The sequence below is a fragment of the Schistocerca nitens genome, chromosome 3, assembly GCF_023898315.1.
Source record: "Schistocerca nitens isolate TAMUIC-IGC-003100 chromosome 3, iqSchNite1.1, whole genome shotgun sequence".
Classification (NCBI taxonomy): domain Eukaryota; kingdom Metazoa; phylum Arthropoda; class Insecta; order Orthoptera; family Acrididae; genus Schistocerca; species Schistocerca nitens.
This window is the reverse complement of record NC_064616.1, coordinates 213,734,503-214,022,860: the sequence shown is the minus strand read 5'-3', so window position 1 is coordinate 214,022,860 and position 288,358 is coordinate 213,734,503. Positions and strand designations below refer to the sequence as shown.

Here is a 288,358-nt window from a genome sequence, read left to right as displayed (position 1 = left end):
CCAGCGTTCGTGCTGGACGTGCAGACCGCGTGAGACGACGCTTCATCCAGTCCCAAACATGCTCAATGGGGGACAGATCCGGAGATCTTGCTGGCCAGGGTAGTTGACTTACACATTCTAGAGCACGTTGGGTGGCACGGGATACATGCGGACGTGCATTGTCCTGTTGGAACAGCAAGTTCCCTTGCCGGTCTAGGAATGGTAGAACGATGGGTTCGATGACGGTTTGGATGTACCGTGCACTATTCAGTGTCCCCTCGACGATCACCAGTGGTGTACGGCCAGTGTAGGAGATCGCTCCCCACACCATGATGCCGGGTGTTGGCCCTGTGTGCCTCGGTCGTATGCAGTCCTGATTGTGGCGCTCACCTGCACGGCGCGAAACACGCATACGACCATCATTGGCACCAAGGCAGAAGCGACTCTCATCGCTGAAGACGACACGTCTCCATTCGTCCCTCCATTCACGCCTGTCGCGACACCACTGGAGGCGGGCTGCACGATGTTGGGGCGTGAGCGGAAGACGGCCTAACGGTGTGCGGGACCGTAGCCCAGCTTCATGGAGACGGTTGCGAATGGTCCTCGCCGATACCCCAGGAGCAACAGTGTCCCTAATTTGCTGGGAAGTGGCGGTGCGGTCCCCTACGGCACTGCGTAGGATCCTACGGTCTTGGCGTGCATCCGTGCGTCGCTGCGGTCCGGTCCCAGGTCGACGGGCACGTGCACCTTCCGCCGATCACTGGCGACAACATCGATGTACTGTGGAGACCTCACGCCCCACGTGTTGAGCAATTCGGCGGTACGTCCACCCGGCCTCCCGCATGCCCACTATACGCCCTCGCTCAAAGTCCGTCAACTGCACATACGGTTCACGTCCACGCTGTCGCGGCATGCTACCAGTGTTAAAGACTGCGATGGAGCTCCGTATGCCACGGCAAACTGGCTGACACTGACGGCGGCGGTGCACAAATGCTGCGCAGCTAGCGCCATTCGACGGCCAACACCGCGGTTCCTGGTGTGTCCGCTGTGCCGTGCGTGTGATCATTGCTTGTACAGCTCTCTCGCAGTGTCCGGAGCAAGTATGGTGGGTCTGACACACCGGTGTCAATGTGTTCTTTTTTCCATTTCCAGGAGTGTATTTGCGTTATCCTACACGGCGGCGGTCGAAGATGACAATATGGCCTGTAAAGTTTCACCGGTGGCATTGGTGTCACTAATAGCAGGAAGATAGTGACTACTGAAGAGCAATAACTCGCTGGACAGCAATAACGCTGGTAGCATCAGGATTGAAGTGAAGTACACTACTGGCCATCAAAAATGCTACACCACGGAGATGACGTGCTGCAGACGATAAATTTAGCCGACAGGAACAAGATGCTGTGATATGCAAGTGCTTAGCTTTTCAGAGCATTCACACAAGGCTGGCGCCGGTGGCGACTCCTACAACATGTTGCCATGAGAAAAGTTTCCAACCGATTTCTCATACACAAACAGCAGTTGACCGGCGTTGCCTGGTGAAACGCTGTTGTGATGCCTCGTGTAAGGAGGAGGAATGCGTACCATCACGTTTCCGTCTTTGATACAGGTCGGATTGTAGCCTATCGCGATTGCGGTTTATCGTATCGCGACATTGCCGCTCTCGTTGGTCGAGATCCAATGACTGTTAACAGATTATGGAACCGGTGGGTTCAGGAGGGTAATACGGAACGCCGTGCTGGATCCCAACGGCCTCATATCACTAGCAGTCGAGATGACAGGAATCTTATCCGCATGGCTGTAACGGATCGTGCAGCCACGTCTCGATCCCCGAGTCAGCAGATGGGGACGTTTGCAAGACAACTACCTTCTGCACGAACAGTTCGACGACGTTTGCAGCAGCATAGACTATTAGCTCGGAGACCATGGCTGCAGTTACCCTTGACACTGTATCACAGACAGGAGCGCCTGCGATGGTGTACTCAACGACGAACCTAGGTGCACGAATGGCAAAACGTCATTTTTTCAGATGAATCCAGGTTCTGTTTACAGCATCATGATGGTCGCATCCGTGTTTGGCGACATCGCTGTGAACGCACATTGGAAGCGTGTATTCGTCATCGCCATACTGGCGTATCACCCGGCGTGATGGTATGGAGTGCCATTGGTTACACGTCTCGGTTACCTCTTGTTCGCATTGACGGCAGTTTGAACAGTGGACGTTACATTTCAGATGTGTTACGACCCGTGGCTCTACCCTCCACTCGATCCCTGCGAAACCCTACATTTTAGCAGGATAATGCACGACCGCATGTTGCAGGTCCTGTACGGGCGTTTCTCGATACAGAAAATGTTCGACTGCTGTCATGGCCAGCACATTGTCCAGATCTCTCACCAATTGAAAACGTCTGGTCAATGGTGGCCGAGCAACTGGCTCGTCACAATACGCCAGTCAGTACTCTTGATGAACTGTGGTATCGTGTTGAAGCTGCATGGGTAGCTGTACCTGTACAGGGCATCCAAGCTGTTTGACTCAATGCCCAGTCGTATCAAAACCTGAAGTGGTTGTTCTGGGTACTGAATTCTCAGGATCTATGCAGCCAAATTGCGTGAAAATGTTATCACTTGTCAGTTCTAGTATAATATATTTGTCTAATGAATACCCGTTTATCATCTGCATTTCTTCTTGGTGTAGCAATTTTAATGGCCATTAGTGTAGATTAAGTAGTGTGTACGCTTAGGGACCGATGACCTCAGCTGTTTGGTCTCATAAGACCTTACCACAAATTTCCAAAAATTGTGATAGGACCGTTGCTTTTCTCTGTATACATAAATGATTTGACGGACAGTGTGGGAAACAATTTGCGGTTGTTTGCTGATGATGCTGTGGTGTAATGCAAGGTGTCGAAGTTGAGTGACTGTAGGAAGATACGACTTAGACAAAATTTCTAGTTTGTGTGATGAATGGCAGCTAGCTCCGAATGTGGAAAAATGTAAGTTAATGCGGATGAATAGGAATATTAAACCTGTAATGTTCGTATACAGTATTACTAGTGTCTTGCTTGACACACGCAAGTAGTTTAAATATCTGACCATAACGTTTCAAAGCGATATGAGGTGGAACGAGCATGTCAGAACTGTGGTAGGGTTGTGAATAGTTAACTTCGATCGATTGGGAGTATTTTACGAAAGAGTGGTTCACCTGTAAAGGAGATCGCATATAGGACGCTGGTGCGACATATTCTTGAGTATTGCTCCAGTGTTTGGGATCCGTACCAGGTCGGATTGAAGGACGGTCTGCCTGATATGATGTAACGTTGCTGCTTTAATTTGTGTTGTTAGTGGTACTGCTAGCCAATAAAAGCGGGTTAAAAGCTGTGAGCTGTCTGGGGAAGTTAATCTTGCAGTACTAAGCAACCGTTTCACCAGGTATCTAGTCTAGGTTTACCAAATTCCCAAACAGACTAACATTAATTATAATCTTTTAATAGTCATACAACAACCGGTAATATATATATAGAAAAGAGAATTTAAATAAAAAGAAAGAAATCAGTTTATATTTGGAAATTTATTTTAAGATTGATCATTGAAATTTCAGCATATTAAACTTGATTCCTAACTAAACTGGTGCCTTATTTAGGATTGTGAAATTGTGAGATTGCAATCTTACGGAACACATCAATTATGGAGCCAAGATTGGGAGACTGCATACAACACTGCATTCATAAAACAACACACAAAGAACGTTGAAACGTATGCAAGAGAAAGTTAACCACTACCAACAGATTCAAATTTTCACCCAAAGAAATTACGTTCGTAGCACAATCCTGTCCGTCATGTAATTACCACACACTGGTATACTAAATTCATACTAACTCTCTGTGAAATCTTCCCAAAAGAATAGCTGAGGGCTACTTCGATGATTACACCACATGCTTCACGTGGTCAACTTGGTTTACACAAAGCGTATAACTCCACAATACTTTTGATAATTAAAATAAATTAGATCGAAAAGCAATTTACAAAAGAAAAACCTCGAACTGGTTACTAACGTCTTACTATTAACCTGATGGGTCAAACAGTTATATAAGCACGTGGTGCTGGTCTCGCAAAGTACACCCCACGTGGGTTGAACATAAAGAAAAGTTGCTATATTGAAAAATATTGTCAAGACGAGACGTTATAATCACACAAGCATTCGCATTTAAGATTGATCTTAGTTAGAGTTACTGATCAACACGTGGTTCCACTCTACTCACAAAGTAGTGACAAAGCAACTACCGGAGAATAATCTGAACTTCACACGAGAATTACACTGCGCTGCAATTTAAGATAACATTAGATATTTTAGAGCTAAACCTGAAATAAAGGTGATTAAATTTTCAGTTAGGCTGAACTTAAGAAATCCATTGTCCTACGGACTTAGCAGACACGCGCTTAGCCGGAGATCTTACCACTTCAGACGCTCGCCACGGACCAACTGCCTGGTCCCTTCCTGAGGGGTGGCTCACAAATACAAACGGAAGTGGCCAGAGAGGCAGCTTTCCTATACCAACATGACAACGGACGGACAGGACCATACTAAGGATAGAAACCTCTTTGCTTTTAGAAAGCGTAGCTACCTGTTCCGACGTTGGTCCTACTGTTTTCTAACAGACAGCCTTGTCTGCTACCCTCAAGCATGCAACTAGAAATACATTTGCTCATTCATCCTCTCACACAGAAGGGAAGGGGGATGACAGTATCTTATCATATACAGTATATAAAAGAAAGCGGATGTAGGTTCCGTATGAGACTGTGTGACATGAATTACATATAAACTGTGTTTTAAAGTGTAGTAGTGTGACAGATCGTTCTTGTTTATGTGTAAAAGTAACACGTTCCACTACTCAGTCTCCTCCCAGATAGAAACGCCACAGTAAATTTAGAAGAGGAATTTATGCCGTAAATGACAACAGATTTAAGAAATTAAACATGAAAGGAATCCAACAGAGACCTTTCAATGATACCGGTAGGTTCGAACAACAAGTGGCAACAGAGATGCTTTGGGAACTTAAATGGGAATCTCTGGAGGCAAGGTGACATTCTTTTCAAGGAACACTATTGCGAAAATTTAGAGAATCGGCATTTGAAACTGACTGCCGAACGATTCAACTGCCGCAACATACATTGCGCTTAAGGGCCACGAAGATAAAAAATTAGGGCCCATACGGAGGCATATAAGCACTCCATTTTCAGGCCACGAGTGGCCTACCGGGACCATCCGACCGCCGTGTCATCCTCACAGGAAGATGCGGATAGGAGGGACGTGGGGACATCACACCGCTCTCCCGATCGTTATGATGGTACTCTTGACCGAAGCCGCTACTATTCGGTCGAGTAGCTCCTCAATTGGCATCACGAGGCTGAGTGCACCCCGAAAAACGGCAACAGCGCATGGCGGCCTGGATGGTCACCCATCCAAGTGCCGACCACGCCCGACAGCGCTTAACTTCGGTGATCTCACGGGAACCGGTGTATCCACTGCGGCAAGGCCGTTGCCTACGGAGGCATATAGACAGTCGTTTCTCCCTTGCTCTATTTTCGAGTGGGATAGGAAAGGAAATGACTAGTATTGGTACAGGGTATCCTCCACCATACACCGTACATTGGCTTGCGGAGTATCTATGTAGATGCAGATGTAACAGTCTTAGTTTTCACTACTCCTGCACAACATCTTACCACACTGGAGATCCTGCTGCCTGAAATTGTAGACTAGTACAAGAGAGAAATGTTGTAAGGGAGTGGGTGGAGAGAAAGCAACCTCGGGTTGTTGCTGCCACTACAGATCTCCTGATGTTCGCCGAATCTATCTCCAGCACGAGTGTCACCCCACTACATCCTTCGTAATTGTCAGTCTTAAACTAATTTGGAACACAGTGCAGGTCCTTTGATTGTCTACCTGAAGAGAGGCACGGGTGTGACAGGATCTGAGAAGAGACTTGACGTGGCTGGTGGCGGTGAACGGCAGCGAGTGGCGGACTCGTCTTGGGGGCTGCTACGTGCCGCTGGACACACTGCTGCTGGTGGCCGAGGTGTCGCCTGGCGGACAGCTGGTCGAGATCACAGAGGTCTTCAACCCGGGCCGCCACCAACCCACGGAGTTCTCCCTCTTCGGCCGCTGGACACCCACCGCCGGGCTCTACACGGCCCACAACGACGTCACAGCGCTCTACCTCCGCAGGAGGTCACTCAGGGGTGCTACGCTCACCGCCATCACCTACCACGTAAGCCGTCACTCACGTTCTCTTTCTCGCCTCATTCGCATGGCTTTTTCCATTGCTCGTACCACAAAGTGATAAACCTCAGTACTAACGCATTGCCAATACTTATTACATAAGTTTACGCTTCCGCTGCTCAACACTTTGGCTCTCATTTTGTTTCCTGCATCGTCTTGTATGGGTTTTCTATCACAAGCAGTTCGAAGCGATAAACCTTAATCTTTTCCTACCTCACAGTCTGCACCTATTACCGAAGACACGCTTCTGCTTCTCAACATTTGGGCTAGTGCCGGCCGGAGTGGCCGAGCGGTTCTAGGCGCTACAGTCTGGAACGCGCGACCGCTACTGTCGCAGGTTCGAATCCTGCCTCGGGCATGGATGTGTGTGTTGTCCTTAGGTCAGTTAAGTTTAAGTAGTTCTAAGTTCTACGGGACTGATGACCTCCGAAGTTAAGTGCCATAGTGCTCAGAGCCATTTTTGAACTTGGACTAGCATTCTGTTTGTCGCACCATCTAGTATGGTTTCTATTACTTGCATATCGAGGTGATAAACTTTAGTCTTTTCCCAGGTATATGATCAGCAATGCAGTGGCTATTGTTCGGCCAGTTCATTATTTCTAATAGCATGTGTTTTATTGTCGCATACACATTTAACAAACAAATGAACTTTTAATTAATGGAAGGAAGATTTTTCTAATAAATGTAAACGATGGATATAATATATAAAGTAACTTGTATTGTATTGTATGTTAACCGGGGGCCTAGAAACGACGGAGAGGCTCCATCCCCGCCTCAGCCGCAGTGGTCCACAACCCCATGGCGGCGACTGCAGTCCACTGCACCCCTCCGCCGCCCCACACCGAACCCAGGGTTATTGTGTGGTTCGGCCCCCGTTGCCCCCCCCCCCCCAGGGAACGTCTCACCCCAGACGATTGTTAACCCTATGTTTGCGTGGTAGAGTAATGGTGGTGTACGCGTACGTGGAGAACTTGTTTGCGCAGCAATCGCCGACAGTGTAGCTGAGGTGGAATAAGGGGAACCAGCCCGCATTTGCCGTGGTAGATGGAAAACCGCCTAAAAACCATCCACACACTGGCCGGCTCACCGGACCTCGACACAAGTCCGCCTGGCGGATTCGTGCAGGGGACCAGGCGATCCTTCCCACTCCGGAAAGCTGTGCGTTAGGCCGCACGGCCAACCGGGCGGGCCTAAAGTAACTTAATAACGCAGTCATTTCACAAATAATATTTCACAGCTTAACCGTGTACTGTCTTAAATATTGGTTTGGTTTTTTCATAAGTTTTTTCATAAGTTTAATAAACGCAACAGATACATAGACCAGAGGCTTTAGTTATCAATAATCTATTCTTCTTCACTATTTACAACAATCAGTCAACGCTGGGGTAACTTTTAGGTTCCGCGACTGTAGAAACCACGTGGTTTTGCGCCGATGAACCCGTAGAGTCATGCTCGGAGCACATTTTCATCCGTAAAGGAAGTTCTTTGAAGTTTCTTCGATAGAGAGAGGAGTAGGTGATAATCTGAGGGCGTAAGAGGTGAATAAGGTGGGTGCGGAATGACTTCCCAGCTCAACTCTTGTATACTTTCTTTTGTCAGTCTAAGAGAATGCGGAAGGTCGTTGTTGAGGAGTAGGATCACTTCACGCAGTCTTCCTGGCCGTTGTTCCCGGACTGCGTCTGCAAGACGTCTCAGTTCTTGACAATCAGCAGTGATGGTTACACCTCGGGGAAGCAATTCGTAGTATACTATGCCGTCGCTGTTCCGCCAGATGCAAAACATTATATTTTTTCTAACGGCGCAGGTCTTTGTTCTGGGAGTTGCTGCTTTGTTTGGGGTCAATCATTCCTTTCTTTTCCTTGCGTTAGCATAAAGATACCATATCCCATCAGTAGTAACGATACAGGATAGGAATAGTTGGTGTTTTTCACAAACCAATCGATGACGAACAAGCACAGACGCACATATGGCCTCCCGCTGACTTTTGTCATTTTGGCTTATAGTATGCGGTACCCATGCTCTTGATTTCCGAACCTTTCTCACTGCATGCAAATGTCGCACGATAGTGGAATGATCATACAGTACTGGCCATTAAAATTGCTACACCAAGAAGAAATGCAGATGATAAACGGGTAATCATTGGACAAATATAGTATACTAGAACTGACATGTGATTGCATTTTCATGCAATTTGGGTGCATAGATCCTGAGAAATCAGTACTCAGAACAACCACCTCTGGCCATAATAACGGCCTCGAATCGCCTGGGCATTGAGTCAAACAGAGCTTGGATGGCGTGCACAGGTACAGCTGCCCATGCAGCTCCAACACGATAACACAGTTCATCAAGAGTAGTGACTCGCGTATTGTGACGAGCCAGTTGTTCGGCCACCATTGACCAGACGCTTTCAATTGGTGAGAGATCTGTTCGTGCAGATGGTTGTTGTCTTGCAAACGTCCCCATCTGTTGACTCAGGGATCGAGACGTGGCTGCACGATCCGTTACAGCCATGCGGATAAGATGCCTGTCATCTCGACTGCTAGTGATAGGAGGCCGTTGGGATCCAGCATGGCGTTCCGTATTACCGTCCTGAACCCACCGATTCCGTATTCTGCTAACAGTCATTGGATATCGACCAACGCGAGCAGCAATATCGCGATAGGCTAGAATCCGATCTTTATCAAAGTCTGAAACGTGATGGTACGCATTTCTCCTCCTTACACGAGACATCACAACAACGTTTCACCAGGCAACGTCGGTCAACTACTGTTTGTGTATGAGAAATCGGTTGGAAACTTTCCCCATGTCAGCACGTTGTAGGTGTCGCCACCGGCGCCAACCTTGTGTGAATGCTCTGAAAAGCTAATCGTTTGCATATCACAGCATCGTCTTCCTGTCGGTTAAATTTCGCGTCTGTAACACGTCATCCTCGTGGTGTAGCAATTTTAATGGCCAGTAGTGTACTTCATCACATTTGCCAATTCGCGAGTACAGTGACGTGAATCATTGTGGATTAATGCTTTTAAACGCTCTTCATCAAATCCCAAAGGTCTTGCTGAGCATGAGGAGTTACTAATATCAAACCTATCCTGCTTTAACGAGAAAACCATTTTCTTGTCATGCTCTGTCGAATGGCATTATCCCCATACACGGCGCAAATACTGCTGACTGCCTCAGCTGCTGTCACCCTTCTATTAAACGCAAACAGAAGATTGTGTCGGGAATGTTCAGATTTCTACACTTGGTACTCCAATTTCTAGCGTCCACAAGTCAACACAGTCTCCAAATGACAAAATGACGATATGAAAACTCGAATAGGAACTACAGTTAAAAAATTGAAACCGATAAATAAAGCCGTAGCAACTGGAATATCAACACCCAAACACAAAAACGGTACGAACTTACGCGCAAACCTAATTTTAGGTAGCAACACAATTCTTGCTGAATACGGGAATAATAATGGAACTCAATAGTTTATGAGGAATCCCTTCTGCTTTATAGCCGCGCTGTAGTATGTCAGCAGTACTTTTAGCGGTACACGCAGGCACACTTTTATCTCATTTTCCTTCTTTTTTCGTCAGTGTTTACCTCGTCTAATACGGTCTTCACTGTACTCAAGTTTCGACGAACTTATTTTATTAGTTTTGCTGCCGGATGCCCTTCCTGTCACCGCACTTGTCAGTTATTTAAGGAAGGGAAGTGGTGCGAGCCACCCGTCTGTGAAGTATGCAAACTTCGTTCTGTGCGTGATCGTGTTTTAACTGTTTGTGATTCATATTTTCTGAGTCGGAAAGCATTTGCATAAAAGAGCTCGAGAAACCGTCCTAAAAACCACTGTGAGGCTGGCTGGTGCACAAACAAAATCCGTTGCGCGGATTCGAACGGGATTTGTCTCATTTTTGTGTCTCGTAAGTTAGTGCGCAGCACGTTACGCTTCAGCGACAGGTAACCGGTGTTCATTCTTTCTTCGCGTTATTTTTAAGCTCTTTCAAGCTTCCTATCGAGTTCGTCCCACAAATTCCCTGTTTGGTTAAGCTCTGGCAACTGAGATGGTGCCTGAAGAACTTTGGAATAGTTATACAGAAGCTACAGGGCAGTATGTTGTACAAATTTGAATGTAGCCCACCTCCCCAACTTTTCTACATGCCTGGGCGTATTTTGCTTCAGTGTTTTAACACATCCCCCTTTGTTTAACGTGCATAATCTCTTCCAGACCAGATAACGAAATAACGCCCGACAGGTAAACACTCAACAAACTTGAAGGGGGTAAAACATAATAAGTAAAAATTACGATGCGATACCACACTGTAGTTGCAATCGAAGGGATCATGAAACCTAAGGACTATGACTGAAATTGCGGATCACATGCATCCCTTCATTCTCGATCCCTTCCCCGATGGTGATGACATCTTTCAACAGGAAAACTGTTCTTATCACAAGGCCAGATTCGTGGTACAGTGATCTGAGGAGCTTTATGGTGAATTCATATTGATGCCAATAAATTCACTTGATCCGAATCCAATGGAAAAGATATAAAATGCTATCGGGCACCAGCTCTACACGCACACTCCACCAGCCGCTAATTTATGGAAATTGTGGGACCTGTACTTAGACACTCGGTTCCACTTTCCTCTAGAAACCTAAACTTGTCGAATCCATGCTAAGCAGAATCGCTGCTATGAAGTATTCCATTGACGAACCAGCAAGGTATTAAGCAGGAGATCGTAAGGCTTTGGCTCAGCGCTGCAGCTTTTATTCTGTGCATCTACCCCATGTTGAAACTATTACAAAGTTGCAAATCCATAGCTTCCACACATCTTCATCAGTGTCCCATGGATCAGTTTTGTCTTCCACCCTCTATTTCCTCTCCGCAGCTCATACGCCAAAGGTACATGCTCTCATCCACCTGACCAATATGCCGGTGACACTAGATTCTCTGCCCTTCACGTAAAGCTCCAGACTTCCCCAAAGTCGTGCCAGATTAATCATAATTAATTCAACTAGTGCTGGGGCACACCTCTCATCCGTTTTGCCGATTTCCAACTCACAGTCCATCAAGATTGCAGCCATCTTCCTAATACTCTGAAATATCTTGGATTAACTATGCTTGCAAACCAAGCCGGTGATTCTGTCGAATAACCATGCAAAAGGAAGTCCACAATGGACCAGAATTACTAAAGCTACTACAGCAATGGAAATCAGTATTAAGGCAGGGTTCTTACGACTGCAATAGTTTTTAGTATACTGTATCGAATGTATTAGGACAGCGGCCGGCCGCGGTGGTCTCGCGGTTCTAGGCGCGCAGTCCGGAACCGTGCGACTGCTACGGTCGCAGGTTCGAATCCTGCCTCGGGCATGGCTGTGTGTGATGTCCTTAGGTTAGTTAGGTTTAAGTAGTTCTAAGTTCTAGGGGACTGATGACCACAGCAGTTGAGTCCCATAGTGCTCAGAGCCATTTGAACCATATTAGGACAGCAGTAGATACACATAAGACATAAACAATCATGATGAGTAACAAAATAAGGCGTTTACATTTCCTGTGTAGAAATTGGTATAAAGGCAATCGCTGCTCTATTGTTTTATTGCATTGTTAATACTTTGACCAACCTCCGTTCTTCCTAATTACCTCAAAAATTCTCTGTGCCATTGATTTTGTTAGTGTTTGTAGTTCATGCAGTGAAAGTGTCCCCCACTCTTGTCGTATCGCACTTTCAAGCTCACATACGGACTCAGATCGCCTTCCCAAAGGTTTCCCACGGGGTATACGGGGTGTCCCACCTATCTTGTCCACCCAAAATATCTCTGGAACAATAACAGCTATTGGAAAACGACTTTCACCGGTATCAATGTAGGGCTGGGGCCCATGAATGTACATATTTGGAAACATTCTAAAACGAAAGCATGTGTGTTTTTTAACACAAACTTATGTTTTTTTTTTAAATGGACCTCCTATATTTTTTCTTCAGCAATCCATAGCATGACAAAGCACATACACAATGGCGTTGATTGCATCGCAATATTCCCATTACATCCCGAGATATTGAGACGCGAAGTTGACGCTTGAAACACCCGACATGCGCTGCTAGCGCACGTCTTGAGGCTCAGGCGTGAACCCCATGCTGCCCGTAATCGCGATGTGATTGACATGCGTAATCACACTTCCATACTTATCAAAAGGTCCGAAACGAATAATACGGTCTGCTGCCATCCTGCATTAACGTCTTACATTCCAGCAGGTATTTATCCCATAGGCTAGGGGTGATGCGGTTCTGTAACATATCTGTGTACCGCAACGTTAGTCACAAAGTTAACTTCGCTTATCGTTAATCCGCTAAAAAGGTAATGCCGTTCAACGTTAAAACTTTACTTTACTGTAGATCTAGCGCAAGTGACAGTTAATCATTCACTCGTAATGTTGATGGTTTTAGTGAAACGAGCAAGTGACTAAAAGTTTTACCGTTGTTTAGGTAAAAATGTTTTGATTTGGGAAGTTCAGGTAGGACATAGAAGATGAATGTAAACATGTTTAACCAATTAGTTTTATTATCACATAATTATCAATGTTATGTTTATCTAATCCGTTAAATGACAAATTGTTGCAAACAAATGTTTCTTAACATCACTGGGTAAAATGGCCCTTTGTAGAAACTTCCACTGTGATACCAGCACTACATACTAAACATAGCGTTCACATCTCATGCTCAAAGTGATGCCCATTGGCTTGCATACATAGGGTCACTCTGCGGATGAAGGATGCCCTACTTCGTGCTACTGTTTCCTCTCTGATGGCTGTACAAGCATCAATAATGCGTTGCTTCATGTCCTCTGGTGTTGTTGGTTCATGTTGGTAAGCAGCATCTTTCACTGCTCCCCAAAGAAAATAATACAGCGGTGTAAGGTCCGGAGATCGGGCAGGCCACCTAACTGGGCCATCTCGTCAATCCACCTACCAGGGAACTTACGGTTCAGAAGTCGTCGTGCTCGTAAGGCGTTATGTGCAGGGCATCCGTCATGCTGATACCACATGACCATTCTCCGGTTCAGAGGTGCGGTGTCCAAGAGAACAGGAAGATTGTGTCGTATAAATCTGGAGTATTGTCTGCCATTTTGGATGCCATTTATAAAGAAAGGTCCGATAATGGTATCTCCAATAATCCCACACCAAACATTAACTTTCCACGGACGTTGATGCTCTACCTGACGGAGCCATTTTGGATTGTCTGCGGACCAATAATGCATATTCCTCATATTGACAATTCCTTTGTTAGAGAATGATGCCTCGTCGGTAAAGAGAACATCTGCAAAAAAATTTGGATTAATCAGAAGTTTTTGCTGAGCCCACCGACAAAATGTTACCCTATTGCGGAAGTTCAAAAAAATGGTTCAAATGGCTCTGAGCACTATGGGACCTAACATCTGTGGTCATCAGTCCCCTAGAACTTAGAACTACTTAAACCTAACTAACCTAAGGACATCACACACATCCACGCCGGAGGCAGGATTCGAACCTGCGACCGTAGCAGTCTTGCGGAAGTCATTTCCATGGAGATCCTGGTGTAAATGAACATGGTAAGGATGAAATTTATGACGTTTAAGAATACGCTGTGCACTTGATTTCGACACACCAACTTCACGTTCAATTTGACGTGTGCTGATTTGAGGAGTCACAGCTATGGTAGCGAGCACAGCAACTTCAGCACGTTCATCTGTGCGTGTTCTAGGACGATGTCGAGGTCTTGGATTTAAGCTTCCCGTTTCACGTAGACGAGATGTGAGACGACCAAACATCCGGCGCGAAGGCGATGGCTTGTCAGGGAATCGTCTTCTGTACAGTCGTTCTGCCTGAACAGCATTTCGTCCACCTACAACGGGGTACAGTTTATACCGAATCGTTAGTGTCTAGTTTTATACTGCACTACTGACATCAAATACGATACCATTTTATTCTGTTTGTCAGTATACTGGATCTCATACTATTTCATATACAGGATATTTCAAAAAGGACTTTACAACTTTAAAATTCCATATAAATTTATTGAAAGGATATATAGAGCTGGGTTTAGTGTTACTTTGTTGGGAAACACATCAATTTTTTTACCTTAAACTAAAGACATTGTACGTGGCATCGGTTGGTTATCCTGCACACATTCCATCGGAAATCAATTTCTTCCCAAACTCGCTGTAGCTTTGCAGGTGTAACTTGCTCAGTGGCAGTGTAAATTCTTGCTCTAAGTTCAGGTAGAGAAGTCGGCAGAGAAGGTACAAGGGGGACGTGGGGGGGGGGGGGGCATGCAATTGGCGCATCACGGCCAATCCATTGACCGTGAAGGCAGTCACAGAGAAAATCCCGGACGTCAGCGAGGTAGTGGGGTGGTGCACCATCTTGCATGAAGTAAACATTTCGTTCTTGGTCATCCTCATCGATCTGTGGTATCAAAAATTGTTCTAGCATATCCAGGTACACTAACCCGTTGATGGTTCTCTCGCGAGGGCCGTACACTTTGTTCTTGCTCAATACACAAGAAACCTTCAGTTACGGGCTATCACGAACATGTTGCAATGTTTGATGTGGATTTTCACTGCCACATATCCTATAGTTATGTGTATTAACCTTGCCACTTAAGTGAAAAGTCGACTAGTCAGAAAAGATGATTTTGTCCAAGTAATTTTTATCCTCATGTAATGGATTTAACATATCCGTACAGAAGTTCTTGCGAGCATTTTTATCAGTGTCTTTCATTGCTTGTAAAATCATCAATATGTACGGTTTCAAATGCAAACGGTTTCTCAACACACGCCAAACCGTCGTGTGTGGGATTTGTAGTTCGCTAGATGCATGCCGGGTCAATTTCGTAGGGCTGTTGACAAAACGTTGTCTCACTCTCACAACGATGTCATCAGGCGTGCTCGGACGACCTGATGCCGGCCGCGGTGGTCTAGCGGTTCTAGGCGCTCAGTCCGGAACCGCGCGACTGCTACGGTCGCAGGTTCGAATCCTGCCTCGGGCATGGATGTGTGTGGTGTCCATAGGTTAGTTAGGTTTAAGTAGTTCTAAGTTGTAGGGGACTGATGACCACAGATGTTAAGTCCCATAGTGCTCAGAGCTATTTGAACGACCTGATGATTTCACATGTCTTACCGAGCATCCTGTTTGTACAAAACATTTATGCCACTCATAAATTGTGGGCCTACTAGGAAGATCTTTAGTGTACTTCGTACGGAAATTATGCTGAACTATTGTCGCCGACTTAGATTCATCAAACCAAATCACACAGCTAGCATGCTCGACTCCAGTGAAGGCAGCCATCTTTAACGCAACTGCCGCTAGCGCTCCTTACGGTGCGATTCGGCACTAGCGAACTATGCGAGATGAAACAAAATGTATTTCCCTACAGATTGACACTACTATCACCTCTGTAGGTACTATGAATAAATTTATAGGAATTTTCAAAGTTATAAAGTACTTTTCTAAACAGCCTGTACATTGTGCACTACTATTCCAGCCGACACTGTTAATTTGCTTACAAATATCCATGCCTTTATACTGATTTCCACAACTGTATAGGTTCAACATAGAGATTACCTCTACCTACCATCCTCCACATATACAAAATATTTATCTGACTCACCTTACGTTTTCCAACACAGCTCGGTTATCTGTAACCCCAAAAATTTACTCCTCTGTGCCAGTGCTTGAATGCCTAATACTCCACTTCACCTCGGAAATCTTTATTCCTTTCCCTACTCACGTTCTTGACCATTTGATCAAAATGCCTCATTTCTGAAAGCCCTGAAAAATATGAAAATCATGAACTTCTTGACATCTTGAACATGAAAAGAACAAATCCCCACTGCCTACATAGCATTTTCCAATGTTGGGTAGCTGTGTCCATACCAATGTATCCCGCCACCTCCACACTCTCCATATACTGTCGCAAGAAGAGCCTCATATTCGTATTACACTAAACCTCTTACGAGTATGACCACAGCTCTCTGTCCTGCCCCTCTAACGCACCTGCTAATGACCACATAGCTCCCAATCTGCAACAATCATCGAGAAAACAAGACACTGTGAAGAGATATCGATAGGAAAGAATGAAATAAGTAGGACAAGAGAGCGCTGCTTTGGTTGATATCTGCGTAATGATCCTATTTGATCCTGTTGGTCCAGAGGTCCTTATACGGTGACGAGACTCCGTCTCCTCGTAAGTTAGTAGTAGAGGGCGTAGTCCTTATCGTATTTGATAAAATAAATATTTCTCGAATGTATGTCTATTTTGAAGTAGTGTGGTTCTTCGAGCTTTCACTGCAAGTAATTTTATACCACTCATCTTGTTTTCAGATTCTCCAAACCATTAGAAGGGGAAGTTAATTTTCACGCTATACTTTTATGCATTTCTTATTAAGTACAAGTAACTGAGTTTGCCTTGTTGTTGTTGTGGTTTTCAGCCATGAGACTGGTTTGATGCAGCTCTCCATGCTACTCTATCCTGTGCAAGCTTCTTCATCTCCCAATACGTACTGCAGCCTACATCCTTCTGAATCTGTCTAGTGTATTCATCTCTTGGTCTCCCTCTACAATTTTTACCCTTCACGCTGCCCTCCAATACTAAATTGGTGATCCCTTGATGCCTCAGAACATGTCCTACCAACCGGTCCCTTCTTCTTGTCAAGTTGTGCCACAAACTCCTCTTCTCCCCAATCCTATTCAATACCTCCTCATTAGTTATGTGATCTACCCATTTATTTTTACCCTCCACGCTGCCCTCCAATACTAAATTGGTGATCCCGTGATGCCTCAGAACATGTCCTACCAACCGGTCCCTTCTTCTTGTCAAGTTGTGCCACAAACTCCTCTTCTCCCCAATCCTATTCAATACCTCCTCATTAGTTATGTGATCTACCCATTTAATCTTCAGCGTTCTTCTGTAGCACCACATTATGTCAGAAATTATCTCATGCGAAATTCTGTAGCAGTACGAAATACATCCAAAAGATTGCAACAACAGGTATTCCTGTAAACTTTAGCATATGATGCGTTCGTGTGCGATTGGGTACGTGTGTCGGTATAAAACTTAAAGACTTCTTAACTATTCTCTTAAAGTTTACATATGAATTTACACACAGACAAAAACTAGTTAGTAGTTTGGTAGGTGATATTCATTTACGGATCAAAGTCTCAGTGTTTGTGTAGCAGGTAGATAGATTTTCTTTTTTCAAAACAGTCGTTTATAGTTACCTAAGTACTAATGCATTACTAAATGCATTTCTTAGACACATTATGCTTGTTTCGCCCCAGTAACTTGGAAAATATCCTCCGTATTATGAAGAAAGCAAAGAAAATATCTGACGATAAAGTGAAAAAACTTACCCAAACCCTAAAAGAAGGGCAGGACATTTTTCCGGCCGCAACGATGTCGGAGATTTGATGTTTTACCGGATTCCTGATATTCACGGTACACTCATAAAATGGTCGTACTGGAGAGTCCCCACTTCATCGCTACCTCGGAGGTGCTGTGTCCCATCGCTCGTGCGCCGACTATAACATAACGTTCAAATTTGTTGAATGTATCACTAAACTCAATGTCCGTCCTTTTTTCTGTTCTTTCCTGTGTTTCCCTGTCGCCTTACAAGCAGCACTGCACTCTCCACTTCGTAAGTAGTAACTTCCCTTTTCACAATATTGTGGTATTTATTTTCCTTCTGACAAAATGTGCAAAGAAAAACATCTTATTTCTCTCAGTTAATTGTACTAAATTCTGTCGTTTCTTGCATCACACCCAAATTTTTCCGTTGAAGACTCGTTCATTAGATTTTGTCCTACTTTTAAATCAAAATTCCTCGATTATCGTCTTGCAATCTTTATAATGGTGTAAGGAAGTTGTTGCAGAGAATTTAATTGTTACCACAGAATATAATTTGTTCATTTTAAAAATAGATCTTGTTATTTTGAGTGAGATCCATCCAATTTCGTAGTGTTGTTTGTAAATTATTGTTTACAATAACGTCTACACCGGAATATCCTGTAAGTAGGCTGTTTATGTTTTCTTATTGGCAACGTTACGTAGAGCTCTGTATGAAAATCACTGGCTGTGCTGTGTGCAGTCTGTGGCCAGTTTGCATTGTTGTCTGCCATTGTAGTGTTGGGCAGTTGGCTGTTAATAGCGCGTAGCGTTGCGCAGCTGGAGGTGAGCCGCCAGCAGTGGTGGATGTGAGGAGAGAGATGGCGGAGTTCTGAAATTTGTAAGACTGGATGTCATGAACTGCTATATATATTATGACTATTAAGGTAAATACATTGTTTGTTCTCTATTAAAATCTTTCATTTGCTAACTATGCCTATCAGTAGTTAGTGCCTTCCGTAGTTTGAATCTTTTATTTAGCTGACAGTAGTGGCGCTCGCTGTATTGCTGTAGTTCGAGTAACGAAGATTTTTGTGAGGTAAGTGGTTTGTGAAAGGTATAGGTTAATGTTAGTCAGGGCCATTCCTTTTTAGGGATTATTGAAAGTCAGATTGCGTTGCGCTAAAAATATTGTGTGTCAGTTTAAGCACAGTCATGTATACATTTTTCTAAGGGGACGTTTCAATCCTATGAGATCAGCTTCTCTGTAGCAAAATAAATGACCTGTTTTTAATCTATATTTGACTAGTCGGGAGGGAACCTCTTTCCTTTTAAAAATAAAAAAGTGATTTACAACGTCTTGCAAAGCCTGGCATAATAAGCTGGTATTGTAGTGATGAATCAGAAATTAACACCGTGATGTAGCGAAAAACAAAACGCGATTGCCAAAGGTAAGTATAAATAGTAAGCCTCAACATAACCTAACACCATGTCGTATATATATACAGGGTGGTCCACTGAACGTGACCGGGCCAAATATCTCACGAAATAAGCGTCTATCGAAAAAACTACAAAGAACGAAACTTCTCTAGCTTGAAGGGGGAAACCAGATGGCGGTATGGTTGGTCCGTTAGATGGCGCTGCAGTAGGTCAGACTGATATCAACTTCGTTTTTATTTAATAGGAACCCCCATTTTTTATTACATATTCGTGTAGTACGTAAAGAAATATGAATGTTTTAGTTGGACCACTTTTTTCGATTTGTGATAGACGGCGCTGTAATAGTCACAATCATGGCTCACAATTTTAGACCAACAGTTTGTAACAGATAGGTTTCTTAAATTAAAATACAGAACGTAGTTACGTTTGAACATTTTATTTCGGTTGTTCCAATGTGATAAATGAACCTTTGTGAACTTATCATTTCTGAGAACGTATGCTGTTACAGCGTGATTACCTGTAAATACCACATTAATGCAATAAATGCTCAAAATGATGTCCGTCAACCTCAATGCATTTGGCAATACGTGTAACGACATTCCTCTCAACAGCGAGTAGTTCGCCTCCCGTAATGTTCGCACATGCATTGACAATGCACTGACGAATGTTGTCAGGCGTTGTCTGTGGATTACGATAGCAAATAACCAACTTTCCCCACAGAAAGGAATCAGGGGACGTCAGATCCGCCGGCCGCGGTGGTCTCGCGGTTCTAGTCGCGCAGTCCGGAACCGTGCGACTGCTACGGTCGCAGGTTCGAATCCTGCCTCGGGCATGGATGTGTGTAATGTCCTTAGGTTCGTTAGGTTTAAGTAGTTCTACGTTCTAGGGGACTGATGACCACAGCAGTTGAGTCCCATAGTGCTCAGAGCCATTTGAACCATTTTTTTGACGTCAGATCCGGTGAACGTCTGGGCCATGGTATAGTGCTTCGACGACCAATCCACCTGTCATGAAATATGCTATACGATACCGCTTCAACCGCACGCGAGCTATGTGCCGGACATCCATCATGTTGGAAGTACATCGCCATTCTGTCATGCAGTGAAACATCTTGTAGTAACATCGGTAGAACATTACGTAGGAAATCAGCATACATTGCACCATTTAGATTGCCATCGATAAAATGGGGGCCAATAATCCTTCCTCCCATAATGCCTCACCATACATTAACCCGCCAAGGTCGCTGATGTTCCACTTGTCGCAGCCACCATGGATTTTCCGTTGCCCAGTAGTGCACATTATGCCTGTTTACGTTACCGATGTTGGTGAATGACGCTTCGTCGCTAAATTGAACGCGTGCAAAAAATCTGTCATCGTCCGGTGATTTCTCTTGTGCCCAGTGGCAGAACTGTACACGACGTTCAGAGTCGTCGCCATGCAATTCCTGGTGCATAGAAATATGGTACAGTTGCAATAGATGTTGATGTAGCATTCTCAACACCGACATTTTTGAGATTCCCGATTCTCGCGCAATTTTTCTGCTACTGATGTGCGGATTAGCCGTGACAGCAGCTAAAACACCTACTTGGGCATCATCATTTGTTGCAGGTCGTGGTTGACGTTTCACATGTGGCTGTACACTTCCTGTTTCCTTAAATAACGTAACTATCCGGCGAACGGTCCGGATTCTTGGATGATGTCGTCCAGGATACCGAGCAGCATACATAGCACACGCCCGTTGGGCATTTTGATCAGAATAGCCATACATCGACACGATATCGACCTTTTCCGCAATTGGTAAACGGTCCATTTTAACACGGGTAATGTATCACGAAGCAAATACCGTCCGCACTGGCGGAATGTTACGTGATAGCACGTACTTATACGTTTGTGACTTTTACAGCGCCATCTGTCACAAAGCGAAAAAAGTGGTCCAAGTAAAACATTCATATTTCTTTACGTACACACGAATATGTAATAAAAAATTGGGGTTCCTATTTAAAAAAAAAACGCAGTTCATATCCGTTTGAACCATGGTAGCGCCATGTAGCGCGCCAACCATAGCGCCATCTGGTTTCCTCCTTCAAGCTAGACGAGTTTCGTTCTTTGTAGTTTTTTCGTTTGATGCTTATTTCGTGAGATATTTGGCCCGGTCACTGTCAATGGACCACCCTGTAGAATTCATATCTGCTTTCGTGTCGGGTAGTTTATAAATAAATCAAGAAAATTCAAGATTAAGAAAAATCATTTACTCTGCATTACTCTGAACTAAAGTGAAAGTGAATCAATGCTTCACACCAATACAGTAGCATTTGATATGCTTAGTGCCTGCTATTGAAATAGGTTTTCGGGAAAACATATCCAAGCATTTAACGAATAGCTATGAATAAGACTTCCTGGCAGATTAACACTGTGTGCCGGACCGAGACTCGAACACAGGAAGTTTCATATCAGCGCACACTCCCCTACAGAGTGAAAATTTCATTCAGCTGTGTATAACAGTGGATATGGAAACATTCTTTCGCCACGTGACTAATAGACACAGGACTGCAGAGCTAAAGTTGAGGTTAAACAGCTACTTCACATTTTGTTGTTATTTAAAAATCATTGCTAATTTATAGTGGATAAGCACTTATATTCTGACAAAAGAAAGATGAACTGATATTGAAACTCGTCCAGCAGCTGGTGCTAATTTAGAAAACCTCAGTACCGCAGTTTGGCGTAGTTTTATAGAGAATCGATGACAATACCGTAATTATCGTCTTGAATCTTCAGACGTAGCGAGGCGCTGCGGTTCTTAAAGCACTGGATTCGTGGAATGGGGTCCAAACTCTTCTCCGGCCATTTAGACTTTTATTTTCGTAAATATACTGAGGCTAATATTGGGAAGTTTTCTTTTAAAAGGTCACAGGCGATTTCTTCTCCACACTCGTTCTATCTGAACTTGCACTTTGCCCTTAATGGTCCCATTATCGACGGCATATAAAGTCTCAAGTTCCCCTTGAGTCTCCAGGACAAGTTTCAAAGAAAAAAATGAGGTTCCGTTTCCACAAGGCGAATGTACTGATAAATCTTTTCTCCGTGATGTAGTGTGCGAAAATGCGTAGAAGTGGCACTATGTGGCAGCGTGCACGATCTTCATCAAGTCTTACTTATGACGGAAGAGGAAAGACAAGAGATAACATGTTTACATGATGGAAGGCTTTGAAAAACTAAAATATTTACTATAAAGTAAGAGCAATCACGTATCAAATTACGATGGTTGCATTTACTCTTGTTATTAATAGGAGCCGGCCGCGGTGGTCTAGCGGTTCTAGGCGCTCAGTCAGGAACCGCGGGACTGCTACGGTCGCAGGTTCGAATCCTGCCTCGGGCATGGATGTGTGTGATGCCCTTAGGTTAGTTAGGTTTAAGTAGTTCTAAGTTCTAGGGGACTTATGACCACAGATGTTGAGTCCCATAGTGCTCAGAGCCATTTGAACCATTTTTTTATTAATAGGAATTCGATGGGACGTTAAACCCTAATATTCGTTAATGGGAACAGTTGTTATCCACCTTGCCTTTAAGCGCAAGGTTTCCACTTCATTTATGACGCTCACTGACATTGCTTTATGACGAACATTGGATTTTTGCAAACGCTTTTGTGGCATAAGCGTAGTATCTTACACCTTCTATCTTTGCTCATTCGTCATACATACGCTCATTCGGACTCCCATGCAGGAATTTTGATCCACTGATTACTGAGGAAAACGTTTCTAAGCATGTTTATTTTATGCAAAACGTTTACCTTCATTTCTGGTGCGTGTGGAGGAAGGTGGAAAGTTATTAGTACCAGCTGAAGACGGGTCTGTATCAACGTATTTTCAACCATCTGAAGATGAGAGATTTTCCACTCTAAACTAGTAACTGTTTTCCAGTAGATACAAAACACCCAAGTGATTTGTTGCTGTTATAATAATAAGAGCTAATAAATATGTGTATAATATAAGATGGTTGAAAATATAGCAAAATAATTCAGGACAGAGCTAAGAGCGTAAATATGTGAAAAGAAATGGGTGAACTGTGAGGAGTGTAATTAGCATCTTTATTTCGTAGACTACAATTCTCTTGAAATAGCTTCCGGTAAAACATAACGTACCAAAAAACGGATGAAGACAGACGTTCCGTTCAGTGTATAGGACCATATTGCCTAGCGACGAAACAGCGGAAGATTAACATCTCGACGACGTCGAGCTCATTACAGACATGTGATTAGATCGGCATCTACAAGGATGGAGGAGAAAAATGGCGATACATTCAAGGACATCGTTCCGAAATTCGCCTGATCTGATTCTGGCCATTCTAAATGTGAATAGCCAGACTTTAATTTGAACACGACTCCTCCTGAATGGACGTTCAGTGTCTTCACCACTGGATCACCTAAGCTAACGTACTGGCTTCAATTAAAGAAGAACGCCAAATATTCGTGAAAACTTCAAAAGTGTTTATAAAAAAATTCTCGAAGAGAAAAACTAAAACTGAATGTAAGAAGGCAGGAAAATATAGACGTCATTTCTCTGTCATATACGAATGTTTCAAATACATGATGATTCGGCTACAATTTATTTTTAATAAAATACGCGCAGAGACATATAGGTTTCAATCAACTTTTCACTAGATTACCACTCAGACCTATAGTTAATGGCTTCTCTTCTTTTTCCTTCTTGCAGAACGATTACATGCAGCTCCTAAAGTTAGCAGATCTGTCATGTTAAGTCAATTCGATACAGGTCACACTCTCTAAACAGACAAAGAAACTGGAACACTTGCCTAATATCGTGTAGGGCCACCGTGTGCTTGCGTGCGTGCGTGCGTACGTGTGTGTGTGTGTGTGTGTGTGTGTGTGTGGTTTGAGGTTTTCGGGCGCTAGACAGCGTGGTCATCAGCGCCCATGGGTCACCGCGAGCACGCAGAAGTGCCGTAACACGACGTGGCATCGACTCGACTATTGTATGAAGTAGTGCTGGAGGGAGCTGACACCATGAATCCTGCAGGGCTGTCCATAAATCCGTAAGAATACAAGGGGGTGGAGATCTCTCTTGAACAGCATGTTGCAAGGCATCCCAAATACGATCAATAACGCTCATGTCTGGGGAGTTTGGTGACCAGCGGAAGTGTTTAAACTCAGAAGTATTCCTGGAGGCACTCTGTAGGAATCCTAGAAGTGTGGGGTGTCGCATTGTCCTGTTGGAATTGCCAAAGTCCGTCGGAATGCACAATGGACATGAATGGATGCAGGTGATCAGGCAGGATGCTGAACTACGTATCACCTATCAGGGTCGTATCTTGACGTATCAGGGGTCCCACATCACTACAACTGCACACGTCCCACACCATTACAGAGCTTCCGCCACCTTGTACAGTCCCCTGCTGACATGCAGTGTCCATGGATTCATGAGGTTGTCTCCATACCCGTACACGTCCATCCGCTAAATACAATTTTAAACGAGACTCGTCCGACCAGGCAACATGTCTCCAGTCATCAAGAGTACAATGTCAGTGTTGACGGGCCCAGGAGAGGGGTAAAGCTTTGTGTCGTGCAGTCATCAAGGGTACACGAGTGGGCCTTCGGCTGCGAAAGTCCATATCGATGATGTTTCGTTGAATGATTAGCACGCTGATACTTGTTGATGGCCCAACATTGAAATCTGCATCAATTTGCAGATGGGTTGCACTTCTGTCACGTTGAACGATTCTGTTCCGTCATCGTTGGTCCCATTGTTGCAGGATCTTTTTCCGTCCGCAGCGACGTCGGAGATTTGATGTTTTACCGGATTCCTGATGTTCACAGTACACTCGCATCGCTACCTCGGAGATGCTGTGTCCCAACGCTCGTGCACCGACTATAATACCACGTTCAAACTCACTTAAATCTTAATAACCTGCCATTGTAGCATCAGTATCCAATCTAACAATTGCGCCAGACACTTGTCTTATACAGGCGTTGCCGACCGCAGCACCGTATTCTGCTTGTTTACATATCTCTGTATTTGAATACGTATGCCAATACCAGTTCCTTTGGCGCTTCAGTGTATGATACCGTTCTGTTAATTATTTTAAAGACCTAAACGACGAATAGGTGAAGCCGTATGGCATTTTTGGTACGTAAGTTTCAGCCGCCTAATTCGGAAAGGATTTCTGAGGACGTAATATTTCCTTTGCAGTGAGTGAACTCTTTCGTATAGGTAATTGTAAAGAACGCATGTCTTGTCTGGTGACATGTTTGGGTTGGTGGTGATAAAGAAAGATATATGAGAGAGGATGAAACCTGTTGACAACGCAGCCTCCTAGTTTCGAATAGCACCAAAACTGTCTGCGAGTTTAAATTCCGGACGGGTCAACATCAACAACGACGCACGCCGTTACTCAGGCTCATCTGTTATTCACATGGAGAAATATATTAGTTTTGTAAAATTTAACATATTTTAAAACCGTTTAGCTACTTTATTGAAATCGCTATATGCCTTGACGATGATGATGATGATGTTTGGTTTGTGGGGCGCTCAACTGCGCAGTCATCAGCGGCCGTAAAAGTCCGAAGTTTTGCACAGTCCAGTTTTTTACACGGTCCGATGGAGCCACAGTCACGAATGAAGACGATGATGATGAGGACAGCACAAACACCCAGTCCCCGATCAGAGAAAATCCCCAACCCGGTCGGGAATCGAACCAGGAACCCCGTGATCCAGAGGCAGCAACGTTACCCACTAGACCACGAGCTGCGGCCATATGCCTTGACGAAGCTATTAGTGGATTAATCACATCTAAATGGCTCTGAGCACTATGGGACTCAACTGCTGAGGTCATAAGTCCCCTAGAACTTAGAACTACTTAAACCTAACTAACCTAAGGACAACACACACATCCATGCCCGAGGCAGGATTCGAACCTGCGACCGTAGCGGTCGCGCGGTTCCAGACTGTAGCGCCAGAACCGCTCGGCCACCAGCGGCCGGCTTAATCACATCTGAAGATGGCAAGAAGTGCTGCAAACGGCAATGTGAACACTGCAATTTTTATGCAGTCTTGACCATAATAAATTATTATATAAACCTATCAGCAACCGTTATTACAGCTCCTGGGGCCGAGCGAGGTGGCGCAGTGGCAAGACGCTAGAATAGCATTTTGGAGGACGGTGGTTCAAATCTCGGTCCAGACCTCCAGTTTTAGATTTTCCAAAGCATCCCTAAATCGTTTAAAGTAAACGCACGGCCTATGTCCTTCCCCAGGCTGAGCTTGTAAGCTCTGTTTCTAATGATCTCGTCATCAGAGTTAAGCCGTAATCTTCGTGTTTCCCCGATCATGGAACAAGAGACAGACTTAATTCACTTTCTTTAAAAAAAAAATTGAACATTCAACTCAGTATTTCTACCAAAATACCAGGCTGCACATTAAATTGCCCTTGGTGAGTACAGAGATAACTTAAATCAACATATTTAAAATGGATTATTTATATAACACAAAGTAGGGGCTGATAAAAATGTGACATAAATGAATAATAAGAACTGTCTGTCATTGTAGTTAGGAATGCATATTATTAATGACTAGCGACCCGCCTCGGCTTCACACGGGTAGCACTAAGTATCTACGGCTGGACGACTTGTTTTGCACAGTAGTAATCAGTCCATGCGCTATGAAGTTTTCCAAAAAGCTGCTCGCGAAAATCCGATTCTTCAGGCGGTCATATGTCGGGTTTTGTTTCTCACAGAGATAAGGGGTCAAGCGTTTGCGATAGCCATTGGCCTAGGGATCATTTGCATACCTATCGGAAGAACGTGCATGCTGAGCTACCCTACAGTACAGGGTCAAAATTTAAGCATTACACACTTCCTCCATCCCAGATAAAGTCCTTATGGATTAGGTTTGATCTAGAATGATCTTAGAAGGCTCATAAAAGCACCATTTGTTCTTGGGCAGTTCCTGAGAAAACCCCGTAAACCCTGAGTTTCTAGTACCAAAAGTACCAGTTGTGCATGTGGTCACTTTTATAATCTCTATTCGTGGCAAAACGTCGAAATTTTTACCATATGTTCTTAAGATAATATTCTCGGGAAACTTCGAAACTTTTTCCGATATCATTATCTGTTACCGAGATCCAGAGGTTGAAAGTTACCATCTGACGCAGAAAACCGCAAAAACCGGATTTAGCCGTTTTCGCACTGTGGGCCACAATTATCTAAATACCTAACAGTATAAATTGGCTCTAACTTTACCTGTAAGTTCTTTAGACGTTTATGCAGAGACGCCATTTTCCTGTATTCGAAAATCTTTATCCGTTATCAAAATACACCCGAAAAAGGATGAGTTTTCGATATCAAAAGTACCAATTGTGGGGAAGGCCACTTCTATAATTTCTATTCATGGCAAATCAACGAAATTTTTACCATATGTTCATCAGACAATGTTCTCAGGGAATCGTGAAACCACTGCACCACCTAAACTGACGTACTGGCTTTGGTTAAAGAAGAACGCCAAATATACGTGACAACTTCAGAAGAGTGTTAACAAAAAAATCCTCGAAGAGAAAAACTAAAAATGAATGTGAGAAGGCAGGAATATATAGATCTCATTTCAAAGTTCTCGAACTTCTGCACGTAAGATATGCACTTGATTTCCGGTTTCAGGCGTAAATTAATTTTTAATTAACATAGTGAACACATGTAAAGGATTCTGGCGTCTTCACAAGGGTTTTAAGGCCACTAAACTATATTTTAGTCACCATTTTCCTCCAGTAAAATATTATGACGCGCTGTCTCTGTATAATAGGCACTTCACGCCTGTACGAGGGCTATCCAGAAGTAAGTTCCGATCGGTCGCGAAGTGGAAACCACTGTCAAAATCCGATGAAGCTTTGCACAGATGTGTTGGGCAGTGTCTGTAGAACTCCCGTCGATCGCGTCACATCGCTCTTTTGAGTTCTGAGGGCACAGTGAGCTCGTAAATGTATCTAGAAAATAGTGTCTCTCGCCAAGTACGAGCGCCTGGTGAGAAATTTCGCCTGAAGCTATGCAGCCCACATAACAAAACTGTCACGCCGTTCCTTCTTCATGACAATTCTCAGCTGCACTCTGCAGGGGCAATGAAGATTATTTAGATAATTAGCTGGGAGTTGTGGCTAGCTGTTGCAAATAAAGCATTTTTGATTTTTACTGTAGTGCCTATTTCGTGGACGATCGGAACTTACTTTCTGGATAGCCCTTGTACATGTCGTCTACTCGATGGTGCCACCTGGCGGCGTAAACACCCAACAAAAAATTATTTTGTCATTCGAAATTCTCTGTACTTGCAAATCAATCACCGCATTATTTGGTATGCTGCAGGCGTTGCCTAAAAATGTTGTGTATTTTTTAAAGTAGTGTAATATGAAATTCTATTGGATGGGAGGCGATTTTGTGTTAACCTTATATTATGCGTATTTATTGGTTGTTTATATCTGTCAAAGGATTCAAATGTGTCAACATATATACAATAAATAAACTCTCAAAACACTATTGACTCACAGAATTCATTTTATATAAGCAGCACACCCTGCTGCAACATGGAAAACAAGGGAAACAGCTGAAAACTTCCCCTGTCGGAGCACAAGAAAGGCGAATGCGCTCATCTTTAAAAAACTCTGACAGAAAGGTGGGGAACCAGCTGTCTCGATTCTGATTCCGCCTTACTTACAAAAAATTTTGTCATCCGCACACACTCTCACTTTTTTGTTGTGAAAGGGAGTAGCAGAAAGACTGTGGCGATGGAAGAGAGAGTAGACGGTGATGTGTGAAGAGACAAAGTGGCAGTGAAAGAGATACAGAGATGGACGAAGACAATAACAATGGGAGCCAAAGAGAGAGGAGACAGCGATCGTCAGTAAGAGACAGTGGCACTAAGAGATGATGATGATGTTTGGATGTGAGGCGTTCATTTGCGCGGTCATCAGCGCCCGTAGAAAGTCCCAATTTTTACACAGTGCAATTTTTTACACAGTGGATGTAGACAGTAGTAGTGGTCGTAAAACAGAGAGGAGACAGTGGAAATGAAAAAGAGAGATGAGTGGAGAGCATGCATCGGCCTGGACTCCTGCCCCCTTCCCTTTCCCAGACTGGCGAACTTAAACACAAAAAACTTACTCACTTCCCCCCGTACTGTATAGCCACGTGTTAAAGTTCGCCAGTCTAGGGATCAAAACCCCGAGCAAACCATCCACAAGGACATGCGTAGAGAGAAGGCAGTGGTGGTTGTAGAGAAAGATAGCAGACTGTAATCGGGACAGAAAGATGCAATGGCGATGAGAGAGAAAAAGAATGGGACGAAGACAATGGGAGTGGGACAGAGAGACAGTGAAAGTAGCAGAGAAGGAGACTGTGGTAAGGAAGAGCGAGAAAAAGTGATGAAGACAGTGAGAGTGGGAGAGACAGGCAGGAGAAAGGGCCAACTGAAGAAAAAGGAGACAGTGCGAGAGAGACATGTATAGACAGTGCCAGCGAGAGGGAAATGCTGAATATGAAGGCCTCACTACAAAGATAGACTAGGTAAAAGGATTTTGAATGTCCTGTGTAAAACGATAGCGAATGTGTTTGCATGACAAAAATTTTGGTGAGGAAGGTGGAAAGAGGATTGAGGAAGCTGGTTTTCCACTTTTCTGTCAGTCTTTTAAAGAGGAGCATACTCCTCCGACCAGAGCACTTTTCAGCTGGTAAATTATATATACAAATAATGCTCCTGAATCAGTCTATTTCGTGGTGAAAACCGTATCAAAATCCCTATAGTAGTTCCTGAGTTTAGCCTTCACAAGCGACAGGAAAACATGGCAAGGGAATTCAATTTACGAGGGTGAGTCAAATGAAAATCTTAAATATTTTTTAAAATATTATTTATTGTGCAGAAGTGGTACAAAGCTGTATCAATTTTCAACATAATCTCCCCCACGGTCCATATAAGTCCTCCAGCGCCTACAAAGTGCATAAATTCCTTTAGAAAAAAATTCTTTTGGCAGTCCGCGCAACCACTCATGCACTGCATGGCGTACCTCTTCATCAGAACGGAACTTCTTTCCTCCCACTGCGTCTTTGAGTGGTCCCAACATATGGAAATCACTCGGGGCAAGGTCTGGTGAGTATGCTGGATGAGGAAGACACTCAAAATGCAGGTATGTGGTTGTTGCAACTGTTGTACGGGCAGTGTGGGGCCTTGCATTGTCATGTTGCAAAAGGACACCTGCTGACAGCAATCCACGTCCCTTTGATTTGATTGCAGGCAGCATATAATTTTTTACGAGATCTGTGTATAGTGCACTGGTGACAGTGGTCCCTCTAGGCATGTAATGCTCCAAAATGACTCCTTTTTCGTCCCAAAAGAGAGTCAGCCTAACCTTCCCTGCTGATGGTTCTGTTCGAAACTTCTTTGGTTTTAGTGATGAGGAATGGCGTCATTCCTTGCTCTTTCGTTTTTGGTTGGTGGAAGTCAACCCAGGTTTCGTCCCCAGTAATGATTCTTGCAAGGAAGCCATCACCTTCTCGTTCAAAGCGCCGAAGAAGTTCTTCACAAGCATCAACACGTCGTTCTCTTATTTCAGCAGTCAGCTGCCGTGGCACCCATCTTGCAGACACTTTGTGAAACTGGAGCACATCATGCACAGTGTGGTGTGCTGACCCACGACTAATCTGTAAACATGCTGCAATGTCATTCAGTATCACTCGGCAGTTTTCCTTCACTATGGCTTCAACTGCTGCAATGTTCTGTGGAGTTACAACTCGTTGTGCCTGACCTAGACGAGGAGCATCTTCCACTGAAGTCACACCATTTGCGAACTTCCTACTCCATTCGTAGACTTGCTGCTGTGACAAACATGCTTCACCGTACTGAACCTTCATTCGTCGATGAATTTCAATAGGTTTCACACCTTCACTACGCAAAAATCGAATAACGGAACGCTGTTCTTCCCTGGTGCAAGTCGCAAGTGGGGCGGCCATTTTTATACTGATACTGCGACGGTATGTGTGCATCCACACTATGCTGCCACCTACAGGCCATTCTGCACGCTGTTTGTAGCACGCTTACCAACTTACAGAATAACAACGCGATATTTCGATTTGTTATTACAAATTTAAGGTTTTCATTTGACTCACCCGCGTATAACAGGCACAGAAGAGGCATATCTGTGTGGATCCTGGTAACAACAATTTCGTGCGATTCTATGGCTGGTGTAAGTCCTTCAATTAGACGCCACTTCGACGACTTGCATGTCCCTAACCAACTACATTTACCCAACTATGGAAAGGGGACCTACAGTTTTGTGTGGAATCTGGACCACTTGTCGTTTCTGAGGAATCTACAAATGATTAGGAGATGAATGCGAGGCTGAATGACAGACTGAAAAATCCCTGGTTTTTCCAGGATTGACATTGGCAACCTTTTAGTTTGTAAGCACGCACTTGACCGCTAGACCTCCAGGTCCGATGTAGATTGCGCTCAAGCTTCGCTGCTCTCTGGAGTTGAGATACCTGTTTGCTGCTTTTCCAGTTTCCCGCCTGATATCATATCTTCTGTAGCTGACCAGCCCGTAGCCCTCATCATTCTTACTAAAAGTCACTCCAAACGCCATTCACATGTAGAACTTACAAAAATACACTATCATCATTACTTTACGGTAATAAATTACATCTACAAATCTTTCTCCTGAATCAGTCTATACATTATTCCAAATCGTATCATAATCCCTATAGTATTTCTTGAGATTAGCCTCAACATACAGACAGAAACTGAAACAGTAAATTTTAATTAATAAAATGTGTAAAAGATATTTCGTCTTCAGTCACAATATTTTTATTATTTGATTATTGACCAACGCGCTTCACAGCTAAAACTCAAGTTTCAAGGGCTGCGTAGGCATAACATACCTTAAATTTTCTTCAATTTTTTACCTGCGCTTGACCATATAATACTCGCCTTCTGCACTGGAAAAAATGTTTCCACATTTGCATTTACATTTTGAACGATTAAGCATGTTTATGAAACTGCTTTACGTCGTCAAATACAGGTGAAAAACTGAAGCAGATGTAACGCTACACAGTCATGAGAATGGAGATTTAGCTCCGAAACACGTTGCACAGTAATTGGACAGCAAAAATATTGAGACTGAAGACGGAATGTTGTAAGGAGCGATCAAAAAGTTTCCGTTTAAAATCGTTACTGCAGCGTATCTGCAACGTAGCACCGCTACGATGCTGGTACAGGGTGTTTCAAAAATGACCGGTATATTTGAAACGGCAATAAAAACTAAACGAGCAGCGATAGAAATACACCGTTTGTTGCAATATGCTTGGGACAACAGTACATTTTCAGGCGGACAAACCTTCGAAATTACAGTAGTTACAATTTTCAACAACAGATGGCGCTGCAAGTGATGTGAAAGATATAGAAGACAACGCAGTCTGTGGGTGCGCCATTCTGTACGTCGTCTTTCTGCTGTAAGCGTGTGCTGTTCACAACGATCAAGTGTGCTGTAGACAACATGGTTTATTCCTTAGAACAGAGGATTTTTCTGGTGTTGGAATTCCACCGCCTAGAACACAGTGTTGTTGCAACAAGACGAAGTTTTCAACGGAGGTTTAATGTAACCAAAGGACCGAAAAGCGATACAATAAAGGATCTGTTTGAAAAATTTCAACGGACTGGGAACGTGACGGATGAACGTGCTGGAAAGGTAGGGCAACCGCGTACGGCAACCACAGAGGGCAACGCGCAGCTAGTGCAGCAGGTGATCCAACAGCGGCCTCGGGTTTCCGTTCGCCGTGTTGCAGCTGCGGTCCAAATGACGCCAACGTCCACGTATCGTCTCATGCGCCAGAGTTTACACCTCTATCCATACAAAATTCAAGCGCGGCAACCCCTCAGCGCCGCTACCATTGCTGCACGAGAGACATTCGCTAACGATATAGTGCACAGGATTGATGACGGCGATATGCATGTGGGCAGCATTTGGTTTACTGACGAAGCTTATTTTTACCTGGACGGCTTCGTCAATAAACAGAACTGGCGCATATGGGGAACCGAAAAGCCCCATGTTGCAGTCCCATCGTCCCTGCATCCTCAAAAAGTACTGGTCTGGGCCGCCATGTCTTCCAAAGGAATCATTGGCCCATTTTTCAGATCCGAAACGATTACTGCATCACGCTATCTGGACATTCGTCGTGAATTTGTGGGGGTACGAACTGCCTTAGACGACACTGCGAACACCTCGTGGTTTATGCAAGATGGTGCCCGGCCACATCGCACGGCCGACGTCTTTAATTTCCTGAATGAATATTTCGATGATCGTGTGATTGCTTTGGGCTATCCGAAACATACAGGAGGCGGCGTGGATTGGCCTCCCTATTCGCCAGACATGAACCCCTGTGACTTCTTTCTGTGGGGACACTTGAAAGACCAGGTGTACCGCCAGAATCCAGAAACAATTGAACAGCTGAAGCAGTACATCTCACCTGCATGTGAAGCCATTCCGCCAGACACGTTGTCAAAGGTTTCGGGTAATTTCATTCAGAGACTACGCCATATTATTGCTACGCATGGTGGATATGTGGAAAATATCGTACTATAGAGTTTCCCAGACCGCAGCGCCATCTGTTGTTGAAAATTGTACCTACTGTAATTTCAAAAGTTTGTCTGCCTGAAAATGTACTTTGTCCCAAGCATATTGCAACAAACGGTGTATTTCTATCGCTGCTCGTTTAGTTTTTATTGCCGTTTCAAATATACCGGTCATTTTTGAAACACCCTGTATATAGCCTAAGTACTGACATGTAGGCAACGGATTAGTGCGGCATTGGTGTATTTACGACGTGCGTGCGTAAGTGTGGATATGTGGACTGTGGCCACGTCGTCATCAAATGTTTCCAAACAGGACAAACGTGCTGTTATTCTTTTCTTGGCTGTCGGCGGACAAGCAACGGTAGACATCCGTCGGAGAATAAAGAATGTGTATGAGGCAATCTCTTTCAAATTCTGAAGGTGGCAGGGGTAAAATATAGGGAGCGAAAGGCTATTTACAATTTGTACAGAAACCAGATGGCAGTTATAAGAGTCGAGGGACACGAAGGGGAAGCAGTGGTTGGGAAGGGAGTGAGACAGGGTTGTAGCCTATCCCCGATGTTATTCAATCTGTATATTGAGCAAGCAGTAAAGGAATCAAAAGAAAAAATTGGAGTAGGAACTAAAATCCATGGAGAAGAAATAAAAACTTTGAGGTTCGCCGATGACATTGTAATTCTGTCAGAGACAGCAAAGGACCTGGAAGAGCAGTTGAATGGAATGGACAGTGTCTTGAAAGGAGGATATAAGATGAACATCAACAAAAGCAAAACGAGGATAATGGAATGTAGTCAAGTTAGTTCGGGTGATGATGAGGGAGTTAGGAAATGAGACACTTAAAGTAGTAAATGAGTTTTGCTATTTGGGGAGCAAAATAACTAATGATGGTCGAAGTAGAGAGGATATAAAATGTAGATTGGCAATGGCAAGGAAAGCGTTTCTGAAGAAGAGAAATTTGTTAACATCGAGTATAGATTTAAGGAAGTCGTTTCTGAAAGTATTTGTATGGAGTGTAGCCATGTATGGAAGTGAAATGTGGACGATAGATAGTTTGGACAATAAGAGAATAGAAGCTTTCGAAATGAGGTGCCACAGAAGAATGCTGAAGATTAGATGCGTAGATCACGTAACTAATGAGGATGTATTGAATAGAATTAGGGAGAAGAGAAATTTGTGGCACAACTTGACTAGAAGATGGGATCGGTTGGTAGCACATGTTCTGAGGCATCAAGGGATCACCAATTTAGTATTGGAGGGCAGCGTAGAGGGTAAAAATCGTAGAGGGAGACCAAGAGATGAATGCACTAAGCAGATTCAGAACGATGTAGGCTGCAGTAGGTACTGGAAGATTAAGAAGCTTGCACAGGATAGAGTAGCATGGAGACCACAACAATAACATGAGGCAATATGTCTGACGAAAACTACCGTTGTGGAATGGTACGCCAAGTTTATGATAACGCACGTTCCCATATCGCAAATGTAAGGCAGAAGTCACACCAAATCGAGTAGGAAGCACTCAAGCACTCGCCCTCATGGCCTGATCTCTCCCCATGCGATTATCATGCCTTCGGTGCCTTAAAAAAGGTCTTGAAGAGTCGACGATTCCTCTCGGACGAGGATGTGCAGCAGGACTTACAAGCAAGACACCGTGTTCTACCAAACGGTTATCTTCACCCTAGAGCGTTGGCGAGATGATTGTCTCCATGCTCACGGCGAGTTTGCCTGAATAGCATAGAGATTCTGGTCTTAGGACGAAAAATTTTTAATCACCCCTTATAATAATAAAATATGTCACTAACCCCAAAGTTACATTTGCGGATAGCCCACGACTCAATGTCTTTTAATAACAAAATGCCTGTCATTCTACACTACCGGCCATTAAAATTGCTACACCACGAAGATGACGTGCTACAGACGCGAAATTTAACCGACAGGAAGAAGATGCTGTCATATGCAAATGATTAGCTTTTCAGAGATTTCACACAAGGTTGGTGCGGGTGGCGACACATACAACGTGCTGACATTAGGAAAGTTTCCAACCGATTTCTCATACACAAACAGCATGTGACCTGCGTTGCCTGGTGAAACGTTGTTGTGATGCCTCGTGTAAGGAGGAGAAATGCGTACCATCAGGTTCCCGACTTTTATAAAGGTCGTATTGTAGCCTATCGCGATTGCGGTTTATCGTATCGCGACATTGCTGCTCGCGTTGGTCGACATCCACTGACTGTTAGCAGAATATGAAATCGGTGGGTTCAGGAGGGTAATACGGAACACCGTGATGGATCCCAACGGCCTCGTATCACTAGCAGTCGAGATGACAGGCAGCTTATCCGCATGGCTGTAACGGATCGTGCAGCCACGTCTCGATCCCTGAGTCAACAGATGGGGACGTTTGCAAGACAACAACCATGTGCACGAACAGTTCGACGACCGACGTTTGGAGCAGCAGGGACTATCAGCTTGGAGACCATTGCTGTGGTTACCCTTGACGTTGCATCACAGACAGGAGCGCCTGCGATGGTGTACTCAACGAAGAACCTGGGTGCACGAATGGCAAAACGTCATTTTTTCGGATGAATCCAGGTTCTGTTTACAGCATCATGATCGTCCCATCTGTGTTTGGTGACATTGCGGTGAACGCACATTGGAAGCGTGTATTCATCATCGCCTTACTGGCGTATCACGGGGCGTGATGGTATGGGGTGCCATTGGTTACACGTCTCGGTCACCTCTTGTTCGCATTGACGGCACTTCGAACAGTGGACGTTACGTTTCAGATGTGTTAAGACCCGTGGCTCTATCTACCCTTCATTCGATCCCTGAGAAACCCTACATTTCAGCAGGATAATGCACGACCGCGTGTTGTAGGTCCTGCACGGGCCTTTCTGGATACAGAAAATGTTCGACTGCTGCCCTGGCCAGCACATTCTCCAGATCTCTCACCAATTGAAAACGTCTGGTCAATGGTGGCCGAGCAACTGGCTCGCCACAATACGCCAGTCAGTACTCTTGATGAACTGTGGTATCGTGTTGAAGCTGCATGGGCAGCTGTACCTGTACACGCCATCCAAGCTCTGTTTGACTCAATGCCCAGGCGTACCAAGGCCGTTATTACGGCCAGAGGTGGTTGTTCTGGGTACTGATTTCTCAGGACCTATGCACCCAAATTGAGCGAAAATGTAATCACATGTCAGCTCTAGTATAATATATTTGTCCAGTGAATACCCTTTTATCATCTGCATTTCTTCTTGGTGTAGCAATTTTAATGGCCAGTAGTGTACAAATAACACCTCAGGGAGTCACACCTAGTGATACGTGGCTGGCGACCACGGGGCCCCGAGCTGAGTCCTGCTTCCACTTACTTATGCCAGGCTCCTTACTTTTATCTTTCCTATTTGGCCACCCTCGGCCAACTCTTGTTCTTTTCCGACCCTGACGCTATTAGGTTTCGAGGGCTAGGGGTCTTTCATTTTCCAACCTATACTTCTCATGCAGCGTCTGACCCGGAACGGGCGGCTGCAAAAGGCGTCTGTATCCCATGTTAGGGGCGGCCTCCAGAACCGCGGAAGGCAACGGAATACCACCGCAGATTATCTTCCCTGCATAATGCAGTCTCCATTTTATGCACAAAAAAATGGCTTCCTGTCATGTTAAATCAGTGTCCGGAGGTAAAATAGTCCCCCATTCGGATCTCCGGGGGGGACAACTTGAAAGGAGGCAAAAAATCAAAACGATAATTGGTACCTGGAATGTCAGAACTCTGCTACAAGCAGGAAAACTAGAAAACCTTAAAAGAGAGATGGAAAAGAATCATATGGACCTCGTAGGAGTTGCTGAGGTAAGATGGAATGGACATGGAGAGTTGCAGTCAGATGAATATGTATTCAACTACTCAGGAGGAGAAGTAAAAGGAATTAATGGAGTAGGAATGATTATGACAAAGGGATTGGCTAAATGTGTGGAATATGTAGACTATGCAAATGACTGGGTTATTGGTGTCAGGCTGAAAGGATCACAAAAAGATTTACTGATTGTCCAGGTGTATATGCCAGCTTCAGAACATGATGACCAAATTGTAGAGGAAACGTACAGTGTATTAGAGAGAATAATGGACGAAAATAAAAAATGCTGCAAAATAGTAATGGGAGACTGGAACGCCATTGTGGGAGAAGGGAAAGAGGGAAACATAGTAGGCATTCATGGTCTTGGAAAGAGAAATGACAGAGGTGAATGGTTAATTGACTTCTGCAGGGAAAGGCAGCTGATAGCGGCAAATACATGGTTCAAGAACCATAAGAGGAGGCTCTACACTTGGAAATCACCAGGGGATAAATACAGAAACCAAATCGATTTTATACTGGTAGAAGAAAGATACAGGAATTGAATCAAGAAGGTGCACACATTACCAGGTGCAGATATTAATAGTGACCACAACTTACTTATGGCAGAAATAGAAATAAGAATGAAAAAACTGAAAAAGGCGACAATGGTGAAGAAGTGGGATTTAGAGAAGATAAGGTCCAACAAAGAACAAATTACAGAAATGCTGTCTCGGGACTTTCTAAACACATTACGAGACAAAGAAGCACCTGATAATGCCAACGAGTACTGGAATATGCTGAAAGAAGGAATCATTAAAGCAGGACAGCAAAATATAGGATATGTAAAAGGGAAAAGGTCAAAAAAACCATGGGTCACACAAGAAATGATTTCCAAGATGGAGGAGAGAAGAAAATTGAAAAACAAGAACACTGAAGATGCAAGAAAGATATACCGAAGGTTAAATAACGAACTGCGAAGAGAAACAGAGCAGGCTAGGAAAAAATGGCTAAAAGAGGAATGTGATGAAATTGAAGAACTGGACAGGAAGGGAAGATACGACTTGCTATACAACAGAGTAAAGACTATGACATGGGAACAAAACAGAGCAGGAAGTGCTACTATGGAAATTTTGAGTAAAAACGAAGAGTTAGTGTACGAAGATCCTGACAATGTCCTCCAGAGATGGGAAGAATATATAAAAGAGCTATATGACACAAATAGCAAACCAGAAACTCTGGAACTTGAATCACACAACAGTGTAAGTGATGAAGAGAAAGGACCGACCATCATAATGGAAGAAGTAAAGTCTGCCATTGCTGCAATGAAAAATGGCAAAGCAGTAGGTACAGATACAATACCGGGAGAAATACTAAAATGCTTATACCACAATGGAATAAGAGAAATATTGAGGTTATGTAGTAAAATATATGACAGTGGTGAATGGCCTGAGGACATTTTGACAACAGTAATGATTCCATTACCGAAAAAACAAGGAACCAAGAAATGCAGCGAGCACAGGACAATGAGCCTCATTTCACATGCAGCCAAAGTGATATTAAGAATAATTAATAAAAGACTTGAAAAAGTAATAGAGGAGAATCTCGGCGAGGAGCAGTTCGGCTTTAGACGGAATACGGGCACCAGAGATGCAATAGGGCTCCTACGAATCTTGGGAGAAAGGTTTATTGAAAAAGGAAGAGACCTATATGTGTGCTTCATCGATTTAAAAAAGCCATTTGACAATGTGGTTTGGGACAAGCTGGCGACTATTATGAGGGAAAAGAGAGTGGACTGGAAAACTAGAAGACTTATAAACTCATTATACCTTAATCAAAAAGTTTCAGTTAAAGTGAGAGGAGAAAGTACAAACTGGATCAGACTAGGGAAAGGAGTAAGACAAGGATGCTGTTTATCACCTACTCTTTTCAACCTGTACTTGGAAAATATGATTGACCAATGCTCATTAGATGACAAAGGAGTAGAAATTGGAGGAAGAAGAGTAGGATGCTTGAGATTTGCTGATGACATGGTCCTTCTAGCCACAGGGGAAAAAGAATTACAGGATTTGGTGGACACCATTGCAACTAACGGAAAAATATATGGAATGAAAATTAACACAAATAAAACAAAAGTATTGGCAATAAGAGGAAATAAGGAAATAAAAATTGTGCTGAATGGAGAAACACTAGAACAGGTGCAAAATTTTAAGTATCTTGGAAGCAGGATAGACACCGACTGGAAGTGCACCACAGAAATTAAAACAAGGATAGCAATGGCAAAAGAGGCGTTTTATAAGAAAAGGAGAATCTTCTGCAGCGGTCTGGACAGAGAACTCAGAAAGAGACTCATAAAATGTCTTGTATGGAGTGTTCTTCTATATGGCGCTGAAACATGGACTATGAGGAAAAAAGACAGAGAAAGGCTGGAGGCTTTTGAGATCTGGACATGGCGGAAGATGGAAAGAATAAGTTGGATGGACAGAGTAAAAAATGAAGAGGTACTGAGAAGAGTGGGAGAGAAAAGACAGTTACTAGATGTAATAAAGAGAAGAAAAAGAAATTGGATTGGGCATATACACTCCTGGAAATTGAAATAAGAACACCGTGAATTCATTGTCCCAGGGAGGGGAAACTTTATTGACACATTCCTGGGGTCAGATACATCACATGATCACACTGACAGAACCACAGGCACATAGACACAGGCAACAGAGCATGCACAATGTCGGCACTAGTACAGTGTATATCCACCTTTCGCAGCAATGCAGGCTGCTATTCTCCCATGGAGACGATCGTAGAGATGCTGGATGTAGTCCTGTGGAACGGCTTGCCATGCCATTTCCACCTGGCGCCTCAGTTGGACCAGCGTTCGTGCTGGACGTGCAGACCGCGTGAGACGACGCTTCATCCAGTCCCAAACATGCTCAATGGGGGACAGATCCGGAGATCTTGCTGGCCAGGGTAGTTGACTTACACCTTCTAGAGCACGTTGGGTGGCACGGGATACATGCGGACGTGCATTGTCCTGTTGGAACAGCAAGTTCCCTTGCCGGTCTAGGAATGGTAGAACGATGGGTTCGATGACGGTTTGGATGTACCGTGCACTATTCAGTGTCCCCTCGACGATCACCAGTGGTGTACGGCCAGTGTAGGAGATCGCTCCCCACACCATGATGCCGGGTGTTGGCCCTGTGTGCCTCGGTCGTATGCAGTCCTGATTGTGGCGCTCCCCTGCACGGCGCCAAACACGCATACGACCATCATTGGCACCAAGGCAGAAGCGACTCTCATCGCTGAAGACGACACGTCTCCATTCGTCCCTCCATTCACGCCTGTCGCGACACCACTGGAGGCGGGCTGCACGATGTTGGGGCGTGAGCGGAAGACGGCCTAACGGTGTGCGGGACCGTAGCCCAGCTTCATGGAGACGGTTGCGAATGGTCCTCGCCGATACCCCAGGAGCAACAGTGTCCCTAATTTTCTGGGAAGTGGCGGTGCGGTCCCCTACGGCACTGCGTAGGGTCCTACGGTCTTGGCGTGCATCTGTGCGTCGCTGCGGTCCGGTCCCAGGTCGACGGGCACGTGCACCTTCCGCCGACCACTGGCGACAACATCGATGTACTGTGGAGACCTCACGCCCCACGTGTTGAGCAATTCGGCGGTACGTCCACCCGGCCTCCCGCATGCCCACTATACGCCCTCGCTCAAAGTCCGTCAACTGCACATACGGTTCACGTCCACGCTGTCGCGGCATGCTACCAGTGTTAAAAGACTGCGATGGAGCTCCGTATGCCACGGCAAACTGGCTGACACTGACGGCGGCGGTGCACATATGCTGCGCAGCTAGCGCCATTCGACGGCCAACACCGCGGTTCCTGGTGTGTCCGCTGTGCCGTGCGTGTGATCATTGCTTGTACAGCCCTCTCGCAGTGTCCGGAGTAAGTATGGTAGGTCTGACACACCGGTGTCAATGTGTTCTTTTTTCCATTTCCAGGAGTGTATTAAGAAAGAATGACGGACTGATCAAAACAGTTTTAGAAGGTTATGTAGAAGGGAAAAGGAAGCGAGGAAGGAAGAGATTCCAGATACTGGATGACATGATGGACGGTACAACATACAGTAGCCTTAAGAAGGAAGCAATGGATCGCAGAAAATGGAGAGGCAAAGGACCTGCTAATATAGCAGATAACTGATGATGATGAGTGTACAAATAAGGGAGAAAATTTGATTTCAATGGCACTACGTGGTTCTTAGCAACCAAGCACAAGCTCGCATTCGTTAAAGAATGGGTAAGGAAACCAGCCATGCCGTTTTTGAAAGAAACTGTCCCGTCACTTGGCTTAAGCGATTTAGGGACAGAGTGTAGTTCTGCAATGAACAATGAATATATCTCCCGTAAGAATCGTATGCCAAAGATCTGTGATGAACAATACTAACTTCCTTTTTTCTTCCAGGTTGCAACTTCTTTATTATGGAGAAATGCTCTCTCCGTTTTTCACACAAAAAAATTGGAATGTATGAAGAAAATGTTGGAAAGTTAGGGATATCGTCATGATTCTGATGTCAGGTGAAAGGATAGTCTGTGCAGTGCGTACAGTGCATGCAGTTGTCGCCCATGATCGTGACTAGTTTAACAATTCATATTCACCAAGAGATGACACTAAAGAAAGTTGGAAGAAAACCTCGCTACACATCAATCAGCTTTCTCTGTCGATATCCCGAAAACAATTCGTCAGTGCCATTCACCGAGGATGCCTACAGTGTGAGTGTAACATTGGTTTTGGCATTATCAGCTACCGTATTTTGCGAGCTATAAGACGCACATTTTTCTTCGAAAGATTTCCTCCAAAATTCAGGTGCGTCTTATGCTCGAAATTAATATAAAAATGTCCAGTGTTTGACATAAAATTCCCGCCAGACTTAACAATGGCCATATACAGGGTGAGTCACCTAACATTACCGCTGGATATATTTCGTAAACCACATCAAATACTGACGAATCGATTTCACAGACCGAACGTGAGGAGAGGGGCTAGTGTAATTGGTTAATACAAACCATAAAAAAATGCACGGAAGTATGTTTTTTAACGCAAACCTACGTTTTTTTAAATGGAACCCCGTTAGTTTTGTTAGCACATCTGAACATATAAACAAATACGTAATCAGTGCCGTTTGTTGCATTGTAAAATGTTAATTACATCCGGAGATATTGTAACCTAAAGTTGACGCTTGAGTACCACTCCTCCGCTGTTCGATCGTGTGTATCGGAGAGCACCGAATTACGTAGGGAACCAAAGGGAACGGTGATGGACCTTAGGTACAGAAGAGACTGGAACAGCACATTACGTCCACATGCTAACACCTTTTTATTGGTCTTTTTCACTGACGCATATGTACATAACCATGAGGGGTGAGGTACACGTTCGACGGGCGTTTCATAGGACATGGAGGACGCATAAATTGGCCAGCCCGTTCTCCTGATCTTACAACTCTGGACTTCTTTCTGTGGGGTACGTTAAAGGAGAATGTTACCGTGATGTGCCTACAACCCCAGAGGATATGAAACAACGTATTCTGGCAGCCTACGGCGACATTACACCAGATGTACTGCGGCGTGTACGACATTCATTACGCCAGAGATTGCAATTGTGTGCAGCAAATGATGGCCACCACATTGAACATCTATTGGCCTGACATGTCGGGACACACTCTATTCCACTCCGTAATTGAAAACGGAAACCAGGTGTGTACGTGTACCTCACCCCTCATGGTAATGCAAATGTGCGTCAGTGAAAAAGACCAATAAAAAGGTGTTAGCATGTGGACGTAATGTGCTGTTCCAGTCTCTTCTGTACCTAAGGTCCATCACCGTTCCCTTTGGATCCCTACGTAACTCGGTGCTCTCCGATAAACACGATCGAACAGCGGAGGAGTGGTACTCAAGCGTCAACTTTAGGTTACAATATCTCCGGATGTAATTAACATTTTATAATGCAACAAACGGCACTGATTACGTATTTGTTTATATGTTCAGATGTGCTAACAAAACTAACGTGGTTCCATTTAAAAAAAACGTAGGGTTGTGTTAAAAAAACATACTTCCGTGCATTTTTTTATGGTTTGTATTAACCAATTACACTAGTCCCTCTCCTCACGTTCGGTCTGTGAAATCGATTCGTCAGTATTTGATGTGGTTTACGAAATATATCCAGCGGTAACGTTAGGTGACTCACCCTGTATATCATGCCACGAGAAACCTATCTCTATCTAGCAATAACGGATTCAAAAGAAAACAGCGGTGCACCGATGCGATGAACGTGAGTTGCGGAGTTCACAAGCTTGCTAACACTGTCTGTCTCCCGCCACGCCGTCACAAACCGAGAACACTGTCTATCCTGTGATGCGTCTTCAAATCTACAATGCCAGTGAACTTGAATTGAAAGTGATTAGTTTTACCAGCAACAGTAGAACATTTTTATTAATGGTTTGTTTCGTAGTGGAAGAAAAATAAAAGATATTCGTATGATGCGGGCTATAAATTGAAAGTAACAGCACTTCCACAAGAACATGGAAAAAGAGCAGTTGAGCACCATTTCGGCCCTCCACCAACAGGAAAAACCATTCGCGATTGGCGGGCTAGTAAAGGAGATCTGAAAGAAATGAGGAAGACTAAATGTGCAAATAGAGGACTGAATGCTAAATGGCCAAAACTAGATGAGAAGTATTGAAACGGATTCAGCGACACCGTCAATATGGCTTTGGAATTAATACAAAGATGTAAGCTAGCGCTATAGTGGATCTTACCAGACTAAGTTCAAATGGTTCAAATGGCTCTGAGCACTATGGGACTTAACATCTGAGGCCATCACTCCCCTAGACTTAGAACTACGAAAACCTAACCAACCTAAGGACATCACACACATCCATGCCCGAGGCAGGATTCGAACCTGCGCCTAGAACCGCTCGGCCACAGCGCCCGGCCCAGACTTTAAGGGTTGAATTGGTTGCTGCTGCAGGTTTATGAAGCGTCATGGACTTAGCATGCGAACCACAGCCAAAATAGCTCAGAAAGTGCCACAAGAGTATAAAGAGAAGATATTATCTTTCCACCGCTTTATTATTATTTATCGAAAGAAAACTAGTGTGGAACAAAGCCAAATAGCGAATATGGACGAAACACCTCTGACATTTGATGTCCCGAGTACCAGAACTGTTGCAATGAAGGCCGGCTGGAGTGGCCGAGCGGTTCTAGGCGCTTCAGTCCGGAACCGCGCGACCGCTGCGGTCGCAGGTTCGAATCCTGCCTCGAGCATGGATGTGTGTGATGTCCTTAGGTTAGTTAGGTTTAAGTAGTTCTAAGTTCTAGGGGACTGATGACCTCAGATGTTAAGTCCCATAGTGCTCAGAGCCATTTGAACCATTTGTTGCAACGAATAGTGCTAAAACTGTAACTATAAAGAGAAGTGAACATGAAATACACTGTTGTCCTTTCATTTTGTGCTGACGGTATTAAACTTAATCTAATGGTCGTTTTCATGCTCAAAACAATGCCAAAACCTTCTGAAATACTGCCAGGTGTTGTCGTTCACGTACATGACCAAGGTTGGATTGACGAGGGTGGCATGAAATTATGGATTAACAGAGTGTGGCAGAGAAGGAAAGGTGCTTTATTGAAGAAGAGTTCTCTTCTTGTGCTAGGTCAGTTTAGTAGTCATTTGAAAAATTCTGTGAAAGAGAAATTGAGACAGGGAGATACAGAGCTTGCTGTTATTCCGCGAGGACTTACGTCAAAATTGCAACTTCTTGATGTCTCGATAAATAACCCATTTAAAGCTTATATGAGAGGGGAATGGAAGAAATAGATGATCACAGCTCTACAAAATAAAATTTTTTTTTCGTTGCCAGGTAAGTTTGAACGAAAATGGGATATTGTTATGATACTCATTCCGAGTATATTTGTACTTTTTCCAAATTGGCTCTGGTTTTTGAGATATAGGTTATTTGTGGAAATGAGAGTTTCATGTGGATAATATCGACTGCAGGGTCCATATATGGTGTAATGTATTTGCTACCTGTTTTTTAATTAGTGATATTGTACTATCTTTATTAAACAATTGTGCTCAGGGAGTGCATCTGTGTGGTTGAGGATTACATCATGCAAACATCACACTGTCAGCATGTGTTCAGTCCTGTTGTGCGGTGCGTGTGTTGAAGATATTGAGGGTTGTGCAGATTTGAATTCGGCGGTACTCGACATTCATTTGTTGGCCGAGGTAATCCCCGCAACAGCCGATAGGTAGCGTTCAGTGTAAACAAGAAAAATGGCGATGGTCGAAAGTCACACACATGTGCAGTGCAGCTTCAAGGAGATAGAACCTTTTCATCGTGACGTAGCAAATAAGAGGTGAGTATTCATTTCACACAAAACAGTTAATGATGTTTGTTGGATGTGATTGACATGCAAATACAAGAAAGTTCTGCATAATATGTAGTATTTGTGCAATTTTGTTTTAGGAAAACATGAGTTCTTCACGCCGTCTTTGCGTGAACCATCCAGATGAGTTCTGCTACATTTGTGGTGAATACGTTCTTCAAAAGAACAGGAAGAATATCACTCCTTTTGTGAAGGAAGCGTATCTGGCATATTTCGGAATTAAACTTGGAGATCAAGACAAGGCGTGGGCACCCCATAAAGTTTGTAAATGCTTTGTGGAGTGCTTACGGCAGTGGACAAAACGAAAAAGGAAAAGCTTAAACTTCGGAGTGCCTATGGTATGGCGAGAGCAGAAGAACCATACAGATGATTGCTATTTTTGCATTGTTAATGTGAAAGGTTTTAATAGGTTCAAAAAACGAAAGTGGGAATATCCCGATTTGGAGTCAGCAAGAAGACCGGTGGTGCACAGCAACGATGTTCCTGTACCAACCTTCACAACATTACCCACGCTAACATCATCAGATGACGATGTGCACGGCGAGGAATGTACAAGTAGTGGTTCGGAATACGAAGGACGTGAGACACAACCCCAGCAGTTCGACCAGAAGGAGCTCAGTGACTTGATACGAGAACTCAATCTTTCAAAGCAAGCATCAGAACTCTTAGCATCCAGGCTTAAGGAAAAGGACTGTCTTCATCCAAGTGTTAAAATAACAGCTTACCGGACGAGAGAAGAAAACCTTCTTCCATACTTCAACCAAGAAGAGGTTATAGTGTATTGCAGCAATATACCTGGACTTTTACTTGAATTGGGGCTGCCGGAATATAGACCAGAGGACTGGCGTCTCTTCATAGACAGTTCCACTAGAAGTTCAAAATGTGTTCTCCTACACAATGGCAATCGTTACGCATCTATTCCAATTGCCCACTCAACAAAACTTTGTGAAGCATATGCTAACATCAAGATGGTTCTGCAGAAAATTCAGTATATGCAGCACCAATGGTTGATTTGTGTTGATCTGAAAATGGTGAACTTCTTGCTTGGACAACAAAGTGGATACACAAAGCACCCATGTTTTATCTGCATGTGGGATAGTAGGGCAAAGCACGAACATTGGAAGCAGAAAACATGGCCTCCAAGGGAACATATGGCTGTTGGTGAAGCAAACATCATTAATGAACCTCTGGTTAGTAGGGACAAGATTGTTCTTCCACCATTACATATTAAGTTAGGACTAATGAAGCAATTCACCAAAGCTTTAGACAGAAATGGTAATTGCTTCACATACATCTGCAATACGTTCCCTGGACTCAGTAGTGAAAAACTTAAGGCAGGAATATTTGATGGTCCTCAAATTCGCAGGCTCATCAACGATACCAATTTTACAAGTGTCATGACTGTCACTGAAGCATCGGCCTGGAACAGTTTTGTCGCTGTTGTAAAATGTTGGGCAATCATAAAGCTCCCAATTACGAGGAACTGGTCAAAAACATGTTCACTAACTTTCAAAACTTAGGAGCTAACATGAGCATAAAATTGCACTTCCTTCACAGCCACTTGGATCGATTTCCTCGTAATCTAGGTGATTTCAGTGAGGAACAAGGAGAGCGGTTCCATCAAGATATGAAAGGAATAGAGGAAAGATATAAAGGAAGATGGGACAGGCATATGATGGCAGATTATTATTGCTGGAATCTGCAACGTGACTGTTCTGAAGAGACCTATAAAAGGAAAGCGTGCAGGAAGCGGTTCGTCATGGACGGAAAATGATATACTTATAGAGAAACTTTTCAATTATGTTTTATACGTGGACAAATGCCTATCAGGTTTTCATAGAAGTTATTTATAAAGATTATTTTCTTTTTTCATTGTAGTTTGTAGCGCTCGAGTTCAGTATTAGCAATTTTTTTCTAATTTTTTGAATAAATCATGCATTATCTCAAAAACTAGAGCCAAACTGCATAAATGGTTGCTATATTCGTCCTCAGCACCACTAACCCATCCTAAAGCCACTCAAATATCCTTGGCAAGAAAATGAGTGTTGACCAGTGTGATGAATGAAACCCAACAAGAATTCACCCAGAAGGGAGCTTTAAAACGACCTATAATCAAACAAGTGTGTTAGTGGGTCTAGAATGAGAGAAGACATTATTGTTAAATGTCTCAAGAACTGCGGCGTAAGTAACGCTCGCGATGGCAGTGAAGACCATCTTATATATGAAGAAGACGATGACGACGAAGACGAAGAGGAAGAAAAGGAAGTGGAGATGATAATTTTCAGGGATTGTAAAGTTCAGTTCGCTTTTATAAACTAAGAATTTTTTCGGTCTGGCTTCGCAATCTAATAATGAAAGAGGTAAAAATGTAATTTAAAAATACTTAAAAATTAAGGTGTGTGTTACAGTCCGTAGAGTCTTATAGTCCGTAAAATACTGTAATCTGCATGCAAGTATGAAAGTATAAAATGGTGTAATGTACAAATCCTGCAAGTAATTATGAACAAACAGCCGATTTCCACATTCTGTGATGGAGCGTGGACGTCCAACGTCTTTTGCCTACTCGTGGATTTGCCGTCTCTCAACAACTTTTGACGCGTGCTCGGTACATTAGCGCGCATATAGCGGGATAGCGGGTAAACGCCGCCGTTTCCGAGATGCCGTTCTCAGACGCAGGGCCTTAACAATCTGCACTTTCCTTATCGTATCACGTGCCCGAACCGTCAGCAGTAGGTCAAGCTGTAGAGAGTGGTCATAATGCTTTATGTGCCCTTTACAACCTGTCAGGCGATAACAATTTTGTCCGAATGTAAGACTAGAAATACACGTTACGATCGTCAAGTATGAACCAGATTCCACAAAACTGAGTGGGGCTTACGACGAGTCGCCGGTCGTGTTTTCAGTTGAAACTTCTAACAATGCCGCAGAGTACAAATTGGCTGACTACAAAGAAACCGAAGCCAAAGAATGTTAGCAAGCAAAAAAAAGTAGTGAAGATATTTTAACAAATTTTTTAATTCCAAAGTAATTGCCCACAGAAAATTTCTGCCAGAATTGCAACAACAAGAACCTGAATATTATTTCGTTGTTGCCGGCCGTTGTGGCTGAGCGGTTCTACGCGCTTCAGTTCGGAACCGTGCTGCTGCTACGGTCGCAGGTTAGAATCCTGCCTCGAGCATGGATGTGTGTGATGTCCTTAGGTTAGGCAGGTTTCAGTAGATTTAAGTCTAGGGGACTGATGACCTCTGATGTTGGGCCCCATAGTGCTTACAGCCATTTGAACCATTTTTTTATTTCGTTGTTCTCAACCGTCCATTTGTGAAAATTATTCTGATTCCATCTGAAAAGTTGAAGATTTCTGCTCGCTCCACCGCGAAACGACTCTACAAGATTGCACACGAATCCTAAAAAAGTAGCACAGTGTAACAAAATTTTAGATATATTCCAATTGTGTATTTTTTGGGAGAAAGATTATTTTGTGTGAAAATGGTTAAATGTTAACAATAATTCGAGACCTGAAATTTTGGAATGGTTGCAGTTCTAACTGAAACTCGATGCATCGTAGGTATTCTTAGCATCCTATGGTGCCGCTTTTGAATAACATGAAACGAATATTTCCTCCTTACTCACCAGCACATACATTCGACGTTCTAGACTTTCAAACGCTTGACAACTGGAAAATTGTGCCCAGCGACTGGATTTGTGGAATACATAGCCGCGAAAAAAAGATACATGCACCTGAAACTGTGGTTCCAAAGTCAGTAATAAGGCCCACTTTGATATATCTATGCTCGCGGGAGATTAACATCCCTTGGTGCTATGCTCTGTAGTTGTTACCGGCCAGGAACAGATCCGCATTCTCAAAGAAACTTCGATGTCTACAATTACTAGGAAGTGAAACTTTATTACGTGTCACTTGATTACTATATGTTGGTGTTAAAACCAAAAGATAATAAGAAAAACTTATAGGAAGTAAATGGTACAAAGCAAATAAGAATAGTTGTCTTTGTATGAGTAAAAAGTGCAGTAGACCTATGTCACTAGCAATAACTGTCTAGCCAGTATCAACCAAATGTGACGTCCTTCGAGGCAATGAGCGGGCAGGAACACATGTTGAACGTACTCTTCTGCTGTATATAAGGCACCACCTTCGAGTAGAACATGTATCTTAAAAAACTAAATTTTAATGCCGAGCCACTCTCACTGCTGCTAAAGTGTAACCGGTTTTTCGCGACGTTTTACGATCTGCTGCAGTTAGCTTTCTCGATAGGTCTCAGCGCTTTTCCAGTGCACTTTAGCCTCGCTAGGAAGTAAAAATGAAAAGGACACGCTAACTTTATAGTATCTGCCCTAACTGGTACCTGCTTTCAGAGAGGGTGCTGTATTTCGTGTGGGCAGCAGTAAAAACTGCAAAGACTCAGCAGTTGCTACTTCCCACATTATTGCTACACTGCACTTCGGTGCATACCAACATCGGTTCATAATGTTTTACATGAAGAAACCATCTATTATCCTTTCTCAATTTTCATCATTAATGTAAAACATGGTTTTCATGGCTTTTTTGTGCGGCAGGTACTATCACTTTTTAGTTTCACCTTATTTTACCAGGTGTACCGGTATGAAATGAGCGTTTTTTTGTGAAAATGAAACAAATTTTGAATTGAAAAGTAAAAACGTTTTATTCAAAGTACTGACCATTGCTTTCTATACATTTTGACCACCTTTCTGGCAATTTGTGGACACCACGCCAATACAAATGTTCGTCTTTTGAAGCAAACCAATCAGACACCCAATTTTCGACTTACTCGTAGTAATCGAAGTGTTCCTCAGCCAGTGCGTGTCCCATTGATAAAAACAAATGGTAGACGGAAGGGGTCAAGTCTAGCGAATACGGTGGTTGGGGTAGCAGCTCCCAGCCAAGTGTTTTGATTGTATCCTAAACCAGTTTTGCTTTGTGTGCAGGTGCATTGTCGTGTAAAAAAATTGCTTTGCCATGCCTTCTGGCCCATTCTGGTCTTTTTTCAATAAATGCATAATTCAAATTGATCATTTGTTGTCTGTAGCGATTAGTATTCACAGTTTCATCGGGTTTTAGAAGCTCATGATACACCACCAAACACAGAGCATTGTCTTCTTGCCGAATCGATCTGGTTTCGCAGTCGATGTTGATGGTTGTCCCGGATTAACCCATGATTTTTCCCGTTCAGGATTCATAAAATAAATCCATTTTTCATCGCCAGTAACAATTCGATGCAAAATTTGTTTCTCTTTCATGTCTTTGAAGCAAAATTTGACAAATGGCTTTTCGGTTTTCCATCTGTCTTTCATTCAATTCATGTGGCACCCATTTTCCATACTTTTGGATCTTTCCCATAGCTTTCAAACGGTCAGAAATTGTTTGTTGTGCAACATTTAGTATTGCCGCCATTTGCTTCTGACTCAAAGTATCATCTTCATTCAATATTGCTTGCAATTCGGCGTCTTCGAACTTTTTTGGTGGTCTTCCACGTTCTTCATTTCTTACATCAAAATCATTATTTCTGAACAGTTGAAACCATCTTTTGCATGTTGCTTCTGATAAAGCATGATCACCATATGCCTCGACAAGCATTCGATGCGACTCTGCAACACTTTTTTTTTTCAAATGAAAACAAAAAGTTAATGCTTTCCGCAAATCATCACTTTCTGGTACAAAATTCGACATTGTTAACACGATGAAAACATATGATGTTTGTTCCATGACTTGATGTACATTAAATATCTTTGACAAATGTCATACCAACCAAACAAAAAAAAATTTAGGCTCGTTCACAACAAATGTTCCCTATCGACACATTTGTATCTTAACGCTCATTTCATACCGGTACACCTGGTATTTTACTTTACCTGATCAGATCACATACTTAATTTCTGTTCTTCTGCCCTACGAGAGTAGTCATGACGTTTTAATGATCATTTCGAAAAAGTCATGCTCCGACTCCAAACTTGAGAATAGCGTTGGTGTTCCTCTACATATCCCCTTCAACACGATACATTTTTCACAACCGTGGATGACTTGGTGTAGAACTTGGTTGTAAATGTTTGCCATTTGACTGCTCAGGAAATGTTCAACCTTTATAATGACCTCGTCGTATTCTCGAAAAGTGTGCTACAAGGAATGCCTGACTTGGGTAGCAGAGTAAAGCCAGTTTCACCCTACTTTATTAGTGCAGTTTGCATACATTCAGGGACAAACTCGATTGATTTATGAACTTAACCTATTGTTCGGCTAAGTGGTTTATGAGATAATACCTCCTTTGGAGAAACCTCCCATCCATCCCCTTAGCCCTTCACCACTCCCACCCCTGTGGGAACCCGATCGCCGATACAAGCATACGTTTGAAACCAAATTAATTGACTAACTAATTAAATCGATAAATGAACTACCCCCTCCTTGGAAGTCCCCTCAGACCTCCCATCCCAACCCCCACCCCTCCCTCCCCTCCTCCATGTGGAAATTGTCGGGAAAAGGTTTCAGTCTGTGCTGGAGAAGAAGGAACTCACAACAGAAAATTCAATTACATAGCCAAGGACACACTGTTTATTTATGAAATTCTGTTTTCAGGCGTTGAGTTTATTTGGCGGGAAAACCTCACATCCAGCAACTGCATATCCTAATTACATAATTACACTGCTGCAGATTGGAGGTGTTCTCTTCTTGGGAAATTTTCGTGTGTGTTCTCACCTTGACAGGCAGGGATTGACTGAGAAAATGCACAATGGTACCACCATAAGAAATCCCACCCCCCACTCCTCGTCCGCTTCCCTCCCCACCCCTCCTAGAAAAAATTGACATGAAAAAGGCTCACTCCGTGCTGAAGAGGAAGGATCTCATGATACGAAATTCAAATAAATGTCAATAATATTTTAAAGCATATTCTTTATTTAATCAGTTAGTGGGAGACAGAGTTCTTCTTCCCTTTCGGTAGATGTAACATCTGCACCCCCCCCCCCCCATCCCATGACGTAGTAACTGTGAATGGAATGAAGTACAGTGTACTATCCACCTCTTATGGTCTTCTGCATGTGTCTGGGGGCGGCCACGAAGATCAAAAAACGCCCAATGTCCTAATTACAGATCATGATACTAAATATCACCAATCACGGACTGGATATTGGCCTCCTCTGATATTGCAGCCCCCAAACAAAGAAACGAGTGGTGGAATTCTGTTGAATGGGAAATTCCAGACTTGCTTCCTGTGTCTGTCTCTCTCAAGAGGCCACTTCTTGTTTGTCTGTGTGAACCAACGTCTCCAAACATGTAGATGGAGGTTTTCATCTCTCCTCAAAATACGGTGATCCTGTTGGATAATTCTGGGGGCAAGAGGAGAGTAGACGCAATTTCGGTATCAAAAATAGAGGGAAATAGTCTATTTGCACTACCCTATCAAATTAATTGTTTAACAGTTTACAGGAGTCAAGCAGATCACTTAAAAACTCACCACCACCTTACGATGATCCTTCTTCATAATAAAACATATTTTCAATGTTTGAGCATCACACACAAAAATTATGCAAAACATGTAATGAAATTTCCGCCACAAATAGATCGTAGCGCTAAATATATCTGGGGTCTTGCATGCACCGACGTTTGAGAGCACGAGCACCCTCCTCCAGCACAATGTTTCCACTAAACATATCTGGTGAAAAAAATCCAACCGGTCACAAACTCGCGATCATGAAGAGCACAACATCTGCTAACTGCCGGGAGCTGCAGTCACGCCATCCGTTGCCAGCCGTAAGGAACGCTCAGAGGTCAGAGAGAGAATCTCACCAAGCAGTTAACCAATCAATTTACATAGGTGAAATAATCATCCAGAGCAAACACCTGTCATTTTGAATCTTCTCACGGAACACACCTGCTTCTGTCACCGCTCACCGAGCACATTGGTTATTTTGCTATCCCCCACTGTTGTGGGCAAGAGCAGACGGGTCGGTGCGTTCTTTGTACCTAACTGTCCGTCATAGGCAGAGTTAATCCATGACCTCCAGTCGCCAACTCCTCGTGACCACTTCTGCCATGGCACACTGTGAGTCAAACAGCAGTAGCTTGGATGTACACTATTGGCCATTAAAACTGCTACACCACGAAGATAACGTGCTACAGACGCGAAATTTAACCGACAGGAAGAAGATGCTGTGATATGCAAATGATTAGCTTTTCAGAGTATTCACACAAGGTTGGCGCCTACAATGTGCTGACATGACGAAAGTTTCCAACCGATTTCTCATACACAAACAGCAGTTGACCGGTATTGCCTGGTGAAACGTTGTTGTGATGCCTCGTGTAAGGAGGAGAAATGTGTACCATCACGTTTCCGACTTTGATAAAGGTCGGATTGTAGACCATCGCGATTGCGGTTTATCGTATCGCGACATTGCTGCTCGCGTTGGTCGAGATCCAATGACTGTTAGCAGAATATGGAATCGGTGGATTCAGGAGGGTAATACGGAACGCCGTGCTGGATCCCAACGGCCTCGTATCACTAGCAGTCGAGATGACAGGCATATTACCCGCATGACTGTAACGGATCGTGCAGATACGCCTCGATCCCTGATTCAACAACCATCTGCACGAACAGTTCGACGACGTTTGCAGCAGCATGGACTATCAGCTCGGAGACCATGGCAGCGGTTACCCTTGACGCTGCATCACAGACAGGAGCGCCTGCGAAGGTGTACTCAACGACGAACCTGGGTGCACGAATGGCAAAACGTAATTTTTTCGGATGAATCCAGGTTCTGTTTACAGCATCATGATGGTCGCATCCGTGTTTGGCGACATCGCGGTGAATGCACAATGGAAGCGTGTATTCGTCATTGCCATACTGGCGTATCACCCGGCGTTATGGTATGGGGTGCCATTGGTTACAGGTCTCGGTCACATCTTGTTCGCATTGACGGCACTTTGAACAGTGGACGTTACATTTCAGATGTGTTACGACCCGTGGCTCTATCCTTCATTCGATCCCTGCGAAACCCTACATTTCAGCAGGATAATGCACGACCGCATGTTGCAGGTCCTGTATGGGCCTTTCTGGATACAGAAACTGTTCGACTACTGCCCTGGCTAGCACATTCTCCAGATCTCTCACCAACTGAAAACGTCTGGTCAATGGTGGCCGAGAAACTGGCTCGTCACAATACGCCAGTCACTACTCTTGATGAACTGTGGTATCGTGTTGAAGCTGCATGGGCAGCTGTACCTGTACGCGTCATCCGAGCTCTGTTTGACTCAATGCCCAGGCGTATCAAGTCCGTTATTAAGGCCAGAGGTTGTTGTTCTGGGTACTGATTTCTCAGGATCTATGCACCCAGATTGCGTGAAAATGTAATTACATGTCAGTTCTAGTATAATATATTTGTCCAATGAATACCCGTTTATCATCTGCATTTCTTCTTGGTGTCGCAGTTTTAATGGCCAGTAGTGTAACTTTAGTTCTAGACAATTCCAACCCAGCATAGGCTCCCCAGTTTAAGGAATCCACTTTACCCAAGCGATGTTGTTGACAGCAATGTTGTTGACCATACACCTCAAGTAAAACGTAGATTTCTACCTTTTACACAAGCTATGTTCGAAGACAGAAGAAATCGGAGGATAAACGCGTTTTCACATTGCTAAAGTATATTTACTTGTCAAAATTCTGTAACAGTATGGCATGGGCTATATTTCTTCTACGTATTCTCTCATGAGGTAAAACAATCTGTTCTAATCAGCTTAATATCTGGTAAGTCCTGCATCACAGAACTAGAATATTAAACTCATTTTTGGCTCATGATGGAGTGCTAAGATCTACCTCTTTAACAGGATAAATTCTTATTTTCGAAATCCCATGAAGTAACCGAATGCTTTGCCTCACACGAAGCCTCTTAAGGTAACAGCACAGAGAAGTTTTAAATATCAGGTGTATACTATGTATCACTTTATAGATCCAGTTATACATCTGATGTTATTATTATGGTCGTCTCTGCCAGTGTAGGTTGGAGATTGAAATTTCGTTAAAAGCTATTGCCACAGAAAAAAAACCTGATTACCGCTCCGACTCCCGAATCATATCTGTGGTACCCTAGCCATCGCTTCCACCCTCCAGGCGGCACGTCATTAATATCAAATTGATAGGCTAATTAATTAAATTGGTCATGGAGTCACTTTTTATGGCGAGTAACTTTTCAGCCGTCGGATTACACTCGCCAGGTAGCTCCCATGGCAATCGCAGGAGGGAAGATGATGTCCTTTTCAAGGAACGGTATTGAGAACTGACATTTGAAGCTGACCATAGAAGGATTCTACTGCCAGCATCATACATCCATACATCTAGCGAAAGGACCACACTATTAAAAACACGATCATGACTACTATGTCACTGGCACCCTGCATAAAAAGCGGTCTTGGTTCTACAGGCACACACAAGAGTCGTTGACAATATCCATGTTAAAAACTATACATGCCTTATAAATGGTGGTATGGTATTGCTTCTGAATGATGTTGAGTTCCACACAAATTCTGCGACATTGAATATAGATGGTGATCACTGGATGTGTATTAACAGACAGAAAATATGGGTGCATGTGCCAGCTGTGTAAGCTTGTAATAAAATTACGCTTCTCACCGAATTGAGATGGTGATTTGGCTAAGTAATGTGGTATTAAGCGGATATTTTCACCTTCCTCATGCTACTGCTAGATATCTCTCACGTTAAGAAACAGTATTTGTAACACATTCTATCTCCGTGCCATATAGGCCATTCAACAGAGGTTCTGCGATATATCCACCCGGTTATAGGCGAGGGAGAATGGTGGTTGATTGAGAATGATCACATATAGTACACGGTGTACTGTGTGAGGAATCACTTAAATATGCAATGCTATGTTGAAGTCATCAGTAATCAGCATTATCCTGTGCCCCATACACTCGCTTTTCATATCTATAGTGTTGCTGTTTCTGGTAGAAATGCTGTCTGTGATATGGAATCAAGTCTCTCCATTCTGCTACACACCTGCCTTGGATCCTATGGAGACGTCTTTTAGTGATTACAGCCAATGGTGAATCATATTTGTGGCACTCTCATATCTCGAAAAGAGTCCGCAGCTCGTGGTCTTGCGGTAGCGTTCTCGCTTCCCGCGTACGGGGTCCCGGGTTCGATTCGCGGCAGGGTCAAGGATTTTCTCTGCCTCGAGATGACTGGGTGCTGTGTGTCTTTCATCATCCTTCCGTCATCATTGACTCGCAAGTCGCCGAAGTGGCGTCAGCTAAAAAGGACTTGCAATACGGCGGCCGAACAACCCCGTATGGGGTCTCCCGGCCAACAAACAATTCCATACGATCATTTCATTTCATCCCGAAAAGAGTCACCTTTTTCGAACCTATCCGCTAAGGACATCACACAACAAAACTAAAGCATGGTTTTAGACAGTCTCTCTACATCTTGTAACTGTTCCTTAGTCTATGCTCCGCCCCCCCCCCCCCCCCTGCACCTTTGTCCATGTGATCGTTCCAATTTATGTTGGAACTGAGCAGAAGTCAGAGCTATTGCATCTCGTGGAGAAACAGGGTGAATTGAATTAATGCAACAGGACTGTGTTTTGATCACTCGGTGGAAATGGGAGCGTGTTGTTGTACCTCCACCAACAGTGTACGATGTGTAAGGCCAGCGCCAAACGAAGCTTTCCCCTGCGACATGACATGGTAGAAAAGACAGTACAAGCAGTTACAGTGGTGTTTCTTATCAGGAATATTAGGAAGACTGCACATCATACGGGAACTGGAAGAAGGACAAGGATTTCGCTGCTGCATTGCACTGCATTTCCAAACAACATACAGGTACTGCAATCCAAAGGAGATCTGTGCCTCCCAGGGTGCATACATGTTCAAATGTTCAAATGTGTGTGAAATTTTATTGGGCTTAACTGCTAAGGTCGTCAGTCGCTATGCTTACACACTACTTAACCTAAATTATCCTAAGGACAAACACACACACCCATGCCCGAGGGAGGACTTGAACCTCTGCCGGGACCAGCCGTGCATACATGTCGGTCGCCCAAACGTTTTCTCCCTTATTATTCTGTACCATGCAATGGAGAAAAACTATGAGCTAGAAAAATTTCGCTAACATCACATGGTAGAGAATTCGATAAGGTACCACTGCATCACTATCTTCTAATTCATTGGAAACAACTATCGTCTACATGCTGATATAGTGCATATGTCACTCCACTCCGTCTACAGGCCACAAGTGGCCCATCGGGACCATCCGACATCCGTGTCATGCGGATAGGAGGGGCGTGTGGTCAGCACACCGCTCTACCGGTCGTTATGATGGTATTCTTGACCGAAACCGCTACTCGTCGGTCGAGTAGCTCCTCAACTGGCATCACAGGGCTGAATGCACCCCGAAAAATGGCAACAGTGCATGGCGGCCCGGATGGTCACCCATCCAAGTGACGACCACGCCCGACAGCGGTTAACTTCGGTGATCTCACGGGAACTGGTGTATCCACTGCAGCAAGGCCGTATAGCGCATATGTGGCGATCCTATGAAACATACAGGTATTGGCCCATTGGAGTAGGTGGCCAGTGGTCAAAGTCGTTTACACTGACCAGTGTATAGTTTCTTTGCCCATAATATAGGATCACCTCCCACAAACTATCAGTCACAAGAGAGGGTTCCTGTGTAGTTCTTTCATAAGCACTTTGATGCGTGGCTGGGTTGGAGGGCACGTGTTGTGCCGCACTAACGGTACACACACCCAGGGTCACGTCGAACGCGGAAGTACCTACGTCTGATATATCTTGTGTGTCTAGCAAGTCCACTACTTCCTGCAAAGACGGGTTTTTAAATCGGAGGATTTGTTCGCGGATGCGGTGATCCGCCACATTCTGCGGAACAGCGTCTCTAATCATGATATCCGCATACGAGCGTCCACATGAGCAATTAAAATCACAATCAGAAGTTAGTCCCTGAAGGTCCGCTAACCAAGGTTTATTAGACTGAGTAGGGCCACGCCGGAGGCGAAAGAATTTGTAACGAACAGCTACCACATTTACACTGTCACGGAAGTGGGACTTCAAAGCTTCAATCACTTCGTCGTAAGTTTTAGTTTCTGGGCGGGTGGTGGGAAACAATTTCACGAGCACACGGTACAACACAACACCCGCGTTGGCAATGAAAAAAGCAAGCTGCGAAGTGAGCCTCGAGCTGGGCAATATATTCTGGCCAGAGTTCAAAATCAGGATTGAAGGCACGAAATGGCGGCGCCGTCGGCGACGGCGTCGGTACAGGCGATGGCCTCGGAGGCGTCGAAGTAGCTGCAGTTTGTAGTGTGACCAGTCCATTTATGGCAGCAAGCAGCTGCGTCATTTGCTGAGCCTGAAAACGTACAAGATCGAACAGCGAAGCCTGTTCCTGTGGCGAAGCCATGGTGTACACAAATGAAAGCTTTATTGCAACTGGGGGAAACAGTCATACACCCACACGGCCACACTGTGAAATAAAACAAAAAAAGCTAAAGCAGTACCGAGCAAAAAAAGGAAATGATAGGAGATGAAATGCGGCATCCTCGTCGCCAAAATTTTGTATTCCGCCTGGGAGGCGGCGCATATGTAGGAACGGGAAAAGGTAATACAAGTCGGTACTGCAAGAACGTGGTTTACTGGTGCAAAAACAAGATGATAAACGATTACATAACTTTGTACGTAGGTGCGATGCTGAAGCGAAGTGTCTTGGCTGGCTGCACCTGATCAAGTGGACTGAAGCAGTCGCGGAGCTCGTAGACCTCGACAGCACCGGCTAGGGGGCGCTGTCGTCGGTGTCTTTAGTAGTACCAACCTAGCAGAGCGGATCTACGTTGTGGCATCGTAGCTATCGATACCACAGTTTTTCCACTATAACACATCCAAGCAGTGTATGACTACAGCCTTGTATACTGCCATACATTTTGTTTTTACACCATGACTTCAAAGTCAGTGCCATGTGTTAAACCAAAATTAATAGGTCATGACCCATTGGCTGTCACAGAAAGTTGGATATCACATGGCATAAACTATGCTGCTCACACAACACGCAAGGATTGCTGAAATAAAAGGCAGAGGCGGTGTTTCTTATTGACAAAAATACGGAGGACATCGCAACATATGGAAACTGGAAGAGTTTGTGGAACTGTGAAGCATTCGCTAACAGCTATCCAAAGGTGGTTGATGATCTCTACATTTAAACTCATATTCCACAGAGACATGACATGAGATGCCTCTGTCTTTCGTTTTCTAGGAGACCCTGCACATTGATTCATCATATTGCAGCCATGTACACTATGTGATCAAAAGTATCCGGACATCCCAAAAAACATACGTTTTTCATATTAGGTGCATTGTGCTGCCACCTACTGTCAGGTACGCCATATTAGCTACCTCAGTAGTCATTAGAGCAGAATGGGTCTCTCCGTGGGACTCATGTACTTTGAACATGGTCAGGTGATTAGGTGTCACTTGTGTCACTTCCCCCTACTTATACCTCCCGAGGAGATCACGAATGTAAAATTAGAGAGATTCGAGCGCGCACGGAGGCTTTCAGACAGTCGTTCTTCCCGCGAACCATACGCGACTGGAACAGAAAAGGGAGGTAATGACAGTGGCACGTAAAGTGCCCTCCGCCACACACCGTTGTGTGGCTTGCGGAGTATAAATGTAGATGTAGATGTATGATAGTGGAAAAAGTGAAAATCAATTAAGGATCGGTTTTCCACGTTTTAAAGGACATTTTGAGTAGGACATAGGTCGCTGCCCACTTCATGACTCCTCACTCGCATTTAAAAAGCTCGCCAAACCGAGGCAACAATGGGAACGTTGCAGGTGTGTGAGGCCAATCCAAATCCAACCATCATGAGTTGTTTGAGACTGTGAAGTATTGTGAGCAGTTATCCAAAGAAATGTTTCTGCTTCACATAAATGCTCCTGTTAATTATGCATAGGTCAGTAGTACAGGGTAAGGCCAGTATCACCACGCGTCAGACGTCGGTACGCGATATTTCCACACCCCTAAACATCCCTAGGTCCACTGTTTCCGATGTGATAGTGAAGTGTAAACGTGAAGTGACACACACAGCACAAATTCGTACAGGCCGACGTCGTCTGTTAACTGACACAGGCCACTGACAGTTAAAGAGAGTCGTAAGCAAACATCTATCCAGACCATCACACAGGAATTCCAAATTGCATCAAGATCCACTGAAAGTACTATGACAGTTAGGCAGGAGATGAGAAAACTTGGATTTCATGGTCGGACGGCTGCTCATAAGCCACACATCACGCCGGTAAATGACAAACGACGCCTCACTTTGTGTAAGGAGCGTAAACATCGGACGATTTAACAGTGGAAAAACGTTGTGTGGAGTGACGAATCACAGTACACAATGTGGGTAGCGGATGGCAGGGTTTGGGTATGGCGAATTCCGGGTGAATGTCATCTGCCAGCGTGTGTAGTGCCAACAGTAAAATTCGCAGGCGGTATGGTATGCTGTGGTCGTGTTTTTCATGGAGGGAGCTTGCACCCCCTGTTGTTTTGTGTGGCACTATCACAGCGAACTCCTACAATGATGTTTTAAGCAACTTCTTGCTTCCCACTGTTGAAGAGCAATTTGGGTATGGCGATTACATCTTTCAACACAATCGAGCACCTGTTCATAATGCATGGCCTATGGCGGAATGGTTACACGAGAATAACATCCCTGCAATGGACTGGCCTGCGCAGGGTCCTGACCTGAATCCTGTAGAACACCTCTGGGATGTTTTGGAACGCCGACTTCGTGCCAGGCCTCACCGACCGACATCGATACCTCTCCTCAGTGCAGCACTCCGTGAAGAATGGGCTGCCCATTCCCCAAGAAACCTTCCAGCATCTGAGTGAACGTATGCCTGCGAGAGTAGAAGCTGTCATCAAAGCTAAGGGTGGGCCAACACCATTTTGAATTCCAGCACTATCAATAGAGGGCGCCACAAACTTGTAAGTCATTTTCAGCCATGTGTTTAAATACTTTTGATCACATAGTGTATGAGAGTGTTGTGGTGATATAACAGATGGTTAAAAAGCAATGTGGAATTGTGGAACGTTTTCAAACAGCTATCCATAGGATGGAGCTCCAAATGGAGTTTGAAGCGTTTTATGTAAATCAGTTGCACTAACAGTTCAGAAGGATTGTTCCAGTGTCTGGTGCCCATACCCAGAAGGTATCAGAAAGAGGGATATGATCGTGAAACATAAACATATTGTAAGTGCTACAAGGTTCTGCAGTTAAACAAGCTGTAATGTTAGAGCTGTGCAGTTTCCGACCTATTGGTCATGAGGAATGCAACGCTCTTTATACTCTAATGTAGAAAATATATTTGCAACACGCGACGTACATTCTCCCTGCAAGTTACTTTCCAATAAACTGTGTTGACAAACTGGAAGATGATAAAACAGCCATCTTGCACACCACAGAAAACCATGATTCTTTGTAACACAAACACTACATAGGTCTCTGGAGGTGTATGGCGCCTGCTGTTTACGGAGTTCAAGCGCGATTATGGCTCGAAAATCATGATTTGTTTACAAGGGACCTACAAAATGATCGTTGGTAGCTGACATTTTTTTCTGGGAGGGGTGGGGTGAGAGCGGGAGAGGTGTGGAGGGATGGGATGTCCTCTGGTGGTGGCAGTGTGCACTAGCTCAGACCATCCCTGCTTGTCAAGGTGAGCACAAACACGAAAACTTCCCAACAAGACATCACCTCCAATCTACACCAGTGTAATTACATAACTAGGACATGGGGTTTCTGGATGTGGCCTTCCCCGCCAAATAAAGAGGTTCGACCATTGAAAATTTAATTTTATAAATAAAAAGTATATCCTTTGCTATGTAATTGAATTTTCTGTCATGAGATGCTTCCTCTCCAGCACAGGCTGAGTCCTTTTCCTGTCAATTTCCGGATGGGCGAGGGGAGGGCAGGGAGGGGGGAGTAGGGGAGGGCTGAGGGGATTCCCCAGGAGGGTGTGGTGTAATTAATTCATCGATTTAATTAATTAGGCCATTAATTTTATATCAAAAGTGTGCTTGCATCGGCAAGGGGAGTTCCCAGATGGGTGGAGGAGGTGGAGGAGGAGGGATAGGGAAAGGGGGCTTCTCGGAAGGAGGGATTATCCACGGGGATCATAGCTCAACCCTCAGGGGGTCATAAAACACTTAGCCAAACGATAGATCAAGGTCATAAATAATCAAGTTTGCCCCTTAATCTATGCTTGCCCCTGAATGTATGCTTGCTTCTGTATGTATGGTTCAAATGTCTCTGGGCATTATGGGACTTGGTCATCAGTCCCCTAGAACTTAGAACTACTTAAACCTAATTAACCTACGGACATCACACACATCCATGCCCGAGGCAGGATTCGAACCTGCGACCGTAGCGGCCGCGCGGTTCCATACTGAAGCGCCTACAACCGCTCGAGCAAACCGGCCAGCTCTGAATGTAGGAAACCTGCACAAACAAAGTGGGGTGATACTGGCCTTACCCTGTACTACTGACCTATGCATAATTAACAGGAGCATTTATGTGAAGCAGAAACATTTCTTTGGATAACTGCTCACAATACTTCACAGTCTCAAACAACTCATGATGGTTGGATTTGGATTGGCCTCACACACCTGCAACGTTCCCATTGTTGCCTCGGTTTGGCGAGCTTTTTAAATGCGAGTGAGGAGTCATGAAGTGGGCAGCGACCTATGTCCTACTCAAAATGTCCTTTAAAACGTGGAAAACCCATCCTTGATTGATTTTCACTTTTTCCACTATCATACATCTACATCTACATTTATACTCCGCAAGCCACACAACGGTGTGTGGCGGAGGGCACTTTACGTGCCACTGTCATTACCTCCCTTTTCTGTTCCAGTCGCGTATGGTTCGCGGGAAGAACGACTGTCTGAAAGCCTCCGTGCGCGCTCGAATCTCTCTAATTTTACATTCGTGATCTCCTCGGGAGGTATAAGTAGGGGGAAGCAATATATTCGATACCTCATCCAGAAACGCACCCTCTCGAAACCTGGCGAGCAAGCTACACCGCTATGCAGAGCGCCTCTCCTGCAGAGTCTGCCACTTGGGTTTGCTAAACATCTCCGTAACGCTAACACGGTTACCAAATAACCCTGTGACGAAACGCGCCGCTCTTCTTTGGATCTTCTCTATCTCCTCCGTCAACCCGATCTGGTACTGTGATTCGCCAATCTTCGAGTTCAAGCACCAGAGCTGGCACTTTCCCGTTCTCCACAGAGAGATGGACTACCACATTGTTCTTTGTCAGTATAACATGTTTGACAACAATGAAAGTGTCTGCGCCACCTAACATCTGTGTAACAGGATTGTGAATTGTTGCCGCACACTTCTACCACTTCAGAATAGTTTGTTGCGGTGTTGTTCGTTGTTCCCCTACAAATGCGGGGAACGAATTACTGTACGATTACTGCACTGCAGCGTTTTGTTTTGTTCCTGTAGCGGCATATTACGGCATTGTGGCGCGGTGATTTCAATGCTTATCAGAACTGCAAATATGTACCAGCAAACAAACAAAGAAGTAATAACATAACTTTATTTTTTTTCAAGGTGATAATTAAAACTTTATCCCTCATTCATCCACCTGCTGTGACATATGCTGCTGAGGTTGTGTGGGATTGATACACGGCTACACCATGTAGCCGTGTGAGAAGCAAAGTTCGCGACTCTGAGCACGCCAAACATACATGATTCCGTCCTTACGTAAGGCTGATCAGTACTAGCAGAACAATATGCTAGAGAGATTTCCCCGGGATGGCCTGTAAGGCCTATAATCAAAGAAAATTATGTAGTTAACGTTATTAGCAACTTATTGTCTATCAACTAAACGAATGACAACATGATCGACGATGGTGATTTAAGTTTAACGATTTCTGTCTAAGTACGCAATAACGCCTTATTCGTATCTACATCCACATAGATACTCTGCAAATCACATTTAAGTGCCTGGCAGAGGGTTCATTGAACCACCTTCACAATTCTCTATTACGTATTCCAATCTCGTATAGCGCGCGGAAAGAATGAACACCTATATCTTTCCGTACGACCTCTGATTTCTCTTATTTTATCTTTGTGATCGTTCCTCCCTATGTAGGTCGGTGTCAACAAAATATTTTCGTATTCGGAGGAGCAAGTTGGTGATTGGAATTTCGTGAGAAGATTCCGTCGCAATGAAAAACGCTTTTCTTTTAACGATTTCCAGCCCAAATCCTGTATCATTTCTGTGACACTACCTCCCATATTTCGCGATAATACAAAACGTGCTGCTTTTCTTTGAACTTTTTCGATGTACTCCGTCAGTCCTATCTAGTAAGGATCCCACACCGCGCAGCAGTATTCTAAAAGAGGACTGACAAGCGTAGTGTAGGCAGTCTCCTTAGTAGATCTGTTACATTTTCTAAGTGTCCTGCCAATAAAACGCAGCATTTGGTTAGCCTTCCCCACAACATTTTCTATGTGTTCTTTCCAATTTAAAACGGTTAATCCCGCGCGGCAGTTCCCAAGTTTAGTTGCCTACCAATGCCACAATTAAAAAAAAATCATGAGCGTTGGAATAATACACTTGTATGCAAAACTTTCGCATGATGAGCCATTGTCAAGTAATATAGCTCGATGAAACTTGGGCCATACATACAAAGAACTGCTGCCGTATAGTACAGAAGGTAACAGAAAGAAATACGCAATGAGACGAACTGAAATGACAATTTTATTCAAATACTGCAATTACACGCAAGTCACCGCCATTTATGGTGTCCTCTGGACATTAGAAAAGGAGGGAAATGGTTCTAAATAGGATGTGCGATCACCAAGGACGGCAGTGTATGCTCTGGAGTGTTTTTGCGTACTGGCCACAAAGTTAGCCAGGAGTTCATTCAACATTCTACATTTATACTCCGCAAGCCACCCAACGGTGTGTGGTGGAGGGCACTTTACGTGCCACTGTCATTACCTCCCTTTCCTGTTCCACTCGCGTATGGTTCGAGGGAAGAACGACTGCCGGAAAGCCTCCATGCGCGCTCGAATCTCTCTAATTTTACATTCGTGATCTCCTCGGGAGGTATCAGTAGGGGGAAGCAATATATTCGATACCTCATCCAGAAACGCACCCTCTCGAAACCTGGACAGCAAGCTACACCGCGATGCAGAGAGCCTCTCTTGCACAGTCTGCCGCTTGAGTTTGCTAAACATCTCCGCAACACTATCACGCTTACCAAATAATCCTGTGACGAAAAGGGCAGCTCTTCTTCGGATCTCCTCTGTCAACCCGACCTGGTACGGATCCCACACTGATGAGCAATACTCAAGTATAGGCCGAACGAGTGTTTTGCAAGCCACCTCCTTTGTTGATGGACTACATTTTCTAAGGACTCTCCCAATGAATCTCAACCTGGCACCCGCCTTACAAACAATTAATTTTATATGATCATTCCACTTCAAATCTTTCCGTACGCATACTCCCAGATATTTTACAGAAGTACCTGCTACCAGTGTTTGTTCCGATATCATATAACCATACAATAAAGCATCCTTCTTTCTATGGATTCGCAATACACTACACTTGTCTATGTTAAGGTTCAGTTGTCACTCCCTGCACCAAGTGCCTATCCGCCGCAGATCCTCCTGCATCTCGCAGCAATCCCCCAATGCTGCAACTTCTCTGTATACTACAGCATCATCCACGAAAAGCCACATGGAACCTCCGACACTATCCACCAGGTCATTTATACATATTGTGCAAAGCAGTGGTCCCATAACACTCCCCTGTGGTACGCCAGAGGTTACTTCAACGTCTGTAGACGTCTCTCCATTGAGAACAACATGCTGTGTTCTGTTTGCTAAAAACTCTTCAATCCAGCCACACAGCTGGTCTGATATTCCGTAGGCTCTTACTTTGTTTATCAGGCGACTGTGCGGAACTGTATCGAACGCCTTCCGGAAGTCAAGGAAAATGGCATCTACCTGGGAGCCTGTATCTAATATTTTCTGGGTCTCATGAACAAATAAAGCGACTTGGGTCTCACACGATTGCTGTTTCCGGAATCCATGTTGATTCCTACAAAGCAGATTCTGGGTTTCCAAAAATGACATGATACGCGAGCAAAAAATATGTTCTAAAATTCTACAACAGATCGATGTCAGAGATATAGGCCTATAATTTTGCGCATCTGCTGGACGACCCTTCTTGAAAACTGGAACTATCTGTGCTCTTTCCCAATCATTTGGAACGTGCCGTTCCTCAAGAGACTTGCGGTACACGGCTGTAAGAAGGGGGCAAGTTCTTTCGCGAACTCTGTGTAGAATATTCCATTCCTCCACTAGTGCGATTGACAATTGCTGAACGGTCGCTGGTTCGTGTAGACGTGCTATAATACGTCTTCCCAACGCATCTCACACATGCTCGATGAGATTTAAGTAGGGTGTGCTGGCAGATCAGCCCATTCGACGAATATCCTGTCGTTCGGGGGGCTCGTACAGCTACGCTCTTCGATGCGGTCGTGCTTTGTCGTCCACAAAAACGAAGTCAGGGCCGAACGCGCCGTTGAAAAGATTCCCATGGGGAAGGAGTACAGTGTCACAATAACATTGGCTGGTGAGTGAACCGTGCATCCAATATTATGCCTCCCCACACCATAACACCTTGACCACCAATGCTTGACTTAACCTCATATGGAAAGAGGTGGGAACACGTAATGGAAAGAGGTGGGAACACGTAATGCCCACAGGAGCGTTGTCGAAGGTGACTGGGGGTGGGGATGGGATGTAGATGGAGGTTATCTGTAGAGAGACCAGACTAGCCTATTGTTCTTGAAGAGGGGCAGTAGTAGTTGAGGGGGCAACAGTCTGCATGATTAATCTAGTCTTGTAACATTAGGCAACATGGACGTGGCTATGTTATACAGCTGCAAGCTAGGGGAAAGTACAGCCATTATATTTCCCGAGGACATGCAGCACTATTGTATTGTTTAATGATGACTGTACTCTCTTGGCTGTAATGTTCCTGAGGTAAAGGAGTCCAACAATCGTATCTGCTAGCAGGGACTACACAGAGGAATATTGTCATCGGGAAACACAAATTTGACGTTTTATGAGCCAGAGTCTGTAATGTTAGATTCCTTAACCGTATAGCTACATTAGGGAATTTAAAAAGAGTGATGGACAGGTTGGAGCTACACTACTGGCCATTAAAATTGCTACACCACGAAGATGACGTGCTACAGACGCGAAATTTAACCGTCAGGAAGAAGATGCTGTGATATGCAAATGATTAGCTTTTCAGAGCATTCACACAAGTTTGCCGTCGATGGCGACACCTACAACGTGCTGACATGAGGAAAGGTTCCAACCGATTTCTCATACACAAACAGAAGTTGACCGCCGTTGCCTGCTGGAACGTTGTTGTGATGCCTCGTGTAAGGAGGAGAAATGCTTACCATCACGCTTCTGACTTTGAAAAAGGTCGGATTGTAGCCTATCGCGATTGCGGTTTATCGTATCACGAGATTGCTGCTCGCGTTGGTCAAGATCCAATGACTGTTAGCAGAATATGGAATCGGTGGGTTCAGAAGGGTAATACGGAACGCCGTGCTGGATCCCAACGGCCTCGTGTCACTTGCAGTCGAGATGGTTGGGTTGGGTTGTTTCGGGGAAGAGACCAAACAGCGAGGTCATCGGTCTCATCGGATTAGGGAAGGAAATCGGCCGTGCCCTTACAAAGGAACCATCCCGGCATTTGCCTGGAGCGATTTAGGGAAATGACGGAAAACCTAAATCAGGATGGTCTGACGCGGGATTGAACCGTCGTCCTCCCGAATGCGAGTCCAGTGTGCTCAAGTCGAGATAGCACTGAGCACTATGGGACTTAACATCTGAGGTCATCAGTCCCCTAGAACTTAGAACTACTTAAACCTAACTAACCTAGGGACATCACACACATCCATGCCCGAGACAGGATTCGAACCTGCGACCGTAGCGGTCGCGTGGTTTCAGACTGAAGCGCCTGGAACCCCTCGGCCACACCGGCCGGCGCAGTCGAGAAAACAGGCATCTTATCCGCATGGCTGTAACGGATCGTGCAGCCACGTCTCGATCCCTGAGTCAACAGATGGGGACGTTTGTAAGACAACAACCATCTGCACGAACAGTTCAACGACGTTTGCAGCAGCATGGACTATCAGCTCGGAGACCATGGCTGCATGCATCACAGACAAGAGCGCCTGCGATGGTGTACTCAACGACGAACCTGGGTGCACGAATGGCTAAACGTCATTTTTTCGGATGAATCCAGGTTCTGATTGGTCGCATCCATGTTTGGCGACATCGCGGTAAACGCACATTGTAAGCGTGTATTCGTCGTCGCCATACTAGCGTATCACCCGACGCGATGGTATGGGGTGCCACTGGTTACACGTCTCAGTCACCTCTTGTTCGCATTGACAGCACTTTGAACAGTGGACGTTACATTTCAGATGTGTTACGACCCGTTGCTCTACCCTTCATTCGACGCCTGAGAAACCCTACATTTAAGCAGGATAATGCACGACCGCATGTTGCAGGTCCTGTACGGGCCTTTCTGGATACAGAAAATGTTCGACTGCTGCCCTGGCCATCACTTTCTCCAGATCTCTCACCAATTGAAAACGTCTGGTCAATGGTGGCCGAGCAACTGGCTCGTCACAATACGCCAGTCACTACTCTTGATGAACTGTGGTATCGTGTTAAAGCTGCATGGGCAGGTGTCCCTGTACACGCCATCCAAGCTCTGTTTGACTCAATGCCCAGGCGTATCAAGGCCGTTATTACGGCCAGAGGTGGTTGTTCTGGGTACTTATTTCTTAGGATCTATACACCCAAATTGCGTTAAAATGTAATCACATGTCAGTTCTAGTATAATATATTTGTCCAATGAATACCCGTTTATCATCGGAATTTCTTCTTGGTGTAGCAATTTTAATGGCCAGTAGTGTAGATATAGTGGAAATTAATGAAGTGCAGTGGCAGGAACAACGGGACTTCTAATCAGGTCAATATAGGTTTATCAACACAAAATCAGACAGAAGTCATGCGTTAGTATCTCTTGTAATGAGCAAGAAAATAGGAACTCGGATAAGCTAACATGAACAGCATTATGAACGCATTATCACAGCCAAAATAGATACAATGTTAACACGCACCTCCCAGTAGCTCCATTTTACATCTCTGCTAGGTTTGCAGACGATGAAGATATTTAAAGAAGGTATTATAAAGTAAATGAAATTGTTCAGTTCGTCAGGGGAGGCGAAAATTTAACCGTAATTGGGAAATAGAATGAAAAATAGTAGGAGAACATGGAATGTGGTGGGGCTGGAGGGGGGAGGGGGGGAATCAGAAAAGAATCCACCTGGTAGACTTTCGTACAGAACACATTTTAATGAGTGTTAACGTGAAAGGAGGTTGTTTACGTGGAACACGCTAGAGGGTTTCATGTAGATTATACAAGGATAAAACAGAGATTTAGAAATTTATAAAATAATTTCTCGTGCTTGAATTACTGACTGAAGCAGAAAAGTAATTTTATAAATTTAATAATAAAGTCGCTGACATCAAAAAATTTCATACAACATGGGTAAATTTAACAGATTTCGAAACCAGCTTTTAATCTGCAAAATAGTTTCAGTGACAGATGTGGAATCTGACCATAATTTATTGATTATGAACTGCAGATTACAGCTGGATAAATTGTGCAAAGATAGGAAATTTAAGGAGATGGAACGTGTATAAATTTAAATAACCCCTTTTTGTTGTGGGTTTCAAAGAGAAGATTAGGTAACGATTGATGGAAGTGGAAAGGAATCAGTTGAACGGAATGGTTATTCTCTTGAACAGGTTGTAACATGAACTTCAACAACACTAAAACAAGTGTAATGGAACGTAATCGAAGTAAATCAGGCGATACTGAAATCTTTTTATTTTCTTTTTTTCTGCAAGTGAGAGGGGGCTTATACATATATATCGTACATACAAGATTTAAAACGTTGTACACCTACAACAAATTAAAATTATGGTAGGAACATATTAAAGCTGGCCTGTTTTTCTAACAAAAAGGCGTATAAAAAGGAAGATATATTGTTAAGTCCTTCAAACATTGCTGTATGGTTACAAATGTGGGCAAACAGCAACCAATGGTGACTAGACCTTGTAGAATGTGACTTATAGTGTTGTAGTTGTTATGGCAGCCAAAATGGTGTAGTTGAGATCCTCTTAGATACCGCAGTCATGTATGACAATGTGACGAGACCAACATGATGTAGATGCTTCCCTTAACAGCTACGTTTTAAGGTGAAGCGTCTTACATAGTTCTTGAGTCTATCGGAACATCTCTTGCTAGAGTTAGCAATCACCCCTGGGTTCACTTTGGCCCAGTCCTTGTATTTGGAGATCCCTTCCCACTTTCTCTTTGATTACTGGTTTCAAAAGGTTAAAATGTCCGTAGCTGGTAATTCCACGTGTCCTCTCTCCGTCACAGACGGCTGCATTGGCTGGCTTATCTACTGTTTCGTTTCGAGATATGCCACAATGTGCTTTTACACATTACATGATTACCTCCTGATTCCTGGTTACGATTTTTAGTATCAGGTCCTTGATTTCATACGCTATTGGACAGTTCGAACGTCTACTGTACAGTTGACTTAGTAATTCTACCGCTTATGTCGAATCCCTCCCCCACATGAACCATAGACCTTGCCGTTGGTGGGGAGGCTTGCGTGCCTCAGCGATACAGATAGCCGTGCCGTAGGTGCAACCACAACGGAGGGGTATCTCTAGAGGGGCCAGACAAACGTGTGGTTCCTGAAGAGGGGCAGCAGCCTTTTCAATAGTTGCAGGGGCAACAGTCTGGATGATTGACTGATCTGGCCTTGTAACACTAAACAAAACGGCCCTGCTGTGCTGGTACTGCGAACGGCTGAAAGCAAGGGGAAACTACAGCCGTAATTTTTCCCGAGGGTATGCAGCTTTACTGTATGGTTAAATAATGATGGCGTCCTCTTGGGTAAAATATTCCGGAGGCAAAATAGTCCCCCAATCGGATCTCCGGGCGGGGACTAACAAGAGGACGTCGTTATCAGGAGAAAGAAAACTGGCGTTCTACGGATTGGAGCGTGAAATGTCAGATCCCTTAATTGGGCATGTAGGTAAGAAAATTTAAAAAGGGAAATGGATAGGTTAAAGTTAGATATAGTGGGAATTAGCGAAGTTCGATGGCAGGAGCAACAAGACTTTTGGTCAGGTTAATAAAGGGTTATAACTACAAAATCAAATAGGGGTAATGCAAGAGTAGGTTTAATAATGAATAAAAAAATAGGAGTGCGGGTAAACTACTACAAACAGCATAGTGAACGCCTTATTGTGGCCAAGATAGACACGAAGCCCACGCCTACTATAGTAGTACAAGTTTATATGTCAACTAGCTCTGCAGCTGACGACGAAATTGAAGAAATGTATGATGAGATAAAAGAAATTATTCATACAGTGAAGGTAGACGAAAATTTAATAGTCATTGGTGACTGGAATTCGATAGTAGGAAAAGGAAGAGAAGTAAACGTAGTCGGTGAATATGGATTGGGGCTAAGAAATGAAAGAGGAAGCCGCCTGGTAGAATTTTGCACAGAGCATAACTTGATCATAGCTAACACTTGGTACAAAAATCATAGAAGAAGGTTGTATACATGGAAGAAGCCTGGAGATACTGACAGGTTTCAGATAGATTATATAATGGTAAGACAGAGATTTAGGAACCAGGTTTTAAATTTAAATTTTAAATTCCAGGGGCAGATGTGGACTCTGACCACAATCTATTGGTTATGAACTGTAGATTAAAACTGAAGAAACTGCAAAAAGGTGGGAATTTAAGGAGATGGGACCTGGATAAACTCACTAAACCAGATGTTGTACAGCGTTTCATGGAGAGCATAAGGGGACAATTGACAAGAATGGGGGAAAGAAATACAGTAGAAGAAGAATGGGTAGCTTTGAGGGCTGAAGTAGTGAAGGCAGCAGAGGATCTAGTAGGTAAAAAGACTAGGGATAGTAGAAATCCTTGGGTACCAGAAGAAGTACTAAATTTAATTGATGAAAGGAGATAATATAAAAATGCAGTAAATAAAGCAGTCAAAAAGGAATACAAACGTCTCAAAAATGAGATCGACAGGAAGTACAAAATGGCTAAGCAGGGATGGCTTGAGGACAAATGTAAGGATGTAGAGGCATATCTCACTAGGGGTAAGATAGATTCTGCCTACAGGAAGATTAAAGAGACCTTTGGAGAAAAGAGAACCACTTGTATGAATATCAAGAGCTCAGATGGAAACCCAGTTCTAAGCAAAGAAGGGAAAGCAGAAAGGTGGAAGGAGTATATAGAGGGTCTATACATGGGCGATGTACTTGAGGGCGATATGATACTGCGTGAAGAGTTTGACAGAGCACTGAAAGACCTTAGTCGAAACAAGGCCCCGGGAGTCGACAACATTCCATTAGAGCTACTGACATCCTTGGGAGAGCCAGTCCTGACAAAACTCTACCATCTGGTGAGCAAATTTATGAGACAGGCCAAATACCCACAGAAAGCAGGTGTTGACAGATGTGATAATTACCGAACTATCAGTTTAATAAGTCACGGCTGCAAAATACTAATGCCAATTCTTTACAGACGAATGGAATAACTGGTAGAAGCCGATCTCGGGGAAGATCAGTTTGAATTCCGTAGAAATGTTGGAACACGTGAGGCAATACGGACCCTACGGCTTATCTAAGAAGCTACATTAAGAAAAGGCAAACCTACGTTTCTTGCATTTGTAAACTCAGATAAAGCTTTTGACAATGTTGACTGGAATACTCTGTTTCAAATTCTGAAGGTGGCAGGGATAAAATACAGGGAGCGAAAGGCTATTTACAATTTGTACAGAAACCAGATGGCTGTTATAAGAGTCGAGGGGCACGAAGGGGAAGCAGTGGTTGGGAAGGGAGTGAGACAGGGTTGTAGCCTCTCCCCGATGTTATTCAATCCGTATATTGAGCAAGCAGTAAAGGAAACAAAAGGAAAATTCGGAGTAGGTATTAAAATACATGGAGAAGATATAAAAACTTTAAGGATCGCCGATGACATTGTAATTCTGTCAGACACAGCAAAGAACTTGGAAGAGCAGTTGAACGGAATGGACAGTGTCTTGAAGGAGGACATAAGATAAACATCAACAAAAGCAAAACGAAGATAATGGAATGTAGTCGAATTAAATCGGGTGATGCTGAGGGAATTAGATTAGGACATGACAAACTTAAAGTAGTAAATTAGTTTTGCTATTTGGTGAGCAAAATAACTGATGATGGTCGAAGTAGAGAGGATATAAAATGTAGACTGGCAATGGCAAGGAAAGCGTTTCTGAAGAAGAGAAATTTGTTAACATCGAGTATTGATTTAAGTGTCAGGAAGTCATATCTGAAAGTATTTGTATGGAGTGTAGCCATGTATGGAAGTTTAACATGGACGATAAATAGTTTGGACAAGAAGAGAATAGAAGCTTTCGAAATGTGGTGCTACAGAAAAATGCTGAAGATTACATGGGTAGATCACATAACTAATGAGGAGGTATTGAATAGAACTGGGGAGAAGAGGAGTTTGTGGCACAACTTGACTAGAAGAAGGGATCGGTTGGTAGGAAATGTTCTGAGGCATCAAGGGATATCCAATTTAGTATTGGTGGGCAGCGTGGAGGGTAAAAATCGAAGAGGGAGACCAATAGATGACTACACTAAGCAGATTCAGAAGAATGTAGGCTGCAGTACGTACTGGGAGATGAAGTAGCTTGCACAGGATAGAGTAGCATGGAGAGCTGCATCAAACCAGTCTCAGGACTGAAGACCACAACAACAACACCACCAACAACAACAACAACAACATCTCGAATCACAAAGGACGACGAACTTACATAGCCCACGTGCTTCACGGGATATTAAGAGTTCATTGTACCGTCAAAATCTCGGCTTGGTAGTATTTAGCTTCTTAGGATACTTGAATTTCATTCCAGTATGACAGTTGCTAACCAAGTAAGCACAACCACATCCAACTTCATTCTTAGGAGCGTCGCTTTAGATAAATGTTGCGTTTCTACACTGCCAGAATGATGCGCAACACGCTTAGACATAAGGTCATTTTATTAAGAGGTGATTTGACAGGTAGTTCATCAGCGTAGGGATATATGGTAACAGATAGCGACCGAATGAAATACACGTATCACAGTAAAGGGCTCCCAAACAGTCGTATCAACACACAGCTACACCAAGAAGAAACGCAGATGATAAACGGGTATTCATTGGACAAATATATTATACTAGAACTGACATGAGATTACATGTTCACGCAATTTGGGTGCATAGTTCCTGAGAAATCAGTACCCAGAACAACGACCACTGGCCGTAATAACGGCCTTGATACGCCTGGGCATTGAGTCAAACAGAGCTTGGATGGCGTGTACAGGTACAGCTGCCCATGCAGCTTCAACACGATAACACAGTTCATCAGGAGTAGTGACTGGCGTATTGTGACGAGCCAGTTGCTCGGCCACCATTGACCAGACGTTTTCAATTGCTGAGAGATCTGGAGAATGTGCTGGCCAGCACAGCGGTCGAACTTTTTCTGTATCCAGAAAGGCCCGTACAGGACCTGCAATATGCGGTCATGCATTATACTGCTGAAATGTAGGGTTTCGCATGGATCGAATGAAGGGTAGAGCCACGGGTCGTAACACATCTGAAATGTAACGTCCACTGTTCAAAGTGCCGTCAATGCGAACAAGAGGTGATCGAGACATGTAACCAATAGCATCCCATACCATCACGCCGGGTGATACGCCAGTATGGCGATGACGAATACACGCTTCCAATGTGAGTTCACGGCGATGTCGACAAACACGGATGCGACCATCATGATGCTGTAAAAAGAACCTGGATTCATCCGAAAAAATTACGCTTTGCCATTCGTACACCCAGGTTCGTCGTTGAGTACCCCATCGTAGGCGCTCCTGTCTGTGATGCAGCGTCAAGGGTAACTGCAGCCATGGTTTCCGAGCTGATAGTCCATGCTGCTGCAAACGTCGTCGAACTGTTCGTGCAGATGGTTGTTGTCTTGCAAACGTCCCCATCTGTTGACTCAGGGATCGAAACGTGGCTGCACGATTCGTTACAGCCATGCGGATAAGATGCCTGTCATCTCGACTGCTAGTGATACGAGCCGTTGGGGTCCAGCCCGGCGTTCCGTATTACCCTCTTGAACCCACCGATTACATATTCTGCTAACAGCCATTGGGTCTCGACCAACGCGAGCACCAATGTCGCGATAAGATAAACCGCAATCGCGATAGGCTAGAATCCGATCTTTATCAAAGTCGGAAACGTGATGGTACGCATTTCTGCTTCTTACACGAGGCATCACAACAACGTTTCACCAGGCAACGCCGGTCAACTGCTGTTTGTGTATGAAAAATCGGTTGGAAACTTTCCTCATGTCAGCAGGTTGTAGGTGTCGCCACCCTTGTGAGAATGCTCTGAAAAGCTAATCATTTGCATATGACAGCATCTTCTTCCTGTTGGTTAAATTTCGCGTCTTTAGCACGTCATCTTCGTGGTGTAGCAATTTTAATGGCTAGTAGTGTACATTCACAAACCATGGTTGCGTTAACCAGCATAACATGCACTACTGGAGTGTAGACAATTCCCCCTGGTAAAGGCAAGTTGACCATCAACGTCCTTGTTCGGTTAACGCATAGTGTGGCATCATGGGGAAGAAACTCATTGGACCCTATTTTATCGACGGCACTTCTCATGTAGCTTCTCCCTGTCTGTAATAATGAACCACTCCTTTTTGGAGTGATTCATGCAGTGCAAATGAACTTGCACATTATACACGATCACACCTAATAAATTGAGATGAGCTCGAATGGTATCTAAATATTACTGTCTTGTTCACTGCAAAACACATGCCTTGATGCTCCACTGCTACACTCGCTTACCTAGTTAACTGAAAATTTCGTTTAAAAATAAAAGTATCTTCTCTGCTGCAGGCAGTTTATTCTCTTTCGTCTTGAAACATAGTTAAACTGAATGTAATTCTTTCGTGAGCAAGGTTCTTCAGTGAACACGTGTCAGGATTTGAATAAAGATTAGATTAGTGACACATGACTTTGTGAGGGTTGCAGATTACGTGAATATTGAGTATGTTTATTTACATTGTGCAGAAAATGAATGGAAACTCTTATGTCTTACATTCAACTGCCCTTCCAAGGAAAATGTTACTTAAAATAACCACATATTCCACAAAAGGTAAAAAATAATGCTATATCCACATTAATGTCCATAATATTCTTTAATGAGAGGAAATATAATGAGATAAACAACTTACAGACCCACATGACTGACCAGAAAATGGATATTGATTCCCATGTGTTCGAACAACTTTGTGGAACCGAACAGTAGAACTCGTATTGCTCACATGAAATATAATTACCAGACATCTTCCGTTATTAAACATGAAAAACCTGGTTATGATAATTACGCGAAGTCTGCACGAGCGAGCCACCATCTCATCAGAATCCTGGACGACGTCGCTACAGCGTGGCCAGTCTAATGTTAGAAGACAAAATGTCTGTACCAAACAGTTCGGCTCATTCATGTGGTAGCAAACGTGAAAGCAGATTGCATTCACGGCAGCGTGTGGAAGCAAAGAGTGTCCACAAGCCATGAGGGGCCTTGCTAACCCACACGCTGCGTCAAGCAATGCGATTGACTGGTTAGTCTTAGAGTTTAAGCTATTTGCTTAAGACATGTAATTGTGTTGTACACTTGCTTAGCTGAGTGGTTACGTGCAAGTGTCCTCTGCAGTGGGCCCGGGTTCGATTCTTGGCTGGGTTGGAAATTTTCTTCGCTCGTGGAGTAGGTGTTGTGTTGTCCTTATCATCATTTCATCCTCATCACCAGCACGGAAGTCGCCCAGTGTGGTGCCGACTGACATAAGACTCGGCCGCCGAACTTCCCCGGATGTCAAACGATCATTTCATTTTTTCATGTCAATGTGGTTCTCAGCCAAAGACCAAGTCTGCTACTCTAGCGCCCGGGTTCCCGGGTTCGATTCCCGGCGGGGTCAGGGATTTTCTCTGCCTCGTGATGGCTGGGTGTTGTGTGCTGTCCTTAGGTTAGTTAGGTTTAAGTAGTTCTAAGTTCTAGGGGACTTATGACCACAGCAGTTGAGTCCCATAGTGCTCAGAGCCATTTGAACCATTTTTTTTGCTACTCTAGCAGGCAGCCGAGTGATTATAGGTTTTTGGGACATGCAAGTGCTTCTATGTGTGCAAACGAATACATAGTATGAAAGGCGTCTATAACAGATGGCTTTCAATTGTTTGACATGCTCTGAAAAGGCATCACAGCAATCCGTGAGGATAGCTGTGCTTCTTGACGCGCCGGCTTCCGGGAAGGGGATGCTCGACGACCTAGGTTCGAACCCGCTTAATGGGTTATAACGTCGAGGGACGATGTGCCGACAGACCTGGATGTGGTTTTTACGTGGTTTCCCACACCCCGCTAGGTGAATACCGGGATTCCACCAACATCCCGACCCAGTACATGTTACGCAAAATTTAGAACATTTACACATAGAATTTACTCTAGATGCTGACAGCAGGTGTACACTGATTCCATCGGGGCGGTTGAGTAGGAGACTGATGACCTTATACATTCAGTTTCCTTAAGCCAACAATCAACACTGTAGAACATTACCGTTGCACCTCTCCTCTGTCTATCAGAAAAAACTATGTATTATTCTTCATGTACAGGGTTATTCAAAAAGATAGACCCAATTTAATTGATTTGTATTTCATGGAGTACTAGTTGTACATGAACAGTCTGCATACCAATGAAAGGAGGGCGTTTCAAACTTTACTTTAAACACATGTAATAAATATTCGATGTATCCCGCCATTGCTGCACAACAAACATCTAAGCGGTAGCCAAACTTGTCCCATACACGAAGAAGCATGTTTTGTGTTATGGAGTTCAGTGCAGGAGTGACATGGTTCAGCGAGAGCGAGTCGGCCAGAGTTGTTGGTAGAGGTGGGATGTGAACAGCCTGCTTAACATAGCCCCTCAAGAAAAAGTCACAGGGTGTGAGATCAGGAGATATCAGAGGCCAGAAGTGTAGAACCAGGTCGTGATTTCTCATGTGACCCATTCATCGCCAAGAAAAGATGGGTTTTAAAATCCTTGGATATGATGATGCTGATGGTACTGAGAATCAGCCTGTTGGAGAATGAAGTCCTGTTAATCTTCGGTAAGTTGAGGAAACAGTCATTCTTTCAGCACGTCCAGGTACGTTATTCCAGTTACAACGCTTTCAGCAAAAAAGAAAGGCACAGAACAGGTTTAGGTTCTCCAAGTCTCTCATGCTGCAATGTTGCACAGGGACTTTGCAGACCCCATATGCGAACATTGTGTCTATCCACTTTCTCACCAAGATGGAGACGCAGAAACCCTTCTGTTGCATTGTAGCCATCTTACTCACATCTGCCTATTGGTGTGACTACGCAAGCGGCAGCCCACCCGGCTAGCCGCGCGGTCTAACGCGCTGCTTCCCGAGCGGGAAGGCGCGATGGTCCCCGGCTCGAATCCGCCCGACGGATCGGTGTCGAGGTCCTGTATACTGGCCAGCCTGTGGATGGTTTTTAAGGTTGTTTTCCATCTACCTCGGTGAATGCGGGCTGGTTCTCCATATTCCACCTCATTTACACTGTGTTGGCAACTGCTGTGCAAACATCATTTCCACGTACTCGTACACCATAATTACATTTGTGGTTTCACTCATCTGGTATGAGACGTTCCCGGGAGGGGGGGGGGGGGGGTGTCCACTGGGGGCCGAACCGCACAATAAGCCTGGATTCGGTGTGGGGCGACGGTGGGGTCTGTGGACTGCTGTAACCTGTTGTGGAGTTGTGAACCACTGAGGAATATGGCGGGACGAAGCCTCTCCATCGTTTCCAGGTCCCCGGTTTAATACATACATACATACCCTAGCAGCCGTTCAAGCAACTATCACGGCTCTAGCAACTGTTCACCAGCTAGCGGTTAAGAAAACAAAACTTTGGACCTTCCTCTTCGGTATGTAGACCGTTCATGTCCTATTTATATGTCGCGAAATGCAAATAAATTAAATTGATTCCACATTTCTGAACAACGCTGTATTATGCTTCTCCCTCCGACATTCATCTCTTCTTCACCGCCACATGGTATCGAGGCCACACCAGCACAGCCTCGAAACAGTGACTTGCTACTCGTGTCTTGATCTATGCTGAATGATCATCATTCAGTGGTATGAGACATCATGTGTCGATTCTCTCTTCGGACCTACGCCTTAATTTTGGGTGTCTATTGGACTTGTATTGTATGTATTGTATTGTGTGTTAACCGGGGACCTAGAAACGACACAGAGGCTCCATCCCCGCCGCAGCCGCAGTGGTCCACAACCCCACGACGACTACCGCAGTCCACTTCACCCCTCCGCCGCCCCACACCGAACCCAGGGTTATTGAGCCGTTCGGCCCCCGGTGGACCCCCCAGGGAACGTCTCACACCAGACGAGTGTAACCCCTATATTTGCGTGGTAGAGTAATGGTGGTGTTCGCGAACGTGGAGAACTTGTTTGCGCATCAATCACCGACATAGTGTAACTGAGGCGGAATAAGGGGAACCAGCCCGCATACGCCGAGGCAGATGGAAAACCGCCTAAAAACCATCCACAGACTGTCCGGTTCACCGGACCTTGACACAAGTCCGCCGGGCGGATTCGTGCCGGGGTCTATTGGACTTAGTTTGCTGATTATATGGTCGACGGTGTACAGGGTGCGGCGCTTAAACCCGGAAAAATGAAGCTTTTTTAAAAAGCAAATTTATTAAAACAAGACACAAATGAAAATTAATTTTTTTTAGATATAAGTATTGTTATCTTCCAAAAGTAACATTACTCGAAGTAACCCCCTTTAGCCGCAATGACTGCCTCCAATCTTGTACTGAAGCGATCGCACGCACTCTTTAATACAGCGCTGTCCATATTCGGGAATACTGCTTCGATAGCGGTGCGTAGAGATGCGACTTAGAGTACCTCGTCTTATTGGTAGCTCTTTCGACTACTCTCCAAACATAGTGTCGAGGGGGTTCAAATCCGGGCTATTCGGAGGCCAGAACTCCTTTGACCAGAACATGTCAACGTTATCAGAGAGCCAGTTTTGGACTAAATGTCTCGTATGAGGTCCTACTCTGCTATCCGACACATTGATCGCTCGCTGACATTCAATACTGACACCAGTTTCCTCAGCGATTGCCCCGGGTCCTCCAAAATCAGTGCCTGAGCCTTTTGGATGACTGCCGCAGTTTGGACACGTCTTTCCTTGAATGAGGTTTCTTCGCCGAGTTAGCGGAACCTTCCCTTGACTTCTCCGAAGTATTGTACTTGGCCACAATGTCGTAAGGCAACCGGCCTTGCTGCAGTGGATACACCGGTTCCCGTGAGATCCCAGAAGTTAAGCGCTGTCGGGCGTGGTCGGCACTTAGATGGGTGACCATCCAGGCTGCCATGCGCTGTTGCCATTTTTTGGGGTGCACTCAGCCTCGTGATGCCAATTGAGAAGCTACTCGACCGAATAGTAGCGGCTTCGGTCAAGAATACCATCATAACTGACCCCACGCCCCTCCTATCCGCATCCTCCACTGAGGATGGCACGGCGGTCAGATGGTCCCGGTAGGTCACTCGTGGCTTGAAGACGGAATGAGTGTAATGTCGTAAACAGTTGATCTCTGGTTCCCGAAGAATCGAACTATTTCAGTACTCGCCCAGCGAGAAGGCTTTCGATAATCGCGGCTCTTCGGTTGTACTCCGCACGTGTCTGTTAACATCACGGCCATTTTGAGGATCTGACTGTTTAGTAGATGCCTATGGCTTTCAGGAACGGCAATCGCGACCTCCGGCGGAACTACGATATGGCGGGAAATTCAAATTGAAATTTGTCCGGATTTAACCGCCGCACCCTGTAGATGTCCTTCGTGGATTACTTTTCGGAGACCCCCGTATTTTGCCTTCCAGTGTCTGCAGGCCAAAGGAAAAAAGGGTGATTTTACCGTATTAATCTATGTAATACTTCATATGTGTGTCAATAAACAGACTAGCTTCTCGACTTTAAAAATGGGGACGGAATTTCGAGATTATACTGCGATCGAGTAACTGCAACAACAGTATCAGCAATAGCTTCAGTTGATGCTAGAATAGAAAAACATCAAAGGCAGCAACGTCAAAAACAATATCAGCAACAGTCATAACTGATGGCAGAACAACATAAGCGATAAATGCAACTGCAGTAACAACAAAAGGAGTTACTCCACCAACAATTGGGACAGCCACCACAATTGCAAAGGCAGCGGAACCTTCTGGCGACCCAACAACCAAACCGGCACGCAAGTCAGAGGGCCATAGACACGGGTTCCCAGGTAGATGCTGTGTTTCTTGACTTCCGTAAGGCGTTCGATACAGTTCCCCACAGTCGTTTAATGAACAAAGTAAGAGCACATGGACTATCAGACCAATTGTGTCATTGGATTGAAGAGTTCCTAGATAACAGAACGCAGCATGGCATTCTCAATGGAGAGAAGTCTTCCGAAGTAACAGTGATATCAGGTGTGCCGCGGGGGAGTGTCGTAGGACCGTTGCTATTCTCAATATACATAAATGACCTTGTGGATAACATCGGAAGTTCACTGAGGCTTTTGGCGGATGATGCTGTAGTATATAGACGGGTTGTAACAATGGAAAATTGTACTGAAATGCAGGAGGATCTGCAACGAATTGACGCGTGGTGCAGGGAATGGCAATTGAATCTCAATGTAGACAAGTGTAATGTGCTGCGAATACATAGAAAGAAACATCCTTTATGATTTAGCTACAATATAGCAGGTCAGCAACTGGAAGCAGTTAATTACATAAATTATCTGTGAGTAGGCATTAGGAGGGATTTAAAATGGAATGATCATATAAAGTTGATCGTCGGTAAAGGAGATGCCAGACTTAGATTCATTGGAAGAACCCTATGGAAATGCAATCGGAAAACAAAGGAAGTAGGTTACAGTACACTTGTTCGCCCACTGCTTGAATATTGCTCACCAGTGTGGGATCCGTACCAGATAGGAGATAGAGAAGATCCAACGGAGAGCAGCGCGCTTCGTTACAGCATAATTTAGTAATCGCGAAAGCGTTACGGAGATGATAGATGAACTCCAGTGGAAGACTCTGCAGGAGAGACGCTCAGTAGCTCGCTACGGGCTTTTGTTGAAGTTTCGAGAACATACCTACACCGAGGAGTCAAGCAGTATATAGCTCCCTCCTAAGTACATCTCGCGAAGAGACCATGAGGATAAAATCAGAGAGATTAGAGCCCACACAGAGGCATGCGACAATCTTTCTTTCCACGAAAAATACGAGACTGGAATAGAAGGGAGAACCGATAGAGGTACTCAAAGTACCCTCCGCCACACACCGTCAGGTGGCTTACGGAGTATGGATGTAGATGTAGATGTAGAAGTCAACGAGGCTACAAGTTTGGAAAGGAATTTCTTCGTTGTCTGCGCCGATACCTCGCAGACGTAAACATAGCAGAGTTGAAGGTTCAACGACCTATGCAATGGTCTAAACCTGAAAATTGTTTTGTTCAAGTTGTCGCTGTTAGAGATTCAGCGATTGTTTAAATTTGACAAATTACGTATTTTACTACAGTCATACTGTAGTCGAAAGAGTTATGTAGTGTCACCCCGTCTGAAATTACATGCACATGAAAAACAACCAATTAACCAGTATTTATGACCTTGGGAACACATATTCACTTGTGATAACTCGAAATGCAAGAAATCATAATTAGATTCGCTCACTCGAGATGTTTTGATACGTTATAAGTTAGCACAATACATCCCTAGCGAGGAATTACAATTCCCGAATCTCACTATTAAAGAAGTTTTAGAAACAGCAAGGTCGTTCAAGATTCCACAAGCAGCAAAGCTGTTTATTCAGGCTCCTCTGTATAAACACGGCATTCGGCCTCGTCTATGACGGTGTCCTCGTCAGAGTGATTCTCAGCCTTCGCAAGAGCTCCGCAACAGCGACGTTTTATTCCTTCGGGTGAATATTTTCCAGACACATGAGACATTCACCACCGAGCAACGTGTGTAAAGTGCAGACGGCAGGCGCATTGCGCCTTAATGTGACACCGGAGTCGTTACTGCTCATGGCCGCCTATTACATACTCAGAAAGCGTGGACATAAGCAACTGCAAGTCCTAACAGCCGGGATCACACCGTACACCGCACGCCGCTAGGGATAACGATAAATATGACCATCGTCGTGCTCGACTTTCGCTTTCAGATAAACATCGGCGCGTCACCTTCACTAAATAACATTTTAAATTATTATTTTGGTTCATCAACGTTGTGGCGGTCTTCTCAGAAGTTAGTCGGTTACGCAAACAACCGCATTTCACTAAGAGAAACACTCTCAGCGGACGTAGTCTGCGAACAGGGGAAGCAGTAGCTTAATATCCCAGTAATATATTGCTTAGAGTGAAAAACTACTTCTGGTTAGCTAACTTCGAGGAATATAATTTCTAATCACAGATTCTGCAGATCTAGTATCAGACTCGTTTTTTCCTTTTCACTCTTTGGACGAGCTATGCCTCAAGTTCGATTTCGTATTCGTTCCAGGATTTGGCCAGATAACAGAATCCACAGCAAACAAAATTTTTACTAGTTAGTAGTGAATGGTTTCTTGCAGCCACAGACCATACCGTTCCCCCTGAAGCAGACAGTGGACACCGAAGTTCAACGCGTAAATCGGAACACAGGTGTTGATACAGCAGATTTTTGGTTGAGTGTGTTTTATGTGACGATCTGAGGGCAGAACTGTATCTCCCACATCACCCACCCTCTGTTCTTAATGACAATGAGGCGAGTGTCGTTCGTGTTTTAGGGTTTTATGTGTTACCAGGGTCCTTTTCTAAATTCTGGACGTGAGATTTTAGTGTGTCGGAGAGTGACTTGGTCACTCTGAGTCACCCAGCCGCATAATCTGGCTCCTCTGAAATGTGTCTGTATTGCTATTTTTTACTTTATTTTGCCTAGTTATTCTGCTATGTTTTATTTGCATTTTAAGGATGGTCTTTGAAGGATCTCTAGACGTCAGTGCTGTATTTTCAGTCTTGTTTGTTGATACATCTTGGCTTTAAAATTCATTATCTTTTAATTGAATTTCATCTTCGTCGTCTTTGTTCCATGCAAGGATGCTACTGACCTCACTGTTTAGCATACTGAAACACTAAATACTAATTAATTAAGCGTAAAACAGCAAGGCGTTATACATGGTAAAGCTGAACTTCACCGACAACGTTTGGGGATAACGCACCAGCTGTCGCCGGTGAATTGAAGTGCAAACATCAGCGGTATACACTGTGTGTCTTATTTGGAAACAAGTTTGTTCCATTTACTCCTGGTACTTGCTCTTGACAACAACAACTCTCACTTTATTCTTTGATACCAAGCTTTCATTCTGTGCTACTCGGTTTTGTCTCGGGGCAACTCTGCCATGATCATGACGATCGGCATTTTGGACAATATCTGCAAGGGAACAGTTCTGCATTTGTCACGTACCATACTGTGCACTGACAGAACAGATTAAACACACTATGACAAATATATCTATTGAGCCAGAGGTGCATTCAAGTTCTAAGGCCTCCGATTCTTTTCTAATTAACTACTCACCTGAAATCGATGAAACTGGCGTTTCTTCTCGACGTAATCGCCCTGCAGACGTACACATTTTTGACAACGCTGACGCCATGATTCCATGGCAGCGGCGAAGGCTTCTTTAGGTGTCTGTTTTGACCACTGGAAAATCGCTGAGGCAATAGCAGCACGGTTGGTGAATGTGCGGCCACGGAGAGTGTCTTTCATTGTTGGGAAAAGCCAAAAGTCACTAGGAGCCAGGTCAGGTGAGTAGGGAGCATGAGGAATCACTTCAAAGTTGTTATCACGAAGAAACTGTTGCGTAACGTTAGCTCGATGTGCGGGTGCGTTGTCTTGGTGAAAAAGCACACGCGCAGCCCTTCCCGGACGTTTTTGTTGCAGTGCAGGAAGGAATTTGTTCTTCAAAACATTTTCGTAGGATGCACCTGTTACCGTAGTGCCCTTTGGAACGCAATGGGTAAGGATTACGCCCTCGCTGTCCCAGAACATGGACACCATCATTTTTTCAGCACTGGCGGTTACCCGAAATTTTTTTGGTGGCCGTGAATCTGTGTGCTTCCATTGATCTGACTGGCGCTTTGTTTCTGGATTGAAAAATGGCATCCACGTCTCATCCATTGTCACAAACGACGAAACGAAAGTCCCATTCATGCTGTCGTTACGCGTCAACATTGCTTGGCAACATGCCACACGGGCAGCCATGTGGTCGTCCGTCAGCATTCGTGGCACCCACCTGGATGACACTTTTCGCATTTTCAGGTCGTCATGCAGGATTGTGTGCACAGAACCCACAGAAATGCCAACTCTGGAAGCGATCTGTTCAATAGTCATTCGGCGATCCCCCAAAACAATTCTCTCCACTTTCTCGATCATGTCGTCAGACTGGCTTGTGCGAGCCCGAGGTTGTTTCGGTTTGTTGTCACACAATGATCTGCCTTCATTAAACTGTCGCAACCACGAACGCACTTTCAACACATCCATAACTCCATCACCACATGTCTCCTTCAACTGTCGATGAATGTCATTTGGTTTCACACCACGCAAATTGAGAAAACGAATGATTGCACACTGTTCAAGTAAGGAAAACGTCACCATTTTAAGTATTTAAAACAGTTCTTATTCTCGCCGCTGGCGGTAAAATTCCTTCTGCCGTACGGTGCTGCCATCTCTGGGACGCATTGACAATGAACGCAGCCTCATTTTAAAACAATGCGCATGTTTCTATCTCTTTCCAGTCCAGAGAAAAAAAATCGGAGGCCTTAGAACTTGAATGCACCTCGTATTCTGCGTTTTGTTTTGTACGTTTTAGTGGCTGCATGTTACAGACTTTTTCATGATTCTGAAGGTATTTTCACAGAAACAAAAGTAATTGGGGTAACAAACCGAATAAATCATAATTAAATTATTACTCTGTACGAACCTATGGAGACCACGGATCCATTGTATCAAAATACTAAGAAAATATCCCTGGAGTACCTCCGAAATTTTGTTGGTGGAGTTCACAAGTCACCATGTAGAGTTTTTGTGTTAGAACCAGTTTCCAACCCTTGTAGTAAGGCTTAAGAAGCGATCGTGACGATTTTAAGTTTACAGTTAATGAACAAGTTACCATCATGCTTATGTGATTGCTCACCCCGAAGAGCCGCTGCCCATGCTCGCTAGTGGAGAATTTTTCTCAAAAATAAGTCTATCAGTTGTATACTCACAAATGCCTCTAGAAGACTAATCCCAAACTTGGCAGCAAAAAAGTCCTATTCGTTCTTCGTCGTTACAAAAAATTACCTTTGATGGTAGCTAGTGCACAGGTGTTGTTTCAACGATATTGAGATCAATAACTCAGTGCAGCCATGTGTTAACTTCCTAGAAGACATCATCGTCACATACGTAAACTTACAAGAGCATTTTGAACCATTGTGATCTGCACTGGAAGACTAATTAAGGGCCCATCTTCGGCATCTGTCAAGGTATTGTAAAATTTCGTTTAGGATGAGTTTCTTAGAATCCAATTAGCCGCAGTACAGGGTTATAATGCATCGTTCACAGAAATATTCATACTTTAGATACAACAGCTGACCGACCCTGCAATATTTTAGGTCTGTAATCGCTTCATTTTGTTCATCCATTGAATGTGTGAATCAGTAGATTTCATAACATTAGGTGAATAGATTCAATCCAAATTGAGAAATGTTAGGAGCGAAAAGCAATGGAATTATTTTAAACTTGTCGATTATGAGACGCTCAGTCTAACACTGTTTTTGGTTTACGCAAGGGGCGAATAACGGAAAATTAAAGTGACTTTTTTTCACTCACTTTCGTCATCTTTCTTTGCCATAGAATCCAGCGGCAAGTATTTCTGTTTTAATTGAAAGAAAACATTTCAAAATTCATATTCTTTCTTTTCAGCGCCTTTCCGTTTCTGTCCCTTCGACGATTGGTGACAAGAGCGCTCAGAGCTTTTTCTCCTCTAGCAATTCCACATTTCTTCTTCCGGATAATTTTATCTCAGGGAGCCTCCACGCACTATTTAAAACAAAATACTACGCATTATTCTTCAATGAAAGCTGTAGTCCCAGCTATAGAAGGAACCAACTCGGTCATGTAATTGGGTAGACTCACGATCAGGTTCAAAGTACTGCTCGTTGGTACCTCACAGAACGAGCAGAAAAGTCATCACAGAAAACTGCCTTCGCCGATAAACGCCTCAGTTTTTCATTTAAAGTCGTTAAATTCACTGACTCTGAGAAGTGGCAAAAAGCGACAGCGGCAGTGGAGAAGGTATAAGAGCTGGAAGGCATAAGGAGGCATCCTCTGTATATGTGCGTAGATTCTGAGTTGTGCAGGGAGGGGACTCGACATTCTAATATCACCAAAATCGCAAATATTGACGCCTGTATGCTGTACTAATTGATTGTGAAAGGAAATGTAATAATTATTGAAAGGAATTACTTAATCCACATGACAAGTAATCATTTAATATTTTTTCAGGATGTACAGTATCAAAACAATTTAATTTACATTGACCAGTGCACAACACTGCATCAAATGATGGATCATTAAAGGACTACTAATATTAGTTTTACAACTGCCAGATGTGCAGACCAGGAGAAAGGCGGGAGATGCAAAGGAAATGTAAATGTGTTCCTCTCCGATTGTCGGGGCTGTAAGCTCGTATAATCAGATAATATCAAAAACCTAACAAGAGCAGGCATTGCCTGCAGGTCGAGCGACTGTTAAAACTAAGTTCTTGAAGACAGCCATAAGTCGCACTATATAGCCACTCAGCTGCGTATCGACTCAAATAATGGAACGGAGAGACTCTCTTTGTAGATCCGACGCAAGATATTTTCTAAAGATGACCGAATCCCTCCCCAAATAAAAAATACAAACTGCGACTTGTGGCAGTTTTCAAGAACTTAATATCAAAAACAACTGCAAAGATTGTCGTATTATGACTGCTGGATGGTTAGCCATGCCTGAAAAGGAAGTCTTTTTTTTCTTTATTATCATTTTTAAACCTCAAACAAAACTACGCCGCTCTTCAGCCACAGACAATACATTCAATACAAGTGGAGACATCGAAAAACGAAACAACACGGTGGATAGACAACAGTAGACACACAAATTTAAAATACATGAAGTCGTTCACAGGTGCAGCGTCCAACTAAAAACGTTCAGCACTCGGACACTAACAGAGACGACAGAAATGGCACACGTGAACGAAGGAGCACAAATGACGAAACACTGAATCACTAACACGATGGCACACACAAAACACTGGCGACGATCTCGAGCGCGCGAATGTTCACTGTACGTGTACAAGTCTGGGGACTTGCCAAAAAGAGGAAAAGGTGGGGGAGGAGGAAGACGGGAGGGTTTAGATGCCAGTGGCAGAGGAGATGGGAGGGGGAGGAAAGAAGGTAGGGGGGTAGGGGAAGCCCGATAGGGAGGGAGAAAGAGAGGAGGGAGAGAAGGGAGAGAGGGTGCCCTTGGGAAAAAAACACAGGGTGTGGTAGGTTCAAAAATGGCTCTGAGCACTATGGGACTCAACTGCTGAGGACATTAGTCCCCTAGAACTTAGAACTAGTTAAACCTAACTAACCTAAGGACATCACACACATCCATGCCCGAGGCAGGATTCGAACCTGCGACCGTAGCGGTCTCGCGGTTCCAGACTGCAGCGCCAGAACCGCGCGGCCACTTCGGCCGGCAGGGTGTGGTAGGGGAGGATCAAAGTTGGTAGGAGGGGTAGATGGAGGGGATGAGGGCATCATCAGGGAGGGGGAGTTGGTGGAAGGCACTTTGGGCGAGGGTCGAGGGTATGGAGAGTGGAGAGATGGAGAGCAGGTGGGACGTGGGAATAAAGGCGCGGCAGTGGACGGGGGTGCGAGAGGATGGGAGAGACAAGCAGGTGAGGTGGATCAAGTATACAGCAGGTGTAAGGATCTGTATCCGTTCAAAAGGAAGTCAAAATTATTTATGAGAAGTCAAAATCATTTATGAGAAGTCAAAATCATTTATGAGAAGTCTGCGTGAGCATTTCATGTGGGAAAAGCATCACGTCTCATGAAACAAATCTGAAATCCATTGATGAACTAAGAACCAGAAATTTGCTGGGGTTACGGAAATTTATCTAATGAAAGGTTCACGTATTAGAGTGAGCAAAGCGAAATCGAACCTAAACCGCAGTCTGTAGCCCCGTGCTTCCCATCTAGCAGTCAGCATCACCTATGAATTCAGCGCTGCCGCCTATCGGGATCCGAATTCTGCTAAGTCCAGCTGTGGTAATCAGAAGGCTGCTTCACATCAGCCTCGCGCCGGCGGTAATTTACGCCTAATGTTGACTTCCTTCTTCTTCTGAAACTAAAAACAGAATTTTCCCTGCCACATACTACCCGAAATCCAAAGCGATTCTGGTCGTATGTGAAGTATGTTAGCGACAAGAAACAATCAATGCCTTCTCTGCACGATAGCAATGGAGATACCATCGAAGACAGTGCTGCCAAAGCAGAGTTACTAGTCTTCCGAAATGCCTCCACGAAAGAAGACAAAGTAAATATTCCAGAATTCGAATCGAGAACAGCTGCCGACATGAGTAACGTAGAAGTAAATATCCTCGGAGTACTGAAGCAACTTAAATCACTTAATAAAAGCAAGTCTTCTGGTCCAGACTGTATACCAATTACGTTCCTTTCCGAGTATGCTCATGCATTAGCTCCATACTTAACCATCATATACAACCGTTCGCTCGACGAGAGATCCGTATCCAAAGACTGGAAAGTTGCATAGGTCACACCAATGTTCAAGAAAGGTAGTAGGAGTAATCCGCTAAATTACAGGACCGTATCGTTAACGTCGATATGCAGCAGGATTTTAGAACATATATTGTGTTCGAACATAACGAATTACCTCGAAGAAAATAGTCTATTGACTCACAATCAACATGGGTTTAGAAAACATCGTTCCTGTGAAAGACAACTAGCTCTCTGTTCACATGAAGTGCTGAGTGCTATTGACAAGGGATTTCAGATCGATTCCGTATTCCTGGATTTCCGGAAGGCTTTTGATACTGTACCACACAAGCGTCTCGTAGTGAAATTGCGTGCTTATGGAATATCGTCTCAGTTATGTGACTGGAATTGCGATTTCCTGCAGAGAGGTCACAGTTCGTAGTAATTGACGGAAAGTCACCGAGTAAAACATAAGTGATTTCTGGCGTTCCACAAGGTAGTGTTATATGGGAGACAATCTGAGCAGCCGTCTTCGGTTGTTTGCAGATGACGCTGTCGTTTATCGACTAATAAAGTCATCAGAAGATCAAAACAAACTGCAAAACTATTTATAAAAAAATATCTGAATGGTGCGAAAAGTGGCAGTTGACCCTGAATGACGGAAAGTGTGAGGTCATCCACATGAGTGCTAAAAGGAACTCGTTAAACTTCGGTTACACAATAAAACAGTCTAATCTAAAAGCCGTAAATTCAACTAAATACCTAGGTATTACAGTTACGAACAACTTAAGTTGGAAAGAACACACAGAAAATGTTGTGGGGAAGGCTAACCAAAGACTGCGTTTTATTGGCAGGACACTGCCTACACTACGCTTGTTGGTCCTCTTTTAGAATACTGTTGCGCGCTGTGGGATCCTTACCAGATAGGACTGACCGAGTACATCGAAAAAATTCAAAGAAAGGCAGCACGTTTTTATTAGCGCGAAATATGGGAGAGAGTGTCACAGAAATGATACAGGATTTGAGATGGACGTCATTAAAAGAAAGGCGTTTTTCGTTGCGACGGAATCTTCTCACGAAATTCCAATCACCAACTTTCTCCTCCGAATGCGGAAATATTTTGTTGACACCGACTTACATAGGGAGGAACGGTTCATTCTTCCCGCGCGCTATACGAGATTGGAATAACAGTGAATTGTGAAGGTGGTTCGATGAATCCTCTGCCAGACACTTAAATGTGATTTGCAGAGTATCCATGTAGATGCGGATGGGTCTACGTAAGAAATGGGCAGTTCGTTAGCTGGCCAATGGCGTAGCGAGAATAGCTGCTGCGTCAGTTGGAAGATTGAGGGTTTGCAGTTTATCTTCCCACCACGTTAATTTTTCTTGTCTGTCCAGCAGGATAGAGAGAAGCAGAAATCCTGACCTCCACTCATAGAACTCGGACGGAAGATTACCATGTAAGACCAGAGAGAGGGGACAGAGACTGAGGGTGCGAGCGCTTGTTCGTGTCACGCAAAGTCTGGAGTCCACTTGACGGAGGAATTCGGTCTTTTCTTAAATAATCTTGCGTCAGATCTACAAAACGAGTCTATCCTTCCATTATTTGAGTCGATATGTGGCTGAGTGCCTGTATAGGGAAAAATTATTTGTTTTACCAATCCCTCTCCTAGCGCTGGACGCGACACCGCTGCCTCTCAGTATATTTACTCCTTAATGAAATTAGTCCTAAATAATATATCTCTTTTTCCAACAAACAGCTCAATTCATACATACAATACCAGGAACAAAAATGATATACAAAAGGACTTAAAAGCAGTTACTTTAGTTCAAAAAGGGGTCCACTACTCTGGAATACTCACCTTCAATAATTTGCCAGCAAACATAAAAAATTTAGTTACAAAGATCAGTTTAAAAGGAGCCTGAAAGAATTACTAGTGGCCAATCCCTTCTACTCAATTGACGAATTTTTTAATAAAAACAAATGATGTGTTGTATATATTCATACTATTAGTATTGTTATTTCAGCTTATATATATTTATTAAGTTTTCAAATTTATACTGACTTATATATATATATATATATATATATATATATATATATATATATATATACTGGGTGAGCAATAAGTCAGTATAAATTTGAAAACTTAATAAATCACGGAATAATGTAGATAGAGAGGTAAAAATTGACACACATGCTTGGAATGACATGGGGTTTTATTAGAACAAAAAAAAAAAAAAAGCTATTGCTGACGCGTGAAAGATCTCTTGCGCACGTAGTTTGGTGATGGTCGTGTTCTCAGCTGCCACTTTCGTCATGCTTGGCCTCCCAGGTCCCCAGACCTCAGTCCATGCGATTATTGGCTTCGGGGTTACCTGAAGTTGCAAGTGTATCGTGATCGACCGACATCTCCAGGGATGCTGAAGGACAACATCCGACGCCATTGCCTCACCATAACCCCAGACATGCTTTAAAGTGCTGTTCACAACATTATTCCTCGACTACAGCTATTGTTGAGGAATGATGGTGGACATATTGAGCATTTCCTGTAAAGAACATCATCTTTGCCTTGTCTTACTTTGTTATGCTAATTATTGCTATTCTGATCAGATGGAGCGCCATCTGTCGGACATTTTTGGAACGTTTGTATTGTTTTCGGTTCTAATAAAACCCCATGTCTTTTCAAACATGTGTGTCAATTTGTATCTCTCTATCTACATTATTCCGTGATTTATTCAGTTTTCAAATTTATACTGACTTTTTGATCACCCAGTATATATATTGACATGTTCCACATCCACGAGGATCTCCTCAGCACGGATCTATGGAACGAAAAACTAAACTAATCTAATCTACAGAACACTCCCATTGTCAGTGGACAGAGAGATGCTTAACAGCCATCTGGCGCCTCGACAAAGCACAGCTGAAAGGTTACTTTCCTGTTCGGTTGTAGGCCACTCACACTGAAAACGTGTAGAGGTGTCCTGCCAAATGCTGGCCCCGCAGCTCTGTGGGGCGACATCCCTCTCCCTTCGCAAGAAACTTGCTACAGCCCGAGTGATTGATGTGGTCCCTCCTCCTCCTTCGTAAGGAACTTGCTATGGCCAGAGTGACTGCTGCAGCCCCTCCTCCCTCTCTGCAAGGAACTTGCTACTACCAGACCAACAAATGCACCTCCAAAAATGGTTCAAATGGCTCTGAGCACTATGGGACTCAACTGCTGTGGTCATCAGTCCCCTAGAACTTAGAACTACTTAAACCTAACTAACCTAAGGACATCACACACATCCATGCCCGAGGCAGGATTCGAACCTGCGACCGTAGCAGTCGCACGGTTCCGGACTGCGCGCCTAGAACCGCGAGACCACCGCGGCCGGCAAATGCACCTCCTTATCCCCCTTAATAAGGAACTTTCTATGGCCAGAGCGACTGATGCAGCCCCTCCTCCCTCTTTGCAAGGAGCTTGCTATGGCTGGAGCAACTCATCTCCCCCACCCCTATCGCAAGGATCTTGCTGTGCCCAGAACAACTGATGCAGCCCCACCTACCCCTTTGCAAGGGACTTGCTGTGGCCAGAGTGACTGATGCAGCCCCCTCCCCTCTTCACAAGGAACTTGCTATGACTAGAGTGACTGCTGCGTCTCCCCCCTCCCTCTTCGCAAGGAACTTGCTACAGCCAGAGACTATCTTTTGGCTGAGACTAAATCCCAACACTTACGATATTTATGAATTTTAAATTGAATAATAAAACTAACAAGAGCTGCTCGTACTGTGTTTTGGCATGGAAATCCATCTACATTTAAAATCAGAGGGTAGAAAAAGTAGAATCTCATACATCGATCTTCAGCAGCTGGAACTTTATCCATGTTTTCCAAAACAATGTGTATGCTACGAACAAAGCAACAGATACCACTAACTGTAAGAATTGCAAGTAATTTCTACATCTACATTCATACTACGCAAGCCACCCATCGGTGTGTGGCGGAGGGCACCTTACGTACCACTGTCATTGCCCCCCTTTCCTGTTCCACTCGCGTATGGTTCGCAGGAAGAACGACTGACGGAAAGCCTCCGTGCGCGCTCGAATCTCTCTAATTTTACATTCGTGATCTCCTCGGGAGGCATAAGTAGGGGGAAGCAATATAATCGATACCTCATCCAGAAAAGCACCCTCTCGAAACCTGGACAGCAAGCTACACCGCGATGCAGAGCGCCTCTCTTGCAGAGTCTGCCACTTGAGTTTGCTTAACATCTCCGCAACACTATCACGCTTACCAAATAACCCTGTGACGAAAAGGGCCGCTCTTCTTCGGATCTCCTCTGTCAACACGACCTGGTACGGATCCCACACTGATGAGCAATACTCAAGTATAGGCCGAACGAGTGTTTTGTAAGCCACGTCCTTTGTTGATGGACCACATTTTCTAAGGACTCTCCCAATGAATCTCAACCTGGCACCCGCCTTACCAACAATTAATTTTATATGATCATTCCACTTCAAATCGTTCCGTACGCATACTCCCAGATATTTTACAGAAGTAACTGCTACCAGTGTTTGTTCGGCTATCATATAATCATACAATAAAGGATCCATCTTTCTATGTATTCGCAATACACTACACTTGTCTATGTTAAGGTTCAGTTGCCACTCCCTGCACCAAGTGCCTATCCGCTGCAGATCTTCCTGCATTTCTCTGCAGTTTTCGAACGCTGCAACTTCTCTGTATACTACAGCATCATCCGCGAAAAGCCGCATGGAACTTCCGACACTGATAATGTGAATAATTCTCGCCACGTTCAGTGCTTACACGTTTCGTTTATACGTTTTCCCACAGCTACACTACCCTCACAATGCTGGGAACATGCAATGAATATGTACTGTTCGATGATGAATCGCTAGGCGATTTTAAAAAGGTAATGGAAAATAAAAATTGAATAACAAACGAAAAGGCGACCCGTTGCAGTAATTTGTGGAAAACTTCCGCAACTGCTTTTGGTGATAATTATATTCCCACCCAGTTAGAGAGGCCAGTAATCAAACAAATGGCATAAATAGAGACTGCTCTCAATGCAACGACCTGACTAGCAACTTAGTATGAACATTACAAAGGACACACAATGTGCTTAGGAAATATTTTACGTTTGATAGGACCCGCAGCGTAGCACATATCATATATGAAAGTAAAAGGTCAAGACCAGCTGCAATAACGTTTACATTCTTTAGGGCAGCGGTTTTGGCTATACTGTCATTCCCAAATAACGTCTAGTTCGATGTGACTTCTCTGTTGCATCTCCCACTCCCCTCAGTGTCGAGATCCTCCATCCATTATTTGCACACCTCTGACATTTCTTTAACATTTTCTGACTGTTTGTAAAATGAAAAGTCCAGACTAGCTGCAATAGCTTTAATATTCTTTAAGACAGCTGGTTCGCTTACTTTTCGTTTACGAAACAGTTACACTACTGGCCATTAAAATTCCTACACCACGAAAATGACGTGCTACAGACGCGAAATTTAACCGACAGGAAGACGATGCTGTGATATGCAAATGATTAGCTTTTCAGAGCATTCACACAAGGTTGCAGCCAGTGGCGACAATTACAACGTGCCGGCATGAGGAAAGTTTGCAACCGATTTCTCATACACAAACAACAATTGACCGGCGTTGCCTGGTGAAACGTTGTTGTGATGCCTCGTGTAAGGAGGAGAAATGCGTACCATCACGTTTCCTACTTTGATAAAGGTCGGATTGTAGCCTATCGCGATTGCGGTTTATCGTATCGCGATATTGCTGCTCGCGTTAGTCGATATCCAATGACTGTTAGCAGAATATGGAATCGGTGGGTTCAGGAGGGTAATACGGAATGCCGTGCTGGATCCCAACGGCCTCGTATCACTAGCAGTCGAGATGACAGGCATCTTATCCGCATGGCTGTAACGGAGCGTACAGCCGCGTCTCGATCCCTGAGTCAACAGATGGGGACGTTTGCAAGACAACAACAATCTGCACGAACAGTTCGATGACGTTTGCAGCAACATAGACTATCAGCTCGGAGACCGCGGCCCTGGTTACCCTTGACGCTGCATCAGAGACAGGAGCACCTGCGATGGTGTACTCAACGACGAACCTGGGTGCACGAATGGCAAAGCGTCATTGTTTCGGATGAATCCAGGTTCTGTTTACAGCATCATGATGGTTGCATCCGTGTTTGGTGACATCGCGGTGAACGCACATTGGAAGCGTGTATTCGTCATCGCCATAATGGCGTATCACCCGGCGTGATGGTATGGGGTGCCATTGGTTACACGTCTCGGTCACCTCTTGTTCGCATTGACGGCACTTTGAACAGTGGACGTTACATTTCAGATGTGTTACGACCCGTGGCTCTACCCTTCATTCGATCCCTGCGAAACCCTACATTTCAGCAGGATAATGCACGACCGCGTGCTGCAGGTCCTGTACGGGCCTTTCTGGATACAGAAAATGTTCGACTTCTGCCCTGGCCATCACTTTCTCCAGATCTCTCACCAATTGAAAACCTCTGGTCAATGTTGGCCGAGCAACTGGCTCGTCACAATACGCCAGTCACTGCTCTTGATGAACTGTGGTATCGTGTTGAAGCTGCACGGGCAGCTGTACCTGTACACACCATCCAAACTCTGTTTTACTCAATGCCCAGCCGTATCAAGACCGTAATTACGGCCAGAGGTGGTTGTTCTGGGTACTGATTCCTCAGGATGCATGCAGCCAAATTGCGTGAAAATGTAATCACATGTCAGTTCTAGTATAATATATTTGTCCAATGAATACCTGTTTCTCATTTGCATGTCTTCTTGGTGTATCAATTGTAATGGCCAGTAGTGTAGAAAATGTTAAAGAAATGTCGGAAGTGTGCTAATTATGGAAGAAGGAACTCGATACTGAGAGGAACGGGATTGATGTATCTACTCCAGCGAAAAATAAGAATGTAAGGAAGGAAAGAAGATTAGTGCTTAACGTCCCATCGACTACCGGGTCGTGAAAAAGAGCACAAGCTCGGACTGGAGAAGGATAGGGCATGAAATTGGCTGTGTGTTTTACGTCGAAACCACCAAGGAATTTGCCTTAAGCGATTTAAGGTAACCACATAAAACTTAAATCTATATAGGCGGACAGGAATCTGAATCACCGCACCCCTGAGTGCGAGTCCGGAGAGAAGAAGCAACGTACGCAGAATAAGCGCTCCATTGACCATGCACATAAACGTGACATTAGGCAGCAATTAGTACAACACTTTGATGAAAATAAGGAGACACTAACTCACCGAAAGCTTCACGATTTTGTTACAATGAATTGGACTTCCGAGTTAGGAAAAGAACATCCAGAAAAATTATTCCATCTAGAGGATGCGGTTTTAAAAGCGCCAGATTTAAAGAGTGACGATGTGGAAACGGCAAAATATCGTTGTGAAATGAGGGTACTAGGTTTTATTTTCTCCAAAAAAATTAAACGCCAGAATTGAAAAGGCCGTTTATTTAGGCAAACATTGTACTATGAGATACCAAGATGAGAATGCGAGGAGAACAAGCAAAGGGTCAAATAACGTTTAATAGTTGTTACACTTTTAATGCATAACGCCACTCCACTTGTAAAGATATCGGAGACGACACTGTTGCTGGTACCTCTGCTATTTTTCTTGGGCATGAAACACGACGGAGCCACCATCTTTAATTGTATCTCATTTTGTCTTCTTGGATGATACTTCCCGTCTCCTGTTTCCTTTGTATTGTCGAAGCTGTTGTTCAGCTTATTTGTTCACAATGTTTCACTTTTCTTTGATTTTTATGCCATGTGAATCCCTTTGTATCCACTTACCACGTTTACCCTGTTTGCAAGTGGAAGGCCTGTAGCAGTCGAAAAATACGTGCCGTCAGAGAACGTATGGAAATGCTGAAAGTCAGTGAACGAAGTGCAAATTGTAATCAATGTAAGTAGGCTGTTTAGGTTTTTATGTTGGTAACGCCACGTAGCGCTCTGTTTGAAAATAACTGACTGTACTGTGTGCAGTCTGTGGCTGGTTGGCATTGTTGGAATATTCGCTATTGTAGTGTTGGGTAGTTGGATGTGAACAGCGCTTAGCGTTGTGCAGTTGGAGGTGAGCCGCCAGCATTGGTGGATGTGGAGAGATGCCAGAGTTTTGAGAGGTTGCTATAAGCGGACGACCTGGACGTGTGTCCGCCAGAAGAAGGAAATTTAAAGATGGATGTCATGAATTGATATATATTGGTCTTCAGTCCTGAGACTGGTTTGATGCCGCTTTCCATGCTACTCTATCCTGTGCAAGCTTCTTCATCTCCCAGTACCTACTGCAACCTACATCCTTCTGAATCTGCTTAGTGTATTCGTCTCTTGGTCTCCCTCTACGATTTTTACCCTCCACGCTGCCCTCCAATACTAAACTGGTGATCCCTTGATGCCTCAGAACATGTCCTACCAACCGATCCCTTCTTATAGTCAAGTTGTGCCACAAACTTCTCATTTCCCCAATCCTATTCAACACTTCCTCATTAGTTATGTGATCTACCCATCTAATCTTCAGCATTCTTCTGTAGCACCACATTTCGAAAGATTCTATTCTCTTCTTGTCCAAAATATTTATCGTCCATGTTTCACTTCCATACTTTCAGAAACGACTTCCTGACATTTAAATCTATACTCGATGTTAACAAATTTCTCTTCTTCAGAAATGCTTTCCTTGCCATTGCCAGTCTACATTTTATATCCTCTCTACTTCGACCATTATCAGTTATTTTGCTCCCCAAATAGCAAAACTCCTTTACTATTTTAAGTGTCTCGTTTCCTAATCTAATTCCCTCAGCATCACCCGACTTAATTCGACTACATTCCATTATCCTCGTTTTGCTTTTGTTGATGTTCATCTTATATCCTCCTTTCAAGACACTATCCGTTCCGTTCAACTGCTCTTCCAAGTCCTTTGCTGTCTCTGACAGAATTATGATGTCATCGGCGAACCTCAAAGTTTGTATTTCTTCTCCACGAATTTTAATACCTACTCCGAATTTTTCTTTTGTTTCCTTCACTGCTTGCTTAATATACAGATTGAATAATATCGGGGAGAGGCTACAACCCTGTCTCATTCCCTTCCCAACCACTGCTTCCCTTTCATGTCCCTCGACTCTTATAACTGCAATCTGGTTTCTGCACAAATTGTAAATAGCCTTTCGCTCCCTGTATTTTACCCCTGCCACCTTCAGAATTTGAAAGAGAGTATTCCAGTCAACATTGTCAAAAGCTTTCTCTAAGTCTACAAATGCTAGAAACGTAGGTTTGCCTTTCCTTAATCTAGCTTCTAAGATAAGTCGTAGGGTCAGTATTGCTTCACGTGTTCCGATATTTCTACGGAATCCAAACTGATCTTCCCCGAGGTCGGCTTCTACTAGTTTTTCCATTCGTCTGTAAAGAATTCGCGTTAGTATTTTGCAGCCGTGACTTATTAAACTGATAGTTCGGTAATTTTCACATCTGTCAACACCTGCTTTCTTTGGGATTGGAATTACTATATATATATATATATATATATATATATATATATATATATATATATATATATAAAATGATGTTTGAACACTATTAAGTTAAATACATTGTTTGTTCTCCATCAAAGTCTTTCATTTGCTAACTATGCCTATCAGTGGTTAGCACCTTCAGTAGTTAGAATCTTTTCTTTAGCTGGCAGTATTGACGCTCGCTGTATTGCAGTAGTTCGAGTAACGAAGATTTTTGTGAGGTAAGTGACTCATGAAAGGTATAGGTTACTGTTAGTCGGGGCCATTCCTTTGTGGGGATTATTGAAAGTCAGATTGCGTTGCGCTAAAAGTACTGTGTGTCAGTTTAGTGATGATCAGAATAGGTAAAGAGAGAAATGTCTGATTACGTTCAGTTTTGCTCAGCTGTTTGAAAAACAAATAACGTAAGAGGTTTACCAGCACAGTAATACATAATTTTCCAAGGGGACGTTTCACCATCTCGGCAGCCATCCGTCAGTGCTATGGCACTGGCCTTGCGCCAGCCGCTAACTCTTTCGGCCACCAGTGTGTACACGTTGCTACAAATGCTACAAACACAATTCATTATCCTTTCGAGGATTTGGTACTTCATTATCTCTTCAAGTATGTGTTTTACTCTCAATAATTTGCCAAATAGAAAACACGTCAGTAATAAATTTCTTTTCTATCCCATAAACTATTGTTATGTAACTGGCAATTTAGTGCAAAATAATCTGTATAGTAAGCCAGAAGAGAAATTATTCAGCAATGTACAGGAAGTTAATAAATGTTCCAGGATCCTCCGAGTGTAATCCTGACAAGGAAAGGACCAATCTTCCGTATCAGAGGTTATTTCGGTGAAGTGTGGAAAGCCCTGGAGACACATCTGGCTTTTAGGTATGTAATTATCCTTCCTTTAATTTTCATAGTTGGATACACACGCTTGGAATTATATGTGTCCTGAGCGTAATACAGTAAATTACAATTCACTGCTGAAGAAACGAAGGCAGGGAAATAGTGACGTGCAGTATTCCATGATATTCGGTGGGATGTTTGTTTTAATAAAAATAGAAGTCAGGAAAACTATAGTCACATGTAGTCATTATTAACCTTTTCTCCATGGCTTCACTTGTATATACGTTCAGCACATATGCCTTACACGTCTCCTCTTCCCCACACTCTGTATCCATCCCTTCCTCACCCCAGCTATCTGTTCACCTTATCCTCCCACCTCTGTCTCTACATCTCTCTTCCCCACTCGGTGTGTCTCTTCACCTTCTCATCACCCCTCTCATCTACCCTGCATCCTGTCTCTGACCATATCTTTATACTCTGGTTTCTTTCCAGCTTCCTATCCCCCTCTTCCTTTTCCAACTGCCCATTACACATGTACACCTTCTGCTTGTCTCCTGCACCTCCCCTCACTCCCCCTCTCCTTGATCTTCTCCTTCTGCTGCTCTGTCTCACTTGTGATCCTCTTTCTGTCCATCTCATCCTCCTCCACCACTCTGTTTCTGTCTATCTTCTCTTCCCTCCCATCTCTGTCCATTTGCTGCTCCTTCCCCAACTCTCTCTGCCCAGCTCATCCTCCCCTTCTCCCTGTCCATACTCTCCTCCCTTACACAGTCACTCTCTTTGTCCACCTCCTCCACACACTCTCACGTACTGCCCCCTACTCCCTACCCATTTCCTTCTGCCCCCCTTGCCCTACACCTCCTCCTCCGTACCTCACGCTATGCATCTTCTCCAATAACCTCTTCTATTCACCTCTTCTTGCCCCTCTCTCCTTACGGATCTCCTCCACCCCCTGTCACTATTCATCTGCTTCTCTCCTCTCTTTGTCCCTCCAGGCTTCCCCCTCTCCCTATCGATCCCCTCCTCCCTCTCTCCCCATCCAGCTCCCCCTCGCCCTCTCTTTGCCCCCTCTCTGTCCCTCCACTCCTGCTGGCCTCTCTGTCTATCCCCTCCTGCCCCACTTTCTCTCTATCCATCCCACCCTGCCCCAGTCTCTGTCCATCCATCGTCTATTCTTCTCAAGCTTCCCCATTCATGTCCAACTGCGTGTGTAGTCCCTACAAAATAGGTTTTTGAAGCAGGCCACTAACACTCCCTGTCTTGCAGGGCACCCTACACATATGGGACTGGTAAATTCTTTCTTGTCCATGACATGTAGGCTGCCTTACAAAGCAGTCCAGTAAGGCAGGCCAATACTGTTACCAAAGAACACATGTGTTGTGCTGTGCAGCCATATGTCAGGGGCAAATCTCTGCTCCTAATGTATCTGGAAAGTTATAAATCCCAAAGTGCTGATACTCATGAAGTATGCCGTTTTTGTGCTTATTTTGGCTAAAATCGATCCAGGGATTTGGAACAAGGTCCAGGACACGCATACTTACTCTCTGTTTTATACATAGATAGAGGACTAGCAACTTGCCCCAGTTTTGCATGGATGGCACTAAGTATCCATGGTGGGATGATTTTCCATAGCAGTAATAAATTATATTCATAAACCTTCCTCATGAATCAGTCTATCTATCAATGAAAACTGCTTCAGAATCCCTACATTAGTTCCTGAGATTAGAAACCGCATGAAGGCAGAAAAAAGCGGCAAGAACTTTAATTTATAACATATATAAGTAAGTATAGATTTTGGTCAAGGTTCAGTGCTCTTTGGAGTAATGGTGCCTGGTTACAAGTTGTCCTGCCAGACTGCCCTTCTGTTATTGACCAGCTCGTAGCTCACCACAAGATGTCACCCAGAACACAAATTAAGTACAATACTTATAAAAATACATACATTACACACTCATTACTATAATTCCGAATTATGTACACAAACAGTCTTCGTGATTCTGTTAAAAATCAGGTGGGGTGTTTCATTTTTAATATGTATAGGAAAAGTGCATTACTCAAATACATTATTGCACATTTTACAGCATAGAAAACGGCAAATAAAACAATTACCGCAGAATTAGACAAAAAATTCACACAAATGCAAACAATCGCCTTCAAATTTTTGTGTTGTAACCCAACAAACTACGGAGGTCTCTGTGGCGACCCATGTAGAGTGTGGAGACAAAAATCGATGCTATGTCGGTGGCCAAAAACTTAGTTGAGAGGGAAGGCTACAACTGCAGATAATGTAAGCTTAAGTCAGTACAAATGAGCAAATCCAGAATCGTCGTAAACAACCACATCCACAATCAGAAGGCAGATTCAAAGTACAGGTCAAGAAGGTGAGTTAACAGTATTTGCAGACTGACTTGCTGAGGCTTAAATAACAAAACATCAACTACTTATCCAGCTTTATTTAAATAATTAAGATTTCCTCTACTGAGGTCGGATAGCCACTCTTCAGCCACTGGATAGTGTAATGTTCAGATGTAGACTAAGATTTTAAAAAGTTGAAATAGGTGATCATGTTTTTTGGTAAATTAATGGTGGTGTGATGTACATTCTCTTCATTATGAGGATGATATGATGGCAGTTCCAGGTACCTGTGAGTAGGGACTGGGGTGTAGGAATCACAGGAAAGAATTTTATATGTAAGAGGATTTTTGTATGTCTATATGGGAAAGAACTAATGGGTGATATGTAGGTGTTAGAAGAGGAGTGTGATGACAGCTGGGCAAGGAAATGGTGAGTTAGAGCCATCATTTATAGTGCAAAGGGTAGATTTCAAGAATGAATTCATGGTCTTGGAGAGGAAGGCCTTGCCACTATGCTGGAGAGGACATGGAGCATTTGGAAATGAATGGAAGGTGAGTAGCGTCGATGGAAAAGCAGCAGCAGACCAGAGTTGCAAAGGATGGGGGAGACTATAGGGGTTGGGACTAACGTCAGTGGGAGATGTAGGACAGGCGAAGATGTTCTGTGTTTGAGGAGAGTTCGTACTGGATATAGGTATGTGAAGGTAGTTGGTTACAGAAAGCTAGGCAGAGTGCATGCTGTTCAGGAATTTGAAGTAAGTGATAATACTTGGGAGGAGTGGAAGTCCATACTACATAGCATAGGTAAGGTTTGGATAGATGAGGATTTTCAAATGGTTCAAATGGCTCTGAGCACTATGGGACTTAACATCTGTGGTCATCAGTCCGCTAGAACTTAGAACTACTTAAACCTAACTAACCTAAGGACATCACACACATCCATGCCCGAGGCAGGATTCGAACCTGCGACTGTAGCAGTCACGCGGTTCCGGACTGAGAGCCTAGAACCGCGAGACCACCGCGGCCGGCGATGCGGATTTTGTATGTATGGATGATGATCATAGAATGTAATCCCCATGTTCAGCAGGTTAGTAGTTTTAGTCTACTGTGGGCTTCCCTTTGTTTGGTTTGTACATAAGGATACATGAACAGAAAACATGTTCCAAAATTCTACAAAAGATTGTGGTCAACAATATATGGGTACAGTTCGACAACTCTTCTTAAAAATCTGAATGACCTTATAAGAGTACTGCTCAGTTAATTGCTGGATTATTAGTGAAAATAAAGACTAACATGCCCTGACTTGGAAAAGCTATGCCTTTAATACCCAAAGTTTTGACTTATGCTTCTAATTTAGGAATGCAGTATGACTAAAACAGGATAAAAGAAAGTTAACTGAACAGTTAATACTTACTTTAGGAGTGCAAAAATTAATAAGGAGCTTAGCAAGAGAAAACTGAATCTATGTGAAAAGAAGAAATCATCTCTTGTGCCTCAGCAAATATGAAAGTGCTTGAGGAACATGGTTTGTAGCCATATACCTTGCAATGGTAATGTGAGCCCCATATGGTACTAATAACATTCAAATATCATGTACCTAAATTATACATTTATGTAGAACAAAGCACAGTGACTCTGCCACCTGCATCACCATCAGACCGGAGGATGTTGTAATTTCACTTGGCCAAAAGAATCATGAGGTATTTTACAAAAATTTAACACACTGCAAAAAAACAATAAAACCCAACTATATTTAATTACAATAATTCAGTTAACATATAGAATGTTACATTGTCAGCCTTACAAATTAAAAATATCCATCACATTTATGGAAGGCAACGATTTACTTTTGCAAGTATTTATTTTATTGTTATTGTGCTTTAACTTTTCTTGCGGTATAAGAAGCACATTTAGATAATGTTGAACTTAAAGAAAAAATTCTAACTTGATGTAGAATCATAATGAATGTAAAATACAATTTACTTATTTTTGGAAGCATTGCATGTAGAAATTTTTTTGGCTTTTTCCTCCCCTAAATTATTTCTTAACTTCGACCAAACAAACCCATATGCAGAATACAATATCTCAGTGGATTCAGTGCTGGCAGGACAAGAAATTAGACTTTCAACAGTAGCTCCACTATCTTCCATCATTTGTTTGGATGGAACTGTGCCACAATTGCATCAGAAAACGTAGTGACAAGAACATAATCAGAATCAGCAATCTTAAAAAACATAATACTGGCAATCCGCTCTGAATCCACCAGTCATTGTTCTGTACTCTCTTCTTATTCAGAAGTTAATCGGCTCCCACTGAATCTTGGATGTAACGTACTAGCAAGTTAGTAAAAGGATTTTATTACTTCTTTCTTCCGTTTTTCAATTACTTCTTATAGGGTCCTGGAGTAGACGAGATCAGAACAACTGATATCCTTGTGAGAGCCAGCCATGACGACACTATTCCATGTGGTGTTCAAGATGTCTGAGACATGCGAAATACCCTAAGACTATAATAAGAATGTAATAATTCTAATTCCAAAGAACACAGTTGCTGACAGGTTGTGAAAATTACCGAACTATCTGTTTAATAAACGATGTTTGCAAAATACTAACGTGAACTCTCTGTGGAAGAAAGGAAAACCTGGTAGAAGCCGACCTCAGGGAAGATCAGTTTGGATTCTGCAGAAATGTAGGAACACAAAAGGCAATAGTGACCCTGAAATTTATCATAGAAGATAGATTAACGAAAATGGAAAACTATGTTCATAGCATTTGCAGACTAGAGAATTTTTTTACACATTGATTCAAATACACTTTTTAAAATTTTAAAGGTAGCAGGTGTAAAATATAGGGAGCAAATGGCTATTTACAACTTTTACAGAAACCAGACTTTAGTTATAAGAACCAAGGAGCATGAAAGAAAAGCACTGGTTGAGAAAGAAGTGAGACAGAGTTGTAGCCTATCCCTGGTGTTATTCAATCTGTACATTCAACAAGAAGTAAAGGAAACCAAAGGAAAATTAGGTAAAGGAATTAAAGTTCAGGTAGAAGAAAAATACACTTTGAGGTTTTGCCGATGATATTGTAATGTAAAAGGACTTTGAAGAGCTTCTGGATGGAATAGACTGTTTTGAAATGAGGATATAAGATGGCCATCAGCAAAAGCAAAGCGACGGCAATGGAATGTAGTCGAATTAAATGAAGTGGCTCTAAAAAATTAGATTAGATGATTTTTGCATTTATCAGTAAATCAACTGGTGCTGGCCGACGTAGAGAAGATTTAAAGTGTAGACTGGCAATGGCAGAAAGGCATTTCTAAGGTTAAGAAATTTGCTAACAACAAATATAGTTTTAAGTGTTAGGAAGTCTTTTCTGAATGTCTTTTTTTGGAGTGTAGCCTTGTATAGAAGTGAAATGTGGACGATAAACAGTTTGAACAAGAAGAGAATAAAATCTTTTGAAATGTAGCCCTACTGTAGAATACTGAAGACTGGACTGGTAGATCATACAACTAATGAGGAGGTACTGAACAGAAGTGGGAGACAAAAAAATTGTTGCACAACTTGACTAAAAGAAAGGATCAGTTATAGGACACATTCTGAGACATAAGGGGACATTGGTATAGTATCTGAGTGAAATGTGGGTGAGAGGGAGACTACAAGATGAATACACTAAGCAGATTTGAAACGATTTAGGTTGCAACAATTATTCGAAGATGAAGAAGCTTGCACGGGATAGAGTGGCATGGGGAGTTGCATTAAACCAGTCTTCAGACTGAAAAACAACAAACAACCAGGATTCTCTATACGAGCTTTCAAAAAGGTCGATCCACAGTTCAAGGTATCCGCTAGAAGAAGATCCAGGATGCTGCAAACCTCTAACAGTTGTTGGAGAAGATGACTGGCATTTTCATAAATTATAAAATTATCCAAGATTTTGCTAATTTTATCAGGAACTTTTTCAGAGTGCTCTGTTACAGTTAGCTTGAATAAATTAATCATGCGAATTTAAACTTAAGTATTTAATTTTCAAGATATGAAACATTCCAAAAATCCTATTAAACCAATAAAACCCAATTAAACCCATTAAAATGTTTTCTCAAATGAGGTCAATGTTTACCTTACTTGTTGAAAAATCATCCAATATTCAGAGTTATGAATGTGTGCCTTCGTGTGAAATGCACTAAGAAAATTTATAAATGTTTCAATTGCTGTCCAGAGCCACACTGCTGTTACGGTCACCGGTTTGTATCCTGCCTCACGCATGGACGTGTGTGGTGTCCTTAGGTTAGTTAGGTTTAAGTAGGTCTAAGTCTAAGTGACTGATGACCTCAGATGTTAAGTACCATAGTGCTTAGAGCCATTTGAAACATTTTTCAATTCCTGAAGGCAAAAGCTGCATTTTGCATTGTGCAATCTTATAATGGTTGCAGAGTACAAGACATGCTAATGTGTCTTAGTAACAAATAAGTGGTCAGTGGATCTGATGAGCAATAAAATTTGATTGTAAACTCAGATACATTATTTTAGAAAAGAAGATAAATGAAGTAATAGAGGTGCTTGTAGCAGATGAGTAACACATGACATGGAACGTTCCAGTATGCAATAACACTGAATACATTAAGTTCCTTGCAAGTCGTAAATTATTTAGAAAGTGTCATTGACACGCTGAGTGACCAAGTTAGTAAATGTAATACCATTTGAGTTAATTGATTCCAGGAGGATTCTTTACTAAGTCGATACCTAATACCCTCAGAAAGAAACAAAGAGTCTGCGGCCACATGTGGAATGCAATTCAAAGCAATTTATCAAACAGAATCACAGAAAAGTTAACCATGAAATACATATACATCATGAATCACTTATGAAATCGTATTGGAGATATGCCTCGCCTGCATGCAATCCAACTACATCATACTATCTCACCATACAATAAATTCAGCGACCAACAGCGGGATTCAATCCAAGCATGTCTTACCTTAACTACAAAATACAGAAAATAAATATTCAAACGCAAAGTGCCTACATTTCTTGTGAGCAAGCATTGTTTTCATTGGCCTTTTCATCCTGAAGTGCAAAGGATACTTTCCATAAACCCCACAGACTAATCTCCAAATATAAGAAGTTGTTGTAGTCGACAGTGGGCACATATTCACATCTCTGAAGTAATCCTGCGATAATTAACACGAAATAAGTCAAATAAAAAAATGACTACTGAAAGGTACAATTTTACAGCCAACCGTCAACCTGCACATTTTTCCAATTCTAGTCGCCTTTGCCCAGTTAAACATTTTAGTGGTCACTTATCTCAATATCTGTACTTTTGCTGTGTGTGCGACAATGGGAAGGAGGATTCTTAGTGCAATCTTCCTCAGTGAATCAATTTTGGAAAAGTGAATGTAGTATTTAAGCTTTTTCTCCGTTATCCTCTGCTTCAGGGCCATTAAGTGACTAGATCAGGAAAGTTAAATGGAGGGGCACTGTCATGAGTGGTAAAATACCAGTGGTTATAGGGTTCAGAAAAGACCCTTTTTTAGGTTAGGGAGGACAGAAAGAAAGCAAATTTTAAGAGAGGTTAGAACTGAGAGAAACCTTCAGTTTGAGAAAGAAATCAAAAAACATAATTCCAGCTTATTACATCAGCATAAACAGCCATTGGTTAAGAATTTTCAACAGTCAGCAGAAATTTTAACTCCACCCAATGTGAAATGTCAGCTATCTTTTTTGCATCAAAATATTCGAGGACTGAGAAATAAAATTAATGAATTAACTATCTGCATAGATGAATTAGAGTCTTCCAACCCAGCTGACATAATCTGCCTCTCTGAACATCATGTGACCACTGGTATATAACGTTTAAGTGTTACAGGGTTTAGGTTAGCATCTCACTTTTGTAGATCAGAAATGGAGAAAGGAGGAATTGCCACATTCATCAGGAACTGTCATAAATTTAAGAACATAGACATTCATAAATTTTGCCTCGAACAGCATATGGAAGCATGTGCAACAGAATTAGATTTTCACAAAAAATCCTTCATAATATTAAGTGTATATCGAGCACCTGCAGGTAACTTTAATCTGTTTGTAAACCACCTTGAAGCTGTACTGGCCCATTTAACAACCAAAAACAAAGAAATAGTGGTTGCTGGTGATTTCAATGTAGATTTCCTTAAAGACTCTCCCAATAAGAACTTATTTGACTTAGTAACACTATCATTCAACTTAATTCCCACAGTAAAGTTCCCCACTAGGATAGCCACTTGCTCACAAACAGCCATTGATAATATCTTTATAGGAAAGTCCAATGAACAAAATTATATTACAAAACCAATAGTCAATGGCCTCTTAGACCATGACATGCAGTTGCTTCTGTTAAATGTTAATACCGAACAGGATATAAAATCTGTTAAATCTGAGCTCAAGAGGGTAATCAGTAAGCCAAAAATTGATTATTTTAGGACACTCCTCAGAGACATTCACTGGACTGATGTTTACAGTGCTCATGGCATGAATGAAAAATATAACATTTTTGCTAATAAAGTGCTTACATTATTCGAACACTGCTTTCCCCCAAAACTTACCAAGGTTAGAGCAAAGTCTACAAAGAAGCCATGGATTACTCAAGGAATAGGGGTGTCAATCCGAAACATTTCCAATGTTGATGCTATAGCACATTATAAGAAATATTGCAAAATATTAAAGACTGTAATACGGATGTCAAAGCAAATATATTACAAGGAAAAGATAGTCATATCAGATAACAAAATAAAGACAATATGGGATATAGTGAAGGAGGAGACCAGTAGAACCAGACATGAAGACGAACAAATAGCATTAAGAGTAAATGATACATTGGTGACAGATGTGTATAGTGTTGCAGAACTTTTTAACAAACATTTTATAACTGTTACTGAAAAGATGGGATTGTCAGGTTGGGTAGATGCTGCTATGGATTACCTTAGACCAGACATTTCAAGTAACTTCCATAATATGAATTGGACCCTCACTACCCCAACAGAAATAATGTCCATCATAAAATCTTTAAAATCAAAAACATCTAGTGGGTATGATGAAATATCAACAAAGTTAATTAAAGAATGTGATTTGGAGTTAAGTAACATATTAAGCTATCTGTGTAACCAGTCGTTTATCAGTGGAATATTTCCTGAATGGGTGAAATATGCTGAAGTTAAGCCACTGTTTAAGAAGGGAGATAAAAAAAATATCATCAAATTTCCGTCCAATTTCACTGTTGCCAGCATTCTCAAAAATTTTCGAAAAAGTAATGTACAGTCGTCTTTATAACCATCTTATCTCAAATAACATACTGTCAAAGTCACAGTTTGGATTTCTAAAAGGTTCTGATATTGAGAAGGCTATCTACACTTACAGTGAAAATGTGCTTAATTCATTAGACAAAAAATTGCAGGAAACTGGTATATTTTGTGATCTGTGAAAGGCATTTGACTGTGTAAATCACAATATCCTTTAAAGTAAACTAGAATATTATAGCGTAACAGGAAATGCTGCAAAATGGTTCAAATCTTATATCTCTGGCAGGAAACAAAGGGTGTTATTATTAAAGAGACATGTATCAAGCTATCAGGCATCATCCAACTGGGAACTAATTACATGTGGGGTCCCACAAGGTTCCACTTTGGGGCCCTTACTTTTTCTTGTGTATATCAATGACCTTTCATCAGTAACATTACCAGATGCCAAGTTTGTTTTGTTTGCCGATGATACAAACATTGCAATAAATAGCAAATCAAGTGTAGTCTTAGGAAGATCAGCCAATAAAAAATTTGTGGACATTAATCACTGGTTCCTAGGCAATTCTTTGTCACTAAACTTTGAAAAAACATACTACATGCAGTTCAGAACTTGTAAGGGGTGTCCCAAGAGTATATGTCTAACATACGATGACAATAAGATAGAAGAAGTGGACAGTGTTAAATTCTTGGTATTACAGCTTGATAATAAATTCAACTGGGAGGAGCACACCACATAACTGCTGAAGTGTCTTAACAAATCTCTGTTTGCAATGCGAATTTTGTCAGACATAGGGGATATAAAAATAAAAAAGCTGGCATACTATGCTTACTTTCATTCCATAATGTCATATGGGATTATTTTTTGGGGTAATTCATGAAGCCAAGCTAAAGTTTTCCGGGCACAAAAACGTGCAGTAAGAATTATATGTGGTGTGAACTCAAGAACATCCTGCAGAAGCCTGTTTAGGGGACTAGGGACACTAACTACTGCTTCCCAATATATTTATTCCTTAATGAAATTTGTCATTAAAAAATATATCACTTTTTCAAACCAACAGCTCAATTCATCGAATCAATACTAGAAATAAGAATAATCTTCACAAGGATTTAAAGTCACTTAGTCTTGTACAAAAAGGTGTGCATTATTCAGGAACACACATTTTCAATAACTTGCCAGCAGCCATAAAAAGCTTAACAACCAATGAAATTCAGTTTAAGAGAAGCCTAAAGGATTTATTGGTGGCCAACTCCTTCTACTCCATTGATGATTTTCTTAGTAAAACCAACTGATTTGTATATAAGTACAACATAACTTCTCCACAATTTCAGTGCAGTAATGTGTTGATTGAAAATTTGTGTGTGTGTGTGTGTGTGTGTGTGTGTGTGTGTGTGTGTGTGTGTGTGTGTGTGTGTGTAAGTATAATCTAACTTCTGCACCATTTCAGTGCAGTAATGTGTTCACTGTAAATAAGTATTACAGTAGTTGTATTACATGTTTATTACCTTATAAATAAATAAAAAAACTTTATTTTAAATTCAGTGCATTAATATTTGTAAAATGACTCTTACTATTCATTAAAAAATGACGATCATTCCACTTGGGACCTGTGGAATGGTACATTAGCTTATTTGTTTTAGTTGTAAATATTTGTCATGTATTGTTGTTTTTCTGACATGTTCCACATCCTGGAGGACCTCCTCACTACGGATCATTTGGAATGAAAGTAAATCTAATCTAATCTAATCTAATTAATTGCTTAATGTAAAATCGAACTCTAAAACTTTTTGGTAGCTCGCTAGACAGAATTTTACTCTCATATTTTTGGAATGCTTCTAGTAGTATTATACTGTTTCTAGCACAATGTAGCGTAAAGTGTAAAGGAGAAACAGTGAAAAATCTAAGAAATTCAAGCAAAAAACAAGATTTTTCCAGAAAGTAGATTTTAATAACCAAAAAATCAAATTGATGCATACAAAAACCAATCTTCATATTTTTAATCGTTTCAACCTATTCTTCGGTTTTTCTCAATCGTTTTCATTATTTTTTCAAGTATTTTTCTCTAATAATTTCGAATATTCAAATCATTTCTCCAAAGATTTTTCAAATGTGTTCCAAATATTTGACAGAAAAATCGTGAAATTTCAAGCATGAATCTAGGTATAAAAGTTTCAAATCATATCCTCATTTTTAGTGTGAAAATTCTCATGATATTTATTATTATCTCCCTCTTTTCTCTTCTGTCATTTCTCAGTTTAATATTTTCACTTTCAAAAAATTGATAATTAGCCCAACTTAATAAATTCAGATTTTTATTTGGCAAAATAATTGCAAATTCATATTTTAGCTGCATCTAAATTTTTTATCCCTTTTCAGTGTGCAAATAATCACTTTATAATTATTTACAATGTTGAGTTTCATAATTAGAGACTCTATTAATATAGAAAAATATATAATATAAAAAAGTAAATTTATTTATTACAGAAATACAGGAGAAAGTTCAATATAAAAATGTAATTTTATTCATATTCTATAAAATATCTTTTCTAACTAAAATTTTTGTTATAATTGGACTCAAAAAATAACAACGAAAAATCTAAACTAAAACTTTATATACTTGTAGAGACAGTAGATCTGTTAAATAATCTGTGTAGTGGTCAGTTTATAATAAAATCTATATACATAAAAAATTCCATTTTTAATGATGAAGCTGAAGAATGCAATAAAAGAACATTTAGAGATAATGATAATTTGGGAAAATGTAAACAATTAATAAATAACTAAGAATTCTCAGATGAAATTCTGTGTTGACTGTCGTATGTTAAATTCCTTTTTCCATACTTAATCATGTACATAATTGTATCAGCTGGCATATTAGCATTAAAACTAGCACAAAAATATGTTGTCATTTAGTGTACCACAATATTTCTTTAGCATGTCATGTTTATGACATAAATAGTTTAATTTGGAATAAAGTTATTTAGATCTATATCAACATTTCTGTATAATTGCGTAACTCGTTTATAATCATGAAATGAATCGTAAAATTTCAAAAACTTATCAGGTTGCTCTGAAACCCACATTTCTTGTGGAAATATTTCATTTCTTCCATTTCTCACATGTAATGTATGTAGTTTAACATGATCACATAATGATGAATCAACAACAGATTATTTTGCAACTACTTTAGATGCATAGTAAATAAAATATGGAATATCAAACTCCATTGAGTTATATTATTTTGTGATACCAATTTCCAAACTTTTAGAATTGCTCACTCCTGGTATTTCTGAAGTCTAGTTCAAAAAAAGACATCAATATTTTTGGATTTTTCAGTATGATTTCTCGTTGTTCAATCTCATAATATGATTAAAATTCTCAACTACCTTCTATTGGTAATGTAGCGTTTATTTCTACTCCAGAATTATTAGAAATGGCCCAACAAAGAATAATGTCATTTGAACTGGAACTCCACGTAAAAACTGCAGCTAATTCTACTCCCCACATTACTTCTTTATAATCATTAAAAACCAAAAAAATCTCCAGTGGGTGTAATATTTAATTTTTCTTCCTCTTTATTATACCATTGTTAATAATATGCCTTTCCATACAAATTTTCTCAGTAAGTGACAAAATTAAATCTAATAAAACTGATGATGAAACAGATGGATGTTCGATTCTGGATAAAATATTAATTCCTTTCTTCCTGGTTACTAAATTAAGTACTTTGGCTACATAGTTACCACGTAACTTTTATTAGATTTTGTGTCATATGTTGACTAATCTGTTCTATCAGCTGTAATAGATTTGAAATGTATGCACAACTGAGTATGATTTCTATGTAACCAGCCACCCTCCATATTTATGTTAATTTCTATAGCTTTTTTTGAAGAATATTCAGATTATTTTTACTTTTCTGGTTCATTGGAAAAGAATAAAACCTTTAACTCTCAATATTGTTCATTTATATAGAATAATTTTTTTAATCATTTCTAAACTAACTGTTACAGAAGCAGCATTAAAGAAATAAAATTATTAATTTCATTAATAGCATTTCTTTCTAAATCCTTAGTTTTACACTCCTGGAAATTGAAATAAGAACACCGTGAATTCATTGTCCCAGGAAGTGGAAACTTTATTGACACATTCCTGGGGTCAGATACATCACATGATCACACTGACAGAACCACAGGTACATAGACACAGGCAACAGAGCATGCACAATGTTGGCACTAGTACAGTGTATATCCACCTTTCGCAGCAATGCAGGCTGCTATTCTCCCATGGAGACGATCGTAGAGATGCTGGATGTAGTCCTGTGGAACGGCTTGCCATGCCATTTCCACCTGGCGCCTCAGTTGGACCAGCGTTCGTGCTGGACGTGCAGACTGCGTGAGACGACACTTCATCCAGTCCCAAACATGCTCAATGGGGGACAGATCCGGAGATCTTGCTGGCCAGGGTAGTTGACTTACACCTTCTAGAGCACGTTGGGTGGCACGGGATGCATGCGGACGTGCATTGTCCTGTTGGAACAGCAAGTTCCCTTGCCGGTCTAGGAATGGTAGAACGATGGGTTCGATGACGGTTTGGATGTACCGTGCACTATTCAGTGTCCCCTCGACGATCACCAGTGGTGTACGGCCAGTGTAGGAGATCGCTCCCCACACCATGATGCCGGGTGTTGGCTCTGTGTGCCTCGGTCGCATGCAGTCCTGATTGTGGCGCTCACCTGCACGGCGCCAAACACGCATACGACCATCATTGGCACCAAGGCAGAAGCGACTCTCATCGCTGAAGACGACACGTCTCCATTCGTCCCTCCATTCACGCCTGTCGCGACACCACTGGAGGCGGGCTGCACGATGTTGGGGCGTGAGCGGAAGACGGCCTAACGGTGTGCAGGACCGTAGCCCAGCTTCATGGAGACGGTTGCGAATGGTCCTCGCCGATACCCCAGGAGCAACAGTGTCCCTAATTTGCTGGGAAGTGGCGGTGCGGTCCCCTACGGCACTGCGTAGGATGCTACGGTCTTGGCGTGCATCCTTGCGTCGCTGCGGTCCGGTCCCAGGTCGACGGGCACGTGCACCTTCCGCCGACCACTGGCGACAACATCGATGTACTGTGGAGACCTCACGCCCCACGTGTTGAGCAATTCGGCGGTACGTCCACCCGGCCTCCCGCATGCCCACTATACGCCCTCGCTCAAAGTCCGTCAACTGCACATACGGTTCACGTCCACGCTGTCGCGGCATGCTACCAGTGTTAAAGACTGCGATGGAGCCCCGTATGCCACGGCAAACTGGCTGACACTGACGGCGGCGGTGCACAAATGCTGCGCAGCTAGCGCCATTCGACGGCCAACACCGCGGTTCCTGGTGTGTCCGCTGTGCCGTGCGTGTGATCATTGCTTGTACAGCCCTCTCGCAGTGTCCGGAGCAAGTATGGTGTGTTCTTTTTTCCATTTCCAGGAGTGTATGATAAATTGGAATAAATAAACGATAATTCGGTTCATGAATTATTCCTGCTTCAAATTAAACATTAGACTTAAAAGAACCACTAATATTAATTTCATGAGGAGAATAATCACCATTTTTGTAAACGTTACATCAGATACATTAAAAGTGGCATAAATGTTTTCAAATAGCATAATTTTTGGAATATCATTAGCAATATTGTTTTCATTAGCCAGAATATTCTGATTATTAAATCAGAACACACTTCCAGTACTATCTTTTAGGTCCAAATACAATTTAACAACACTTTACTATTTACAATTTTATCTCCTTTAATCTATTTATTACGTTTCTTCTATGAATAAATTTTTCTAAACTTTGTAAATGATATTGATGAAAGAGAATCAGTTGTTTCTCTGTCACAATACAGATTATTATTTTCCGATATAACATTTCGAGTTAAAAATGCTGTGTAAAAACCAACAAACAAAATACTTTTTATGACTAAGTCTCATGGATGCAGTTTTTTTAGAACTGGTGTTGTTGTAGTTGTGTTCGTCAGTCCTGAGACAGGTTTGATGCAGCTCTCCATGCTACTCTATCCTGTGCAAGCTTCCTCATCTCCCAGTACCTACTGCAACCTACATCTTTCTGAATCAGTTTAGTGTATTCATCTATTGTCTCCCTCTACGATTTTTACCCTAAATGCTGCTCTCCAATACTAAATTGGTGATCCCTTGATGCCTCAGAATATGCCCCACCAACCGAACCTTTCTTCTAGTCAAGTTGTGCCACAAATTTCTCTTCTCGCCAATACTATTCAATACTTCCACATTAGTTATGTGATCTATCCACCTAATCTTCAGCATTCTTCTGTAGCACCACATTTCGAAAGCTTCTATTCTCTTCTTGTCCAAACTATTTATCGTCCACGTTTCACATCCATACATGGCTACACTCCATACAAATACTTTCAGAAACGACTTCCTGACACTTCAATCTATACTCGATGTTAATAAATTTCTCTTCTTCGGAAACGCTTTCTTTGCCATTGCCAGTCTACATTTCATATCCTCTCTACTTCGACCATCATCAGTTATTTTGCTCCCCAAATAGCAAAACTCCTTTACTACTTTAAGTGTCTCATTTCCTAATCTAATTCCCGCAGCATCACCCTATTTAATTCGACTACATTCCATTATCCTCGTTTTGCTTCAGTTGATATTCACCTTATATCATCCTTTCAAGACACTGTCCATTCTGATCAGCTGCTCTTCCAGGTCCTTTGCTGTCTCTGATAGATTTACAATGTCATCGGCGAACATCAAAGTTTTTATTTCTTGTCAATGGATTTTAATTCCTACTCCGAATTTTTCTTTTGTTCCCTTTACTGCTTGCTCAATATACAGATTGAATAATATCGTGGATAGGCTACAACCCTGTTTCACTCCTTTCTCAACCACTGCTTCCCTTTCATGCCCCTCGATTCTTATAACTGCCATCTGGTTTCTGTACAACTTGTAAATAGCCTTTCGCTCCTTGTATTTTACCCCTGCCACCTTCAGAATTTGAAAGACAGTATTCCAGTCAACATTGTCAAAAGCTTCTCTAAGTGTACAATTGCTAGAAACGTAGGTTTGCCTTTTCTTAATCTATTTTCTAAGATAAGTCGTAGGGTCAGTATTGCCTCACGTGTTCCAACATTTCTAGGGAATCGGAAATGATCTTCCCAGAGGTCGGCTTCTACCAGTTTTTCCATTCATCTGTATAGAATTCGTGTTACTATTTTGCAGCCATGGCTTATTAAAATGATAGTTCAGTAATTTTCACATCTGTCAACAGCTGCTTTCGTTGGGATTGGAATTATTATATTCTTCTTGAAGTCTGAGGGTATTTCACCTGTCCCATACATCTTGCTCACTAGATGGTAGAGTTTTGTTAGGCCTGGGTCTCCCAAGGCTATCAGTAGTTCTAATGGAATGTTGTCTACTCCCGGGGCCTTGTTTTGACTTAGGTCTTTCAGTGCTCTGTCAAACTCTTCACGCACTATCATATCTCATATTACATCTTCATTACATTCTCTTCCATTTCTATAATAGTGTCCTCAAGAACATCGCCCTTGTATAAAACCTCTATATACTCCTTCCACCTTTCTGCTTTCCCTTCTCTGCTTAGAACTGGGTTTCCATCTGCGCTCTTGATATTCATGCAAGTGGTTCTCTCTTCTCCAAAGGTCTCTTTAATTTTCCTGTAGGTAGTATCTGTCTTACACATAGTGATATGTGCCTCTACATCCTTACATTTGTCCTCTACCCATCCCTGCTTAGCCATTTTGCAGTGTCTGTCGATCTCATTTTTGAGATATTTGTATTCCTTTTTGCCTGCTTTATTTACTGCATTTTTATATTTTCTCCTTTCATCAATTAAATTCAATATTTCTTCTGTTACCCAAGGATTTCTACTAGCCCGCGTCTTTTTACCTACTTGATCCTCTGCTACCTTCACTACTTCATCTCTCAAAGCTACCTTCACCATTTCATACCTCAAGGCTACCCATTCTTCTTCTACCGTATTTCTTTCCCCCATTCTTGTCAATCGTTCCCTAATGCTCTCCCTGAAGCTCTCTACAACCTCTGGTTCTTTCAGTTTATTCAGGTCCCATCTCCTCAAATCCCCACCTTTTTGCAGTTTCTTCAGTTTTCATCTACAGTTCATAACCAATAGATTGTGTTCAGAGTCCACATCTGCTCCTGGCGGCTTCCTCTTTCATTCCTTAATCCCATTCCATATAAACCTACTACGTTTCCTTCTCTTCCTTTTCCTACTATCGAGCTCCAGTCACCCATGACTATTAAATTTTCGTCCCTCTTAACTATCTGAATAATTTCTTTTATCTCGTCATACATTTCATCAATCTCTTCGTCATCCATGGAGCTAGTTGGCATATATACTTGTACTACTGTGGTAGGCGTGGGCTTCGTATCTATCTTGGCCACAATAATGCGTCCACTATGCTGTTTGTAGTAGCTTACCCGCATTCATATTTTTCTACTCATTATTAAACCTACTCCTGCATTACCCCGTTTTGATTTTGTGTTTACAACCCTGTAGTCACCTTACCAGAAGTCTTGTTCCTCCTGCCACCGAACTTCACTAATTCCCACTATATCTAACTTTAATCTGTCCATTTCCCTTTTTAAATTTTCTACAGGCGAATGGAAAAACTGGTAGAAGGGGACCTCGGGGAAGATCAGTTTGGATTCCGTAGAAATGTTGGAACACGTGAGGCAATACTAACCTTACGACTTATCTTAGAAGAAAGATTAAGAAAAGGCAAACCTACGTTTCTAGCATTTGTAGACTTAGAGAAAGCTTTTGACAACGTTAACTGGAATACTATCTTTCAAATTCTGAAGGTAGCAGGGGTAAAATACAGGGAGCGAAAGGCTATTTACAATTTGTACAGAAACCAGATGGCAGTTATAAGAGTCGAGGGGCATGAAAGGGAAGCAGTGGTTGGGAAAGGAGTGAGACAGGGTTGTAGCCTCTCCCCGATGTTATTCAATTTGTATATTGAGCAAGCAGTAAAGGAAACAAAAGAAAAATTCGGAGTAGGTATTAAAATTCATGGAGAAGAAGTAAAAACTTTGAGGTTCGCCGATGACATTGTAATTCTGTCAGAGACAGCAAAGGACTTGGAAGAGCAGTTGAACGGAATGGACAGTGTCTTGAAAGGAGGATATAAGATAAACATCAACAAAAGCAAAACGAGGATAATGGAATGTAGTCAAATCGGGTGATGCTGAGGGGATTAGATTAGGAAATGAGACACTTAAAGTAGTAAAGGAGTTTTGCTATTTAGGGAGTAAAATAACTGATGATGGTCGAAGTAGAGAGGATATAAAATGTAGACTGGCAATGGCAAGGAAATCGTTTCTGAAGAAGAGAAATTTGTTAACATAGAGTATAGATTTAAGTGTCAGGAAGTCGTTTCTGAAAGTATTTGTATGGAGTGTAGCCATGTATGGAAGTGAAACATGGACGATAACCAGTTTGGACAAGAAGAGAATAGAAGCTTTCGAAATGTGGTGCTACAGAAGAATGCTGAAGATAAGGTGGGTAGATCACGTAACTAATGAGGAGGTATTGAATAGGATTGGGGAGAAGAGAAGTTTGTGGCACAACTTGACTAGAAGAATGGATCGGTTGGTAGGACATGTTTTGAGGCATCAAGGGATCACAAATTTAGCATTGGAGGGCAGCGTGGAGGGTAAAAATCGTAGAGGGAGGCCAAGAGATCAATACACTAAGCAGATTCAGAAGGAGGTAGGTTGCAGTAGGTACTGGGAGATGAAGAAGCTTGCACAGGATAGAGTAGCATGGAGAGCTGCATCAAACCAGTCTCAGGACTGAGGACCACAACAACAACAAACCTACCTGCCCGATTAAGGGATCTGACATTCCACGCTCCGATCTGCAGAACGCCAGTTTTCTTTCTCCTGATAACAACATCCTCTTGAGTAGCCCCCGCCCATAGATCCGAATGGGGGACTATTTTACCTTCAGAATATTTTACCCAAGAGGACGCCATCATCATTTAACCATACAGTAAAGCTGGATGCCCTCAGGAAAAATTATGGCTGTAGTTTCCCCTTGCTTTCAGCCATTCGCAGTAGCAGATCGTTTTGGTTAGTGTTACCAGGCCACATCAGTCAATCATCCAGACTGTTGCCCCTGCAACTACTGAAAAGGCTGCTACCCCTCTTCAGGAACCACACGTTTGTTTGGCCTCTCAATAGATTAGATACCCCTCTGCTGTGGTTGCACCTACAGTACGGCTATCTGTATCGCTGAGGCATGCAAGCCTCCCCCCTCCCCAACGGCAAGGTCCATGGTTCATGGGGGTGGGGCTGATGAATTATCACTTAATTGAAATAAGTGACTCATTTATTACTAATAAATTTTTACTAATTAAATAAGCAGCAAATCCAAAAATTCAATTCAAAAGGAAAAAATTCAAAAACAAACTCGTTTGTATTCAACATTTGTGTTTATGTTTAATGTTTATGTTCATGTTTATGTTAGCATGTAGGTTAATGTTTATGTTTATATCTAGTGTTTATATTCATATAGGATATTCTGCATTTCTTAGAAATGTTCTAATCTTATGTCGATATTTTCCATCATTAATTTTGCTAGTCACGCCTACTGTAAAAAATCCAAACTATCATTCCAACATTTACTACATTTTTCATTAAAATCATCTTAAATCTTCACCATCAAATTGATGGCAAATATTATTTAAATTTATGTTATCTAGTCTAAATAAATGTAAAATGTACATCAGGATCACATTTTGTTTTTTGTTCAGTATTATTTGGTTACAGATATCCATGTTCTCAATCTAAGAAGCAGGCTGTATCTACTTTTGACTGCTTTCTGTTGGCTTGCCACATTGTAATTATGGCCCTCATATAGGCAATTAGATCATCTAATTTTTCCATACTCTAAGTATGGTGTGGCTGCACTATAATACTACAAGTCTAGGATTAGTTGCACTAGCTCCAGACTTTTTGTTGGACACTGCCGCATTTTAATAATTTCCTAAAAGTTTTTGGCCTTTCTGTCTACCTTTTCTTATTATGTTCAATAAAAATGTTCAATTTTTTAGTATGAATGGTAGCATTTGCTTAACTATGCTGTCATCAAAGTACTTCCAGTTTTATGGTAACATAATGCATTTATTGTAAATATAATGTATAGGCTGTAATAACTAAGTTATGTCAGGAAGAAATCATCAAGAAGTTTTTTAGCATTTCAGAATTTTTTATACTTTGAATCATATTTGGTTTTAAAAAATGTATTTGACTTTTAATGATAGAAACTGTGCACTGCAGTGACACCTGTCATACTTGTTGTCAGTTCATCTTATGCACTGGCTGTTGAAGGTCAGTCTTGTGGTGCCCTAGTAGTCCTGGTGTGTGATCATATGGCTGCAATGTTGTAGCAATTTGTGTACATAGTAATCTTAACTTTTACTTTTGATGTGCCAACACATCATTCATGTCATATGTTGTGCATCTGTAGATTTAATGGACAGATGTAGTGTGCATCTGGCACAAGATCTATATAATAATTTGTGCAAAGGTGTGTTGTTATTGTTTCCTCCATGGGTTAATTTGGCATTATTTATTCAACACGTTGTAGCATCTCTTTTAATGTTATTACAGATCTATGATGGTAACATGGTTTTACCAAAACTGGTCATCCACAATACAGAGTTTTACAGCAATTTTGCTAAGAAGCTTTTGTTCTCCTAAAAAAGTTAAAGGGGTATAGTAGATTGGGAAATGATGACTTAATTAATTTTATAATTAAATATCATAAGACAAATATTTGGAAACATTTACCACTTTTGAAATTGAAATTTCTCATGACATTTTTGAAAATGATGAAACCAGACAATTGAAAGAAATATTTCCATTTTCTACTAATGTATTTGGCGAAAAATATAAATATAGTCATTTAATGTCTAATTAATAAAGCATTGACAATAGACTATGCACAATAAATTTGAGAACAGTCTTAACTTGCTTGATCCAAATTTCTTTTTGAATGTATGAAAAAAATTATAGAAATAGTGAAACGAAATTTAAAATTACATAGAAAAAAAATTTATACTTATTGTGACTGTAAGATGAAATTATCAGATCCTTAAAAAAAAGATGGAATTTCAATTTGATATAAATAAGTAAACAAATATAGATGAAGAAAGATTGATTAAATGTTATAAAAATTGGAAAAAAATTATATCACGAATGTCTGAACTTCAAGCTTGAGTACGTGGCTGGAGTCCAGCTGGAATTATTTAATTACAATTAGCAGTTAATAAATATAATCCATGGAGATGTTCACCTTACATCAGTTTACCACAAAATAATAATAAATAATAAAGCATGTTTTAATGTTAAAAATATCAAATGAAGGTGTTTTACATTTAATAAAATCAGCATTACATCCTGTAAATAAATATCCATGAAGACTTAGTAAATATAAAAATGTTGGACTCAAAGTAGGTGAAAAACTTGAAAACTGCGATTGAAAGTATTCCAAAAATTGACGCTAAAATTAATGTATTTACTGATTTTTATTCATTTTATGAAAAATGCCAAATATATCCATTGAAAATAACTAAGTCTAACCAAAATAAGCATATTAATATATTAGATTTTATAGATTATTGTTAGATTAAAGATTTATGTCGATTTGTTTCAAATTAAATTGCAACAAACTAGCATTCAAAGTTAATTGTGTTATGTGGGGTGTACATTATAATAATGACAAATTAGATAAAAACATTCCAAATTGTTCATTTAATGAACCATTGAATTTTAAACTACCAATTAAACTTTCATATATATGTTTTCCAAATTTTCAACATATAAATTTATTTTTATATATGTTGATTTTGAAACTTGCATCTAAAAATGATTAATAGTCAACCAGATCCAAAAATATCATATACGATGACACATCCAAAACATTAACCAAGTGGTTTTTGTTACTACATTAAATATACCAATACACACTATAAAAATACAGTTTTATATTGGGGATATAATTGTCCTAAAAATTTATTGAAAGTATGGAAAAAGAAGTTTAAGTAATTGGAAAAATATATTCTGAAACTGGAAAAATGAAACCACTAAAAATGAACAGTACTTAAGACATAATCAATAAAAATCATATTCACTATGTAAATTTCAGTATTCACAAAAAACGAAAAAGTTCGTCATCATGGTCATCCAGCTGCAAAATACATAAATCTTTTGTGAATTAATTTTAATTTACAACTATAATGTCTTAGAAATGTACCTATTATTTACATAATTGATCAGGATATAATTATCATTTGGTCATTACAGAACTCAGCTATGAAGAAAAAAGTAATTTATTTAATACCAAGTAATAAATATAGATGTATTAACCATGGTAACAAAAAAATAGGAAATTTGAAAGTGAGATTTATTGATACATTTAAGGATCAGTGGATAAAATATGAATAACAGAGCATCTATCAAAAGAAACTCTCTGTAATAAATTAAATGAATGTGATATTAGTGATGATAATTATAAACATACTATATTAGTTTCAGAATAATTTAATACAAAAATTTGTGGGAATATCATGATTTACATCTAAAAACTGATGTTTTGTTGTTATCTGATGATTTTGAAACTTTAAGAAAAGCTTGTATAAAAGTTTATTATTTAGATCCATCTTGGTACTTCATTGTGCCAGGAATAAGTCAGAATTCGATGGTCAGAAATGACAAATTTTAAATTACAAACATCAGACAATTATAACACGATTCTAATGGATGAAAAAGGAGTTAGAGGCAGTATAATTCAATGTTGTAAAAGATATGTGGAAGCAAATGATAAATGTTTGAGAAATTATGTTTCAAGTAAGAAAACAAATTATTTAACATATTTAGATGCAAATAATTATATGTCTGGATTGTGAGCCAATGTTTGCTATATGATAGATTTGAATGGGATAATCCAAATAATTCTAAAAAATAAGTGAAATTTCAAATAATTATGAAAATTTATATGTTTTGAAGTAGATTTAGAATATACAAAAAATTTGCATAATGAACGTAAAGATTTACCATTAGCTCCGAATAATAAAATTACCTGGAATATAAGGAAAGAATTACAACCAACTTTGAATGGCAAACAAAGTTATCTAATCGACTACAGAAACTGTAAACAACATTTATCTTTAGGAATGAAGATAACAAAATTCCATAAAGTTTTAAAACTTAAATAATCTGATTGGTTGAAGAAGTGCATATATTTATATACAGAACTGAGGATTAAAGCACAAAATTACTTAGAAAAAATTTCTGCAAGTTGATGATTAATTAAGTACTAGGAAAAAGATGGAAAATATTAGAAACAGAGTGGATATAAAATTAGTTTCGGTGACAAAAAACGTGAAATAACCAAATTTCGAAGGAAAAATAATAATCATTAAAATCTTGTTGAAATACACATGAATAAGATAAAAATTATATTCAACAAGCTGATTTTCATTGGAATGAGCATAACTGATACGTTGAAAGAATTTCTGTATAGTTTTCACTATAATGTAATGAAACGAAAGTATGGAAAAATTGAATTTTGCTGTTAAGACACTGACAGGTACATTTATAATATAGACACAGAACATTTTTATGAAGATGAATTCAAGAAAAGCGATTATCCAGAAGATAATATTTACAACATTCCTCAAGTAAAGAAAAAGTATTAAGAAAGATGAATGTAATGGAAAAACAAGGGAAGAATTAAAAAATGTAAATAAAATGAAATCAAAAGGAGTTAAGAAATATGTTGTAAAAAAGTAAGCTTACAAGATTATATAGATAGTTTATCAATAATATTGAACAATATAGTATTATGAATTAAATTCAAAGTATTAACATGTAATTTATTATGCTGAGGTTCATAAAAGGCGTAAGTCCACATGATGATAAAATATATATTTTGGTTAATAAAGTAGATACATTATGATATGGACATTATAAAATTATATATTGACATAAAATTTACATTTCATTTATTTTTAGTTTTTATAAAATCCACATTTAATATATTTATGTTTACTATTAAAAAACAAACCAAATATATGTTATTTGATTCCTAACTTATATTCCCAACCATCATTATTATTTTTATGCTTGTAACATCAATAAAATTTGAAAAACTTTTTTCACCATAATTTTCAGTATGGAATGTGTATATGATAGTTAAGGTATTCATAAGTTAATCAGATAATACATTTCATATCTTTCAAAACATATTTGATGTTAAAATTTTCTAACCCTCCAAAACATTGAAGATACCCATTTATGCTGAAAAAATAACTATAAAAATTTTAATGGAATAAATGTGGAAAGTATTTTTAAAAATTTCGTTTTTCCGTTATCTTATCTATATTTTAAAGGAAAAAGAGGTGAAAATGAGGATATGAGTTGAAGCTTCTATATTTAGATTTTATACATGATAGTTCTAGATTTTGCTTTGAAAAATCTTTGAACAGATGATGCCAACTTTCAAAACTACTTGAAAAAACGCTGAAACTGTATAAAAAGTGTGAAAATACGGTTGAAATGCTTGACAAAACGACAGTTGTTTTTTGTGTATGTCAGTTTGACATTTTATGTTATAAAAACGACTTTTTGGCAAAATTGTGTTTCAAATTTAGTGATTTTTTGTGATTTCCCTTTTTTAAAAAATCACATTTCGCGCTAAATTGTGCTATAAACGCTCAAATACCGTTATTCTTTTGCATCTCCTGGATTCCTTTACTTTTCGTTTATCAGTTAGGCTTTGGGTACAACTTCATAACATGGCTGATAAAGCACAATGGGTCTTTCCCATACCTCAAAACACAGCTCGGTACATACCTGTAGTAAGGTGTACTGTAAAATACTTCACTTTTTTTCCTTTTATACACAAAATTTCCTGTCTCGGAGAAGAATATTGGATATTGCTGCTCTGGTATTCTAAACTATTTCTTGTTCCACTTATTAAGCAGAAATATCTACCTCCCTTTCTTAATATTTCTACAGGCATATGTAGTCAGTGATGCTATAAGGGCCTTACGATCACTGATTTCGTGCTGTTTGTTAAATGAATCACGAATTTCAGGCCTGTTTGTAACCACAAGGTTTAAGACATCGCTGTCACGAATCAGCTCTCTTAAATATTCAATTTAATTTTGTAATAAGCCATTTCCAACAGCATCACATAAATCGCTGGCCTTATCACCCACCTTAGACAAATGATTCTCCCCTTCTAAGATGAAAAGAGAAATCCCATCCCCCGCCCCCAATGCTACATGGTAATCTAAAGCCCGTGCATGTCAACCTCAGGAAGAGAAATAAACTTGCAAAATCCCTCTCCATGGAAAATTTCCCTAACCCAGAATGTCAACTGTGGTCCAGCCACTCCTTTAGGACCTATACTATAGACACTTCTACTGGATAACACGATCTTTTTAGGTGTTAGGAACAGATCCTGAAGTGGGGGATTTATTAGGTGTTAGGAACAGATCCTGAGGTGGGGGATTTACACGTAATTCAGTGTGACAGCAACATGTCTCACAAAAATAGTCTTTCATTTAAACACGCCAGTTTATTCATTAAAATATAGATGAATGCAACTTATGAAAGGGAGACAATCAAACAGTTGGCTAATGTTACCTGTGTGAATATTGTGATTAGTGTTTATAAGGATAAGAGTGTTACTCAACTGCATGAAAAATTACACCTGGTGATTAAAAAATGACGGTCTCAAACTCAATTTCAAAACTCGCTATCTGCTGATGGAAAACAATGACTGAAAGCTTTGTTCAAAATGGTTCAAATGGCTCTGAGCACTATGGGACATCTATGGTCAACAGTACCCTAGAACTTAGAACTACTTAAACCTAACTAACCTAAGGACATCACACAACACCCAGTCATCACGAAGAAGAGAAAAACCCTGACCCCACCGGGAATCGAACCCAGGAATCCGGGCGGGGGAAGCGAGAACGCTACCGCACGACCACGAGCTGCGGACTGTACGCTTTGTGATTGATTGAGCAGATATATGTTGAACCTGAGACAGGCGATCATATAAAATTCCAGAAGTGCAGGATAAGAACGACCTAGTTCACGAAGCTGCTATGAATGCTCACCATAATTTAAATGCCCTGCGCCATGATCAAGGAAGCTGTCGTGCTGACTCCTTCGAGAAGACGAGGGAGCGTTGCTACAATTTCCCTGGACGTCTCCTGATTCGGAAATCGTTACTGTCAGCCGAAGTTGCTGCCGCCTCAACAGCGTCTTGGCCCAGTGTCGATGATGCCTCCACTTCGTCTCAACCTAAGCACCATGTTTTTGGCTCTCTGCCGGCCGGGGTGGCCGAGCGGTTCTAGGCGCTACCGTCTGGAACCGCGTGACCGCTACGGTCGCAGGTTCGAATCCTGCCTCGGGCATGGATGTGTGTGATGTCCTTAGGTTAGTTAGGTTTAAGAAGTTCTAAGTTCTAGGGGACTGACGACCTCAGAAGTTAAGTCCCATAGTGCTGAGAGCCATTTGAACCATTTGGCTCTCTCTTACGCCTTACGCCCTGCACTCCTTTTTCTTCCAAACAGTGCCAATCAACAATAGTGGAGGTACGAAACACTGTTGCCCAATAGTGAGGTTTCACTTCTGCATAGAGAATCAGACGCCACTCAATTAACAAAAGCATCCACTACTACTAAAAAAAAAAAAGTCCGTTTCATCTCTGTGCTCATGACGTCACACTCTAATAACCAATTGAGCGTTTTCGCGCCTATGTGGCTAGCGTCGCATCAGGGAGCCTGTGAAATTAGGATCTACTGCTCGCAAGGCTAACACGTTATTTTCTGCAGACCGTGTTTTCTAAAGTGGTTGATGGCTAACTACAAAGGCAATACACAAAACATGAGGAATAGTTTCTGCCACTTAGGACGCCTCAGCTGCCACAGTCCTGCGAAGACCACCTAAGCCTCCGGCCTGTTTACCGCAGCATTCTCTGTTCACCCCATCTCAGATCAAACGCACTGTGTCTTCTCACGCATGCAAAATGCATTCACAGATCAGTGAGTCCATCACCATGTTAAAGAAGGTAAATGGAGCTACATGCATCAACATACTACCAGTCACTGTGGTCCAAAATCATCATTAAAAAACATTCTCAATGCAGTCCCCACAGTTATCATCCTCTAATTACACAACCAATCTCAAAATAATGAAAAAGGCACGCATAGTTGCCTGACGCATTTCAAACTGTGTGATGATATCTTGGTACACGACACTGTTCACTGCAGTAAAATATATATACAGGGTGGTCCATTGATCATGACCGGGCCAAATATCTCACGAAATAAGCGTCAAACGAAAAAACAACAAAGAATGAAACTTGTGTAGCTTGAAGGGGGAAACCAGATGGCGCTATGGACGGTGCGCTAGATGGCGCTGTCATAGGTCAAACGGATATCAACTGCGTTTTTTTAAAATATCAACCCCCATTTTTATTACATATTCGTGTAGTACGTAAATAAATATGAATGTTTTAGTTGGACCACTTTTTCGCTTCGTGATAGATGGCGCTGTAATAGTCACAAACATATAGCTCACAATTTTAGACGAACAATTGGTAATAGGTAGGTTTTTTAAATTAAAATACAGAACGTAGGTACGTTTGAACATTTGATTTCGGCTGTTCCAATGTGATACGTGTACCTTTGTGAACTTAACATTTCTGAGAACGCATGCTGTTACAGCGTGATCACCTGTAAATACCACATTAATGCAATAAATGCTCAAAATGATGTCCGTCAACATCAATGCATTTGGCAATACGTGTAACGACATTTCTCTCAACAGCGAGTAGTTCGCCTTCCGTAATGTTCGCACATTCATTGACAATGCGCTGACGCATGTTGTCAATCTTGTCAGGCGTTGTCGGTGGATCACGATAGCAAATATCCTTCACCTTTCCCCACAGAAAGAAATCCGGGGACGTCAGATCCGGTGAACGTGCTGGCCATGGTATGGTGCTTCGACGACCAATCCACCTGTCATGAAATATACTATTCAATACCGCTTCAACCGCGCGCGAGCTATGTGCAGGACATCCATCATGTTGGAAGTACATCGCCATTCTGTCATGCACTGAAACATCTTGAAGTAACATTCGTATAACATTACGTACGGAATCAGCATACATTGCACAATTTAGATTGCCATCGATTAAATGGGGGCCAATTATCCTTCCTCCCATAATGTTGCACCATACATTAACCCGCCAAGGTCCCTGATGTTCCACTTGTTGCAGCCATCGTGGATTTACCGTTGCCCAATAGTGCCTATTATGCCGGTTTACGTTACCGCTGCTGGTGAATGACGCTTCGTCGCTAAATAGAACGCGTGCAAAAAATCTGTCATCGTCCCGTAATTTCTCTTGTGTCCAGTGACAGAACTCTATACGACGTTCAGAGTTGTCGCCATGCAATTCCTGGTGCATAGAAGTATGGTACGGGTGCAATCGATGTTGATCTAGCATTCTCAATACCGACGTTTTTGAGATTCCCGATTCTCGCGCAATTTGTCTGCTATTGATGTGCGGATTAGCCGCGACAGCAGCTAAAACACCTACTTGGGCATCCTCATTTGTTGCAGGTCGTGGTTGACGTTTCACATGTGGCTGAACGCTTCCTGTTTCCTTAAATAACGTAACCATACGGCGAACAGGCCGGACACTTGGATGATGTCGTTCAGGATACCGAGCAGCGTACATAGCACACGCCAATTTGGGCATTTTGATCACAATAGTCATACATCAACAAAATATCGACCTTTTCATCAATTGGTAAATGGTCCATTTTAACACGGGTAATGTATCACGAAGCAAATACGGTCCGCACTGGCGGAATGTTACATGATAGCACGTACTTATACGTTTGTGACTATTACAGCGCCATCTATCACAAAGCGAAGAAAGTGGTCCAACTCAAACATTCATATTTCTTTACATACTACACGAACATGTAATAAAAATGGGGGTTCCTATTTGAAGAAACACAGTTGATATCCATTTGACCTATGGCAGCGCCATCTAGCGGGCGAACCATAGCACCATCTGGTTTCCCCCTTCAAGCTAGACGAGTTTCGTTCGTTGTAGTTTTTTCGTTTGACGCTTATTTCGTGAGATATTTGACTTGGTGACTAACAATGGACGACCATGCATATATAGGACTAACTATTTGACGTCGTGATACGGAACACCACACTCCAATTTTTTAACAGTGCAAGGTGCTATCATGAAAGATAAGTGTGTTTTCAGTTGACCAATTTCTTGTGTTGTGAATATTCACGTATCAATTAAGGTTTGCCCACACTTCTTCAGTTAAAAAAACACGATCCAAATCTGCGATTCCATGGTGTTCAACAAATGAAAAGAACTACATATACACTCCTGGAAATTGAAATAAGAACACCGTGAATTCATTGTCCCAGGAAGTGGAAACTTTATTGACACATTCCTGGGGTCAGATACATCACATGATCACACTGACAGAAGCACAGGCACATAGACACAGGCAACAGAGCATGCACAATGTCGGCACTAGTACAGTGTATATCCACCTTTCGCAGCAATGCAGGCTGCTGTTCTCCCATGGAGACGATCGTAGAGATGCTGGATGTAGTCCTGTGGAACGGCTTGCCATGCCATTTCCACCTGGCGCCTCAGTTGGACCAGCGTTCGTGCTGGACGTGCAGACCGCGTGAGACGACGCTTCATCCAGTCCCAAACATGCTCAATGGGGGACAGATCCGGAGATCTTGCTGGCCAGGGTAGTTGACTTACACCTTCTAGAGCACGTTGGGTGGCACGGGATACATGCGGACGTGCATTGTCCTGTTGGAACAGCAAGTTCCCTTGCCGGTCTAGGAATGGTAGAACGATGGGTTCGATGACGGTTTGGATGTACCGTGCACTATTCAGTGTCCCCTCGACGATCACCAGTGGTGTACGGCCAGTGTAGGAGATCGCTCCCCACACCATGATGCCGGGTGTTGGCCCTGTGTGCCTCGGTCGTATGCAGTCCTGATTGTGGCGCTCACCTGCACGGCGCCAAACACGCATACGACCATCATTGGCACCAAGGCAGAAGCGACTCTCATCGCTGAAGACGACACGTCTCCATTCGTCCCTCCATTCACGCCTGTCGCGACACCACTGGAGGCGGGCTACACGATGTTGGGGCGTGAGCGGAAGACGGCCTAACGGTGTGCGGGACCGTAGCCCAGCTTCATGGAGACGGTTGCGAATGGTCCTCGCCGATACCCCAGGAGCAACAGTGTCCCTAATTTGCTGGGAAGTGGCGGTGCGGTCCCCTACGGCACTGCGTAGGATCCTACGGTCTTGGCGTGCATCCGTGCGTCGCTGCGGTCCGGTCCCAGGTCGACGGGCACGTGCACCTTCCGCCGACCACTGGCGACAACATCGATGTACTGTGGAGACCTCACGCCCCACGTGTTGAGCAATTCGGCGGTACGTCCACCCGGCCTTCCGCATGCCCACTATACGCCCCCCGCTCAAAGTCCGTCAACTGCACATACGGTTCACGTCCACGCTGTCGAGGCATGCTACCAGTGTTAAAGACTGCGATGGAGCTCCGTATGCCACGGCAAACTGGCTGACACTGACGGCGGCGGTGCACAAATGCTGCGCAGCTAGCGCCATTCGACGGCCAACACCGCGGTTCCTGGTGTGTCCGCTGTGCCGTGCGTGTGATCATTGCTTGTACAGCCCTCTCGCAGTGTCCGGAGCAAGTATGGTGGGTCTGACACACCGGTGTCAATGTGTTCTTTTTTCCATTTCCAGGAGTGTAGTAAGCTAGGCGCTTTCCTTTATCCAGTGCCTGCAGTTGCTGCGCATTAAAAACATGATTTGCACGAAATTTTAACTTCTGCATCGCCTTGCGAGCTCTGCAGTGTGAAATCTGAGAGTGGACATATAGTATCTCTTTTTACAAAAGTCCCTCTCACAGATTCTTTGGCACTTACTGATAATAAGTTTCAGGTGGATATCACTGCTCTGTTTCAAAACGCTCTTTCCTCAACCTATTTTACGTTCAACCGTAAATATTTGATTGAGAGTGTCGCCGAGGGTAGCCCTCTGACTGCCCTGATAGCCAACCTTTTGATGGAGCACGCTGAGGAGAGAGCACTTAAATCAGCAGCACTAAAAACAATTATTTTTTGGAGGGATGTGAACTATTCTTTAATAGTGTGGCCTCATTTAGAAGACAATTTAATGAAGTTATTACGTCTGATTTGAACAGTTCTCTGGTATCCGTCCGGGTATCGCCGTAATTTCTCTACAATATCTCGGCAGACGTACACGCTGACGAATGCTGTGCTGTTCCTCTCAGCTTCTACATATACTAGCCGTTACCCCCTCCACCATTCCTCTCCTGGTGTCTTTGGTGCAGGCGGCGCGGCGACTACTGGAGGTGGTGGGGAAGCGGCGCCTGGGTCTGAACTGGGGTCTGCAGTCTCCCTGCTGCCGCCGTCGGGGGCGGTCCTCGATCTCTGGGAACGCATCTTTCTCTCCAGGCTGAGTGCAGGGTTCCAAGCCTGACTAAGTTGAAGGCCGCTGTCTTTATTAATTAGATCGTCCTGTAGTCGGATCTTGATGGCTTCTTTAGTAACGCAGTCCCAGAAGTAGGAGGATTGACATAGTATTTTTGTTTTTTCATAGTCCATAGTATGGCCAGTCTTTATGCAATGGTCAGCCACGGCTGATTTAGTGGCCTGGCGTAATTTGGTATGGCGCTTGTGTTCGCGGCATCTCTCTTCTACATTGCGGACTGTCACCCAAATGTATGATTTTCCGCACTGACAGGGAATTTGATAAACGCCTGGTTTTCGAAGGCCTAGGTCATCTTTCACTGAACCCAGTAGAGTCAAGGTTTTTGCAGGGGGTCGGAATATACATTTCATATTGTGTTTCCCCAGGATTCTACCGATTTTTGTTGAGGTGTTTCAGACAAACGGAATGCACGCCAATGACTTGTGTTCTTCTGTTTCTCCTTCTTGTTATTTTGGCGCAGTCTGTCTGAGTGCGTGTCTTATTTGCTTCTGGTTGTACCCATTTTTCTGAAATGTTGTCTAGAGGTGCTGCAGTTCTGTTGGAAGGCTCTCCTGATCGCAGAGCGATCGTGCCCTGTGAACAAGTGTGCGCAAAACGCCTTCACGCTGGGAGTTGTGGTGGTAACTGAAGGCATTTAGGTACAAAACGGTGCGTGTAGGTTTTCTGTATACACAGTGTCCCAGCTTGCCGTCAGGTTCTCCGTTTCACCAGGACTTCAAGAAACGGTAGGGCACCATCCTGATACACCTCCATCGTCAACTGTATGTTGGGGTACAGCGAGTTGAGGTGTTCGACAAATTAATTTAAGCTGTCCCGTCCAAGTGGCCAAACAATGAACGTGTCATCCACGTAGCGGAAGAAACAAGTTGGTTTTTGTTTTGGTTGTTCTAGTGCCTTCTCCTCGAATTTCTCCATAAAAAAGTTGGCTACAACCGGTGAAATCGGGCATCCCATGGCGACGCCATCTGTCTGTTCATAATAATTACCGTCGAACAGGAAGTATGTTGAGGTGAGCACGAACTCGAAGAGCCTTGTTAAGTTGTTGTCGAATTTCTTGCTTATCAGATCGATGGAGTCTTTCAGTGGTGCCCTAGTGAAGAGGGACACTACGTCGAAGCTCACTAACAAGTCGCTATCCTGGAGCCGAAGTTCTTGTATACGTTGCACAAAGTGGATGGAATTGCAGATGTGGTGTTCGCATTTTCCCACAAGTGGACTAAGGAGACCCGTCAGGTGTTGGGCCAGTTTATAGGTCGCTGCTCCTATGTTGCTGACTATTGGACGCATATGTGTCCCATCCTTGTGGACCTTTGGTAGCCCATACAGTTGTGGCGGTGCAGTCGCTCGTGGTCGAAGTTTCTTGACAGTTTTTCCGGCAAAGCAACTGCGCAGAAGTTTAACGGTTCTTCTTTGAAGGCGACTTGCCGGGTCTCCTTTTATCCTTCTGTACGCTGCGTCATCGAGAAGTTCGTACATTTTTCTCTTATATTCTGAATGCACGAGCAGTACTGTAGCATTGCCTTTGTCAGCAGGCAAGACCACCAACTCAGGATCGCTGCGTAGCTCGCGGATGGCCGCTCTCTCCTCCTTCGAGATGTTCTGTTTCAGTCCACAATCGGTAGAGATGTCGGGGTCGGGGCGAAGTTGAGTCCTTTCTTGAGCATCGACATTGCTGGGTCATTGATCGTTCTTCCTGTAAGGTTGATGACAGTACGCTTAGGTGGTTCTTGCCTGGTCTTCTGCACGACCATTACATCTTTGAATTTTACTAACTTCTTTATATATGAGAGAGAGCGAGAGAGAGAGACAGGGAGAAAGAGAAAGAGAGAGAGAGAACAATCTGTATTTTGATATCATACTACAGAGTTATTATTACACATTAATATCATAATGACATTTATACATTAACTGTATTTGTATATCTAATACAGACATTTAAAAGTACTTTGTTTTATTGGATTTAACTTCAGTGTTATTCATATGACCACCTACTAAATTTTCATCTAATATGGTCCTGTTGTTTTAAAATTAGGTTTAGCCCTCAATTGATGATAGTACTCAACACCAGATATCAACTGTACTATGTATATTGTGCATAGTCTTACCAAATATATTATTATTCATTAGTTTATATAAACCTAATTCATTTTTCCCTCATTCTTATTTCAGTATTTTTTATCTATGAATTTTTGTAACTAACCAGATTGGCTAAATTTTAGTGTTCTATTTATTGTAGTTAATTTTATTCATAACTCAATAAGTGTTCAAAATTTCGATAATCTACCACTGAGTTTTATTTTTTATTTACTGTAATTATTTTTTTATTTATTACTAATTTGTTTTCTTGTGCCAGTGGACAATACTCATAACTTGATTAATCACTTAAATTAAGTATTTTTTTTACACCATGAATCTGTTCTGAAATTCTTATAATTTAACCCACCCCATTACCATATGGTAAATATTGTGACATTGCCCTGCCATTTAAATTATCATGGGACATCTGAAAATTTGACTCTTTGTCATGATCATTTCTTTTGTGTATTTATTTGCTTCAACATATACCTTACAGCACTGTCACATGTCATCATTTTCCATATTCACTTATTAAAAACGCAGCTAAATCACTTAATAATTTATGTGGTTGTTTACTGATTTTTAACACAATCAAACGACAATGCTGGTGCAGCATAATATTGTGCAGGACCTAATCGATGTAATTTTAAGCATGTATGTCTACAAATTTTTTGTTATATCTATCAACAATTGCACATCAGTTTTACGATGTAAATCATGATATTGACCAAAATTTCTAATGCTGAATTAATTCCATATAGATTTTGTATGCTCAAATTTTCATCTATCATACGAGTATCATTGTATATGCTGTAAAAACAATTTTTATGTGATCATTTATTTTCCTTACATCTGTTATCTTCTGTGCATACATCATTCCTAATAACTGGATCTACTTCATTACCAGAATGTTTCATATTAATCATTTGCTCTTCTGACAAATTTGATTTTAATTTGTCTAATGATGTTGCCATGCATCACAATGTGTCTAAAAATCTCATTTCAACTCTTATCAGTTAGTCCACAAATAAATGACTATTTAGACAAGGTGAACTATGGAAATATATAGATACAAAATTTTGTAGTCTATAAATGATATTACAATAGTTATGGGTAATATACCTAAATAATCCAGTTATATGATCATGATCAAGCACAGTTTGAATGATTTTTTTTTGCAATGTTGCTGAAAGCTTCTAATTTCGAGTAAATTGCTTAGTTATAATAATGTATCACATCCTAACACTTCCCCTATTTTTCTTCTTTAAGTACATTGTCTTTTGTATTGTCACTTCCTTTTATAATCATTAAGGTATTTATTTTTCTGTTCGAAAGTATCTTTTAAACTCAACAATGTGGAGGTAATTCTTTTAATTCACCTTCAAATATATCTCACATTTTAGTTTGATAAAGTAATTTTTGTTACTTCTTGGTTAATATTATCAGTTACTTTATACCAGTATGTTTTTCAGCTCTACTGTTAATTTATTCTCCTGTAAATTACATAAATTTATTATATTATAAAGGCAAATAGTTGTTTATAATCACCATTACTATATTTTGAATAACATCAAAATCCAGTTACTTCATTCATTTGACAAAGCATTGTACTACTTTGAACATATGATTTTTGATTCAATTACATTCTTTTGTTCAGTCCCGATAAATTTCAAAAAAATTTATCTGTAGTCACAGGAACTCAATATAGTTCAATCAAGGAGGTTGTGAATCAAGTTGATGTGTCCTGATTCCCTGAGTTCTTCAAGTTACTTCAGGAAGATTGTTCACAGTCGCATGGAAATGAAGAGTTTGTCAATGCTCCATGTCTAATTACTAAACTGAAAGTGGTTAATGATGCAGCTAAGAGAGAAGTCTTACAGAGAAATATAGTAATTAATTTAAAACGAATGGAAAACAGAAGTAGTTGCGTTCTTCTGGTTATATTTTAGTAGTGCAATACGTTTCCATATCATGGAAAAGAGTTTAACAGGTAGTAAGAAATAATGAGGGAAGATCTCGTTATATGTACTTCACTAATGGACGATGTTCATAGAATCTTTTTAAATTTTATTATTATAGTTAATACAGAAATTTTAATAATTAAGTTGGACGTTTTAAAATTAAAGGTCCATCAGCTGTTTCTGAACACTATTTTTTAAGGTAAAGAGAATAAGATTTTTACGATTTTTTTATTTTTTCTTCAAATTTTGTCAAGGGGGAAATGACTCGCCTTTCCCTATTGATCCCAAATATCCCACAATGGTTTCTTTTTATACAATGAAGTCAAAGTATTGTTATCACACAAAAAATTAATATTGAAAAATATAAGCCTAATGGACATGTATATAAACGATCACAGGACCTCCATTTACCAGATGAAAGTGTAAAGTTTGTATGTCCTAAATATATAAAAAACGGCTAGGGTATCCAGAGGGAAGTAACAACGGAGTTCCTATTCCTGGTGTGAGCTGCGTGATCTCCAGTGTAAGTAAGTGTGTTTCTATTACCCTAATCCCTGTAACTGGCAAGTTAGGAACACCAGCTGAAATTATTAATACAATAAAAAACGACTAACTAGGAATAGTTACTAAATCTTTATTGTCGGAAGAGAAACAGACATTTGTTAATGCAGCCATTAGTTGTGGTTTGCAGGACGCGTTGGATTGTGCAGAAGCGACCAAACCCTGGTTACCACAAAGAGGACGGCACCTGGGATGGTGCAGCGGAAGTCCTTCTGGAAGGCAAGGCAGATGTGGCACTCATACCCACAACTATGCGGCCATACCAGGGCATGCCGATAGCCTTCTCCTATCCGCTCTACTACAGCAGGCAAGTACAGGTTCTCATCACTACCACCATGTAGTCCTACGACAGCACACCATTAGCCTTCGCCTATCTGCTCTGCTACAACTTGTAAGTACAATATTCTCGTCACCACCACCATGGGCCCCCACAATAGCACGCCACTGACCTTGTCCTAGTATCCTATCCGCTCTACTACAGCACGCAAGTACAATGCTTTAGTCACCACTATGATGTGACGCTATCAAGACACAACACTAGTTTTCTCATATCCACACTGCTACAACAGGCAGGTGTAAGTCTCTCGTGACCTCTGCTACGTTGCACTACCAGTATATGCCATTAGTCATCGTCTGTCTGTTATGTTAAAGGGGCAAATACAAGGCACTGGTGACTACCAACATGTGATCCTACTAAGGTACGTCAGTAGCCTTTCCCTATTCACTCTGCTATAACAGACAAGTACTATAATGTTTCTCGGGTGAGCACCTTGTGATTCCACCGATACATGACACTCCTTTTATCTGCTTTCCCAAAACAGGTAGATACAAGTCTCGCGTAACCCCAAAAAAGCATAGCCATCTCCTTTCTTCTCTTTACAGGAATCAGGCATAAGACTCTCATGACAACCACTCATCACTACCGTTACATGCCACTACCTGTTTCCTGTCAATTTTCCACAAACTATTTACCTAACAGGGTAGACTGCTAGCCTTCTCCTATTTAATCCAGTACAGCACATTAGTGCAAGTCTCTCATCGTCAATACCAACGGGCCCGAATCGTTTCATCATTTTTGATTTCTTCCCCAGAATTTTTACTCAAAGTATTGTTATCACGAGACTCCAGACCCACTGGGAGTGCTGTTATCAGTGGCAGAAATACATACTGCTTTTACCTTACTGCCAGTTTACGCCCTCATCTGGTCTAGATAAGGTGATTCCTATCAGCTACAAAACATTCAACCATTTGGGTTGATACATTTATGCAAATGCTCTAGCGAACACTCAAATCTAGCTTTCTTGGACTGCTGGCATAAGTACTATTCATATTTTTTCTTATGGTAACTCATTCCTCATATTGATCAATAGTTCGTCATAATGCATAAACCTTCAGTCCTACAGCTGTGTGGTAAGTTGAGGAGATGTACACTATCTCATCAGAAGTTTTTGCACACTTGTTAGTGGACGTTAATACGGGGTTCGTCCGTCCTTTGCTTTTATGACAGCTTGAATTATGCTGGGGAATGGAAACCCATTCTTCCTCAAGAGCCGAAATCAAGAAAGGTAGTGATGTTGAACGCTAGGGTTTGGAGCCAATTCGACGCCCTACCTTATCCCAAAAGTTTTCCATTATGCTCAGGTAGGGATTCTGGACAAGCCAGTCTACTTCAGGAATGTTATTGACTGCAAACCGTTGGCTCCCAGATGCTGCTTTATGACAGCGTGCACCATCATGATAATACGAACAGTCATCATTTCTGAACTGTTCCTCTTTGCTGTATGCAGTACACAATAATGTAAAATGTATTCAGACCCCTCCGAATTTAGTGTTATCTTAAGCGCATCAAAGGGGCAACACCATAACTATGAAAAACACCCCCGTGCTCTAACATAACCTCCTCTGTACTTCATTGTTGCACTATACATAATCTCAGGTAACGTTCTCTTAGAACTCGCCAAATCTATACCATTCCATTGGATTGCCAGAAGGTATAGCGTTATTCAGCACTCGTTGTCAGCCATCCACCATCCAGTGGCGTCGCTTTCTCACCTTCTCAAGCGTCGCTTAGCACTCACTACAGAAATGTGTGGTTTATAGGGAACTGCTAGACCATTGTATCCCTTCTTTGTAACTCTTTCACTGTGTTGGCTTCACTGCTGGTAGCACTTTGGAACTCAAGGGTGATTCGTTCTGTTAATCTGATGCGAGTTTTTTGTAACCACCTTCTGCAATTCTCGATGGTCCCTGTCCAACAATGCATGAGGTCGAGTAGGACCATGCCCAGTAAGGCACTGCTGTACAAACCTACCTCCAGATTGATGTAAGTTCTATCTTTCATATGTTTACGGAAGCCCAACCAGACAATCTACTCTGGGAGGTCATCCACTGCCTGACATCAGGCAGCCGACTCCAAAAAGTCTACGGTAAAGTTTCGTTAAGGAACACTATTTTATGTTTATGGGACTGTCATTAACATATCAATTACTGGACCTGACAACGTGGATTTCCTATATACTCCTATGTGTAGCTTATTATTCTAGATCTCGATCATCAAATGAAGATAATTTAAGAATCCCAGTTATTCATTATCTGCTGTAAATACTATATTCTTAATGCATCTTATTAAGATCACACCCCAATTCGTTTATTTCTTCCTCGGACCCTTGAGACACTATAAGAATATCTTCAACGTATATTCTGTAAATACACAGTTTATCACTATACTTAGCATTTATCTTTAAAAAATCAATATTCAGCCGCTTCAGTCCGGAACCGCGCGACTGCTACGGTCGCAGTTTCGAATCCCGACTCGGGCATGGATGTGTGTGATGTCCTTTGGTTAGTTAGGTTTAAGTAGTTCTAAGTTGTAGAGACTGATGACCTCAGATGTTAAGTCCCATAGTGCTCAGAGCCATTTGAACAAAATCAATATTCAGGTATGTAATACTACATGGCAATATACACTGAACCGCCAAAAAAACTGGTGTAGGCGCACATATTCACATACAGAGATATGTAAACAGATAGAATACGGCGCAGCGGTCGACAGTGCCTATAGAAGACAACTGTCTGGCGCAGTTGTTAGATCGGTTACTGCTGCTACAATGGCAGGTTAACAAGATTTAAGTGAGTTTGAATGTGGTGATACAGTAGGCGCACGAACGTTGGGACACAGCATCTCCGAGGTGGCGATGAAGTGGGGGATTTTCCCGTATGACCACTTCACGAGTGTACCGTGAATATCAGAAATCCGGTAAAACATCAAATCTCCGACATCGATGAGGCCGGAAATGATCCTACAAGAACGGAACCAACGACGACTGAAGAGAATCGTTCAACGTGACAGAAGTCCAACCCTTCCCCAAACTGCTGGAGATTTCAATGCTGGGCCATCAACAAGTGTCAGCGTTCGAACCATTCAACGAAACATCGATATGAGCTTTCGGAACCGAAAGCTCACTATTGTACCCTCGATGACTACACGACACAAAGCTTTACGCCTCGCCTGGGGCTGTCAACACCTACATTGGACTGTTGATGACTGGAAACATGTTGCTTGGTCGGTCGAGTGTCGTTTCAAATTGTATTGAGCGGATGGACGTGTACGGATATGGAGACGACCTCGTGAGTCCATGGACCCTGCATGTCAGCAGGGGACTCTTAAAGCTGCTGGAGGTTCTGTAATGCTCCTTGTGCATGCCGACGGATTTGGGCAATTCCAGCAGGACAATGCGACAGCACACACGTCCAGAATTGCTACAGAGTGGCTCCAGGAACATTCTTCTGAGTTTAAACACTTCCGCTGGCCATCGAACTCCCCAGACATGAACATTATTGAGCATACCTGGGATGTCTTGCGATGTGCTTTTCAGGAGAGATCTCCACCCCCTCGCACTCTTACGGACTGTAGGATACAGTGTGTCAGTTCCCTCCAGCACTAGTTCAGACATTAGTCGAGTCCATGCCACGTCGTGTTGTGGCACTTCTGCGTGCTCGCGAGGGCCCTACACGATATTATGCATCCGTACCAGTTTCTTTGGCTCTTCAGTGTAGATAGATTTACATGTGTAGTATAAAAAGTAATGATTTTTGTTTCATTGTCTTATAGATCTTGGTAACGTGACGATGTTGCCGCGAAACATGTTGCAGTAAATAAAACACACACTTTCACAACTTTTGCGTAATTTTTCAGTACTGATTACTTAAAACTCTGTGTGGAACTTATTGGGGAATCCGACAAAAACACTTTGAGAACAATATCAGTGGTTTTAGTTTATTGATCAGTTGTTCACCGTTCAGCTGCATGGTTCAATAGTTCCCGCACTGACACAGTGGATGTTCAGCTGCAAAATGTCATGCGTATTGTATCTGGTTCTCCTCTGGCTATGTCTGTGACTATCAGTACTGTGCAGCTTCAGTCCACAAGACATAAGAAGACAACCAGCTCTTACTCAGCTATGGACAAGAACATAGAACAATCAATCTCTTCCCATACGTGATAACATTCAGCAAGATTCTATAATTCGATTGAAAGTCCGCAGCTCGTGGTCGTGCGGTAGCGTTCTCGCTTCCCGCGCCTGGGTTCCCGGGTTCGATTCCCGTCGGGGTCAGGGATTTTCTCTGCCTCGTGATGACTGGGTGTTGTGTGATGTCCTTAGGTTGGTTAGGTTTAAGGAGTTCTAAGTTCCAGGGGACTGATGACCATAGATGTTAAGTCCCATAGTGCTCAGAGCCATTTCGATTGAAATCTCGTCAACCAGCCTCCTGAGCCGCCATGATCATACCTGGTAGAGCTTTCAACTCAGTAGATGCTTGGATATCAGAATGGTCACCCCAGAAATACTTCTTTCAAATCGGAAATCTATGTGGCAATCTCTTGGACAAAAATCTCGCATTTCGTGTAGCGCAAACCGAATCGAATAAGATGTGGGGCAGGCATAAAAGCTGCTGTTCTCTACAGCTGGGGATGGCGAGAGACTACAAGCTGTGACTGCAGAGAGAAGGTGCAGACAGTGCCACATACCATTCAGTTATGTGCTTTCGCCAGATAGCTGAAAGAACTATATCATGTTGGGTCTAAATCAATTAAGGGGTGAATAAACTAGATGCCGACCTTTTACTGACGTGAAAACACTAATTCGCTCGTCGATTGAACTTTCTTATGTGACGAGATAACGTCAGATCTGAATCGCTAATAAGTATGACACTAATAATGCCTAAACAACGATTGATCCCACAACAGATAGATCACATCTATACATGTTTGTCGCACAGTATTTGTTTTTCCTATGACCTCATCGTACCACTGTATCTACATGCGCATGATTGTCACGAATTAGCTTTGTGTACAGATAAAGATTGATGTAGCTACGACATTGATTTTGGTGTCTTGTGAAGAGTTTGCGGAACACTACTACGACCCAAAGTGAGACAAGAAAAATATTTTCCATAATATAAGTGAATATCGGTATTACATGAAAATTACGAAAGAGTGGAAGATCTCTCATATGATTTGTAAATATGCTCAGAGTTATGGAAAACACAAGTCGAAAAAAAGCTCTTATCGATAAGAATCAAAAAATGGCTCTGAGCACTATGGGACTTAAATTCTGAGGTCATCAGTCCCCTAGATCTTAGAACTACTTAAACCTAACTAACCTAACGACATCACACACATCCATGCCCGAGGCAGGATTCGAACCTGCGACCGTAGCGGTCGCGCGGTTCCAGACTGTACCTCCTAGAACCGCTCGGCCACTCCGGCCGGCTCGATAAGAATCCAAAAAGACTAAGAAGTCCTGTGCCGAGCGAATGCGAGAGCTATTGCAGCGTCGAAAAGGAAATGAAGGAACAGTGCATACCGATTACGTAGCTTGGGCATTAATCGGTCAGTGATAGTACAAACTTCTAATTTATCTACGTGTTTTGTAACCAATATAGTACTTGTGTAACCACTGTATAAGGCGCGATCAAAAAATTTCTGTTGGAGAACGTTGCGGCAGCATATATGAAACTTGGCCCGACTCCGATGCTGGCATATAAGCACTGACATGTAGGAAAGGGGTCAGTGTCCCATTCGTGTCTTTCCCATGTGTATGTGGTAAATGCGGAAACGTGAACTATGGCCAAGTCGTTATCAAAAGAGTCCAAACAGGACAAAACTGCTGTTATTCTCTTCTGGATTCCTAAGAACTAACACCAGTAGATATCCAACGGAGAATAAAGTATGCACAAAGAGCGTTCAAGAAGTTTTGCACAGTCGTCTCTAACTTTTTTATTTTTTGCAGGAGGAGAATGAAATTTTTTGTGAACATACTTGGAACATTTAGCTATACATTGAGCCTACTCAATGCAGCCTCCATCAGCTGTGACGCATCTGGCTCAAGGTTCTTTCCATGATGTAAATGCACTTTGGTAAAATTTTGCTGATTGACCTTTACACCATCGCTCGACACAGGAAATAAGGTCTTTCTCACTACCAAATGTTTTACTACGCAGGTGGGCCTTCAGACGACCAAAGAGGTAAAAATCAGACGGAGCCAAGTCAGGACTGTAGGGAGGATGAGGAACAATTTTCCAACCCATTTTCCTGATTTTCTCTTGCGTCATAAGGACTGTATGGGGTTTGGCGTTGCCATGCTGTAGTCTGATGAGCTCACCCTGAAGCTGTGGTCTATGGGTCTAGATGGCATGTTGCAGCTTGTCCGCTGACAAACAGTAATGCTCCCGGTTAATTGTGGATCCAGGTTCCAAACAGTCAATGAAAATGACACCACACTGATCCCACAAGAAGGAGTCTTGGTCTCTTCTTCCAAGGGAGCCCAGATGACGCCACTCCATGGGTTGGGTTTTGCTCTCAGGTTAGGACTAAAACAACCCTGATTCATCCTGGGTAATGACGCCATCAAAAAACTGTTTCCACTCTTCAGTAAAGGTCTCCATGAGACCCTCGCACACGTCCTTCCTCATCGTTGTCAATAATCTAGGCACCCAACGTGCACAGACTTTTCTGTACCCTAGTGACTGTACCAGTGATACCACACTACCCAATGACAAACGATTAATTACAGCAAGCTGTCGTTTCGTCACACATATGTCATTTTGGATGATTTGATCAATGGTCTCTTTATCCACATCACTCACTGCCGTCGATGGTGTACCGCATGGTGGATTGTCCATCAGAGAGAAATCACCTTCTTTAAACCTCTGCAACGACCGCTGGATACTGCTGCGATGCACTGTGTCCTCCCCATAAACAGGGAGCAACTTCCTGTGAATCGATGTGGCACAGTCATCACCGTTGTCGCAACCTGACATCTACTTCATGATCTATTATGGCTCACTTGTCAATAAAAGAAAATACGTTTATATACCAACTTACAGCTAAATGTTCCAAATATGTTCACAAAAAGTTTCATTCTCCTCCTGCAAAAAATAAAAAATTAGAGACGACTGTGCAAAACGCTTTGAACGCAATTTGTATATGAGCGGGCATGTCCGTAGAAATACATCGTTGAAGAATGATGTACCAAGTTCTATGCTAGTCGCGATTCGCCACAAAACGCCAGTCGCCACATTACAGTCGCACTCAAATGGGAGACACTCGAGCTACCGCCTTGTAGTCCTCATTTCTAACCATGTGATTGTCAAGCCTTCGAACCCTTAAAAAGACCTTGAAGGGTCTACGATTTCTGTGGACTAAGCTGTGCAGTACGCATTTACGGACTTCTTCACGCAACAAGACACAGCGTTTTACCAAACGGGTGGCGTCAACATCATGTATCAGTGGGATGACTGGCCCTACACCACGCAGATGACGTGCTACAGATGCGAAATTTAACCGACAGGAAGAAGATACTGTGATATGCAAATGATTAGCATTTCAGAGCATTCACGCAAGGTTGACGCCGGTGGCGACACCTACAACGTGCTGACATGAGTAAAGTTTCCAACCGATTTCTCATACACAAACAGCAGTTTACTGGCGTTGCCTTGTGAAACGTTGTTGTGATGCCTCGTGTAAGGAGGAGAAATGCGTACAATCACGTTTCCGACTTTGATAAAGGTCGGATTGTAGCCTATAGTGATTGCGGTTTATCGTATCGCATCATTGCTGCTCGCGTAGGTCGAGATCCAATTACTATTAGCAGAATATGGAATCGGTGGGTTCAGGAGGGTAATACGGAACGCCGTGCTGGATCCCAACGGCCTCGTATCACTAGCAGTCGAGATGACAGGCGTTTATCCACATGACTGTAACGGATCGTGCAGCCACGTCTCGAACCCTGAGTCAACAGATGGGGACGTTTGCAAGACAACAACCATCTGCACGAACAGTTCGACGACGTTTGCAGCGGCACGGACTAGCAGCTCGGAGACGATGGCTGCGGTTACCCTTGACGCTGCATGACAGACAGGAGTGCCTGAGATGGTGTACTCAACGACGAACCTGGGTGCACGAATGGCAAAACGTAATTTTTTCGGATGAATCCAGGTTCTGTTTACAGCATCATGATGGTCGCATCCATGTTTGGCGACATCGCGATGAACGCACGTTGGAAGCGTGTATTCGTCATCGCCATACTGGCGTATCTCCGGTCGTGATGGTATGGGGTGCCATTGGTTACACGTCTCGGTCACCTCTTGTTCGCATTGACGGCATTTTGAACAATGGACGTTACATTTCAGATGTGATACGACCCGTGGCTCTGCCCTTCATTCAATCCCTGCGAAACCCTACATTTCAGCAGGATAATGCACGACCGCATGTTGCACGTCCTGTACGGGCCTTCCTGGATACAGAAAATGTTCGACTGCTGCCCTGGCCAGCACATTCTCCAGATCTCTCACCAATTGAAAACGTCTGGTCAATGGTGACCGAGCAACTGGCTCGTCACAATACGCCAGTCAGTACTCTTGATGAACTGTAGTATCGTGTTGAAGCTGCATGGGCAGGTGTACCTGTACACGCCATCCAAGCTCTGTTCGACTCAATGCCCAGGAGTATCAAGGCTGTTATTACAGCCAGAGGTGATTGTTCTGGGTACTGATTTTTCAGGATCTATGCATCCAAACTTCGTGAAAATGTAATCACATGTAGTTCTAGTACAATATATTTGTCCAATGAATACCCGTTTAGCATCTGCATTTCTTCTTGGTGTAGCAATTTTAATGGCCAGTAATGTAGTAAGACGTTTTCAAGAATAATCTATGGAACAGAGCTGAACTGCGCACACGGAATTTTCTTTTCCATTTTTTTAAAAAAATAATTGGTTGTTTGTAATATCTTTGATTGTAAATGCTCATTGGCAGTTACGTGGAATTGTGCAAAAGCGTGAAAAGCTGAATAAATATATGAATACTGTAAAGTGAGTGCCGGCCGTGATGGCCGAGCGGTTGTAGGCGCTACAGTCTGCAACCGCGCGACCGCTACAGTCGCAGGTTCGAATCCTGCCTCGGGCATGGATGTGTGTGATGTCCTTAGGTTAGTTAGGTTTAAGTAGTTCTAAGTTCTAGGGGACTGATGCCCTCTGATGTTAAGTCCCATAGTGCTCAGAGCCATTTGAACCATTTTGTCAAGTGAGTCGGAACGACGTTATGAGGATGTGTAATGTCGACAGGGACCGCCTGTTCGTGAAGCGCATGGGTTCTCCGCGGTCGTCGTGGGGCGACTACGTAGCGCCGTTCGAGCGCCGGCTGTGGGCCGCCGTGGCGCTGAGTGTGCCCACACTGGCGGCCGCTCTCTCCACCCTGTACCGACTGGGCAGGCACTTCGGCACCGCTGACGACAGTGGACCCTACTACTACTCCTTCTACGACTCCCTGCTTTACGTTTTTGGCGCATTCTGCCAGCAAGGTGAGAACCCGTGGCACTCTCCGACTTGTACTCGTCATCGTAGCAAACACTCCTAGCTGGGTAGGTTTCTCTTTCAATGCTCTGAGAGTTTGGAGATGACTGTGCTTGCCATTGCCAGAGATACACAGTTTGTTGAAGAGATAAAGGATCTCCTGAGGAGCAGCTGCTTCTATCCTTCCACTTCTCAGCACTTTCCTCTTTTTTTCTACACTGTTTGTTGCCTATTATCTTCAAAAAGAAGTACTCCCTATGGACTAGTGATCTCCAGGATGAACGGTCAGGGGATGAGGTCCCCCAGGAGTTAATATTAATGTGACATATCTTCATATTAGCCTCAACTGAACCCGTCAGTTGTTTACTCTGCTCCTCCATATATCATTTACCCATTCTTCAATTACAGCAAACATTTATTTGGCGATGCGATTTTGAGGCATGCAGACTGCAAGCTTTTCCCATCGAAATTGTCGTTTTTAAACCATCGGTTCTGTACTTGTTGTGTGGGGCTCTTCGTCGATGCCAACATTTGTAGGTCTGTCTTGCTATATCATACAGGGTGATTCTGTGATTATCTTCCAAACTTTTAGGAATGATGGAGAATAGGAAATATATTAATTTGTGGTAAGGGACCTTGGTCCAGAAACGACTGTGTCGAAATTTATAAGAGAAAATAGTTTTGATACCTCTAAAAGTGGAATACATGTACTGGTACAGCTGTTGCTAAGACTGTAGTATAGCAGCTTTCAGACTTGATAGTACGGATCAAAACAAGAAAAAACTGTCCAGTAAAAATGAACTTTAAAATACTAATCATAAGAGCAACGAGCATTTTTTCGTCTTCAATACTGTGAAACATCTCTTTTTTCGATACTCTGGAACAAATCTCTTCTGTGGCAAGGGCTTAACTTTCCATGTATTAGAGAAGGTAGTATGAACCAAAATAAGAAGAAAGGTCCAGTATATTTGGGCTCTAAATTGCATACCTTAAGGGCTATGGGCACTTGTTTGGTAGAAGACATGCGTTTCACAGTAGTGAAGATTAATGTATGCTCATAGCTGTTAGAATATACCCCCTGTTTACTTGAATGTTCAAATGTGTGTGAAATCTTATGGGACTTAACTGCTAAGGTCATCAGTCCCTTTTACTTGAATTTTTTTCTTGTTTTGGTCTATTTACGACCTGAGTAGATATATATGTAGATCCTAGTACAATTTTACCAGTCAGTGCATTTTCATAAAATATCACAAAAATCCTTGTATGTACTATTAAAATAGACATATGTTCATATTCGTTAAATTTATATGTTCATTGACTTATTTTTGATACCATAATGCCAGTTAGGAAGATATTCATAACGAGCAAATCGGTAGAAAATGCGCAAAAATGTACACGAAATATAACATTTCGATCCAAAAATACGTAACATTCCCCCAAAAACTGAAAACATATTACTTATTTCATAGCCTGAAATGACCCCCACAAGTGAGAGAATAACATGCATGAGAGACAAGATAAAATAAATAATGATCACATAAATGTCAGAATAGCAATAGCACAAAATACCATTAACCTAAAGTAATACAACAGCAATTAAGATAATGCAATATCATGCATTTTATTGCCATTTTTCAGTTCTATTACTCCTTTGTATGTTATACAAACAGGTTGTTTATTCATAATTTTGAGAACACTTTTATCTATTTTTACATGCTGTCAAGTATGATTATTTTTATATTTGTCATCTGAATTATCATTCATTATTATACCATAGTTCGTGTCCAAGTAACTCAAGATAAGTGGCACGATATTTTTTATTGATTTCTAATTCAGATAATTTCGCTAACACATAGGATTGATTTAATTTTGTTAAAATGTCATCCATTTATACAAATAAAATATTTTACAGATAAATATAAGATAATATAATAGATACTAAATGTTCAAAATGTAATGAAGGCAAAAATATTGATGAATTTCATAAACAAAACAAACAAAATACAGTAGGTCACCATGATGCAAAATCTGTGTTTATGAATACAGAGGTAGATATTATAGGAATTACATTAAACAACAGCTAATAATCAAGAGAAAATATATTATTCTACAGAAAACTTGTGATGAGTGTAGCAAATAAGTATGTGAAAATTTTTTAGCTATACATAAACAAAATAAATCAGATAAGAATATCAAAACTGTGTCGACAGCAAAATATGAAAACGATCAAATAATGTTGAAAATAACAATAGCTAACAATGATTAAAATATATAATAAGCTGATTATATACATGTTATTCATATTTAAATGTTATAATGATAATTAATATTTTTATATAAATAAAGATGAGATAGTTTTACCTTGCAGTAGCAAGACCCAAAATATTTTGTAGATTTATAAAGTTAATATGAACAAATTTTAAACATTCAAAATGCTAATATGAAAAGATCTATTCAGAATATACCAGTCAACAATAATATTTAGTATTTAAATATATAAAAATTTAAAATCAATTTTGGTTACATTTACCTATAAAAAATCGTTCCATTCAGTTTTGGGCGCCTGGTACACCAACAGGTTATGAAGTTCTTGAAATGAGACAGTGTAGGTTGCAAAATCTTTTTTATTTACAGGAAATTATGCGTTTCACCCTTTTGTGGCATGATGAGATTGTCATAAAAATTTACGAGGAAAGCCAACATTCGTCCATTAATGCCCACATGTGGCATTAAGATAAAATTTTATAAGGAAACATCTTCCTATCGTCATGGGATGGAAAAAATCACTACGGAACATAACACAGAGGTAACCACATTCTGGCATACACAGTATGGAGTGTTGAACACAACTGACAAATAGCAAACAATGTGGTCAAGAACAGGATACATCAGCCCTCCAAGCCAACAAACAAACATAGAGCCTTACAGGCAAGATTACGACCACAGTACCAGACATTTAAGGCAGATGACATTGTCTAACCAACGTGCTTCCAGATAGCGATCGCATATCTAAATTACATATGCAGAAGACAAATTAGGTAAAACAGTTTATTTTTAAAATTGAATTTGTTGCAAGAATATTAATGAAATAGGACCAAAAACACAAAATTAGTACAGATAATAAGATATGTATAAAGTGTAAATTTTTTAAAACTGTAAAGCAGTAAAATTTAAAATGACACTAAAACATTAGTCAAACTGATAAAACCAATTAAAAGATAAGGACTAAAAAATGGTAGTGTCACATTCACAGTAAAAGCTGCTGGTGGGCTGGAATAGCAGCTACTGTATCACAATAAGACTGGTTTCTGCTAACCGATTGATTATTCAATAAAATACATTTCCCTGTACTATTCCTTGGAGATTCATATATTCCATTAGTGGGATGAAAAATATTTCTTAACTCAGATGTGTGTGGTTAAAATAATTCATTTATATCTGTATCTGCAAATGATAATTCTTTAAATGTCAGCCACTCATTGTACTCATAACTAGTTATTTTTTATTTAAGCCATCTTTTTCTAAGTTTTAATAACTTATTAGGTTAAGTGACTTAGCTACATTTCTTAATTCAGTAACTCTCTTTGTATTGAAGTTAGTCATTCGTGATGTCATTCATTAGGAATAATTCTATCCAGAGATTAAATTTTCTATGCTGAATATATATTACTATCTATGTAGTTATTGTTTCAATAATATTATAATATACAAAATTATCTTATCTCTATAAACATATCTTTATAAATGTATTCTATTTATTATCATTATAGTATATGAGTAGGAATATAATACATAGAATCATATGTAATTAGCATTATATAATTGTTATCATATGTTGCTCTTGATGTTCTTATGAGATTTATTTTGTTTACATTGAGCTTTTTACATATGCATTTGCCACATTCATCACAAGTTACTTTTTGTAGGATAATATTTTTTTATTTTCATAAATAATTTTGTATTGTTGTCAAATACAATTTCTATCATTTTTAAATATTAACTCTGTTTTCAGAAACAGATTTTGCACGATGGTAACTGATTGTATTTTGTTTCTTTTTGTTTATGAAATTAATCAATATGTTTTTCTTCATTACATTTTGAAAATATCTAGTGCATTACATAATTTTCCATTTATCGTTCAAACGTTTTATGTATATAAATGGAATGTATATTCACAAAATTAAATAACTCATATGAGCTAGCAAAATTATCTGAATTAGAAATCAATAAATTCCATGCCACTTACTTTGAATTAGTTGACACTAACTTTGGTAAAAAATGAACTATATTTCAGATGATAAATAAAAAATTAGGTTAACTGGTACATATGTTAAGAAAGCAGATAAAAGAGGCCTCAAAATGATGAATAATTAACCTGTTTATATAACATATGAAGGATTAATATCAATCTAAATTGGAAATAAAATGCATGACACTCCATTCTCTTAATTATTGTTATTCTATTTTAGGTTGGTGGAATTTTGAGCTATTACTGTTTTTCTGATATTTAGGTGTTCATTAGTCATTTCATTTTTTTCTCTCATGTACATTATATTCTGACTTGTAGGTGCCCTTGTAGTCTACAAAACGACTAATATGTGTTAAATTTTGGTGGAACATTACATATTTTTGGATCGAAAATTTGCATTTGCTGTACAGTTTTCGGTATTTTATTCCGATTTGCGATTTATTAGTATCATTCTAAATGGCACTTTACTATATGAAATATGAAAATACACATGAAAATTTAATGCAGATGAAAATACGTTTTTTAGGGTTTGTACAGCGATTTAGCTTTATTTTATGAAAATGCGCTGTTGTTAAATTTGTGCTAGGACTTACATATATATCTACAGATCTCTGAAAGTCCCCTCTTCTATAGTCTTAGCAACAATGGTACTAGTTTATGTATTCCACTGACAGATATCCAAACGATTTTCGCTTATGACTTCTGACTCGTTTCCAGTCCAGGCTCCCTTACCTGAAATTGGTACAAATACCCTTCTTCATTATCCCTGAAAATTTGTAACATCATCACACAATCACCCTGTAAGCAAAATCAAACTCAGACATTGCTAGTGGTATTGTTATAGCGTTTTAAGATGCCATCCATAACATGTCCAAGATTCTACACTTAAATTTCATCATAGGACCTATTTCACAATATTGTCATCATGAGTGTCAAATATTCGAGCTCTTAATCTGGCAAATGATGGTTGAATCTACACTGAATTCCAAATCTATATATGAAATTGATAAGGGGGTGCTACCAAGTTATGATAAGCTGTTAACTAATGTAATTCTGTTTCTGTCATCTGTGATACTGACATTTCTTTGTCCTTCCAGAGGTCCTGGTTGGTGAAGGATCTATGTTCTACTGGTATTCAGGATTAAACCAAGTTGTTGTCTGGACTGAGCTACAAATGCGTTACCATCAGCATACTGTATTTCAACTAATGCTGTATGAAGTGGAAAAGTTCTTACTTTTATATAACTCAAATTAATTAGTTTCCCATATTTCCTTCAAGTTAATTGTATTCCTGGAAAAAGGTCATCTCTGAATTACAGCGGCATCATAAAAGAAAAATAAGGTGGGACGATCATTCATCCTTGCCTAGCACTGGAGTTGATACAGAGTAGCTCAGCAACAGAGCCATTACAAGTGAGAGCTGCTGTCATATTCGTGCAGAACAGTTCCAAAACATCAATAATGCAAAACTGTAATCTTCCAAAAAGCTTTATGTTTTACCACGTGAGACCAATAAAGACAATATAAAGAGATCTATTTTATTCTCTTGATTTTCACTGAAGCTGGAAAGCTGAGAATATCATATCCTTGGTTTCTCTAGAAGGCCTGAAGCTACACTGGCAATCTGGTAGCAACTCTTCAACTTGGGACATAGCATGAAATTACAATGATATTCCACAGCAGTTATTGCAGTCTGTATGATCTCCTTTTTTTAAACATGAGAACCATCAGACTATTTCTGAAATCAGCAAGCATTTCTTCAGTGGTTATATTTTAACAGTCAGTTCATGCATACATCTTATGAGATCCTCTCCACCTTGTTTGAGAACGTACGCTGGTGTACGATCAGGACTTGTGGCCCTGTGTTGGTTTGGTTGATCCACATCACATTTAACTTCATGTAATGTTGGTCTGGAGCCACGTTCTTCTTTGAAGAGTGGTTGTTCTATTATGTCGTGTTCCTGTCCATCAATATCTGACTTCTGATTCAGATTTTCAAAATTTTCTTTCCAGCTATTCAAAATGAAGCATTGATGTTTTAGAAGTGTACTATTACCAGTGAAGCAAAGTGGATTTCTAAAGGTGGTTTGACCATAAAATGCTTTCGAGGCCTTTATGAACTACCACAGTCTTTGTCTTGGAGATAGTGTAACTCTGTAGCTTTCACTATTTACCACACGTTCTTCGTGGCATGGGTAGTTCTTTGTACATCTGCTTTGCCAAGATGAAAGACTTACTTGTTGGCGATGGAGTTCACTTCCTTTCGCCATTCTTGCAGGCTTTCCTCTTCTCCGATATCAGTGCTTCAGTTTCATCATTTTCATCAAAGCAGTCCTGATGTTTCCTAGTCATATCCTAATGTTTCTTTGCATACTTCACATATAGTGGTTCTTAACCTCTCCCATTGTTGTGTTACATTCTGATGACATTTTGTCCTCACTGTCTGATGAAACTGCTATGTTTACAGTGGGACGTATTCTGACTCACCAAGCTTCTCAGTATCAAACGTGTGTCTACAGTTCTTCTTTTGTTTCGTTCCGTGGGCAGTTGATGAAAAATGCATAACAGATCTAATAAGTCGGTGATATGTCCAACAGTCAGCGGCTCATGTCATCGCTTTATTGATGAAACCAACGTCTAGATCTTCCTTGTGGACAATTACATAGTCAGTGAAAACCCAGTGCTTCGATCTAGCGAGCTGCCATGATGTTTTGAAGCGTTTCTTTTGATGGAAGATAGTGTTAATAATCACTTCATGTTCAGCGCAGTTTGAGATGGGTCTAGTACCATCGGACTTTTCACTGCCAACTCCCTCCTTGCCTTTGACACTACTGTACACTTTTTGGGTCTTACATAGTCTAGCACCAAAATCACCCAAAAAGATTATTTGAACTTGGTGACTGATATTGGTAGGATGTCGTCCAGATCTGAATAGAATGTTTCTTTGATATAAGCATCAGAATCTAGAGTTGGATATAATATGTGCTGATCACTGTGGAATACTGGTTCCCATTCAGTTGAAGTCTTAATATAATGAGGCGTTTATTACGCCCAACTGGAAACTCTGACATGTCTTATTTATAGCAAAACCCACTCCTTGTATTCCATCCTCATTGGTAGTTTGCGCCTTCTAGAGGTAGCTGTATCCTGCATCTAGTTCATTCACTTAACATTCATCAGCAAGGCAGGTTTCCTGAAGTGCTGCCATTCCGATGTTATATCTTCTTAACTACTTCCCCACAGTAGCTGTTCTCCCTTTGGATCATCAGTGAGTGCTCTTACATTCCATGTTACCAAATGTAATTTCTTATTTTTTTCGACCACACAGAAGTGATCGTAGGGTAGAGTGACAGAAACTCCGAAAAATCTTAATTGCTTGTTACTAGAAGAGAGAAGATTAATAGCTCAAACTATCCTACGTCAAAAATTCCTTTAAATAGGTCTTAGGGTGGAGCAAGCGAATATCCATATTTGTATCGCAGAGACTGGGAAGTTATCATTATGCACGTAGCTGATCGCACAAGGGCAGATAAGCAACCATTCATTCCACGTTCAAACCTGTCAACAGAGTGGGAGGAAACATTAACATATGCGTCCACGAAACGTTCTCTCAATAGCTTGTCATAGTCGTTTACATAGCACGAAGTACGAAATTATACAAGCCCGTTATTACTATATTTGTAAAAACATATTTAATTTCTTGAGAGATTTACATTTTTACATTGTTGGTTTCACTCTTACCAAAATGTTACATTCAGAGCATTGTGCTACCTGGCAGTTGGAAGGTGGGCACTTTGTAGCTAACGACTTTCATATATCGCGTAACTGTGCTTGGCAAGTCACACGTTTATTCGCAGACAATCAGTCACTACTGGTCCCTGTTCCCGAGAGCGACTCATCCTTGCCAAAACAAGGACGCGCAGGCATCTCTCACTGCAAAGTTAAAGCTTTGAACGGCGCTGCCCAACCAGAGCGCTAGGCGTCCAGCGTTCCGATCGTTATCTCATACTGTTCAAACCATAAAATCTCTCCCGTCTCGTCTTTCAATCTGACTGTCAAGCCAGAGCAAAAGTATTCGATATGGGCGCATCCGACCAACAACTTTCAACGTTAAAGTGAGATTACACCGAGCAGCGATGATTCCTGCTGCATTCGTGTCATTGTAAAGCTTTCACGTCGGTAGAAAAACGTTCAGACTATATTTTAGAACATCTTTACTAGTCCCTTCCCATAGGAGGAGGGCAGAGTGAATCCTAGATAGGGTTATCCTGTCACAGATGCAGGAGCCGAACTGCCGTTCAGCTACAGCCCTAAACAAGACAGCTGAACACACACCTACTGCCTATGTGTATCACTAGTGCCTTCCAGACATCACTATCCTGTTCACATCGCCACTGCCTGATCGCTGTAGGACTATTTGGAAGAGAGTCAATATGTTGTTGGGAGACTGCTGTTCTGACTTTTTTCCACAGAGAGAGTGTTGCTACACTTCAACAAACGCATCTTTCTTGATCATGTAGCAACTATGTTCAGTGGTACGTAGATATACAGGGTGTTTCAAAAATGACCGGTATATTTGAAACGGCAATAAAAACTAAACGAGCAGCGATAGAAATACACCGTTTGTTGCAATATGCTTGGGACAACAGTACATTTTCAGGCAGACAAACTTTCGAAATTACAGTAGTTACAATTTTCAACAACAGATGCCGCTGCGGTCTGGTAAACTCTATAGTACGATATTTTCCACATATCCACCATGCGTAGCAATAATATGGCGTAGTCTCTGAATGAAATTACCCGAAACCTTTGACAACGTGTCTGGCGGAATGGCTTCACATGCAGATGAGATGTACTGCTTCAGCTGTTCAATTGTTTCTGGATTCTGGCGGTACACCTGGTCTTTCAAGTGTCCCCACAGAAAGAAGTCACAGGGGTTCATGTCTGGCGAATAGGGAGGCCAATCCACGCCGCCTCCTGTATGTTTCGGATAGCCCAAAGCAATCACACGATCATCGAAATATTCATTCAGGAAATTAAAGACGTCGGCCGTGCGATGTGGCCGGGCACCATCTTGCATAAACCACGAGGTGTTCACAGTGTCGTCTAAGGCAGTTTGTACCGCCACAAATTCACGACGAATGTCCAGATAGCGTGATGCAGTAATCGTTTCGGATCTGAAAATTGGGCCAATGATTCCTTTGGAAGAAATGGCGGCCCAGACCAGTACTTTTTGAGGATGCAGGGACGATGGGACTGCAACATGGGGCTTTTCGGTTCCCCATATGCGCCAGTTCTGTTTATTGACGAAGCCGTCCAGGTAAAAATAAGCTTCGTCAGTAAACCAAATGCTGCCCACATGCATATCGCCGTCATCAATCCTGTGCACTACATCGTTAGCGAATTTCTCTCGTGCAGCAATGGTAGCGGCGCTGAGGGGTTGCCGCGTTTGAATTTTGTATGGATAGAGGTGTAAACTCTGGCGCATGAGACGATACGTGGACGTTGGCGTCATTTGCACCGCAGCTGCAACACGACGAACGGAAACCCGAGGCCGTGTTGGATTACCTCCTGCTGCACTAGCTGCGCGTTGCCCTCTGTGGTTGCCGTACGCGGTCGCCCTACCTTTCCAGCACGTTCATCCGTCACGTTCCCAGTCCGTTGAAATTTTTCAAACAGATCCTTTATTGTATCGCTTTTCGGTCCTTTGGTTACATTAAACCTCCGTTGAAAACTTCGTCTTGTTGCAACAACACTGTGTTCTAGGCGGTGGAATTCCAACACCAGAAAAATCCTCTGTTCTAAGGAATAAACCATGTTGTCTACAGCACACGTGCACGTTGTGAACAGCACACGCTTACAGCAGAAAGACGACGTACAGAATGGCGCACCCACAGACTGCGTTGTCTTCTATATCTTTCACATCACTTGCAGCGCCATCTGTTGTTGAAAATTGTAACTACTGTAATTTCGAAAGTTTGTCCGCCTGAAAATGTACTGTTGTCCCAAGCATATTGCAACAAACGGTATATTTCTATCGCTGCTCGTTTAGGTTTTATTGCCGTTTCAAATATACCGGTCATTTTTGAAACACCCTGTAAGACAGCTGAAGGATGCCTAGTCACTGCAGCTTTCATCCTTCATTACAGCTGAAACAGCACCTACTGTCCTAATACCTGACAGACTTTCTAAGCTGCTGACAACAATTGGTTCATCTGGCTTTATTGGAATTGTTACACCCTAAGGATTAAAGAGTGTCCTACTCACTACCAGTTCATCCATCTCCCTGCAAAGCCTTTGGCATTGTAGCATGTCATTCAACCCTGGAGTCATTTGGTCACTACAGCCTTGTCAGTCTAGAGTAGGGTGCACCACATATGGGTGAGGCTGACCTTTGAATAGGCTAGCTACCCCATACAACCTACTCTGCTACTATTCATTCTATGAATCCGTGATCTATGTCTCTGGTACATTCTCCCATCAATGTGAGTACCATGCAGACACTTTGGCACAGCTAACACCAGTGGACTCTACTACTACACTCCCTACAACTCCCTGCTCTACATCTTTGCCACCTTCTGCTAACAAGTTGAGTACGTGTGGCACTCTACACCCCATACTGCCAGTGAAGACAGTTTGGACTGCAGATGCCAATGGAACCAACTACTGCTCCTTCGATGACTCCCTTCTCTATGTCTTTGGCACATCCTGCCAACAAAGTGAGCACTATGGTGCTCTCCACCCTGTACTACCTGAGCAGGTACTTTGGCACTGTAGAAGCCAGTTGACACTACTACTACTACGTCTTCTACAATACACCTTTATTGCTTTTGCGGGCACTTCAGAACCGCAGATGCCAGCATGTCCTACTGCTACTCCTTCTACAAGTCCGTGCTCTACGTCTGTGCTAGCATGGTTGAATACCGGTGCTGCTCTACTCCCTGTAACACCAGAGCAGGCACTTCAACACTGCGGATGCCAGCTCACCTTACTACTACTCCTTCAGCATGCCAACAGACCCTACTACTACTCCTTCTGTAACTCACTGCCCTGTGTCTTTGGTGCATTCCGCTAATAAGGCGAGTGCCTGCGGCACTTTACTCATGCACCAACTAAGCAGGTACTTCGGCACCACAGATGTCAACGGATCCTACAGCTGCTCCTTCGACGATTCCCTGCTCTACGTCTTTGGTGCATCCTGCCAGCAAGGTGAGCGGCTGTGGTACTCTCCACTCTGCACTACCTGTGCAGGCACTTTTGTTGCCACAGATGCCAGAGGTCCCTACTACTACTCCTTCTACAACTCCCTGCTCTATTTCTTTAAAGTATTTTGCTAACAAGCTGAGTACTTGTGATGCCTACACTCTATAGTGTCCGGTCACTCACTTCAGCTCTGTAGATGCCAACAAACCCTACTATTACTCCTCCGACGACTTCTTGCTCTGTCTTCGGCACATTGTGGTTAAGTACCTCTGCTGCTCTCTTCCCTGTGCTGCCTCAGCAAGCATTTCCATACTGCAGATGCCAGCGGGCCCGATTACTAACCCTTCAATCACTCCTTGTTCTACACTACTGGCCATTAAAGTTGCTACACCACGAAGATATCGTGCTACAGACGCGAAATTTAACCGACAGGAAGAAGATGCTGTGATATGCAAATGATTAGCTTTTCAAAACATTCACACAAGGTCGGCGCCGGTGGCGACACCTACAACGTGCTGACATGAGGGAAGATTCCAACCGATTTCTCATACACAAACAGCAGTTGACTGGCGTTGCCTGGTGAAACGTTGTTGTGATGCCTCGTGTAAGGAGGAGAAATGCGTACCATCACGTTTCCGACTTTGTTAAAGGTCGTATTGTAGCCTATCGCGATTGCAGTTTATCGTATCGCGACAATGCTGATCGCGTTGGTCGAGATCCAATGACTGTTAGCAGAATATGGAATCGGTGTGTTCAGAAGGGTAATACGGAACGCCGTGCTGAACCCCAACAGCCTCGTATCACTAGCAGTCGAGATAACAGGCATCATATCCGCATGGCTGTAACGGATCGTGCAGCCACGTCTCGATCCCTGAGTCAACAGATGGGGACGTTTGCAAGACAACAACCATCTGCACGAACAGTTCGGCGACGTTTGCAGCAGCATGGACTATCAGCTCGGAGACCATGGCTGCGGTTACCCTCGACGCTGCATCACAGACAGGAGCGCCTACGATGGTGTACTCAACGACGAACCTAGGTGCACGAATGGCAAAACGGCATTTTTTCGAATGAATCCAGGTTCTGTTTACAGCATCATGATGGTCGCATCCGTGTTTGGCGACATCGTGGTGAACGCACATTGGAAGCGTGAATTCGCCATCGCCATACTGGCGTATGGTATGGGGTGCCATTGGTTACACGTCTTGGTCACCTCTTGTTCGCATTGACGGTACTTTGAACAGTGGACGTTACATTTCAGATGTGATACGACCCGTGGCTCTAACCTTCATTCGATCCCTGCGAAACCCAACATTTCAGTAGGATAATGCACGTCCGCATGTTGCAGGTCCTGTACGGGCCTTTCTGGATACAGAAAATGTTCGACTGCTGCCCTGGCCAGCACATTCTCAAGATCTCTCACCAACTGAAAACGTCTGGTCAATGGTGGCCGAGCAACTGGCTCGTCACAATACGCCAGTCACTACTCTTGATGAACTGTGGTATCGTGTTGAAGCTGCATGTACAGCTGTATCTGTACACGCCATCCAAGCTCTGTTTGACTCAATGCCCAGGCGTATCAAGGCCGTTATTACGGCCAAAGGTGGTTGTTTTGCGTACAGATTTCTCAGGTTCTATGCACCCAAATTATGTTTGTCCAATGAATACCCGTTTATCATCTGCATTTCTTCTTGGTGTAGCAATTTTAATGGCCACTAGTGTATGTCTTGACGCTCTACAGCCCGTGCGGCCTGGGCAGGCACTTCGGCAGCGCAAATTCCAGCGGATCCTACTATTAGTGCATCTACTGGTACTGCTTTACGTCTTTGGTGTATTCTGCTCACAATGTCAGTATCAGTGGTGCTCTACACTCTACACCCTGTATCGCCTAGGCAGGCACTACGATGTGGCAGATGCCAATGGACCCTACTACTACTACTCCTTCTATGGTTCAAATGGCTCTGAGAAGTATGGGACTTAACATCTGAGGTCATCAGTCCCCTAGAACTTAGAACTACTTAAACCTAACTAACCTAAGGATAGCACACACATCCATGCCCGAGGTAGGATTCGAACCTGCGACTGTAGCGGTCGCGCGGTTCCAGACTGTAGCGCCTACAACCGCTCGGCCACCCCGGCCGGCCCTCCTTCTATGACCCCCTGCTCTACGTCTTTGGTGCATTGCGCCAGCAAGTCAGAGTACTTCACCATTTAGTTTTTTAACCTCCAGCAGTGTGCTACGGTACTGTGGGATGGGAATATCAGTATTTATCAGGACTGATAATATATGCCTGTAAACAAACAATTAATGAATTATTAAAATTCATTTTGTTGAGGTGAAAATTAAAGCCTCTTTTACGTATCAACTCCTTCTGAATCTTACCGAATAGTTGATGCGAAGGTATGGGTAAGTCTCACTGCATGTGTGCCAGACGTCCGACGACGTTGAGGTTGGTGCTTTGAGCTGGCTTGTCCTGTACGATACTTAGTTCCTTGTTTTGTGGACGCAAGCTTTCTTATGCATATATTGCCAAGGTTTGATTCCAACCTATTGCAAAAGGAAGGAAATTTAGTTTTGTCTAAAACGGTTTCATTAGTATATGCGTTTATTTTGACTATGTCTAAGTGTAAGAGTCCATTCCAAAACCGTAAAAAAGAGTCCCAGACCATCTCATTACCTCACCTAATTTAAGTTTAAAAAAAAAATGGTTCAAATGGCTCTGAGCACTATGGGACTTAACTTCTTTGGTCATCAGTCCCCTAGAACTTAGAACTACTTAAACCTAACTAACCTAAGGACATCACACACATCCATGCCCGAGGCAGGATTCGAACCTGCGACCGTAGCGGTCTCGCGGTTCCAGACTGTAGCGCCTAGAAACGCTCGGCCACTTCGGCCGGCTAATTTAAGTTTCATCGCAACTCACTTAGCTCAATATTATCCACGAAGCACTCGTCACAATGGCATCTGCAATCTTGGAGCTGCATTCAGCTTCATAAAGTGGAAGACACTGATTCAGATACCGCCTCAGGTATACACATGGTTTGCTACTTAAATGCCTTGTTGCTTTTTATGTAGTATACCGACTTAGAAACTGAGATGAAAAGTGAGGAAGTACAAATAGAGCACGCACGGAGCTTGGTAAATAGATTCAGAGTTAAGTACATTACAATACTGATGTGATGCTTATTTGGTCGGACGAACGTGAAAGCTAAATTAATAACTCCCATAAAAATTAGAAAATAGCAAAGTCAGGCAGCTTCGACATAACAACAGTGACGTTATTTGCTCCATTCGAAGCGACGTCATGAATTCATACTTACAATCAGATTCTCCTTGCCATAAGCGTCATCATGAAATTAGAACTACATTGCCGTTCTGTCTATACGTGAGCCACAATGGGTTCCTTTAACAGTAACGTTTGATTACTTCATTGTGTAATATTTCGATTTTGATGGTAGCTATGAGTCTATTCATTGGCCGACCATCGCAACAGTGGTGCTGGTGCTTCCCCGAAAGTTCCACTCCACAGCATCGCTAATTGCGGACCTGACCACATTTACCCTTGCTCAAGTACTTCGGAGCCCAAGCGTGTGATACTCAACTGGAGCAACTAGGAGGCTCCAATTCAAATCGTGCAAAACAACCGCCTGCGGAAAAGTTTATTCCAGAGGAGTAGGATTCAAACATCAGTATGATCATCCACATTTATTTTTCCGATATTTCCGAAAATTAAGTAAGGAAAAACGGTAACGCTTCCTTAGCAAATGTGACGTTGTATTTACTTCCTCCCTCTTGTGAGAGTGCTTTACACGAAATCCGCGGGGAAATTCGTCCCACTTTAATTTGTATGTAAAGTGGCTGCTTCATTCCCGTACTGGAAAGCGTCGTAACTACAAAGAAGTGTAGTTGACTAGACATGCTGCTACTTTTAACACTACGCGATAACGAAATGCACGATTTCATTGCGTAGACAACAAAGAAATGTTGCTACTTTCTTACACTGAGCTGGTAGATAATGTCAACTACATTTGAAATAAATCGCGCTCAGTGGTTCACTTTGTCTAAAATGGATTAACTGTTTCAAATATGTGAACCGTGACTACTTATCTAAGGTCTTTCCATGCTTCTCGGTAGGATTTATCCAATTTTTCTTAAGCTTAAGCCTAGATACTGAACATTCCATTAAAAAATGACGCTTTTGCAGACTGAATTTAAACCTACCACTTGCAGTATAATGAATAAAAAATATAAATTTTGCTGATGTTAACGCCAATTCAAATACCATAGTCGACGTAATGCACGAAAGGGCTTTGGCTGAATTACACTACTGGCCATTGAAATTGCTACACCAAGAAGAAATGCAGATGATAAACGGGTATTCATTGGACAAATATATTATACTAGAACTGACATGTGATCACATTTTCACGCAATTTGGGTGCATAGATCCTGAGAAATCAGTACCCAGAACAACCATCTCTGGCCGTAATAACGGCCTTGATACGCCTGGGGATTGAGTCAAACAGAGCTTGGATGGCGTGTACAGGTACAGCTGCCCATGCAGCTTCAACACGGTACCACAGTTCATCAAGAGTAGTGAGTGGCGTATTGTGACGAGCCAGTTGCTCGGCCACCATTGACCAGACGTTTTCAGTTGGTGAGAGATCTGGAGAATGTGCTGGCCAGGGCAGCAGTAGAATATTTTCTGTACCCAGAAAGGCCCGTACAGGACCTGCAACATGAGATCGTGAATTATCCTGCTGAAATGTAGGGTTTCGCAGGGATCGAATGAAGGGTTGAGCCATGGGTCGTAACACATCTGAAATGTAACGTCCACTGTTCAAAGTGCCGTCAATGCGAACAAGAGGTGACCGAGACGTGTAACCAATGGCACCCCATACCATCACGCCAGGTGATACGCCAGTATGGCGATGACGAATACACGCTTCCAATGTCCGTCCACCGCGATGTCGCCAAACACGGACGCGACCATCATGATGCTGTAAACGGAACCTGGATTGATCCAAAAAAATGTTTTGCCATTCGTGCACCTTGGTTCGTCATTGAGTACACCATCGCAGGCGCTCCTGTCTGTGGTGCAGCGTCGAGGGTAACCGCAGCTGATAGTCCATGCTGCTGCAAACGTCGTCGAACTGTTCGTGCAGGTGGTTGTCGTCTTGCAAACGGCCCCATCTGTTGACTTAGGGATCTTGACGTGGCTGCACGATCCGTTACAGCCATGTGGATAAGACGCCTGTCATCTCGACTACTAGTTATACGAGGCCGTTGGGATCCAGCACGGCGTTCCGTATTACCCTCCTGAACCCACCGATTCCATATTCAGCTAACAGTAATTGGATCACGACCAACACGAGCAGCAATGTCGCGATACGATAAGCTACAATCGCGATAGGCTACAATCTGACCTTTATCAAAGTCGGGTACGTGATGGTACGCATTTCTCCTCCTTACACGAGGCATCACAACAACGTTTCACCGGGTAACGTCGTCAACTGCTGCTTGTGTATGAGAAATCGGTTGGAAACTTTCCTCATGTCAGCACGTTGTAGATGTCGCTATCGGGGCCAACCTTGTTTGAATGCTCTGAAAAGCTAATCATTTGCATCTCGCAGCATCTTCTTCCCGTCGGTTAAATTTCGCGTTTGTAGCACGTCATCTTCGTGGTGTAGCAATTTTAATGGCCAGTAGTGTAACTACTCCAATAAGCACTGGATGAGGTCAATAAGGGGCCCCAAAGTTCAATACTTGATCGATTCAAATCCATGTTAATTACTGGCACTTCCTACGATTCGGCGTCATGTGTCAGTTGCAAATAGGCGTCTGGAAATTCACAACATGAAAAACTCCCACCCCCTTTTACTCACATAAATTATTCCTTCATCGTCAAAACGGGTAGGCATTCATTAGTGACTATGATTTTTTAGTAGTTTTGCAAACATCCAGCAGGCGTAATTTTTCATTACTGTTGCGTATAACTGCTAACGGCGTCGTCCAAGCGGTAGCAAGGATGGTCCCTGTGACCCCAATGTCCACTAAATTGTTCATTTTTGTTTTAACCTCATCCTGAAGAAGATGAGAAGATATTATGTAACGGCACCTAGAGGATTTTACTTTGTTGAGAACGAATATTTCTCAAAATGTTCAAATGTGTGTGAAATCTTATGGGACTTAACTGCTAAGGTCATCAGTCCCTAAGCTTACACACTACTTAAACTAAATTATCCTAAGGACAAAAACACACACCCATGCCCGAGGGAGGACTCGAACCTCCGCCGGGACCAGCCGCATAGGCGGATATTTCTATCGTGCTGTCCAGACAGCGTGTAAAAGTTGGAGTTAAATTAGAGGGAATTCAATGATAGAGAAGACGATAGAAAAAACACAGGGTATGATAGTATTTACTCTTATCGACTCGTAGCTATAACAATTTTTCGTAGGCAGGGTTGATATGGTCGAAATAGCTTACATCTCCAATATATTGCTCACGAGCATTCATCGTCAATTCCAGCCAGTGCGAGCTGTCATTAGAAAGTCCTTAGACAATAACATCACCATAATCAAGTGCAGGGACTATTAGTGATTCTACGAGTTTCTTTTTAAGACGGAGAGGAAACACTTTTTTAATATTTATGTAGTGGACGATGTGATGCTGAAACTTCTTACACACTGCAGTTGTGTGTTCAGTCCAGTCTCAACGGTGGTCCAGAACTATCCCCAAGCCCGCATCTCGTGGTCGTGCGGTAGCGTTCTCGCTTCCCACGCCCGGGTTCCCGGGTTCGATTCCCGGCGGGGTCAGGGATTTTCTCTGCCTCGTGATGGCTGGGTGTTGTGTGCTGTCCTTAGGTTAGTTAGGTTTAAGTAGTTCTAAGTTCTAGGGGACTTCTGACCACAGCAGTTGAGTCCCATAGTGCTCAGAGCCATTTGAACCATTTGAACTATCCCCAAGATCTTTGCAGAAGAAGAAAAGGTCATTTCTATGCACTTTGAGATGAAACTTGAAAGAGGTTGTCTGAACTGAGTAGTAATAATTCTTTCGTGAGCGGCTAAGATTGCTTGTGTTTTAGAAGGATTAAGTTTCAATCTCGTACTCTGCAACCACTCAGGTAAGGCAAGTAAGTGAGCATTTACGCATCTGATGGCAGTGCACAAGTTTATTGGACTTGCACTTAGGTATAACTGAATGTCGTCACTGTATAAATGACATTTACTGTGGGAGAGGATAGTCAACACATCATGAACACATAAAGAGAAAAGTAACGGACCGAATACTGATCATTGTAGGACCCTTGGTACCACATTCCTCCATTGTGACTTTTTGTTCGGATCACTACATTCGTTTAGTGGGATGTAAGATACGAATGGAACCATTGCACAGACCTCGAAGAAAAATATTGGTTTGTGGGTTTAGCAAGCAGAACGTCAAAGACGATAGTGTCGAAACCTTTGCTTTAAGCGAAAAAGCACATAGTAGTCACCTCTTGTTTTTCCATATCTTATTTCGGTTTGCCACTCAGTTTTATAAAAACGGTCGACCGGTATTCAACCTAAAGGTTATGTAATTAGTGAGCTGAACGTGAACTATGTATTCTAAAGCCTTAGATGATGCTGACAGAATGCAAATGTGCCTGTATTTGGAGTGTTCTTTGATAGATACCTTTCTGGGTAATGGTTTTATGAGTCCCAATTTCCAGGTTCTCGTGAGGTTGGCCGGCCGGTGTGGCCGAGCGATTCTAGGCGCTTCAGTCTGGAACCGCGCGACCGCTACGGTCGCAGGTTCGAATCCTGCCTCGGGCATGGATGTGTGTGATGTCCTTAGGTTAGTTAGGTTTAGCTAGTTCTAAGTTCTAGGGGACTGATGACCTCAGATGTCAAGTCCCATAGTGCTCAGAGCCATTTGAACCTCTTTTTTTCGTGAGGATACTAGAAGACAAAGAATGGTTAAAAATGTCCATTATTTGGGCAGTAGTCTATCGACGAGCAAACTGGTCATTTGCACTGTAATATTACCGTGTGCTGCAGCTGTCGAACGAATTCGTGCAGCTGGACGGTGTGGCCGAGCGGTTCTAGGGGCATCAGTCTGGAACCGCGCGACCGCTACTGTCGCAGGTTCGAATCCTGCCTTGGGCATGGATGTGTGTGATGTCCTTAGGTTAGTTAGGTTTAAGTAGTTCTAATTTCTAGGGGACTGATGACCTCAGATGTCAAGTCCCATAGTGCTCAGAGCCATTTGAACCATTTTTTTTTAATTCGAGCTGCTGACTTCCTGATAGTATTAAAAAAATATCCTATATTTCGCTGTCTTTGCTACATATTGAAACTGGAGAGAGAGAGATCTGTTGAGAGTTAGAGGGATTGATTCTATTGAATCACTTACAACAGACTGGCCTCATTTACCACTTGCGACATAAGACTGATCTCGACGCTCAGATTCGCACGCTCCAGTTCCTTCTGAGCCAGTCTATGACTGACGATGGAACCACATGGAAATGACATAGTAGTTTATAAGTGCTAGCTTTTTCCCTGCCTGCCGTATTACAATGTGATGCTTGTTAGCTGCTACAGTCCGATGATTAGGTGCCTGATGGACGTACGAGATACTGTAATGCTCGACTGTTATTAATGATGTTGTTATGTTTATGCGCCATTATAATTGTTGTTATGATTATCTGTAACGGCCACGTAGGACACGACATCACCCCACAGTCGAACGCCTGCCGCATCGTGTACATCACGGCGTACATCACGGCCATCATCACGTTCGCCGCGTACTCTGCGGCGCTCATATCTTCGCTGACAGTCGTGTCGGACGACCTGCCCTTCAGCGACATCGAGGGCCTGCTCCGGGACGGCACCTACACTGTTGGGGTCCTCAATCGCACCGAGACCTACCTTGGACTCACGGTTAGTTCTCTAACTTTCATGTCTGACCACTTGAAATGGAGCGCAAATCTGGCGAACATCATAGAAACTTAATTTGTTTCGTCTTTCACACCGATAGAGGTGGTGCCGTAGTTAATCCACTGGACTCGCAGTTGGACTGAGGATTCAAATCCCCGTTCGGCCATACGGATTTTATTTTACGTCGATTTCCAAAAATTACTCAAAGCAAATGACAGAATGTTTCTTTTTTAAAGGAGATGGTGAGACAGGGTTGTAGCCTCTCCCCGATGTTATTCAATCTGTATATTGAGCAAGCAGTAAAGGAAACAAAAGAAAAATTCGGAGTAGGTATTAAAATCCATGGAGAAGAATTAAAAACTTTGAGGTTCGCCGAAGACATTGTAATTCTGTCAGAGACAGCAAAGGACTTGGAAGAGCAGTTGAACGGAATGGACAGTGTCTTGAAAGGAGGATATAAGATGAACATCAACAAAAGCAAAACGAGAATAATGGAATGTAGTCAAATTAAATCGGGTGATGCTGAGGGAATTAGATTAGGAAATGAGACACATAAAGTAGTAAAGGAGTTTTGCAATTTAGGGAGTAAAATAACTGATGATGGTCGAAGTAGACAGGATATAAAATGTAGACTGGCAATGGCAAGGAAATCGTTTCTGAAGAAGAGAAATTTGTTAACATCGAGTATAGATTTAAGTGTCAGGAAGTCGTTTCTGAAAGTATTTGTATGGAGTGTAGCCATGTATGGAAGTGAAACATGGACGATAACTAGTTTGGACAAGAAGAGAATAAAAGCTTTCGAAATGTGGTGCTACAGAAGAATGGTGAAGATAAGGTGGGTAGATCACGTAACTAATGAGGAGGTATTGAATAGGATTGGGGAGAAGAGAAGTTTGTGGCACAATTTGACTAGAAGAAGGGATCGGTTGGTAGGACATGCTTTGAGGCATCAAGGGATCACAAATTTAGCATTGGAGGGCAGCGTGGAGGGTAAAAATCGTAGAGGGAGGCCAAGAGATGAATACACCAAGCAGATTCAGAAGGATGTAGGTTGCAGTAGGTACTGGGAGATGAAGAAGCTTGCACAGGATAGAGTAGCATGGAGAGCTGCATCAAACCAGTCTCAGAACTGAAGACCACAACAACAACAACAACAACATGGTGCATTTCCTTCTTTCTCCCCATCATTATACAATCCAAACCTGAAGTCAGACTCTAATAACCCTGTCATCGACAGGACGTGAAATTGAAATGTTCTTCCGTTTGTCTGTCCATTAGGACTTATAAACAAATAATAAAACTGACTGCGACATACGATGGTTGCCCAGAAAGTAATGCACCGCATTTTTTTCCTTCAACATATTCCGTCTCCCGTACTTCTCCTCTCACTTTTTAACTACTGGAGTTAATTTTATTCGGCTTGTGGTTTTATTTATTTAGATATGATTATATATGTGTAGCAGCAAGTAAATTGGTACATGGTAACTAGTAACTTTGCTTTACGATATTAAAGTTTGGATTTGCAACGTTCAGACTGATATAAAACTAAAACTGAGAGTTGATGGCAGTACACAAAGTTATTTGTAACAAGTTGCTATGGTTTTGATTCGATGTTATTACACTGTCTTTACTTGGTAATTCTTTCTTCATAAAAGCAAGTAACTTTGAGTAATGTTGAGTAAATATTTCACTTTGGCAGTATGAGTCACACTAGCACACATATGTTAAGTTCAGACGTGGAGTGGGAGAGGGAATAAACACTTTTATCATAAATGTGGCACACCGTGGATCAAATTATTGCTTTTCCGCATCTGCTCTGGATAATCATGTAGGAAACATTCACTTGCTACTGTAACGTAATCAAGAAAGAAAGAAAACTGTATCTGAACTCACTACCTTGCATCGTATTCAGAAAAGTCAGTAATGAAATTCAAATGATCGTCACAGCACTGAATGTTGGTTACGTTATGCAGTGGATTTTTGAATACTGTTAATTAGAACAGGCGCGCGGCTAGCCCGCGTTCTCTTAATCTCAGGAAAAAAATGTAAAATATTGCTTTCACAGAGCAGACCTTGCCACAAAATGTGAAAATGATAAAGTCATAACACAGTTATTCGTTATATTTTTGTGATCCCATAGAACATGTCGCACAGTACCTTCCAAATCAAACTTAGAAATGCACTGAATAATATAATATAGTCTGCCGGCACTGCTGGAAGCTGAAAGAAAATGTTAAATCTTATTATGTTACGTCGCTTTACCGACGAGACGACTGCGATGCCTGAAATAAATATTTTTTAAATGTGCTGCGTCTGCGGCCGTTGCCCTCGCAGATTGGTACAGCGGCTTCCGCTAAATTAAATACTGAAAATGTCTAAATTATTTACGGGACGAATGGCTGGCAACTTTACAAATTATTTTAAAAACATATGTGCTCAAACTCTATATATTCAAACAAAAATGCATTAATTTTACACAACTTTTTACAACAACTCGCTTAATGGCGGATCTCAAGCTTGATGAACAAAAGACTCACGGCCAGCATATACATTTGCTTAACACGCAAGTGTTACTCGTAACGAAACCCAAAGAGAACAGAGAAATTATTAGAATGCTTTTTACTATTTATACTTGTACTGAATTGTCCTTTTTATCTGAGGCACAGATCATAATCACTAATTCATTTAACAAGAATACGATTGTCAAAGATAATAATATGTCATGGATTCAAACTTAAAAATGCATAAAACATCAAATAATTATGAATGTTCTACATACACACATAATACACTCCTGGAAATGGAAAAAAGAACACATTGACACCGGTGTGTCAGACCCACCATACTTGCTCCGGACACTGCGAGAGGGCTGTACAAGCAATGATCACACGCACGGCACAGCGGACACACCAGGAACCGCGGTGTTGGCCGTCGAATGGCGCTAGCTGCGCAGCATTTGTGCACCGCCGCCGTCAGTGTCAACCAGTTTGCCGTGGCATACGGAGCTCCATCGCAGTCTTTAACACTGGTAGCATGCCGCGACAGCGTGGACGTGAACCGTATGTGCAGTTGACGGACTTTGAGCGAGGGCGTATAGTGGGCATGCGGGAGGCCGGGTGGACGTACCGCCGAATTGCTCAACACGTGGGGCGTGAGGTCTCCACAGTACATCGATGTTGTCGCCAGTGGTCGGCGGAAGGTGCACGTGCCCGTCGACCTGGGACCGGACCGCAGCGACGCACGGATGCACGCCAAGACCGTAGGATCCTACACAGTGCCGTAGGGGACCGCACCGCCACTTCCCAGCAAATTAGGGACACTGTTGCTCCTGGGGTATCGGCGAGGACCATTCGCAACCGTCTCCATGAAGCTGGGCTACGGTCCCGCACACCGTTAGGCCGTCTTCCGCTCACGCCCCAACATCGTGCAGCCCGCCTCCAGTGGTGTCGCGACAGGCGTGAATGGAGGGACGAATGGAGACGTGTCGTCTTCAGCGATGAGAGTCGCTTCTGCCTTGGTGCCAATGATGGTCGTATGCGTGTTTGGCGCCGTGCAGGTGAGCGCCACAATCAGGACTGCATACGACCGAGGCACACAGGGCCAACACCCGGCATCATGGTGTGGGGAGCGATCTCCTACACTGGCCGTCGAGGGGACACTGAATAGTGCACGGTACATCCAAACCGTCATCGAACCCATTGTTCTACCATTCCTAGACCGGCAAGGGAACTTGCTGTTCCAACAGGACAATGCACGTCCGCATGTATCCCGTGCCACCCAACGTGCTCTAGAAGGTGTAAGTCAACTACCCTGGCCAGCAAGATCTCCGGATCTGTCCCCCATTGAGCATGTTTGGGACTGGATGAAGCGTCGTCTCACGCGGTCTGCACGTCCAGCACGAACGCTGGTCCAACTGAGGCGCCAGGTGGAAATGGCATGGCAAGCCGTTCCACAGGACTACATCCAGCATCTCTACGATCGTCTCCATGGGAGAATAGCAGCCTGCATTGCTGCGAAAGGTGGATATACACTGTACTAGTGCCGACATTGTGTCTATGTGTCTGTGGTTCTGTCAGTGTGATCATGTGATGTATCTGACCGCAGGAATGTGTCAATAAAGTTTCCCCTTCCTGGGACAATGAATTCACGGTGTTCTTATTTCAATTTCCAGGAGTGTATATTCGTGAAATGTTTACACAGTCTTGCTTTATTGCTTCACTTGGTCATGTTTATTCGTGTTTAAATTATTTCTCTTTCGCCGTGTGCGTGGCACTATATCGATACATGTTAACTGGTCTTACACACACGGAAAAAATTCTGTCACACGCTTTTTATGACGATTGGCCAGGAGACGTTACAAACAATTCTTTATTGGACATAATAAGAATTACACACACGAAAGAATGGTGTTTTATTTATACGCCCTATTTTTCCACGTAATTTCCATCACGTTCTACGGCCTTCCTCCAGCGCAAAACAAGGGCGTGTATGCCCTGTCTGTACCATTCTTTGTCCTGGTGGCGGAGCTAGTGTTTCATTGTGTGAATCACCTCCTCATCGTCCTCAAAATATCTTCGACGAATGGCATCCTTTAATGGCCCAAAGAAATGTAAATCCGAGGGGGCTAGGTCAGGTGTGACAGCCTTGGACAGTCTCCTCGACCGCTGCAAATCGTGGAGCTCCGCCGAACCGCCTTCTGATGTCCTCATCCTCTGTGTCCTGCGATTGACTGTATTTCTGTCGACAGCAGGTGCTCCATAGACTTTGCACAAGCGTTTGTGAATATTCCCCACAGTTTCTTTCTCTGCAGTGAGAAATTCAATGACGGCACGTTGCTTGTAATGTACATCACCTACAGACGCCGTTTTGAAACTGTCCTGCAGCTACGCTATCCGTCAGAAGTGACGGTAATTTGCCACGCTCACTCAGGAGACTTCAAATAATAGGTCTACATACGTAACGTGTCGCATTTGTAGCATTGTTTTCGGCTGAGAAAAAAGAAATGCGATGCCTTACTTTCTGGCCAACCCTCGTACGTCAGTTGATAAAACGAACAAAACTGTCAGTTTTTAAACTTTAGCTATGCCAGCACTCGTTTTCGGACATCGTGCACCTACAATCGACTTGATGCACTTCCACATTTATCTTAGTTTTGTCGCTGTATTTTGAATTCTAGAGGTATAATTTTAGAAATAATGGTTGTCTCAACTCACTTACATATATCTAGTAATTTGGTTGATTTGAATTTGAATGCCGCAGGTGTCTTTGCAAAATAAAAATTTCCACCCTGTGTTTTGAACTGAATATTATTATCTAAATTACAACAGACGCGTGGACCGGTCGGAATCTTCTTGTACTATAGTTGAATTCTTTTATCTCGGCGGCTCGCGCATGCCCGCCCAGACGCGGGAAATTGCTGCGTTGCCAGTTGCACACGTCGCACGCGCCAAGAGAAACAGCGCCATAGTACAGGGTGATTCAAAAAGAATACCACAACTTTAAAAATGTGTATTTAATGAAAGAAACATAATATAACCTTTTGTTATACATCATTACAAAGAGTATTTAAAAAGTTTTTTTTTTTCACTCAAAAACAAGTTCAGAGATGTTCAATATGGCCCCCTCCAGACACACGAACAATATCAACCCGATACTCCAACTCGTTCCACACTCCCTGTAGCATATCAGGCGTAACAGTTTGGATAGCTGCTGTTATTTCTCGTTTCAAATCATCAATGGTGGCCTGGAGAGATGGCCGAAACACCATATCCTTAACATACCCCCATAAGAAAAAATCGCAGGGGGTAAGATCAGGGCTTCTTGGAGGCCAGTGATGAAGTGCTGCAGACAGTGCTTGAACCAATTTCAGACGATAAGGTTTCATAACTAACCTTTTTCGTAGGACTCTCCATACAGTTGATTGTGGAATTTGCAGCTCTCTGCTAGCTCTGCAAGTCGATTTTCCTGGGCTGCGAACAAATGCTTGCTGGATGCGTGCTACATTTTCATGACTCGTTCTCGGCCGTCCAGAACTTTTCCCTTTGCACAAACACCCATTCTCTGTAAACTGTTTATACCAACGTTTAATACACCACCTATCAGGAGGTTTAACACCATACTTCCTTCGAAATGCACGCTGAACAACTGTCGTCGATTCACTTCTGCCGTACTCAATAACACAAAAAGCTTTCTGTTGAGCGGTCGCCATCTTAGCATCAACTGACGCTGACGCCTAGTCAACAGCGCCTCAAGCGAACAAATGTTCAACTAAATGAAACTTTATAGCTCCCTTAATTCGCCGACAGATAGTGCTTAGCTCTGCCTTTTGTCGTTGCAGAGTTTTAAATTCCTAAAGTTGTGGTATTCTTTTTGAATCACCCTGTATAGTATAGTTCGCAAGCTTACGTTTAGGGAGGAGCGCGCAGTTTATGAAGTAAAGCCACCACGGCCGCATTAACCCTTTCGCTGCTACAGAGACGTGCTCCCCGCATTCCGCGCTGTGCGCGATTTTGTCACTGCACTGCTCGCCTGTGCTGACACATGGTGTTTCCGACTGCTTTGACACACTTATCATTCGATTCCACAAAAACTATTTGGCCCAAAAATTAGATTTTTACACATCTTCTTGACTGATACCTTCCCCCCACTTCCTTTGACTGACTGAAGTGCATTAAAATAAAGCCAAATGCGCCCGGTGTAAATAAAACTTTTATTACAGTCGCGAAAGACGGAATATTTCTCAATATTACATACGACACCTATGTGGTACTTAAATTAAATGAGATATTGTTATACAGTAAATTTTATATGAAATTTAGGTACCTTGTCCACATTTCATTCTCAACATTGTGGCAACTAAAATCGACCATACGGAAAGTATACGCTATGGACTTTTACGTCTGCAAACTCTTCAAAATTTCGTGCAATGGTTTACTACATTTAAGGCTGCACAATAACTGGGTTGAACATCGAAACAAAATTAAGTCATTTATGGGGGGAAGGTATCAGTCAAGAAGATGTGTAAAAATCTAATTTTTGGGCCAAATAGTTTTTGTGAAATCGAATGATAAGTGTGTCAAAGCAGTGGGAACACCATGTGTCTGCACAGGCGAGCAGTGCAGTGATAACAAAATCGCGCACAGCGCGGAATGCGGGGAGCACGTGACTGCAGCAGCGAAAGGGTTAATGAAGAGTCAAAGCACTAGAAATTTCAAAAAATTGCATTCAAACGAATAAAATTCATGAAGTAAGACACTTCGATATTGTTTTAAAATATTAAAAATATTTAGCATCGCACAAGGATACCTATCACTTTCAAACTCAACGCCTTTACCGTTACTCTAGCGCAGCTCATGCTGCAACGTTTCTCCATACGGACTCTAACTGGTCACGCAAAATTCTGACAAACACTGTTGGTATGCCTATGAATTACTCGCACTTCGTCGAAGTACAATAGGAAATAAACAATTACCGCTGTTCTTTATTGCGAAAAAGCGGTTCGTGAAATTGATACAAACACCTTTCCTTGCTATCGCCTGAATTAAGACTCTTATTGCTTGTTTGGTTTAATTAATTAATAGAAAATGAAGCAATTGGTATAAAGAATGGTTTTTCCAAACTTTCAAAAAACAAAGTCTGCTATCAAGACATTGCTTTTGTTCTATTACTTTATTTATGACTGAACGTTTCTAAAACTGAAGACATTCGTCCGTGCTCTGCTCTGCAGTCGAGATCTGGCAACGTCGTTCTCTGTTCATTGGCTGACTGTATTTTTTGACGTCAGATGCGCAGAACGAACCTAAACTCGGCCGCCAACCTAAATGACGCGCTCTTTAATGGTCGATAAATATTATGAATGTGCACTTTCGAGCACCGGCGTATGCACAGTGTTAATATACATTATCTGATCGAAAGCATTCAGACACTTAATAGTGGACATCAATATGGGGTGTGTCCACCCTTGGCTTGAAATCTGATGGAGACACTTTCAGTTAGGTGTCTGAATATCTGTGGAGAAATGGCAGCCCATTCTTCTTCATGAGCCGAAACCAGAGAAAGTAGTGATGTTGGGGGATGGTATCTGGAGCGAAGTTGACGTTCTGCCTCACGCCAAAGCTAATGGAGGTCAATTTTTTTTCCAGTGTTCTGTCCGTATGCATCAGTCACGTGACATAGCCTGTGTTCTACTCGTATACAGCTATGTGTTCCTTATGTGCCTTAAAGCACTGTCTACTTGTGATCGTTAACGGTAAACCTGTCGTTCATCAGAGGACTGCCATCTCATCTGTGAAGAAACTTGACACACACCTCCAAACGAGCTTTGAATTATACGATCACCCCTGTCGCATCTTGGGTGTAAAATCGAGACTTCAGGGTCATAACTAACTTAGTTGTAAGAACTTGTGATGCGCTGCAATCCCTGTGTACACATTTGCCCGACTGATGCGCTGTTTATAGAGTTAGTGGTGGAATGACTTGTAATTTTCACATGTCGGACACTAGTGCTATGCGTTTATCTGTTTCCTTGTAGGATGTATCCCCCGCTACTATCATTTTATATAGGCCTGATACAGGCATCGTATAATTTCTGAACTGTGATTGGATGTGGACAGTGGACAGTATACATCTCCGCAAAGCTATATTGTGCTCGTATGATGCAAAGTAAATATTTTACGGAAGTAGTTTTTTCGTTTTACGATTCGATAAGATAGTTCAGCGTGGAGAAACTGTGAAGAAAGATGTATGTCTTATAGGCCAGAAATGTATTCGATCTAACATTATAGCCCGTTTTTAAGTGCAGAACGTTGTAGTCTTAGCAGTGCGGAAGTTTATGTTCTCTCTCTATGCAATACCTCCCAGGTACAGATCCTAGAGTCTAGAACAATAATTTAGAGTTGATGCTTCGTTGATTTCGGTAAAAATGTGTCGAACTCAATTCGTCTCGAACTCCAACTCGTTTAAAAATAAGCCTTTTCTTGTTCTTCTTAACTGTATGCTATTACATTACGGCATTTTGAAATCTGTTACTATACATCTATAAGGAGTGCTAAGCTCGTCGACATGGTCACATCTCGAGAAATCTCGTGCACTTGGACGGGTTAGGACTAGGAAAGCTGTATTCATTAACGAGACGAGGAGTGTAGCGGTCTTCTTCTATTCGGTTGGAGATTAATTCTCTAATGGTAGTGCAGGGCGGGTTGGCCAATGACTGTGTGTGGATGATCTTTTACCCTAAGACAGGGAGAATACTCTGTGACTCCCATACGCAGAGAGATGGATCGTAAATTAAGTACTATGCTCGAGGTCTTAGGAATATGTAGAGCACTGTCTGGTATACTCTGATGATTTATGCGTTCGAGAATTAACTGTGAACGGGCGTACTGAGTAGTCATCTATCCATGTTCGCAATGATACTCGCAAAGTAGAGAAGGGATGGTTTAGCTATGATACTGAAATTGGGGAAACATGCTGTCACATGATTAGCCTGTGTTTGAGTTACTGTAAAATTCTTCGTGCTATCAAGTGTGCTGCTTAATATTACAGTACATCGGCGGTGTCTTTTCCATCCCATCCATGCATTGGTGCGCTATTGGTTACCGCATAATGACTGACTGACCTCGGTTGTTTGAGTTGGGGAAAAAGTTTTGTGGATGGGTGACAAGGGGTTGCTAGCAGTGAAACAGTGATCGCGTACGTGAGTGCAAAATGAGGAATCACTCGAAATGGAATGAAGAACCATCTTCGATTCCGTCACTGTGACATATGAGTTTAAATGTAGAGGTCGTGAATACCTTTTGGACGGTAGTTTGGAAGCTCTCCACAACGAAGCCAAACTCTTCTAGTTTCCTTATCTTGTAACTCTCTTTTATTTAAAATCATTGAGTGTTATCCTACCCGCCGTAAGAATATACACTCCTGGAAATTGAAATAAGAACACCGTGAATTCATTGTCCCAGGAAGGGGAAACTTTATTGACACATTCCTTGGGTCAGATACATCACATGATCACACTGACAGAACCACAGGCACATAGACACAGGCAACAGAGCATGCACAATGTCGGCACTAGTACAGTGTATATCCACCTTTCGCAGCAATGCAGGCTGCTATTCTCCCATGGAGACGATCGTAGAGATGCTGGATGTAGTCCTGTGGAACGGCTTGCCATGCCATTTCCACCTGGCGCCTCAGTTGGACCAGCGTTCGTGCTGGACGTGCAGACCGCGTGAGACGACGCTTCATCCAGTCCCAAACATGCTCAATGGGGGACAGATCCGGAGATCTTGCTGGCCAGGGTAGTTGACTTACACCTTCTAGAGCACGTTCGGTGGCACGGGATACATGCGGACGTGCATTGTCCTGTTGGAACAGCAAGTTCCCTTGCCGGTCTAGGAATGGTAGAACGATGGGTTCGATGACGGTTTGGATGTACCGTGCACTATTCAGTGTCCCCTCGACGATCACCAGTGGTGTACGGCCAGTGTAGGAGATCGCTCCCCACACCATGATGCCGGGTGTTGGCCCTGTGTGCCTCGGTCGTATGCAGTCCTGATTGTGGCGCTCACCTGCACGGCGCCAAACACGCATACGACCATCATTGGCACCAAGGCAGAAGCGACTCTCATCGCTGAAGACGACACGTCTCCATTCGTCCCTCCATTCACGCCTGTCGCGACACCACTGGAGGCGGGCTGCACGATGTTGGGGCGTGAGCGGAAGACGGCCTAACGGTGTGCGGGACCGTAGCCCAGCTTCATAGAGACGGTTGCGAATGGTCCTCGCCGATACCCCAGGAGCAACAGTGTCCCTAATTTGCTGGGAAGTGGCGGTGCGGTCCCCTACGGCACTGCGTAGGATCCTACGGTCTTGGCGTGCATCCGTGCGTCGCTGCGGTCCGGTCCCAGGTCGACGGGCACGTGCACCTTCCGCCGACCACTGGCGACAACATCGATGTACTGTGGAGACCTCACGCCCCACGTGTTGAGCAATTCGGCGGTACGTCCACCCGGCCTCCCGCATGCCCACTATACGCCCTCGCTCAAAGTCCGTCAACTGCACATACGGTTCACGTCCACGCTGTCGCGGCATGCTACCAGTGTTAAAGACTGCGATGGAGCTCCGTATGCCACGGCAAACTGGCTGACACTGACGGCGGCGGTGCACAAATGCTGCGCAGCTAGCGCCATTCGACGGCCAACACCGCGGTTCCTGGTGTGTCCGCTGTGCCGTGCGTGTGATCATTGCTTGTACAGCCCTCTCGCAGTGTCCGGAGCAAGTATGGTGGGTCTGACACACCGGTGTCAATGTGTTCTTTTTTCCATTTCCAGGAGTGTAGTTTACATCGTACGATGTCTAGTTTTCTGTGAGAGGCCGAGGATCAGAGCGTCTTAATGTCAGTTTAGAACCTGACACAGACTTGGAAGTCGTGGCAGAAAAAAAACGGAAATGTTTGACGTTGTACAAAAGCGTGTTAGAAAACAGTGTTTGAAACAACTAAACAGGATAAGAGGGAGCGTCTCATACGATCATTCGCCTAGAGTATAGGTGATCAGACTTTCAAGTGGCCTCTGCACTGCCTGTATATATTTAATAGGATCGAGTCCACATAGGCATCTGCAGCAGCAGTAGCAGTTTGAGGTGAGGGATTGGGAGCGCCGTTAAGAATGCTTGGATGGCTGCACTCTGCGTTATTCTGGGGAAGTATTGTGAAATCTATTTCTCCACGCTGGAAGTCTGCTACAGTTATGCATCATTACAGCAGCATCGATGACTTGTAAATCGTATGAGCTTTTATAGTGCGTAATTTTTCTATGTTGGTAGGGTAGAGAATAACGATTATAGCATGTTGGGCTGATTGCTAGTGTACATTTTTTCTCCTTAGGACCTCAATCGGCACATCATCTACTACTACCACTACTACTACTACTACTACTGCTGCTGTTTGTGCTCCTTCTCAATCAGTCATCACCTATAACTCGGCCGATATATGGTGGAACCTCTGATATGGTCTCGAGACAGAATGCGTTGCGAATACTAAAGAATTTTCTAGTTAGTTCGGTGTGAGGGAGTCACAAATACCTCTTACATACCACGTTCTTTAGCAGAATCACTTTCAAAGTTCATTGATTTTATGACGAGGTTGCATCGTTGGCTGATAATACGTATTCGTACGACCACCGTCACGGTACTTGTCCAGAAAACACCGCCTCATTCAGAGGTAATGTCGTACCTCGATTTGTAAAGAGGGTATAGCATTTAACATGGATACTTCTGCGCACCTGTAGAACAAAGATCGCTTGTGACAGTAACATGCAGTAGTTGTTGGGATCGTGTTTTTTTGTTTAACATGGCATGCAACAGAACGCGAACCAGTCTGTCGTTGAGAACACCTTGAAACTAGATATCCTTTAAGGAGTAGCTGCAGATGTGCGATAGTATGTTTCATAGGCAGCGAAAAAACATCCAAAGGCTGAATTTGTCCATTGGTTTCAGGTTGTGTTAACTGCAATGTCACACGCTTCTCAGGAGGGATAGTTTGCTGTAAAGGAGTATGATTTTTATAAGCAGACCAGGAATCAAGCAAAATCAAGTTATTTTAACCATCTCTTGCCCAAAGGCAGTGTTCATATCATAGTTGTACCCAATTTCCGCATTCTTGCTTGCTGTGGCGTAACTATTCCCTACGCAGATAACCTTATGAATCTATGGATCCTGCATGTCAGCAGGCGACTGTTCAAGCTGATGAGGGCTCTGTAATGTTGTTGGGCGTGTGCAGTTGGGGTGATTTGGCACTCCTGATTCGTCTAGATACGATTTTGACAAGTGAGGTGTACGTAAGCATCCTGTCTGATCATTTGCACCCATTGATGTTCATTGTGCATTCCGACAGACTTGGGAAATTCCAGCGCGACAATGCGACATCCCATACGTCTATAATTGCTACAGAGTGGCTCCAGGAACACTGTTCTGATTTTAAACACTTACGTTGGACACCAGACTCCCCAGACATAAACATTATTGAGCATATCTGGGATGCCTACAAACGAGCTGTTCAGAAGAGATCTCCACCCCCTCGTACTCTTACGGATTTACAGACAGCCCTGCAGAATTCATGGTGTCAATTCCTACCAGCACTACTTCAGACATTAGTCGAGTCCATGTCAAGTCGTGTTGCGGCACTTCTACGTGCTGGCGGGGGCTCTACATGATATTAGGCAAGTGTACCAGTTTCTTTGGCTCTTCAGTGTATCATGAACGTCTGTACGCCATACTTCAAGTTTCTGATGCTTTCCCCCACTTTGCTGTCACTCATGGCAGTTTCACTGTACCGATTATTCATTCTCGATTAATTTCAGCTGCGTTGCACCATTCAGCACGAAGGAATCGGATGACGCACTTCGCAGTTGGTGAGAGGCTGTTGCACTAGGCATGTTTGCGTGCTCACTGCGCGCTCACAAGGTATGCCTTGAGTGCGAGATCGCAAATTCAATCATTTGTAAGGCTCACCTGAAACGTTTGTGCTAACAATTATGACGGGAACAATATTATCTGATAATGACTCATCATGTAAATCAGCATGGCGTCAGAGAATGAGTGTCCGGAAGGTGCAGATGTCGACCTACAGGACATGTGTATTAAACTTCACAAAACTGCGGTCGCAGGTTCGAATTCTCCCTCGGGCATGGATGTGTGTGATGTCCTTAGATTAGTTAGGTTTAAGTAGTTCTAAGTTCTAGGGGACTGATGACCTCAGATGTTAAGTCCCATAGTGCTCAGAGCCATTTGAACATTCAAGAAATGTTCAAAGCAAACCATTAACTGGCACAGTGAACATCGAATGAAAAATCCTGCGCCACAGTGATCACAAATGTTCACACCATCAAGATCGAAGGCAAACTCGTTGGGAGTTACAAACCGCTCAGGTATCTATTTTTAAAGAAGGCGCATAGAACAATGTTGGTGTAACGGGGTGATGGGAACTCACGGAAAGTGATGGCATGCAACAGAACGCGAACCAGTCTGTCGTTGAGATCACCTTGAAACTAGATATCCTTTAAGGAGTAGCTGCAGATGTGCGATAGTAAGTTTCATAGGCACCGAAAAAACATCCAAAGGCTGAATTTGTCCACTGTGTCAGGTGGTGTGAACTTGAATGGCACACGCTTCTCAGGAGAGATAGTTTGCTCTAAAGGAGTATGATTATTATACGCAGACCAGGAATCAAGCAAAAGCAAGTTATTTTAACCATCTCTTGCCCAAAAGCAGTGCTCATATCATAGTTGTAGCTAATTTCCGCACTCGTGCTTGCTGTGACGTAACTATTCCCTGCTACCCTTGCAAGACCACGCACAAGAGAAAGAATTGCAGGGGAAGAGCATCTCCAGCTTCTCGCAGCACGACAGATAATTTTCCAGACAATTTACCATCCAGATTAACAGTCGACATAATTGTATACGAATGTATTAATGCACTGACGTTAGTTGATCTTGATACAACTCTCTTGGTACCTCTAATTTCCAGGGTTCCTTTCATACGTATTTCCTCTTCAAATACCAGTTGGTCGTGGCTGAAAACAAATTCCTTACTGACCGATGGGATAAGTTTGTTTACCTCATCTACAAATTTTAGTGGGGATTCCGCAGTTTTCTGTGTATCGTGAAGTTGACACTTGTTTGATATTTTCGTTATCTTACGTCTTCCAATACTGTAACACTGTTTAACATTACGCAACCATCCACTGCTTCCATTGGAATCCTTGTAATCTATGTGGCGCGCAATCTGACATAACGTAGTAAGTCACTCTCACGTACATCCTGTAAATTCTATCGAGCACCCTTGAAATGCACAAACAGCAGTATTTGTACCCAGTGCGCCTTGTTCTCCCTCGAATACCCGTAGTTTTTCTTACGCACTACACAAGTATATTGCTGCGACCCGCCAGGTTAGCCGGCTCCGGATCGAATCCGCCCGCTGGATTAACGACGACGGCCGGTGTGCTGGCCAGCCTGGATGTTGTTTTTAGGCGGTTTTCCACATCCCTCTAGGTGAATACCGGGCTGGTCTCCACGTCCCGCCTCAGTTACACGACTCACAGACATTTGAAACACATCCGCAGTTTTCCATGATTTCCACTAGACACAGACAGATGGGGTACTCTGATTCCGTCCCGGGGGGTACTGGGTGGCGGCAGGAAGGGCATCCGGCCACCCCTTCAAATTAACATGCCAAATCCGATGTAAGCACGCCAACCCCGCGCAACATGCGGGACAAAGGCGCAAGCGATAGATAGAACACAATCATATTGTTGCGGACTTATTCGAAATCTGTTCATATTTCTTTTTTGACTATTCTGCAGATGATCTTCCATGTACGTAATTATATTCAGCACTCGCTCCTTGGACAACGGTAGTCCTTTACCATGTTACACTATAGACGAGATTTGTAGCTCCCTGTCCGACAAGGATGATGAACTACATGGATCGTCATCTGTTTCGGTATCACTTTCACCTGCTAAGCACATATCGTAATCATTGTACTCCCCACGTACATTATCCGCACAGCAGAACGTATACGGCACCACACATTCCATTGACACGTCTTGCAGAAACGCTAATGTTTCATCTGCCACTTCTCTCCCACTCTGCGAAATTCCTAGGGTTCCTTTCTGAGATAATGTCAACTTCTGCAGCTGCAGTTGTTGATATAATGCATGTTTGCTTTGTTTATCGTTGTCATTGCTCTGCGTTGTATCAACATCACTAGCACTGTAGCACTGTTGTGAGTTACTTGTCGGCTAAGCATACGTGTCACACCGAAGAGCCAAAGAAACTGGCACAGCTGCCTAACATCGTGTAGGGCCCCCGGGAGCAGGTAAAAGTGCTGCAACACGACGTGGCATGGACTTGACTAATGTCTAAAGTAGTGCTGGAAGGAGCTGACACCGTGAATCCTGTAGGACTGTCCGTAAATCCGTAAGTGTACGAGGCGGTGGAGATCTCTTCTGAACAGCACGTTGCAAGGCATTACAGATATGCTCCATAATTTTCATATCTCGGAAGTTTGGTGGCCAGCCGAAGAGTTTAAACTCAGAAGAGTGTCCCTGAGCCACACTGTAGCAATTCTGGACGTGTGGGGTGTCGCATTGTCCTGCTGAAATTGCCCAAGTCTGTCGGAATGCAGCCGGCCGCGGTGGTCTAGCGGTTCTAGGCGCTCAGTCCGGAGCCGCGCGACTGCTACGGTCGCAGGTTCGAATCCTGCCTCGGGCATGGATGTGTGTGATGTCCTTAGGTTAGTTAGGTTTAAGTAGTTCTAAGTTCTAGGGGACTTATGACCTCAGCAGTTGAGTCCCATAGTGCTCAGAGCCATTTTTTTGTCGGAATGCACAGTGGACATGAATCGATGCAGGTGATCAAACAGGAAGCTTACGTACGTGTCACTTGTCAGAATAGTACCTAGACGTATCAGCGGTCCCGTATCACTCCAACTGCACACTCCCCGCTCTTGAAAATTCCCCTGCTGACATCCAGGTTCCATGGATTCTTGAGGCTGTTCCATACCCGTACACGTCCATCCGATCGATGCAATATAAAACGAGACTCGTCCGATCAGGCAACATGTTTTGGACTTAACATCTGAGCTCATCAGTCCCCTAGAACTTAGAACTACTTAAACCAAACTAACCAAAGGACGCGCGGTTCCAGACTGAAGCTACTAGAACCGCTCGGCTACAACGGCCGGCCAGGGAGTACAAACGTTCATGATACACTGAAGAGCCTAAGAAACTGTTACACTTGCCAAATATCATATAGGGCTCCCGCCAGCTCGTAGAAGTGCCGCAACACGACTTAGCATGGGCCTGACTAATGTCTGAAGTAGTGCTGGTAGGAACTGACACCATGAATTCTGCAGGGCTGTCTGTAAATCCTTAAGAGTACGAGGGGATGGAGATCTCTTCTGAACAGCTCGTTTGTAGGCATCCCAGATATGCTCAATAATGTTTATGTTGGGCAGTTTGGTGGCCAACGTAAGTGTTTAAAATCAGAATAGTGTTCCTTGAGCCGCTCTGTAGCAATTCTGGTCATATGGGATGTCGCATTTTCGCGCTGGAATTTCCCAAGTCTGTCGGAATGCACAATGAACATGAATGGGAGCAAGTGTTCAGACAGGATGCTTACGTACATGTCATTTGTCAAAGTCGTATCTAGACGAATCAGGGGTCCCATATCACCCCAACTGCACACGCCCCACACCGTTACAGAGCCCTGATCAGCTTGAACAGTCCCCTGCTGACATGCAGGGTCCATGGATTCATGAGGTTGTTTCATACCCGTACACGTCCGTCTGCTCGATACAATTTGAAACGAAACTCGTTCGACGTGGCAACATGTTTCCAGTCATCGACAGTCCAATGTCGGTGTTGACGGGCCCAGGCGAGGCATAAAGCTTTGTGTCGTGCAGTCATCAAGATTACGCGAGTGGGCCTTCGACACCGAAAGCCCATATCGATGATGTTTCGTTGAGTGGCTCGCACGCTGACACTTGATGGCCCAGCATTGAAATCTGCAGCAGTTTGTGGGAGGATTGCACTTCTGTCACACTGAACGATTCTCTGCAGTCCTCGTTGGTCCTGTTCTTGCAGGATCTTTTTCCAGCCGTAGCGACGTCGGAGATTTGATGTTTCTCCGGATTCCTTATGTTCACTGTACACTAGTGAAATGGTCGTACGGGGAAATCCTCACTTCATTGCTACCTCGGAGGTGCCGTGTCGCTCAAGCGCCGACTATAACACCACGTCCAAACTCACTTAAATGTTGATAACCTATCATTGTAGCAGCAGTAGCCGATCTAACAAGTGCTCCAGACTCTTGTTGTCTTACATAAGCTTTTCCGACCGCAGGGCCGTATTCTGCCTGTTTACACATCTCTGTATTTGCATACGCATGTCTGTAGCAGTTTCTTTGGCAGTTCAGTGTATGTGGATGTGTGGTGTCCGTTCCGAAAGAACAGACACCAACCATTCATATAATTGATTCGCCTCGATGGGCAATGACTCCACCATCCTCAGTGCAGACGCACAACTACGCTCGACGTCCTGCGGGAATTTCAAAGTATCGAGCATGGAGGACTTCGACGGGGACGTTAGGTAGGGGGCGCTAGGTGGGAATGTGACTTGGGCGGGAGGCGCAATGTTAGTAAATACTGTGTCTGGGTGGCGCAGTGGCTAACCCAGCAGCCTAGTAAACAGGAGTTTAGATAGTGTATCGTACGTTTTCACTTGTCGCCGCTGTCCGCAGCTCGTGGTCTTGCGGTAGCGTTCTCGCTTCCCGCGCACGGGGTCCCGGGTTCGATTCCCAGCGGGGTCAGGGATTTTTCTCTGCCTCGTGATGCCCGGGTGTTGTGTGTCTTTATCATCATTTCATTATCATTGACCCGCAAGTCGCCGAAGTGGCGCCAGCTAAAAAGGACTTACAATTCATTCGGCCGAACACCCCGGATGTGGTCTCCCGGCCAAAAATGCCGTACGATCATTTCATTTCACTCGTCGCCGCTGATTCCCCATTACGCCTCAACGCAGCTGACATCAACAGTTCCTTCCATTTTCTTTCCTTCCCTCCCCCCGCCCCCCTTCACTTTCAATTTACAGTTCAACTGCGCTCAGTAGCCTCATCCTGTGCTCAGGGCCGGCGAAGGCACGTATGATACGTGCGGCCGCACGGGGCGGCAATTTCCGAGGGGCGGCAGAAGAAGAAATCTAATTTAGAAATTCGAATGCAGTGTTCGAGACTGAGGTTACATGTTAGGCCTGAAGCAATTTTGCTAAGCCCTTCAATGGCAGTTTCCGACTGTTTTATTCTTCCCGCATTATGGAAAAAAATTGTTGAACATTACTACAGTCAAACATGTCCAACACCCACAATAGCTAGAAGTATTCCGAATGGGTAAATACGATGCGAGTAATTACAAGGGGTAAAGATATTGCTAATAAGCCTGGCATAAGTTGAGTTTCGACTTATTTTCGAAAATTTTTGCTATCCGTTTCTGAGTGATAGTCGGACGTTTTGGTTTTTGAGCCATGAAACACCTGTCTCCGCCTGCATGAACAACAATTAAACTCTGACCGGCACTTTTGTTTGACAATACTACTCGCACACTATCACTTTGCCAACATTTATTTACCGTATGATGCGAGTGAATCCAAGTTTCACCATAGAAACTACTGGCCGCTTTGATTCTGGTGAAAACCTGAGAAAGTATGGTCTTTTAGCAACAATGTCCTCTCGTCCGGCCGGCCGTTGTGGCCTAGTGGTTCTAGGCGCTTCAGTCTGCAACCGCGCGACCGCTACGGTCGCAGGTTCGAATCCTGCCTCGGGCATGGATGTGTGTGATGTCCTTAGGTTAATTAGGTTTAAGTAGTTCTAAGTACTAGGGGACTGATGCCCTCTGATGTTAAGTCCCATAGTGCTCAGAGCCATTTTAAACCTCTCGGCCGCACAAAACAAAACGTTAATTTTGACACCTTCTAAAACGAAAATCCATAAAGAGAACATTGCTACTAAAGGTTTCCTTGCTAGCTTTGAAGCTTATCTGTATTTGACAAAAGCTGTTTTTGCAAAGTTCGTATTTCTTTCTATTGTTCGTAATGCCATAGAAATTGTTGCCTCAAAATGGTTCAAATGGCTCTGAGCACTATGGGACTTAACTTCTGAGGTCATCAGTCCCCTAGAACTTAGAACTACTTAAACCTAACCAACCTAAGGACAGCACACACACCCATTACCCGAGGCAGGAGACGAACCTGCGACCGTAGCGGTCGCGCGGTTCCAGACTGTAGCGCCTAGAACCGGTCGGCCACTCCGACTCCGATAATACATTTATGCATATCATCGGTCACATACTTATTGTGAGCTTCTTGCTTCTTCTTGGGTGATAGTTAACCGTAGCCCCGCTGTACCTCGTCACGTGAACCTAGTTCCTGGCACTGCCGCGTCATCACTTCACCTTTCCAGGCAATAGAGATTGTTGCGTTCTCTACAACGAAAACTACAGAATTCGTATCGGTAGTTGGCCGAGGGAGTCAAAATTGGTCAGAAGCACTTTCACTGCGTTTCGTAAAAAAATTACGATTGATTGCTGACATTTCTTACAGGTTACTTTAACCCTGTGGTGCATGAATTTCACTGCAGTGGACAACTTTTAATGGTCAATTCTCTGGCGGTTTCAATCAGTTGTGAGGCTGCAAATGCATGCAGGACACAACACCAGTAGGTGGTGCCCACTGCAGTGAACTGTGTGCATTTGCAGCCTCAGGACTGATTGAAGCCGCGCGGGATTAGCCGAGCGGTCTTAGGCGCTGCAGTCTTGGACTGTGCGGCTGGTCCCGGCGGAGGTTCGTGTCCTCTCTCGGGCATGGGTGTGTGTGTTTGTCCTTAGGATAATTTAGGCTAAGTAGTGTGTAAGTGTGGTGTGCGTACTGTAAGACCTTCGGTACACACACCGTCAGATTATTTGACTTGTCGCTCTAACAGAGTAGGCGAGTGTCAGCAATATGTCTCGAGGTCCTATCATGGGGTGTTTATCTTCTGCCATTAGATCAGACGATAGAAATGCCACTTGCACGCTTAGAGTAGCAGATTGACGGTGACCAACTTTAAACAGAACTTGATTAATTTTCACACGCATTTATTTAAATAATAACAAGCATAAAAATTACTTAACTTGGTCCTGGATGCTATTTACAATTGACAATCTGAAGTTCCTTTGGTATTGGTACGTTAATCTTATTCTCACATATATCTCTGATACTTTACAAAAGTGTCTATACATTTATCTTCATGGCTATGTACAGGAATATGGTAATCTTATTAGGCGCAGACTGAAACTTGACTATAGACTGGTACAGACAAATGTAGAACTCGTACAGACTGGTACAGACTAATGCAGACTGGTACAGACTGGTGAAGACAAATGCAAACTAGTACAGACTGGTGCAGACAAATGCAGACCGACTAATCGGAGGTCTGTACACTCGTTATAATACCTCGCGCGTTCATGTATCACTGCCCGAGTGTGATCCGCGAGGAGAAAAGGTTCTACGTTAGCAGCAATCTCATTGGCTGCGTTACATATTAATACGTGGACCGGCGGAAGCAGAATTCGGTCCGTCTCTATGGCAGCGCCATCTCGTAGTGCGGAGACGGACGAGCGCTGCGCCTGCGCTGTTGTGCTTAGCGGGGCGCGCTCTAGTGGGAAAGGTTGTGTACGTGCTGACTCCGCAGAACTATGTACACAACAGTAAGCTTAGGGACTGATGACCTTATCAGTTAAGTGCCATAAGATTTAACACACATTTGAACATTTAACTGTCTGAAAATGCCAAAGAAGCGAGCATTAACAGCTGTCCACTGTAGTAGACGCTTTGCGCCACAGGGTTAAATAAAATTCCACAAACGTTTTATAAAAAAGAAAAAAAACGAGGGGGGGGCGGAAGTTTAGCAGCTCGCACGGGGCGGCACTTGGGCTTGCGCCGGCCCTGGCTGTGCTTACCACTGGATATTTTCAGTTCCGCTCTCTGATGCCATTAGCAGCCAATATTGTGGTTGCATGGTAGATAATATCTACGACGTCGGATGCCGTAAACATCATTGTCCTTTTGACACCCCGCACTAAAGGGAAGCCGGCCGCGGTGGCCGAGCGGTTCTAGGCGCTTCAGTCCGGAACCGCGAGACTGCTACGGTCGCAGGTTCGAATCATGCCTCGGGCATGGATGTGTGTGATGTGCTTAGGTTAGTTAGGTTTAAGTAGCTCTAAGTTCTAGGGGATTGATGACCTCAGATGTTAAATCCCATAGTTCTCAGAGCCATTTGAACCATTTGAACTAAAGGGAAGTGAAACTGCCACGTGACGTAATCGACGGGCGTACTAGAGTCATTGCCCAACACATCTGGGCAAAAGCTTCATAGGATTATCACTGTGGTTTTTGTTTCGCCACCTATCGGACATTGAAAGAAAAACAGGCATTGTACTTCACACGCAAAAGATCAGTTGAGCGCGCGATGCCGATGAGTGCGGACAACGGAAGGCGCGCGTCCGAGGCAGCCGGCTGGGTCGCGCCGGGGCCGGCCGCTGGCCGGTCGGTGGGGCCTGCCCCGGCGGCCGCTCCCCACAGGGCGGATACAACGGCGACGACCCCTGCAACGACAACGGATTCTGACAGGCAACATAACGAGGACAGGACCACGACGAGCGCTATGCGAATGCAGAGCGAAGGACAACATACGTCAAACCCCTATGACGAGCGACATCAGCTAACGCAGAACGATCGGCAACGGGAACTAAGACGTGAAATACAACACATGATTCTGCAAAGTCAGGAAGTATACGACAACCGCACTAGTACAGTTCCTACTTCACAGCCTGAAGTACAAGTAGACGAGGTGGAACAATTTTCTCCTCAAGAAGACGACGACGAAATGGAGGGAGTCTCCTCTGAAGAAGTTTGGACCATGCAGCCCACCGACGGAGAGGGCGATTTTACACTAGTTCGCCAAAGAAAACGACTCAACGCTTCTGCTAAGCAGAACAACTCTCGGAAGCGACAACGTCCAGAAGAACTGAAAACTTCCAACCGTTATGCGGCTATTGCGACGGAAGATAATACGGATGCTCCAGAACGTATGGACCAGACGAGTGATGTCAATCTCGAAGCAGATAAAGAGGGGACAGATGGCTCTGGCCGGAACTTACTGCGCAAAGTCCCGCCCGTTACTATTTACCATACCAAGAACTACATGTAACTCAACAAGGCGCTGAAAGCGAATATTGACGGCAGTCTTAAGGCCATCTACCAACGAGACAGGATCAAATATCACTTTGACTCCTATGAAGATCATTGGCGGGCCATCAATTTCTTTGTGTCGAATGACATCCACTTTTTTACACATCAGGCCGCAGAGGACAAGGACCTCAAAGTGGTTGTCAAACGTCTACCTATCGAAGTTACGGAGGAAGAGCTGAAAGCCGCTCTGATAGAGAAGGGTTTCCCTGTCATCAACGTCCACCAGTTTAAAAATCGAGACGACCACACGAAGGAATTACGACCTCAAGATGCTTACTGTGTCACGTTGCCAGCCCAAAAGGAAAACTACAAGATTTACGACATCAAATACCTTCTATATACTAAAGTCGTTATTGAAACCTACAACAGACAAGAAGGACCTGTTCAATGTCGCCACTGCCAGCGATTCGAACATACGGCTAATTATTGCAGCTTGCCTGCTCACTGCGTTCGATGTGGAGGGCAACACCGATCTTCAGCATGTCCTCATCCCCGAGGGGCTCCGCCGAAATGTGCTAACTGTGAAAAGGACCATTCTGCCACATGGCGTGGTTGCCAGAAATACCAGGAACTTCTCAGGAAATACACACAACGGTCTCCCCCGCATCCCTCTCAACGGAGGACTCGTGTAATACGGAACTCCAACCTGACGCCACATCCTCGGCCCCACCGTCAGCAAACGCCACAAGAACAGCCGGCGGCGACGCGGCAGCCAGTAACACAGCCTCCTCCTGAAGCACTTCCACCTCGACAGCACCGCCAGCATTATTCATACGCCCACGCAGCATCACCACGCCGACCGGAACCGGAAACCTACGTCTCACCAGCTCATTTGATGGAATCTATAGCTCCAGCGCTCTCTGATGTCGCCAAACTTCTCACCGCCGTGCAGCAACAACTAGTGGGGATACTTTCTTTAATCGAAAGTGTATTGAAGGCCTTTGGAACACCTTAAGATGGATCGCCCTGGGACCACGAGAAACCTGAAAATCTGTATATGGAACGCCAACGGAATGAAACACAAGAAAACAGAATTCACTGAATTTTTACAACGTCACAAAATCGACATCGCACTTGTATCGGAGACGCACCTTCGTCCAACAACTGAGCTCCGATTTCGTAACATGTACGTCTATAGAACGGACAGACAAGGCCAACGAGGTGGAGGGACCGCAGTTCTGCTTAAAAGGGAACTGCGGCACCATCATGAAACGCTACCACACCTCCAACATCTGGAGGCAACAGCAGTAACGGTTCGATCGGCGGCAGGCAACATCACTTTCATTGCGGCGTACAACAGCCCCGGTAAAAACCTGGTGCCAGACGACCTAAGGAGTATCTTCACCAATTTTGACAAAATCTTCCTAGGAGGTGACCTTAACAGCAAGCACGTCGCGTGGAATTCCCGGCGTACGAACCCTCGTGGACGAACTTTGACTGCCATGGAAGAAGAACTGGGCATCACAGTCCATGGCCCACGAGAGCCCACACGGATTCCTTACGTCGATCGGCAAGAAGCAGACGTCCTAGATATTGCTATCATCAAAAATATCGAGACGAACCTCCAGCTCCGCACCGTCGACGATCTTTCGTCTGACCACCGACCTGGTATCAGCATAGTGGAAAACGCAACGGCCAACCTTCCGCCCCCAACCTCACAAACTCTGAACTGGGGTCAATTTCGGACATATCTTGACAACAATATCTGTCCGACGCAGGACGTTTCCACACCGGAAGCCATCGACATCGCGGTACAAACTTTGACGCAGAAGATAAAGGTAGCCAAACGGAGGGCAACTACTCACACGGTCTACCCTGTAGTAGCTTTCGACGAGTTCCCGCCTCTACTCCAAGAACTGAAGACACAGAGAAACAGGAGCAGGCGACGTTGGCTCAGCTATAGAAACCCGATCGATCGACGAGAAACACACGTCTTAACACGAGAACTGCACAGGAGAGTAGCCGAGTGGCGACAGCAGGTCTGGGAAGATAAGATGGATGAACTCTTACTTCGAACCAAGAACGAATGGCAGGTAGTCAAGAACATACGACCCCAGCGGCCACCTAAACGAGCCATCAGAGGACCAGATGGCCTCCTCTATGACGAACTCGCCCAGGCGGAGCTGTATGCTACGACTTACCAAGAACAGATGTCTACACCAGCGGCCCCCGTGAACGACGTCCGCCTGCAAGAACAGGAAGCCGTCGTTACAGCAGAATGGACTGCTTTTCGTACTGCGCCTGTGCAGATCCGCCCACAACTCACCACACCAGCAGAGATCCGTAAAATTATCCGGAAGACTCGGAATAATGCGCCGGGCAACGACTCCATAAGCAACACCGATTTGAAACAGTTGCCCAGGAAGCCAACTGTGCTCCTTACCCGAATTCTCAACAGCTGTCTTCTGCAGGGATATTTTCCTACGGCATGGAAGATGGCTCGAGTAGTTCCAATACCCAAGCCAGGTAAAGACCCAGCAGAACCCAACAGTTACCGGTCAATTAGCCTTTTGCCGACCCTTGGCAAGGTGCTCGAGAGAGTGCTATTGAAGAGGCTCCATGACACGCTTACAGCGCATGATGTTATACGACCCGAACAATTCGGTTTCAAGGACAAGTTATCTGCCGAACTTCAACTTCTACGGATCACCGAACGGATACAAGACGGATACAACAAGCAGCACTTCACGATTGGTGTCTTCCTTGACATCGCAAAAGCTTACGATAAGGTGTGGCGGCCCAACCTTATCGTCAAAATGCATCGCACTACCCCTATTGCGGATTGTTATATTAGACTCATAGACAGCTTTCTGCAGGACAGGAAACTGTATGTCCGAGTCGACGACAAAAACTCCGAAATGAAACTGATCTCCGCAGGAATTCCGCAGGGCTCTGTCATTTCGCCTCTGCTTTTCAACTTATATATAAATGACATCCCAACAGTCCCCCTTGTTACGGCGAGTTTTTATGCGAACGATACGGCATTTCTGACAACTGGACGACACTTGGACCAGCTAATCGCTAGGATGCAACGGCAACTTGCTGTAATGGAACGCTTGGCGCTGCAAAATAAGATAACCATCAACCCGACGAAGACGTCAGCCGTTCTATTCACACGGAGGAAACCAGTTCTTAACGACAGACTCCAAATAGCTGACCAATTTATCCCATGGTCGCCGGGAGTGAAGTATCTCGGTGTCTACCTTGACAACAAATTACTCTTTACGCAGCACATTGACGACAAGAAGACGGCAGCCCAGAAGATGGCGAGGTCATTGATTCCGTTCCTGAAGAGTAAGGATCTCAACCCTAAGACTAAACTCCAATTGTATAAGGCAACGGTGGAACCCACAATGTTGTATGGCTCCAACTACAACAAACTCCAAGCGCTGCAAAACATTTGCTATCGATAGATCACAGGAGCTCCATGGTGGACAAGAAACGTCGACATCCGCACCGCACTCCACGAGACCACTATACAAGAGAAGGTCCATGACAAGGCTCTACGAGTTTTTGACAAGATCGATGCCCTTAGGGACGAAGTTCGACAATTAGAATCGGTAGGAACTGTAAACCCTGCAAGATGGCACAAGTATAGAGTACCGAAGTCAATAACGTTTCACCCCCCATAGGCAATCTGTCATAACACGAGGAAGCAGTCACACATAACAGCCTTGACACATTTCACACTCCACAGGAGATAGACATCACCAAAGACAGCAGGCTAAAGGACCCATTGCGTGCTCAAGCCTAACTGAATGTGTAAAACATAAAGTGTTTTCCTTTTATCCTTACATCCCATCCTAGAAGAATAAGTCATCAATGATGATCTCTTCAGTCCACACCACACACTATATAAAAAAAAAAAAAAACGCAAAAGATCGGATGCGCTGCTTCCGATAAATTTCTAGTTTAATAGGTCAGGGGCACCCTGAGTATGACCCAGTGGGGTGAGAGGCTCAAATAAAATTTTGGTCTCGACGTTGACAAGTATGATAGCGCAGAACGTGTGAGTGCCGGGCGGGGTGGCCGAGCGGTTCTAGGCGCTACAGTCTGAAACCGCGCGACCGCTACGGTCGCAGGTTCGAATCCTGCCTCGGACATGGATGTGTGTGATTTCCTTAGGTTAGTTAGGTTCAAGTAGTTCTAAGTTCTACGGGTCTGATGACCTCAGAAGTTAAGTCCCATAGTGCTCAGAGCCAGAACGTGTGGGTCGGCAGAAGGCAGAGCCTGGCAGCTTGAACCGGCTGCTGTTCGAGCGGCAGATGGCGCCGTTCGAAGACAGCTTCCCGCGCACGATAGACGTGGCGCTGCGGCGCGTGTGCGGACGGCAGCGCTACGCATTCTACGGGCTGGAAGACGCAGTCAAGGCGCTGCAGCGCCACGCCAACTGCTCCGTCGCGGCGCTGCCCTACTCTACCTACCCGCACAGCGTCGTCTTCGCCTTCTCGCAGCGAAGTCCTTACCAGGGCATTATCAATTACAAGTAAGTCCACACTCAATTTACACTACTGGATATTAAAATTGCTACACCAAGAAGAATTTGCAGATTATAAACGGGTATTCGGGCCGGCCGCGGTGGTCTCGCGGTTCTAGGCGCGCAGTCCGGAACCGTGCGACCGCTACGGTCGCAGGTTCGAATCCTGCCTCGGTCATGGATATGTGTGATGTCCTTAGGTTAGTTAGGTTTAAGTAGTTCTAAGTTCCTGGGGACTGATGACCTCAGATGTTAAGTCCCATAGGGCTCAGAGCCATTTGAGCCATTTGAGCCAAACGGGTATTCATTCGACAAATATACTATAACTGACATGTGTCCGGCATACTTACAAGAAGCGATCAAAAATTTTCCTTTCGAAGGCCGTACAGACCAGAATGGGTATGGCAATCAGGCAAAATCGCCGTGAGCATTGCCGTTGTCACCCTACCGACGCACCAAGTTGAAGATACCCGTTTCACAAAACACAGTGTCCTGCTGCTTGAAGAAGTCCGTAAGTGCCAGCTGGACGTCCTCTTCCACTGGGAATCGTCCGCCCTTCGAGGCGTGATAATCCCGTGGGGTGACATCGTGACTGCCGGGTGGGTGCTGTCCGAAGCTCGTGGTCTGGTGGCGAGCGTTGCTGCCTCTGGATCACGGGGTCCCAGGTTCGATTTGCGGCCAGGTTGGGGATTTTCTCTGCCCGGGGACTGGGTGTTTGTGTTGCCCTCATCATATCATCATCATCATCATCATTTGTGACAGTGTCTAGATTAGGTTGGGTAAAAAAGTATTCGACTGTGTAAAAATTGGGCCTCCGTACGGGCGCTGATGGCTGCGCAGTTGAGCGCCCCACATACCAAACATCATTATCATCATCACGGTGGGTGCTCGAGTGTCTCCCACTTCAGTTGGCGTAACTTCTGCGTTACGACGTTTGCGTTACCACGAAGCAGCAGCACCCCTTGTCGCGCACCATTCCAAATCGGTGGTCTTCAACAGACGTGGTGCCCCGTACACATTCTACTTTCCCCAATGTCTTTATTTCGTTTGCTAATGATGGGTGAAATCTAGTCATGTTAACGATAGTTCAACATTCACCACTACAGTGTGTTTGTTGATTAAACACATTCATGCGAAATCTGGTAGTACACGAATGTTGCCCACGGTAATTGTATTTGTACAGTAAGTAATCAGTTATTTTAAGGGGCTCTGGAAAGGCTCAAAATCATGAAAAGTTCAGTTTTTACTTTTTTGCGTTTTCTGAATCTGCAGACTATTACCTTTTAATAGATATATAATTTATTCAATTCCGAAGACTACAACTATTTTTAAATTTTTTTTGAAATGTGTTCTACATGGGGGTGACCCACTGTGGCGCTGTTAAACTGCTGTCAAATGGTGTTATTATTAACGTCCATGTTCATCAGGTACATTTTAGTGATGTGAGATAAAGTATGTGTTGTGGCTAACCTGTGATGGTTCAATATATATCGCTGGTGTGATTGTCGATTGTTTCATGTTTATTTACTCTGTCGTTATCTCGAAAATATTCGTAATTAATTCTGTTTCTTGAGTCTCTGTTTTGTTGAAGTATAATAATGAGTAAAAGTAAAGTTATTAGAAATCCTCTGAAGGCTTTTAAGAAAAGGAGAAATGTTGGAAAGCCAAAGGTATGTGTTATTACTGTAAACAATAAAGACGATGAAAATCCCCAACATAGCTTGTGTCCCAAAGAAGAAGACAGTTGGTGTAAATATAACAAAGGATTGCTAACTGGTGAAGTGTACACTCATAAGCATAGTCTGCCTCATGCAATAATGGAGGTGATAAAACCTATTTTCAGAGACTTAGCAGCACCTGAACTGTTGAAAAAGTGTATTCACAGAAAAACTCAAAACCCCAATGAAAGTGTAAATAGTGTTATATGGTCGAGAATCCCCAAGACTGTATTTGTTGGAATAGAAACACTTCACTTTGGTGTGTATGATGCTGTTGCGACTTTCAATGATGGCAACATTGTAGGGTGCAAGGTATTTAGAAATATGGGAATGAAGATAGGTTCTAACATGGTACGAGCGATGCTTGCTTTAGACAAGGAACGCCTTCGGGCTGCAGACAGGGCTGTAAAGAGTCTAGAAATACAAGCAAGAGTAAACAGGAGGAGGAACAAGAGGAAGCTGGAGGAGGAGTTTGCAAAGGATGAAGATAATCCATCCTATGGACCTGGAATGCACTAAAAAGTTAATCCAATCTTTGTCGCTCGATTCCCAAAACTTTTATTTTCACATACTAATTACATGTTTTCTAAGGATCTTCCAAACATATTTGTTTCAAACTTTCAGTAAATGTTACGCAGTACCTTCTACATAATTTAACACAGCCTTTTTCCAAAAAACTGTATATTTTTGAATATATAAATAAAAAATTGCAAAAAAATGTTGTGAATTTTCATTACAATTGAAAAAAAATCATCTTTAATAACTGAACTAAAATTTTGTAAAATCCCTGTGTTAAGTTGTAGCCCATATTCCAATAAATAATCTGTAAAAAGTTCAACTTCCTACCTCAAATACTTTGTGAGGAAAGATGTAATATATATGCGTTATTTTAACATTGCAAGTATAGGGCGTTCCGGAGCCCCTTAACTGGTTTCTGGTCGAATCTTGCAGATCATCTCCATGTGGTATGTTGACTTCGTTTTTTCTAAGAGCATGTTAATTCTTGCTTGGCTGCTAACAGGTGATGGGTTTACGTTCTTAGGCGGCCGCGGTGGCCGAGCGGTTCTAGGCGCTTCAGTACGGAACCTCGCGACTGCTACGGTCGCAGGTGCGAATCCTGCCTCGGGCATGGATGTGTGTGATGTCCTTAGGTTAGTTAGGTTTAAGTAGTTTTAAGCTCTAGGGGACTGATCACCTCAGATGTTAAGTCCCATAGTGCTCAGAGCCATTTGAACCACTTTTACGTTCTTGTACAATGCTAATCACACAAAAAAAATACCGGGTGATCAAAAAGTCTGTATAAATTTGAAAACTTAATAAACCACGGAATAATGTAGTTAGGGAGGTAAAAATTGACACACATGCTTGGAATGACATGGGGTTTTATTAGAACAAAAAAAAAAACACCCCGTATTGCTAGACGCGTGAAAGATCTCTTGTGCCGCGTCGTTTGGTGATGATCGTGTTCTCAGCCGCCACTTTCGTCACGCTTGGCCTCCCAGGTCCCCAGGCTTCAGTTCAAATGGTTCAAATGGCTCTGAGCACTAGGCGACTTAACTTCTGAGGTCATCAGTCCCCTAGAACTTAGAACTAATTAAACCTAACTAACCTAAGGACATCACACACATCCATGCCCGAGGCAGGATTCGAACCTGCGACCGTAGCGGTCGCTCGGTTCCAGACTGCAGCGCCCAGACTTCAGTCCATGCGATTATTGGCTTTGGGGTTACCTGAAGTCGCAAGTGTATCGTGATCGACCGTCATCTCTAGGGATGCTGAAAGACAACATCGGACGCCAATGCCTCACCATAACTCCGGACATGCTTTACAGTGCTGTTCACAACATTATTCCTCGACTACAGCTATTGTTGAGGAATGATGGTGGACATATTGAACATTTCCTGTAAAGAACATCATCTTTGCTTTGTCTTATTTTGTTATGCTAATTATTGCTATTCTGATCGGATGAAGTGCCATCTGTCGGACATTTTTTGAACGTTTGTATTTTTTTGGTTCTCATAAAACCCCAAGTCATTCCAAGCATGCGTGTCAATTTGTACCTCTCTATCTACATTATTCCGTGATTTCTTCAGTTTTCAAATGTATACTGACTTTTTGATCACCCCATAGTTTCACATGTAAATTGCGTTTTTAAACTTCATTTTATTCTTGTGTTACTGTCAGCTAGTTGCTATATTCACATTCGTTAACAACAAAACACTTGAACAAAGAACTCGGTACATCCACCTTTCATCCTAACACACAACAGAATGGGCTATGTGACTCTTTGCCCAGATACACAAAGAGCTGCAATACACGCAAGTCCAAAGACGATAATACGATACGTCGATTAACGAAGTTATATTTACAAAACTTTTCAAAGTATATTTTGAATTCTAATTTTTATATCACTTTTTCAGATTTAAATGTGAAATAAATAACATTATTGATAGTGATCATTGATGCAGTCGACATTTAAACAAATAACTTAAAGTGCAAAAGTTTTGTTTAACATTTTAATTAAAGGTGTTTTAATGTTTGTACATTGATAACATAGTTTGTTAGGTTTTAACAGTGATGCTAAGACAAGGTATTAGTATGTTACCAGAAAAATGCCTTCTGTATCATGAAGTCCTATATTTCGAATATCGCTAGGTCCACCACTTCGAGTATCGTGTCATACTATACATAACCAAACAAGCTCTATTGGTGAGTTCCATTACGATGTCTACCGGTGTTTGTCCTTCGGCAGCCAAGGAAAGAATAACAGCACGCTGGTCCGGTTTGGATGCATTTGGTAATAACGTCACCATAGTTCGCGTTTCCGCAGTTACCGCACGCACGCCGAAGAGACACGAATGCCATACTAATCCCTTGGCTATACGTCGGTGATTATGTACTCTCGTCCGAGTCGCGCTACGTTGCATATACGCTGCAGCAACCCGAACGTTACCAGATGCACCCAGGTCACAGACAGATCACGACAGCGGAAACTAGTCATACGTGCTTCTGCGGCCACGAGAGGCCCGATTTCTTTCCATGTAAATGTGTCTCATACCATATAACCCCCATTGTCCGGTGCTGTAGGAAGCATTCTCTCTAAGTCGATAAAACTATGTTGGTCCTCAGAATGGAATTAATACCGTTAGTTATCGGACGCACTGACCTGATTTCAGGTTTTTATATTGTACTACATAATTTGACTGCATAATCGAGTACTAATCTCTGAAATATCTTGAAGATTGTTTGTTTTCGGACTTACGTTTCGCAGAAAATTTTGTTGCCGTTTGTGTTGCATGTAACTCAAAATACGTTCCTGACTTTCGTCCATTCAGCTGATTTCCCAAAAACGTTTTGAAGGTCAGCCCACTGGCGAATAGCTGCTTCAGGATAGGCCAAGGTACACCTTATAGTACTAAAATGATTCATCAGAAGTGCTGTATTTATTTTTTAAAGATATTGTTACTCTTAATATTTGTTTGTTACAAAGTAGATAATGCTGTTTTTTTTTTTTTTAAGTTTGTGTCTTTTGCAAGGAATAACGCGTCACAAAATTCAATGACGCAAGGAGTAAATTTGTGTTGCATTTCCTATTACTATAACAAGGAACGATAGTTAAAGGCACAGTCAATATTTTGCGCTTTTGCATGTATTTATTTTTTCTTCTGAATTTTAGCTTTCATTCTGAAGAGTAAATTATACTATTTCTCTTCATATTAACATGTAGTAATTTCAGCGAAACTTGGTTGCTACTGCTGCTTGCAAATAATGTGTTCGCTAGCGACTCACGTGCTGACACGTATCAACGCCTCTAAATCTGGCACCATTAACCAGATCAATAACGTGACGAGGCCGGTTGGGCCCACGACTTATGTTTATGTTTGCATTCACTCATTCTTCCGCCTACAATGTCTTACTGCAAAAGCGTGTATCAAATAAGCGATGTGGGTTTTTTTTATACTAACGTTATTTAGTCTTTGTAGTGTTCTGCTTACAGTGACGAATAATGACTGTGATATATTGCTTAATACATGTTAATTTGTTTTTGTGACGCGGTTCTGCACTGTTGGAGAATCTACTCGTATATGGAAACATGGTTGACTACTAGGCCTCAAGAACTTGAAATCAATTAGTCATGTCAAAAATATTGTCTCTCGGATAGTCTTCCACTTACGCGAGACTGAGCACCCCATATATGTTCAGAAACGGTACAAATTTCTCGATGCGTTCCATCTGCATCCTGAGACCGACAAGGTGTTCAACCATACATACCTTACAAATGCTCAAACCTGGATAGCAAGACCGTTTCATGAGTGTTTTACATTCTTTCCCAATATCCCTGCAGTCCTGCGGATGTACAAGATGGCTGTTGGAGGATGATTGTCTCTTTCAAAGATAAAAATCCACGATTTAATCAGAATAATACGAGTAAAATTACATTTACTGGAAATCCAAAGTGTAGTCGGAAACATACATAGATAAAAAGCAGAGTGACGTGAATGACTGGGTTCTACAGTCCAGTCTGATTTGCCTCAGGAAGAGATTGTATAGAGGATTACTATGGAGCCAGACAAATACAAAATTCGATCAAAAGTATCTAGACACTCCATGTAATGCGGAACTGACCACTGGATGCCACGAAAAGCGGACCTGGGGATATAATAGGACGTTCTCGCTTCCCGCGCCCGGGTTCCCGGGTTCGATTCCCGGCGGGGTCAGGGATTTTCTCTGCCTCGTGATGACTGGGTGTTGTGTGCTGTCCTTAGGTTAGTTAGGTTTAGGTAGTTCTAAGTTCTAGGGGACTGATGACCATAGATGTTAAGTCCCATAGTGCTCAGAGCCATTTTTGATATACACTCCTGGAAATGGAAAAAAGAACACATTGACACCGGTGTGTCAGACCCACCATACTTGCTCCGGACACAGCGAGAGGGCTGTACAAGCAATGATCACACGCACGGCACAGCGGACACACCAGGAACCGCGGTGTTGGCCGTCGAATGGCGCTAGCTGCGCAGCATTTGTGCACCGCCGCCGTCAGTGTCAGCCAGTTTGCCGTGGCATACGGAGCTCCATCGCAGTCTTTAACACTGATAGCATGCCGCGACAGCGTGGACGTGAACCGTATGTGCAGTTGACGGACTTTGAGCGAGGGCGTATAGTGCGCATGCGGGAGGTTCAAAAAATGGCTCTGAGCATTATGGGACTCAACTGCTGAGGTTATTAGTCCCCTAGAACTTAGAACTAGTTAAACCTAACTAACCTAAGGACATCACAAACAACCATGCCCGAGGCAGGATTCGAACCTGCGACCGTAGCGGTCTTGCGGTTCCAGACTGCAGCGCCTTTAACCGCACGGCCACTTCGGCCGGCCTGCATGCGGGAGGCCGGGTGGACGTACCGCCGAATTGCTCAACACGTGGGGCGTGAGGTCTCCACAGTACATCGATGTTGTCGCCAGTGGTCGGCGGAAGGTGCACGTGCCCGTCGACCTGGGACCGGACCGCAGCGACGCACGGATGCACGCCAAGACCGTAGGATCCTACGCAGTGCCGTAGGGGACCGCACCGCCACTTCCCAGCAAATTAGGGACACTGTTGCTCCTGGGGTATCGGCGAGGACCATTCGCAACCGTCTCCATGAAGCTGGGCTACGGTCCCGCACACCGTTAGGCCGTCTTCCGCTCACGCCCCAACATCGTGCAGCCCGCCTCCAGTGGTGTCGCGACAGGCGTGAATGGAGGGACGAATGGAGACGTGGCGTCTTCAGCGATGAGAGTCGCTTCTGCCTTGGTGCCAATGATGGTCGTATGCGTGTTTGGCGCCGTGCAGGTGAGCGCCACAATCAGGACTGCATACGACCGAGGCACACAGGGCCAACACCCGGCATCATGGTGTGGGGAGCGACCTCCTACACTGGCCGTACACCACTGGTGATCGTCGAGGGGACACTGAACAGTGCACGGTACATCCAAACCGTCATCGAACCCATCGTTCTACCATTCCTAGACCGGCAAGGGAACTTGCTGTTCCAACAGGACAATGCACGTCCGCATGTATCCCGTGCCACCCAACGTGCTCTAGAAGGTGTAAGTCAACTACCCTGGCCAGCAAGATCTCCGGATCTGTCCCCCATTGAGCATGTTTGGGACTGGATGAAGCGTCGTCTCACGCGGTCTGCACGTCCAGCACGAACGCTGGTCCAACTGAGGCGCCAGGTGGAAATGGCATGGCAAGCCGTTCCACAGGACTACATCCAGCATCTCTACGATCGTCTCCATGGGAGAATAGCAGCCTGCATTGCTGCGGAAGGTGGATATACACTGTACTAGTGCCGACATTGTGCATGCTCTGTTGCCTGTGTCTATGTGCCTGTGGTTCTGTCAGTGTGATCATGTGATGTATCTGACCCCAGGAATGTGTCAATAAAGTTTCCCCTTCCTGGGACAATGAATTCACGGTGTTCTTATTTCAATTTCCAGGAGTGTAATAGGAGGCAGGTGAACTCGATCGTGGACTAGTCTTTGGATGTCACTTGAGTCACAAATCCGTCAGGGACTTTCAACCCATCTAAAGCTTCCCAGGCCGACAGATTGTGAAGTGGAAATGCGAAGAAACAATCACAGCGAAACCAAGGATAGGGAGACCTTATCTACTGACGACCACTGAAATTTTATAAAACACATTTCCCTGCAATAAATCAGTGTCATAAGACTTTAAGTAGATGCAACTAAATTGTCCTGGCCTGCCAGTGTGGCCAAGCGGTTCGAGACTCTTCAGTTTGGAACCGCGCGACCGCTACGCTGGCAGGTTCGAATCCTGCCTCGGGCATGGATGTGTGTGATGTCCTTAGGTTAGTTAGGTTTAAGTAGTTCTAAGTTCTAGGGGAATGATGACCTCAGATGTTGAGTCTCATAGTGCTCAGAGACATTAAATTGCCCTGCTTATCCCCAGTCGTAACAAGGGGCAGATAAATTTAGTACAAATGGAAGCAGGCAAGCCAGACGGCTCGTAATCTCTCATAACCTAACCCTTACAGTAGAATTTTCAGCAGGAGGTGTCCTACTGAAGCATGGTAGTGGGGCCACTTCAAGCAAAATTTCTAAAAAAACGAGAAGCTACCACCTATCAAGACTGGTCGTGGCACCCGTATAAAACGCTGAAATGAGTAGCGTGGAATAGTATAACAGGGATGGGAGCCGAATAAACACTCAATTTTCAACCTCATGTAGCGTTTGAGTGAGACACACAGTCACCATTGGCATTAGGCGCAAAGGGCTGGGCAGTCATGGACACATCGTAGGCCAGCGCTACGACGGGTAACAGTAGCAACTGAACAACTGCGTGCATTACTCGTTGCAGCCAGCATAGACATCAGGATTATCCTCTTGTCGCTGTTCTCTCGGCGCGTGGAGTCTCGCCCAGGTCGGCAACACCTATGGGGTAAATTCGTCTCTACTGAGACAGAGAATTCCTGACAGCCCATTAGCAGCAACACATAAAATAAAGTACAGTGGTGACCACATCTAAGGCCCTTTTACTGGAAGTAACTCTGGTACCGCGCGCCGCAGAATTTGAATCCGCGCCAGACGTCATGTACGTCAAAGACCCATAGAAGTCTCTGCACCGTAAGCTGTGGCGGCGCGCGCCTCCTGGCCCGCTTTTAGTGTGGTGGCGCCACTTTGGAACACGTGGTCCCAGCGGCCAATAGCGGCGCCCCCAATAGCGTACTTAAGCGCCGGCCTCTCGCTCAGCCAGTCGTTCCACCGGTCTTCGTCCGTCTTCGTCCGTCCCCTGTTTTCTTCTGTACTTTTCGTCCTGTCCTGTCTCTTTTCCTCCTTGTCGTCATGTCAACCCCCACCACCACTACCACTACCACCACCACAGCAATAGTGTATACCTCTCCCTCCGCCACCACCACTATCATTACGTGGTGTGCCCAGTCGCCCCCCCCCTCTCATTCCATCCCTCCACTTCTCACTCTCCCTTCGCCCTCACTCTTTGTCGCCCCATCCCCAGCTTCTTCCTCCCGCACGTTCACCTCTGATCCTTTCCCTCCCCTCCCTCCCCCTGTTATTGCAGCCCCCGCTAGGGTGGTGGCCTGGAGGGTCACGGCCCATGTCCCGCTCTCGCCCTCGCCTTCACCATCGCCATCATCTACGTTATCGCCGTCGCCTTCACAGTCGCCATCCCCATCTCGGGCGCCGGCTCCAGCGTCCCTGCTGGGACCTGCCACTTCCCACCACCTCCCTGTTGCTCCTGTCCCACGCGTCTCCTCTCACCCTTCCGTCGTCATCAAATGCCCTAGTGGCACCCCTGCCTCCTCTGTTTCCAAAAAGGCCCCAACCCATCGTCCTTCCCTCCCCCCCCCCAGGATGCCATGGATGTCTCCCCACCTGGCCCTGCTACCTCCTCCTCCTCCTGCTCCTCCTCCCCCTCCTTCTACAAATACCTCCTCTCTCGTCCTGATCCTTCCCTCCTTGAGGCCTGGAACCTCTCGCTCCTCCTCCACCAACACTTTCCCGGAGCCCCCATCTCCCTCCTCACTCCCCGAAGAGACTCCGTTCTCATCTCCTCCCCCAGCCCCATCCTTCACACTGACATCCTTTCCCAAATCCCCATCACCCGGTTTGGCCCCAATACCTCCCTCACACCTGCTCCTTCCCCATCCCCCTCCCGCCAACCCCAACCCCCGCGTTGCCTGCCGATCCTCACCACTGTGATCACTCGGCCTAGTCAGACGATCACGGAGAAGGAGGTGTTGGCGGAGCCCTCATTGGGAATACAGGCAGTCTGCTGCATCTTCAACCCGGCCAGCCCCACCCGCCTTATGCGGGTGTTCTCGGAACATGCCCCCGCCATCGACCGTCTCCTGAAGGAGGGTGCCCTCCTCTTCCACCAACGCTACAAGGTCGACCCCTCCTGTTCCCTGGACTCGCATTCGGGAGGACGACGGTTCAATCCCGTCTCCAGCCATCCTGATTTAGGTTTTCCGTGATTTCCCTAAATCCTTCCAGGCAAATGCCGGGATGGTTCCTTTGAAAGGGCACGGCCGATTTCCTTCCCAACCCTTCCCTAACCCGAGCTTGCGCTCCGTCTCTAATGGCCTCGTTGTCGACGGGACGTTAAACACTAATCACCACCACCATCCTGTTCCCCTCCTCAATCCCTCCGCTGCCAGAGGTGCCTGCGCTACAACGCACATCCGACAGCAGAGTGCCGCGAGGCCCCTGTCTCCCCACACTGCAAACAGGCGCACTTCCTCCAGCAGTGCCCCAACCTCCAGTCCCCTCCCTCCTGCAACACCTGTAATCTCCCACATCCCACGTACTCCCAGAAATGTAAGGCCCGACCCCCTCCCACCACTCCTGAACTCACCATCCCTGTCCGCCCTCTGGACGCCCCCACCCCTCCTGGCAATTCCCTTCGTCTCCCTCCCCCCCCCCCCCCCACCGCTGAGGACATTATCAGGTTCCTCACCATCGTCCTCCAAAATGTCCACCCTTTCCAGCGCCCCCACACCCTCCAACAGATATCCCTAGCTGCCCCATCCATCTTCCACCTCAACATGTATGCCACCTACTCCCATAATCAGGCCCATTTCGCCTTCTCCCGTCTCGACACCCCCATTTAATTTCCTGTCACGGTGCGACAGCACCATATCTTGTTCAATAAGATCCGTTCCCTTCCCACCAACAAGAACCTCTTGCACCTCCTGCACACCCTCGCAACCCACCGTGTGGATGCCTTCCTCCTCAATGAAACCTTTCTTCAGCCCCAACACACTGTCCACACCTCGCCCTACCTCCATCACCGCTCCAATAATCCCCCCCCCCCCCCCCAATAGCGCGTGGCGCAGTAGCATTTGGTCACCACCGCCAGATCCCTGTTCGGCATCAACCTCTCCTTCCCGACCCCACAGCACACCTGATTCTTAGTCTTTTCTTTCCTGGCCTTACCATCACCTACACCACGATCTATGTCCACCCCAACGCCCCTATTCCTTTTGACTTCCTCTCCCACATTGACCATACCTTCTCCTCCTACGTGATCACCGCTGACCTTAACATCCATAGTAGTTCCACTGCCCAGTTACGGCTGTGGCATCGGTTCATCTCCTCCCTCAAAGGACACCTCATCCCCATTCCCCAGCACACCCACCCTGAATCCAACTCCACTCCCGATGTCATCCTCTCCTCCGCTAACCTCCTTGGCCACATAGCGGTGGATGTCCTGGACCCAATTGGTAGTGACCATCTCCCTGTCCTCCTCACTGTTTCAGACGGTCGTCGCCCCTGTCCCGACCCTCATACTGACCCACCCCCGAAATACGTCCATGATTATTCCCATGCCGACTGGAATGCCTACCGGGATACCCTCTCTACCCAGGTCGATAGCCACCCCCTCACCTACCACCTTTCTCCCCCACCTGATGCTGTCGAATCCTTGCTTTTTTGTCAGCAGGCTCTTTTCTTTTGAGGGCCACTTCCTGGATTCTGCGCAATGCTCGGTCCACTATCTCGGCATGCCGCTATTGTGCCCTGGGTGAATAATCCACAATCTCCCTCAGTTTATTCGTTGGATGTTGGTTCTTGAGAACAGTGATGGGGGGCAACAATGTCGTGCAATGTGGTGACTCGTTCATCACATCTTGAAAGTCGTTAAGAAAAACGTCCCAGGACGTGTGCTGTTTCGCACAGTAGAATTGGCTTAGGTTGCCTGATTCCATTTTTGATCCGTTCCGCACAATTTGACGACGGATGATAGGCTGATATGAAGACTGGTTTGATTTTGCGGAGTCTCAAGGTCTCCTTCCACTTCTGGGATTTGATTTGCGGGCCAGTGTCGGATATGAGCTTGTCGATGTGAGCGACCTGTTGAAGACAGTCTTTGCATAATGCTTTGGAGACCGTCTGTCTCATCGCCTTATGCAATGGCGTCAGTGGTACAAACATGGACGTCAGTTCCATCATCACCATTATAAAGCAGGAGCTACGCCTAGTTCTGGGGAGGAGTCCCACTAGACCTGTGGCCCCGATTTGTCGTAATTTGGCTGGTGCCACTCGACAGAGAGGAGCCTGAGTAGCCTTTGTCGAAGATTTGGGCTTTTGGCAATCCTTGCATACGGAAAATACCTTCCTGATGCGACTCTCCATAATTTTAAAGTGGCTCAACGTCTTTAATTTGAGGAAGCATTTCCGCGGACCGAAATGTTCATAGCTGTGATGTGTGTATCAGATTATCTTGTTTATTAGATTGTATCCACATACAGTCCACCGCTTTCCCGACCTAAAACAAAATACCCTTTCCGGCTGATCCCGGTGGAGGTTCGAGTCCTCCCTCGGGCATGGGTGTGTGTGTTTGTCCTTAGGATAATTTAGGTTAAGTAGTGTGTCAGCTTAGGGACTGATGAACTTAGCAGTTAAGTCCCATAAGATTTCACACACATTTGAACATTTGAACAAAATACTCTTTCAAAGATGGTGTAACTGCCTGATGTGCGCTTTGCTCCTGTCTTTCAACATGTTCTTCAAATTTACGAGAGCCAGATCTGTGCCCTGCTCTCTTGCAATGTCTCTCGTAGCTTAACTTCGTTTTCCAACGCGACCTTACGCATATAGAAGAGACTGAAATGGTTCTCTTCCAAATCACCATGAACCTCACCCACCGGACCTGCCGGTGAGCGCGACGGTGCGTCGGAAATTATGATAGTCTCTCCTGGCACACAAATAATTGTGAAGTCGAACTCCTGCAACGCGAACACCCGTCAGCCGTTCACTGCTCAACTTGGCGACCAAGAAAAAGTCCAGGGCTTTATGATCGGTGAAGATAGATGCCTTTCGACCGTACAGGAAGTATCGAAACTTCTTAATGCCCTAGACGACGGACAGAGCCTCTAATTCTGTGATCGAGTAGTTTCTCTTGCACTTGGTAAGAACTCGACTACCGAGAACAGTGGTTTTGTGCACCCATACATCATTCTCTTCGATGTCTTGAAAACGCAAATCTCCCAAGCCCGATTTGGAATTGTCGGTTGCCAGACACAACCCGTGTAAGACATCAGGTTGTGACAATATAGGTGCTTTGAGTAAAGCGCCTTTCACAGATCAGAACTCGCTCTCTGCTGAGCTATCCCACACCCAAGGTGTCTTTCTGTCGGTAAGTTCGCATAGGGGTGGATTTCCTAGTGACCTTACCACTGTGAACTTTTTGTAGAAGTTAATGAGACCAACAGTATCTGAAATTTGGCTATTGCTTCTACTTTTTCTGGGCAAGGACTAGTGCCTTCCCCGGAGACGATGAGGCAGAGGAATTCTGCCTCGGATGCACCGAATCGTGAATTCTTCACGTTGACAGTAACACCATGGTTCCTTAATGTGGAGAGTAATTCATTCAGGACTTTGTTATGTTCCCCCACGGGCTTTCATAGATCAAAACGTCGTCCACGTAGCTTGTAATTCTTCTTCCAATGCATGACTAAGGAACCCATAAAGTCCTCGTATGAAAGCGGACGAAGAAATGTTCAGGCCAAAGGGCTAACACTTGAACTGATAGCAGGGTCCGAAATCAAGAAATGCCGTGTACTCAAATGGTTCAAATGGCTCTGAGCACTATGGGACTTAACAGCTATGGTCATCAGTCCCCTAGAACTTAGAACTACTTAAACCTAACTAACCTAAGGACATCACACAACACCCAGCCATCACGAGGCAGAGAAAATCCCTGACCCCGCCGGTAATCGAACCCGGGAACCCGGGCGTGGGAAGCGAGAACGCTACCGCACGACCACGAGATGCGGGCAATGCCGTGTACTGTCTACATGCAGGATGCAAGTTAACCTATCAAAAACTTGAGCAGAGGTCAATGCAGGAGAATATTTTCACCCCATGAAATTTTTGCAGTTGCTCTTCAAGTTTCTCTGATCGATCTGTCTCTGGCACAATAGTAGTACTAATTTTTCGCGAATCGAGCACCAGTCGTATTGACCCGTCTTTCGTCTGGACTACACGGAGGGGGCTGCTATATGTTGACACAGCCTGTTCAATTACTCCGTCATTGAGCATCCGTTGTATTTTCGAGAGCTGCTTTCTTCTTATACACCACCGGCATCGGATATGGTGCGACAAAGAACTTTTGGTGTTCTTTAACATTAATGCATGTTTTAAATCCCTAATGACTCCCACTTTCGGTACAACTACCTCCATGTTGGAGTGTAATATGTCACGCAGCTTTTTCTTATGGTGGTGGCGGACCTGGATTATGTGCTCAATTCTTTTTTTTTTTCAATTTGACTCACAATCTCCTGAATAATCTCGTCTTCCTGTGCGTTTTGGCGACGGTAATCATAAAAGTCCTCTCTCGTTTTTGCCGAGCACTCCTGTTCGAAATGCAGCTGGATCTCCTTGTCCATTTTTTAACGTCATGCCACCTCTCTCAAGATCGAGCACGGTCTGTTGTTCTTTTAAGGAATCTACTCCGATGACCACATCAGTTGCCAATTTTGGGACCGCCAGTAAATCCGCTGCTAATGTGTCCCTGACACCTGAAGTCTAACTTCGTCCGTCACATAACTTCTGTTACTTTGCCTACAGTGGCCCCTTTCACTTTGGTTCTCTCCAACGAAAGGCCCGGCCAATTGTATTCGGAAGCACAGTTTTCAAAGACCGTGTCGGCGATAGCCGAAAGACTTTTCTGCTGTCAATAATCCCTCTCAGTTCTGTGTTGCCTCTGTATGCTTTAACGATTGGGTGCAGTTCCTGCAATTCTACAATGTCCTTTCCCCCTGACAGAATGTCCACCACTGCAGCGCGTTCATACAGCTTTTTCCGATCGACTTTGCAGGCATCTGCATAGTTTGTTCCGCTGATAGCGCTAGTCATTGCTGTCTAGGACTTCCGTGTTGATTACTGCTGCACTACTGGCCATTAAAATTGCTAAACCAAGAAGAAATGTAGATGATAACCGGGTATTCATTGGACAAATATATTATACTAGAACTGACATGTGATTACATTTTCACGCAATTTGGATGCATAGATCCTGAGAAATCAGTACCCAGAACAACCACCTCTGGCCGTAATAAAGGCCTTGATACGCCTGGGCATTGAGTCAAACAGAGCTTGGATGGTGTGTACAGGTACAGCTGCCCATGCAGCTTCAACACGATACCACAGTTCATCAAGAGTAGTGACTGGCGTATTGTGACGAGCCAGTACGTCTGCCACCATTGACCAGACGTTTTCAATTGGTGAGCGATCTGGAGAATGTGCTGACCACAGCAGCAGTCGAACATTTTCTGTATCCAGAAAGGCCCGTACAGGACCTGCAACATGCGGTCGTACATTATCCTGCTGAAATGTAGGGTTTCGCAGGGATCGAATGAAAGGTAGAGCCACGGGTCGTAACACATCTGAAATGTAACGTCCACTGTTCAAAGTGCCGTCAGTGCGAACAAGAGGTGACCGAGACGTGTAACCAACGGCACCCCATTCCATCACGCCCCGTGATACGCCAGTATGGCGATGACGAATACACGCTTCCAATGTGCGTTCACCGCGGTGTCGCCAAACACGGATGCGATCATCATGACGCTGTAAACAGAACCTGGATTCATCCGAAAAAATGACGTTTTGCCATTCGTGCACCCAGGTTCGTCGTTGAGTACACCATCGCAGGCGCTCCTGTCTGTGATGCAGCGTCAAGTGTAACCGGAGCCGTGGTCTCCGAGCTGATAGTTCATGCTGCTGCAAACGTTGTCGAACTATTCGTGCAGATGGTTGTTGTCTTGCAAACGTCCCCATCTGTTGACTCATTGATCGAGACGTGACTGCACAATCCGTTACAGCCATGCGGATAAGATGCCTGTCATCTCGACTGCTAGGCCGTTGGGATCCAGCACGGCGTTCTGTATTACCCTCCTGAGCCCACCGATTCCATATTCTGCTAACAGTCATGGGATCTCGACCAGCGGGAGCAGCAATGTCACGATACGATAAACCGCAATCGCGATGGGCTACAATCCGACCTTTATCAAAGTCGGAAACATGATGGTACGCATTTCTCCTCCTTACACGAGGCATCACAACAACGTTTCACCAGGCAACGCCGGTGGTTCAAATGGTTCAAATGGCTCTGAGCACTATGGGACTCAACTGCTGAGGTCATTAGTCCCCTAGAACTTAGAACTAGTTAAACCTAACTAACCTAAGGACATCACAAACATCCATGCCCGAGGCAGGATTCGAACCTGCGACCGTAGCGGTCTTGCGGTTCCAGACTGCAGCGCCTTTAACCGCACGGCCACTTCGGCCGGCGGCAACGCCGGTCCACTGTTGTTTGTGTATGAGAAATCGGTTGGAAACTTTCCTCATGTCAGCACGTTGTAGGTGCCGCCACCGGCGCCAACCTTGTGCGAATGCTCTGAAAAGCTAATCATTTGCATGTTACAGCATCTTCTTCCTGTCGGTTAAATTTCGCGTCTGTAGCACGTCATCTTCGTGGTGTAGCAATTTTAATGGCCAGTAGTGAATTAGGGTTCGGTGGGCACCGTTTAACGACCTCTCCTTGCACTCTGTATTGTTCCGGAATAAACCTATTTTGTCCGAACTGTTTGACATTATCATTACAGCGTCCTGTTTGGCGGAGATGGTTGCGGTTATGACCGCCACCTGCTGTTCTATCATCGTTTGCATGCCCTTCATCATAATAGTTACTTTGCTGCCGGTTGTTGTCTCTGGAACCAGGCCCACGTGTGCATTCCCTCGCGCTCTGTTCGTCCAGTGCGAATTCCGGTTCTCGCAGAATATCTTTGAATGATTCGATATCGTTCTCACATATGTCAATCAGTATTTGTTGGAGGCGTCGTGGGAGCTTCATATGGCAGAAGCGGATTATTTCGGCATGGCTACATGGGTCGTCTAGGAATTGGTTCTTTTTGACTAGGGCCTCGAAGAATCTGACAGGACTTTTAAATCCTGAGGCGACCATATCCTTGTTAACATGGTTTCGCGTTTGATGCGTTCCGGCGTACAATGACCATATTGCTGTGATCGTATACAATCTTTCGCAACACTTCCCTCGAGGTGCCCACAATTTTACCAGTTTTTCTGTAATTTCAACGTCGACCAATGAAACTGCAAAACTCTTTCCAATTTCTGTATCATTGCTAAACCACAACTCCAATACTTTGCGTGTACTATAATCTAGACTGTGAATGTAGATATATGATTGTGCAGTACACCCATGATTAATTCTCGAACATATACACCAAAGCATACCAGACAACGTCCTATACCCACGCAGTTAGGTTACCTACATATTTCTAACACTTCGATCGTAGTGTATAATTGACGATTACGACTGGTCATCTTTCCCTATGCGGATGGGAGTCACAGAGTATTCTCTGATTCACAGGATAAAGTGGGATATTGAAAGATCTCCCTGCATTGTCTTTTACCAACCCTCCCTACAACACTGTCATTAATTTAATTTGCAACTGGCCAGAAGTAGGAGAATACTACACCCACTACATTCCACGTCTCATGAAGGAACAGAGTGCGTCAGTCTTACTCATGGCACCCATCCAGGTGCAAAAGATCTCTCGAGATGCATGCATGCCAAGGTCGTTACCACTCCTTATCAGTATATAGTCGATATGGCAGAGTTATGGTGATATGACAGACGGTTAAGAAGAAATGTGTAGTTTATACATGGTGGAGCTCCCTACAGACGGAGTCTGAAGCAATTTACGTAAATCAATTGTGCTATCAATTCTGAAGTATTGTTCTAGTGTCTAGGGTCAGTACCAGGAAGGTATTGGAAAGAGAGAAGTGATTGTAGAACATAAACGCGTGCACTCCTGAGACTGCACAGTTCTGCACTCAAACATGCTAATATGTTTAAACTACGTGGTTTCTGAAATATTAGTCATTCGGAAGAACAATGCTCTTAATACTGTAATGCATATGTGTCCAACATCTGACATACATCCACCCTGCAAGTTTTCCATGCCACTGACATGGGTGACAAACTTTAAGATAATAAGACTACTTCCTTCTTTCTGGAGGTATATAGCGCCCAGTGCTCACATCCTATTACGGTTCAGAAATTATGCTATGCTCGCATCTGTAGTATAAAATGATCGCCAGCAGAGGAAAATGCATCTTATGAGGAGACAGGCAAATGCATAGCAGCGTGTTTGACATGTGAAATTACACACCGTGCTGTACTAACTCCATAAACAGGACAACTGTCAAGGAACGTACACACACACAAGGTTTTCAGAACCTCACAAACTTCTGTCAATGACTTTGAAAAGGAGTTTGAAACATTTTAAATAAATCACTTGTGCTAACAATTCTGAAGTGTTGTTTCGGTGTTTAGTGTCCATACCAAGAAGATACTGGAAAGAGATAAATGATCATGGAATATAAACATACTCCAAGGGCTACATGATTCTGCACTTACAGACGCAATAATGCTTGAGCTATGCGGTTTCCGACCTATTAGTCGCAACGCAACGCTGTTAATATTTCAACGTAAGAAATATATTTTCCAGCGCATGCCACACAAGCTCCCTACAACTGTCTCTCCGATAAACTATAGTGACAAACTGTAAGGTGATAAAACAATTACCTTATACACCAAAGAAAACATCGATTCTTTGTAACAGAAACACTACTTAGGTTTCTGGAGGTGCATGACGCCTGCTGTTTACGAAGTTCACACCCAATTACAGTTCGGAAATTATGATATTTTCACAACAGTCCCATAAAACGATCGTTGGCAGCTGAAAATGCGTACGAAGAAACAGTGATATTTTACGAAGAAACAAACACTAGCCAGAGGATGGTCATATTGCTGACATACCCATGTTTTGTTTGATTTTCTGCGAGAATATTTGTGCATCTTATACTCCAACCTATTAAAAAATCCTGAGGCTTCCTCTCTACCCAACGATCCACAAGCATGCATTTTGGATAGGACGATCATGAAATGCATAGTAAAAGTCTTTTTGTACCTATATGAGACTCAATGAGTGGTGCAGATGATGGGTATGTTAAGAACTCTAAGTCTGGAAGAAATTACATGTACTGTTGCGATCCTTCAGAGAGCCTGTCTGCAGACTCATAGCGCTGCCCTTGGTGGAAACTTAAAGCCTGGAAACTGTTCTACATCGTCATTTGTCTTCCACTCCATCGTATAGGGGTCTACAACAGGGATTTGACATGTGTACAGAGTTGATTTCTGTTGCTACTGACTTTCTTTTTCCATAAGTATATGCCCTTATTATCTATCAGACATGCTTCGTTATTTCAGTCTATACCTTACAACTATGATATGTACCCACAACTCTTTCAGGCCATCTACAAACTATAACTTTTTAGTATTTGTTTTTATTACTCCAGTAATATGTTATTTGTGTTTGACAGTGTGTCGACTGCGAGTAACATCTCGGCCATAAGAGTTTCCTTTCTCTACGTACAGAGTGCGTCTCCTCCGGCAGTGTCATTTATAGGTGACGAGTTAGCAAGTTACGCATCCAAACCGCAGCCATCCACCACTGACAGCTCTACACACATACACATAGGGACTCTGCATGCACATTATCAATCGCGAAGTCTCGATTTCAACCACTTGTACGTTATTTTCAACAGTGCTACATTATAAACAGGTGCTCGATCGTGATGAAAGATGCAGTTGCCGCACCCGAATTGCTCTTCAACAGTGGGAAGCAAGAAGGCACTTAAATTATCAATGTAAGCCTGTGCTGTGATAGTGCCACCCAAAACAACAAGGGGTGCAAGCGCCCTCCATGAAAAACATGACCACACCATAACACCACCACCTCTGAATTTTACTGTTGGCACTACAAACGCTGGCATATGATGTTCACTGGGCATTCGCCATGCCCACAGCCTGCCATCGGATCATCACATTGTGTACTGTGATTTGTCACTTCACACAACGTTTTTTCCACTGTTCAATCGCCAATGTTTATGCTCCCTACATCAAATGAGGCGTCGTTTGGCATTTACTGGCGTGATGTGTGGCTTAGGAGCAGCCACTCGACCATGAAATCCAAGTTTTCTCACCTCACGCCTATCATAGTACTTGCATTGGATCCTGCTGCAGTTTGGAATTCCTGTGTGATGGTCTGTATGTATGTCTGCGTATTACAAATTATGAGCCTTTTCAACTGTCGGTGGTCTCTGTCAGTCAACAGATGAGATTGGCCTTTACACTTTTTTGCTATACGCGTCCCTTCACGTTTCCACTTCACTGTCACATCGGAAACAGTGGAACTAGGGATGTTTAGGAGTATGGAAATCTCTCGTACATACATATGACACCAGTGGCACCCAATCCCCTGACCATGTTCGAAGTCTGTGAGTTCTGCAGAGCGCCACATTCTGCTCTCTCACGATGTCTAATCATTACTGAAGACACTGATATGAAGTACCTGGCACTAGATGGCAGCACAATGCACCTAATACGAAGAACGTATGTTTTTGGGGGTGTCCAGATACTTTTAATCACATAGTGTATTACTGTTTCATTGCATTTGCTCTGTTTTCTGTGTGTCTGTGTTGCATATGGCTCCCATGACCCAGAGTAGATCCAAGTTAGTATGAGTGTGGATCTGCCATGCATTATATCCAGAAGTTACTTACTTCCACCAGCTTGACAAGGCAGCCAAGAAGCAGAACGCAATAAATTTGAATTTCCCGTCATATTTTCCGGCCGCCATTTTCGATTATGGGGAGGGGTAGGGGCGTCGGCAGGGAATTCCCTGCAGGGAACCCACGTGCTGACTGGGGAAAACCCATGGCGTCATCAGGGTGTGGGGGAGTAATTACTTGATCGGTTAATTAAGTTTCATAATTAATTTGATATCAAATTGGTACCAAAATTGCGCCAGAGCCCCCTTCACCCTACTACTCAGATGGCATATGCCGTCATTAGATCGAAATCGACGTCGTCTTTCCAAATGCACTATTTCTTTTTTTGCCAATATACGGTAACTTCAGGCACACCAGAACCGGCTTCGAGAAAGTATTTCAAATGTTTCAATGTATTCTTGCTTAAATGAAAATTTTTTGTGAGAGCAACTAAACAATGAAAGGTTTGATACAACGTAGGAGCCTCGCACGAGAGCTTCACTTCGCAGTGTTTACACCGCAATAGTCAAATCCTGTCACTTTCCCTTTCAATTTTAGCTCCTTTCTCGTATATTTTTGTGAGAATTATCAGTACTGTAGAGCAAACGCGCGTGTGTCAGAGATAACATTGTGGATTTGCTGACTGTACACTTGCCTTGTTTAACTCTTAGATGCATAAAGTTTTTTCTATGACTGCCACTCATGCTACCGACAGTGTTATCTCTGACGCACGAGCGTTTACTCCGCGATATTGTACAAGTGATTTAAATTCTGTCAGCGGCTCACCTTGAAGGGGGCTGTAAGATTATCAACTGAAATATCGGAAGAAGAAACATTATTGCCCCGGATGCACACCTGAAAGATGATGGAGTATTGTAATGGAACTGCCTACGGATAGATGAAGAAGAATTGCCGAGGTACCTTACAGAGTTATATAACCAACCATTCAACAAGAGTACCAGATACCACAACACAAGGCCACTAAAGTTTTCTCAGCATATGAACCCCATATTAATTTTCCAAAGTTTATTCTCGACGTTGACGCTTACAAAATCCAGGAATAGAGGTATCGCCAGTGTCTGACAATATATATGACAGTTCCTAATATGAATGATGTGCCATACAGCAAACAGACGTAACGTATTACAGAAAAATAAAATGTCTTCTACTCGGTAGAAAAACTGGAAAAATCACTTACAGTATAGCCTAAGTAAATTTTTGTTATGATTATTACTTGCTTCTGGTATTTACCATTATTCTACCTGCATCTGATATGAATTTATGCACCTTAGTCTTCCGTAGACTATTAATATGACGAGGGCTTCATTATAAGTCTGGCAGCTTCCGTAGTTGAGCGATAAGGATGACCTGGATTGAATCCTCGAAATTATCAAGGTTTTTTTCCTTGGTAGAAGGACTTGCAGCTGATCTGGTCAGTCTCAAGAGGACAGCTGATGATATCCTTAAAGGTGAAATATGAGTTCCAGTTTCGGCAGATGACATCAATAACTAGAACAGAGTTTGTTAGCAACATCTCCCTGCTACACTACAGTTCAATGACTACTTAGGTAGAAGATGACACATAGGCCAGTTTACGGTACTGCGTGCTCACCCTGTATGTAACATTACAATTCTGAAGTTGGTTTGAGCCAATACATGCCATCATAGAAACTGCTGTCTCCCATGTTAGGACGTGTTTATTCGGTGCAAGGATGACTGTTTGCTATTTATTTCTGTAGCTGCCACCAACCCTCAAAGAGGATTTGTGTCCATACAGGTTTTGTTCACGGAATTGATTTAGTGTGTGACTCTTGGAGCCCCCGAGACAAACTGCGCAGATAAAAATTGTATTCCATAAATACGTATTTTCACTACATAAAATCAAAAATTATAGACGACGAGTTAGCAAGTTACGCATCCAAACCGCAAGCATCCACCACTGACAGCTCTACACACATACACATAGGGGCTCTACACGCATATTACCAATCGCGAAGTCTGGATTTCAACCACTTGTACGTTATTTTCGACAGTGCTACATTATAAACGGGTGCTCGGTCGTGCTGCAAGATCAATGTAGGCCTGTGCTGTGATAGTGCCACGCAAAACAACAAGGGCTGCAAGCCCCCTCCCTGAAAAACACGACCACACCATAACACCACCGCCTCCGAATTTTACTGTTGGCACTACAGACGCTGGCAGATGACGTTCACCGGGCATTCGCCATACCCACACCCTGCCATCGGATAGCCACACTGTAAACTGTGATTTGTCACGCCACACAACGTTTCTCCACCGTTCAATCGTCCAATGTTTACGCTCCTTACAACAAGCGAGGCGTCGTTTGGCATTTACCATGGCTTATGAGCAGCCGCTGGACCATGGTTCAAATGGCTCTGAGCACTATGGGACTTAACTTCTGAGGTTATCAGTCCCCTAGAACTTAGAACTACGTAAACCTAACTAACCTAAGGACATCACACACACCCATGCCCGAGGCAGGATTCGAATCTGCGAATGTAGCGGTCGTGCGGTTCCAGACTGTAGCGCCTAGAACCGCTCGGCCACCTCGGCCGGCGCTGGACCATGAAATCCACGTTTTCTCCCCCCCCCCTCCCCCTCCCCCCTAACTTTCATAGTACTTGCATTGGATCCTGATGCAGTTTGGAATTCCTGTGTGATGGTTCGGATAGATGTCTGCCTGTTACACATTACGACCTTCTTCAACTATCGGCGGTCTCTGTCAGTCAACAGATGACTTCGGCCTGTACGCTTTTGTGCTGCACGTGTCCCTTCACGTTTCCACTTCATTATCACATCGGAAACAGTGGACTTAGGGATGTTTAGGAGTGTGGACACCCAGTCATTTGACACCCAGTCATTTGACGACATTCGAAGTCCATGAGTTCCGCGGAGTGCCTCATTCTGCTCTCTCACGATGTCTAATGACTACTGAAGTCGCTGATATGGAGTACCTGGCAGTAGGTGGAAGGACAGTGCACCTAATATAAAAAACGTATGTTTTGGAGGTGTCCGCATACTTTTGATCACATAGTGCATAATACGCTCTCAGTGGCGTATTCTTTCCGAGTCTGCATCGACTGCCGGTTGAAATCAGCAGGTATATGACCTATAATCATCCTGGATTTGCATCTCTCACTTAGTGGTTTTGTTTGTAAATGATGATTACTACACGTTAATTATGACTCCTTTGTTTAAGCACATTCGCTTCTCAAGGAGTAAGCAGCAACAGCATCGCACTCAAAAATTAGTTAGTGATATTCCTTGACAACACGGATAGTAGCCGAAATAACGGAAAAATAAACAATAATGTCCCAGTCGCTCTCATGAAAGATGTTGGAATCACATGTTCGCCAGGAAAGGTTCAAGAAACCTAAAACAGTCGTTCATGGAGTGAGAGCATGAGAGACTTGGTGGTGGGTAATCTTTAGATGTGGACTTTCTGAGATCGATAAGCTCATGGGTGACACATGAGAAATGCACTCTTTGTGCTGCCTTTTCGTATAAGCCCCTCCCTTCTCCAAAAGAAATAATGATGTCCCAGTCGCTCTCCTGAAAGATGTTGGAATCACATGTTCACCAGGAAAGATTCAAGAAACCGACCATAATCGTTTAAGAGTGAGAGTGTGAGAGACTTGTTGGTGACTAATCTTTAGATGTGGACTTTTTGAGATCGATAGGCTCATAGGTCACACATTGGAAAGGCTGTCCTTGTTCTGCCACTTCGTTTAACCCCCTCCCTTCTCCAAAAGTATGCACTGCCCTAAGTCATGCACATTAGACAGATACCCTTAACAACTTGGCCGAATAGTTCCACAATCTAGCATTGAATTATACCATGCACTTTTTTCCTTTCTGTTCAATGTTTGAGCGAAGCGAAAAACAAGACTTTCTACAATTTACACAATGGATTTTCGTCCGAATTTACATAGCCATAAGAAGAGTGGGAAATGGACAAATGGGATGTCAAATTGACAAATGTGAGGTCTAGTTTTGCAAATATATGTAATTGCTTGAAATTAATCAGCGTAATTAATAAGAACATAGCTACTGATTTGAGGGAAAACTGAAATATATCACGAACAGGTGCAGCTTGCTACGTAATTTAAGTGTCAAATTCTTTCACGAAGAATAAACAAAGTAAATATCAAGTTACGGCATAAATAGAAATTTCCTTGCTTTCTCTTGATTTGTATACTGTTAATAATAATAGAATACCGATCGATATTTAAATATATTATATTTTACTCTCTCTCAACGAAACTTAAAACAAAAATAAAATCACAAAAACTGGTCCAATGTTTTGTGAAATGATTTGTCTAACAGTAAGCAATAAAGTATCATAGACACATTTGGCATGCCACATTTTCTGTATGTTATTCCGAGCATCATTCAAAGGCAGGTCAAATGTTTCTCTAATCTGTTGCTTAGTTTTATACAAACAATTTCACAAAATATTGTAAGGTTTTTTCCATATTTTGCTTTTTTTTTTCTTTCCAGCCCGAACAGGCCGTGCATTAAGAGCCAAAAGTCTCCTTAAGATTTTCATTTCGCGCTGTGTGCATAATTATCTCGAGTGTCGTGGTTTTGCAGCCTGGGCCTTCTTCGAGACGCTGGCGTGCTGCAGCGACTGCGCATGTACGAATGGCCCAAGGAGGACACGAGCACCGTGAAGAGCTCGCTGACCAGCGTGTCAATGCGCAGCGTTACGCCCGTGCTCCTGCTGCTCGCCTCCAGCGCCGTCGTCGCCGTAGGGACGCTGCTGGTCGAGCGTTGTGTCGCTGCACGACAGTTGCCACGCTGTCCCATCTAGAGTGTCGCCGCGGGACAGCTCACACGCTACCCCCTCTAGTGTGTAGCCACAGGACAGCTGCCACGCTGTCGCATCTGCAGTGTCATTACGGATCAACTGCCGCACTCTCCTGTCTAGTGTGTCGCTGTGGGACAGTTGCCACGCTGTCCCATCTAGAGTGTCACCGCGGGACAGCTCACACGCTACCCCCTCTATTGTGTAGCCACGGGACAGCTGCCACGCTGTCGCATCTGCAGTGTCACTACGGATCAATTGCCGCTCTCTCCTGTCTAGTGTGTCGCTGTGAGACAGCTGCCACGCTGTCCAATGTCGATTGTTGCTGCAGGACAGTTGCAATGCTGTCCTGTCTCGAGTGTCACAATGGGACAGTTGCTAAGCTGTGCTGTCTAATGTGTCACAGTGAAACAGCTGACTCGTTGTCAAATCTAATGTGTCATCATAGGACACCTGCCTCGCTGTTCTGTCTAGTGTGTCGCCGTGGGACAGCTAGCGTGCTGCCCCATCTAGTGTATTCCTGTGGGAGACCTGGCGTACTGTCCTACCGAATGTGTCACCTTGAGACGACACCACACTGCTCCACCCATTGATTCGTCATCGACAGGTGCAGCATCGCAACATGTAGTGTGTCAACATGTTTTTGTTGTTGTTGTTGTGGTCTTCAGTCCAGAGACTGGTTTGATGCAGCTTTCCATGCTGCTCTATCCTGTGCAAGTTTCTTCATCTCCCAGTACCTACTGCAACCTACATCCTTCTGAATCTGTTTAGTGTATTCATCTCTTGGTCTCCCTCTAAGATTTTTACCCTCCACGTTGCCCTCCAATACTAAATTGGTGATTCCTTGGTGCCTCAGAATATGCCCTACCAACCGATCCCTTCTTCTAGTCAAGTTGTGCCACAAATTTCTCTTCTCTCCAATTCTATTCAATACCTTCTCATTAGTTATGTGATCTACCCATCTAATCTTCAGCATTCTTCTGTAGCACCACATTTCGAAGGCTTCTATTCTCTTCTTGTCTAAACTATTTATCGCCCACGATTCACTTCCATACATGGCTACACTCCATACAAATACTTTCAGAAACGACTTCCTGACACTTAAATCTATACTCGATGTTAACAAATTTCTCTTCTTCAGAAACGCTTTCCTTGCCATTGCCAGTCTACATTTTATATCCTCTCTACTTCGACCATCATCAGTTATTTTGCTCCCCAAATAGCAAAACTCATTTACTACTCTAAGCGTCTTATTTCCTCATCTAACTCCCGCAGCATCACCCGATTTAAATCGACTACATTCCATTATCTTCGGTTTGCTTTTGTTGGTGTTCATCTTATATCCTGCTTTCAACACACTGTCCATTCCGTTCAGTTGCTCTTCCAGGTCCTTTGCTGTCTCTGACAGATTTACAATGTCATTGGCGAACGTCAAAGTTTTTATTTCTTCTCCATGGATTTTAATTCCTACTCCAAATTTTTCTTTTGTTTCCTTTACTGCTTGCTCAACATAAGAAATTTAATTGCATTGCCTTTGGGCAGATATATCACTGCCCATGTAGCATGCCATTAAGGTGTAGATTCAGTGCTATCCTGCCTCATGTGTTGCATTGGGACAACTGCTACATTGCCCCCGCTACTATTCTCGACAACGATATAGCTGGTTTGGTGTCCCATTCAGTTATTCACTATGAGTCAGATGTATAAGTACACCACACAGGCAGTTGTGATGGGGAAAACGCAGTGCTATCCAATCTATTGCACAAACATGGAACAGATGCTCCCCAGTCTAGAGTTAACTAACATCTATGCTATCTGACAGATAGTGTTTGGTCATCCAGCTGACGTTTTCTGAAGAGTGCATCTCACAAAGTCCCAAGTAATAGAAGGTCCTATCTGTATGACTGAGAGTTTTCTCACGTTCTTTAACAATTTAAAACGAACATTGATCAGCATATTTTTCTAGCCTTCTGTCTATATATGTTCGCCCAAAAAATGACAGTACTCTGTCTCATCCACTAATAAATTTCATTAAGGACACTATCATTTACAAGGCACATTGCAAACCATCACGTCTTCATTGAAATGCCACATGTCATATTGCAGCTCCCCATAGCAAAAGAAGTGGTCCTCTATTAGATAATCCTGTGACGTTATCTTGAAAGTGTCCATGTGATTCGTAATTTATAAGCAGCTACTTGCTCATGGTAATCAAATGTAACTTTTCATCACTCTTCTCAGTGGCGTACATATACATCTGATTGTAAAGTGGGCATTGCAGCAGCACCTTTGGGACGATAATACAGTATGCTTTATGAAATGTTACTTTCAGATTTATGAGTTAGTATCAACTGTATTTAGCCATACTTGTTTACTTAACAGTAAATTCGTTTGGAGCTACTTATTGGCTTTAATATAACCACATTATAATGCAGAACACGGTTTCTCTTAGAATAGCTTGTTTCCTGTTAATATGTGCAAGTGATCATTTCGGTTTTAAGCATTACAATCAAATACTATTGTTTTTTTTTTAACCAGATGTGGCCAATAAGTGTCTAACAAGTTAATTTAACGTGAATTCCCTTATAAGTTAATACTATTAGTTTTTATGAACTCGCTTGGTCAGTAGTGTGTAACGAAAGTATTTGTTGTAAAATTTCTAAACTGATCTAAAAAGTAAAGAACTGATTGACAGCGAATACTCACATGTTGAACTTACAAAATATCGCATAATAAATCCGAATATATAATAGGAAGATGTTTAAGGTAATAAGAGGATAATTGTTTATTACAGCGTTGCATGGCAGAAGCAGTTCATATTTGAGAATGAAAAATATAAATTGTAGTTTCTACTATATAATTTACACACTTTAGCCACACATTATTAAATTATTTTCTGGATACAGAACATAGTACATAGCTAAAACTATCCAAAATGTTGCGCTTCATTATTGAAAGCTAAAATTCGCCACCTATTGACCTGCATAGCACAGAATAGCCTTTGCTAAACATACATACAACAGCATTGCATTTAAGTTACAGAGCCTGATGCTAAAGAATTTTTTTTACAAATTTTTTTACATTTTATACTGCAAGGAATTTGATTTGTTTACTGTTTTACCTTGATGTTCAATCAGTTCTATTCCTAATGATTTGACATGTCTTGAGACCATCAAGAATTTAAGTGCAGGAGACAGAAAACAATATCTACAATGTCTGGGACCAAAAATTTCCCCATAATAAGATATACTGTTGATAAATGTACCTACCATAGCCTGTATCAAGAGTAGACAAATTTACAAGTTTATCTGTTTGTTTTTCTTTCCTAAAATGTACAAAAGATTGGGAGTTGAACTTCTGCTGAGCATATGCACGCGTCCAATTCTAAATATCGCCGTTGTTTCATGCCTGCACATTTACCTGGCCTATTTCTCTTTAGGCTGTGCAGTCCAGCAGCTAAAATCATTTTCCTCAGAGGTAGCTCATATAGCACAATTAGAGTAATGTTCTCACATTTCCATGGGGTACTTTATTGCATTACTCATTTTTTATTTTTCATTTACTTCATGAAGATACACTGCTTCTTTACATTGATGACTAAAATGAACTTTTGTATATCTGCTAATTTTATGTATACGAATCACTAAGAGAAAACAACCAGTTTTCTTGTAGAGATATGAGGTGTAAACCGGTCTGGTACATCGAAGGAAAGTGACATAAAAATCGCGGTGAACGCACATTGGAAGCGTGTATTCGTCATCGCCATACTGGCGTATCACCCTGCGTGATGGTATGGGGTGCCATTGGTTATATGTCTCGGTCACCTCTTGTTCGCACTGACGGCACTTTCAACAGTGGACGTTACATTTCAAATGTTGAGAGGCACCCACTTGCCTTTCTCATACTGTGGCATCAAGCAGTCAGGCCTGCAAGATGAGTGGATTGCCAAGCGAGTGGATTCTTCCTTAATTTATCGAGCAACATGAATTCTCGTATCTTACTACTTAGTTACAAATTATCCTCCTGCTTGAATAATACGCAACGGAAACACGCATCTGACTATCAGTGATTTATAGAACTCTGACTGCACACTACGCACTGGCAATACCACATTTACTTTTTTGTCTTTGATTTCTCAAAGATGATCATATATTCCCATTCACTATCTGTGGTTAGCAGACGACCATACATTCATTCATTTCACAGATCTCACCAAACTGGATGTAGGGATTTATTTTGAGGGAGTGCACATGTGATCAATTAAATAAATAAATTGTCATTCTTTCCCACACTGGTATCCGGCTTCGCTGTATTAATTGAAACTGAGTTACTTTTACACAAAAAATGTGTTGTTCTGACAAGAATTTCGTACCTATTTTCAATGTTGGGCGGTACTGTACCCTTTCACCACCGGCTACCCATGCAGAAAAAAAATGGCACGGTACTATCCTTGCAATGCGAGGGTAGTTCCGAACATTTTTTTTTAAGAAAACTGTATTAAAACAAACGTAGCAATTCATCAAAATAACCAGGAGGAGACCTTAGCCCCTGGTGACCTCAAATAGACGACCAAATTATTGACAGTTGTTGCATTATTGTACTCTCCACAATCCGGAGTAACGTACACATACAAATATATAAAAATCCACATGACAAATAAAACGTCACATCATAGAAATGAAAAAATAATATTGAGATAAAAATTTGCTTTAGTTACTGGGATCTTCGTTATTTTTATGAGTAATCCAAATTTCAATAATTCTAAAACAAATAAAAAAATACTAATTGTACTCATGAAATTTTAAATAGCTCACCGTCCAAACACAGAGCAAGTAATCTGACATTCATAAATTGCGCTGTAAAAACCCTTACACAGCAAAGTCTAAATACAAAACAAAATCAACAAAAGAAAAAAAAATTCGTACACTAGTTACACGTAGAATGTCAGGCTCCATACCATTACTCTAAAATATACCTCAAACCTACAGAGAAATAAAAACTGAGAAGAAAAACAATGAAATATACCACAAGTTACATACTGGTTACGTAATATAGTTCGTCTAAGACATCATGTCATACCTCATTAACTATCATCACCTAAACAATTGCCACAGCTACTCGACAGTGAGTTTAACCTTATCCTATATCCATCAGTACAAATACCTGCTGCTGAGCTAGTCAGTCCATCAACTTTGATCAATACTCGCAATAAATAGTTAGCAATAAGTGCTTGAATCTACCAGTAGCTCTCTTATCTTACTCTACTGTTCATTTCTCTGTTGTCACACATATAGACGACAAGAACTTGCATTTCGACTAGCCTTCGTTACACTTTAATGTGAAATATCACCACTGTGATAATAAAAATAAGTGGCTTCAGTCAAAACACCAACAAGATTATTACTATGCACGACATCAAAATACATCAGTTAATTCCGATATTTGTTGTGCAATGCAAACTCTTGTCCCCTGTGACAATCTTACTGATCAATGCTACATGAACCGCTACGTTAGTATTACGCCACTGGCTTATAATTAGAGCATCATTGTACCAAATATTCTAATAAACATGCTACGTGAACTTGATAACCCAGAACAAACAAAAAAAACACTAACTATTCTAAACACAAATATTAATAAAATACAATTACGCTTGCTGTCCCTTCAGGAATGAAACATATAAAAAAAAAAACATGTACACAATTACAAATACATTATTCCCTATCTTGCGAGTCACACGGAAACATTTCGTTCTGTGATTTTCTTGGGGTCAAAAGGTTGCTGATAGTTTTCCTAGAACCACTGTCTCAGTGTCAAAGCTCTCCCATGGTTACCCGGACGAAAGTCTTTGAGTCACTCAATTCGGCATTTTGAACACGCACTGAACAGTAAACTGTATCTCTCATTAAACACAAATGTTTAATTAAAAACAAAACTCTCAGAGTACCATCCACACGAATCTGTTCGTCCAAAAAATGGCCGTACAACTACTATTACCCACGGTTCTGTCCTTTCAGTTCATGGTGTAATTAAAAGTCGTAAGTTTCAACAAACAGCACTTATTCCCGCGCCAATTCAAGAAATGTCTCCTACTACAGACGCAAATGTCAATGTCCCACTCTAGTTTCTTGCCTTCATACAATAATTGTTCACCATACGACAACTGTCCTCTAAGTATACCAAGTGTCCCACATGCAATTCACAAAGCACACTTAACAAGTCACTGTCAAAAGTTTATGGATCCCACCATTCAGTGGTCAAGACAAAACAAAACAATCGTCCTGTCTGCTACAGACAAAATCTTTTCCCCCACTCACAACGTGGAAACACCAGTCCTTCACTTTCCACATTATGGAAAGTCGCAGTCATCTTGTTTCACGGCTCCACAGTCCAGTACTAGTTATTAGCTGCTGGTAAAAAAAATGCTCGCCGGGCTCTGCCGCGCCTCGTCCATTCTGCAGTAGCGCCGCTGCGCGCGCCGTTGAGCAGAAGAAACCACCCGCTGTTGCCTCCGCGGGATACCTTCCCCAGTCGTAAGGGTGGCGGAACTCATGAATGGCCAGTGATATGTGCGTGTCGCCCCAGGCCGTTGACCTGCTGTAGCGGGCGCGTGGAGTGTACCTCGTCCGACAGTGGAGTGGGGAGTGCCGCGGCTGTGTCGCCTGTCGCCGTGGCGACGTCAGCTCGGCCCGTTAGCGGTATGGGCGTTACGACACCCAATTAGCCAGATCTTCCGTGCATCTCGCAACATTACAGACAAAAGGAAATTCTTACATTAAAATTATACACCCTAGTTTTCTACACATACAACATCAACATTTATCTCTTTTCTATAGACAGCCCACACTCGTGCTATTCATTGTACCTGTCGTCCCTCATACAAAACATGAAAGTGTAAAAAAAAAAACAAAAGGAATAATAAACAATCTATACAACTCATAATTACAATACAAAATAGTAAACTACTCTAACATCCTATCGCAGTGAAAATATTAGAAACTGTTGATTCTCAAGCTACAATATACAATGAACCTTTGTGCTTGTGACAGACTGAAATTAAAACCCCTTGAAAGTGTTCTAACAAAAAATAAGAATAATCTACATAGCTCACAATTACCTACTACATGTTATTAAATAGTAAACTACTTTAACCTCCTAACACAACAAACATTTTAGAAACTGATGACTCTAAATCTACAACATACAATGCACCTTTGTGCTTGTGACAGACTGAAATCAGTATCTCTTCACATATTTTACATTTCATTATATATAGCAACGTTTCTAGGACACGTATGACAGACCCTGACCTGACATCGAGGTTCATCCCACAAACAATAAAACACAATAATGTTTTAGTTATGGATCGGTAGCATCCCCTTTACAGGAGTGTGTGCATTGATCACACTACTCTACGACTCTCACTCACCAGACATCACATTTTCCCTCTCATTCAATCCATTGATACACTAACAGAATAGGTCTAGAAGTCAGCTAACCTTAACACCACCACACTCACTACAACATACCATACCTTTGCTCCCTTATACTCAACCACATAACACATGAAGCTGTTTCGGAGATAGCATTCCAGTCTCCGAATTCGTCCTTTCACTCTGGCACCTCTCTCCATCGGCTTACCTCCGCATTCGCTTTCATTCTGCTGAACACCAACTTAGAATCGCGACATTTCATCTAAGAACAAAAATACACAAATTAATCAACCTGCAAAAATAACTGCACACATTCTTGGTACCGTTTTGATTAGTTATACTGGTACCAGGCTTCAACAACAACAAAAAATATTATTTTTGCCAAATAGCATATTTTATGGTAAGAATTAGATCTACACTTATATTACATCTTACGTCAGTATTTCACAACGTTCACCATCTGGATCTCATACTCCCTTTACGTCCTTTCACATTGTGCAGTTGTCCTCATCTCTTCATTCGTATTTCGGCTCTCCGTCCGTCCATTACTCCATCATTTCCTGGTCTTCCTTCGCCATTGGCATCAATCTCTATCGCAGCATACACAGGCCTCTCTGTAACATACATCTAAGACATCTCCACATTATTCAATTCTACTCACCTTTATTTACCACTGTTTCATCACGTCGAATCTCTCTTTATTAATCCCCTTGCTTCACGTCGCTTCTCCTCATATACCACCTTTATCCACTACTATTTATCACGTCGCTTCTCTATCTACTATCTTTATTCACTCATTAATCATCACGTCGTTTCTGCTTGATCCTTATTCATACGACAAAAATACGTACATACACCACTCTGTCGACTCCTGTTCATGACTCATTCGACCAGTCTGTTCTGTCATACTTCCTGACATCCCGCCTGAAAATTCTTATGTTCGATTTGACCCTGCACAACTTTACACACCACAAATAAATACACTGACTATTTACCATAAATTGCCTACCTTAGATCTATCCTTAACTTTTCCATAATTTGATGTTAGAAATGTGATGAAGCCCACGAGATTGTTTTCCCTTGATCGTAACGCAATGACTGCCTATCCTCTCTTCGCCCATCATTTTGATTTTCCCTTCTTCCATCTCTGTCCCATCTTCTATTTTCCCGGTTTGACGGTCGATATTCCCATGAACTCTGCCCCCTATTTCCTCGCCATCTTCCATTCCCGTCATTCCTCTGATTCCCTGCTCTCCTGTCATTCTGATAGTTTCTGCCGTTCCTATCCTCGACTCTGTCTGACCTATGAGTCGTGTCTCCGTTCACGATGTTCTTCTCATTACCCAGTTCCTGTAACAAGTGCTGAAATGACGCAGAATCGTCTAAGCCTCTGCCTGCTATCACTATATCTCTGCGCAATCTCACTGGCAACTTCGTTATACAGATCCTAATGAGCTCCCCAGGTTGGTATGGCACATCCAAATACCTATTTCGTCTCAGCATTTCCTGATAGCACGCAACTGGATCTCTTATACTACCTTCGTTACAATTTGGCATCATCAATATGCTTTGCTTAACCTGGTCCTGCTTACTTTTCGGCCAGAAGTCATTTAAAAACTTGTCACAAAATATCTTGTAGCTACTACAGTCTTTAATAACTTCCTGCATTTGTGCTCTAGCCTCGTCCCTCAAATGGTTACACACAAACTTCATTTTGAGGAGCGGTCCCCACGATTCAGGTAATGAATCTTGAAATTGAGACAGCCACAGATATGGATGTTGATAGTTATCAGTATCCGGAAAGCAAGTGAACTTTTGTACCGACACGAAGTGCCTCCTACATTCTTCTTCCGCATTTATGTTTTCCGACCTTGAGCTACACCCAGTTGGGTTTGCCACCTGTTTTATCCGACACAACCGTTCTTCCAACTCTCTGAGTTCGTCTTCTATTTTCTGCCTATTTTCTTTTTTTGAATTTATCTCACTCTCCCTCTGCAATCTATCTGGTGGTGTGTCACCTCCGCTACTGCACGCTAATTGCAACTGTGCTAGTTCTTCCCTATGTTTCCTATTTGTTTCTAATTGTGCCTCTTTAAACTGTAATAGTGATTGTATCTCCTCCTGGTCGGCATAAACCTCTCGCTGCGTACTGTCAGAGCCCGTTTCGCCTCTTATACTAATCTTTTCTACATCTGCGCTAATCGTATTCATTCTGGCCAATACCTCCGCAACTTCATCCCTGCATTTATTTAGCGCCACTTCCTGCCGAGTGACTTGAGCTTCCACGCTGTCTAATGCCCCTTGTTTATCTGCAAGTAAGTCCTCCACTATCTCTTTGATTCGCTCATCCGGCAACACGTCCCTACGTTCTGTAATATCGCTCTCTATTGCACTTATTCGTCCCTCCAAATTATTGACTTTTTCTTTCACGGCGTCACATACTTGCTTCAACACGCCCAGATTCTTCTCCCCCTCGTCTAACCGATTATTAACTGCGCACAGACGCTCATCGATAACTGTGTGTAGCTTCCTCATTGCCTCTTTATTTCCCTTATCCATTGCCTCCAATTTTTTCGTATTTGCTTCCAATTTTTCCTTAGTTGCTTCAAATCGTTCCTTATTCTCCCTATCTCTCTCCTCATTCTTCCTATCTCTCTCCTTATTATCTCTATCTAATCTTTCATCCATCCTCTGTAATAACCGTAGTATCACATCGTGATTTGCTACTTTAGACGCGCTCACCTCGTTCGCCTGAGAAACCGTAGCTTCGCTAAGGGTAGCTGCACTTTCACCGCACACCTGGCCTAGTCTCGGCTCGCCCGCATCGTCTGGAAAGGCCCGCGTTTGTGGACAAAGCCCGCCGCACAAAGGATCCCCTTGCAGCGGTCCACTGAACAATACAGCCTCTTCGGAGTGTCTGCCGTCACCGTTCATTAAGCCATGGTCAACAGCTAATTCCTGCTGCACTACTACGTTCGCCCCAGAATCGCTATTCTCCATGGTGACTACACTTTTAGACTGCGACCTAGTTACTTCGGACATTACGCAAAAAAAATTATACAACGATTTTCCAACCTTAGATGAAGTAGCAAGCATTACATAAAAAACATAAAAGATCCTCACCAATCCAGAAAGAAATTGCCAACAAAAAAAATTTTTACTTCTTAGCGCTATCACAATACATTCCATAAAAAAAATCTTAACACCAAACCCTAACAGCAGAATCCTGGCAAAATATCCTGGCAAAATATATCCTGGCCAAATCATCCTGGCAACAAAATATCCTGGTAACAAAAATATCCTAACAAACAAAGGAATCCTGGCAACAAAAATATCCTAACAAACAAATAATCCTGGCAACAAAAATATCCTAACAAACAAATAATCCTGGCAGGGTCGAAATTATGAGAGGCACCCACTTGCCTTTCTCATACTGTGGCATCAAGCAGTCAGGCCTGCAAGATGAGTGGATTGCCAAGCGAGTGGATTCTTCCTTAATTTATCGAGCAACATGAATTCTCGTATCTTACTACTTAGTTACAAATTATCCTCCTGCTTGAATAATACGCAACGGAAACACGCATCTGACTATCAGTGATTTATAGAACTCTGACTGCACACTACGCACTGGCAATACCACATTTACTTTTTTGTCTTTGATTTCTCAAAGATGATCATATATTCCCATTCACTATCTGTGGTTAGCAGACGACCATACATTCATTCATTTCACAGATCTCACCAAACTGGATGTAGGGATTTATTTTGAGGGAGTGCACATGTGATCAATTAAATAAATAAATTGTCATTCTTTCCCACACTGGTATCCGGCTTCGCTGTATTAATTGAAATTGAGTTACTTTTACACAAAAAATGTGTTGTTCTGACAAGAATTTCGTACCTATTTTCAATGTTGGGCGGTACTGTACCCTTTCAATGTGTTACGACCCGTGGCACTACCCTTCATTCGATCCCTGCGAAACCCTACATTTCAGCAGGATAATGCACTACCGAATGTTGCAGGTCCTGTAAGGGCCTTTCTGAATACCGAAAATGTTCGACTCCTGCCCTGGCCAGCACACTCTCCACATATCTCACCAATTGAAAACGTCTGGTCAATGGTGGCCGAGCAACTGGCTCGTCACAATACACCAGTCACTACTCTTGATGAACTGTGGTATCGTGTTGAAGCTGCATGGGCAGCTGTACCTGCACGCGCCATTCAAGCTCTGTTTGACTCAATGCCCAGGCGTATCAAGGCCGTTATTACGGATAGAGGTGGTTGTTCTGGTTACTGATTTCTCAGGATCTATGCACCCAAATTACGTGAAAATGTAATCACATATCCGTTCTAGTATAATATATTTGTCCAATGAATACTCATTTATCATCTGCATTTCTTCTTGGTGCAGCGATTTTAATGGCCAGTAGTGTATAAGCCCAAGATGGATTTCCATGAAGGCAACAAAACAGGGAGTAGAATAGCGTCGGCGTATCGCTGTGCTGTACGGGTGCTGCGTATTACAAACAATGGCATCCTGCTATGAAAAGATATGGCATCCTTGCTTGCCCGGCCATACGGCGGGCCACAGTCTGGTTGGTATCCCACAGCTGTCTGTGGCGTCTCCTGATTCGTCTTCAGCTTGGAATCTCAATGAGTGGAGTAGAGTTATCTTCAGTGTTGAGTTTCGCTTCGAACTGAGCCGTAATGACCAGCAAAGACGAATCTGGAAACACTCCGGACGCAATGAGATACCAACCTGTCTGTCGCCTGCCGTACGGCCCGACAACGACAATTGGTGATCTTTGGCGCCATTTCATTTTTATAAGGGAATCCCGTTGGTTGTCATCCGTGGCACCTTACAGCACAGTGGTCCGTCGACGATATTCCACGCCTTGTTTTGTTGCCCTCATGGCAGAGTCATCCTGGGCTTATATTTGAGCAAGATAACGCATTTTACACAAAAGTCTTGTTGGTACCGTGAGTAGCCTAAGGCTTGGCTGTGATGATAGTTCAGTACAATCTCACTCCAGACGATAGAATTTTGGCTGTGGTAGATGGACCCATAGGTGCAGACCATTCAGCCTTACCTGTTGTTAGCACTTCACCCTGGCACTTGTAACGTACTACTATGTTGACGATGTTTCTCATAGAGCCATATACGTTATCTCGCATTTCTAGCTGCTTCTCTCACATAAATAATGATAAAAATTCAGAAATTCAGGGTCGCCACCAGCCTAAGCCCTTCCTAACGATTTAGAAAAAAAAAGGAGCTGGAAAATTATTAGTTTAATTACTTTAATAATTTAATTACAAGTATGCAAATTTCTTTAAGTACTCAGATAAATAGCACTCCGTGTCGTGCATGAAGCAACTTGATTAATTCAGGATTGGAAATCGGAGTAAGTGGGTAAGATCAACACTACACAATTTATCTTTCACGTAGATTATTTATTGAATCTAAGTATTTGGTTGCACATCCTAACTACACATAACTGGTGCCTGACTAGAAATATTTAAGTAAGAATTACGTGAGAATGTAACAGAGCAGCCGGCCGGAGTGGCCGTGCGGTTAAAGGCGCTACAGTCTGGAACCGAGCGACCGCTACGGTCGCAGGTTCGAATCCTGCCTCGGGCGTGGATGTGTGTGATGTCCTTAGGTTAGTTAGGTTTAATTAGTTCTAAGTTCTAGGCGACTGATGACCTCAGCAGTTGAGTCGCATAGTGCTCAGAGCCATTTGAACCATTTGCAACAGAGCACAGTTTAACTACAGCAAGAAGAAACACAGAAAACGGGGGTGGGAGACAATGATACTATAATGTCCTTGAATTCATACCATAAAAATATCTCAGTGAGATTCGCATTATGATTCTACGCATGCACTATTCTGGACAGAGGTTTAACCAATGCACGAGGCTGTGCGATAATTATTCAACATACTAACTGCGTCTGCTGCTTGTAAACGGTGGAACTAGAAAACGTGGTGCATCCCGAATCAAACTGTTGTGCTGCTTTGTACAAAGCGCACGGAAGAACAGATATTCTTGCCGAAATTATAGCTCATCAAACAAGCAAACTGTTAAAATAAAGCCTATTGTAGTGCCTTGGTGGACAAGAAGGATCATAGATTACCGAACACGTGGCACAAAATCAACACACAAAGATTCCACAAAATATAAGATTAAAATCTTTAAAAATCATACTCGCTTCACACGCTTCAGTTGAGCTGAAGTTCTTAAGTATTTCAACACTTAAACATAACGAAGTTCTAACTAAACCTGCTTCCTATCACCTGACACCCCCCTTAAGAGGTACGATCCGTACTCACCAAGCGTTCACCGATGAGACCCCTTCCTCTTTCGTGATTACCTAGCTCCCCGTGCAGCGGAAGCTACCAGAGGGGTAGCCCTCCGTCACCAACCTCACACACAAAAACAGCCTTCGACACAGCCCTCGACTAAGATGGGTAAACCTCTCTGTTCAGGTATTGGAAACCTAAGTAGGTCATCCTGTGCTCTTCTTCGAACGAGAAGCAACATCGTCTGCTCCCAGCAGACGATGACCAATTCAGCGATTCCCAAAAAACAAAACCGAAACCCCACATTAAAATACACATATAATAATCAATAGGCCTTACTTCAGTGCTCAGTCTTTCTGGAAGAGTTCATGAATTGAGCTAAAATCAGGTAGTAATGTGAATAAGTTGTACCGAATTCGACAAGCGTCTTATGAAACGACTTCACAGAGACGTTTCACACTTCACTCAACAGTCTGCTCCTAGTGAGTCTCATTCTGGTCTCCTGTGATATGTGCCAAGTGCTCCTCCAGTAGGGGTGCCCATCATCCAGTGTTGACATCATAATCAGCTCAAAGTAATGCCCATTCTGTCATACATCCTCAAGACAGCTTTCTCGCGACCTACTTCACCTCTCATTTTGATATGAAAACATATGCAAGCAACGGGTAAATATGAAGGGCTTATTTCAATAGTGGTACAAGTCCATTACCTCCACCTTTCTGCCTATAATGCTTCTGAAATTAATGATCCAAACAAACAGAAAGAAAGGTTCCTCTCTAGCAAGGAGCCATATGCTTGAATATTTCTGGTATCTCAACTGCAGATTTTTCAGCGCTCATTTAACTTTAGGACTCTGTACCTCAAAATGAACAAAAGTGGACTTGTACCATTATTGAAATAAGCCCTTCATATAATGATCACACATGGACCGTGTCCAACAGTAACGTCTTAAAGGATAAATTTTTTCCTCGTGTATAAAGAGAGTGATTCACAACCACCTTTTGAAGAACATAATCATTATTCTAATATAGTTTTTTTACAGTGGCTCAGAACTGTGAATCCACTTCAAGTGGTCCACCTTATAATAATTAATTAAGTAACATATTTACGTAACGTTTACAATAACAAGAAAATAGGTTCCAATCTTTCATAAAATACAAGTCTAAATGCACTTAATTCCATGTAATCCTCCATGAACATTCCATGAAGCTGACTTAATTTCGTGCCACAAGATCTCTTTTCTCTCAAAACACTACAATACGGCACTAACCTACTAGCTACTGATTAGTCCAAAATATTACACTACACTACTTACAACACTACAGTATGGCGAACTCAAACCTACAAATTACACACACCTCACTTCAAAGTCAGTTTCTCTTAGACACAACTCTTAACGTTTTAGATCATGTAAATTTTACATCATAAGACACAACACACAAAAAGTACAAATATACATATACATATCACAGTAGTAACATCAGGAATAAATGCGCTTCAGTTAGCAGAGAAATCTAATCTAAAAAAACGTTATATTACATCATAACCTTTGTCACGCCAAATTCTCCTGTATATTATTAGGAAAAAGGTGAAAAATACTGTGACATTATTTTATGCATATATCTCCCAACCATTATTCCCTTCATACTAGTCCGCAACTCGTGGTCTAGTAGCTGCTGTTGCTGCCTCTGGATCACGGGATCCCAAGTTCGATTCCCGGCCAGGTCAGGGATTTCCACTGCCCCGGGACTGCGTGTTTGTGTTGTCCTCATGATCTGATCATCATTCGGGATAATTGCGAAATTGGACTGTGACAAGATTGGAAATTTGCACGCGCGCTGATAACTGCGTCGCTGAATGCCCTACAAAACAAATATCATCATCATCATCGTCATCCTTCATACCACCCAGATAAGGAAAATGAGATTATTTCACTCAAAACATTATACATTCCAATGTTATACAACACTTAAATCAAAGAAAAAAGTGACACGAAAATACATATTATATGGTTAAGTCTATCATGCACAAGACCACATTTCATTTACTCTTTGTCTCAAACTGCCTTAATGACCGACAACTTATCATGATCCCACTACTATGATAACTGTTACCATTTTCTTTCTGGCATCCATCCATTCCAAACTTTTCACTAAATCCTCTTGATAACAAAATTTTCCCATTGCGTTCCATAATCATTCAAAAATTCAAAAAATAGACGCATTCAAGTAATTTTATATCATGTTACATAATACAACATGATAATTACACGAGTTTCCAAATTTCGATCAACCACATCTCAAATTATCTTATGATACAGTTTACCATTTCCACTCACAAAAAGACCTAACTTTGTAATGTGATGCATGCCTCTAGGCATCTCGGCTCTGAATGTTTCCACTTCTATAGCATTCTGATTCACCACCACTTTACCCAGAATGGTCCCATATAGAGAAGAAGAGCTCACAAAAACTTGCGAATCAGTGACTGTCTTTCGGGTGACAACCTGTGGAACTTCATCCACTTACACTGGCTGTATAAGTATACCCTCAAATATCTGTGAATCTCTACTCACAAAACAATGGCCGACCGGAGTGGCCGAGCGGTTCGAGGCGCTTCAGTCTGGAACCGCGCCACCGCTACGGTCGCAGGTTCGAATCCTGCCTCGGGCATGGATGTGCGTGGTGTCCTTAAGTTAGTTAGGTTTAAGTAGTTCTAAGTTCTAGGGGACTGATGACCTCAGATGTTAAGTCCCATAGTACTCAGAGCCATTTGAACCATTTTTGAACAAAACAATCAAAACAACCACAAAAATCAGTAGTCTGCTTACTTACCTCACTGTGTAACGAAACTGCTAGCTGTGGTTGCAAACTTGCGCTGTATAGAGATCGATTGTGCTGCCACCAGCTGCCATACGCGGTCTACCGATACCAAAATGCCTCCAACACCAGTCTGTAGCGATGTGGGGTGAGTGGGGCTTAGTATGGCGTAGAAGTGGTAGAGTGGCAGGTTGTTGAGGGGTTGGTGCTGGACAGGGGTGTGTAGCAAAGCTCAGATGCAAGGGGAAACATCTTTATTCAGTCTTGAGCTATAACAGTCGATGTGCTGTCATGGCATGGACACGTCCCCTGCAGGCATGTGGCCTGCCGGCTGTGCCGTCTGCTTTGGAAGCCCATGGCAGGGTGCTGGAGTTAAGTCACCCGCATCCTCTTGGGTGGCACTATTAGCTTCACTCAGCAGTGCATGCCTGAGTTAGGACTTCGTGGCTGTAAGCGAGAAATGCCAGTGATGCGAACGACTGTCCAGATTCCCACAGAGGTCCGCTGCTACCAGAAGAGAAGATCGCTTCAGTATGGGTGGACAGCAGTCGTTCTAACCTCGAAGCGAACTGCTGCCCTCCAAGGCAAAAGTTCGGCTGCTGCTGTAGAGCCTGAAGACGGCTTATCTGTTGCAATCCTGCATGTCCACAGGTGCAGACGTAACCCTGCGAGCTGATCTAGTGCAGATGATTGCCCAGATCAGCGTCAGATGCTCGATGGCTCACAATGTGGTTGACTTGCACGGCCCTGTGTTGTCAAACTGCACATAACTATACTACACTACTGGCCATTAAAATTGCTACACCACGAAGATAACGTGCTACAGACGTGAAATTTAACCGACAGGAAGAAGATGCTGTGATATGCAGATGATTAGCTTTTCAGTGCATTCACACAAGGTTGCCGCCGGTGGCGACACCAACAACGTGCTGACATGAGGAAAGTTTCCAACCGATTTCTCATACACAAACAACAACTGACCGGCGTTGCCTGGTGAAACGTTGTTGTGATGCCTCGTGTAAGGAGGAGAAATGCGTACCATCACTTTTCCGGTTTGATAAAGGTCGGATTGTAGCCTATCGCGATTGCGGTTTATCGTATCGCGACATAGCTGCTCCCGTTGGTCGAGATCCAATGACTGTGAGCAGAATATGGAATCTGTGGGTTCAGGAGGGTAATACGGAACGCCATGCTGGATCCCAATGGCCTCGTATCACTAGCAGTCGAAATGACAGGCATCTTATCCGCATGGCTGTAGCGGAATGTGCAGCCACCTCGATCCTTGAGTCAACAGATGGTGACGTTTGCAAGACAACAAACACCTACACGAACAGCTCGACGACGTTTGCAGCAGCGTGGACTATAAGCTCGGAGACTATGGTTACGGTTACCCTTGACGCTGCATCACAGACAGGAGCGCCTGCGATGGTGTACTGTACTCAACGACGAACATGGGTGCACGAATGGCAAAACGTCATTTTTTCGGATGAATCCAGGTTCTGTTTACAGCATCATGATGGTCGCATCCGTGTTTGGCGACATCGCGATGAACGCACATTGGAAGCGTGTATTCGTCATCTCCATCCTGCGTATCCCCCGGTGTGATGGTATGGGGTGCCATTGGTTACATGTCTCGGTCACCTCTTGTTCGCATTGACGGCACTTAGAACAGTGGACGTTTTATTTCATATGTGTTACGACCCGTGGCTCTACCCTTCATTCGATCCCTGCGAAACCCAACATTTCAGCAGGATAATGCACGACCGCATGTTGCAGGTCCTGTAAGGGCCTTTCTGGATACAGAAAGTGTTCGACTGCTGCCCTGGCCAGCACATTCTCCAGATCTCTCACCAATTTAAAAGATCTTGTCAATGGTGGCCGAGCAACTGGCTCGTCACAATACGCCAGTCACTGCTCTTGATGAACTTTGGTATCGTGTTGAAGCTGCATGGGCAGCTGTACCTGTACACGCCATTCAAGTTCTGTTTCACTCAATGCCCAGGCGTATCAAGGCCGATAAAACGGAAAGTGGTGGTTGTTCTGGGTACTGATTTCTCGGGATCTATGCACTCAAATTGCGTGAAAATGTAATCAAATGTCAGTTCTAGTATAATATATTTGTCCAATGAATACCCTTTCATCATCTGCATTTTTTCTTGGTGTAGCAATTTTAATGGTCAGTAGTGTATAATCAAAGTGGTTACTGGCACATTCGTTGTGCTGGCACGTTGCTTCCAGGCACATGTAGATCAACACCTTCATGGCCCAGTGGTATGGAAACTCCCACCAAGGCTGTACCTTGTTCTAATGCTTTTCTGCAACGTTACCAAAATGGCGTGGCTTGATCTTGCCAACTTGTGGTAGGTAAAGAGGCTCGTTTATGAACTGCTTGCTTTCCTCACACACTGCTGCAATGGAGCTGCTTTTCTCACATTAACTCCGAAAATTAGTGACAATGCAACACTTTGAAGGAATAATAGGCAACCATGAAACATGACTAGACACAGTCAGCAGCTTCGCCTTCTAACAAACTTTGCATGAAACTAATACTTTATGGATTCTTATCTCCATTTTAACGAATTAACACATACCGCAAAGCTTGTAATAACATCTCTCTGGTCCGAAATTTGCGTAACTCGAATAAGTATGTCAGATCACTTTTCTCACCAACTCCTTTGGCATGGATGTAAACCAATCCGAACTATCAGCATCCCTCTCCCAAAAAAAACACAGTTTTTAACTACGTGTGATGAAATAACTGCAACATTGGAATGGGCTTTCCACTTCAACTACACTCTCTTCCATGCAGTATCTTTATCCTGCCTCCTGTGAATATATGAAATTCTCTAACGCAAGCGTTTCAAATACAAGTTATTGAAATTATTCTCATTATGATCCACCTCAGGCCCATTATTCAACCTTAGAATTGATTTTGAAAGCGCATCAGCAATGACATTGTCTTTACCAGAAATATAAACAGCACTGAAATTTTAGTAAATACAGCTCCCATCTGACTAAATGTCCACGAGTTAAGTCTGCTCTCGTCAAAAATTCTGAAGTTCGGCGGTCTGTGTATATATAGGCCGCCTGACCACACAAATAACAATGAAATTTTACAGATCCTATAACAACAGTCAAATCGCAGTAACAAAATAGTGACGTCCACACTTTGCGAGCACCAGGCGTGCTAAAACAGTGGTTAGACGACTCATACCACCATCTGCTTCAGACTCCTCAAAAAAACTCTGCTCCAACATCAGTTTGTATAACTGTACGTTCTAAGGTAAAATCTTAACTCAAATCAAATGTGACAGGAGTGGAGCAGGAGTGCCTGTTTCACACCTTCAGATAAATTCAGCTGTGTCTGGGCATCCCAGTTCCATGAAATATTCTTTCCCATTCATGCACAAAAGCGTGTCATAGATAATTTATTCAACCTCATAAATCCATACATACCTGTTTGTGTGTGTGTGTATGGGAGTGGGTATGGTCATGTGTATGTTCCACATCTCCTCCTAAACCACTGGACCAATTTGAACCAAACTTGGTACACATATCCCTTACTGTCAGGCAACAATCGCTGTTGGGGTAAGAACCACTTACCTATCACAGTTCAGGAGATACGACGTTGTAAACAATGAAACGTTTTGAAAACAACCGAATCATGGGTGACGTTTGAATTTAGACTAATGGCCATTAAAATTGCTACACCAAGAAGAAATGCAGATGATAAACGGGTATTCATTGGACAAATATATTACACTAGAACTGACATGTGATTACATTTTCATGCAATTTGGGTGCACAGATCCCGAGAAATCAGTACCCAGAACAACCATCTCTGTCCCTCTGCCTTGATACGCGTGGGCATTGAGTCAAACAGAGCTTGGATGGCGTGTACAGGTACAGCTGCCCATGCAGCTTCAACACGATACAACAGTTCATCAAGTGTAGTGACTGGCTTATTGTGACGAGCCAGTTGCTCGGCCACCATTGACAAGATCTTTTCAATTGGTGAGAGATCTGGAGAATGTGCTGGCCAGAGCAGCAGTGGAACATTTTCCGTATCCAGAAAGGCCCGTACAGGGCCTGCAACATGCGGTCGTGCATTATCCTGCTGAAATGTAGGGTTTCGCAGGGATTGAATGAAGGGTAGAGCCACGGGTCGTAATACGTCTGAAACGTAACGTCCACTGTTCAAAGTGCCGTCAGTGCGAACAAGATGTGACCGAGACGTGTAAACAATGGCACCCCATACCATCACGCAGGGTGATACGCCAGTATGGAGATGACGAATACACGCTTCCAATGTGCGTTCATCGCGATGTCGCCAAACACGGATGCGACCATCATGATGCTGTAAACAGAACCTGGATCCATACGAAAAAAATGACGTTTTGCCATTCGTGCACCCAGGTACGTCGTTGAGTACACCATCTCAGGGGCTCCTGTCTGTGATGCAGCGTCAAGGGTATCCGCAGCCATGGTCTCCGAGCTGATAGTCCATGCTGCTGCAAACGTCGTCGAACTGTTCGTGCAGATGGTTGTTGTCTTGCAAACGTCCCCATCTGTTGACTCACGGATCGAGACGTGGCTGCACGATCCGTTACAGCCATGCGGATACGATGCCTGTCATCTCGACTGCTAGTGATACGAGGCCGTTGGGATCCAGCACGGCGTTCCGTATTACCCTCCTGAACCCACAGATTCCATATTCTGCTCACAGTCATTGGATCTCGACCAACGCGAGCAGCAAGGTCGCGATACGACAAACCGCAATCGCGATAGGCTACAATCCGACCTTTATCAAAGTCGGAAACATGATGGTACTCATTTCTCCTCTTTACACGAGGCATCACAACAACGTTTCACCAGGCAACGCCGGCCAACTGCTGTTTGTGTATGAGAAATCGGTTGGAAACTTTCCTCATGTCAGCACGTTGTAGGTGTCGCCAACGGCGCCAACCTTGTGTGGATGCTCTGAAAATCTAAACATTTGTATATCACAGCATCTTCTTCCTGTCGGTTAAATTTCGCGTCTGTAGCACGTCATCTCCGTGGCGTAGCAATTTTAATGGCCAATAGTGTATTACTTCTCTGGTACTAACTCTATTCGCAACACATTTTCAGACAGTATCCACATATGTCGCTGAATGTACCTACACAAATATAACGTTGTACAACATAGTTCACGTGATATGGCGTCATAAACACTGACGTGAGATGTGAAACTATCACATCAAGCATGAAGTTTTAATACATTTATTCTCTACCGGTAAGACCCTTCTACAGTCGAGTCAAATTAAGAAAATCCTTGCCACCTGGCGGGCCGAGCGAGATGGAGCAGTGGTTAGCGCGCTGGACTCGTATTCGGGAGGACGGTGGTTCAAATTCCCGTCCGGCCACCCTGATTTAGGTTTTCCGTGATTTCCCTAAATCGTTTCAGGCCAATGCCGGGATGGTTCCTTAGAAAGGGCACGACCGTCTTCCTTCCCCATCCTTCCCTAATCCGATGGGACCGATGACCTCGCTGTTTGGTACTCCCCCCCAAATCTACCAACAAGTGACGGTTCATTTGACGGCTTTCAACGATGAAGCTCAAACGGCTGTGGGCGAAAACAATAGCCGTCTATGGAGCTATGAAGAGACGTTGCCATAGAGCCGTTTACAAATCGAGTTTTACGTTGTAGACACGCGATCCGCTGCACCCTGCGCACAGAAATAATATGTTTCTTAATTAGGATACTACACTCATACATTTGTGCGTCATGCGTATTTCTTTACAAGATTGTTCTGTAATTTCAAAGATGTTGTCATGAATACCTGGAAATGAAATTTTTTAAGTACTGCGCTGCAAACAGAAAACAGAAAACTGGCAAAATGAATACAGGGCAACGTCGAGTTTGTCAGCGAGACGTCTACAAAAAGCTCACAGACAAGAAACGAACAAATTTGTTTCCTTGTTGAGAGAACACGAAAGTCATGAATCGCTTCAGTCATATCTGGATTCCTGGTGCAGTCACAATATGTCCAAGAAATTTCACTTGTCTCCTACTGAAATCAGACTTCTCTAAATTAATTATTACGCCAAAATCTTGAAACACACTCACTAATCTGTCTCATTATGCTCCTTCCAACTATTTTAACCAATCAAAACATCACCAACGTAAATAGTTAACCTCTTTTCGAGTCAGCGGCGAATATATTTTCAAAACCTTTCATTAAAGCAGCAAAACTTACATTAAGTCCGAAAGGCAACTCTCAGAATTGATAACAAGGACCATAAGAAAAAATTGCTGTATATTTCTTACATGGAGGACACAACACAAGCTGCCGATAACTCGGTATTAATTCAAGGAGCAACAGAACTCCGACTCCATGAAATTTCTTGTAAATACAACGTCAATGGCCTGTCTACATCTATATCTACATCTACATACATACTCCGCAATCCACCATACGGTGCGTGGCGGAGGGTACCTCGTACCACAACTAGCATCTTCTCTCCCTGTTCCGCTCCCAAACACAACGAGGAAAAATGACTGCCTATATGCCTCTGTACGAGCCCTAATCTCTCATATCTTATCTTTGTGATCTTTCCGCGAAATGGCGGCAGTAAAATTGTACTGCAGTCAGCCTCAAATGCTGGTTGTCTAAATTTCCTCAGTAGCGATTCACAAAAAGAACGCCTCCTTTCCTCTAGAGACTCCCACCCGAATTCCTGAAGCATTTCCGTAACACTCGCGTGATGATCAAACCTACCAGTAACAAATCTAGCAGCCCGCCTCTGAATTGCTTCTATGTCCTCCCTCAATCCGACCTGATAGGGATCCTAAACGCTCGAGCAGTACTCAAGAATAGGTCGTATTAGTGTTTTATAAGCGGTCTCCTTTACAGATGAACCACATCTTCCCAAAATTCTACCAATGAAAACGTAATGTCCATCTGTTAATGGCGTGTTGGTCCAACTTTAGGAAGGTCACGTCTACATTTCTCTAACAGGCATATCATGTGGAATGGGGATGTACAACCTCCCAACCTCCCACTGTAAGCCCAACGACTATCCACAAAAACATAACATATAACAGTCACAACAAACATAACAATCCTCAACAGGCCTGCCGGGGTGGCCGAGCGGTTCTAGGCGCTACAGTCTGGAACCGCGCGAGCCCTACGGTCGCAGGTTCGAATCCTGCCTCGGGCATGGATGTGTGTGATGTCCTTAGGTTAGTTAGGCTTAAGTAGTTTTAAGTTCTAGGGGACTGATGACCTCAGAAGTTAAGTCCCATAGTGCTCAGAGCCATTTCATTTGAATAACTCCGCTAAAGGCAAAATTCGCTGTAAAATCCGTGCCTAAATCAAGTGCAGTCGCAAGAATGAATATAAGACAACGTGTGCAACTGAAATATTGTGCTGATTTCATAAGTGAGTGGGGAAGGAAAATAAACTAAAGATGCTTTTGTGAAATAGCTGATTATTAATGCAAAAATCGGTGACCACTGGGAAACAATTTAATTACCCTTGTCCCATGATGGAGCACATGGTATGCAAGTCTACGATATAGGAAAATCAGAGAAAAGAAAACTCCAAGCAGAAAAGCAGAACGCTAACCTCACACATGGACAAGTGAAATACAATCATGTAGCAAGAGCATGGCACAATATCCGTCTCTTCGAACTGTGGGAGTATGAACAGGACTGAAGGTATACCCTCCACAGGGTACGGTGGCCGATGCGCAGTGACCAAATTTCGTCCAAAGCGCAAGAAAACTCCAAGCAGAAAAGCAGAACACTAACCTCACAGATGGACAAGTGAAATACAATCATGTAACAAGAACGTGGCACAATATCCGTCTCTTCGACCTGTGGGAGTATGAACAGGACTGAAGGTATACCCTACACAGGATACGGTGGCCAATGCGCAGTGACCAAATTACGTCCAAAGCGCAAGAAAACTCCAAGCAGAAAAGCAGAACACTAACCTCACAGATGGACAAGTGAAATACAATCATGTAACAAGAACGTGGCACAATATCCGTCTCTTCGACCTGTGGGAGTATGAACAGGACTGAAGGTATACCCTCCACAGGGTACGGTGGCCGATGCGCAGTGACCAAATTTCGTCCAAAGCGCAAGAAAACTCCAAGCAGAAAAGCAGAACACTAACCTCACAGATGGACAAGTGAAATACAATCATGTAACAAGAACGTGGCACAATATCCGTCTCTTCGACCTGTGGGAGTATGAACAGGACTGAAGGTATACCCTACACAGGATACGGTGGCCAATGCGCAGTGACCAAATTACGTCCAAAGCGCAAGAAAACTCCAAGCAGAAAAGCAGAACACTAACCTCACAGATGGACAAGTGAAATACAATCATGTAACAAGAACGTGGCACAATATCCGTCTCTTCGACCTGTGGGAGTATGAACAGGACTGAAGGTATACCCTACACAGGATATGGTGGCCAATGCGCAGTGACCAAATTACGTCCAAAGCGCAAGAAAACTCCAAGCAGAAAAGCAGAACACTAACCTCACAGATGGACAAGTGAAATACAATCATGTAACAAGAACGTGGCACAATATCCGTCTCTTCGACCTGTGGGAGTATGAACAGGACTGAAGGTATACCCTACACAGGATACGGTGGCCAATGCGCAGTGACCAAATTACGTCCAAAGCGCAAGAAAACTCCAAGCAGAAAAGCAGAACACTAACCTCACAGATGGACAAGTGAAATACAATCATGTAACAAGAGCATGGCACAATATCCGTCTCTTCGAACTGTGGGAGTATGAACAGAACTGAAGGTATACCCTCCACAGGGTACGGTGGCCGATGCGCAGTGACCAAATTTCGTCCAAAGCGCAAGAAAACTCCAAGCAGAAAAGCAGAACACTAACCTCACAGATGGACAAGTGAAATACAATCATGTAACAAGAGCATGGCACAATATCCGTCTCTTCGACCTGTGGGAGTATGAACAGGACTGAAGGTATACCCTCCACAGGATACGATGGCTGATGCGCAGTGACCAAATTTCGTCCAAAGCGCAAGAAAACTCCAAGCAGAAAAGCAGAACACTAACCTCACAGATGGACAAGTGAAATACAATCATGTGACAAGAACGTGGCACAATATCCGTCTCTTCGACCTGTGGGAGTATGAACAGGACTGAAGGTATACCCTACACAGCATACGGTGGCCAATGCACAGTGACCAAATTTCGTCCAAAGCGCAAGAAAACTCCAAGCAGAAAAGCAGAACACTAACCTCACAGATGGACAAGTGAAATACAATCATGTAACAAGAACGTGGCACAATATCCGTCTCTTCGACCTGTGGGAGTATGAACAGGACTGAAGGTATACCCTACACAGGATACGGTGGCCAATGCGCAGTGACCAAATTACGTCCAAAGCGCAAGAAAACTCCAAGCAGAAAAGCAGAACACTAACCTCACAGATGGACAAGTGAAATACAATCATGTAACAAGAACGTGGCACAATATCCGTCTCTTCGACCTGTGGGAGTATGAACAGGACTGAAGGTATACCCTACACAGGATACGGTGGCCAATGCGCAGTGACCAAATTACGTCCAAAGCGCAAGAAAACTCCAAGCAGAAAAGCAGAACACTAACCTCACAGATGGACAAGTGAAATACAATCATGTAACAAGAACGTGGCACAATATCCGTCTCTTTGACCTGTGGGAGTATGAACAGGACTGAAGGTATACCCTACACAGGATACGGTGGCCAATGCGCAGTGACCAAATTAAGTCCAAAGCGCAAGAAAACTCCAAGCAGAAAAGCAGAACACTAACCTCACAGATGGACAAGTGAAATACAATCATGTAACAAGAGCATGGCACAATATCCGTCTCTTCGAACTGTGGGAGTATGAACAGAACTGAAGGTATACCCTCCACAGGGTACGGTGGCCGATGCGCAGTGACCAAATTTCGTCCAAAGCGCAAGAAAACTCCAAGCAGAAAAGCAGAACACTAACCTCACAGATGGACAAGTGAAATACAATCATGTAACAAGAGCATGGCACAATATCCGTCTCTTCGACCTGTGGGAGTATGAACAGGACTGAAGGTATACCCTCCACAGGATACGATGGCTGATGCGCAGTGACCAAATTTCGTCCAAAGCGCAAGAAAACTCCAAGCAGAAAAGCAGAACACTAACCTCACAGATGGACAAGTGAAATACAATCATGTGACAAGAACGTGGCACAATATCCGTCTCTTCGACCTGTGGGAGTATGAACAGGACTGAAGGTATACCCTACACAGCATACGGTGGCCAATGCACAGTGACCAAATTTCGTCCAAAGCGCAAGAAAACTCCAAGCAGAAAAGCAGAACACTAACCTCACAGATGGACAAGTGAAATACAATCATGTAACAAGAGCATGGCAGATTATCCATCTCTTCTAACCGGGGGAGTATGAACAGCACTGAAGGTATACCCTCCACAGGATACGGTGGCCGATACGCAGTGACCAATTTTCGTCCAAAGCGGTGGGCGAGTTCATTCGTTTGTCCAGAAGGCGAGGGCGACAGTGTCTTAAACCTTTCGGCCGGTCAGCCGGCCGCTGTGACCGAGCGGTTCTAGGCGCTTCAGTCCGGAACCGCGCTGCTGCTGCGGTCGCAGGTTCGAATCCTGTCTCGGACATGGATGTGTGTGATGTCCTTAGGTTAGTTAGGTTTAAGTAGTTCTAAGTCTAGGTGAGTGATGACCTCAGATGTTAAGGCCCATAGTGCTCAGAGCCATTTCGGCCGGTCGGCGATGACAGAATCTAGGCGCACGACCCGCAGTCTTTCTCAAACGATTTTACAGAAACTATTCGGTAAAGGAAAAGATCTGTTTTGTTTTACTTACAGCTTTATAAGTCAGGTTCACGATGGCATGGCCATCATTTCGTTAATTTTCATAGATATTGTGATATTTACGTGGGGGTAACACACTACGCGAAATTCGAAAAAGTTTGTAATGAAAAATAGAGGTCACTTTGATTTTGCGTTTGGTGCCAAATACATAATATGTTGCAGCGTATGAAATTTAGCTAACATCTTGAATTTTTCTTTAGTCTTGGCTGGAATCTCTATCTGTCACCAATCTCGAGAAAACTGATCTGACGTAGCACACTCATTTGCGATAGCGCCGCGCCAGCGATAAATCCAGAGTGAAATATCCACAACATTCCTCATATTTCATAAACGGTTTGAGATATCGGAATGAGATTTTGGCAAATAACGGCATGCAGAGAGGAGAATATTTTGCCTTATGACTATTATGAGAAACTTCATTATCTACCATGTTATACCACTAACTACAGACAAACTGCCTATTGGCTTCTGTCTCGGGTTCTTCGGCCGACGTTCATCTAATGATTTTTCTGACGTTTCGCCAGCACGAGTGGCTGGCATTGTCAAAGCTTCACCCTCCATTGCCGGTGGTGAACTGGAGGCGAGCTCGCGGCCGCAGACTATATGTACCTGGCGCGCCAACGTCCGAGGGCTTCTCCGCGGTCATTTCCGGTGCGGTTCTCCTCTTGCTACCTGCGACGGTCGTTCGCTGCAGTACGGGAAGCCAGGATCCGTTTACCTTAAGGCTTTCCTCTTTCTTGTTGAAACTGTTCGCGTGTTTTTGGATTTCTACAGCTTCTCTGAACAAGCGGAAGTTCTGGCTGTAGAGAAGCACTATCACACGCGCTTGTTCAGAGAAGCTGTAGAAATCCAAAAACACGCGAACAGTTTCAACAAGAAAGAGGAAAGCCTTAAGGTAAACGGATCCTGGCTTCCCGTACTGCAGCGAACGACCGTCGCAGGTAGCAAGAGGAGAACCGCACCGGAAATGACCGCGGAGAAGCCCTCGGACGTTGGCGCGCCAGGTACATATAGTCTGCGGCCGCGAGCTCGCCTCCAGTTCACCACCGGCAATGGAGGGTGAAGCTTTGACAATGCCAGCCACTCGTGCTGGCGAAACGTCAGAAAAATCATTAGATGAACGTCGGCCGAAGAACCCGAGACAGAAGCCAATAGGCAGTTTGTCAACAAGTGGCCACGAAAGCCTTAACAATTTTGTACTAACTACAGACTTTTTCGATGAAATAATGCGATTTTTAAGGGTCATCGATAGCTGGTGAAACGAGAAATGCTATGGATTTTGGAGCAACATAAGCAAAGACGTGCCACGTTTATTTTGTACCGAGAATGTGTTTTCCATTAGCTACTGACCTTACTTTTCCTCAGTTCCTCACTTAATAAACCGCTTTTTCAGATTTCTTTTGCAGTTGCGTTTGCACGACACGTTAGTGTGGTGAGACTGTGCAAACTCCGCTGTGTTTTGGCGAAAGAAGCAGTTCGGCAACCAGAGAAATGTGTAGGCTTTACTCAAAATTCGCCACTCGTGATGCTCCTCTGAAAGTTACAAATTGTTAACAAGCCAGGCGAAAATAAATCTCTGCATTTTCGACGAAATTCTTTTTGGATACCAAGCAAAGCAGAGGAGACAATAGATCTTTTTGAATGGCCACCATGCAAGGGTGGGTGTGGAGGGCCCACAACTAATATTTACAGAAAATGTGAGTGTAGGCTTCAGTTTAGAACGGCACTTCCCCTCCAGCACTCGATATTTCCCTACAGCGCCTGCCCGTAACCCCCACCACTACCTCTCTCCCCATGCTTGTCTTGTTGTCTGCGCATCTAGAGGCCACTATACATCTATTGACTTAAATCATTGCAAACAAAATATTACGCCAATCAGATCGAGCATGCCATGGTCTCACCGTAATCCTCGTGGATTGCAGCATGAGAATACCAATCGGGAGGCAGGAAACACAAGTCGTCTGTACAAGGCGGAAACAGAAACAATGACGAAAGCTTTATCTTCCACTGAACGGGACACGATAACACTCGACTCTGCCTATGCAGGCCTCCTATTGGCCAGCTCACTATCTCCACAGTACCCCTTAGAGACATACCTCCACCTCACCAACCAAAGACTGCAGTACACTTAACGATCGTTAACCTGAGTATGGAATGTCTTTGCGACAGCTTAGCGACTCAGAACTCAAGTAAAATGAATAATATTGGAGATGAACGTGTTTCAAGGACCAGCAGCGTGCGCTATCGATGACCGTGCAGGATTTCAGATGGTGGTCAGCACTGGACTAGGTTGTTCCTGAGGGTTTTCCTTAAAATAAAAAAAATAAATAAATAAAATAATAAAAAAAGAACACGTCATCCTTATTGGCAGTAATGATGGCTTTCTTCAATTACGTTTTGAATAAGCATCTGAAGCGCCCAGCTTCACCGGTAGCAGTGGTATGAAAAGGAGTAGAAAACATGTGTTGTGCCCCATTATTTCTACAAATGTTTATAAACTGTGTAATGTGACTGCTTTTTGTCTCTCGTTCTGCATAAGGTTTAGACCAAAGAAATGATTTACAACGCAATTTGACTATGTTTCAAAGAACATATGTTAAAGAGTAGTCACTGCACACTTTGTTAAAATGAAAGAAATTAGGATATAAACGAATATTTACTTCAATTTTTTGTTTACACATACTTCTGCCAGTTCTAATCAGATTCTGAAAACGTGTATACATTTAGCTTGTAGTTCAGTCATATGCAACGAGCAGATATTTCTCAGTCTGGAAGCCTAATACCTTCCTATCTAAAAACGTGAAACATACAAATCCAGAGCAGTCATGTCGAACATGATACGATTAGCAGCCAGAACTCCACGAATCTCCACACCATGACTTACCTCCTAATCTTTAAGGCACGCAAATAATGGCAAAAGCATTCTGGTGATTGCAGCTCTTAAAATGTTTATACTGACTATAATAGCGCCTCGCCTTCACTACGGTTGAGTCAGCCTAAGCTGATCCCTGACAGTTGCGGAGGGCTGGTCGCAGTAGCTTCATGGGCCTACCTCAACCAATAACGTAACACGATTTCGTAATCGTCTCTATGGCAACGCCTCAATGTTATCACAGCTCTGTAGACGGCTACTGTTTACACCTGCAGCCGTTCGCCCTTCGCAGTTCCAAGCTGGCTACACCGCAACGACCTGACAGGAATCATCTTACCCCTTCTCGACTATAGAATTCCTGCTGAAGACAGCGACCGCATAATGGTCCATGATTTAAATGAAATGCAAATTGTAGAGAGTACCCAACACCACGAAAGTAAACAGAATCCTTAAATGTGAGTTTATGATCGGTATGGGAATGTACCATACCCTATAGCCATGGACTTCGCCATGGTGGAGTGGCTTGCGTGCCTCAAAGATACAGATAACCACACCGTTGGTGCAACCATAACTGCGGGGTGGGGGAGGGGGGGGGGGGGTTAATCAGTTGAGGATCCGGATAAACGTGTAGTTTCTGAAGAAGGACGGCTGCCTTTTAGGTAGTTGCAGAGGCGAAAGTCTGGATGATTGACTGACCTGGACTTGTAACATCAGGCAACATGGCCTTGCTGTGCTGGTACTGCAAACGACTGAAAGGTAGGTGAAACTATAGCCTTAATTTTTCTCGAGGGCATGAAACTCTACTGTATGGTTTAATGAAGATGGCATCCTCTTGGATAAAATATTCCTGAGTGAAAATAGTCGACAGCTCGGATTTCTGGGCAGGGACTAATCAAGAGGATGTCATCATCAGGAAAAACAAAACTGGTGTTCTATGGGTCGAAGAGTGGCGTGTTAGATCCTTTAATTGGGCAGGTAGTTAAGAAAATATAAAAAGGGAAATGGATAGGTTGAAATTAGGTACAGTGGGAATTATTCAAGTTCGGTGGCAGGAGGAACAGGGCTTCTGGTCAGGTGACTACAGGGTTATAAATATAAAATGGAACAGGGGTAACACAGGAATAAGTCTAGCACTGAATTAAAAAATATAAATGCATGTAAGCTACTATGAACAGCATAGTGAATGCATTACCACAGCCAAGATAAAAACAGAGCCAAAACCCACCACAGTAGTGCAGGTTTTTATGCCAACTAGCTTCGCAAATGATAAGAAATTGAAGAAAGGTATAATGAAATAAAGAAGTTATTCAGATAGTTAAAAGAGACGAAAATTTAATTGTGATGGGGAACTGGAATTCTGTAGTAGGAAGAGAAGGAGAAGGAAAAATAGTAGGTGAATATGGACTGGGGGACAGGAATGAAAGAGAAAGCCGCCTTGTAGACTTTGAAAAGAGTGTAACAAGATTATTTGTGTGGAAGAGACCTAGAGACATGTAAGATTTCAGGCTGATTATAATTATAATGGTAAGACAAAGATTTAGGAACTGACGAAATTGGAAAAAGATACGAAGTTGAGGAGACTGGACCTGGATAAGTTGAAGGAATCAGAGGTTGTTGAGAGTTTCAAAGGAAGTATTAGGCAACGATTGACTAATTAAATGAATACAGAAGAAGCCGAATGGGTAGCTTTGAGAGATGAAATAGTGAAGGCAGCAGAGGATCAATTAGATAAAAAGGTGAGGCATAATAGAAATTCATGGATATCACCAGTGATACTGAATTTAATTGATAAAAGGAGAAAATGTAAACATGCAGCAAATGAAACAGATGAAAGGGAATACGAAAGTCTAAAAAATGAGAGTGACAGGAAGACCAAAACAGCTAAGCAGGAATGACTAAAGGACAAATGTAAAGATATAGGAGAATAAACAATAGGAGAAAGATAGAGACCGCCTATAGAAAAATTTAAGAGATTTTTGGAGAAATGAGAAGCAACTGTATGAGCATCAAAATCTAAAATGGAGAACCATTACCAAACACTGAAGGGAAAGCTGAAAGGAGTATATAGAGGAGCTATATGAGGTAAATGAACTAGAAGTCAATATTATAAAAAGGGAAGAGGACGTAAATGAAGATGAGCTTGGAGATATTCTACTGCGAGAATTATTTGTTAGAGTACTAAAAGATTTAAGTCGAAACAAGACCCTGGAGTAGACGAAATTCGGTCAGAACTACTGATATCCTTAGCCGCGCGCGGTAGCCTCGTGGTCTAGGGCGCCTTGCCACGGTTCGTGCCCCCCCCCCCCCCCCCCACACACACACACACACACCCGTCAGAGGTTCGAGCTCTCCCTCGGGCATGGGTGTCTGTGTTGCCGTTAGCGTAAGTTACTTAAAGTTATATTAAGTAGTGTGTAAGCCTAGGGACCGATGACCTCAGCAGTTTGGTCCCATAGCAACCTACCACCACCACTGATATCCTTGGATAAGCCAGCCATGACAAAACTTTTATCTGGTATGCAAGATGTTTGGAAAAGGCAAAATATCCTCAGAATTCAAGAATAATTTAACAATTCCAGTTCCTAAGAAAGCAGGCGCTGACAGATGTGAATATTACCGACTTGTCAGTTTAATAACACATAGTTCAAAAATACTAAGACGAATTCTTACCAGACGAATGAAAAAACTGGTAGAAGCCGGTATTGGGGAAGGTCAGTTTGGATTCCAAATAAATGTAGGAACACACGACCATACAACTTATCTTAAAGGATAAGGAAACGCAACCCTATGTTTACAAATTTTCTGGATTTGGAGAAAGCAAACTGAAATGTTTGCAGAGTACCACTGCCGCAGATCGTACGTATATTACATCTAATTATAACAAAATGACTGTGAATGAGCAGAATGCTTATTTGGCAGGCCTAATTAATGTAAATGTTGTTGTTGTGGTCTTCAGTCCTGAGACTGGTTTGATGCAGCTCTCCATGCTACTCTATCCTGTGCAAGCTTCTTCATCTCCCAGTACGTACTGCAACCTACATCCTTCTGAATCTGCTTAGTGTATTCATCTCTTGGCCTCCCTCTACGATTTTTACCCTCCACTCTGCCCTCCAATACTAAATTGGTGAACCCTTGATGCCTCAGAACATGTCCTACCAACCGATCCCTTCTTCTAGTCAAGTTGTGCCACAAACTCCTCCCCAATTCTATTCAATACCTCCTCATTAGTTATGTGATCTATCCATCTAATCTTCACCATTCTTCTGTAGCACCACATTTCGAAAGCTTCTATTCTCTTCTTGTCCAAACTATTTATCGTCCATGTTTCACTTCCGTACATGGCTACACTCCATACAAATACTTTCAGAAACGACTTCCTGACACTTCAATCTATACTCGATGTTGATAAATTTCTCTTCTTCGGAAACGCTCTCCTTGCCATTGCCAGTCTACATTTTATATCCTCTCTACTTCGACCATTATCAGTTATTTTGCTCCCCAAATAGCAAAACTCATTTACTACTTTAAGTGTCTCATTTTCGAATCTAATTCCCTCAGCATCACCCGACTTAATTCGACTACATTCCAGTATCCTCGTTTTGCTTTTGTTGATGAACATCTTATATCCTCCTTTCAAGACACTGTCCATTCCGTTCAACTGCTCTTCCAAGACCTTTGCTGTCTCTGACAGAATTACAATGTCATCGGCGAACCTCAAAGTTTTTATTTCTTCTCCATGGATTTTAATACCTACTCCGAATTTTTCTTTTGTTTCTTTTACTGCTTGCTCAATATACAGATTGAACAACATCGGGGAGAGGCTACAACCCTATCTCACTCCCTTCCCAACCACTGCTTCCCTTTCATGTCCCTCGACTCTTATAACTGCCATCTGGTTTCTGTACAAATTGTAAATAGCCTTCCGCTCCCTGTATTTTACACCTGCCACCTTCAGAATTTGAAAGAGAGTATTCCAGTCAACATTGTCAAAAGCTTTCTCCAAGTCTACAAATGCTAGAAACGTAGGTTTGCCTTTTCTTAATCTAGCTTCTAAAATAAGTCGTAGGGTCAGTATTGCCTCACGTGTTCCAATATTTCTACGGAATCCAAACTGATCTTCCCCGAGGTCGGCTTCTACTAGATTTTCCATTCGTTTGTAAAGAATTCGCGTTAGTATTTTGCAGCCGTGACTTATTAAACCGATAGTTCGGTAATTTTCATATCTGTCAACGCCTGCTTTCTTTGGAATTGGAATTATTATATTCTTCTTGAAGTCTGAGGGTATTTCGCCTGTCTCATACATCTTGCTCAGTAGATGGTAGAGTTTTGTTAGGCCTGGCTCTCCCAAGGCTGTCAGTAGTTCTAATGGAATGTTGTCTACTCCCGGGGCCTTGTTTCGACTTAGGTCTTTCAGTGCTCTGTCAAACTCTTCACGCAGTATGATATCTCCCATTTCATTTTCATCTACATCCTCTTCCATTTCTATAACATTGCCCTCAAGTACATCGGCCTTGTATAGACCCTCTGTATACTACTTCCACCTTTCTGCTTTCCCTTCATTGCCTAGAACTGGCTTTCCATCTGAGCTCTTCATATTCGTACAAGTGGTTCTCCTTTCTCCAAAGGTCTCTTTAATTTTCCTGTAGGCAGTATCTATCTTACCCCTCGTGAGATAAGCCTCTACATCGTTACATTTGTCCTCTAGCCATGCCTGTTCAGCCATTTTGCACTTCCTGTCTATCTCATTTTTGAGACGTTTGTATTCCTTTTTGCCTGCTTCATTTACTGCGTTTTTATATTTTCCCCTTTTCGTCAATTAAATTCAATATTTCTTCTGTCACCCAAGGATTTCTACTAGCCCTCATCTTTTTACCTACTTGATCCTCTGCTGCCTTCACTACGTCATCCCTCAAAGCTACCCATTCTTCTTCTACTGTATTTCTTTCCCCAATTCTTGTCAATTGTTCGCTTATGCTCTCCCTGAAACTCTGTACAATCTCTGGTTCTTTCAGTTTATCCAGGTCCCATCTCCTTAAATTCCCACCTTTTTGCAGTTTCTTCAGTTTTAATCTGCAGTTCATAACCAATAGATTGTGGTCAGAGTCCACATCTGCCCCTGGAAATGTCTTAAGATTTAAAACCTGGTTCCTAAATCTCTGTCTTACCATTATATAATCTATCTGAAACCTTTTAGTATCTCCAGGGTTCTTCCATGTATACAACCTTCTTTCATGATTCTTGAACCAAGTGTTAGCTATGATTAAGTTGTGCTCTGTGCAAAATTCTATCAGGCGGCTTCCTCTTTCATTTCTTAGCCCCAATCTATATTCACCTACTATGTTTCCTTCTCTTCCTTTTCCTACTGCCGAATTCCAGTCACCCATGACTATTAAATTTTCGTCTCCCTTCACTATCTGAATAATTTCTTTTATGTCATCATACATTTCTTCAATTTCTTCGTCATCTGTAGAGCTAGTAGGCATATAGACTTGTACTACTGTCGTAGGCGTGGGCTTCGTGTCTATCTTGGCCACAACAATGCGTTCACTATGCTGTTTGTAGTAGTTTACCCGCGTTCCTATTGCTTTATTCATTATTAAACCTACTCCTGCATTACCCCTATTTGATTTTGTATTTATAACCCTGTATTCACCTGAGCAAAAGTCTTATTCTTCCTGCCACCGAACTTCACTAATTCCCACTATATCCAACTTTAACCTATCCATTTCCCTTTTTAAATGTTCTAACCTACCTGCCCGATTAAGGGATCTGACATTCCACGCTCCGATCCGTAGAACGCCAGTTTTCTTTCTCCTGATAACGACGTCCTCTTGAGTAGTCCCCGCCCGGAGATCCGAATGGGGGACTATTTTACATCCGGAATATTTTACCCAAGAGGACGCCATCATCATTTATCCATACAGTAAAGCTGCATGCCCTCGGGAAAAAATTACGGCCGTAGTTTCCCCTTGCTTTCAGCCGTTCGCAGTACCAGCACAGCAAGGCCGTTTTGGTTAGTGTTACAAGGCCAGATCAGCCAATCATCCAGACTGTTGCCCCTTCAACTACTGAAAAGGCTGCTGCCCCTCTTCAGGAACCATACGATTGTCTGGCCTCTCAACAGAGACCCCTCCGTTGTGGTTGCACCTACGGTACGGCTATCTGTGTCGCTGAGGCACGCAAGCCTCCCCACCAACGGCAAGGTCTATGGTTCATGGGGGGGAGGTAATGTAAATAGTATATCGCAAAGGAGACCTAGGCAACCAGAGCGAAAGCTTTCATGGAATTTCTAAAAAAAAGAATTATAAGTAATACAACGTTATCTGAAAAAAGGTGTAAATCCTAATGATGGTCGAGGCCAACACTCTAATCAGAAACATCGTGTGACATCAGAGGCACTTGATGCAGTTCACCAACACGTTAGTTCATTTAAAGGTGAACGAAACCATTACAGCTTGAAAACCTCTAGTAAAGTGTACATCCCACCAGATCTAAACACCAGTAAGATGGAAGAGTTATTTAAGAAATCATATCCTACTCAATCTGTGTGGTATGGAAAATATAGACTTGTTTTCAATACAGAATTTAACGTCGGTTTCGGGCACCCTAGAATGGACACTTGTAGTTACAGCGATAGGCATGCTGCCGAAATTCGATTTGTTGAACATGTTTTGAAATCGTACCCGGAAAATAGCTCAGAAGGGGCGAGTGCACAAAAAAATCAACCAACTGTCAGCGGTGAAAAAAATTCACTTATTAAAATCTGACATGTTTTATATTCGTAAAAGAAGTTCTAAAAAAAACAACAGGGCGTCAAAAGAATGTGAAAGTATTAGCCTACTATGGATTTCCAGTAGAACATACCTATCCCTAACATCACAAGTAACAACATGTACTACAAGAGACAGTTAACGTTGCGCAAGTTTACTATTCATATATAGTCAACCGATGAATCATATTTCTTCGTGTATGATAAAACAGTAGCCTACAAAGGGTCTAACGAGGTGTCTTCCTTTTTGTTTTATTTTGTGACGACAGTTCTTAGTCACTCTGGTAGAAAAGTAGATGTATTTTCAGACTCTTGCGGGAGGCAGAACAAGAATTGGACTATTTTCCGCCAGCTGCATTACATCGTTCATCATGTCAGGAGATTTTAGCACGTGAAAATGACTTTTCCAATCCGTGGCCACTCGTATCTCGAATGTGATCGTAACATGGTCAGTATCAACAAAAAAAGGGGGGGGGGTTTAAATGTCCAAAGATTGGATAGAGAAAATAAGAGAGCGCAAGAGCAAAACCCCTTACCTTTTCATGTTGTCGAAGTAGACAGGGAATGTGTAAGAGATTGGTCTATACAACTCGATTAGTTATATTTCAAGAAATGCCCATTTCCTTCTAGACCAATAAGAGAATTAGTGGCTGCAAAAGAGCATCCCTGATTCTTGAAACACAAAAGTACATTTCATGGCCATTGGGATCGCCATGTTATCAACAAGCCACTCACAGTTCTAACAGAACAACCTCAGCCTCAAGGAGAGTTCTTCCTACCTGACTATGCATACAAGGGTGAGTGTTTCTTGTTTCATCCTTATTTGTATCATCATTTTTACTGTGTTATTTACTGAAAACAGTTTTTATTTTAAATTTTGTAAACAACTACACCTACATTTACTTTTTTGAAAACCTACAAGAAGGTGTTTTTGTTGTAGATGCACAACCTATTGCTTATTACAAGTATGCAAACCTAAAACAGTTACAGATGTTTTGTGGAGAAGAGGCTAGGCAGCTGCCAAAACTGGAAAAAGGACAAAATCGTAACAAGAAACTGTGTCATCAGGATGACACTGTTTTTCCAAAACCAATAAGTGCAAGTGCTAAGAAGCAGACCCAGAGCGGAAATGAATAAACAATGAATGAACATAGTTTACAAAGAAACTGTTTGGGCCTACAAAGTTTCATTCTGTTTATAAAGAATTAATTCTAATCTATAATTTTCTATCTTATGACTTTTATGTTTTTTTCGTAACTAATAAAGTTTTGCACATTCATTTCTTACATTTTTAGTAACATATTAAATAACACTGGTAGTTAGTTCTAATTGTACTAGGTTTAAAAAGTTAACGAATTAGCAAGATTTACTGACATTCCCCCTTTTATAACGACTTACCCCCTTTTTCCCTACAAAAAATTGAAGTTATTCGATATAATATCTTCTTTAGGTTGTTACAGTACGTTTACACAAAAACCTTGTAGAGGTATCTAACGACTATAAGTAACGCTACACTGAACATAAATTTGAAGAGGATTGGCTAAAAATTGCATTTTGCACACAAGGTTTGGTGTTAAAATCTTCTCTCCTGAAAAATTAACAATAACTGACTTACCCCTTTTTTCCCGTGGACCCTTCATTTTAAAACAGACCTTTTTTTTCCAGGTTGACTAGCAGAAGGCATTCCAAAATAATCGTCTGAGCTCCCTCCTATAAAATTAAGTACTACTTTAAGCATGAAACATAATTACTAAGTTAATACTGCTCCCATTTGGCATGAACAAATGTGGCAAAGGACACATTGACTTCGTTAATGTAATAAACATAAAGTATACTGCCTAAAATAAAACTGCCTCAATGTGGCATGAATAAATATAGAAGCGGATACATTGTACTCATGATTGTACAAAGTGTAAATTATAATGACCAAATTAAAATTGCCTCATTATGGCATGAAATTCTGCACCTCGTGGTCTTGCGGTAGCGTTCTCGCTTCCCGCGCTCGTGGTCCCGAATTCGATTCCCAGCTGGATCAGGGTTTTCCCTGCCTCGGGATGACGGGTGTTGTGTCGTCTTCATCATCATCATTCATCCCGATTACGGTCGGAGGAAAGCAATGGCAAACCACTTCCGCTAGGACCTTGCCTAGTCAGCGGTGGGGGTCTCCCGCATCGTCCCCTACGCTCCATGGAGTATGGGACCTCATCATCATCATGGCATGAAAAAATCTGAAAATGGGCACATTATCCTCATAAATGTAGTATAATGACTAAATTATAATTGCCTCCCTTAGGCATGAGTCATATTGCTAGAGTTGACATGTTAAAGAAAGGTACATGAATACAACAATAAATGACATTATTTTTCTGAAGGCTATTGTGTTTACTTTCTATAAACTTTATTTAATGTGAAGGAGGTTTATTTTGTATGTGTATTCCTGAAGGAACTGTATGAACACTACAAGACCTGATGTACTAGATGCTGGTTATCACTTCGTTATTGGGTGAGAGGAGGAGAACTGGGATTGTCACACAGCCTACATTTTTGTTTGCACAGACACTGACATAAGGATGAGGCTTTAGAGGGCTTTCTTCAATGAACTGCGTCTCTGACTGAAGTTACTTAAGGTTCTCACTTCACATTATGGAGGTCATACCATAACTGCGTTGTACTGGCTGAGTAAACTTGGTAGTACAGATATCAAAGAGACTCATGAATATGGTCATTGTTCCACGTGATTTCTTCCATGTCACTGAGATATGAATGCAATGAATTGACCTCCATGAGTCGGGTCAGTCTTTTGACAGCTAGCACCTTACCTGGTGTCTCTGATGAGTGCCGTTCTGCCAGATTGTATTACATGACAAGCATTCTTCCATAGTAATTACACACTATCTGGCTTCGGTAAGTTGACAGTTCAGCGTATGGCCCAGTCTCATGTACACCCTCCTTTTGGCTTGTTAGTGACAGTCTTGCACTCACATCTCGACATGGAAACATTTAATTAAATAACTAGTATAAAATTGACAAAATAGTTAAAATATAATAACTCATAGAACATTTCTTATCGTGAACGGCGAGAATAACAGTCTATCGGATCTCCAACAAGCTAAATACTTCCATACTCTAGTTACCAATTATGAATCAAAATAACGTAGATATCTTAAGGTAATAATTTTACATCAGTGCACTGAGTCAATGTGCAAGATTATTGACATCGAAGACTATCAAAACAGATCTTTTTTAATATAACAGGATTTGAACCATTGTTATTTAACATATACACAATACAATCAAAACATTAAGTTCACTGCCGCGTGGTATTAGCCGAGCGGTCTAGGGCGCTGGCGCGGCAGTCATGGACTCTGCGTCTGGTCCCGGCGGAGTTTCGAGTCCTCCCTCGGGCATGGGTGTGTGTATTTGTCCTTAGGATAATTTAGGTTAAGTAGTGTGTAAGCTTAGGGACTGATGACCTTAGCAGTTAAGTCCCATAAGATTTCACACACATTTGAACATTTTTGAACATTAAGTTCACTGGTGAATTGTCGATAACAGCCAATGGTTTTCTTTCGTTTAAAGTTTAGCTCCTGGCTAAGTTTTTGTTTGTGGCAAGATCTTAATATGCGCCCTACACCCTACCAAATTCCAGCTGCTTCATATGCAAACGCTAATACTTCACACTCCATTGCAACTCTAGGCTACTATTAGTCAATGTTCAACACACGACAAGCCAACATATGTTGAACACTCTTTCAATTGTAGAATGTCGTGCTGTCTGACACTGACTGTGAGCTTTTCAACTCAGTAAGGCCTTAATTGAAAAAAAAGAGAAATGCTAAATATATGTTACTGGAATAGAAATAAGTAACTAAAGGAATCTGTTTCACTTAGGCAAGAAATCTTATGAACAATGAAGTATGATAATTCAGTACAGTTTCTGCATTAGAAAACACTCCTTCACACGATCAGAAAGAGAAAATCAAGTTAATATACTCTTAACATTCCATATTCACGATCTGCAACATCTATAATTGAAATAATGCACGACAAGATTAAAAAAGTTCATAATGTCATAGCCCACAGTTAACATGATACAAACAAGACAAAATACTCACAGTACGGAGCATCTGTAACCACATCAGACAAAATGTTCCCAGGAACAGGCAAGGAAAACTGAATGAACAGAGACATGGCCATTAAAAGTACACAAAAAACGCATAGTTTGGTGCTTTTGTGAGTCTCTTTGGAGTTTTTGTGACATAACTATATACAGACATGTAGTGAAACATTCCACTTCCACGTATGTGGAATTTTGTAACCTTTCTCCTTGAATTTTGATAGCAATAAATCTTTTGTGCAGCGACCTTTTCGGAAACTGGAATATTAATTGTCGCAAATTTAACCCCAAGCTCAGGACAACATTGTGGCATGAAGTCTAAGACCGGTACAGCAGAGTTAAATTAATGGTTCACAAAACTGAGCTGAACTATTATTTCTTCACGACAAACAGTCATAACTTTTTTACGAATTTTCCCAGTTATATGACATCTGTTTTATCCATGTGCAGAAAAACATTTACCACAAAGTTTGCCAATTCGGTGAAATTTACTTTTCTAAGTTTCTTGAAATCCTAATAATCATAGGCCTATTCTCACTCATCCAAATAAGAGTGAAATAATAATTGGCCTGAATTCAGCAGGGTAATTAAATAGACCTGACGCACACTTGCAAGAATGAGGAGTCTCACGGTGGTAACATTGAATAAAATTTTCTCGGGCTTCCAGGCTTGTCGAGTGGTTAAAATGCCGTGATCTTTCGACCGAGCACTACTTGGCCATTGTCCAGTCGTACGACTGCCAGTGGGCTGCTGATACGATCTTGTATGCACTGCCTCTGACGTCACTTATGCTCACAGCAACGCCCTATTCGGGCGTATGTTGACTCAGCGTTCGATGGGACGCTTCAGCCTCGTGATCTCTGGATCCTACGCCGCGCTGAGTTACAGGTCGTCGTCTCTGTTAAGAATGTTATCGGTGACTTTTATTTCAAAAATGGTTCAAATGGCTCTGAGCACTATGGGACTTAACGTCTATGGTCATCAGTCCCCTAGAACTTAGAACTACTTAAACCTAACTAACGTAAGGACAGCACACAACACCCAGTCATCACGAGGCAGAGAAAATCCCTGACCCCGCCGGGCTTCTTTAGTTACATACTCCCTGAAGCCGTCAGTGCGAGTCACGATAAATATCGTTAAATTTGATCTGGTGACGGTTTTCTAGAACATGCTCAGCTAAAGTGGATTATTTTGGGGCAGCGTAGGCGATAAAACCCCTCCTGCTCCATCCTTCATTGTTATAAAGTGTGCACTGTTTGTCCAACGTAAGGCCGAGCGGTTCTAGGCGGTTCAGTCTGGAACCGCGCGACCGCTACGGTCGCAGGTTCGAATCCTGCCTCGGGCATGGGTGTGTGTGATGTCCTTAGGTTAGTTAGGTTTAAGTAGTTCTAAGTTCTAGGGGACTGATGACCTCAGAAGTTAAGTCCCATAGTGCTCAGAGCCATTTGAACCATTTTTTTGTCCAACGTAAGACTGGTCGCACTCGCACGGTACCTTGTAGACTCCACGTGTTCTGAGACCTGCCGTATCTTTAATTGGTCTCAGTAAATGCCGGTTTTTTTCGGAGGCTTGAAGACAGATCTGATTTTTGGTCTTTTCAACGGACAGCTTGTCTTGCCCGACACGGAGGCGCGGATTGGCAAAAAAGCAAGTGACTTTTCCTGCTCTTCGTCGATGCTCTTATCGTGAGTCTTGCTGGAAATATCTTCATTTATTTGATGAACGTTGCAGCCGTTGTCCCTGAAGACCTTGCGAAGGTGACTCAGCTCAATGGACAGGTTATCGACTTCTGATATCGTTCTTGCACGAGGTACCAATATTTGTAATACAGTGAGCTTCTTGCCGTGTGATGATGGCTGATGGCATGCAAGTACAGAATAGTGTGGAAAGGTTTTCTGTAGACGCTGTGGCCAACGCATCTACTTCGTTTGCGGCAGGCGAGGATGTCGGGGAGGGCAATGCATTGTCTTTTTCTACGTCCACACTGAACGGGAGGTTTCTGTTAAAGTTATTCAAACGGTCACCGAATGAAATTTAACGAAAGCTCTGTCATAGTTCGCACTAATGGCTTCTGGGACTGTGTAATTATAGAAGCCATCGAACTAAAAATTCGCCGCTAACATCCTTAATAGAGATGGTGTCCTGCAACTCAGAGATTCGTGGGGTACAGCGACAGCGAGGTTGAAGCGGGCGCATCGAACGCCTAGTAAACATACACCCATATATGGCGATGTCGTGAGCATCAGTAACGTCAGAGCCGGCAGCCAGTGTATCAGAAACCCAATGGCTGTCATACCACTTGACAATGACCAAGTAGTGCTTAGTCGAAAGCTCATGTCATTTAATGACTTGACGTAGCTCAAAGCCCGAGTACATTTTATTCATTGTTACACACTTCTTTACGCATCTTTTCAGTGGAAGCGTGTAAGAAAAAAAAACAGCTCTCAACACTTACATTGACACAATGATCTCTAAAGACGGTATTTACGAGGGTATTCGGAAAGTAAGTCGTGATCGGTAAATAAATGGAAACCACTGTGAAAATCTAATAAAGCTTTGCACATATATGTTCGACAGTGTCTCTAGTATCCCTGTCGGTTGCATCACTTCGCTCTTTTCAGTTCTGAGACCATGGTGAGCACATGAAGATGCGTAGAAAATACGAGGCCTGTTCAGAAAGTAAGCTCCGATTGATTGCCAAATTGAAACCACAGTGAACATCAGAAATGTTTTACTTGTAACAATTAGCTACACCTTTCAGCTACTTCTATACGTAGTCGCCGTTCTGACTTAGACTTATGTCATAGCGTTGTACCAACTTTTCCATAGCCTCATCATAGAAGGCAGCCGCCAGTGCTTTCCGCCAATTCTCCACGCTGGCCTACACCTCGTTGTCTGTGTCAAAATGTTGTCTTCAAAGACAGCGGTTCATGTGACCAGAGATGAAACTCAGGGGGAGACAATTGCGGACTGTATTGTGGGTAATCTCACATTTCCATTTGAAAACGATGCAGGAGCATCTTCATTGCCCCTGCAGAATGCGGCTGAGAATTGTCTTGAAGAAGAAACAGCACGACAGTTATGTAATGTTAGCTGCATAGCTTCAGGCGAAATTTCTCACCAGGCCCTCGTACTTGGCGGCTGACACTATTTTCTAGACATCTTTACGCACTCACTGCGAGCTCAGAAATGAGAAGAGCGACGTGATGCTAACTGGGGTTATACTAGAGACACTACCCAACACATCTGTGCAAAGCTTTATCGGATTTTCATAGTCGTTTCCATTTCGCGACCGATCGGAGTTTACTTTCTGAACGCCCCTCGTAGTATCTCCCGCCAAGTATGAGGTCCTGGTGAGAGATTTCGCCTGATGTTATGCAGCCCACATTACAGAACTGTCATACGGTTCCTACATCGTGACAATTCTCGGTCGCAATCTGCAGGGGCAATGAAAACGCTCCTGCAGCATTTTCGATGGGATGTGTTTGATCACCCGCACTACAGCCGATAATTGGCTCCCTCTGTGTTTCATCTCTGCTCACATTAACTACTGGCTATGAAGACAACATTTTCGCACAGACAACGAGCTATAGATGAGTGTAGAGAATTGGCGGGAAGCACAGGCGGCTGCCTTCTATGACGAGGCTCAAATGGCTCTGAGCCCTACGGGACTTAACATCTGAGGTCATCAGTCCCCAAGAACTTAGAACTACTTAAACCTAACTAACCTAAGGACATCACACACATCCATGACCGAGGCAGGATTCGAACCTGCAACCGTAGCGGTCGCGCGGTTCGAGACTGAAGCGTCTAGAACCGCTCGACCACACCGGCCGGCTATGACGAGGGTATTGGAAAGTTTGTATAACGGTGCGACAGATGTCCTAGTTGGAGCGGCGACTATGTACAGAAGTAGCTGGAAGGTGGTGCCAACTGTCGCAAATAAAACATTTCCGATTTCCGATTTCCAATGTAGTTCCCATTTCGCGACTGATCGGAACTTACTTTCAGGACAAGCCTTGTATATCAAACTCTTAGACTTAAAGTTCAGTGTTAGAAGAGAAAACGACACATTTAAGACAATATTCTGCACGACTACATGCTATATTTAGAAACAAAATTGTAAAGAGAAATGAAACATTGTCTTTTTTATTAAACCATTCAGAGGTGTGCTTAACTTCATTAATGAGAGTTGTTTTCTACAACTTCAATTCTTGCACTTGTTTCTACAAGTATGTGTGCTGTCACAAAGTTACCTATTTAATACACGGAAATAATTTTTTCACTTTCCACTGGCTGAAAAAAAAGTTAGTAAAATTTAGCTCTTTTGGAGAATGGTAAGCACATATAACTTATTTATATCGACATACCTTCAGTTAGACAGCTCTTCAAAGATACACGCATTAGAAGAAAGTTTCCAAGAAATCAGCAGACACCTTTTTTCCACCTACAAACAAAATAGCTTTGTAATCGCCTGAGGTTTAATGCACGTACTTGAAACTTTTCTTTGTTATTTGCAACACGCTCCATTACAGTATTTGTAATACTACATGTGTGTATTGTGTGCGTGGAGTGGAGTGTAAAGTTTGTGTTGTACGATGATGAGAGAGAGCGAAACCCAGTGCAGGCACATAGCCCACTCTTCACGAACAGTACCAACGGGGCTGTCAGTCCTAACGTCCCCAATCGACGATCGGATCACCATCAACCGTGTCATATTACCTCACTTCATGAGACACTGTAGAGAGTTTTGGTATTTAAACCAGCACATTGGCGCAAAGACTGATGATGAGAAACTTTACGCCACCACCTCTCCTGTCCTAGCAGGCCAAATACTGGCTGTAGAAATTTTTTAGATCAAAGGATTCGAAGAGGCTTACCCCGTGATCGAGGGCCACCGCACAAGCGTGTGTTAGCGACCTCGATCACGGAAGCATGTGTGCTTGTACACGGTGACAATTATTGAACTGAAGGACAAAAAAGCGTTAATTAGTTACAAACTACGGCATGCACACACTTTACTCCACACGTTAACGTCACTACATATATTCGGATTTAGGTTATGGGATGTTCGATATGCCTGTCATTATTGGCGATGATGTGGCGCAAACAGAGCGAAATTCTGCATGACACGCTGAAGTGTCGGAACATCGATGCTGTCGATGACCTGCTGAACGGCAGTTTTCAGCTCAGCAGTGGTTTTGGGGTTATTGTTGTACACCTTGTCTTTAATATTGCCCCACAAAAGGGAGTCGCATGTGTTCAGATCCGGATAATATGGTGGCCAACCGAGACCCATACCAGTGGCCTCTGGGTATCCCAGAGCCAGAAAGCGGTCCCCACCCAAGTGCTCCTTTAGGACAATAAATACTCTCCTGCTTCGATGGGGTCGAGCTCCGTCTTGCATGAACCACATCTTGTCGAAATGAGCGTCATTTTGAATAATGGGGATGAAATCATCTTCCAAAACCTTCACGTACCATTTGGTAGCCACCATGCCATCTAGGAATATCGTACCGACTATTCGGTGACTGTACATTGCACACCATACAGTCATCCGTTGAGGGTGAAGAGACTTCTCGACCGCGAAATGTGGGTTCTCAGTCCCCAAAATGCGCCAATTTTTCTTATTGACGAACGCATCTAAATGAAAGTCGCCGACGACAACAAGGCGCGTGCGCATGCACATACTAATTCACATCAAGCCCCGCGGCCAACAGTGCAATTTGAACGTCGTAACGCAAACCGTTCAGAAGTTATGACCATTTTATCTGATATAGTTCAATAATTGTCATCCTGTAACTTCCACCAGTAACGGCAGCACCATGCAAAATCACCCTGACATATAGAAATCTGTTGTATGTTGGCCTGGGTTACAGTATTTAGGAACAAAAAGCTAGCGTGCGCTGCTGTCACAAAGTAATAGCCTAGTCACAAAAATGGCTCTGAGCGCTATGGGACTCAACATCTATGGTCATCAGTCCCCTAGAACTTAGAACTACTTAAACCTAACTAACCTAAGGACAGCACACAACACCCAGCCATCACGAGGCAGAGAAAATCCCCGTCCCCGCCGGGAATCGAACCCGGGAACCCGGGCGTGGGAAGCGAGAACGCTACCGCACGACCACGAGCTGCGGACTGCCTAGTCACAAAGTTACCTTCTTTTATGGTAATACATTAGTTATCTAGAACCATGAATATTGCATGGTGAGGTGGCTTATGTGCGTCAAAGATACAGATAGCCGCACCTCAGCTTCAGCAACAACGGAGGCATATCTGTTGAGAGGACAGACAGATGTGTGGTTCCTGAAGAGGGGCAGGAGGCTTTTCAGAAGTTGCAGGGGCAACAGTCTGGGGGATTGAGTGATTTGGATTTATAGCATCAGCAAACATAGCCTTGCTGTGCTAGTACTGGGCATACAGTTCTACTGTATGGTTAAATGATGATGGCATCCTCTTGGGTAAAATATTATGGAGGTAAAATAGTCCCCCATTCGAATCTCCAGGTGTGGACAGGGGACTATACAAGACAATAGGACAATGTCGTCACCAGGAAAAATGAAATTGGCAATCTACTTGTCGGACCGTGACAAGTTAATTACACGGTCTATTCACATTAATGTGACCACCAACTATGTTCGATGTCAAAGGGCAACAACCACTCGGAGACATGAAGTTTCAGCATGAGCGATGGAGGATACATAAAGAGTGTCGTGGGAATGCTGACAAAAGTGCAGTCGCCGTCGTAAAGTGGAAACGGAGCGATTTACGGTTCAAATGGCTCTGAGCCCTATGGGACTTAACATCTGAGGTCATCAGTCCCATAGAACTTGGAACTACTTAAACCTAACTAACCTAAGGACATCACACACATCCATGCGTAAGGCAGGATTCGAACCTGCGACCGTAGCGGTCGCGCAGTTCCAGACTGAACCGCCTAGAACCGCTCGGTCACAAAGGCCGGCTGGAGCGATTTATCTGATGTCCAATAGGGAGAGATCATTGGCTTTCGGGATAAGGGTGGAAGCATTTCCGAAACGGCTAAATCTGTAAACTGTTCGAGTGCCGCCGTAGTTAAAGTACACTACTGGCCATTAAGATTACTACACAAAGAAGAGATACAGATGATAAACGGGTATTCATTGGACAAATATATTATACTAGAACTGACATGTGACTACATTTTCACGCAATTTGGGTGCATAGATCCTTTGAAATAAGTACCCAGAACAACCGCCTCTACCCGTAAAAACGGCCTTGATACGCCTGGGCATTGAGTCAAACAGAGCTTGGATGGCGTGTACAGGTACAGCTGCCCATCCAGCTTCAACACTATACCACAGTTCTTCAAGAGTAGTGACTGACGTATTGTGACGAGCCAGATGCTCGGCCAACATTGACCAGATGTTTTCAATTGACGAGAGATCTGGAGAATGTGCTGGCCAGGACAGCAGTGGAACATTTTCTGTATCCAGAAAGGCCCGTACAGGACCTGCAACATGCTGTCGTGCATTATGCTGCTGAAATGTAGGGTTTCGCGGGGATCGAATGGAGGGTAGAGCCACGGGTCGTAACACATCTGAAATGTAACGTTCACTGTTGAAAGTGCCGCCAATGCGAACAAGAGGTGACCGAGATGTGTAACCAATGGCACCCCATACAATCACGCTGGGTGATTCGCCAGTATCGCGATGACGAATACACGCTTCCAATGTTCGTTCACCGCGATATCGCCAAACACGAATCCGACCATCATGATGCTGTAAACAGAACCTGGATTCATCGGAAAAAATGACGTTTTGCCATTCGTGCACCCAGGTTCGTCGTTGAGTACACCATCGCAGGCGCTTCTGTCTGTGATGCAGCGTCAAGGGTAACCGCAGCCGTGGTCTCCGAGCTGATAGTCCATGCTGCTGCAAACGTCGTCGAACTGTTCGTGCAGATGATTGTTGTCTTGCAAACGTCCCCATCTGTTGACTCAGGGATCGAGACGTGGCTGCGCCATCCGTTACAGCCATGCGGGTAAGATGCCTGTCATCTCGACTGCTAGTGATACGAGGCCGTTGGGATCCAGCACGGCGTTCCGTATTACCCTCCTGAACCCACAGATTCCATATTCTGCTAACAGTCATTGGATTTCGACCAACGCGAGCAGCAAGGTCGCGATACGACAAACCGCAATCGCGATAGGCTACAATCCGACCTTTATCAAAGTCGGAAACGTGATGGTACGCATTTCTCCTCCTTACACGAGGCATCACAACAACGTTTCACCAGGCAACGCCGATCAAGTGCTGTTTGTGTATGAGAAATCGGTTGGAAACTTTCCCCATGTCAGCACGTTGTAGGTGTCGCCACCGGCGCCAACCTTGTGTGAATGCTCTGAAAAAGTAATCATTTACATATCACTGTCGATTTAATTTCACGTCTGTAGCGCGTCATCTTTGTGGTGTAGCAAATTTAATGGCCAGTAGTGTATAACACTCATGGCAGAATGGCGCTATCCAAAACCAGCGCCGAGGCAACTGTGGTGCACCTTGTCCCATAGATGACAGGGTGAACATTGATTGCAGAGACATGTACGGGATGAACCAAGCGACTATCAACAGTGTTTTCTTGACGTCTGTTCAGTGAACGCTGTTGCGTATGGGCCCCCCGCAGCAAGCGCCTGGTTCACGCACCGATGCTGACAGCTGTTCATCGGCGATGAAGGTTCATGGAATTTGCACGCCAGTACTGCAACTGGACGTCCACTAAGAGCCGACAGGTGGCCTTTCAGATGAATCACGTTTTATACCCCCTCAGACAGTCGGCGCTTGGTGTTTACGTCGTGAAACGTATGTAAACAAACACCCTGCAAAAAATATGGTCAGGGGAATGTTTTTGTAGCATTTCCTGAGTGACTTTTTCGTTCTGAAAGGCACAATGGATCAACACTGTTATGCATCTATCTTCGGAGATCATGTCGACCCATACCGACAGGCTGTTTTGCCTCAGGACTACAATGCTATGTGTTACGCTCACAGTGTACGTGTGTGATTCCAAGATCACCAGAATGAGTTTACCGAACTCCCGACGCCACCAAACTCCCCGGATTTAAACCCAACTGAGAATATCCGGACCACCTCGATCGGGCTGTTCGCGCCTCAACCAGAAACCTAGCGCAGCTGGCCACAGCACTGGAGTCATCACGGCTCCACATCCCTGTCGCTACCTTCCAGAACCTCGCTGACTCTCTTCTTACACATATCGCAGCGGTCCGTGCTGCAAAAGATGGCTGTGGTCCCACTAATGTGGCTGGACGATGTAGATATAGTGGGGATTAGTAAAGTTCGATGGCAGGAGGGACGAGACTTCTGGTCAGTTGAGTACAGGGTTATAAATACAAAATGAAACAGAGGTAATTCAGGAGTAGGTTTAATAACGAAAGTTTAATAAAGAAAGTAGAAATGCGGGTAAGCTACTAAGAACAGAATAGTGAACGCTTTATCGTATCCATGATAGACACGAAGCCACAACCAAACAGAGTGGTGGAGGTTTATGTGCCGACTAGCTCACCAAATCATGAAGAGATTGAAGAAATGTATGATGAGATAAAAGAAATTATTTGAATACTTAAGGAAGAGGAAAATTTAATTGTAATTGGGGACTGGAATTTGATAATGGTAAAAGGAAGAGAAGAAAAAATTGTAGGTGAATACGGGCTGGGGAAAAGGACTGAAAGAGGAAGCCATTTGTTAGAATTGAGAATAAAATGTAATTTAATCAGCGTCAACACTTGATTTAAGAACCATAAAAAAAGGTTTATACATGGAAGACACATGGAGACATCGGGAGGTTTCAGATTGGTTATATAACGGTAAGACAGGGATTTAGGAACCAGATTTTAAACTGGGAAACATTTCCAGATGAAGATGTGGACCCTGGCCATAATTTATTGTTTATGAACTGTGGATTAAATGTAAAGAAATCACAAGAAAGATAGGAAATTAAGGAGATGGTACTTGGATAAGTCGAAAAAAGCGGAGGTTGTTGAAAGTTTCAGTGGAAATATTAGGCAACGATTGACTCCAGCAGAGGAAGTAAATTCAGTAGAAGACGAATGGGTAGCTTTGAGAGATGAAATAGTGAAGGCAACCCAGGCTCAAATACACTCCTGGAAATTGAAATAAGAACACCGTGAATGCATTGTCCCAGGAAGGGGAAACTTTATTGACACATTCCTGGGGTCAGATACATCACATGATCACACTGACAGAACCACAGGCACATAGACACAGGCAACAGAGCATGCACAATGTCGGCACTAGTACAGTGTATATCCACCTTTCGCAGCAATGCAGGCTGCTATTCTCCCATGGAGACGATCGTAGAGATGCTGGATGTAGTCCTGTGGAACGGCTTGCCATGCCATTTCCACCTGGCGCCTCAGTTGGACCAGCGTTCGTGCTGGCCGTGCAGACCGCGTGAGACGACGCTTCATCCAGTCCCAAACATGCTCAATGGGGGACAGATCCGGAGATCTTGCTGGCCAGGGTAGTTGACTTACACCTTCTAGAGCACGTTGGGTGGCACGGGATACATGCGGACGTGCATTGTCCTGTTGGAACAGCAAGTTCCCTTGCCGGTCTAGGAATGGTAGAACGATGGGTTCGATGACGGTTTGGATGTACCGTGCACTATTCAGTGTCCCCTCGACGATCACCAGTGGTGTACGGCCAGTGTAGGAGATCGCTCCCCACACCATGATGCCGGGTGTTGGCCCTGTGTGCCTCGGTCGTATGCAGTCCTGATTGTGGCGCTCACCTGCACGGCGCCAAACACGCATACGACCATCATTGGCACCAAGGCAGAAGCGACTCTCATCGCTGAAGACGACACGTCTCCATTCGTCCCTCCATTCACGCCTGTCGCGACACCACTGGAGGCGGGCTGCATGATGTTGGGGCGTGAGCGGAAGACGGCCTAACGGTGTGCGGGACCGTAGCCCAGCTTCATGGAGACGGTTGCGAATGGTCCTCGCCGATACCCCAGGAGCAACAGTGTCCCTAATTTGCTGGGAAGTGGTGGTGCGGTCCCCTACGGCACTGCGTAGGATCCTACGGTCTTGGCGTGCATCCGTGCGTCGCTGCGGTCCGGTCCCAGGTCGACGGGCACGTGCACCTTCCGCCGACCACTGGCGACAACATCGATGTACTGTGGAGACCTCACGCCCCACGTGTTGAGCAATTCGGCGGTACGTCCACCCGGCCTCCCGCATGCCCACTATACGCCCTCGCTCAAAGTCCGTCAACTGCACATACGGTTCACGTCCACGCTGTCGCGGCATGCTACCAGTGTTAAAGACTGCGATGGAGCTCCGTATGCCACGGCAAACTGGCTGACACTGACGGCGGCGGTGCACAAATGCTGCGCAGCTAGCGCCATTCGACGGCCAACACCGCGGTTCCTGGTGTGTCCGCTGTGCTGTGCGTGTGATCATTGCTTGTACAGCCCTCTCGCAGTGTCCGGAGCAAGTATGGTGGGTCTGACACACCGGTGTCAATGTGTTCTTTTTTCCATTTCCAGGAGTGTAGATAAAAAGACGAGGTCTCATAGAAATTTTTGGATATACAGGAGATATTGAATTTAACAGATGAAAGGAGAAAATATATAAATGTAGCAAATGAAGTGCGCGAAAGGGAAAATAAACGTCTGTAAATGAAATTAAGAGGAAGTGTCAAACAGTTATGCAGGATTGTAAGAATATAGAAGCATATACAACTAGGGGAAAGATAGATACTGCCTACAGAAAAATTAAAGAGATCTTCGGAGAAATGAGAAGCAACTGTATGAGTATCAAAAGCTGAAATGGGAAAACTATTACTAAACACTGAAGGAAAAGCTGAAAGGCGGAAGGAATATATAGAGGGGCTATATAAGGTAAATGAATATGAAGGAATAATACGCACTGAAGAGCCAAAGAAACTGTTACACCTGCCTAATATCGTGTAGGGCCCCCGTGAGCATGCAGAAGGGCAGCTAAATGACGTGGCATTCCTTAGACTAAAGTCTGAAGTAGTGCTGGAGGGAATTGACGCCAGGAATCCTGCAGGGCTGTCCATAAATCCGTAAGAGTACGAGGTGGTGAATCTCTCCTCTGAACAGCACGTTGCAAGCCATCCCAGATGTTCTCAATAATGTTCATGTCTGGGGAGTTTGGTGGTCAGTGGAAGTCTTTAAACTCAGAAGAGTGCTTCTACATCCACTCTGTAGCAATTCTGTACGTGTGGGGTGTTGCGTTGTCCCGCTGGAACGGACCAAGTCCGTCGGAATGCACAATGGACGTGAATGAATGCAGGAGATCAGACAGGATGCTTATGTACGTGCCATCTGTCAGAGTCGTATCTAGACGTATCAGGGGTCCCATATCACTCCAGCTGCACACGACCCACACCATTACAGAGCCTCCACCAGCCTGGACAGCCCCTGCTGACATGCAGGGACCATGGATTCAATAGGTTGGCTCCATACCCGTACGCGTCCATCCACTCGATACAATTTGAAACGAGACTCGTCCGACCAGGCAACATGTTTCCAGTTCAAAATGGTTCAAATGGCTCTGAGCACTATGGGACTCAACTGCTGTGGTCATAAGTCCCCTAGAACTTAGAACTACTTAAACCTAACTAACCTAAGGACATCACATACATCCATGCCCGAGGCAGGATTCGAACCTGCGACCGTAGCGGTCGATGTTTCCAGTCATCAAGAGTCCAATGTCAGTGTTGACGGGCCCAGGCGAGGCGTAAGGCTTTGTGTCGAGCGGTCAACAAACGGCCTTCGTCTCCGAAAGCCCATATCGATGATGTTTCGTTGAATGGTTGAAAGATTGTAACTGCTAATTTGCTTTGCTGAATAGCGTAAGATTGTGACTTGAATTTGGTATGCTGAAATCGGGTGCTAATTAGACCATGAAAGCGGTTTAAAACTGTGAGCTGTCTTGGGAGGTTAACCGTGCGTTTACTGGGCCACTGTTTCAGCAGGTAACTAGTCTAAGTTTACCATATTACCAATCAGTCTATCATTGATTATAATCTTTTACAGTCATACAACAACCGGTAATATATCTATATAAAAGGAGAATTTAAATAAAAAGAAAGAAATCAGTTTATATTTGCAAATTTATTTTAAAGATTGTTCATTGAAATTTCAGCATATTATACGTGAGTTATAACTGAGCTGGTGCCTTATTTACGATTGTGAGACTGTGAGATTGGAATATTACGGAACACATAAAATATGGAGTCAAGATTGGGAGACTGGATACAACACTGCATTCATAAAACAACACACAAAGAACATTGAAACGCATGCAAGAGAAAGTTAATCACTACAAACAGATTCAAATTTTTACCCAAAGAATTTCCGTTCGAAGCACAATCCTGTCCGTCATGTAATTACCACACACTGGTATACTAAATTCACATTAAATCTTTGTGAAATCTTCCCAAGAAGAATAGCTGATGGCTACTTTGGTGATTACACCACATGCTCCACGTGGTCAACTTGATTTACAGAAAGCGTATAACTCCACAATAATTTAGATAATAAAAATACATTCGATCGAAAAGCAAATTACAAAAGAAAAACCTCGAACTGGTTACTAACGTCTTCCTACTAACCTGATGGGTCAAACAGTTATATAAGCACGTGGTACTGGTCTCACAAAGTACACGCCACGTGGGTTGAACATAAAGAAAAGTTGGTATATTCAAAATCTTTTCAAGACGATACGTTATAATCACACAAGCATTTGCCTTTAAGACTGATCTTACTTAGAGTTACTGACCAACACGTGGTTCCACTTTACTCACAAAGTAATAACAAAGCAACTACCGCCAATTAATCTGAACTGGACACGAGAATTACACTCCGCTGCAATTAAAGATAACCTTAGCTATTTTAAAGCTAACCCGAAATAAAATGATTAAATTCTCAGTTAACCTGAACTTAACAAATCCATTGTCCTATGGACTTAACAGACACGCGCTTGGCCGGAGATCTTACCACTTCAGACGCTCGCACCGCCAGACTGCAACTGCTGGACTGCCCTGCGCTACCACTGGACTCCAACTGCCGACTACCACTGAACTACCCAGCGTGCTCCTGAGAGTCGCTCACAAAGACAAACGGAAGGCGCCAGAGGGGCAGCTTCCTATACCAACATGACAGGGGACGGACCGGACCATACTAAGAATGGAAACCTCTCTGCTTTTAGGAAGCGTAGCTACCTGTTTCAACGTTGGTCCTACTGTTCTCTAGCAGACAGCCTTGTCTGCTACCCTCAAGCATGCAGCTACAAACACATTTGATCATTCATCCTCTCACACAGAAGGGAAGGGGGATGACAGTATCTTATCATACACAGTATATAAAAGAAAGCGGATGTAGGTTCCGTATGAGACTGTGTGACATGAATTACATATAAGAATTACATATAAACTGTGCTTTAAAGTGTAGTAGTGTGAGAGATCGTTCTTGTTTACGTGTAAAAGTAACACGTTCCACTACTCAGTCTCCTCCCAGATAGTCAGAAACGCCACAGTAAATTTAGAAGAGGAATTTATTCCTTAAAAGACAACAAATTTGAGAAATTAAACATGAAAGGAATCCAACAGAGACCTTTTATAACCCCAACGCTCCGGGAAAAGACTGTGCAGGGAATTTTCTGGCCATGCTAGGACATTCCCAAGCAGGCTTCTCACACCCTACTTAAACCAAAAGTGTAAAGAAAAAGGCAAAAGGTCACCAGCTACTTGCTAAAACACAATAATTTCAAACATCTTTACAATCTACCAATTTCAAAGAGAGGAAAATAAAAACACACAATCTGTGACACCTATTTAAAAGATCATGTAGACCTAAATCGGTCAGCAAGTAAAAACAATGGTTCCTGTGTCATTAATATGAAAACAATTTCTGGTTGTTACCCTTATGGAGTTCACCAGTATTTGCTCATTGCAAGAGCCAACTGATCACAGGCAAATTTATGACAGTTTATTAACAGGCAAAATTTATGAAAATAGCAAAGGTGCCACAGCAATTAAAAAAAAGAACATCAAATAACATCAGTATCATAAAGTAGAACATTACAATGCACAATTCGCAAAAGCAAAAAAAATATAAGAGAAAAAACATGTTTTACAAAGTGGTTATCGCAAAAAAAATTCTATATCTTATAAAACTAATAATCTGTAGAATTAACCTAACTATGTGGCACTAATTTAATCACTCTACAATATTTCAGTTAGTCAGCAAACAATGAGCACTGTGTCATTATACTGAAAGTACAATAATTGTGTGATTGTTACCCTTAAGGGGTTCCTCACAATAAATATGCCCCATGCAAGGGCTAATCGATCACAGTCCAATGAGAATGAATAGCTATCTGACTCATAAAGGAAGCAGTGCCACAGCAATGAATTTTCGAAACAAAATATCACAGATCCAATACCTAACACAAGAACAAACATTGATCAATAAAACAGTACAATAGTCAACATCTAAAACAAAACACCGATAAATAAAACACCTGCAAAATACAATAGTCAAAGTTTTTAAAAAAATATAGAACACCTGCAAAATACATGAGTCAAAGTTTAATAAAGACCAATAAATCGAGTCCCTGCAAAACACACGAGTCAAAGTTTCTGTGACAGAAACACACGTATATGCATTGAACTAAGAACCGTATAATCACTGTTCACTAATACACTCACTAGTTCCACTGTTCCGCGGCACAATATAAGTGGAGGGGGAGGGGGTTCGTCGCCGCAGCTGTCAGTAGGGATTTTTGTCCATCTGTTGCGTGCGATCCCGCCGTCTCTGCCCTCTCATGAAGTTTCTCTTGTGTCACGTACATCTCGATTTTGTTCCATGTTTGTATTGTCAAATTCGTGTGGTATCCTCTATTGACATGCCAGGTTGATATTCTTGGGCAAGGATGACACTTCAATGGCTCTTCTTTTGTGTCACCCTTAGCGACCAGAGAACATCGAACCATGAATTACTGTCGCTTGACAGTGGGCATCCGTCAGGAAATGTCGATAGGCGTCGTTGACGTCTGCAAGTTTCTTTGGACAGTACCTGTCAAAAGGCTCCACGCCCCTTGTGTTGTTTCACCGCGGCCGTCACGTCACCGTCGCGTGCGTGAGGTGCGTTGCCAGGAGATGGATTTCCGCGCGGTGGACCGCTCGCCCATCTCAGGTCATTCCCTTCAGCTAGGGTCGCGCGGGGCGGCCGCCCATTAGCTACAGGTGCAAGGGAAAGTGTTTGCGGCGTAGGGTCTTTTGTTGTCGGCCGCGCTCCCGAAGTGGCCTGGCTGACAGCGTGTCCCGCTGGGAAACCCGCCAGTTTACAACTAGCTGGCTGCTCCCGCTGTCTCTTAAGAGTTTTGTCGGTTCGCTTTCACGTTCTCAACTGCATTCACAGAAATTTTTCATCATTCTTATGTGATTACACAATGTCATACATAATACCACTTAGTATTGTCTTTCACAATTTTTAAGAACAAAGTTATATGAATCGACAATATAAAATTAAAAGTTAAATGACTTGACAATATAAAAAATAAAAGTGAAATGACTTTACAATGTAAAAATAAAAATTAAATGAATTGACAATACAATATTTAAATCCACATCACTAATGTGGTTCACTTGTGTTTTAATAAATCAAATGCCACTTATTAATCCACTAAAATGAATAGGGTTATGCCTTGCGCAAGTATAGGTTAGGAGAGCATGGGGTTCACATGTTATTTACACACACACATGCACACCTGTTGTCTATTCTACAAACTAACTACCCATAAACATGCATTACTCAAAATTCTACTTCTATCCACTACTAATTAATCCAACAAGCTACTTCAATGCTATTTCAACACCGTGTTTATACCACTACAACATTTTTTTATATTTCGTACTCTTCTTGACGCTCGCGGCATACGTCTTGTCACATGATAAATATGTAGAAACTTTCCTTAAACATACACAGTAAAAAGAACAATGGTTATTTACACGCAAAAACATTTATAGCAGTTCACCCACCTGAAAAGAGACTCGCAATTATACATTTATCATACTCATATATTCACACATCAAACAGTAAGAAAATTTCCTCTAAAAATTACATTATCACAAGAATTAATCACACAGATGGCTCTGAGAAGGTTAAATTATTTGCATTATACAGGTTATACTACTTTTTCTTACCCATTTTGCTTCGATTTCGTTCCTTCTTTACGTTACCTTTCGCCTTCAAATCAGTTATTTCGCCTGTGGTGGTTATTCTGGATTCATTTCTCATGAATGGCAAAATTGTGGTCACCTCTATTCTGTAAAACAGTTTCATCTTTTACATATTTGAACTTACAACAGACACAAAAGATCCGAATCCTCCTGTGGTTTAAATGACAAATGTTTTGCTTCATCCTTATTACCTTAAACCAAGCTTTCCTTCGTTCCCATAATCAAAATTATTTAATCATCCTCTACCTTCAGGAGGGAAATTTCCTCAGTACAAATCCTATAGGCTGCAGTGCATCCCGCACCAGCGAAAACAATAAGCTGCAATGCTCACAGCATCAGCAAAACACATAAACGTCGCTTTTCTAGGACAAGTATTAACGCAGAATAATTTTTCAGGCTTTGGCTCAACATCAGTGAAGACTACAAAAAGGATCCACATTTCCGTTCCATTCTCCATTTGCTGAAAAACTGCTCGTATTTGACTACCACAATAATATTTCAGAGCCACGTAAATTACACAAACCACAATTCTTCTTTCACCTTGAAGGTAATCAATATACTTACGAAATCCACAGACAGCACTTTACGTACTCAGCTATAAAGAACAAAAAAGACATATATCATCAATATTAACATATCATCGCATATTGGGAAGCCAATGGTTAAACAATCGTATTATCGCATCCTGTTTTCAAGATTCCAAACTTACTCATTCCTTTCTCAGAGTTCTCGTATCTTAAAATATTCATACAGCACGCATACTATAGTAAGAGATCCTCATTTATACTGACAGATATAGAATAGTAATAGATAGATAGTAGCACTGAAAGCAGAAAATCGGAAACAAGGCTACTAACAGCTGGGGACCTGGGTTTGCCAGACCCATAATATCCACAGATCGGATATTCCCCTGAGTTTTTGCAATTTCAGCAACGATCTTGCTTCTCTCAGGAGCGACTCTTTTCAATTGACACAAAAAAAAGCATTTCACTTGTTCACAAGGAAACCTTTTATCTTTACGTTTGAATCAAACTAAATCCTAATTGCACAAGGAAAGAAAACAAATTAACAACATCACTTCAATCAATCACATAAAAATATCTTTATCATTATTTTTACTAACATATTATTCAAAATTCATACGCCACAAATTTAAACTAATCAATTCATTCTCCTCTCTATAAATCCTATGTACTCATTTGCCATGTCGCTCATTTGTTCCGATTGGCGCCTTCTGGGCTGATCATTTGTCATTGCCGGTTTCGTTCATTCCCATTTGTTGGATTATGTCTGGGGTTGGCCGGCCGAATTTCGACATCATGTGGGGCTCCGCCTACAATTCTACTCCCACCGTGTTCATCGTAGTAACGATGCTGGTTGCCGTACCTGTTGCGCTCACGATCTTGTCCCCATCCTCTATCATTTCTGTTGCTCCATCTGTGTTCGCGACTGTTACCCCAGTTTCTATACGGCCTGTCTCGATTATTGTTTCGTTCGCGTCGCGACGACCAGTCACGCCGTTGATTAGTAATACGGCCACGACTGCGATCGCGCTGCTGAGCCCCGTAATAACTTTGTGCCTGATTAGGCGGACATTCTGCTGTATTGTATTCCATCTCTTGGAGAAGCGTTTTAAACGTTTCCACGTCCTCTTTGCATCGTCCCGCAAGAATGACGTGCCGCAAGTGCATCGGCAATTTGGTGATGCATATCCTAATTAGTTCCGCAGGTCCGTATGGGTCGTACAAAAATTGATTTGCCTGCAGCATGTGGTCGAATAGGCGTGCAGGGCTGCCGAAACCAGACTGGTTCAAATTTGGCAGCATAATTATGCCATGTTTGACCCTATCTTGTGCCGCTTCCGACCAATAGGCGGAGAGAAAGGCTTGTCGAAACTCCCGAGTGGAGTTGCAGTGACGCGCTGCCGACCTCATACGACTCGCCGGTTCGCCTTCCAAATAGCCACACATATACTCTATTTTATGTGAACTTGCCCAGTCGGGAGGAAGACAGAACTCAAATTGCTCGAGCCATGCTCGTGGATGTATGCCTTTTTGAGAATTACGGAATATCTCAAATTTTCTTACCGTAAGGAAATGTTTGAAATCAAATCCCCGCATTTCCTCCTGGCGAGGCCCTTGAATGTTTCTATTTGTTTCATGTCTGCCCCTTAAATTACATTCTTCCCTGTCGTCACAATCTCCCTCGTGGCCGGAGTCCCTCTCTGCACTGTTCGTACGGCTATTTTTCTTGCTATTGGCGAGTTCGGAATCACACGCCATGCGGTTTTCCAGATGCGCCACGCGTTCTTGTAAATCGCCTGTTACAGCTTTGTGCTGTCTGTTTACTTCAAACTGTCCCTTCTGGAATTTAAGAAGCGAACGCACTTCTTCGGTCTCTGCGGCCGCTACCTGTGTGATATTGTTCTCGCTTTCCGTCAGCTTCATTGTGCCTACAATGTCCGCTAATGCCGCGATCTTCTCATCTATTTGTCTCTTGTCCTCCGCCCCAGTCTGCTTCAATTGTTCGACCTGCAGTTCCAACGCGTGGATCGCTAAACTGTTGTCCGCTATTGTGTTGCTAACGGCCGTGGGACAATGCGTTTCAGCCTCTTGGACACTCGAGAGTACCTGCTGACGATCTCTTTGGCATTGTTCTCTCAGCTCTTGGAAATTCCTAAGTAGCCGTTCTTCGCTTTCTTTAGATTCGGCCTCGCCACTGCGCTTGCTCTGTTCTAACGCTTGCAGACGGTCATCGATCTGTTCAAATGTTCGGCCTAATTCTTTCATAATATCGCTTTTTATTTCACTTGCCAGATTGTTTATTCTTTGTGAGATATCATCGGACACTCTCTGCATCGACTTGTCAACTTTATTTGTCTGCTGGATTAATTTTTTGTCTATTTGTTCGCCTAGCTCTCGGATCGATTTTTCGGATTCTTTTTGTTCTCGGAACAATTTTTCTGATAATTCTTTTTGTTCTCGGAACGATTCTTTATTTTGTTGTAATAAGGCTTTCACGAGTTCTGCCAAATCAATTTGGTTAGTTGGAGGCACATTAATTTGTGGCTCTGATGTGAGGCCGTTCGTGCTGTTTTGCATTTCGTCTGAAGTATTCCCCATTGCATTTTCGGAACCGCCCGACGCGTTAATATTGGAAATCAAATTATCCCCTTGGTCCATGTTGCTTAAGTTGTCGGACCGCTTACTTTTAGCTTGGTTACGTGTCAGCATTAGTGCAGTTTACACCCAGTACGCAACACACTAATCACAATAAATGTGTCCCCCAAAATTTACGACAGTCACACGAAAGATACTCAACCTAGTACGCACTTTTTTTTTTTTTTTTTTTTTTTTACACGCAAAACAAATTTTTATGTTTAATCGAAACAGTGGAATTTACAAGCGAGAAAAAAAAACACACATATATAGAACAAACAAATATAGATAACAAAACAAGACAAACAACACAACGCCGCTCAACAACGCCGTGAATCTTTTGAACGTCTGCTCAGAAACAACGCAAAAGTTGTTTGAGCGCTGTAGGGAAAAAAAATTAAGATTATATAACGCTTGCAATCTAACGTCTCAGAGATTCCAGAGTCTAGCGGAATCACAGAACAGGGTCGCCATGTGAAAGATTGTAACTGCTAATTTGCTTTGCTGAATAGCGTAAGATTGTGACTTGAATTTGGTATGCTGAAATCGGGTGCTAATTAGACCATGAAAGCGGTTTAAAACTGTGAGCTGTCTTGGGAGGTTAACCGTGCGTTTACTGGGCCACTGTTTCAGCAGGTAACTAGTCTAAGTTTACCATATTACCAATCAGTCTATCATTGATTATAATCTTTTACAGTCATACAACAACCGGTAATATATCTATATAAAAGGAGAATTTAAATAAAAAGAAAGAAATCAGTTTATATTTGCAAATTTATTTTAAAGATTGTTCATTGAAATTTCAGCATATTATACGTGAGTTATAACTGAGCTGGTGCCTTATTTACGATTGTGAGACTGTGAGATTGGAATATTACGGAACACATAAAATATGGAGTCAAGATTGGGAGACTGGATACAACACTGCATTCATAAAACAACACACAAAGAACATTGAAACGCATGCAAGAGAAAGTTAATCACTACAAACAGATTCAAATTTTTACCCAAAGAATTTCCGTTCGAAGCACAATCCTGTCCGTCATGTAATTACCACACACTGGTATACTAAATTCACATTAAATCTTTGTGAAATCTTCCCAAGAAGAATAGCTGATGGCTACTTTGGTGATTACACCACATGCTCCACGTGGTCAACTTGATTTACAGAAAGCGTATAACTCCACAATAATTTAGATAATAAAAATACATTCGATCGAAAAGCAAATTACAAAAGAAAAACCTCGAACTGGTTACTAACGTCTTCCTACTAACCTGATGGGTCAAACAGTTATATAAGCACGTGGTACTGGTCTCACAAAGTACACGCCACGTGGGTTGAACATAAAGAAAAGTTGGTATATTCAAAATCTTTTCAAGACGATACGTTATAATCACACAAGCATTTGCCTTTAAGACTGATCTTACTTAGAGTTACTGACCAACACGTGGTTCCACTTTACTCACAAAGTAATAACAAAGCAACTACCGCCAATTAATCTGAACTGGACACGAGAATTACACTCCGCTGCAATTAAAGATAACCTTAGCTATTTTAAAGCTAACCCGAAATAAAATGATTAAATTCTCAGTTAACCTGAACTTAACAAATCCATTGTCCTATGGACTTAACAGACACGCGCTTGGCCGGAGATCTTACCACTTCAGACGCTCGCACCGCCAGACTGCAACTGCTGGACTGCCCTGCGCTACCACTGGACTCCAACTGCCGACTACCACTGAACTACCCAGCGTGCTCCTGAGAGTCGCTCACAAAGACAAACGGAAGGCGCCAGAGGGGCAGCTTCCTATACCAACATGACAGGGGACGGACCGGACCATACTAAGAATGGAAACCTCTCTGCTTTTAGGAAGCGTAGCTACCTGTTTCAACGTTGGTCCTACTGTTCTCTAGCAGACAGCCTTGTCTGCTACCCTCAAGCATGCAGCTACAAACACATTTGATCATTCATCCTCTCACACAGAAGGGAAGGGGGATGACAGTATCTTATCATACACAGTATATAAAAGAAAGCGGATGTAGGTTCCGTATGAGACTGTGTGACATGAATTACATATAAGAATTACATATAAACTGTGCTTTAAAGTGTAGTAGTGTGAGAGATCGTTCTTGTTTACGTGTAAAAGTAACACGTTCCACTACTCAGTCTCCTCCCAGATAGTCAGAAACGCCACAGTAAATTTAGAAGAGGAATTTATTCCTTAAAAGACAACAAATTTGAGAAATTAAACATGAAAGGAATCCAACAGAGACCTTTCATGGTTCGCACGCTGACACTTGTTGATGGCCCAGCATTGAAATCTGCAGCAATTTGCGAAAGGGTTGCACTTCTATCATGTTCAGCGATTCTCTTCAGTCGTCGTTGTCACATTCTTGCAGGATCTTTTTCCTGCCACAGCGATGTCCGAGATTTGATGTTTTACCGGGATTCCTGATAGTCATGGTGCACTCGTGATATGGTCAGTCATGGTGCACTCGTGATATGGTCGTACGGGAAAATCCCCACTTCATTGCTACCTTGGAGATGCTGTTTCCCATCGCTCATGTGCCGACTATAACACCACGCTCAAACTCACTTAAATCTTAATAACCTGCCATTGTAGCAGCAGTGGCCGATCTAACATCTGTGCCAGTCCCCTGTCTTATATAGGCGTTGCCGATCGTAGTGCCGTATTCTGCCTGTTTACACATTCTGTATTCGGATACGCATGCCTATATCAGTTCCTTTGGCGCTTCAGTGTATAAGCTGTTATAAGAGTCGAGCGTATGGAAGCGAGGCAATGGTTATTCAACCTGTACCTTGACCAAGAAGTAAAAGAAACCAAACAAAAGTTTGGAAAAGTAATCAAAGTTCAAGGAGAACAAATAAAAACTTTAAGGTTTGCCGATGACATTGTAGCTCTGTCAGAGACGACAAAGGACTTGGATGAGCCGTTGAATGGCATGGACAGTGTCTTGAAAGGAAGATATAAGACGCTGATCAACAACAGGGAAACAAGTGTAATTGAATACAGTCGAATTAAATCAGGTGATGCTGAGGGAATTAGATTAGGAAACGAGACACTAAAAGTAGTCGATGATTTTTGCTATGTGGGCAGTAAAATAACTTATGATGGCCGAAGCAGAGAGGATGTAAAATGTAGAGTAGCAATAGCAAGACAATCGTTTCTGAATAAGAGGAACTTGTTTACATCGAATATCGATTTAAGTGTTAGGAAGTCTTTTCTGAGGGTATTTGTCTGGAGTGTAGCCTTGTGTGGAAGTTATACGTGGACGATAAACAGTTCAGGCAAGAAGAGAATAGAAGCTTTTGAAATGTGGTGCTTCAGAAGAATGCTAAAGATTAGACGGGTAGAACATGTAACCAATGAGGAGGAACTGAACAGAATTGGAGATCACGTAAATTTTTATTATAGCTTGCCTAAAAGTATGGCTCGCTTCACAGAACACAGTTTGAGACATCAAGAGATCACGAATTTATTGCTGGAGGGAATGTGGTGGGTGGGGGCGTGGGGGGGGGGGTAGGTGAAGAGTGTAGAGGGAGATTGTAGAGGGAGATCAGGATATGAATACAATAACCAGGTTTGAAATGAATGTGGGTTGCAGTAGTTATTTGAAGACGAAGTGTCTTGCACAGGACAGAGCTGCATTAAATCATTCTTAGGACTGAAGACCAAAACAACAGTAGTCAGCAACGCATTTCCACTCTGCGAAAGAAACATCATTAAAATAATCCTAGCACAAGGAAACATTCTACAGCTAAAAACCATAAATTCAAAAACAGTCTGACATTTTGGAACAATGGATAGTTTATATAAAACTGCACTTATATCACTGTGAGAAGAAATCATCAGTTACTTCAACACATCTTAGTAAATCCATCTCATTCAGTGCATAACGACAATATTCCTTTTGTAATAATAATATCTTCTATGAAGTCCTTCCTAAACAAGCTCACTGCCACGAACCCCGCTACAACTTCCTATCTCATTCCCATGCGATCGTCACTGAACACCCGCGCATCTTCGCAGAGCAAAGATACCCTAACTTGTCTCCGGGCAGCGCTGCGTCTGTGTCGAGGCAGTGTGCGCATAACTAAATAACACAAATATTACATGCGTCTCCTAAGACATCCGAAAACAAGATAATTACCTATAAAATTATATACACACACCTTTGACTACCCCTTCGCCTCTCCAGCCAGATTTGTAAGTGACGAAGATTAGTCTGCAAGATTTTCTAACGAAGTTATAAAACAGAATATACAAGTACAAACAACACATTGGGCATAAAAAAGAAACTTGTTTCACAATAATGGTAAATATATTATATCATCATGCACAGGCATTCCTCCGACACCCCATCCTGGCAATGTCGCCAAGTCATCTTGATAAATAAATGGTTCAAATGGCTCTGAGCACTATGGGACTCAATTGCTGAGGTCATTAGTCCCCTAGAACTTAGAACTAGTTAAACCTAACTAACCTAAGGACATCACA

The 288,358-nt window shown here is 43.1% G+C and overlaps 1 protein-coding gene and 1 pseudogene across 1 annotated transcript; one reads left to right on the top strand and one right to left on the bottom strand.

Moving 5' to 3' along the window:
- Nucleotides 1–5,400: 5,400 nt before the first annotated feature.
- On the bottom strand, nucleotides 5,401–5,518 carry LOC126250088 (5S ribosomal RNA; annotated as a pseudogene).
- Nucleotides 5,519–59,190: 53,672 nt separating this feature from the next.
- On the top strand, nucleotides 59,191–222,173 carry LOC126249152 (glutamate receptor U1-like). The gene is given in 7 exon segments (XM_049950807.1): nucleotides 59,191–59,217; nucleotides 98,877–99,010; nucleotides 138,555–138,731; nucleotides 148,048–148,283; nucleotides 168,436–168,653; nucleotides 195,705–195,970; nucleotides 221,954–222,173. Coding segments are annotated over 7 exon segments (1,278 nt in total).
- Nucleotides 222,174–288,358: the final 66,185 nt, after the last annotated feature.